At 49.4% G+C, this 276,451-nt stretch overlaps 1 protein-coding gene across 2 annotated transcripts; it reads right to left on the bottom strand.

The window, feature by feature from the left end:
* Window positions 1-44,985: 44,985 nt before the first annotated feature.
* Window positions 44,986-229,398, bottom strand: LOC144128780 (uncharacterized). 2 transcript variants are annotated; one of them, XM_077662475.1, is made up of 6 exons: window positions 228,944-229,398; window positions 124,890-125,053; window positions 60,682-60,974; window positions 58,546-58,998; window positions 56,851-57,101; window positions 44,986-47,029 (listed from the first exon to the last, which is right to left on the bottom strand). In XM_077662475.1, exons 3-6 carry the CDS (start codon window positions 60,898-60,900, stop codon window positions 46,147-46,149), a joined length of 1,806 nt encoding a protein of 601 aa, XP_077518601.1. In that variant the 5' UTR covers window positions 60,901-60,974; window positions 124,890-125,053; window positions 228,944-229,398; the 3' UTR covers window positions 44,986-46,146. The 2 variants fall into 2 exon arrangements, with proteins under 2 accessions (XP_077518601.1, XP_077518602.1); XM_077662476.1 differs by lacking the exon at window positions 228,944-229,398 and adding an exon at window positions 159,235-159,431.
* Between the last annotated feature and the right edge of the window lie 47,053 nt (window positions 229,399-276,451).

Here is a 276,451-nt window from a genome sequence, read left to right as displayed (position 1 = left end):
AACCGCGACTGCGCTTCACCGAAACGACCATGGGTGAGGAATGAATGTGCGCGAAATGTCGCGGGTTTAAATTAAGAAAGTAAGCGAGCGTTAAGACAAAGAAATTTACGTCGCATGTCTTTCTCTTCTTGCCTTTCTTGTCCGCACCTCTCCCGTTCTACGTCACACAATTATGTGCTCATAGGTCCGCCTAAGGCTGCTTCTAGAAATTAAACAAAACCCCGTCTGAAGAAAAACTTGGACGAAAATAGTCGGGGCAAGGTCAGTACGCTTTCCAGCCTAAGCGCAGGTTCTAATTTGTCCATTATCACGCAATTAATCACTAGTTTGGTCTTTTTTTTTCTGTTGATCCGGCTACCTTTAAAGATTTTTGTCAGAATATAAACAGGGTACAACAAATGTAAAACGGCTCTAAAGAGCTGTTTGAAAAAAAATGCACCTTATTTATGTTTCAAATTGAATTCGAAGCAAAATTGAATTTTTTTCTGCTTCCGGCGTAATTTTCAAGCTGTGAAATTTTGTTCTTAGCTGAAATAACCAATTTTGGGCGCTCTCTTTCTGCCCCTGATTCAATCTGAAGTCCTTCGGCATTTGAAGCGAAAGCATGCTACAATTTTTGAGAGCTTATCTTCTTTTTGTTGTTCTTGTTAAGCTATCCGATGAAGGAGCCTAAGTTGCTGTAGCTTTTCTGGATTGACGGTGGTTTCCCTGATCATAAATACGATGTCGGTGCGGGCGCAGCTTTTAAGCGCCTGCTTTTTCTTGTTGCGTCGTTCTTTCGTCCACTTTGCAGTTCTTCTCGCCTACTGGACCTGGCAGCCTGCAGACTCTGTGGCAGAACACTTAAAGACACGAGTGCCTCTTGCACAGCCTACGTGCTGGCGAATCATGTGAGCGTAGTGAATGCGACTTTGCAACTAGTGCGCGAAGTCGTTCGCTACAGCCTTAATGACCGCGCTCGATCGCGGTTTTTGCACCGCAAGTGCGCATCGCCTCGCCACATGTGGTGTTGCATTACTCGAGCAAATAGCTCCCTATTTCGAAGCACTCAAAGAACCGCAATTTGGCGCGCGCCCTTCAAGTTGGGTAACCCGCCCACTTTAGCCGCCGGCGTTTAGCGACTCCCGCGGAAACTTAATGACGCGCGCGTGGCCACACCTGAGAAAAGGAGGCACGTCTCGTTGCCCCGCGTGTGTGCGGCAGCTGGCTCGTCCATCGGCGCTCAGCTTCTTTTATGAGCCATTTAAGGCTAAGCAGGCTTCGGCAGCAGTAGGCCGGCCTCTTTCGCGCGCTCCTCTGGCGGCAACGCGTGCTCTTTGAGCCGCACCAGAGCCGCCGCCAAAGGCTGCCGCCGAGAGCCTCTCATCACTACTGCTCGACCTTCGCTACCATTTGAGGACCACTTCTCGGCGACTGCCTGCTATAATGAGTCTGGTTGAACATCGCAGGCTGGCGTTTCTGCTTCAGTTTTTTTTTTCTCACGTGCTTTTTTCTGCTCACGTTCTGTCCAGCAGACATAACTGGGTGATAACGACGTGTGTTGCTGTCTGCACTAGACACACTGACGCCGTCTAGCCAATCACAGCTATTAGGGCCTGAGGTCCTTCCGTGTCACCGCGGCGGGAACTGCGCCGACAAGACAACTTGCTGTTGGATGCGGCGAACTGCTCAAATCTTCGTCGAAGTTTGACAGAACGTTGTCGTGTTTCCACACGAGGACGGTTTGCGGCGGAGTAAAATTTCGACATCAATTTGTACGGCCTATTTTGCAATGATCCTTTGTATTTTGCGTGGCAGCGACGTGAGCAATCAGCAGTTCTTAACGGTATGAATGTGTCAAGTGTTTTTATAAGTGAATAACGTGAAGTAATTATTCAGCGCTGCAAGTTTTATGAAACCGCAGTGTCTTTATATTTGCACTTTTAGCACAATTACAAATAAGAAAATGTCACGAAATAAAAATCTTCCGCTGGACAGCGTCATTTTTATAGGAAATAGAGAACTTCATATGCAGGAGAAGATAAATTCGAAGGTTGTTTCGTTATTATGAAACGCCCAAGACGCGTCTGCTTTCTGCTTCTTGACACCGATCGCTCCGTGAGGGCTGCGGGGTAAGACGTGCTATACTGTCGAGTTCTCCTTCCTAGAGTGCCGTAACCAAAAAAAGCACCAGCTGCTTATAAACATTGTTGCCTGCAGGATTACGAGGACCATAGTGTGAGAGTTCTGTAGAATGCGGCATCCGCGGTGATGTGGCGTAGGCAGCTTCACTTTCGTGGTTTGGGCTTGGCTTGCGGTAATGTTATTGTTCTCACTCTTTGACTGTTAAAAAGTCGCAGAAATTTCTTTCTTAATGAAAACGGCTGTCTTAGCTGATAAACCTTAACCAGGTCGGCGAAACAGGCAAAAGTTTTAAAAATTAGGCCTACGGTAAATTTTGTCATTAATAAAACGGCCATAGCAGCGCTCTGTGACCTCTGTACCGCCTAAGAGCTATTCACAAAGCAAGTAGCAGATATCCCGCTTACTGATTTGTCACAGCAAGAACACGTAGCCGTAAATGTACGCTAGAACGCAGGCAAGGAAGAACAACTGATTGAACTAGAGGGTGAATTAGGTTAGCGGTAAGTCCGATCGTACAGATTAGCGCCGAAATAATCCTTTAGATAATGTGCTCGAGCAGCGGACAGTGTAGAAGCCTGACACAGCCGGGGAAGTGTCGATTCTGCGTAGTATTCCATGCGCACACATGCAACTATGTTACTCATCTTTTTATGTAACGTAACAGAAAAGAAATTCCCTTTTAAATATCTACCATCTCAAAAGCACGGAAACGGCAAACTAAACACCCGCTTCCAGGAAGTGAAAGTTATACTCATCTTACTGCGGATAATGTTTGAAATTTTCTGCTCATTTACCGTTTTTTTTTTTTTCAGGGCGACCGCTCGGGCCTCCTTCAGCACACGCAAACGTCTGTGTTATGATAAAAGGAAATGACATGTAATTCTGGGCCCAAACGCTGTCAGTCTAACAACCATAAACATGTTTAAATAACCTTCTGAATAAAAAATTTAATCTAGAAAGAAATAGCAACGCTGCCGTCCAAAACAAGACGTGTAGGCCCCAATAAGTGTGGCAAGATTGACGTGATGAAAAATTATATGAGAGAAAGAGAAAACAGACAGAAAAGAGCCAAAGCGAAGCCACAATTAAAAAGAGCTTTTAAATATTCGACGCAAAGTCACTTCCATACTCAAGCACTGCATACTGAACTTCCTGTACGCGTACTTAAATGGTAACCCCGCTATGAAAGTTTAGTATGCACCATTAAGTTCGATTCCCTATCGGTTCAGAAATTGAGCTGAGTGTAAGAAGCTTCCATTGCGCTTCACCAGATGCCGCCTCTGCATGCGTTTCTATCGACGCTTTTTTTTTTGGTTACGACGTTATCTTTTTGTATATCTCCATTGACGTCAGAACGGAGTTTTCATCTGTGCATATTCTAGTTCCTAGGATAATGGCCAGTGCATGCATCTCCTGCTTGTGGTAGTACGTATGAAATGAAGCTATACCGGACATGCAACGTACGGTAGCAGTTATAATGGTAGTATTTCGTATTATAATAAATATTCTCTCTATCTCTTTCGAAATCGTGCCAATTGGCGTCCTGACCTCCAATGACCTATTGAGAGCGTGCTTGGCCGTCGCATACAATTACCTCACGCTCAGCATATGGAGTAGAAAACAGTAAATAAGAAATAAAGTAGGTATAAAAGCACTAAGTACACCTTTGCTGCTGTAATATAACTCAACATTTGGAAATAGCCCCTTCACGCAGTCTTGTGGCTGACATGTAAAATGTTATAAGAAAAAAAGCTGACAATTAGCGAAATAAATATCAAGGAAGGCCAGTTAGTGCGTATTTTCTCAGTAGGCGTCGTAAATAACACAAAACAATCGTAACAAGGAATGCGTACAGCTTGCAGGAATTATATCAACGGAATTGCTCTTCCAAATAGTCCCCGCAGTAGACGTTTTCCATTGATTAAACATTAAAGTAAAAACCAAGAAAATGCTTTTCCCTATCGCTGAGGACTGTGCATTAGCCAGAGCTCGAGATTAATCAGTGAGGGCTTTGCCATTCGTCTTGGGGTCGCTGCAGGTGTCGACAACTCTATCCCAATAGCCCCGGATCAGAGCTCCCATCATCGGAATCGATAGTGTGTACCACCAAGCAGTAGCAGCAGTACAGCGCTTAATTGAAGGCGCAAGGCAAATACAGCTTCGGCCAGCTTCTGTCAGCAAGCACACACAAAAAAATATCTGGGGTAAAAGGAGAACTTTAGTACGACTAAACATAAATCACATACATTAAATCAAATTTTTATCAACAGATTTTCAATCATCGTTCTCATTTGATCGTTATCCTTCCCATGGTTAAAGCGGAACGTTGAAGCCCAAGTGTTATAAAACAAAAGCCATCATTAAAAAATAATTCAGTCGGCTGAGATTTCCCCAAGTGAACTTCATTGTTGCTCATCTTGAGAAACAGCGCAAAAGACGGGACACTAGCACGACTGCCTACTCTTGTGTTCATTGTTGCAAATTCTTATCAAATCCAAGAGGTTTCTCCCGATGCTTTACAAGAAGTAGCCAGACAATACTACTTCTCTCGGTAGCCACCGAGGCAGGACTTCTTTTCACAACTCTTAAAGCGCATTGTAAAATGAAGGTTTACGCTCACACGTCTTAAAGATGACCGTGGGTTATCACTTCGTTCAAGGAAAGAACAAATAAAGGTGGGCGGGCTGGAATTAAGTGGCTCGCAAGGTCCCGTGTTCCGCTCCGAGAAACTCAATCCTTAGTTATTCAAAGACGGAATGTGCTCCACACGACTGGGCTTCTCATTTTTCTTCCAGAAAGCGGATGTTCTTAACAAGCTCCGGCCAAGCCGCCCGAACAATGGCCGCGCACTGCTGCCGTCGGTGTGCCATGCGCGGTCTCCATTCCGTTTCTTGATCCCTCTCTGCCTCATTGCGAGGCACGAATTAATCAAAAAGCACTCGAGCACTCCTTCCAGCTTGTACAGTCAGTCTCCTTTGTTCCGCCATTGTGCGAGAAATAACAATGGCGCCTGCAAGCGCGTGGGCGTGCGTGGTCTACTAATTCTTTATCTCTTTTTTTTTCTATATACGTTCATATGCGTACAGTGAAAGGTCGCGCACGTTCAGAACGCTGCTGTGGAGACGGGACGAAGAGGCTTGACCCTCGATTGTAAATTAAGAGAGGGTCCCCCCGAACGAGAGCGGCTCCTCCTCCTTGTTTCCCGTTCCTCCTCGAGAGCGGAGACAACGGCCGCCAATATAAATACAAGCGCAAGAAGTAGGGCACGCCGAGTGCTCTCGGCAGAAGAGTCAGCCAGCAGCCAGTAGCGGCGGCGAAAGAGACACACGCTGTCCCCTTGTTCCTGCGAGCGAGAATGGGGAACCGGAAAAGGGGGGGCGCGGCCGGGGGTGGGGGCGGCGCAGTGCAGCTCCGGCGCACGAGGAGGCAGAGATAAGGCCCCGAATTAGAATAAACGATGAGCGGAGGAAAAAAAAAAGCTCGGCTCCTCCCGCGGGAGCGAACGACAAGATAACGGCGTCGAACCGCGGCCCGGCGGTCGCGGGGGCTCAGGAAACGAATGGAGGGTCCCGCCGGCTGCGCCATGAATCAACGGACGGCCGAGCGGGCGCAGCAGCAGTTCCCCCGCGCGCGCGCGTGGGCTTTATGCGGGCGTCCGCTGGACGCATTTGTCTGCTAACGCTGTCGGAGCCCGGCGCGCGCACTCCTCCGGGTGGCCCGGTTTTGGCTAGGCTTACTGCACGCGGACAACAGGGTTCCACAGCATCGGAGGATGCGCTCCCGAGGTTCGCGCGCTCCGCACCCGACCGGAGTGCATTGGGACGGCTCCGAGCCGAGCAACAGAGGCGCGCCGAGCAAATGGACCGGGTGTAAGGCGCCGACGGTCCTCTTCTTCATTTTTTTTTGTGAGTTCTGAACTTGGAACGAACAAAATGCAGAAAGCTCGGGAAAGAATAAGAGGAATTCTACTGAGAAGCTCGAAAGCGAACGTGTATGTCAGTGTGTGAGCACGGCGTGAAAAGGCACAAAAAGGAAGGCGTATGCGCACATACACCGAGTTCTTCTTGCAACAGGTACACGCAGATTAAGCGCAGGTAGCAGCGTTGAATGAAGCACGCTTTTTTCTCCTTCGTGTCACGGAAACACGCGTAACGTGTTCTCTTTCAAGCTGGGGTTCAGTGAGTTACTCCGTGACTTGAACGAGCAAACTCTGGGGCAGGACTGAAATGAGTTTTTCCTCAAGGAGGGCTTCTTTATATCATTATTGTTTTATGTTCCACAGCTAATAACCCACCAGTACTCGCAGGTTCAAGGTGACCTGAGCTGCAAAGAGTTATAGATTACAGTTGTCCTGGTGCTTTCGAGGCTTGTGCGTGCAGAGTACGTCCGGAGAAAATGCCAACTGGCACCATCGAACCCACAAGTACCCGTAAGAGTGTTCGGAACATGAAAATTGCAAAAAAAAACCTAAATTTCTTGGCAATCAACTATGCAGCCCTGATACTAAGTGTATTCTCTGCACTCGCACTGCCTCCACTGCGCGTACTATCAAGCCATGTCTCCAGGCAGCTAGCCAATTCATGTTTCGTGTTCCTTTCGCGCTTCGAAAACGTCTGTGAGCAGCTGTACGGGCTCATATTACAGAAACTATGAAGGGGCGCAGGAAAAATAATAAAAATTGAAAGGTCCCAACCCGTGCTACTGCGTAGGTATGACGGGCTAAGGCTCATAGTACACTCGTCCATAAGCACAATACTTACAAATGCTACTAAAGACGCGGTCGCGAGCCTAATGCTGGCAGCGGTGGCCGCATTCAAATGAAGGAAACAGGCAAAATCACGTGCGCGCTGGTATTTAAGCACAAGTTAAAGTACCAAATCTGGTTGGAATTACTCCGCAGCCCTAACTTGAGGAGTGCTTAAACCGCACAGGACAAGAGTTTTCCCAGGAAAAAAGAAAAGGTAAAAAATGTCGAACTAGGCATGTGTCTCCTTATTCGTTAACTTTTATTGCATTTTTCATCAGTGTATACTGCCATTAAGTGGCTGTGGAGCGTTGTAAAAAACCGAAGTACAAACCAGGAATGTCGAGTAAAGAAGAGCTCTGCACTGCTGTGAAAAGAAAACCGTTCTGTTGCGCTGGCATAGCCGTTGGTTTAGACGCTAGTGCGTGGCGCTCCAAACCTGGAGTTACGCATATTCGCAGCTGAAACGCGGCCACATTCAGTTCATCCTCGTTATAACGAAGTGAATTCGTTATAACGAGGCTCAATTGTATGTGGCCATGTGAGCTCTTTATCATCGACTTTGTCTAAACGCTACGTTTACAAACGCCTTACCGTTCCATATAGGTCGAGCAAACAGTCCGCATTTCTGCAATTGCCGCTTAGTAAAAACAGTGGAGCATATTTTGATAGAATGCCCTTCTTATGCCGAGGAGCGTGCACATTATGAACATCTTATGGAGTCCCTCATTAAGCCCCTCTAACGCTCGACTGCGTATAGGACTCTTACCCTTCCATAGGCATCAGAGACGTGCTATGAACATTTTACATGATTATTTAGATGACATTGCTCTTCTAGAAAAACTCTAATTCTTCCATTCTGCCCTCCTTTTATAGAATGAACTTTGCCAACCCATTTCCTACGCCTCTCTCATTCCGTCTTTCCACGAATCTTTTTCCCACTTAGAATAGCAAAACCGCAGATTTAAACGCCGGCTAAATTTTGTTTTTCAATGAAAGAGCTTCTCTCTCTCTCTCATCATAGCAGTTGCTTTGCTCCTCATGTAAAGCCCTCACCCAAGGGCGCTTGAGGTATCTATAATAAATAAATAAATAAATATCGGTAGACAACTTTGCTAACTTTCATATGCCAACGGGCTTACCTGCCGCTGTGTATACTGACGACAACATAGCTGGCAAATAGTGTGCTGCCGATATGTATTGCGGGAGCCTTCAACGCGGGCACTGAGCACCCACCAGGCGGCCGAATTGTAATTACGCGCATATACCAAGCGAGTACGTAAGCCTTGCCAACGCACGCCCGTTTCTGCCGCGACCCGCATGGGCTTCAAAGCCTAGAAAACGGGTCGTGGAGAAATAGTGACGTAGAGAACAGGGAGAGACCAGTTTAGAATATTTATCCCCGCTTTCTAGGTGCTGAAGCTGATACGGGTCGCTGTAAAAGTGAGGGCAACGGCGATTTCTTAGCGAGCACCCATTTTCGTTGTCTTCGCCACACAGCGCACGAGCACGCGGGTTACAACACTTCACCGCCCTAGATAATGTCTTGCGGAGGATGCGTACGTCACAGCGAAGGTTTTTCATGGCCGCCCTTGTATTTTACTAAAACTGTAAAGCGCTTTAATTTTCCGCCTCATTGCCCTGTGCAAACAGCGGGACGGCGGTACTGTCTAGGACACCAAGTACACTGACATACAGTTCAGCCATGCGGCCATGTTCAGAAAACGGAAACTAAACAGCACATTGAACCGAGGAGCATAGCCCACTTGCAGTCGACAGTATGCAGTTACGAGGTTGAAGCACAGGGGAACTCCAAAGACCTTGCAAACTACGTCGGGGAGCAGCATATATCACCGAAAAGGTTTGTGATATTTATTTGTCCATGTTCATGTAACTAACAATGCCAATCGCATGCTTGGTTTCCTTCGCCGTAACTTTTCACTTGCTCCGGTTAGTTTAAAACTACTTCTGTACAGAACGGTCGTCCGATCTAAAATAGAAGATGCGCATTCCGTATGGGACCCTAACATCAAATCACTGGTTATTACCTTAGAATCTGTTCAGAATCGTTCAGCTCGTTTTATCTTGTCTAACTACTCTCGTTCGTCTAGCGTCACACTCATGAAGCGAACTCTAGACCTTCAAGACCTTTCACTGCGGCGTCATCTTGCTAGACTTTTAACTTTCCACGAAATATATTACACAAATGAATCATTAAAACAAAGCCTTTTGACTGCTCCAAGTTATGTGTCATCCCGTATTGATCACCGATTAAAAGTGAGTGTTCCAAGCTGCAGAACTAACCAGTACTTTCATTCTTTCCTGCCCAAGATCCGCTACGACTAGAACCACCTGCCCGCCTGCATCGTCTGCATCCCAGAACCAGAAGCATTCAAATATGCGCTTCTTCATCATTTATGTTATCTCTCCTTTTGTATTTGATTTTGATTAATCACTTACCACTCCTTTCTGTAACGCCTCAACCGCCCTGATAGTAACGAAATAAATAAAAAGGGAATGTTCAAAGCCGCCAGAATGCGGCTTTATCACTTTGCACGAGATATTGTACCGGACACGTCTGGAACATTGGCAGCCGCGTGCGATATGCTCTACGTGGTTCGACGTCTAGTAGCGCAGTAACGTTCTTCCAGTAATTATTTAAAGTGGTCCCCATGACCTTCGTAGTCCAGCTCCAGTCTTCGCGAAACGTAATTTTGGGCACGGACTTTCTGGCTGAACATCAAGCAATCGTCGACCTTCTTCCTACACTCATAACAATTTCGACGGACGAAACCGTACATTCGAAGACGACCTTAGCAAATCCTGAGGGTCCTTTATGAAGAAGCGAGCATCCCACCCGAACAAGCGTCATCGTTCCTTTAGGAGCCGTAAATACACATCGCATCGAAGGCATCATCGAGGGAAATACAGTTGCTTAGAGACAAGGACATGCCATAGCAATAGGCTGCTTTTCTCGTTTCCGAAATGAAAAAGCCGAGGTGCTGGTGACAAACTACAGCGAATAATGCCAACTCCTCTAAGAAAGGCCTGACCCTCGTGTTTTTGGATGAAATAGCCGAGGTGAGCATTACGTTCGCCTTCTACGTCTACTCCGCACCTTCGACATGAGCCAAGCGCTGTTTGGACACAGGCAAGATCAGATTCGCAGTCTTTGAAATTGCAGCGAGTGTTTTCGTTATCATCATAGGTCCGACAAACACCGATTGCCAAACATCTCTTTGTAACCAAAGGGCACGCCCGACATCTCCGCCAGATCCCGTACCGTGTGTCGCCACAATTCCAAGCGATCCGGGACCACGTGGAAGAAATGCTTCGCGAAGACGTCATTCAGGCTTCGAATATACCTTGGAAAGCACTGGTCGTCCTCGTCGAAAAGAAAGACGGAAGCCTACGGTTTTGCGTCGATTAGCGCTGGCTAGACAACATAACGAAGAAAGACATACACTCCTTCGTAAGGATCAATGACACACTCGACAGACTTTTCCACGCCAAGTACGTCGATGCACCTAACGAGCGGGTACTGGCAGACCGCATTCCACGAGAGTGACGGACAGAAGGTGGCCTTTATCACACCGGACAGAATATTCGAGTTCGAGATCATGCCATTTCGCCTTTGCACTGTACCAGCAACGTTTCGGCGAGTTACGGACTTCGCGCTGGCAGGAGTGGCACACCTGTCTCGTGTATCTAGACGACGTTGTAGTCTTCGTGACGAGCTCCAACGAACACCTGAAAAGGATGAAGGCAGCACTAGACGCAATCAAATTTTCTGGACTTACCCTGAGGCCTTAGAAGCGCTGCTTCGCCTACCAGAAGCTGTTGTTCCCCGGCCACGCCGTCAGCAAGAACGGCGAACACCCTGACCCAGAGAAGACAGCCTCTATCGTCCAGTTCCCTCAGTCTGACGAGACACGAAAGCCGCTCGTAAGTTTCTGGGACTGTGTGCTTATTACAGACGATTTGTCAAGAATATTTTGCTCGCTGCCAACCCTCTCTGACCCAGCGGACAAAGGCAGACGAGCCATTCAAATGGGAAGCGCATCAGGAGGAAACTTTCACGGAAGTTCAGCGTCCTTTCCCTTCCTCCGGTTCCCTGCGGTACTCGGGCACTTTCACAAAAACGGCGAAACTGAAATTCCTCAGAGTAGCAGTTCGGGCATGTTGGCTATCCATTGGAAAGTGAACAGCGCAGCTGTTCGCCTCCAACTGAGATTCATACCTTCACAAGGAGCGTTGGGCGCAGTCCTCGTCCAGAAAGGCGACGGACTGGAGAAAGTTATCGGAAACAACATAGGACCTGTTAAGTACGACTGCGAACAATTCAGGTAAATATGGTAAGCATCTCTGGTCAGAAGTGGCATAGCCGCGTTCCGGTGGTTTGAATTGACCAGACAAACGATCCGTGCAGTTCTCATTTGAGGCTAGTCAAGTTTTTCGCACATTTTGAGCGGGACTCGACACAGCAGGATATGCGCGGGGGTTTCAATATGCCGCGTCGAATCGGTATGAAAGTTTTGGATACCGTTAGAAATCGACATACTCTGCTCCAAACAGGGTGCGTAGGATTGATCACAGGATTCATCACAGGCTCCTGAACAAAACAGGTATTCAGGTATGTAGATGATTATCTTGTTTTTGTTCAGAACGGTGAATTCCGGGGAGAGAGAGGCGGCAATTTAAAGATCTTTGAGGACTGCGGACAAGGCTTAAAATTTACCTTCGAAACATCGGACAAGAATGCGCTACAATTCCTAGATATAAGATTGTTTTACAGCTAGGCCATGTTTTCTTGCCTTTCTTTCAGTGGTCAAAGCAGCCCTTGCTCAGTTACCGTTCCGGGAATTTCAAGAATAGCTGTTTCTTGTTTAGGTTCTGGGATTAGCAAGTCATGTGTGCATGCTATCGGCCAGAGTTTTAATCAGCAGGTTCAGAGGCTGAGGTCAGCAGGCTTTCCGGATTGTGCTATAATACTTGTATGCAGTAAGATACTTAAAGATATGAAGTCATCGCGTAAGCACGAGTCACCAGAACCTTCAAGTAAAAAGAAAATGAAATTGGGTGTCTTGCTCTACGTTCACCAGTTGTCCCATCGTTTAAAGCAGGTAGATCACAGTTATCGAACAGATGTACTTTTTTCTGCACTTTATCAGCTGGGAGAAATTTGCGCCATGGTTTATAGGAAAACCAAAGAAAAACAAATAAAGGCAAAAAAGAGGAACGAAAAAAGCGTGCTAAGTAAATCATGACTTGAAGTTCGTCCCTTGTGCCAAGAGTGTGGTGTATAATGTTCCCTTCACGTGCGGGAAGAGCTATGTAGGCCAGACGGGAAGGTGCCTGCATACCCGCTTACGTGAACACCACACCTCTTTGGAAAATGCCTCTTCCTCAAACCTAGCCTTTCACTACAAAGAATGTCGTCGTAAAACCTCGAGGCCTAGTGCAGTACCAAGTACTCCACTTTTTAACGATACTAAGATCTTGTACAATCACAAAGATAAACTAACTAGAGAAATTAGCGAAGCATTTCATATTCACAAAACCATGACACATGTGTAAGCACCCCATCCGTCCTCGTTCATGACAGTGAACTATTGTATCTTGATCACCATGACTGAAGTTGTCAGCTTGTCAGCGCTGCTGGTGCAGCTCATGAGCGCTCTTGGTTGTAAAGAGTATGTTTTATGTCTTCCATTTCGATAAACCTTCAGTTGCGAGTCAGCGCCTGTCCCGTCTTCTTTCCTGTCCCTGTTGCTGCACTGTTTTTGTTCTTCAATTCCCCTGGAGAGCGTGTGTGTTGGGCGTGCGCACCTCGTGCCAAAAAGTGCTCGTGTTTTATGACTCGTCACATTCTAAGCAATGAAATAGAACCGTAGTTAACACATGCCTAGAAACTCCAGGCCTTCAGGCCCCTGCGCCCTTCTTTTAGAGCGTTAAAAAAAGACACATTCACCTAAACGCACTCTTATTGAAATAGATCATTTCATTTTTTTTCGGCACGTACGAATTTCGAATTAGTAAAAATTCGATTAGTAAACATTGTAGATTATAAAAGGGTGCACTTTTTACTAATCTACATTTCTTAAAAGTTTCTAATATTGAAAATTTTCTACTAAATAGCTTTAACTTAAATGATTATAGTTACTATACTAGTCAACAACAACCCTGACCTTTTTATTATAATGTATTCGATAATATCAACGTTTTCAACCTGTGTCACTTATTTTTTCCATACCACTGAATTGGGTCATATGCGACATGTTTCACTGGCTAAGCAAAGAAAAAATTAAAGGAAGCCGAGCCACTAGCACTAAAAAAGCAGCTACAACAATAGTCAATACAGACAGCATTTTGCTGCCACCTGTTTCTTCTAGAGCAACTCTGAAATGCGAGAACTGAGAAAAATTTTACTTAAAATCAGTCCGGTATCTCACACATCACTCTTCATGACACGGTATTAGAAACCTCACGGTTCCTTAAGTCTATCTGGTACATTCGTGTCGAGAATAATTTAACAGTTGTCGGTTTTGGGAGGGCCATAATGTAATAAGGATCCATGCCTCTAACTCCGTACGCGACCTAAGAAATTATGTACAGGAATTAACTGGCTTCAAAAGCAGCTCATATTTAATAGCAGAAAAAGCCCCAAGTCCAAAGTCACGCTCCCTCGAGCATGGCCGAGCCGCCGCCGTTCTCGTTATCCGCGACGTCACGCAATAGTGACACGGTTAGAGCATTGAAAATTTATGACCTCCTTCGCGGCACCTATGCAGCATAAGCTGTTACTTTGGAAACGCCCCAGAGAGCAGTCGCAGGCGGCCAGCCTTTTACCCACACAGGAAGATAGCGCGTACTTAGCTTAACTCCACCATAGCAAGTAGTCTGCTTTGACGTTAAACCAGGCAGTTAAACTCAGCAACCGCATGCAGCTGTGCCTTAATTATAGGAGTCATACAGCTTCAGAACCACCACAAGACGAAAATATAGAACGGTCACGACATTTAAAAATGTTTCAAGAGGCAGCACTCAATATATCAATATATAACAATCGACCTCCACCGGCTCAAGAGATTCTTCATTGTTCGTGTCTTAGGATATCAAAATGGCGCAGGCATCGCTTTAGACAGCGTAGTGGACGTTTGTGTTGGTTGTGCTCGATGTCTACTCGTCTCCTTTCTGATGCGGTTAACGAAAGCAAATGCTCTGGCCGAAAAACAGTTCAGGTGTCTGGGGAAGAAACGAAAGACGACGTAAAGCGAGGGCAGATAATTAAATAAGCAATAAATGCGCCAACACTCGCGACAAGACGAGCTTCACGATTGGACGAGTGGCTAAGCTTCTCCGGGAAGCTTTTGAAATGTACTATCATGACCTCTTTATTCTGTGGTTTCCTGTTACCAGCCTGCAGATATCCTGCCTCTAAATATACTCGTATCTGTGAGGCAGTTAACCCTGCCATATAAACCCAGTTAATTTCACGACAGCCATCAAATCATCCTTCTGTTACCCGCTTGTTACAAGCCCACCCCTCAAAAAAGCCACCTAAGGGGTCCTTGAGGTATCTGGAATAAACAAATACATAAATAAATACATACGAACATAAATAAATACATACATACATACATACATACATACATACATACATACATACATACATACATACATACATACATACATACATACATACATACATACATACATACATACATACATACATACATACATACATACATACATACATACATACATGCATACATACATACATACATACGAACATACATACATACATACATACATATGCGCACACGCATGCATGCACGCGTACGTACATACATACATATACATACATATACATACATACATATACATACATACATATACATACATACATATACATACATACATATACATACATACATACATACATATACATACATACATATACATACATACATACATACATACATACATACATACATACATACATACATACATGCATGCATGCATACATACATACATGCATGCATGCATGCATGCATGCATACATACATACATACATACATACATACATACATACATACATACATACATACATACATACATACATACATACATATACATACATATACATACATATACATACATACATATACATACATACATACATACATACATACATACATACATACATACATACATACATACATACATACATACATACATACATACATACATACATACATACATACATACATACATACATACATACATACATACATACATACATACATACATATCACTATTTATAACCCTGTATGGTGTACAGCCACCCTTCAATAGAGAGCTGTCTGTGTTCTCTCTTTAGGCTGGAAACATTCGCACTCCAGCACGCTGACTTTCATTCAATTTTTGTACGCCGGGAATGAGCAAAGGTAAATGACATTTAGAAAAGTAAAAGCATAAAAAGCGGGTTTCTCCATTGAAAGGCTCGGCCGGAGCTTTTCGGTGACAAGTTTTCAGCACCTCTACTTGCTCCTCTACGAATCGAAGCAAGGCCGTTCGGTACACCGCCACCGGTACTACCATTAGCGAGCGAAATTTCGACATTCATCGCGTCAGGAGCTTAGCAGGCAAAAGCCTTATCAAGAAAACGTGAACCTTAAGAGCTTGTTTCTGTTCTAGCCCACGCTGATTGCCGCTGCCGCCACCCTGCGGCGCTTCTGCACTCAAAGAAAGGGAAAAGAAAACAAGGAACCAGAAAAGAAAAGTAACTGACCGAGCCACGTGGGGGCGCTGCCGCTGCAGAACTAGACGCAGCTCCGACGGCGGAGCGAGGTGAGAAAGACGTCTCGACGCTAAACCAGCGGAGAGAGTGAGAGAAGCCCCCGGCACAAGGAGAAGAACCGAGGCTGGCGAAGCAAAGGAATAAAGCGAAGGTTGCGGCGTTCAAAGTTGTCACGAGGGCTCAAGAAATGAAAACGGGGGGCGCTATGTCACGGCTGAAAGATCATTGCAAATTACGAAAGGCAGCAGTGCGTGAAGGTAACGCTCGGAGTTTCGGAAAGGGGCCTTTAAGGTATAAGAAAACACGAACAAAAATGTGTGTGCACAGTGCACAAAGAGACTAAGCTGGCCTAGAAATTGGTGTTAAGCTGCCCAAAACGGGACAAAAATAAAGGAGGCCGAAAGTGTGAAAAATTAAAATAGAAAAACGCGAAACAAAGAAGAAGTAAAAATATACAGCTCGAAAGCCGGAAACATACAAGAGGTGGAGAAAGATAGACATATATTCGCAGCGCCGACAAACCAGGGCATCGATATGATATAGAATGCGTGGGCGTACAAGTGTGTGACAAGCCGCGGTGGCGCACTGGCAGTGACGATCCACGCCGCGACCGAAAATTTCCTTATTTAGTAAAAAAAAAAAAAAATTCCAGATCTATTTTTCTGCACTAATGCGGAAAATCTCTGCAACTTTCTATGAGCTTCTTTTAGCTAATTTTTTCATCGATCTTTGCAGTTCGTTAGGATCATTGGTGGCCATAGTGCAGAAATTCGCCAAGCACTATTCTTTGTACCTGTATGTGTTCTCATGTCCGCTCTCTACCACGTATTTAAAACGGGTGACCCGTGAAAAAAGTTTGTCGCTATCACAACTTAAAGCTACGCATCAAAAGAAAAGTTAAGAGTTCAGTTAAACTATTTATTCGATCAGAATGCGTCGGTGATATAATAAAAGCAAAGGACACAAACAAGCACGTCAATTATTAGCATGAACTCACATCTCATGTTTGACATTTGCAACTCAGGCTCAACAGGAGTAGAGGATTTACACCCAAATTGCGATCGATCGTTCGTATAGAATGAACGAATTAATTTGTGAAGAAGTACCCCAAGCCCATGAATCTGGGCAATATTGGGGGGGGGGGGGGGGGGGGGGGGTTGTAGAGAAGAAGGAAAGAGATTCAGTTGTGGATGCACTGCACAGTACTGCACATTGCTGAACTTTACTGCGAATTATGGCTTACTAAATTCGGGGAATGTAAAAAAAATCTGGCTTCGGATTGAACAATACATCGCCCAACGAAACCTCTGAACCTCTAAATTGTCATCAGGGCACCCATAACAGGATATCACAAAACGCTGATGCAGCGGCGCTGTGAGAAACGCGCCAACGGAGGCAACGCTGTACTTGCTTGCGCTCAGCACCAAGATGAGGGCTTGGTTTTATGGGGCTTAACGCTCCAAGGAGACTCGGGCTATAAGGGACGCCGTAGTGCAGAGCGCCGGATAATTTCGACCGCCTAGGGGTCTGTCGAAAACAGCAGACGTCTTGGCACACTTCTGCAGTTATTTGCAAATAGCTTTCACCTGTGCACCAATCCTGGACAAGCCACTAATTCATGTTTCGAACCCCAGGTGCCGCAGGAGACGTCGAGCAATCAGTTTTTCCTTGAAAATTCGGCTATTGCCGTTTTTCATCATCATCATCATCATCATCATCATCATCATCATCATCATCATCAGCCTTACTACGCCCACTGCAGGACACAAGCCCCTCTCATGTCTCGTCTCTCCATTTAACCCTGTCCTTTGCCAGCTGTGCCCACCATATGTCCGCAAACTTCTTAATCTCATCCGCACACCTAACTTTCTGCCGCCCCTGCTATGCATTCTTTCTCTTGGAACCCACTCCGTTACCCTTAAGGACCAGCGGTTATTCATTTTTTTTACACGAAGCTGATTGAAAAGTTGGAGCATAAACTGCAAGTGCAGTTAAAATTTGGCACAAACTAAAACATTGACGATGTCGGGGCATGGCACCAGTAAAGGAACTATTTTGGTCTATTATGCGTGAGGAAACCCCCATGGTCAAGTAAATTTTAAAACAAATTACAAAAAGGTTCTTTGCCTGTGCGGTTGCTCTCTTATTCTGCGTTTGAAGTCACTCATTCTGGAGAAGCTGAGTGAAACCATACCGGCTTAAAATTAATTCACTCCAAACATGACGCATGTTTAACAAAGCAAACTATCCTTACCTTCGCGGGTAGCGTAGTAAACTTGGGGTGCATGATCACACAAACGGAGAGCCCGGAGAAGAGCGAAAATGTAACTCGTCCCTCGTTGCAAAGAGAAAGGGCCGCTCGCCGGCGGCGGTAAAGAAAGGTCATAAGTTTAAAAAAAACTTACAGGACAGTTACCACTGTGTAACACGAGATTCAGCGACAACTGTTCTTGGTGGTGAATATGATATAGTTTATTCATAACTGTCTTCTCTGTCGGAGTGCCGTGACGTCACTAAGCTATCACCTGTCACGTCACTGTGTTCGTTACGTCACTACATGTAAAGCAGTCAACGTGGCAGGCTGCGGTAACGTCATCAGTGACGCTGGCCAGTAAGTGAGGATCTGTGTTACGCCGACGCTGCGGAAACGAGAGACATGCCGTTAACAGCTGTCGCAGTGAAATTAAACGGGAAACTTTTCCCCCGTATACCACCACAAAGTCGCGCATCACCGATTGACTGCCCGCAGGACAATTTCTTCTTTAACTGCGAAGTTTCTGACAAAGCTGTATAGCTTTCCTTTGTAGCCATATGGCTGTGCTCGGGCGGATGTCAATGAGTAATTCTACTCCTACTTGGAGGATTACCCTAAACATTTGACCAACAGTGTTCCCACTTGGAGTTATTGGTCAATTCGCTCTCGCCCTACCATAAGCTTGCCGTCCCGGTTAGCTCAGTTGGTAGAGCGACTGCTCCGATGAAGCGGGTGGTCACGGGTTCGAACCCAGACCATGAAGAATTTTTCTTGAAATACGAAGTTTCTGAGAAAGCTGTGTAGCTTTCATTTAGGGTTTCCCCTAAACATTAGACCAAGCACTACGGGTATTTTACCTTCCTTTTCTGGAAGCCTATGTAGGCCTTCAACATCAGCGTTGGTCAGTTCAGCAAGACCCATTTCCTTAGCCAGATCATTGACTTTATGGAGCAAATTTTCGGTATAACTTGAGGGCAAACCATAAATTTCTAGGTTCTGGCTTCTGCTGAACCGTTCCAAGCTGTTCAATTGTTGCCGCAACTTCCTCTTTAGTATGGTCACTCTCGATTGTGTCGACACTTTTCTTTAGGTCAGCAATCTTTCTTGTGTTTTTTCATCTCTGCGACCACGTCATCGTAACAATCTGATAGATGCTGAACTGACTGCTCCATTTCGTCAACTGTGACCTTCATCTGCAGCAATGTCTCTACCTTGCCATTAATAGATGGGAGTTCTGACATCACACGACGCCCTTCCGCCAGCACTTTTTCAGGACCCTGCGTGTCCTCGCGTTTCTGTTTGTGTGCACCCCTGGCACTTCTTGCGGCCGAAATGGCACAGGTTTGACACTTCCAGTTCTTTTTATCAGCCTCATCCCAGCCTTTATACGCTGATTTTGTAACTTTCGAACAGGACCCAAGGTGATACCCATAGCTGCATTCCGAGCATGCAGCGAACATGTCATTGTCTGTAAGTGTCTCCTTACAGACAAGGCAGCTATCACTCTCTGGCATCTTAGGCGAAGTGAGAAAGGTACTAGCGCTAAAGACGAAGGCAACAGCAGTGGTACTCACAATGTCGCTGCACTTCGAGACGCGTCCGTCGTCTGGTAGCGGCTCATTTTGGGACTGAAGTGGCAGCCACGACCAGAATTTCAACAAGTGCAAATACTCGTCGACAACCATTCGCTAGCACTCAGAGCTAACCAATAAGATCACGGCACACAACAAAATCGGAGCACGCAAACACGAAGGCAACGGCGGTAGTAGTAACGAAGGGAACTTTGTATCGACAGATGCTGGCCAATCCACAACCGGGACGCCAGTCTGGCCGAGAATCGCAATTCACATCTTATCCTCGCTGATATCGCCGCTTATCCCCGCTGCTAGCCCTGATTCACGTTAACGACCTTCAAATTAACATAAACGCCAAACTATACACCTTGCTGACGACTATGTCCGCAATGATCGCGTATCATTTCGCACCAAATCCATTAGTCACTTCCAAAGCATGTAAAAATTTTGTCGACCCTATCTTGAAGCATTCACTCACTTCCATTTGTGCATAATCCCCACGCGTGCGTTTTTTTCCTCTATTTTTCGTCTATCTTTATATTCCCTTGGTCTGCTTTTATGATTAGGTGTCTTTGTGTTCATTATGCTTGTCTTTTTATTATGTGTAGCCTCTTGCAGCCTATTTCGATTTAATACCCTCGGGCCTTTAAGCCTAAATAAAGTGTTTGAATTTGATAAATGAAACGGCAAAAAAGGGAAAGCCCTCGTGACTCAGCTTAGTGCAGCTCAGCAAAAACAATCCTTGAAGTTAAATAAAGCCAGCTTTATACCCCTAACGGACATAATTCTTTTAAACATACCAAAACGGTACTTTCGTGCCTATGCTGCCATCTGTCGTTAAACACACTAAACGCTGGACTCGTCATGAATCGGAAGTGACAGTCGGCTTATGATAGTCGGCTTACGACGAGCCAGCCTCATACAAGTTCGCAAGAGCGTTATAACGCCGATCGCAATGCGGGAGCAAATAGCCTAATGAGCGGAGAGAAAAGCTTCACTCAGCAATGATTCAGCCCGATGTTACCTCCCCGAACTTATCTCCAGGCACGAGAGCCCGCGATCTGCCGAAGCCACATGCATCGACCGGGTGCGTGACTAGAAGATGCAAGGCGCAGGAGTAGACAGGACGAACAAAGAAGGAACGTGGACAGGCGCCTTGTCCGTGTTCCTTCTTTGTTCGCCGTGTCTACTCCTGCGCTGTGTACCATCGAGTCATGCACCAACTCTCCCAGCAGTCGATTCTTCTGAACTGAGTGACTAGGCTGACTGGAGCGCACCATAGAAGGGGAACTATTAGTCAGACACGTGCCTGTTATCGTTTAGAGTGCATTCTCTTTTTGGGTACAACCCAAGGGGTTGTAGGTGGCAGCCTTTGAGTGCGTAGCAGAAAAATCGCAGCGCCGCACGGGTAGCGCAGGTTTTCTAATGAATGCTGATTAAAGAAGATGGACCGCCTCAATGACCGATCTTTTTCTCAACGCCAATATATACATTTTTAAAAAATAATTCATCGTCAAGGAAGGTGTCCCATCTGGGTCGTCAGCCGTCCTGGATTTCGCGAGGCCGTCTCGACTTCACATATGTAGCCAAGAGTCCCTGCAAACACCTGGCAGTAACCGGCGTTGGCCCTGCCCGGTAAGATTCAGGCGCACCCTGACCACACTGCAACAGGAACATCATGCTGTCTTCGCCTTGATATCTGACTGCGAGGGCCATTAGGTGGTTTACTACGCAAACCATAAAATTTTTGTTGGCGCCACATCCCCTGCGGTCTTTAATGCCTCTAAAAGCTTCTTATAAGAAAACGAATTTTATGGTCTTAATAATATCGTCTATGGTCGTTTTCGTGTTATTGACTGTTTTTTTTTTCTTAATTCGTGCTCCGATCTTAGGAGAAGCAAAGGATGACTCTTTCAAATAAAAAACGGAAATTGATTCGGGGAAATGGAAGGAACAGTAACTGTAAATTATTATTACTAATTTTTGAGAAAATGGAATGACGCAATAAGTGTCTCACGTCTTGGTGTACACCTCAACCGCGCCGTAAGAAAAGGGATAAATGTGAGAGCTGAAGAAGTCCGGAGCCTTCCACTACATCACCTCTTTCTTCTTTCACTATCACCTTCCTTCCGTCCTTACTGCGCGGTTGATGTGCCCACAGAGAAGTTTGGTTGTTTCCTTTCAAACTTCTCGGTGGGCACATCAACCGCACCGTGAGGAAAGGAAGGGAGGTGTTACAGAAGAAGGAGAGAAAGAGGTGACGTAGTCATGGGCTGCAGAATAACTTCGAGCACTTTCCCCCAAACCCTTCCCCTTCACGAGAGGCATGGGAGGCAGCCCTGCTCAATTGCTCGGAGCTGGAGTCTCCAAGGGCTCTAGTACAACGGGTGCAAGTAGCGGCGTTGTCCAGAAGGGGTCCCGGACTAAGCACTCCACCTATGTAAAGGGCCACTTTTGGCCTGCACCACCACCACCTGGGCATCTTGAAAGTGCACTGTCATCGCACAGCACTCGGGCTCCTTTTGCAATTTGACGTCATACAAACGCGGCCGTGCCGGTCACTCTTCTCGCCTCTTACGCGCGAAAACATGACGGAAGCGCGCAGCACGTGTGTCTGCTGCCTTTCCCACATCGCATCATCTGACACATCAGCCTCTCTTAGTTTGGAACGAAAAAGTAATGGGCGCAAAAGGGAGCCCGGTGAAGATGGCCCTGCAAGTTTCGCGGAGGGTGCGTGCTGCCTCATAAGTAAATAAATAAAAAAAAGAAGACCAGACAAAAACGTAGAGAAAGTTGAAGAGCAGAGGCGCAATGCTGCAGTAATCGTCTTCACTCGCAGGGGGATTCGGAGGGGCAATAGGAGCTTGTTTCTCTTATTTTAGCGCGCCTTTCTTGTAGAGTCGGCCACGAAGACGGGCAAAGGAGTTCTGGCAGCTCGGAGTAACAATCCTCCCCCACAGTGACAAGCGCCGGTGCAAGGCAGCGGCGGCAGCTCCGCCAATCCCACCAATCAAGCGCCCGCTTGATTGGTGCACAACGCAATCGCACGGACGCCTTCGCGGCTCAGCCAGAGATAAAGAGGAAGCAACAAGCGGGGCTCTAATCTTCTTCCGTTTTGGATAAGTGAAGCCATTTTGTTCTCGTTGTTCCTCAATTTTTTCTTGTTTTGGCCCAACCATTTATAAACATTTCATGAGCTCGTATTTACTTTTATTTGTTTGACGGGGAAAGAAGCACGTTCACCTCGCCTTCGTCGTTCGTGGAATCCGCTTTGGACGTCTGACTAAAATGTCGGCTTTACTGCCTCGTGTAAGTCCGCGCAAGCTCCGGTGGAAGCAACTCTGAAAGTTCTTCGGGCCAGGCATAGATGAAGCAGCCCGTAAGGGTTCGTGAAAAACCAAATAACGAAATGTCGTTTTCTACCTCGCTTTGACAAGACAGGACTCAGGAGGTTAGGTTCTTTTTGTTTCGTAAAAAATTACATACCGGCGTATTATGAAACATACCATCTAAACAGAAAAGAGTAAGAATGGAGCACGCTGTCCCTTTTATAGGTGCATTCGTGGCTAGAGTGCAGTTCTGAGAAGATACAACAGTGCATAAAGCATCATTACAGAAGCGTTAATGTCATTCCTTTGTGTTACAGTCTAACTACAAGCGCTATCGCAAGTAGGTTAGGGGAATGCCAAATGGTTGTCGTTGACTGCTGTAAAGCGCATCTTGGCTTGCCATAAAAATCGGTTGTTGAGGCAATGCCGCTTTTAGTACAGCCACTATACAGAGCGCACGTCGGTTCTTCTTCCCGTGTGTTGTTCTGCTGTTTCTTTTTCTTGTATATTTTCATTCGAGTTAGGGCGCTCAGATCAAGCTTGATAGCAGCGATATTGCGAAGCCTGCGTGTCCCCTTGGAATCGCATGCCCGCAATCATCGTATCTCGAACACAGCGGCCAGCATCAGATTCCTCCAAAGCTTGAGGAACTGGCTGTCGAAATGGAGGCGGTTTCCTCCTTTCCAGCATGTCCCCTACCTCGCCTGGCCGGCGTTGTGATTCGCACTGACTTATTTCAAGCCTTTAGCAGCCCCGCGTTGTGTCAAAAAAAAAAACTGAACGCCTCTCGGCTTTGATCTCTCACGGTACTCGCCGAGTGGTTTCTGTTGGACCTTCTCAGCCCACAAATTGCGGCAGATTGAAAGGGACCGATTGGCGGCGTCCACGTCGCCACCGTCTTCCCTGCCCAACCTGCTCGACGCCACCCTTCTTTTGACGAGAATGCAGCACTTGACACGTTGTACACATTACGCTCCGTTTGCGGGCACTCCCCCCCCCCCCCCCTTCCCCTACCTCTGCCTTGCCAGTGGTGTCCTAGCACACTTTGAAGGGTTCGAGCAGAAAGGACTAACACCGGCGGCGACGGTGGAGGTGGTGGTGATGACATCAAGAGACATGTGGGGTGAGTCTTACATTGAAAACGTCGGTAATTGCTCCACCTGTTTGGCATAGTCTGAAGAAAATATTGCTCGTATCACTGCCCCAGAAGGCTACAATGCCCTCTAAGGATTTGTCAGTGTCCTCGCTCCTGCAGTCCCTCCTAACTTACGCCATTTCCAAGGCTCGTTCATCCACCCTGGGTTCCCTCCGTGCCTTTGCAACGACGATGATATGGACATCCGTCACTGGTTGTGGGTGCATTCTGCACTTCGACAAATCAGGACCCGGCACCTGGTAGCAACATGTGCATCTCGTTGCACTGCACAACATCTTGAGTTGAGTAACACAGTCACCCCACCATCGCTTGTACTTGGCCTATTCATTCGACAAACCTGGCTTCTTTTACATAAACCTTTTCGCTTTTTGATCTTCAGGCAATGTTCAGCAAAAGTAAAAGAAAATAACAAGAAATCAGCTTCCTTGTAACCGCGCTAGACGCTCATCATGTTGACACATTCGCCAAAAATAAACCACGCAAACAACTTACGAACAAAGTAGAGTAAAGTCTGGTGGCAGTTAATTGATGCCGGAAAAAAGGCCCGACCTTCAATCCAACTCAATCGTGCCCCATTTACTCCTATATATAGTCCACCTCCACAAACATCAATGTGGTGTAATGCGTGACACGCGTTGCCATGGGTGCGAACCTGAGATGTAAAGGTCGCGGCAAATTTAGCGGCGCCAGCCGGCTGATGTTTTTTGCTGAAGCATAAATATCGCCACGTCGTCACAGGCCTTCCTTGCCATTGGCGTAGAGTTCAACAGCTGAAAACCCAGAAGTAAACCCCGCCCGCCGCTGCGGCCTATACGGCTCCCGGGTGTCCATAAATCGAACACCACTCGCGACGTGAAGGAAATGTGCCCGCCGAGGCGCAGCTTGAAAATTTGAATCGATGACTGCGCCATGGCGTGAGGTGGCAAGCTCCCCCCCTCCCCCCCCCTCCCCCCCCCCCAAGTCCTAGCGCTTTGTTTCGAGGAAAAACCTGAAATAGGCGAAGGAAGGGAATGCAGAGGAACCTAAATCTCAGTGTTAATAACATCGTGCAAAGACGAGAGGCTTAAGAAGGTTAAATAATAGGGAGAGGTGGAGAAATTACGTTAAAGAGATAAAGGCATTTGTTTAAAGCACTGCATTGAGGCCAGTGGTCGTAATGCTCTTTTGCTATGCGATTGCATTCCTATCACCTGCGAGATGTGCTGCTTCCTTTAAATTCTAACGAATTTCTTAATGAGTTCTGTTGTGGCGATGTTCAAACTACTTTTCCGGACTGTGTTGTTTCCTATGTGTTCATTTCTCGCGTTGCGTCTTTTTAACGCGACAGCGTTAAAGGCCCCGTTCTCCAGAAAATACGGTGTCGGTGTTGGCGCTGTCGGCATCAGTGTCGGCGTCGGCGTTGTGAGCGAAAAATTAGAGCATGGCTCTGGCAGGCCATCTCCAGCGGGCAACCTAGGAGGCAAGTGGGCCACATAGCTCACGTGACCTTGCGCGTCTTCACAACCTGCGCACCAGATAATGAGAAAACTGCCCAGCGTGAGAGGTGGCAGTTAAATTAATGACTGGTCGCTCACGAGGCCCAGCCTGGGTCACACAAGGTCCCCCGCTGGGAGCATCGGTAAAGTGGCGCATCGCTTAACCGCTGCACCACTGCGCCAGGAGAGGTATGAGGACTACCAGGGATCTATGAATGTAAAGCAGAGAATGACCTCCTGCATATATGGGAATTGACACACTACGCTATCGCGTCATACCCTTAAGGCTGAGCTTAAGTGTCCAATCAACTTTTTTTCTTTTTACATATGCAGACAAGCTTGAGCCAGAACACTGGCTAGCAGCGTACCGAAATAAAAAATTTAAAAATAAATAAAAGGAAAAGAACAATGCAGGAAGAAAACGCCACCGCGGCTCCATGTGCGCATAGGAGCCTGAGCAGAAACACGTCACCTCGCAGGCGCAGCTCGAGGCTCACTCGGTACCGTAGCTACGACTTGCCGCGTGCCAACTGGCACGTCGCATTCGATAAGCTTCGCGTTTTGCTTCTGAGAGTTTTGACGCGCACCGAGGGAGAAAAAAGAGGGGGGCGCGACATCGAATGGCAAAACGGGACGACGCTTGCAGCTGCCCTGCAGAACAAAACAAGTGCTGAATAATGTATGGCGCGCGCCCGCGAAATAAACAATATGAAGACGGAATCAAGGAGAATGTTTCCGTCTCTCGCCGCCGTTCGCTTTATTCTCCCGAGCGAAAGAAGCCTCTTAATCCGAGCGGAAACAAACCCTGTCTGTCTGCTTTCGTCTCTCTCTTTCTTTGAAGAGAGAAAGTACGATGAAAGGAGCGCGGATCTCGTCGACGATATTGCCGAACCGCTCCGTATCGGAATAAAAGAGTCCAATCAAACCGATGGAATATCGGTAGCCCGGAGCGAAACAAAAGATTATTCCGGAGAGCGTATTTCGAGCCGTTCAGGTTTCTATTTATTTTTTTTCGCGAGCCTGCGACTCTTCCTCTTCTTTGGTGCGCGCTCTTGATTGAACCCATAGTAACGAAAGGGTGGGTTGCTGCTGTTGTCTACCGAGTGCAGAAAATTCTCTACATGGCCCGAGAGAAAAGAAAGGTTGAGCGTTGTTGTCCAGGTCATGGGATATCAACTTGTTTTCTCGCTCCAACCGAAGCAAGGGCGAATGATAACAAAAGGAAATCCCCGGAGACGAGGCCACGTGAGTGGAGTCGAGGACCGAAAGCGTTCGTCACGCGCTGCCGAACAAGAGAGCGCTCGCATAGCGTGCAACTAGTTTTGCGAACGCGCGGCGTTTTTGAAAAGCTCTAAGATTGTTTTCTTTCTGGTTACTTTAACATGCCGAAACAGCCCTTTCAGAAAAGTGAGGCGGATTCTGCACGGATGGGTCCCATCATCCGAAACGTGGCGGCGCCGTATACCAGTCATGCACGAACCATCGTGTAGTGCCTGCGCCAGCGTTTCAATTGAGCGCTGTTGTCACATAGGCGTCGTGTGCAGCGTCATGCGATCAAGAATTGTGCCGGAAAGCAGCCATATAATAAAGGCACGGAAACGCATTCGTAACTGCGTGCGAGGGCCATATTTTGCAGAGGTGCAGTTCGAACCTGGAAAAAAGCGGCCAAATGTAAATTACTGCAGAGTCTATATTTGTAAATACCTTTATTCCCATAAACATATGTTTGCGTATCATAGGAATACAGAACATCCGAGAAAGAAAAAATATATCAGTGTTCCTAAGCTATTCGAATTAAACCAAAAAAGTATAGTTGCCGCTGAAAACAAACATTATTATTTGAAACAATATTAAGACAACTCTTTCCAATGATACTTAAAAACACTCACTAGACATGTCATAACATAATTATTATACCAAAACTTAGTTATGCGAAATAATCGCTGCAGGTGTATTAAGCGTCACCGCATTCAGTAATAATAATTGGTTTTTGGGGAAAGGATATGGCGCAGTATCTGTCTCATATATCGTTGGACACCTGAACCACGCCGTAAGGGAAGGGATAAAGGAGGCAGTGAAAGAACAAAGGAAGAAGAGGTGCCGTAATGGAGGGCTCCGGAATAATTTCGACCACCTGGGGATCTTAAACGTGCACTGACATCGCACAGCACACGGGCGCCTTAGCGTTTTTCCTCCATAAAAACGCAGCCGCCGCGGTCGGGTTCGAACCCGGTCCCCGGCGGCTGCGTTTTTATGGAGGAAAAACGCATTCAGCCGTTTTTCTTTTTTGGTACATGGTGAGCCCCTTCAACGTCCTTCTCTGCACTCCTGAGCGCATTCAGTGTTTTAAGCATCATAGCGCTTGCCCGCCTTTTAGTGGCCTTCGCAAAGAAATGCTAAACGTCCCCGTGCTGTGCAATGTCAATGCTCATTAAATAAATTCAGGTGGTCGAAACTTGTCCGGAGCTTTCCAATACGGTGCCTCTTTCTTTCTTCCTTCTTCCAATCCCTCTTCCCTGCGTTCCCTCACGGTGCGGTTGGTGTGCAGCAAGGAGTGCGACAGTTACGTACTCCGCCTTTACTTTTTCTCGAAACCAAATTTTCGCGACGCACAGTGAACAGATGAAAGCCCATGACGGCGATATCGAAATCACATCGCGAGAGCAGCCTGCGAATTAGCGACACTGCACGACAGCCTGCGGCCAATGAAGCTGTTCTGTTTACTCCGGTGGTGGTTCGAATCCTACGTGGGGCTGAAGGCATTTTTCTGCTGGACGCCATTCGGACGGAAATTATTCGAAGATTTTCAGATAAGTACGGTGTCACGTTCGACTCGAGGTTCACTGTAGTTTTCGGATTATGTTCGGTTGAATTTGCCGAGAATGGAAGCCTAAAATTATCACATGATTAAAAAAATCCAGGAGCGTTAGGCTCGGAGATTGTGGTAGCCACGAGAAGCGGATGCCGTGTGTCACGCAGTGCTGGTGAAAGGTTTCGTTCAAGCACCTCACATCACGTGAGCTTGCACGCGCCGGAGCTCCAACCTACTGGATTGATATTCATCTGAGCGCAGTGATGGGGAGGTCTTCCGTAAACTCGTTCAAGGTGCCTCTGAGCATGTTTTCAGTGTAAAATTTGGCGGTCAGGTTTCAGTGAAGATATACGCGACCACAATCATGCCATTCAAAGTGTCCCACTACACGTTCACTAGCCACCTCACCTTCTGCTTGTGCTGGCGGAACCACTGTGGGTTCCCATCAGACCAATAATGGGCATTGTGTAGGTTCACGGTTGCGTTACCTTATAGCAGAACTGTGCTTAATCTGACCATATCGCCTTTCTTAGAAAGTCGGATCCCGGTCGATATAAATTAATGGAAAGTTGCAAAGATCAAAGCGTCGCTGTTAATTAGTAGTACTAAGCTTCTGGTGAATACAGATGTGAAAGGGATGAGTCCTGTGCTTGCTGAAGACCTTCCACGCGACCGTCTAACTTGGCCCTTTATCATCTGGAATTTCGCGAGTGCTGGCTTCGGGCTTTGTTCTCACATATGCGAGTACTCTGGCCTAAAATCCTTCATCTGCAGCATACATCTTCCGCAGTATTCGCGATTTTACTCATCTAGCCTGCACTAATCATAAAAAAAACGTAAAAATGCCCCTTCACAAAGGAGCACAGTGACAAATGACAGAGCAAGTAGCTGCATAAGTCCTCAGTGCATGCGTGGAGTCTATCGCACTCCACGCATGCACCGAGGACTAATGCAACGTCACACTCCATTCTTCAGCCGCCAACGCCAGTTCTTCCCACGTGGAAGTTTGTACAGCTCAGCGAAAACAAGCCAACAGATAATCGCCGGCCAACATCTGCTCATTCGGCATCATTGCTTCGCCAGAAATTTGAGGAACAAGATGCTTGCCTGCCTGAAGGATCCATTGTTGTCTACGTAGACGCAAGCATACAAGACTGCAAAACAACAACAGCTATCTACTGCCCGTGCAGACCTGCCCTGAATCAAACCTCTTGGTTTCAGCTTACGGAACCCCCTTCGTCCTTTTGTGCTGAGCTCGTTGCAGTTCAAGAAGCACTCTGCTCTGTGGCCGACTTAACTATGCTCCCTGCGGCCCGCGTTGTCATCCGCACTGACGCCCTTCAAGTTTTCCGGTTGATACGACGTGTTAGCCGCTGTCCCATGATATGTCAGGACATCCACCGGCTCGCGGCACGCATCCCGCAGCCAGTACGTATTGAGTGGGTCCCACGGGATCTGCTGACCTATCAAAGGCAGGCAGATTTAGCGACCCGCCTTGCGAATCCAGACTCATCACCACCTCGGCTCCTTCATTTGGGCAATTTTACCCTCCTTTCATCAAGAAAGGAACTCCTCCGGCGCCGCACACGTGCTCTCATCCCTCCGTTTGCGGTAACCCTCCCCCGCGGTGTTACCCGTGCAGAGGAGGTTGCGCTTAGGAGGATCCGGGTCGGGGTTGCCCTCACACCAGCCATCACTCGGAAGTGGCCTCAGTACCGAGAATTGTTTCCTCGGCCAGGGTGTCCGGTATGTAAACACGAGGACATTGAGGCCGACATTCATCACTTACTGTGGGACTGCCCAGCTCTCAAGCCTACAAGGATCCGGCACCTGATCGTAGCAGGTCTTTCACCAAGTAACCCTTCTTCATACATTGCCTGGACGCAGGGACAGTACCATCGTTCTCTACTGGACTTCATCAAATCAGCTAACCTTTTTTCATTCATTTAGATCATTCATCACACCTTCACCCATAATTGATGCCCTGGGGCAATAAATTTTGCTATCAAAAAAAAAAGTAGACCGAACCGGCGCTGACTATCAATTGAAGGTTTACCTAGAGTGTTTAATAACCAGGTGCGCAGGTACTAAAAACAAATCAAACATATTTACTTTAATCACGTGCGTCTAGATACATTAGTTACCGGTCACGCCCGGCAACAGAAGAGGTGCTCACGAACGTGCCTCTATTCTTGCGAATGTGAAAACCCTCGGTGATTTCTACACAGGGCGAACATGAAGGTGCGTCAGTACCCGCCTGCTTGAGCACAGCACTTCTTTGAACGGTGCTGCACCCTCGAACTTAGCCTTGCATTACAAAGCAATGCCGTCGCACACTTCCCTTGCACATCTCTTTTCAACGAAGCTCTAATGTCCCGTATAAACACAATGATCACTTTACAAGAGAAGTCAATGAATCATTTCACGTTCACAAGAACCGAATCAACCGAGACACGTGCGTGAGAACCCCTTCTGTTGTTGTTTCATGATGGTGAACTAATGTAGTACCTTGCCGCACCTGACTAAAGTATCAGCAATGGGAGGAAAGCTCGAGCCCAGCACTTCCGTCCCGGCTAATTCGAGGAACCTCCGCTGACGCCGTTATTACGCCCTCGCCCGCTAAGAACGTAACTGAAGGATAAATTGGAGCTTGCTCCTGTGATAAAGAACGGGAAGGTTATGAAAGAAAGACCTCTGTCTATCTCTTTTGAATTTTTTATTCGTGCGGGAAGCGTGGCCGATGTAACAGCCGCGCATCATCTGTGTGTTTCGTGAAATCGGTCAGTCGCATTACCTGGGGGACCATTGCCTACTTTGCAGCAGCGGTCAGTTTGGCGTCGTGTTCCTTCGTGCGTTCGTTGCAGCGAAAGCTACTGTGGAGTTTGATCTTGTGCTCGTGACCTTTGACACTGCGGAGAGTGCAGTGATACCCGCACGGACACGATGGGCACCGCTACCTGCGTGCCCAGCACGGGCCACCTGCCTAAAAAGAGGAGGTGGCGCATGCATGCGATGCATTTTCATCAATTCGCCGACGCGGCGGTCCTCGGAGGGGCGGCATCGGCCATGGAGAAGGTCTCAGCGTTTCGTGTAGCCCCTGCTGGCGCCACCACTTCTTCGGCACGTGGACGGCTCGGATCATGCGAATGACTCTGACCATGCGGACAGCTCTGATTATGCGGATGGCTCTGATCGCGCGGGTCCGCTACACACCATCTACGGCTTTGAAAGCCGAGTGAAAAGCAGCTGACGGCGGAGGCTCTTAAGGCTCTGTTGCACTTGTCATCATCCATGAGACGCACTCAAATGCCTACGACTTTCCTGCAATGCATTTCATGGCGACAAGATTGACTGTAAACCGCAGGTGTATGACACAAGAACGGTCATTGTTGGTTACTTGAAACGAAGATCGTCCGCGCATTTACACAAATTGAACCTGCGATGTTGAACAAGGTTTTAGAGCCAGTGCGAGACCACCTGCGTAAGCACTAACGGGAGGTAGTTTGTGCATCTGCTTTAATTCCCATCAGCAGTACGCCATGCGGATGAATTTACATCCGCTTCATTTATGCTGATTAATGAGACAGCATGGAATTAAATAAATGTGTATTTCCTGTTATGTTAAAGATAAAAGCAGCAAGTTTTTTTTTCTTTTAGCTAACGGAGTAAATATTATCGCAGCATGCAACAAGAACGGTATAGGTCTGAAAGATGGCAGAAAATAAGCACAAGTACGTTGACGCTCGTGTAGCGCCAATCGGAGTCGTCACAACATTTATCTGAATGAAAATTTATTACAGTACCGAAAAGTCGCACAGTTTACTCGTTTACGGACGTTGGTTTGCGTGGGAACTAAAAAGCTTATTATTATAGATCCAAGAGAAAACGCCTGATACATTATAGTGACAAAGGTGCGGCTGACACACTGCGCATACAGATTGCTTCTATTATGAACACTGCGCTTGTCTGCCACTTCAAAGACTGCGACCTATAGCGCGCCATGCAAATGTTCGCTCATCTATATTCCGAAAGCGCTCGGGCTCCGGAAGGTCTCCTTTTTTAAGTTCAAAAGCTGCATTATGAGTTAGTTCACAGTTTACTATCCAGGTTTTTTTTTTTCTCTTGGGCATAGTTAATACCTGCTATGCAGTTTTCATTCTGTCACCTAATCTTAAATTCGATAGTGTTTCCGAATTCTAGAAAGAGGGGGGGGGGGGGGGGAAGAGGCTACTGTTAAGCAACACTTTTTTTAAATTGTTGTTCGTTGTCATGAAATGCTCACTTTCTTGTTTGGGGCTTTTCTGAGAGCTAGGGTGCATAATAAGCTGCACAGGTTTCGCATTCGGTGACTGTTTTGGCAGCGTCCACCTCGTCTTGAGTCTGGAGCATAGAGTTGAAAAGCACTATTTGTGCTATCTTAACAAGGGTATTGAGGGCTTTATTTTTCCAGACGTATTCTTTCGAACAAGAAAGAAAGAGAAACCTTTTTTTTTCCAGGACACCGAGCCTGCTTCCCAACAGTAAAGCAACTAGAAACCAACAGTGGCGTCTCAGGTTGTCAAATCAAATCCTAACCTTTCAATTTTAGTAATTCAGAAGAATTTTCTTCAGCACCAAGTGCTGCTCCTACTGCGACATCCGATTACTTGCTGCGCCGACACAAAATGAGCGCTTCTTACTGCCACTTCCTCGCACGACACGTGAGCAGAAAGGAAATCGAAAACTGATCGTAGCTCCCCCGATGTGTCTGTGAAAGAAAAAGGCGGAGAATCACATTCTGGCGAGCCGGTCTGGAGCAACGAATGTTAGAACACGTGTCAACGATTCGCAAGAGGACGCAAAAAATTCGGCAGACAAGCATAAGACTGCTTACGTGTGAGAATGCGAAAGGATGTCATGGACGTAAGACGTGGACATTTGGTTGCAGTTTGCGAACTGAATTATTTCAAGCGATCTTTTTTTTTCGAAGTATGACACCACCCACACACACACGCGCGTGCATGTGTGAACACTGTACGAACGGTTGCATCACGAGTTTGATACTAAGGCCTGGGAAGGCATACAATTGCAGGTGCGTATGTCGTCTATTCGGATCCCTGTCGAAAGCTAGCATCCAAACTTGACTGGCACGTGTAAGCTATATGCAACGAGAAATCGTATGACATCATCCGGAACGCTGTACGACAAACGGTTGCGTCACAAATTTTGGCGCCACATGCAGGCCGGCCAGTGGCGGGTTTATATAGACGAACGGCATGTATAGGATTGTCTGAAGTGGCTGTGCTCGGTTCGCTGTGTGCGTCATACGGCGGCCTGATGACGTCAACTTTTTTGCTTGCCATGTGTGGGATTTTCTGCACCGTCTGCGTCTACACACACGCACACGCACGCACGCACGCACGCAAACGCACGCACGCACACGCACACACACACATACACGCGCGCGCGCGCGCTCGCCACCGGCTTTTCGAATGCTTCCGCATTAAAACGTGACGAAAATTGTTGTAGACCTAACCGACGCATCGTGCGCGCCATTGTCGCAGCGGCCTCCCGTGCGCGCTGGTGCCATGTATTAGACGCCTTGCCACGCTGCAAATTTGCGCTAGCTGAAGGCAGCATCCTGTTAAAAAACAATGAACTCTGATGCATGCGTTGAAACGTTGTCGTCCTTCTCCGTGGAGTGCAAATGAATGCAGCTGCAGCCAAAATACATCAACTGCATCTATAAAAATCTTACCATGCACGATACAATCTGCAGAAAAATAAAACACTCGACTGTCGTAAGCACATTGTTGTTATGCCACTCGTATATGTGTCACATACATTACTCGACCACCACGAAATCGCGTGAATCCTTCAGTCTGTTTCATGAGAGCTTAATGAAACGCTAACGATATGAGAAAATTAGTGCGTTCTTTGTTCTCTCAATGACGCGAGCTTGAATTGAGGAATAGGGAGGAAGAGATTCTTCTGGACGAAAATAGGAAGCTACACACAATAATATAGTCTACACCGAATCGCTCCGGGGGGCTCTGGGGCATGTTTTAGTAGCCCGTGCTAGAGATCCGCGTGCCCAGCGCAAACACCTAAGTTGTCTGCAGCGGGTCGGAGAAAGCTTCGGAGGGAACGTTGCCTACTTTCCATTGGCTCTTCATTACGAGATACGTTATATTTTAAAGCAAAGCTGTATACCTCTACCCTCCAAGGAAATTTTCGTGTCGTCGGCGTCGTCAGCAAAAAACGCCAGGCTAAAAATTGAATGCTACTCTGAGTGGAAAAGTACCCAACAGCATTGAGATCGTATATCATACTAATCATAAAGCAGTCGTAATGAAAAAGATTTTAAAAACACAACACAAATAAAGGATTTAAAGAAAACTTAATTAAAAATAAAAACACATAAAAAGAAAACTACATTTAAAAAAATTGCTGCGGTTCAACTACTGCTGAATCTAGTTAGCGAGCGAAAGCTGCAGTGTATCGGGTAAGTAGACGCGGCTTGGCCTGTAACGTTGAGTGCGTTCCCCACACTGGATAAGCAACGCGCCTACCCTGGCAGGTGGCGGTTAAATTAATGGTTGATCGCGATAGGTTGGTCACACAATGAACGCTGCGGCTGAGCGGCTTAGCTCGGCTATGCCACGATATACGAAGCGAAAGCTAAGGCATAGCATGGTTAGTCTTGCTTAATCTTGATTGCAAGTCCTGGTTAGCCTGGTTGTCTAGCTATGTTTTTGTCGCATTAAAGACGACACAACTGTGGTTGCGGCGCACGCGAGCTCTCCTTTTCAATCCTCCGACATGTTAGCGGGCATGCGACGCAGCTGGCGAAGCGAGCGCAGGCGAGCTCGACGATGAGGAACGCGGTGTGACGTCATACCAAACGGCCGCGGTGGCGAGCCGCGCGTTGTTACGTCATGCCAGATGGCGCGGCCAGCGCGCAATAATAATAATATTAATAATAATAAGGAAATAGCGCAGTATCTGCCAAATATCGTTAGATACCTGAACCGCGCCGTAAGGGAAGGGATAAAGGAGGGAGTGAAAGAAGAAAGGAAGGAAGAGGTGCCGTAGTGGAGGGCTCCGGAATAATTTCGACCACCTGCGGATCTTAAACGCGCACTGGCATCGCACAACACACGGGCGCCTTAGCGTTTTGCCTCCGTAAAAACGCAGCCGCCGCGGCCTCACATATCTCGGTGGACACCCGAACCGCGCCGTAAAGGAAGGGATAAAGGAGGGAGGGAAAGAAGAAAGAGTAAAATGCAAATTTAAAGTTGCATTTTGAGGAAAGGCGCGGCGCTGCGCAGCGGTGGAACACCTCTGGCTCGGTGCTACTAGTGGCGCATGCGCAGTTGTGACTAGGGGGCGAGAGAGAGAAATGCGCTGTGGATCGTCACTGCTCCTCGCGCGTGCACAGCACGGCTCTCCAGGAATCACGCTCAACCTGCGAACCGGCGGCCAGTAAAGCTTTCGCTTTAAATTTAAAGTATATAAATGGTAAATCTCCTTTGAAAGCAGGCATACAGCATACAACCCAGTACTCGTTTTCACTAAGGGAAAGCACAAAACAAGCATCAAAACGACAAGATGGATGATAAGGCGCGTGGGAACAATGGTAACACCTTTTCACCAATACAACTAAACCAACAACTATTCATGGTCCATGCATTGATTTAACCGTACAAAGAATATCTCTACAGTAATAACTGAAAATCTGTGTATATCATACTGATCATAAAGCAGTCGTGAAAGTCGTTATGAAGCAATAAAAGGTAATATAAGTACATTTCACTTGTCTACGGTTTCACTCTTTGTAGAGCCACTTGTGTGAATTTTCAAGCGACGTCCCAATGCGTAATTGGGACGACACACGCCACCTGACAGGTGGCGTGTGACGCGACGCGTGTGACGACGAGCGAAGCGCCACCTGGAAGGTGGCTGCCACGGGAAGCTCCCGGAGGGTGGCTAGCAGAGTAACACGCCACCTGCCAGCTGCGGTAGGTAGCGGCTGCCACGACTGCCATGGTTGAGGAGCTGCGCTCAAGTTTCTCATTACCGACTATGGTAATCGTCTGTCCATTTTTTCTTTTTTTGTTTGAGATTGTAAAACATGATTCGACCTCAGCTACAGCGTAAAATACAGGGTGAAGCAAATAAGACGGAGCATAGCGATAACTTACGAGTGATATATTTACTGGCTGGGCAGCAGCCCATATTATACCAATAAAAGTAGGAAGCAATACACTAACAGCACGCGTCATTGTGCCATGCCAATGCAGGACTGCTAGGTGTCAATGCACTGTTTCAAGAAATGTTTGCGCTTCTGAGAACGTCCCTAAAGAATCTGCGCTTTCACAGTTAACCTGCAGCTGGGCTATCCTATGAGCTTCTATTATTTCTCCTGACAGCGTGTCGGGGCACCTGCCTTTCTAATTAATTTTTTTTAATTGGTTTTTTGGTGGAAAGGAAATGGCGCAGTATCTGTCTCATATATCGTTGGACACCTGAACCGCGCCGTAAGGGAAGGGATAAAGGAGGGAGTGAAAGAAGAGAGGAACAAATAGGTCCGTAGTGGAGGGCTCCGGAATAATTTCGACCACCTGGGGATCTTTAACGTGCACTGACATCGCACAGCACACGGGCGCCTTAGCGTTTTTCCTCCATAAAGACGCAGCCGCCGCGGTCGGGTTCGAACCCGGGAACTCCGGATCAGTAGTCGAGCGCCCTAACCACTGAGCCACCGCGGCGGGGCCTTTATTAGTTCGGAGAGAAATAACTTTATTGCGACGCAGCGTCGAGGAAGTATACTGCCCCAGGGTCACCAAAACCCAACTGGCTCGAGCCACGCTTAACCGAGGTTAGTGAGGCTCAACACATTAGGGGAGGGGGATATCTGTAAGAAGGGGGATTGATTGGCGGTAGGAAAGGAGACCAGGGAATTTTTTAGATTAGCATAGGGTTCGGGAGAACTGGGGCATTCAGGAGAGGGATGAAGCGGCAGAAGTCTGTTAATGCAGATGCACCGATGAGCATGCCCACCTAGTGTGCAGCTGAAATCAGCCCATTTCGAGTCTATGCAGGCAGAAAGTGCGCGTGTGACATTCAATTTATGCTTCTTTAATCGCTCACTCAGACATCAGCCTGTCCGGCTGACCACTTAATAATAGCCTTATGATTGTGACAAAATGTATGCGATCACTTCCTGGAAAGGAAAAAAAAACGAACATGGGGCGTTTCCGAACGTTCTCCCGATTATTTGTTATTTTCATCAGTTATATTGGAGAGACACTCAACAACAGCTTAAGCACGCAGGTTACAGCTTTGGTACCGTGATTCCAGTTTACGTAAAAAATGACGTTGACAAGAAAATTAAACGACACGAAAACCACTTTTTCAGTGTCTTCGAATGCTCCACACTAGTCTGCAGTGAATTGTTTTATGGTTTCTGTATTTCATTAGCGGTTCCGGTTCAGGCACGTGCGCTCATTCAGTGCAATGTAATATCTCACTTGAAAAATATGATCTTATGCAATGCTCCTATATCACCGTGGTAGTTTCTCGGCTTCTGCCTATGGCGCCTGGTGCCGTAGCTCTCATTGTGCAGCGACATCTGCACTAGAGCATGAACGGGCCTCAGCCAGGCCCGAGCCTTAGTCACGGCCGGGCCTGAAACTTGAGGCCCGATCCTTGTCAAGGCCCGTGTCTTGAAGCCCGGAGCTGTCTCGAGCCCACTTAAATTAATTAGCAATCCACTGAGCCCGGACCCGGCCCTCCAAGCTCGGTGTGAGGCTCGGCTCGGGCCCTTCCCGAGTCAGTTCCCTCAGCAGCCTAAGAAATACCTGGTAATTGTGTGCAGGTAATTGTGTGCAAGAAAGCTTGAACATATCCGTTTGGTAAACACGACAGAAAGAGATCACACAATGAAAGACGATATCGGCACAGACGGCTGCCCGCCGAGCAATCGAATGTAGGTTCTTTTTCAGCGGTTCTTCAAATTTGTACTCACGAGCGGTAACAAAACCAGCCAGATGCGGGGCGCCTTTGGCAGATCCGACGACGCGTGCTCGCTGGCAGCTGATGATGATGATGTCCCCAGGCTTAATGGCACATACAGCTGAACCAGCCCAAGCGACCAGTAATCTTCAATTTAGTAGAGGAACGCGTTCGTGCACATGAGCCGTGTTTCAGGCGACGCCCCATCGAAGAACGCCGCAGTAGCGCTGTCTGTTACTGGATTCTGCGCGTTAGAAGTTGCGAAAGCGAAATTTCCCCGTTGTGGTTCAATCACTGAAGTTTACTTACATCGTTCAGTGCAACCGAGCGTACGCGTCCGAAAATACTTGGACAGCAGTGTGAGTCACGCTGACAAAACTCCAGCTGCCGCGTGTCAGCCACAACGTTGTCAGCGCTAATCCATGCAGCCCAGAATCTCTGTCTCTCATCACCGCCACGTACCTCAATGCGCGATTTATTCGTCCACTGACCCAGAGAGCCAGTTATGCGCCCTTCCTTTCCTCAAAATCATCGCAGTCTAGAACGCTGTCAACGCCGACACCAATGAATACAATGGACGCCGACGGCCCATTGAAACAGAGGAGAGCGCTCGGCGGCGGCGGCGGCTGAGTGACGTCATAGCTGTCACGTGGTTCAACGTCGGTTCAAGGTCAAACGCGCGCACACTGCGAAGATGCTACGGACGGGAGTAGTAAAGCTTTCGCTTTAAAAGTGGGACACGGGAAAGCTATGCACCGACCCCGAGCTCGGAACGAGCCTGCAACTTCAAGCCTGGGTTCGACCCAGCCCTGCCTATGACCAGCTCAGGCCTGGCGAAACTGCATTTTCAGCTCCAACCTGGTCCGCGACCTGGGCCGGGCCCGGGTTTTCGGGGCGGCCCGAGCCCGTGCAGCGCCTGAGTCTGCACTAAAGACAGAAATTTTACAGCTCCCGTGCACCTGAAAGGAGCATCAGTGGGGTGTAAATTATTCCTAAGCCTTCGATTAGCGCATTGTGGTGAGCCTGTCTTCTAGTTGCTGTTTTTTTTTCTTTGTTGGAAAAAAACAGATTTATCCTAGGGCTCATGCACTTGAGAAGGATGTGCTCATGCTCATTCTTCTTTACGTCCAAGAGCACCCCTTGTTATTTCTGCCATGCGTGTTTAGCAGGCTTCTCTTTCCTAAAACGGCACTGAGATTAGTCCTTCGTGTTTCCCTAAATGTCTAATATCTATCTCCCTCTCCCCTCTCACTACGTGTTGTGGAATCGTTCTCTTGTCCCCCTTGTTGTGCTTGTCATCTCTTCATACTGCCTAGTATGGACAGCCTGTTCGTTACCGTACCGGCTCGGTTGTTTCCTAGCAATAAAGCTGTCTTCTCCTAGTGGTTGTTCATGCCGGAAACTGAAAAGTCGGATGAATCAAGTGCTTACAACAAACTCGCTCCACTTGGCCTCCACCACGGACTTAGGCATGCAGAGATGGCCGTCTCATTTCGAGACGTTGGTGAAGTACACATGAGCCTCTGGAAGAGTGACTCGGTTACTGTATTCTCCCCGCCGCGGTGGCTCAGTGGTTAGGGCGCTCGACTACTGATCCGGAGTTCCCGGGTTCGAACCCAATCGCGGCGGCTGCGTTTTTATGGAGGAAAAACACTCAGGCGCCCGTGTGCTGTGCGATGTCAGTGCACGTTAAAGATCCCCAGGTGGTCGAAATTATTCCGGAGCCCTCCACTACGGCACCTCTTCTTCCTTTCTTCTTTCACTCCCTCCTTTATCCCTTCCCTTACGGCGTGGTTCAGGTGTACAACGATATATGAGACAGATACTGCGCCATTTCCTTTCCCCAAAAACCAATTATTATTATTATTATTATTATTATTATTATTATTATTATTATTATTATTATTATTATTATTAATATTAATATTATTATTATTATTGTTATTATTATTATTATTATTATTATTATTATTATTATTATTATTATTATTATTATTATTATTATTATTATTATTATTATTATTATTATTATTATTATTATTATTATTATTATTATTATTAGTCACTGTATTCTGCGAACAGCGCGGAAATGGGACTTTTCGCATTTTCTACTCTCAGCACTCTCGCATAACGAGATGGTTTCCTTGCGGTTTTCTCAACAGTCTGTAACCACGGTCTGCGAGCTACGTACGCGAAGTCTGAACCGATTAATGACGTCAAAAGAAAAGGAAACGAAGCTACACTTGCCGCAGAACCATTGGTTAAGTAAATTTTAGTTCCTCCTCCAGCCTAACGTGGCTTAAGCTTTCTCTTGCCGTGCCCGAGTCGGTGAAATTAGATTTCCGCCGAAAACCATCAGCTTTCTGTTTTTAAAGTCTGCGTAGGTTGTGGTAAAGCTGCTATAAATCTGTAATGCAAGCTTCGTTAAAGTGCGTTAGCGATGATTAGTTTTTTGCGCGCTATTTGTTTCTTTCAATTATCTAGCTTATTGGTAATGACTTTGTTTGTTGAGTGCATTTAAAAAGAGAATGTGCCTTGCTACGACGAGAGAAAAAACGCTCACCGGTGGTCTCTTGAACGCCCATTGGACATGAGGGCAGGTTTTATCAATTTAGCTCACGCGTTTCACAAAGTGGTTGCATAAGCGTGATGTCGATGGGAGCTCGCTAGCGGATCCAAGCACACCGTGACCGGCTCGGTTGTTTCCTAGAAAAAATTCTTTTCCTGGAGGCTGTTCGTGATGGAGCTTCTATACTTATGATCTTTCTGAAAATCTTGTGGTAGCGTAATTCAGAGGTATTAATTCATCGAAAGCCATTTTTCTCGAAATTGAAAGGTATGCTATAAACAAGACACGACACAACAGGATAACGCAAGCATTGGCTCGCCTCTGGCGGTTCTATTTGGAGAAGGCATCATATTGCTTTGCACTTAAATTATCTGTTAACGAAACGGCCAGTCAGAAGCCCGCTGAAGGATAAAAAAATGCAAGGGAAAGCGCTGTCTTTAATATACTAAATATTTATGGTCCCCTTTTTGATGCGAATATTTCACACGGCCATAAGCTCCCCTCCTGTTTGCAGTCAATGCTTCTGTTTGATATTCCGTTCTGTATTTAGCAAGCGCCTTTTTGAATGTCGAACCGGCCAGTCATGTCGACTTGGTGCAGTATTGAATCTGTCCTTTCGAGCTTCCATACTGCCATCACTTAAGGGAACAGCTTATATTTCAGTCAATATTATATAGCATACGCCAGAATCTGAGTGTTGACGATCTGACACTTGAAAGGAAAGTATTTATTTTTTTTTCTCTTTGCCGTTAAAAAGTATATCTGATATATAATATGTTGTTGAAGCGCATACTAAATGTTTCAAGACCCAAAGCAAGAAAGATATTCATTCATCATGTAATCGTGCAACATAAACTTCGCATTTGAGAAAAATGGTAAAGAAATATTAATAGGCCTATATACTTTTCCAGGTTTTGCCTATTCACGGATAACAGAAGAGCAGCTGCTAGGAAAACGCACTTTTCTCAGAAGGTTAAAAAATAAGTGGTGCCTGAAAACGTCGCCTGATGCACGGATGAGGGCAATAGGCGCTGAAAGGGACCGTAATAAACATGTGCGTCGATATGAACGGCACCGCAACCGCGCTTCTACGGCCTATCGAGCAGGACAGGGCACTCAACCTGCATCTCAAATGACGGATGTCGACGAAAACCTCGAGCTTGGCAAGAGCAGTGCGTAAGTGTGACCCCTCATCGTGGCCACAGTTTCTGAGCAAGGTCACATTGCACAAGCAATACAAGACGAAGGTTAATCTCAGTATCCTCGTTACCATGAAAGAAACGGCATATCATTACAAGGGTGAGGTTGAGCTCATGCCCGAGTGTACCTATCAGTCACATAAATCACCACATCAGCTGCACTGCAATAACGCGTTACCGGGTATCGTGATTGTCCTGCGCGAGTTCTGTTTTATTTTTTTTTACAGACTTGAAAACAGCAGAAAAATCAAGAGGAAGAAATGGGCTTGGGCAAGGTATGTAATGCGAAGAAAAACGTAACCGCTGATCTTTAAAGGTAACGGAGTTGTTTCCAAGAGAAGGCAAGCGTAGCAGGGAGCGGCAGAAAGTTAGGTGGACGGATGAGATTAAGAAGTTCGCAGGCATTGGGTGGCCGCAGCTCGCAAAGGAGAGGGTTAATTGCAGAGGCATGGGAGAAGCCTTTGCCCTGCAGTGTGCGTAGTCAGGCAGATGATGATGATGATGAATCTCTAGTACATATTCAACCCGCGCACTACGGAAACGCGTCGTGTGGAACTGATGCATATCCTGAAAATAAAGAACAACAAATACCGCCACTTACCCGAGCGGTATGACGAGGGACCAGCGCTAGCTGGTTTGCGAAAGGATTAACGTAGTGATGACGTCATGCACCACAGTGCTACTACTTCGTTTATGCTACAGAAGGGTTACAATGAATGCTTTATGCAGTGAGAAATGCGTGGACATGGACTAATTCAATAGTGTTGCGGGTATCGGGAGACATCGACTAGGCGTTAGGCTGGTAAACGGACCTCGCGTCCATTGTCCCATTCGAAAAACACGGCTCCTTCAGTGTACATGGTTCACGTGTAGCTCGCCCACTTAGCTTCTTCACACACTATGCCAATGAAGGTGATACAGTCCACATAAATATCAGACACAACAGTTGCTAGATTACGGAATCTAACATGCTACAATCTTGTCGCGCAGCGTGTTTGCGAGCAAGATCGCTCGTGTCTTTTGTTTCTCTAGCCCCCCGCATAACGCAGTGTTTCGAGTAGCGAAGCGGGTTTGTGGGCAGCGTACCGAGCGCGTCTGTCCTATAACCGTCCTCTGGCTTACTGTATAAGGGCACCGTTCCGAGCGCGACCCTCCGCATTGGCTGTATCTCTTGTTCTTCCGCAGTACAAAAGTGCACAATTCTACCATAACATTCTCCCAGCATGCCTTCCGTCGAAGCCCGTGCATGAACGATTTCTCAACGGATCGCGCCAGGCGATATCAATTCTGACGCAGCTGTTAACAAGTTAGTCTAAGACCGTAGCAGTAACAGCTTTGCTTTACTAATACCTACACCTTAATGTGCGAAAGCCGCAAGAGTGCTTATTTGTGACGTCATAATGAAAGGCTCCGGGATTATATCGGCCACCTATGGTCCGTCACAGTGTATTGAAATCTCCGTACTTGCGTTTTGTAGCGATAGCTACATTACTGTAGCATTTCGAGCCTTCAGCGTGGTGCGGAGCAGCTGCCGGCGGCGAAGCGCCGTCGCTGATCACGTGGTTCGTCACGTGACCAAGTTCCACTCGGCCAGCTGTAGCTATCGCGTCACTCCAGGTTTAACCAGAGCTAAACCACCGCCAATTTTTTTTTTCGTTTCACATCCATCGGAATCCGACCGTCTTAACCAAGTTTAACGCCACAACCTCATCATCATCATCATGCTCACAAGCAGAGCGCCATAACCACTCACCCACCGCGACGGAGAAGAGCTGTTCTACAGATTCTACACATATCACCACGGGATCTCCAGTAGTCCAGCAGCAGTTGTGTGCGTTTTGAAAGTGTCGGTGAAACTGTTTTCACAAATTTTGTATAGTTGCGCCTAGCTACTAGCATCAAATCATCATTACTCCAACGGTGGTGTGTATGCGTTTTACAGCCACAACTGTTAACCTCCCGTTCGTGGGTTTCGCGTTGGTGTAGTAATAGTAGTAGTAGTCGGTACAACCGGTCGGTACGTGGTAGCCGTGGAAACCACTTGGAAGTTGGAAGGGGGAGGACATGACGGGAAAGGAGGAATGCGTAACCGGAGCGGTTACCCTGGGGTGAGGAAGTTATGGTGAGAGCGGAGGACTGCGTAACCAAACGCTGGTTGCCACGGGAAGAACTCGGAAAGTTTGGTTTGGTTTATGAGGGTTTAACGTCCCATAGCGATCCAGGCTATGAGGGACGCCGTAGTGAAGGGCTCCGGAAATTTCGACCACCTGGGGTTCTTTTACGTGCACTGACATCGCACAGTACACGGGCCTCTAGAATTTCGCCTCCATCGAAATGCGACCGCCGCGACCGGGATCGAACCCGCGTCTTTCGGGCCTAAAGTAGTCGGGCCAGCAGCCGAGCGCCATAACCACTCAGCCACCGCGGCGGCTTAGAACTCGGAAAGTGGTTACTGTGAATGAGAGAAGGGAGAGTACCTCAACAGATGTCGCTGAATCTCGCGTTTCACAGTGCTTACGACGCTGTGCGTGCTTTTTTTGTGTTGTTGTTGTTAGAAGCACCAGCTGTAAGGTGCGTGAATGCGGCGGAGATGTAAAGTTCGGTGTCACTGACTGTCAAGAGTGGAAAGGTGAAATTAAACATTATTCTCGAAGAATTTCATGCCGCGATTCATGCAATAGTTTTGCACTTACCGGCTCACGAAGCAGTACGAGTCATCTATAGACACATTAGAAAGCATACCCAATAAGACCATGGTCTCCCCAAAACTGGTTTCTCGAAGTCATGCAGAGGGTTTCTGTGGGCGGCCAAGCATGAGAAAACTTTCAATCCTCAGTGCAGCTTCATTGGCAATATTTGATTGCCAACACTCCCCCCCCCCCCCCCCCCCCCTCGGAGCTGACAGGTTACGTAGTCACTTCTATACTACAGATTCCACAAGACAACGACGGCCTCGCACAACAGCTTTATTGGCATTCAATTGCGGCCTTCGGAGGTTTCACTGTCACGACAAACATTTGGTAATAAATATGTACAAGGGCGCATATCCGCACACGCGTGCAATATATTTATATGTTTATGTGTATGTATAAGGGTTCATTGCAATGTTCTCTCGGACACTAAAACAAACATCTTCACTGGACACGACACGTGTCGAGGCGCCACAGGGTTGTTCAGCTTGTCGCCACTTTGTTCAGGTTTACTTATGCTCGCAGCAGCCACGGCGTGCGTACGCCTCAGTGGCACTTTGTGGACGGGCAAGCGCTGTGCACGCAGCGGTCCAAACATATCTCTCCGCTTTTATCTGTGGTGGGCGTGTGGACAACCTCTTAGGAACCAGATCAGCGACCCAAAAGGTGCGGGTTTGTTACGGAACCAGCGTTTGTCTAGAACACACATTTATAGGAGTCAGTGAAGTCTTTTTTTTTTCAAGTATCAGCCGCTTTTAACTTATAATTCGTTGCAAACACACAAAACAACGTTTCCTTCGCAGTAGACAAAAGCGCTTACGATTGGGCACAAAAGGTCATACATATTCCACTACTCGCTGACTCGCACTTGCGCGGGCGAAAGAAAGGAACAGAGGACAAGGAAGCCAACACAGGGAACTGCGAATTCCACTAGAACGAAAAAACTGTACAAGCATCTCACGAACAGTTCCTGCTAGGGCCTGTACGCTTTCCACTCCGGCTCACTGCAGAGCCAATGCTGGCGCACAGCTGAGCCTCCGTCGTACAGTTCGACAGAGAGCTACTTCCGACCACGGTTGCGCTGTCTTTTACCGCGTACTGAAAATAGACCTTTACACCATTTGGCAGGAGTTCGTTGTTACAAAATGTTCGCCAGGTGGCTCACTTCATCCGAATCGGCCTTAGAGGGCCGACGTCTGGACCGGTGAGCAGCGATAACGGCACGCATCAAGCATGAAACGCGGCGCTCTTCTAGCGCCCCGTTCCATTCGTGCGGAGATGCCTGCTTCTCTTCCTTCAGGATGGTACCGAAGATCTGACTCGCGAGTCTTCTCCTGTCAACTCCTCCGCCCCCATTAAGAGCCATTTCCCGGCAAAGTTGGTAGCTGTCAAGTTAATCCTATACGACTCCAGCACTGCAATCACACCTCGGTGCCTTCGTAGTTGCCTTCGCCGTAGCCTTCATCGGGAGAGTAGCGGGTCTCTGCGCCGACGGCCATGCAGGCCGCCACGGGAGGCCCTGCGGCCGCACTTGGATTCCTCTTCCAAGAGGCCGTGGGTTCGACTACCCTCCACTGCGCCGCCACCGGGGGCTCGGGGGGAGAATAGAGGCCGTGTCTGTGCGGTGGTTCTGGAGGCTCTTCGAGGTACCGGTCGCGGAGCGCGTACTGGCCGTAGCAGGGGTCGGCGGGATTGACGTAGCCGTTGCCCACCGGCCCGTACCCGTTGGGCTGCCTCGAGTAGTCCAGCTCCGCGCCGCTCTTGCCGTGCACAACGTCCGGCGTCGTCCGGTCGACGGCGTCCGTGGGCGACTGCGCCGAGCCGTCGTGCGGCGAGCGCTGCATGGCGGCCAGCTGCGCCGCCTTGGTGTCGCTCGGAGTGGCCACTTCCACCAGGTCTGCCTTGCGTGCCAGCTGCTTGAGCATTCCGGGAAACTTGGCCCTGGAAGCAGCCAGCGCCCTCTGCCGGGCCACGACGAAGCACAGCAGCAGAGCTAGTACGACGAGCGCCAGGAAGCTGGCGAGCACTATGATGATCTTGTGAGTCCGCGAGAGGCCGCCAGCGGCCGGCGGCGCCTGCACCACGGCCAGCGTCGTGTTGGCGGCCCGCAGTCCGGCGCGGTTCTCGGCGACGCAGATGTACACACCGGCGTCGTAGGGGCCCGCGTGGGCCACGGAGAGCCAGCTCAGCTGGAACGGCCCGCTCTGCTCGCGCTGAACCTGGAAGCGGGTCGGATCCAGGTCCGGGCCCACCCCGCCGCTCGTCGAGTTCCAAGCGCCGGCGGCCCAGTCGGCTGCTTCCCACCTGTCAGAGACGAACAACAGAGTGCGATATAAATATCAGGCATGCTGCATCAGCATTCGCTGAGTGAGCCAGTCATCCTAAGAAAAAAGTTTAACGCAGTTTCGCGGGTGTTTTCCGCTCTTGGCTGAAAACGCTTGAACATAGTGTTGAAAGGTCGGTATATTTTCTTTTCTACTATTAACTTCCGACGCTTTCACTAGATAAGCAGAGCATATTGTTGCAAAATCGAGCATACCCAGTCACTTTTTACCCAGCATTCGTGCATTCGTTTGTGGGAAGTTTCGCTCGCTTCTGTAATGCGTGAAAACATAGTGCATGCGCAGATTTTCTGCACGGAATGTTTCTCCTGGTGCGCACTCTCACTTCGACTACCCCAATACTGAAATATTTCCCTGTTAGCTATGGCTGTAACGATTCTAGCAAGGAGAGACCGAGACCACAATGCGTGTCTACGTTCTCTGTTGCAGTGCAGTGCACAAAGAAGGTAGCTATCCATCTTCTCAACCGTCTGAAGTACCAGCCGCAGTCGAAACAGATAATTGTACCGCCTCACCCTCCCATCTTCCCTCAAAAGGCGACGAATGCACTGCTATGCTTCCTCGGGTGGAATGGCTGTACGGCCGCCTGTGACACCTGGCGTCTTTGTGTGCTAGCATGGCTATAGTGCGCCTCCGTTTGCTCTCTCCTGCCTGTCTTTTATTCTCCTATTCCTTCAGGGCCAGTGCAGGGCAATGAACTGCAACCCTTACATCCACCCCACCCCACCTTCCTCATGACCTTGTTACTCTCTCCAAATGCCTACATAGTAAATGTCTCCTGTTAACAAATCAAGGGTTCGACGAAAGCTCGTCCGCTCAGGAATACGATTGGGTGAATCACGATCACTCGCCAAACATGAAGATGTATCGACGTTTCGGAAACGCGCACGTGTTCCTTGTGTTCACTGAGTAGGAATAGAAATCGTCGCCACTTAGTTTGTACAGTGGTGAGCAAAAGTGGTATGGGGAACCTGCGCTGCCAAGGTGGCACTGCAATTGTTCCATTCGGTGACTCAAAACTGCTTTTGTCAGCCGCTTGGCCCGCTGCAAACGCGAGAACACATTCTGCGCGATTAGATACCCGCGTTTGGCTGACAGCATTCATTGCCTAGCTTTTCTCGGCGTAGCCCAGATAGCTGACGCACGGCACGTGCGCCTTCGACAGAGCGCGGAGGCTCACGCCAATAAGCGCCTGAAGGTGGCGGGGAAAAGTACTAAGAGTACTACCCAAAACTGCTTGCTCTTCTCGCTAGGCAGTGTGTTATGGCGCTGCAATCGGCACCGCAAACTTCAACGCAAGTTCCCCATACAACATGCAGCCGGTGGCGGAGCTCGGGAAAACTAAAGATGAGAATTGCATTGAAACGCCATCTAGCGACAGCGACAGGGGACGAGGCAGCTCAAGGGAGACCCATCTTATCTGCAGGCATGCCAGTTGGCTCCTTTCGGTGAGTCGTGCTACTGTTCGGTTAAATGCCGAACGGTGCCGTAGCAGTAGACGAAGACGTTGAGTCAAAACTGGACACCACAGACATCGCCTTTTGTTCGTCTAGTTAGCGTCGCGCGAACGACCGTTACGCTAGAGATATCGCAGCGCGGCGAATAATAATAATTGGTTTTTTGGGGGGAAAGGAAATGGCGCAGTATCTGTCTCATATATCGTTGGACACCTGAACCGCGCCGTAAGGGAAGGGATAAAGGAGGGAGTGAAAGAAGAAAGGAAGAAGAGGTGCCGAAGTGGAGGGCTCCGGAATAATTTCGACCACCTGGGGATATTTAACGTGCACTGACATCGCACAGCACACGGGCGCCTTAGCGTTTTGCCTCCATAAAAACGCAGCCGCCGCGGTCGGGTTCGAACCCGGGAACTCCGGATCAGTAGTCGAGCGCCCTAACCACTGAGCCACCGCGGCGGGGCGCGCGGCGAGCGCCAGTCATGCGCCGGTTGCCTTGCCCTATCTCGACCATGCAGTGAAAACAAAAATATGCAAAAAAACGCCACCCACGCGACTCTTATCGCGTCGGAGCGTTTAAGCGAGAAGGAGCGCGGCGCATCCAGCCAAGCTGACTGACATGCTTGCCAATAAAATGCGGCCCCGCCACGATTGTCTCGATCCCAGATAGCTCTTGCTAGATAGCGTTGCAATGCGCTATTCTCGAACTCAGCCACCGACTCTGTGTTCTATACCACTTTTGCTCACGACTGAACACAACACACCGCATCGTAAGCGTGTGTAAACGACAGGCATACTCCCTTCTGTTCAGATCATCGTAGCTGGGCGTCGATTGGATGATAGCGATTCGAGTAGCAACCGCTATGATATGTTCTTTCCCTCTGGCACGTTAGCGCCCTTGCGCCAGGCAACGTACGCGGTTCTTAAGCTTCACTTCCTCAGCAGTCTTGGTCAGTGACCGGGATTCGATCAAATGTCTCCTTTCTATGAATTTTCAGGGGAACAGCCTACTCGAAATCGAAATACACAAAATAATAAAAGAAAGAGATTCACGAAACAAGAAGGCGCACTCCCCAAAGAATAATGTACTTACAGTCCTCGACATTATATTAGAGAACTACCTCGCAGACAATGGATGGAAGAAGGGGGGAATCGCTACAGAAGTGGTATAAATAGCCTAGAAGTGGATTTCATTCCCAGTTTTGCAATGCGTCGACGACTGCAGCAGACTTGCGCTGTTTCGTTAGAGACCATTCATTTTTCATGGGGCCTTTCAAGGCAGCCCTGCTCAAAAAGAGACGAAGTCTGCTCTTGTGGCACAAATTAAGTTGCGCTCGACTAAGTCATTATCTGGCGCATATAATTTGAGACCTCCTACTGTTTCGACGCGGAATTCGCGCTTGTGAGAAATTTTGCCTTCGCTATCTTGTGCATTTGACTGTCTTTTTTTTTGTTCTCAAATTAGAACCGGACGACTATTCAGTCCGGCGTAGATGAACTGTGGCGTAGAAGAACCGTGCAATACACGACCATAAAACTTCACTTCACTTTCACTTTATTCACCTTAAAGACCCCCTTCAGGGGGTATTACATAAGGGGTGGGTTAATATGTTGATCAACAAGCACAAGTCATTGCTTTGAAATAATTGCTTAGCGTATCTGAAAATGCAGACAGGTGTGTGATGGCAGCGATATCGGTGGGGAGGCCATTCCAGTCCACAACAGTTCGGAGAAAAAATGAACCTGAAAAAGTTGCAGTACGCGACACAGGGCGGGCGATCTGAAACGGATGGGCAGTGCGGTGAGATATGCGGTTCGGATGAGTAATGTAGGGTGGTTGATTTAGAGAACTATGGAAAAACTTGTGGAGCAAATAGAGGCTGGCAATGCGGCGGCGGTCTGCGAGGCTTTCAAGAGCGGAATTCTTCTTCAGAGCTGAAACGCTGGTGGTATATGAATATGCAGAGTGAATGAAATGAATGGCGCGGTTCTGAACTGATTCGAGTGCATTTGTTAGGTATGCATGGTGTGGGCTCCAGATGGGGCTGGCGTACTCAAGTTTGGGTCTGATGAGGGTTTTATAAGCGAGCAGCTTCACGTGTTGCGGCGCATGACGAAGATGACGTTTCATGAATCCTAGAGATCTGTTAGCAGATGATATGATTGTGGTAATGTGTGTTCGCCAAGAAAGATCGCTGCAGAGGGTGACACCAAGATACCTAAACGATTGGACGCTTTCTATAAACGAGTTAGCAACTGCATAGGAAAAAATAAGAGGGTTGTGTTGTCGATGAAAGGAAATGAGTTTGCATTTGTTAGCATTTAGCGTCATTAGCCAGAGGTCACACCATTTATGGACGCTGTTAAGGTCGTTTTGAAGGGCCATTTGATCAGAAATGTTAGTGACAGTGCGATAGATTACGCAGTCATCAGCGAAGATACGAATTTTACATGACACATGTGAAGCTAGATCATTAATATATATTAGAAACAAGAGTGGGCCGAGCACAGATCCCTGAGGGACGCCAGATTTAACAGGGAGAGCGCTTGAGCGGTGGTTGTTAATAGAAACGAACTGAGATCGGTTAGCTAGAAATTCTTTAATCCATTGCAGGATATTAGGGCGTAAATTTAAAAGGGCGAGTTTTAGTATTAGGCGCTGGTGAGGTACCTTGTCAAATGCCTTCGCAAAATCTAAAAATAACGCATCGGTCTGCAGGTTGCGGTCAAGGTTAGCATGCACGTCGTGAGTGAAGATTGCCAGTTGGGTTTCGCAGGAGAGCCCCCTACGAAACCCGTGTTGAGCCGGATCAAGGAAGCTGTTTGAATCTAGAAAGTTTATGATATGGGAATAGACGACATGTTCCATGATTTTGCAAGGCACGCTGGTTAAGGAGATGGGACGATAATTTAGCGGAGAATCCTTTTGACCTGATTTGTGGGCCGGGATGACCCTCCCCACCTTCCAGTCGTCCGGTAAAGTTCCTGTCGACAGCGATTGCAGAAACAGTAATGAGAGATAAATGGCAGAAATGTGTTTTGTGTTTTTCAGTACTTTTGAGTTCATTTCGTCCACTCCAGCGGCTGACGAAAGTTTAATTCTGTCGATAAGGTTTTCGATACCCTGCGCTGTGATTTCGATGGGAGACATTGCTGGCAGTGTTAGAGTAGGCGGAGTGGGCAATGGTGAGACAGTTTCGTTTGTGAAAACAGATACAAACGCGCGATTAAATATTTCGGCACATTCAGTATCACTGGCATCCTCGCCTGCGGCATTCGTTAGAGCGATGATGCGAGTTGCTTGCGGATTTATTATTTCCCAAAACCTCCTGGGGTTATTCGTTAGGATTTTTGGTAGATCAGTTTGGAAAAATGCTTGTTTGGCGCAGCGAATTGCATTGTAATACGTGTCCTCGGCCTGATAGTACCTATCCCATGCATCTGCGTCTGGGCTCCGTTTCGCTGCACTATAAAGTCGTGTTTTTCTTCTTTCTAATCTCTTAAGGTTGTGTGAAAACCACGGTTTTTGGCGGTTTGCTCGAAAGCTGATAGAGGGAATAAATTTGTTTGTCAGTTCTTCGATCTTCTTTTTGAAAATCGACCAGTTATCATTGACAGACCGGTGATGAAATGTGGATTGAAAATAAGGCAGGAATGCTTCTAGCTCGTTGTTGATTTCTTCGTAATTGCCTTTGTCGTACATACGGATGGTTTTCTTGAACGTTTGGCGGGATGTGGGGGAGAACTTGAATATGGCATGAATAACCTTATGATCACTGATTTCACTCAGGTAAGTAACCGATGATAAGCTTTCAGGGTTGTTGGTCAGTATTAAGTCCAGAATATTTGAAGATCCGTGAGCGACGCGTGTCGGTTCGAGCACCATTTGCGTCAGGTTAAAGTTTAAGCATACATCTACGAATTCTCTTGCTTCAGAGAGAAGAACGCTCCCTATTTAGTGGCAAAGTAAGAGAGTTGTGCTGTTGCTCGAGATATGCAGGCAACAATGTGTCTTTGAGTTGAGGTATTGGTTCTTTTTCTCCTCTTTTATGTTAGGGTGTTAAGGCGGATTCACACTGGCGGGTCGCGGAGGTCGCGCTACAGGTTTAAATAGATTTGCTACGTTCCTTCCACGCTTTACTAGTGCTTCGAAAACCGTAACTAATTGCCCGAAATGAATAGCGCGACGTCTGCGGCTCGCCAGTGTGAATCCGCCTTTAGCGTTTGTCAGCAATTATTAGCAAGCGTTTAGTGCCTGTAACTTGTAAAAAAGACGAGCAACCGAACAGGCTACATCTGCGGTGAAGCATGGCTTGCAGGGCGTGGGTTGAGCAGCAGGGAGACTGTGCTGCATCTATCAGAGACATTAAAAGGAAGAAAAACGAACCGTAATTATCTCGAAAAGAATCAAGCGAAACGAAGAAATTAGAGTTCAGCATAGTCTCGCTTGCTTTTGGTCACATCGCGAATATTAAACGGATTTCTTACTGCAGAGCACAGTTTACTCAATTTACCAATTTTTAAATTTACCTGAATTTGCGGTACTCTTATGTTGAAGGGTATACAAGTACTGTCAGCATATTTCTGACGTGCTAAGCCAGCCTTGTTTCGTTGCCTGCATGAAACTGCGCAACATAAAATTAAGCTCTCTAGCGCCCAAAAGATGCTTCTGAGTCGGAAAGTCCTAATTTGAGCTATAAAGCGCAAATTTCAGTCGCCGGCCACTACCGCTTGGGTGCTATTAAAGCATACCATCGATTCCTCGGGGAAAAAAGAGAGTGGTTAGCTTGTGATTAATATTTTTTTTATTGGCTGCCTGCCGACTCGAAAGCAGAAAGCTGTTGTGGCAGAGGATATTTAAAAACGGCGCATTCTGTACTGCTTCTGTACAATATTGTAAGTGTCGAAAGTGGCGAAGACCGTTATGTTAGATATATAACGATGTTTGAGCATAGTGCACTGGCGCCAAACATCATTTTAAGCACGGTGACGCTTGAAAAAACTAGCTGGGGTTCACAAAGAATACCATGTCACTCGCGTTGCCACTAATAAAAAAAGGTCAGAACTGCCTTAGTCGCGATGGTATGCTTCTGTCCAAAAACCATTTTATGGACAACACATATGAGCACTCTTTATGCCGTAGTCGCAGTAATTTTTGAAAATAAGGTGATTATGCCGGTCGTTGACACACCAGAATTATTTGATACTAAACAATTCGTGTACAGCTGCGTTTCCCGCAATCAATTAAGTTAATGCTAACCGACAGCGCTGTTGTGCTTTTATTTGTGTTCTGTACCAGTTTCCAGCTCACAGGCCGTGTACGTACACAGGACAACCAACTGGTCTTCTTAATCCTTAATGTTACCGCGTTAAGAAGCATTCTGATAGAGCCCGGTTATCGAACCCTTCTTCAACATGGCAAGTGCTCATCCAGGAATATGCATGTTACGAATTTTGTTTTATTGTTTCATCTAGCCGACTTTCTGAACAAAGGCCGTGTACAAGGGGCAGTCTGATCACTTCCTACACTGTACACAAAATAAAAAGGGAAAGGGAGAAAGTAAAAAGGGGTTAAGCTGTTCTCTAGCGCGCACCGTTTTAAGGGCAGTATATGCTGCCCAAGCTCTGGTGCTAGATTTCCATTACAAAAATATGGAATACTTACGAATGGCAACGGAAGCAGATTCCCCTTTCAGAACATGTGAAGTTTTTGCAGTTGGCAAGATTTTAACCGAATCGCCTGTAATTGCTAACCTCAAGACTTCCAGTGCTGCGTTTAAAAGAATCCTTCCATTTCCAACTGTATCAAGTTACTATGCTTTCTGGTGGGAATATGCTTCCATCGCTAACATTATGCATTATGTATATTTAGTGATCGAGTGAATGAGTGACTGAAAATTTTTATTGGCGCTCGAGAGTATTCGAAGTGGAGACAAGCGACCCCGTCCTTTAGCCCATGGATTTGTTCGTCCAGGCCTTCGCTACACAGCGCGGCCTCCCAGTACTCCGGTGTGGGATTCTGTTTGTGTGAGACTGCTGCAATTATCTTACAGCCCGACTTTGTGTGGTATAATCTTTTATCTGTCTCTGCAGCAGAGATATGTGTCTCCGTATATGGTTTGGATGAATTTGTTTAATAATAAATATATTTGGGAAGGTTTTTGCCTGCAGCTGCCTCCAGCGGACCGACTGCTCCCTACTTAGTTTTGCATAGGGAGTATGGAAATGCTTCCTGGTGCCCCTGAGGAGCTCCAGTATGTCGCCGTACATTTGCGATACCAGATCGGTTCCCACTACATCGACCGCCACTCGGTTAGCGTGAAATCTACCCCTAGACTTAGGCAGCAGACCTCGATCCTAAAAATTATAAAGTGCACTTAAGTCCTTGCGCGCGGAAATGCGAAAGCTGTCCGAGGTGCCACCTGCGCCATCTGCTGGGCTAGCGCCGTACATTGCGAGGGAGTTTTTCAATGGTGCCGCATGATGGCGCTACGACGGCACGACAAGCACGGAGGAAATTTGGAGGAAACGGAGGAATCTGTAATTAACATGCTCATGTAGGCTTCAGTACATATCACGAAGATACGTTTTTAAGAAATGCGCATTCACTAGACTAGCTTTAATTCAGCTTCAAACGTCGTCGTGCAGCGTACCTGAAACCAATGAACACTGTTTTATTAACTGCAAGGATGCGATTTTGTTTTGTCATGTGTTGCAAAGAACGCTAAAGAAAGACGTCGTGGCACGGTGGCAGCGTACCCGCCTCGGACGCCGGCAGCCCGTGTTCGATTCCCACCTATACCCCGATTTTCTTATTTTAATTACCATATAACTCATTATTGACAGTTCGTGCGGACACTTCTGCCGACAGCCCCTGTCTACAACTTACGTCCACGCCACTCATGAGCCAAGAAAGGCTTTCGCCTTGAAATCTGCAGGACACCTAATTACCATAGCTGTGACAATGCGATAGCATAAGAACCTCTTTGTGAGCTGTAATGCACGACTACACATAGCATACAAGTGAAGAGAGGGATTACTCTCTCTCTTCACTTTGTCACTTTCCAACCGTGGCACGTGGCAGGTCACAACTGACTATTCCTTGTTCTTGGCATTGCCACCTTGCAGGTGACAATGTGTGATAGTAGCGGAGGGCTCAGGGACATGCCGGCTCTTATGCTATCGCAAAAAAAAAAAAAGAGTGCTCTGACGTGGCTTGGTACGGTCGGGGAAAGGTGCTATTTTCTGCTGCGCCTCTGGTGGGATCACTGCTCAGCGCCTGATGGGGAGTGCACTAGAGGTCTGTTTACTCCCTTTATAGGCAGTTACCCTGCATCCGCTATACCCCTCCACCGTCGGCTTGAGGTCAGCGCCGCCGCGCCGAATGTGTCGTTCCTCTGCTCAGGGCATCGGAATATTAGCCCATAAATGAGGTACAAAATTTATTTCCGGGGGTAAAACGTTGCAGAGGCGCGAGACTGTTTAAAATGAACCATATTTGCAACCTGAAAGACGCTATATCAAGCGATTCGAGTGATGTGTCCTACATGTGTGTCGAGAAAACGCGCATCAATGTTCCGTCGAAGACCAAAATCTGATGATAATAAAAATATCTAAAAGCCCCTGGTTTGGTGCTCACACCTTATAATTATTCTTTGTTTGCGCATCTACTCCTTTGCAGGCACTTTAAAGGTGCGAACAGCAAGCCGTATTGCAGGCACTTTAATGGTGCGAGCAGCAAGCTGTATTGCTGATGCCGCGCCGGCACATGTCGCCGCTCTTGTCATTTCAGAACGCAGTGAAATGCTTTCCCGAACCAGCCATCCACAATCCTGCAGACTGTCTATATTTATACACCAACTAAGAAGTTCTTGCTTTAGAGCGAAAGTTCTACAAGGAAACACAAGTTGACGGCTTTGAAAAGTGCGCAGCCAGTTTGTGTTTACCTCGCGTGCTGCGTCGCATTTGGACCTTGGAGGTCGGAGCATAGGCCAGTGTATTCGACATTCTCAAGAAACGGCCCCGCCTGTTGGACGCAAAAATTTCTTTTTACGACGAACCAGTTGAATGCCACGCTCTCGTGTGTCTTCTCATATACTGTCGCGATAGTAACCCGTAAAATTCGCTTCCAAGCGAGTTTCTCGAAGTGCGGTGTTTGGCCGCGATAGATAGCTAAGAACAAAGCGAACAGCCGCTGCCGGAGCTGATAGGCTGCCCCCGCGTTCCTGACGGGGACGCGCGCGCAGCTGCGAGTGGCGGGCGCGTTGCTCCGGAGTTGGATGCGCAGGGCATGTTTATAAAGTGCGGGTCCGCCCGAGTGGGTGCGTACCTGAGCACGGCGGGCGGGTCCGCGCGCACGCGGCACACAAGCGTGGCGTTGCGCCCTTCTTGGACGCTGACCAGGGAGTCGGCGTGCACCTGTGGCGGGCAGGCGAACTGCTCCAGCGAGAGCTCGTCCCACGAGGCCGACTCGAGCCGTGGTGGCCCCGCACAGCGCGGCGGCTCGCCCAGCGGGATGTTGCGCGTGCGCATCCAGCGCCGAAGGCTGCTCAGGCGGCAGTCGCACTGCCACGGGTTGCCCTGCGAGACATGGCGCCGCCGCGCAACGTGAGCAAATGGCAGAGGTCTCTGTTCATATACGGTCGTGTACGTTTTCTGTTTTAGAAACAAAACAGGCAGAGTGGTACAAAATAGTACAGTTTAGAGATTATAGTATCACCTGGTGCAGCAAAAACGAACTTATCCTAAAGCTGAGAATCTGCAAAGCCCCGGAAATAATTGAGAATGCAGACTAAAGGCCGCACACAAACCAATATGATGATGAGAGCGCAGACACACAACGCATACAAACATGGCTCTCTTTTTCGCCATGATATGTGCCATGTCTTCTATTCTGCGCGTTTTTGTAGTTGCGTGGGGAATATGAAATCGTAGTAAATGGTTATAAACAAACAAACGCAGATGTATGCCTGGCTGACAAAAATGATGGCATCGGCAACTGGCTGGACGAGAATCCCCAATTTTCACCCATCGTTTACTACTGATTGTGATTAATGAACTATGACAGCATGAGAGGAGCAATGCGAAAGGCATTGATTGTCCTATTTCCACTATACGTTCAATATTGTTATGAAGACGAAGAAGAGGGCAGTGGCGCGGGACGGAGTGCTCGCGCTATGCCCTTGAGCCATTAAATCCTATCTTCATTCAGTCATCATGTCGTGCTTTCCTTGGCTTGCCACCTCGTAACAATAGTTTTAAACGATCGAAAGTATTTCTCACCGTTTAGGCATGAAGAATAAAAAAAAGAAACAGGAAGGAAAGGTGCCCTATAGTACTGTGATGAGTGAGCATCAATGTGAATTTCTTCCCTGCAAGACATGCGTCCGGTGTTGGAGATTCAGAAAGCGATGTGTACGCTTACGGCATGCAAAAACGTCGAGTGGAGGCGGCTATGATCAAAGTCATTTACACACGGCCAGAAAAAAAAAAAGTACAATCCGCCTCACCCTTGTGCAACGCGCTCGAGCAGTGCTAAAATTAGAGAGCAGTCCCTGATTTCTGGGCAAAGTGTTCGTGCCTGCTATGTTTGCGGGTCTATATGACGCTACTCGCGTCCAATTGCTGCCTCCGGAACCTAGCTGCTGCAACGAGATCTGGATTTATTTGTAGAGGTGTGCGTCGCTGGAGCACTCTACACAAGAGTGATGGAGACTGTACATGGCAATTTTGTTAATTTGTGCTCAAAGTAAGCCCGCATTCACTCATGTGCAAGAAAAACAGTTGAGGATCATCCAGATGTCAATTACCTTATAACGTGACATTAAGGACGGAAAGATAATTTTTACGCCCTCTTATCCAAGGTTAAAGATTAAAGTAAAGAGAAATGCTGCAGGCGAATGAAATAAACACTGCCGTGAATGCATATTCTTCCTCCCAATTGGATGGCTTCGAATCCAGAACCCCTCTGACACTGCACGAGTAAGCGAGCAAGAGTCGCCTCAAGTCCGAAACGTGGCCGCACCTGCAGGTGCAACGTGGAGAGCCTCGGCAGCGGCGACACCGCCTGTGCAGGCAGCGTCGACAGCCGGTTGTGGTCGAGCAGCAGGAACTCGAGCGCCGGCAGCCCGTCCAGTGCGCCGGGCTCGATGGAGCGTAGCTGGCAGCGGGCCAGGTGCAGGTATGTCAGGTGCTGCAGTCCAGCGAAGCTCGCATTCTCCAACTGCGCGATGGGATTCCCGCCCAGCAGCAGCCGCCGCAGGTGCGGCACACCCCGCAGAGCCGCGCTGGGCACGGCCGTGAGCAGGTTCCAGCTGAGGTCCAGCTCCACCAGGTTGGTCAGCTGCTGGAAGGCGTCGCGGGCCACGCGCCCCAGCCGGCACTGGGAGAGGAACACCCGCTGCAGGTTGACCAGGCCCCGTTCCTGGAAGGTGCGGCCGGGCAGCGAGTGGAAGTTGTTCCGCTCCAGGTGGATCACCTGCAAGTGGTCGGCGGAACGCTCGTGAGCACTGCGTGCTGCGTCGGCGAAGTAAGGACACTTTGTCACTTAGCGTAGCTTAACTACTTTATTATTATTTATTTTGAACTTTCTGTTGTACTGATTGCCCACCTGCTACGGTATCGTATTGAGACCAGGAGCATAATAAATAAACAAATTAATTAATAAATGCTAAATTCCCGCGCCACAGCTAACGAGGAATTGATCCCGTTTTAGGTTCCGTCGAGACGAGTTATAGGATTGCGCGTTTCGAAAGACATCGACGCGAGAAATGCACGCACTCCAGAAAAAACCTCGCTCTGCTCCGGCAGCGCATAGCATACCTATATAAAATGGGATTTTGTCCAACACCTGATCATTCCACGTCAGAGTACTTTGCACAGAGCAGATAAGCCCGCATCAACTGAAACCATAAAGGTCAGGAACACGTGAGGAAACTGCGAATGGCGTCCGGACGTTTAGCTCTGCGGGGTAGAGGAATAGAAAACATGACCTCAATGGTGTGAGGCTTGCAGAAACATACGTGCTCCCTTTTCATTGGTCTTCCTCATTGAGAACCGGTCAGCAGTGTTCCGGACACCTTTGTAAAAGGAGGTGCTATCTCCATTTCTCTCGCGATCAAAATAAGTGCAATCATGTACAAGCGCAAAAAACAGGGACAAAGAAGGACTGGATAACACGAGCGCTTAACAAACACAAAGCGCTCGTGTTGTCCAGTCCTTCTTTGTCCTTTTTTTTTTTGCGCTTATACATGATTACAATGCACCAACTCTCCCAAAGGTCTGTGCTCTCAAAATAAGTGGTAGCCCAAGAGCAACGCCAATCTTTCTGTACGGATGCATGGGGAACTTGGAAATGCACCGCTGCAACAAGTCGGATGAAATATATGGTGTTAAAATTTTCAACTTTGAATATATAGAAGGTTGCCGAAAATCCCAGAGATCGTTATTTCTAAACAACGTTTTTGCAACTCGGTGGCTGCTGAACGAGGCAAACTTCAAAATGAAAACTGGGTGTGTTATTGCATTAGATCGTGAAAAAAATTTAGACCTTAAATCGTACTTTATAAGAAATGGTTGCATGGGTTAAAGAGCTTTTGCAGCCCCATTCACGAAATAAAGGCAGAAAACGAAATCAAACTGAAGGCGTCCGTTTAGCCCTCTTTAGACGACTTAAAGAATGCAGTTCACTAAATTTCAACATGATTCTGTCCTATAGCTATAGATTAGTAGAAATGTATCCTAAACTTTAGAGGTCTGTAAAGCCGGAGGATAAGTTCCCGGTTGGCTACCCCACACTGGGGCAATGGGAAGGGGTGATGCGAAACGGAAACAGGGCTGAAGTAAGGATCGATCAAGACCGTCAATCTGCGTGCGGCAAAATCACAACATGTGGTTTGAGCACGACGACCTTTGTGTATTGCTGAGAGTCAATGTTGTGCTGTGCGCTAGACAATATTGACTCTCGCCCTCTGACAAAGAGCAAAACCTTCGGACGGTGACCACATTGCTTGCTCCCAAAGTTTGCAATATATTAACCTCCCCTACGGTGTGCAACAAGTACCGAAAGAGTCATTTCTTCGTTTTCAAGTAATAACCAGGAGTGGCTTCGGTGGTGAGGCCTGCCAGGGACAGTGCTTAGCTCTAGGACGAGCACACCAACCTGCAGTCCTGGGGGCAGCCCCACAGGCACCGAGAAGAGTCCCTGGCTGACGCACTCGGCGGTGTGCTTTCCTCCTTTCCACTTGCAGCTGCACGCGCTGGGGCAGTGGCCCGACGTTCCGCCGCCGGTTCCGCCCGAAGGCGACTCGAGGCCCGCGGCTGCCGCGGCGCACAAGAGCGCCAGCGCCGCGCACCACATGGCTGCAGCCGCCGGCGACATCACGTGCTCGCGCAGCTCTGCTGCCGTTGGCCCAGCATCGTCATGGTAGTCGGACTGGCTCCGGAGAGAACCACCTGCGCGCCAACAAGTCGCCAAAGATGACGACACTCGCGAGGACTCCTCTTGCAACCACACACCTCACGCGACGTCCCCAGATGCAGCCAGATGTAAACATAGAGATTACCCCAACGTGAAACACAAGCATGCGCACATTCTACTCCTTCTTCACGTGCACAATCAGCTTTTTAAAGCAACCTGAACTGAAGTGCCTCGGTAGACATTGAGCATAAAAGATGCAATTCCTAACAGCGTAAGCTTGAACAAGCGACGGGTGGACAGCCTCAAGTCCACAGTTTCCAATCTTCACTGGTGTAAAAGGAAGCCTAATTCAGCCCTGGGCAATGTATTACGAAAACGACTGCTTATTAAACATCTATCGATTCCAGCTTGCATGCTGTGACCAACTCAGCCACATTTCTATTCAGGGACCAAGACTTGGAAACATGCGACACTCCCATCGCACAAAAGTTGAACACTTAGCGAGTGGTTTAAGAGCTTACAGAGCACAACAAATAAATACGCGACTTCATGACGGCCCGAATGCCCCAAGACTGACACGTACGCATAACCAACAACATTAGGCCTCGTCCCTCAAAACGCGCTCGTTGCCTAAGTCAGGCGTTCTTGTCGAGAGAGTAATCATTTATTAAAATTCAATCCTCCCAGGCGCTGCTTTTCGCTGAGAGACGAGTGCGCGTACACGGTGCAACATTTCGCTTTATTGACCCGTCAACGGCCGGACACGTCGTTTATATTATCGCGCAAAACGCCCGTCCACCACGACGTCATGGCATACACGTACAACCCGAGCGCGCCCGTGAAAGGCGCCTATCTCGCTGTCAATCGAAATCACCGCAGCGCGGCGTCGGCCGGCACGGCGCTCGCAGTGGCGTCAGGCCAGAGTCAAGCAGCAAGATTCCAGGACGCGCGAGGAGGGAAGGGGGGGAAGAATGGAGATCGTCGCACGACGGGCGAAGGCCACGGGGTTGGGAGGAGGAAGGCGAGCCTTTTTTGCGCCCGTGACACACAATGGCAATCGCTCACTAGGGGAAACGAAGGCGGCCTGTTGGCGGTCGCCGCGCCGGCGTCCACCGCAGTAGACGCATGGCAGCGCAGCGCGTGGGAGTCGACGGCGCGAAAGCGAGGGCGGTGGCGTCAGACTGGCCGCGCGGTAGAGCAGCACACCGTAGTGGCGCTATCACGGCCGACGCCGGTGCGCGGCGACCGCAGTGGTGGGAGACGCTCCTCTCCGCCTTGCTGCCCGCTGGCCCGCGGTGCGACAGATAAGCCTCCTCCGGAAGGCGGTGGGGGAGGCCTCTAATTAAACGCAGCCCGCACGCGGGGTTGGCCTAACTGCGGCTGGCCTCCAAATTAAGCGGTGATAAGAGTTTGAACCCGCCGCCGGCCGCGAGAACGCGCTCCGGTCCAGAACCACAGCGTTCGCGCACACGTTCGTGCGTGCGTGTGTCCGAGCTGTGCAAGGGGCGCGAACAATGGAGGCAGGCTTCGTCCCCGGCATTCGCGGGCTGTTCTACTGTCCCCCCTGAGCGTGCTCTAGCCAGGTCGAAATCGCGGTCCTTGCGGTGGGCAATCTGCGTCGGCGTTTGTCGAGGGTCTAAAGTGCAGCAAAGCAGTAAAGAGTATTCCGAGAGCACTCGTGTAACTGCAGCCTCGTTTCATATCCGGGCTACTTTTGCGCGCTAATCGCGCTGCGAAGGCGCTTCCAAAAAGGCAGTCGCGAAGTTTTAGTGGGTTTCTAGTTTTCCTCATTTCCCAGTCGCGTTTGCGCGTGAATCCTTTCGTGCGCGCGCTACTAACAATGTTACTATATTTAGCGTCTGAAACTGCAGAAGGAGCCAAGTTTACGAAAACTTGGGCTCAGTGCGGCTAAAGTGTCAAACATTTGTCCCCTTTAAACTCTAATGCGTGTCAGCAGGTGCGCATTTTCATTCAACAAAGTTCATATACGGCAGAGGATCTTCCTCGCCTGCTTAAACCATTTACGTTTTAAGGTGCACTATTCCCTCCTTTGAGGCACTTGCTAAAGTTTACTTTTCGCTGATATCAGCGTCGTGAGTCGACTAGCAAACCGGCACTAGCATTAGGACACTCCAAGGCCGTAGAAAGACGAAAATATTGCATACTTTACTTATTCATTTACTACTTTTGCATTACAGTGAGGGGAATGGGGGAGGGGGGATTATTACACAAGCAGTATAACAAAGTTACAGGTAAAAAGAACACAATGCCCGAAATACAATGCAGATTAATTTTTAACCAACAAACAAAAGATTAAATATTAGAGGAGTCAAGCAAAATATTCGTTTGCCATTGCGTACGTGTCTTCTTGTCGGAACTATTCCACTTTTTTTTTTAGGGAAAAATGACATTTTTAATAAATCTGTCCTGGGTTTTATTTCGTTTACATTGAAAGTGTCATCCCTTCTTGCTGAAATATAGTCAGGCGGAAACACATATTGGTCACGATCAATACCGCTTTTGCAATGGAAAATGTGGTTCAGGTGTCCAACGATATATGAGACAGATACTGCGCCATTTCCTTCCCCCCCCCCCCCCAAAAAAAAAAACAATTATTATAATGGAAAATGTTATGGAAGAATTCAAGCCTAAGTGTATACCTGCGTTTCTGACGTGCGTCCCATCGTAACGAGTTATTCGCTTATGATACGCTGAAATTCCTGATGTAGGTATTCAAAATAAAACGGGCTGCTAAATTTTGAGCCTTTCCCAATTTATCAATATCAGTTTTACATCTAGGGTCCCTACTATAAGCGTGTGTTCTATTATAGGCCTTACATTAGTAGTATACAGCAATTCTTAAGTTTTTAAATAAAAATCCAAGGCATTTCTGCGCAGACAGCCCAAAGCACGGCATGCTTTTGCAGTTATGTAGTTAACGTGCCTGCGCCAGGAGAGTTCATTGGATAAATAGCCTCCACGATATTTGTAATCACTGACGGACAATAAATTCACAGTAATAATGCTATAATCAAAATTATGTGCTGACTTTACTTTAGTAAAGCAAATATGAACACTTTTCTGGGGATTAATACTCGTACCCCACTTTCTACACAAGTCAGCAATCCTGTCAAGGTCGACATTTCGCTCGACTCTGACGCATACTATATCCCCTGGCTGAACTCTGTCCTCGGTTCGTGACCTTACGACCTTGGGATTTTAGAACAGGATATGTGGGGCATCTGTTGCAGTAGTCTGCTCGCCGCCTGCGCACTCTCCGCATAATTATTTTGTTGTGATCACGTATCCAAAATCATTGCGTATTTTTCGACAATGTATCTTCTGCGAGACTAGTCATTACTTGAGCTCTGTCGCAATCCTCTTTCCACTTCAGATCGTTCCGTAACGCCATACCTAACGGATGAACAAATATTATTACGCGTGCTTGAAATCGGTACTTCGCTTCATGCGGAGCCTCTTTTGAGGCAACACAGCGCCACAGATCGCATTAACAACAAAACCCAATGAATAGGCAGAAGGGCTCTGCCTGCCTCGGGGTAATAGGGGGGGGGGGGGGGGGAGCAAAGGAAAAGAAAGCAACGAGGCTGTACAGTGCCGACTTCGAAAACACACAGCGAGATGGCGGCAATCGAAAGCACGGCTAATGATGGGGCAGGTAATTAGGTTCTCATAATCAAGTTTTCCTCGATAGTGTCATTACAAGAGGAGCGAATCGCCCATTCAAACGTACCGGCCCTCAGCGCTCAAACGGCAGCCGCTGTTCCTGCCTCCCATAAGAGACGAACTAATCGCTGCTACTGCGCGACGACGACTAACGCCGAGGAAAATTTTGCAACAAAGTACAGGAGGGCCTCAGAAGTCCTTATTAATGCTCACCATTAGGTGAACATTTATTTTTGTCTTCTTTCTGTTAAATTAAAATACAACATTGTGTCAACAGGTGCGTGCGTTCACATGCAGGAAAGAAAGGAATAAAAATAAAACGAGATTATCCGTATGTATGTACTCGATAGACCCCTTTAGCATTCCGTGTACCATGCTACCGTTACCGGAGTACCAGGAACCCGCGCGTCGCCAGTGTGCATGAGCAGATCGTCTTGAGGGCGCCAGATAGCGCCAGGTACCCGGCAGCTGCGCGCGCGCCTACCGCATCGGGACCAATCAGCGTGTACGCAGTGGCGGTGGGCGGTCTTCCGGTGTTCCGTTATAATAATAATAATAATTGGTTTTGGGGGGAACGAAAATGGCGCAGTATCTGTCTCATATATCGTTGGACACCTGAACCGCGCCGTCAAGGAAGGGATAAAGGAGGGAGTGAAAGCAGAAAGGAAGAAGCGGTGCCGTAGTGGAGGGCTCCGGAATAATTTCGACCACCTGGGGATCTTTAACGTGCACTGACATCGCACAGCACACGGGCGCCTTAGCGTTTTTCCTGCATAAAAACGCAGCCGCCGCGGTCGGGTTAGAACCCGGGAACTCCGGATCAGCAGTCGAGCGCCCTAACCACTGAGCCACCGCGGCGGGTGAGTGTTCCGTTATTCCAGTAACGGTAACACGGTATGCTAAAGGTGTCAGAGGAACAGAATGAATTCATGCTCTTGGTTGATGCTAATTCAGGGTTTACTAAAGAAAAAACAACGGAGAAAGGCCCCGCCGCCAAATTGTCTTGTTTTAAAACGGCGTGAAATTATTTCTAGTTCCGCTCGCTTCCATCGACCTCGTGTAGGTACGTGTGCACGAAAAAAGAACCCAGTATGGCAGATGAATCATGGCAGATGCGGATGGAAGATGAATCATGAGTGCTTAAGAAAGCTGCCACTTTAGGCCGCGCATTCAAAGCTCGGAGTGCTTTTTGGCTAACAATCTGATGTAATTTGATGTAATTCGCTATTCACCGTACAGCTTCTCAGCGCCTTTAGACTCCGCTGGATCGAGATTTAACCGCAAGACATTCAAGCAGCTCATATCTGCATGCCAATAAATGTCTGATGAATGGAAAGACTGTAAATTGTGAGATGATGTCCTGGTAGGAAAGAGAAAAAAAGCTAGCAATCTTAAGTTATAAAATAAGACTGAAAAGGCCTTATCAGGCACTTAATAAGCCTTTCGCAATACACCATGATACTATTTCGTGTCGAATTATGCTGAAAAGTAGAGATGAGTGGAATGAAGAACTCGAAGACAACCGTTGCATAATTTCGTTTAATAATAATAATAATAATTGGTTTTTTGGGGGGAAGGAAATGGCGCAGTATCTGTCTCATATATCGTTGGACACCTGAACCGCGCCGTAAGGGAAGGGATAAAGGAGGGAGTGAAAGAAGAAAGGAAGAAGAAGTGCCGTAGTGGAGGGCTCCGGAATAATTTCGACCACCTGGGGATCTTTAACGTGCACTGATATCGCACAGCACACGGGCGCCTTAGCGTTTTTCCTCCATAAAAACGCAGCCGCCGCGGTCGGGTTCGAACCCGGGAACTCCGGATCAGTAGCCGAGCGCCCTAACTAACCACTGAGCCACCGCGGCGGGGCATTTCGTTTTGTGAGCTAACGAGAAAACGGCAATTTTCGCTCGCCTGCGTACGGGGTTTGCAGCAAAAACCACCAACTGATATGTCTGGCTTAAGAAAAAAAAAAGCATGCAAGAACGCGGTATATTTTCCCTGTCAAAAAAAAAAATGCTGGAACCGAACTAAAGCCTACATGATCGTGAAACATAAAGGATGAAAAAATATTTCATTTGAGTAAATTACGTCTGTGCACTTCGTTTCGCTCGGGCAGTTTCCACTCATACCCGAGCTCATTGTTCGCCCTTATCCACACCGCTTTTCTTCGTGTTAATCTCCGACAGGGAGCGCTGTCGCTGCTGCAGCAGCGAAGAGCGGAGACTTAATTCTTTCAAAACTAGGAGGCAGGAAATAAAAGCAACAGCTCAAATCTAAAGGTGAAGCAAACAGTGAACACACGTTCTTCAAATTTCACACCCGGCGTAAAAACCTGACAGGCGCATGGTAATGCTTGCTGGCAGCACGGCAGCGAGACGCGGCACAAGAGCCTTTTTCTCTTTGGCGCGCCCTCGTCGAGATAGCTCACGTCTCGCCCCTCATTTCCCGAAGGCGACGTTTCTCTCTCCCCGGCCGGCATAGGTGAGCGCGCCGCTATACGCACGGTCCGTGACGCAATCGCGCGAGAAGCGGCTGAGCCCTTTCTCGCACAAAGGGAAATCACTTCGGACTGCCACCGCGCGGCGCCACCGTCGCCGGTGCAGTGTAGGAGAGAGCCGGAGGAGGAAGTGCCTAATAAGGCTCGGTACAACCAGGCAAGTCCATTAAAGTCGGCGGGTCCTGCCCACTGAAGCGTAGAGCACTTGAGCGAGCGGCGGCGGGTCCCTTCGGTGCGAAAGCTCTCGACGCGGGACACCCCGCCAGCGCTCGCCGGGCTGCTGTTGCTGCCGTTGTTGGCGGTGCTTTAGAAAGCCGGCTACTTCTCCTTGGCGAGACTGACGGCCCCCACGGAGGGCGCGCGCGACATTTCAAGCAACGGGCGTCGCGCTTCAGCGGCCTTTCGCCGCCAGAATAAACAGGGGAGAAGCGGCGTTCGCTGTTGTCCGCCTTGCAAGCGGAGGCTGCACAATCAAGAGTGGAAGAGCCTGCAGTCACGACTCGGAGACCGACGACTACCGTACTAGCGCGAGTTTTACCGTCCACCACTACTTTATTTATTCTTACAACAGAGAGGAAAGACGACGGTAGTTTAAGATGAAAGGAAGTACAATGTTTTCTATTATTTGAGGGGTATCGTAGAAAGAAAATAGAAACGGAAAAGAGAAGCGTGATAGGGTTCGCTGTACATTGATGTTCCATGCCGTAACCGAAAATTCCCTCCGTTAAACCCCAAATTTCCTATTTTAGGCCCTTTTTCTCTTCAGAAGCGTGAAAACTCTGCCAATTTACAAAACTTCGGCTCTTAAAATTTCCTGAAACTAATGTAAAATCTCCCCTCTTCGCTAAAATTTATCTCTAAAATTCCCTAAAACAGGAAAGAGCTCCCCGAATATACAATCCCTGGCGCTACAGAATCACAGGCTGCTTATTATATTGGCGTGAACGCGGTACGTCGGCATGCTGCAGCGATACAGAGCAGCAATGGTTGCAGGCGCTCCCCTCAAACAGCACGGGCTTTGCGTGCGCTCCCATGCTTTGTTTTTTCTTTGTCTTTCCCTCGTTCGTTGTACTAAGGAGACTGCTCTTCGTTGTTGCCGCCGAGAGAAGCACAGCCTGCGACAGACCGGCCTATGAGCCCAAAGTGTCGAGATTCACTTCGTTGTGCGCCGCTGTGACTATACAACGATGTGACTGAAGAGTGTCTTACCTTGAACTAAAACATCCACCGCTTAAAATCTCGGACTTCTTCAACACGTTTTATACTATACTTCTTGGAGCTCTATTTAGGACCTGGAAACGTTTAAAGAGGTTCCAAAAATTTTCATGCATTCCCGTAACAAGCTGAAATGTGCATAACCTGCCAGCTGTGAAACATTTTACTGTATGTCGTTTGTTTTATAACTCTTATAACTGCATACAACGATAACCTGAAGGATTTTATTAATGAATAGTACTAACTAACTATTCCCGAAATAAAGTTTTGCTAAGTTCATTAAGTATCCGCTGCTACGCACGCTAATCGGAACACCAAGTTTACTGCATTTGCAAAAAAAAATTAATAGCGCTAACTATTGATTTGCCGCCCTGCTGGGATATGAGAGCAAATACACCAAATCCTCAAAAGTAAGACGCTTCGTGATGCGCAAGAAAACGAGCCTCCGACGGCACTCCCATTCTGGGCCCACTTGGAGCATCAGATGATCGAGCCGACCCTTTGTCGTTCTCGGTAATTACGAGGATTGATCGATAGAGTAAGGAGTGAGAAGAAAGTGTCCAGATAAAAATCATGACCGCGACCCCTGACACGAGCGCGATATCGCGGTGATATATAGGCGGTAATTAATCCACAGTAGTGACGGGTTCTAAAAGGGCCGGTCGTGTTATACTCTTCTGAACGCCTTATTACTTGGCACGCGAAATAAGTGCAGCACAAAGCACGCAGCGACGATAGGCGGCATGCGAATGATAACGCAACGGGACCACGCTTCCAGCGTGGCAGTGACCTTTCCGCGCATGGAAACTGGGGTTAAGCCGTAGAGCTACAGCACAGACAAAAGCAATTCATGTGCAAGAGGTACGCGGCATAGCTATATGGCCACATCCGACGGTGACGACGGCCGCAACGCCTGCAACCCGTAATGCGGCCTGCTTTTGTGAAGAAGACTCGTCCATCGCGCGAGAACAAAGGAAGCACCCGTAGAGGTGCTTGCGACACCGACTCGATAAAACCGATTACTATAACGTGGACAGTAGGCAAAAAAAAAAAAATACGCGCCTCATTTCACCCCAAGCGTGCAGCCTTGTAAAAGCTAGGCCTTGTAAGCGCTAACGGGGTTTCTTAAGAACGGTTCCTGCCTGAACAGCGCACGGGTGGCGGCCAGTCGGGGAGAGCGTCCTCCTCTGTGAGCTGTCACGTGGGATCGGGAACTGATTTGCTGACGAAAGCTGCGGCCTCTGCAGCGCTGCTCGCTTCTAGCGAGACAGAGTGCGGGTAATTACGCCGCGCGGGCCATGCATCAGGTGCAAGCGCCGCCGCTCTTCGAGCAAAAGGGAGAAGAACCCCGGAGCGGTGGCTTCGCCGCACTGCAGCGCTGCCCACGGTGAAACGCGCCGCTGGAGGATAAGCGCCGCGGATCGACCGTCGGCCGCGGCTGCCCCCTTCCGTAATGTCCCGCCCTGCCTCCCTCCACCCGCGGCGCGCGTTATCGGCGCAATCTCCTATCGAGCGCCGGCTGGGCCTCGGCCCCGGGGCCCTCTCGACCGCGGTGCGGCGGCTAACGCCCTCCCCGAAGAATCGATCTGGTGCCACGCAGGAAAAGGACAACGCACGTGTCTTCGACACGAGGACAGATACGACCCTCCTACTTCCGTCCGTGTACACCGGCAGACTTCACGTCGAGAAAATTCCGCCGCAGTCAGCAATCTTGCTAGTGGAAGCGAGCATGACTCTTTCGTGACTCGGCGGACGCAAGCTTCGGACTCAGTTGCAATCGCGTGGGAATTCGCTATGTCCAGACTTTGCAGCAACGACTCGTACTGAAAGTCGGTTAGTGACCGGCCAGTAGTTTTCCAGTGATCAATCGCAACATCTTTTGAGGCACTGGCATGAACAGCACGGTGATAAACACTTTCCCTGGCTGATCGCAAGCGCTCACGTAAAGATCACTCACGGACCGGACAATCACGAGCTATTCTCGATGCGAAGCCGTACGAATAATAACTATAACGACAAAAGCTGATTTCATCTTACCTCCTTTCCGGCTAAGATGACTTAAAGGTGACTGAAACTGCGAGAATAATTTGTGGACTCGCCATGCACGTTTTTCTGTTTCCAAGGTACCCCTAGCTTCCAGCAAAAACATTTTTTTTTTAAGCAAGGCATGCATCTCCAAATTGAGTTTTCATCTGGGGCATTAAATGCTGACGTTATGAATTCGTTATATTTACAATACCTTGAAGTAAACAAGCGGGAAAGTGCCACCTTACCCCTGCTATCGCGATTTCACTACGCTCTCAGGCAATCGCCATCTTCGCCTGGCCGGAAAGCAATGGAACGTATCAAGGGCGTAGGAATATGGTGACGGCTCAAGTATTGCTTGCTTCGTGCAAACAATATACGGAATCTATCAGACACTGCTCCTCAGTGGCTGGCAGCGATTGTAACTGGTAATTATAGTTTCTATATTATCTGCCTTGGCAAGGGTGAGCTAGGCATAGACTGCTTTATAGCTGCTTTATAACTGCTTTATAGGCATAGACTGCTTTATAGAATGCCACGACTTCTGCTCATTCAAATTACGTGACATTAACTCAGTGATCACGAAAATTCAAGGAAGATCGATGGTGATAATGATGACAAATAAGAATTTTTATGGGGTAGGGCAGCTTCCACCAAAAACACCAAGGAACAAGGTGTTTCTGTGTACAAAAGCATCGATCATAGATTAAAATATTTATTTGTCAAGGTAGGAATGAATCCCGCGTGCATAACGCGTAGCGATCATTTAGTATTTGCACGTGTGCGCGCGTGCGCGTGCTTGAAAGTCCGTATTTTCATTCAGAACAATACGTCACTGTGCGCCAGAGCGTCGGTGCTGAAAAATCCTGTACACCAGTACCCTACACTCTGATGTCCGTGGCCTGTCCGGAGTGTGTGACCGAAGCACGATGAGCAGTTTTCAGCGAAAAAAAAAGAAATAAAGTGCGACAGCGCTAAAGTAATCTTATTTTTGAGACAGGAGGAATTTCATAAAGAATAAAACGAGCAAACCAGAAATAGCGAAAAAGTCATGAGACATCCAAGTTTGAAGAATTCAGCAATAAAACCAATAAAGGAAGGAAAATAACGACAAATACCAGCCGGGTTCGTTTTCAGAATCCTCAGACGCGTGAGGTGAAATGAGGGGGCGTGGGGTATCGAAAATCGAAGCAACGACCTGCAAAAAAGCAAAAAAAGAAACGAAAATACTTATAACGGCACAGCGTGGGATGCGGCCATCGGCGCCAGCCATAACGGCCGGCCTCCTCTTTTGATACACGAAGCCTCGCACAGCGCGCAAACTCTCCCGAGGAGAATGGATGTCTTGACCCTCCTTCCCCACGCCGACTTTATCTCTCTACATCTGCCGCCGCCGCCGGCTTGAAAACAACAGTGAGTGAACCTGGACAGGGAACTCCGTGGCACATCCGACGGGCGCGCCTTTATTATTTCTGCTTTCCGTGGCCGGACTAAGACGTATTGAGCCTACACGCCCCTTCAATATCCCGCAAGGAGAGTTGAGCCTGTCAAGAGAACAACCCCCTCCCAAAAAAAACTGCGAGCCATCTTTATAAAATAAAACACCGGAGCACGATTCCACTTTTGCCGTTTTCCTTCTAGAGATATCCACGAAGCGTCACGGCCTGTGCCAGTCGGAGCTCAAGCCTGATAACAAGAGGAAAGCCCTAAATCCGAGCCTCTGCATCAAAGCAGGCGTTGTTGTATTTGCAGTCGTATAACAAGTATGGTCGCCTGTAACAGCGTTATCAGCGGCAACCGCAATCTTTAATGCGCGAAATTACTTCACCCAAAAACAATGCTAGGGGGAAATTCGCGTTTTATACAACTTCCCTGCGCCATTTTTTTTTTTTTTTCACTCAGCCAACTCGTTTTGCTTTATGGTACCGGCGTCTATCTTACTGCTTCGATGCTGACGTTCATGCGTTTGGGATCCAAGAAAGAACAGTAGAGCCGAGGATTGCTGTCCTGCAACTTGATTAATTCTGATGTCACCGCTTGTTCTGCTCTGTTTTTGTTTTTGTTTTTTCTTCGTTCTGCTGCGTCTTTAGTCCTTGTTACGTGGTAGTCTTAGATGTTACGTGTTTTGGAAGATATCCGTAGCGGTTTCCCAGCGGTCATTTGCAGGGAAAGTGATAAAATACAGATCTGGTGAGGTCTCAGGGAAGGTGACACGATCTCTCCAGTACTACTCATCGCGTGTTTACAATAGACATTCATAGAACTTGACTAGGAGGAATTCAGGGTATAAAAGTTAATTGAGTACGTCTTATTAGCCTACGGTTCGCTCATGGACGTAGACGTGCATGCAGGAAACTAAAGCAATGCTCACCAGCCTCGGAAGGGAACTGCAGTTTACAATAGGTAGCGAAGTGTTGGACGTAGCCGTCGAGGTGGCTCGAGTGGTTATGGCACACGGCTGATTACCCGAAAGACCCGGGTTCGACTCCGGCCGCGATGGTAGCATTTCGATGGAGGTGAAATGCTAGAGGTCCGCGTACTGTGCGATGTCAGTGCGCGTTAAAGAACCAAAGGTGGTCGAAATTATCCGGATCCCTCCACTACGGCGTTCTCCATAGCCTGAGTGGCTTTGGGATGTTAAACTCCATAAACCCGAAGCGTTCGAAGTAGTAAGGGAATAATTCTACTTAGGGCTGGTAATAACCGTGTATCCGGACCACGAAAGCGTCCGAGCACCAACGCTTGAGCCCCACTCTCTGGGAGTTGGAACGTGAGGCTGGAATTGGCCTACAAATGTGATATTCCTGTTCCTACCCCCCCTATCCCTGAATAGGCGTTCGCGCCAGCTCCGTTTAGTGAAGATAACTCAACTCGACTAGGGGAATACGAATAGGATGGAGTGAATTTCGCAGGCACTCTCAGGTCATAAATTGAAGTTTACCAGCATGCCTCAAGAGAAAATTATATAGCAGCTGTATCTCACCGGTACTCACCAAGACATGGAGGCTAGCAAAAAGGAGATGAACCTTAAGTAAGGACAACGCAGTGAGCTATGGAAAGGAAAATGATAGATGTCAGGTTAAGAGACTGAAGGCGGGCAGAGTGCGTGAGGGAACAAATGCGGGTTAATGACATCCCAGTCGAAATCAAGGGGAAGAAATGGGATTGGGCAGGGCATGTAATGCGAAGGCAACGTAACCGCTGGTCCTTCTAAGGGTAACGGAGTGGATTCCAGGAGAAGGCAAGCGTGGAAGGGAGCGGCAGAAGGTTAGGTGGGCGGATTAGATTAGAAAGCTTTCGGGGATATTGTAGCCGCAGATGAGACACAACAGGTTGAGTTGAATATACAACGTAGAAGAGGCCTTTGTCCTGCAGTAGGCGTAGCTAGGCTGCTGATGAAGGACTTTTACATGAACGCAAAACACTATTTTTAATGGCACTTTCCTGCTCACTTTATAAGATAATGATTCACTTTGGCCCCGCTCAACCTTCTGAGCCTATCCTCATATGCCAGTCTCAGAAGTTACACTAGACGAACAACCGGAATATGAATCTAGCCAACAGGCCGTACGGAATTGTACTATTTCCTTACGCAGCACGGGACTCGACGGCCGCCTGTGAAGAGGCTGCTATTAACCAATTAGTATATAGATTCGCAACTATCCCGATCTCATTTCCCCTCCTTACAGAACCCCTGCACGCCCAACAGAAAAGTAGCAAAAGAACACACAGTCTGCCACGAAAAAGTTTACCACATCAGCTATAAAGGCGCCGAAACAAAACGCCTCAGGAGGAACGCACGTTTCGCCGTTGCTACAGCTTCGTCATCGCGTTTCAGTCCCTGGACTGAGTCAAACTTTCACACGACGCGAGCCCGCGTGTAATACGAGTTCGACTTCCGGCTTGTGTGTCATACTCGCGCGACGCCCGTCCCACTCGCGCGCACCTGACTGCGGCACGCTCGCTTCCGCATAGTGTCGCAAACAAATCGGAGCAGTTATTCCGATGCTCTTTCTTCGCGCGATGCAGTCGTGGCCCAGATTTATTAACCCTCGCCCCCTTCCCAGCGGAGCAGCGGCGCGGAACACCCCCCCTTTTCAGGGGGGGCCGGTCGCTACCTGTCACACACACTTGGGACCCAAAGTGCGCGAACAAAGAAGAAGGCAACGTGCGAGAAAGAAAAAAACAGCACAGCCAGCAGCTCTGGCCTCTGGAGCGCGACCACACAGCTGCCGCCGCTGTCACGGACTGCAGGCGGCTTCCCGGAATGCACGCCGGCTCAGTGTCGCCGACACGCGGTCCCCCGTAATGGAAAAGCACCACGGACGCAGGCAACGGAGCGAACGGCTGCCGGCATTGTCTTACAATGCGATCGCGCACTTCACTGCGTCTCGAAGCAGTCCGACGCGCTGGGGCGAACGAGGTGTTTTTTCTATCTTCTTGAACTTCTATATGCCGTGGTAGACGGTTAAACACGTTGGAGCTGGAGTCGCAGTGTGAACGAGTACAGGCGACGCTTTCAATAACGTGCCGCCCGGCTGAGTTATTCAAAGGGTCTGTATTCGGCGACTGCTATTCGTGGATTCCGGTCACTTACTTTACAGCCACCCCGGAGGTGTGCTTCGCGTTTAGTTGAAACGTAAATGGAGTTGTTACTGCGCACCTGCTACACTGACTGCTGTTTCGCGGCGTGCAATATAATACGGACGGAAGTGTAGTTGCTGCAAACTATTATAAATGGCAACCGCTAGTCGAGCATGCAGTCGTCTTTAAGCAGAAATGCATTCCCGGGCTTGCACAAACCACATTTTCGAGGACTCCAGTATGGGACGAAACGTTACAACGGAGCTGGGAGGCAGCGCTGTTTAGAGATCAACCGGAAGATCAACGAAGTCTGATCGACCGGGCCTGTGTCGTCGCAGCATGCACAGGGGCTCTGAAATAGGGGGTCTATCCACTAAGCTCGCCAAAACCGCCATTGAGCAATAAACGTTTTTCATTCATTCATTCATTCATTCATTCATTCATTCATTCATTCATTCATTCATTCATTCATTCATTCATTCATTCATTCATTCATTCATTCATTCACGATGTTTTCTTCCTTGGGGCCACCATGAAAACGAAGATGTGAACACCAGGTTTTCGCTAGCTTTTCAGAAAAAAAAAGAAAAAGAAAGGGGGATGGGGAGGAGTGGAATAAGAAGAAAACACTAACCTAAGCCGTGGACTTAATAGCGCCTTTTCGATGACCTGATGCGAACCATGCAAATGCACTTTGCGCCTATGCTTACCTACATGCCCGCGTGGGTGTGGGTGTCGCTGCATGTTTTCCGAACGGTGGAAGAAGACGGGTGAAAACATTAAAAAACAAAACCAATAACTATACTCGTAACTGTATCAATGTAATGTGGGCAGCCCAACTAAAACTTGAGAGATGGAGACGAAACGCACTGCAGTAACATTGCTTGGGAAATAGGTCTTGGGAAAATGCTTGGGAAATAGGTCTTTGATCCCACCTTGAGCAAACGAAAAATACCATGTGCTATGGCGCTCTTTGGCCGCAGATGCCTTTGCACCAAAAAAATCACTATCATCATCACGAACTTACCAAGCCCCAGAGACGCTACGCGGATTGAGCCCCGTATGTTTACAGTTTTGAGATCCCAAGGAGTTCAGGCGAAGCGTTGCATCGCGTAAAAGAAAAAGGTCGCACTTCCTCGATTTCCGGGACCCTCACATCGTGCGTATAACTTTACTGGTTTTCACACACGCTATGTTATTTGCGGACACTGGTGAGCTCAGTGGAACAACATGCTACTGTTGAAAAAAGCTAAACGCCCTTGAAGTGACACATCACGCCGCTAGTTTGAAAAGAAATGAGAAGCCACAGGCTACACGCTAACACAAGCAAAAAAAAAAAAACAGCGGCCTCTCGAGGGGGCTGGCTTACGGGGAGCAACAGCGCGTGCTGCAGCGAGAAAAAGACGGAGCGCAGGGCTGCGGGTTGAGAATGCTGTGCCTCGCAGGCGCCGAAGCAGCGGCCGAAACGAATAAAGGAGCGCGCCCCACAACAGGCCTCGCGGGACGCAGGCAGCGACTGCAGCATCCGCGCGTCCCGTGAAATATGGCGAAGATGCGCGTAATTAAATGAAAGCTACGCGCTTTGTCTTGGCGTGCGACGCGCGCGCCCAAATCGAGGTCAGCAGGCCGGCGAGACGACGCCGCGCCGGAAGAAGCAGGGGCCGAGCTACGCGCAGGGTCGCGGAGGAACGCGGCTGGAGCGAAGCCAAATCTGTAGCGCGTTGGAAAACCCCGGCGCTCTGTGTACGAACGCGGCGCGTAGCCTGACGGATTGCCGTTTCCGCATACGCCCCACGGCGGCGCCGGTCCGCCCGAGTTTCGTGCAGCGAGCCAGCGACTACCTCCGGCGTCTTTGTATAAGCTGGTCCTGCTTCCCACGGCGCAGCTTGGGGCGCTGTGGGTTCAACTGGCTGACCTTCGAGCGGGCAGTGGTGGTAACGGTAGAAGCTGCCCTAGAATAATTAGGGCAGCGTCCGACAACGTTCGAAGCCTCGTGGAAGCTAAGGTTGTTGACAATTAGGAATAGCCGGAACGTGGGTCAAGTTCAAACGCATGCGGAATTTTATTTTGAGTAGAATTTATTATCGCACGCAAAATAATTTATTGTGAAATGAAATTTTATGACCTTTAATTTGTTTACAACATGCTTATGGTACACCCGCCCGTTCGATGAATCCTGACATGCTCTCTGCGTAAACTCTAAACGAAAAGGAGTAAAAAAGGGAGTAAGCTGTTCTATAGAGCACTCCCTTTTATAAAAGCGAGTGCACTAAAGGACAGTTTACACCCTTATTGTTCCCATATAGGCCTATTCGCGTTTAGAGTGCACCAATCAGGCGTTTTGTACGCCATTGCGCACACTGCGAACTCGCAGCTTTTTCTCCGAATGTGCTCTGACTAGCATTCATTATGAAAAGTGGCAGAGGGAAGCAGCAAGGACGAAAGAGAGACACGAGGACACAGGACAAGCGCTTGTCCTGTGTTCTCGTGTCTCTCCTTCGTCCTTGTTGCTTCGCGCTGCCGCTTTCCACGATGATTCACCAGCTAGCCGGCACCAAGATATTCAACGATAGCATTTATTTGTTAGTGTGACGCTAATTAGCAGCCTAAATATCTCAGCAAACAATCTGCAAGTAATTTTGCAAACGGGTGCCAAAAAAAAAATTCTCGTTGTTGTGTTCCGTTGGAAAAAGTAAAGAACTGGCTTTCTTGAGGCCTGCATATTCTATATAAGCACAGAAGTGTGATTTGAATCGAAATGATAAATGGCCCCTGAAACGGGAATACGCTGTTTGTTTGCTCAAGCTGTCATTTTGGATTTAAATTAATATCAAAAGAGTATAGACACCTAATTTTGGTGGCATGTTTTCATCTTTCCAATGATGCCAAGGCACTGCAATGCATGAACCATCATATGGTATTCGTCTGGGACCACTAAAAAATTTATAATCAAATTTTTCTCTCATGCTGTTTCGGTTTCAAGTAGCGGAACGATGGCTGTCACGTCAAAGAGTAGTTATATGTCACGTGAAGCATGGAAAAACAGCGATATAATCGTTCCTTCATCTTTTTAATTCACTGCAGTGCTGGAGCAAGCATTTCTCAAGAGCAGGAATGACAACGAATGCAGAAGCAGGCATCATATTGCAGCCTTTTAAAGCCTCACCTGACCTATAACCACACTTTGACGTCACAATCATCGCTCGGCTGTTGAAACCAAAACCGAAACAGCAAGAGAAAGAAATTTGGTTATAAACTGTTCAGCGCTCGTAGGAGAATACCGCGTGGTAATCCATGTATAACAAAGCCTTACGCACAAGTACAAAGAAGAAAACTTGCAGCCAAAAGTTAGGTGTCTACACCCTTTTAAATCAACTTCAGTTGGATCGCAACTTCAGTTGCAGCCAAAAGTTAGGTGTTTATACTCCTTTAAAAGAACTCCAACTGGATCGCGAATTCAGTTCAAAGCAGTAAGATCGAGTTCCACACTTTTGCTCCGCACAGTACCAAGCCGAAGGACCACTCGGTGAAGAAAGCAAAGAAAAAAACGAAATAACAGCAGCTTGGTGAGCCTAGAGGCCCCGAAGTAAGAAACCATCTCAGTGAGGAAAGGGAGTAAATGAGATTCAGATAAGCCCAGCTAGCTTTCGCACTAAGCAACAACACCCTATCTGGCGCGAGATGGCGCCACCTTCTTTAGACTGAACTCAAAGAGCGCTCCTGCACGGAATCCCCGAGACCCACTAAGCGGGACGGCAGGAACTCAACGCTGCCGCTTTCACGCGTAAAACACGCGCAGGCTTGAAATATTCCCCCTCCGTCTTCTTGAGGGGCACCCTTCATAAGCACGCGCAGCCGCGCCTCTAGCTGGACTGCCGCCCACGCTTTTCAAATATTGTGCTGCGCGTTTGGCCGCACGTTGCCTTGACGGAGACGGGACAGATGGGGGAGAAAACGAAGAAGAGAATGCAAATGCCGCGTCTCTTCGCGGCCTGAAAAGCACTGCTTCGGTGTGATGTCTGTGACGCACCGAGGGTTTTATTTATTCTTTTACGCTGGACGGAGCCTATCGTGTCATCCCTCGCACCGCTTTCTGAAAATGCCCGGAGACTGCAGGTTTATGCTTTGCATTTTGCAGGCTTTAATGCTTTGCTCCATGTCCGGGCTTAAAACGCTTCTTCATCCAACGAAGGAGTGATTGAATGCATGGAGAATAGGCTCGGAAGCGATGAATAAATAAATCACGCTCCTTTTACCTCTTTTCCGGGCAGAAGAAATTGGAGGGAAAGATTTATCCATTTAAATTTATGTGTATATTGGATTGAGATAACTAGCTTTTTAGAACAAGAACGAGTACAAGGAATGAGAACAAACAAAAAGGTTATATAACAGACTTTGCGCATTGTTTTTTCTATCTCGGTCTTATTTTCCGTTTTATATCCTTGAGCGCAAGGCAAAAGATAACGGTCTGCACGCGAAGGACTTGCACATGACCCGTACTCAAAGGCGTCAGACACAAAATTCTGCAAAGACGAACTTTTGACAACGGGACAACGCAGATACAATCCCACAGCGGGCACGACGATGGCCCTAGTCATACTACATACGTTTTAGCCCCTCCATCTCCCCGAAATGCAGCAAGCTGACAAACGGTCGCATTTCGCCAGCAACATTACAACGAAAATGCGCTAAGTGCGAACCACCTTTTCACGATGCAGAACACAGCCTATTAGAGAGCAACGCTAACGAGCCACTACCTACAGACATGACGAAGACCTGAGCAAGGGCGTTCTAGCGTACGTTAACGCCGAAGGATATCCGGAAGTGCAGAATGCTTCCTTGTACAACTTTCCCGACTACTTTTTGAGATCGAGAGTCTCGCCTTTGAATTCCGGTAACGTAACATCGGGATCGCAACAGCGCATCCCATTCCGACTACCCGACGCCCGCCGATGGGACCGGGCTCAATCCGTACACTTCATTCGTGTGTTTGCTGAACAGCGTATGTGCTGTTTCTACGCGCATTAGCGCAAAAGTAGCTCCCCCTACATAATATTTCCCCATACAGAGTGGCTCCCTCTACAGAGTAGCTCCTCCTAGCTTCCACTACACAGTAGTTCCTCCTACAAAGTAGTTCCTCCCAGCTCCCCCTACAGAGTAGCTCCCCCTACACAGTAGTTCCTCCTACAGAGTGCCTCCCCTACAAGGTAGTTCCTCTCAGCTCCCCCTACAAAGTACCTCCTCCAAGTTCCCCTACACAGCAGTTCCTCCTACAGAGTGGCTCCCCTACTAAGTAGCTCTACCTACAGAGTAACTTCCCCGACAAAGTAGCTCCTCCTAGCTGGATGGAAGGTAGGAGCGTCCCCTTTGAAACGGGGCAGTGGCAGCTGCCACCATTTTCAGTTTTTTTTCTTTATTTGTGTTTAACTCTGAGGTAAGTTGTTAATAAAATTCGCCATTTTCTCCAAAATACGTCTTCCTACACTTTAAAACTTATGTCACCTCTCTGCTTTTGAGCCAGCAATCCTCCAATCGCTTTTTGCTAATTTCCACCGCAGATTTATTTACATGACTATTGTTATCTCTAAACCCTAAGGCCCCTTAAGCTACCCTTAAAGAGTGGCGCCTCCTACAAAGTGGCTTCCCCTACAAAGTAGCTCCTCCTAGCTGCCTCATAAAGTATCTCCCCCCTACTAAGTATCTGCCCCTACAAACACGCCGTGTTCAGCGATCGCAGAAAGCCGATGCGCCGCCCGAGACAGCACAGCGTGCGAAAGAGACCACTGGTGCGGCCGTTAGGAAACAATGGACGAGTGTGCGGCGTCCGTCGGCGCAACGAGCATTGCGCAACCGCTTGGCGCCCGAGGCGAAGGTCATCACGAGTCTGGGCGCCGTCGCAAACACCGCGCGCGCGGGGAACCCTTCAGCGGCGGCGACGCAGAGAGTAAGAATGGGAGTCGCGAAAGTCGGCCGCGTCCTCGGCCCATTTCAGGCCAGCAGCCGGTCTGCATCGCGATACGCCGCCGACCGGAAGAGGACAGAGCGGCTCCGGTGGATGACGAACTCCGGCTCGGTACAATGCGGCGATGCTGAAAGCGCTGCCTGCAGCGGGCTTTGTGTGCGAGTGTGTACTCTGTGCGCGCAGTCCCGCTGTCTGGAGTGGTTTTCTCTGAAATCAACTAGGCTTGCCCGGAGCATTGCCGTAAGAGCGTCCGAGTGCGCCGAAGGGAGCGCTGACAGCCGTGATGCGACAGTGCGTAGAGCAGCGTTGCTTCATTGTCCGTGACCAAGTTTCGCACCGCATGTGAGCGATAGGACGTCGTTACGCAAAGCTGCTCTTTAGTATGCGGGGCGTTTGCATAATTGCAAGCTGACCAGCAGCTAAAAGAAAAAGCGCGGGGAAAGTGACCAGCTTAAAGCGAGGACGCAGTAATACTTCGCACCGAGCATGCGTATACGGAAATCTCAATAAACATACGCACCTTTGCGTGTCCCCACTGCAATTTCGTGTTCATTACAGGGCACGTAACGTGTAATCCACTCTAGTAAAACGAGCTTTTGGGCAAGTTGGTTACTTTGCTTCCACATAACTGCAGCGTAAAAAATTACGAGCACAAAAAAAAGGGGGGGGGGGGGGAAACACATACGACACGGACAAAAGCTGCTTTTTGCTTGACTAACACAGAAAGATGGGCCCACTGTAGAAGAAATATGCTTTAGTAAAACGAGCCTTTGGGCAAGTTGGTTACTTTGCTTCCACATAACTGCAGCGTAAAAAATTACGAGCACAAAAAAAAGGGGGGGGGGGGGGGGAACACATACGACACGGACAAAAGCTGCTTTTTGCTTGACTAACACAGAAAGATGGGCCCACTGTAGAAGAAATATGCTTTAGTAAAACGAGCCTTTGGGCAAGTTGGTTACTTTGCTTCCACATAACTGCAGCGTAAAAAATTACGAGCACAAAAAAAAGGGGGGGGGGGGGGGAAACACATACGACACGGACAAAAGCTGCTTTTTGCTTGACTAACACAGAAAGATGGGCCCACTGTAGAAGAAATATGCTTTAGTAAAACGAGCTTTTGGGCATGTTGGTTACTTTGCTTCCACATAACTGCAGCGTAAAAAATTACGAGCACAAAAAAAAGGGGGGGGGGGGGGGAAACACATACGACACGGACAAAAGCTGCTTTTTGCTTGACTAACACAGAAAGATGGGCCCACTGTAGAAGAAATATGCTTTAGTAAAACGAGCCTTTGGGCAAGTTGGTTACTTTGCTTCCACATAACTGCAGCGTAAAAAATTACGAGCACAAAAAAGGGGGGGAAACACATACGACACGGACAAAAGCTGCTTTTTTGCTTGACTAACACAGAAAGATGGGCCCACTGTAGAAGAAATATGCTTTTGTCCGTGTCGTTATGCGTTTCCCCCCTTTTTTTGTGCTCGTAATTTTTTACGCTGCAGTTATGTGGAAGTAATCCACTCACACAAGATCACTTCCATCAGCAACGATAGGAGCTGATGTGCTTTATAGGTCAACCATTAGTCAACATAAAAAAAAGAAATACCAGAGTTACCAACTTTTTGGTTCTAGCGGCCCAGACTCCAGGTCAAGATTCGGTGGCTTTATGAAGGAAACATCATGGCTGTATGTTTTTTTTTAGAGTTCATTTCTTCGCCGAACATCTGCCTAAAGCAAACAGGAAAGAATATAACTGATGCGCAATTGCCTCTCCCCTTGATACGTAATTGCCTCTCCCCTTGGAAACGGCCCCAACGCTTCCAAGGCGCTCCGGTCTCTCCTCGCCTTCCCGGAGGAGACGTGCCTGGACGGCTATTGCTAGCCTAAGGCAGCTGACTGCTACGACTGCGTCTCCCGCATCTTTATACTCCCCTTTTCCTCTTTCCTCTGAAACTCTACCTATCCTTCTCCTCTCTATCTGCACACCGGCAGTGGTGGTGGTGCGATAACATCAGTCGCAGGCCCGTGCACTTTCCTTTCATCTTCCCCTTTCATCCACTTACCACTACTTACTCCCCTCACACCACCAGCTAAGTCATGCATTCAATCTTTATCGTCAGCACGGAAGAGAATTTGCTGTTGCGCGGCAGCATGACGTTCCCGTTTCCGAGAGCGAAGCCACTTTTTCAAATCGCACACGAGAACGGCTACTCGTGATCACGTGGTAGTGGCAAGCTTGTAGTATTATGTTGTTGAATAAGTGCCGTGTCTGTACGGCGCCAACCCCGTCTTCATCGGCTGTTGGAAGTTTCTGCTCCTCCTTCTACGCAGCCTCAAGAACTTACGCACCATCGTCATTGCAAATGTTTCTTAGCTATTGGCAGGACAAAATCTAAGGCTATGTATTCACGCCGAGGAGATAGGGACAATCAAGTAACACATTCGACGTGTACAGTCTTCGCCAAAAGCAACAAGGCTCCATGGTTTTCTCCTGAGTCGTAGATTGGAGCACTTATGCCACCCCTCAAGCTCTAAACCTCTTTTAGTGAGGAGAGCCCTCTCTTTTAAAGACCTTTTCATCCTCAGGAAAGCCGTAATAGCTCCACTATATGTGTGAGAAGCGAACTATGTTGCCTGGTCACTTTTGTGCAGTGTAAAGTGCGGTGCGCAAGTACAGTGCACGGAGTGTACATGCCGTACGTGTTACTCAACGTGTCCCCGTCCCTTCAGCAAGAATACGTACTCCCAAGAATGAACAACCAGACCCGGACCAAAGAATTAGTCGAATCTGAGCCGCCCTGCTAAATTGCATTCATTGATTCAGTGAATTCAGAGCAATGATTCAGACGCTAGATTTGCTCGCGCCGAATTCAAATGAGAACATCTCTGCAATTCAGGCGGGATATGCCCAGCAGAGACATGCTTCCGTCTTGTTTTCCGTGCTCTGCGTTTTTATGAACATTTCGCAATAATATTTCGTTGCAAAGATGACGCGTGGTCCTCCTCAGCGCTCAAGGCTCCATTGCGGTTTGTTTGTGTCAGTATTGGAGTCAGCTGAAAAATAAATAAAAAGCTGCAACCGTGCTCAAAAAGCTCTGCTGCAGGATCGACAGGACGCAGGCCCAATGCCAGCTCACGATTGCAAGTTACTTCTCAGTGATTTTCTCATGGATGCCGCTTACCTCATTTTGTAAAGAAAACGCAAGCAGGTGCATATTATATACATGACCTCGAAATATTATTTGTGGGGCTGAAGCCATAAGAATGAGACATGAAAGCCTTTCTCGCTTAAGGAATATACAAGCACCCCACATCTATAAAACAGATTCCACAACAGCTCCAGCTTTTGTCGCATAGTAATGGCTACTGCTGACTGATAAAAAAGGATTTTAATACTGTAATACTTCGCTCCTTGTGCGATATGATCGTCACAAGAAGGTTAAATAATGCTGACATCGAAGGACGGCTGAAGACCGGTCTCATAGTAATTTTGAACTGGGGTAACTTTCCTTCCCGTGTACAGCTTTTTATACGAACGACAGCAAATTCCTCGTACACAGCGTCGTATAAAGCCATTTTGTGTGCTCTACCGAAGATGGTAAAGAGCCATTCGATGGCAACGGCCAGAGGGCTGGCTGACGTGACGAGCTCATTTGTATGCTCACAGTGAGTCCCTCGGCGAGCTGCTCCGCATGTTGAGCGCACAAGGAGACCTCGGGGTCACCAATTCCGAACAGCGAGGGGATAAGCGGAGAGTGCGCAACGAGAGGCGTCATCGCTCTTGCGCGCTGACAGCAATTCAGTGGCGCATCCGAAGCGCCTCACACGCGCGACCCGCGCAGTCCATACACAGTGACAACGACGCGCACCACTCGGACGACGACGCCACCGAGTCGAGTCGCGATCAGGCGAGAGGCTCGAGCACCGCCGAGGTAGCGTAGTGGGCGCGTTATCGCGGAGTGGGTTCGAAGCTCTTCCCCGCGTCCCTGACTGGACGCGACGCGGCTCCCGCCGCCTTCTCAGCGGTGCATGCAACTACGACCGAGGAGGATGCTCGAGGCTCGTCCATTACCTCCGTGAAAACGGGGAGGTGTGGCGCCCGAAAGAAGCGGGCCAGAGGCGCTCGCGCGCGCGCGTGAAGACAAGCTCCCCTGATGGATGGCGGTTCCCCCAGGAGGCGCTTGCCTCCGCCACAGCCGTCGACCTGGTCTCTTCTTCGAGCCCAGAAATGTACACGGATCGATGGCCGCCGGACTCGAGGAGCCGCGGATCGTGCAGCGGCCCAAGAAGAGGCGCCTCGAGTGAGCGGCCAGCAGCAGACGCGTGGTCCGCTGGGACCATGCGTCGTCCCGCACACGCCACGACCCGCCTGCATGCGTTATAGTGTGCGCGGCCTGCAGCTCCTCCCAAGGAAGAGGGCGAGAAAAACAAAAAAAAAGAAACAATAGCGCGCAAATGAAGCCGATGAGGAGGGAAAAGGGTGCGAGGTTGAGACCCGGGGATCCCGAACTCGATGAGGCGCGGCGAAAACAGCTGCGCTTTCCTCCGAACCGGCGCGCGTCTGCGATCCGGGCTCAGCCTGTCCGTTATGTTTTTCCTGGCCCTTCCCGCTACCTTTTTTTCCCCCGGCCGGAGCTCCCGTCAGACCTGCCGCGTTCGCGGGGCTCTTGACAACCACTCAGAGCAAACACCGGGATGGTGCTTCGGCTCGAGCGTATTTTTGCCCCGCCGGCACTCCTGTTTTCATCGCGCCCCTGACAGGCCCAGCTGTGACCCTCCTCACTCTGGCACGGAAATTTCAAAAACAACAACAGAAAGATAGTCAGTTATTTCGGCAAGAAATTCTGCCGCATTACACAGAAGCCTTCTACTCCCCGTTAGCCTTTTAAACCTCGTATTCATTTAGGCGAGGAAGGAAAGGTGCGCGAGCAGCATTTTTATTTATTTGTTGGTTTCATCCACCCAAAACCGAGACTAATTTACATAATTCCGAGTTCAGCGAAAGGGATAGAAGGCGCGGAAAAACCGTTAAGGCTGCGGCGATACCGCAAGTTCCTCGCACTAGTATAGTCGGCGCGCTAGGCGAAACCGACGGCACCGCCTCAACGTCGCCGCGAGGTGATTAATCGTTCCTCCGTACATAGTCCCCCGCTATGAGTAGACGCGCGAAAGCCGCCTCCCGCCGCAGAGCTGAATGCGCCGCAGTGTTGCCGGCAGGAAAGGGGATTACGACAGAGGCGCATTAGAGGAGGGGGGGGGGGGGGGGGGGGGGGCAGGAAATGGAGAGGAAGAAGCCGCGGAAGTGGCAAACAGGGCAACCCCACGAGCTGACTTTCACGGCGCGAAAGAGGCTTTGCGACGCGACTCCGCGGCATCCGACACACAAACGGAGCAAGAAAACAACCGCGTTTGCATGCGCCAGGCCACCGACGGCAAAGAAATAAATGAATGCTGCTACGCCGACGTTCGCCCATGGAAAGGCACTGTCGCCGTCACTGCGGTTTGTAGGCAGCGCCGAGGGAACTGGGTAACTCGCAGGTGCGCCAGATGTTTCGTGCAGATGTTTCTGGCTTGTAGTCTCAGTTCTTTTACGTCGTGATTTGCAAGAATACTTCGGCCTCATTAACAATATAAGTATTTAGTGAAGCTGTTGAGATCTTAAAGTTGTTCGGAACGAACTGTATAGCATCTACAACGGTAAAAAAAAAGAACATGAAGACAAAGCGCAAAAAAGCACAACACATTGACAAAAAAAAACAACGATGAGACATGCGCTACTTGCTACTGTTCAGCGCATGTATTGCGATGTAGAGCGTGTACCGACTTTTTTTTTTCGCTTCTTTGCGCTACCTGTTTTGGCGCTTAGACTTTTCCAAGCTATGCATGAACTTGCCCCCTAGCGTGTTTTACTAGGAAACAAGCAAATGATAAAAACCGACTGCCAGGGCTTAATAGCGTTGATTCGTGATATACCTAAACAGTGCCAGTTTTGCTCTCAGCAGTGTGAAAAACGGCAACAAATGCAACAAATTCCAGGTCAATTTTACTCCAAAGATTGCAAGAAGGAAGTAATTTATCGCTTGATTCGATTATCTACCGCCCTGTCTACGTCCACTCCGTCACCTCTGCGTTTGTGCTACGTAACTGAACGAGTAACTACAGCCGGTGGGTCAGCGCGACTACATTTTCTAGGACGAATGCATTGCGGCGAAGTCCCATTATTCCTCCCAATTTCAGCACACGTCTGCTCTTTTTCATTATCTTATCCTTCAGTCTGCAATTTTTCTTACCGCAGCCTTCTCCCGTTTAGACCTTTTACGTCATTCTCTAAACTACATCAGCGTTATCAGAGAGCCCTTACAGAATGCATTGGTGCCATACATCTCTCTTCAGTGATATGAGAAGGCGAGACTAATGTATTCAGGGGTATGCCACAAGTTGGAGTAAATTTGAATTGGGGAGTAATTACACACTACAGTACACTTGTGCACATCTATTGGGCTATAAAGGAAAGCTACAGATAAATGTGGATGCTAATGCGCAATTAATCCCTAACTCACATCAGAAAGCTGGTGCTCCGTCCTAGATGAGAAGGCTCAGAGGTAAACTTAGTAAGTATCGAACGTCGGTCATTCCCCAGAGCTTTTTTTTTTTAACACATATAAATTTTTAGTGTTGTCGCGATCATTCGTCTCTCACGATCCTTATCTTCCGTGCTTACATGGTTACGATAAATGCACGCGCTCTCCACTTTTCAATACCACACTTCTAATCGGGCTGAAGGCCCCGTCCCTAATGGCCCTGATTAGACTTATTTGAACTGTACTGATTTCTGAGTGAACCTCTGCGCTGACCTCCAACAGCTCAGGGGTCATTTGACTACCTTAGATAGCTAATGTGATTGTTTCAAAAAATAAGTGCCTTAGCCGCGAACCTCCGACAGCGAAGCTGTTAGTGCATTCCCGCTGTAGATTTTTCTTTTAACCTTGACTGAAGCTACCTATAGGAAGCCCTGACAGTAAGTGAAACGACAGCTGTGTGGCTTTTCTCTGCGTGGTCGCATGTTTCAGGTTTTAGAACTGGAGCCCTGCGACTTGGAGCTATCCTTAAGGGGGACGCCGGAAATAGAACGGCCAATTTGGTCAAAAATATTCGATTTATAAATTTATCTTTTTTTTCGTGTTCCTCTGTTCTTCATCTGTCTTGCGAAAAAAAAAATTTAGAGCGATATACGCCGTACAAATTTATAAAATGATGTTTTTGTGATGTAGGGTCGACGAAAAGTGTAAGCGAATTGTCGTTCCGATGGTCCCGGCGCATCGATGATTCCGCGGGTTTCCTACGACGGAGCACCACCACCTCGGCATCAACATGATGAGGAGAGATCAGAACTGCTCATTTGCGATGAAATATGCTTCTGCGCCAGAAAGCAAAAGCATACAAATGGATAAACGGGGCCAATGAGAGAATATTTTGGCTTAATTTTCTAAGTTTCCATTTGTCCTGCGATTGCTATCACTCCCTTCCGCATTTCGTATCGAATGGCAGTAGAATGGTTGTTTCTTTATTTTTATTTTTTGCCCATGAACCATGAGACAACGAGGGTGCAACAAAGCTCTCTATTTTTCTGTGTGCACGTGCAATAGCTATTGAAACTTATTTTGGCAGTAAACATTTTCATGCATATACGCACGCTGGATTTCAACTTTTATTATCATTAGTACTGGTCACGTAAAAAAAAATAACTAATAGCTTTACTGCTCAGAACAGGGCTTTGTGAACATGCTGACATGCAAAACTTGTGCACGTCCTCCCTGATTCGTTAACACTCCGGGGATGACCTTACGAGGTTTTCAATAATATTTACTGAGCAATTATAGCAGCTAGCGTAATATAAAATACAGTTCTGAAATCAGCATAAAATGTTGTGTATCTGGTCCAATTAAGGTTACATTTAATGCATAAATAGCGTTAAGCACTGAAACGCACCCTTGTCTGTACCTGGACCCAGTTGCTACTTTGACTTGTCTTTTTTTTTTATTTATTCACAGCGCTAGCTGTTAGTGTGAACGTTCCCGGGGAAAGCGTGTTTGTTGTCATCGTCCTCAAAAGGCGTCGCTGCAGCCGAGCGTGTCCGGAAAGCGGGGACAAGGGCACAGGCTGCATCCTTCTGCGCACAATCAATTTCGCATGCCAGCTGGCGTTGCATGTCCGCATTCAGTGTAATCGCCATTAAATTTGTTTTCTTCAGAGAAGTCTGGTGTGCGTCCTAAGGTACACGACACTACACGATGTGCACTGTACAGATACATCTGCAACACGAACGAGGAAACTCATTTCAGGAGAACGAATTTTATTGTTATTTTTGCGTAGACATTGAAAATGCCTAATGGGTACTATTCGCCCACAGGAGAAATACTCAGGAAAAAAATAAAAGTTGTGGTTGCCACACACACTACCCCGTGGAATAGCCGTTGGTTCTCAATGCTCAAAATGTGCTCCATTTGGAAGCGCCCGCTACCTGAGTACGGCAAGCGTAATGCAGTGCGCACCATAGCACGCATCTCTCTTCAGTGCAACCACGCGAGGATATGGAGAGTCAGGGGTAGGGGGGGGAGGTGGCATGGCGGGAAAAGGCGAGGCGCCTCGGCCCCACGTGGCGGCGGCGCCATTTCCGCCCTGGCGACGAATGCAATCCCGGGCAGGTGGGCCCGACCGGCGGGCGGCTCGCTAACAATTCTATTTCCGGGCTAGCTCCGGGCTCTGCTTCCGGTCTCGGGAAAACGCACTTCCACCCTTGCACGACTGACTCCAACGCTGCCCCCCCCCCCCCCCCCCCTTCTTTGCGAGCTGCAGGAGCCGCAGTGTCGCAGCCTCAATGTACGCGGACGATGACGCAGTCGTACATAGAGTGAAGCTCTTATGGCGCTCTACGCCTCTTCGGTCGCGCCCCGTCGGCTCTCGTGTTTCCCTTCCCTGCCGTGCGCCCTCTCCGCTGGCGCATGGTTTTTACGGCCCACTAAAAATTGCGAAAACCGGGGATGTGGGGCGCGTTGCGCAGTGCGTGCGCTGCTGCGTCACCGACCGCAGCGGAGTGTCCCGCCGATATCGGCCCACTAAATCCAGCCCTCGCATTGCAGCGCCCCGTAAATCAGCGGACACTCGCTGGCTGCACCATCACGCAATGGCAACGGCAATAAAAGGAAAAAGATCAAAGAGAGGCGGAGAGGCAAGTGCTCGGTTTCCCTTGGTTTCGCTTTCTTTGATAGCTTGGCACTTTTCTCTCCGTCTGGCTAGATGCAGATTGCGGGAACACGTAATCATGGTTTCAGCCTCTGCTTTCACGTGCCGAACATTACAGAGACGCCTAGCGTGCCTTCGCTGAGCTTCCTCTGCCCTTTTTTTTTTATGGTTCGTTTTCTTTCGTGTGCGAAGCAGCACGTTGCGCAGGCCATAGGAACAGTAATTCGCGCAACCGCGAATTTCATGTCGACTTTTCTAATGATTTAACTCGAATAAGCTATCCCCGCGAAAAGCCCTAGTTGCAACAGTTACACTGGATGAGGTTCATCTGCGATTTAGTGTTGTCCTTTTGCTCGTGAATCCCTTACTGCACTGAGCTATATGGCGACTTCGCAGGATACAAACGCCGTTTAGGGGCATTAGATACCTGCAATATGAATTTTTCTCTTTTCTTTTTTTGCTGAATATGATCAGCGTAGTGAGACCACAGGGAAGTTTTTGTACTCTAGTGGATCTAATCGTGTTGTTGTTGTCATCATTATTGTTAATAACAATATTGGGAAGTTCTTGGATCGAGATGCTTTGAAGACATGGTTAGAAGCAGCTTGATGAAATGCGACGTTTGCAGCGTTGAGGTGCAGTACGCACGAAAGCAATGAAGAATAAAAAGAAAGGACGGAAAGGAATATCTGGCGAATTATTCGGCCTCCTACGCCGACGCGACGCACTCTACTAAGCACCGGTCTTAGTGTTGGAATTATCTCGCATTCGGTGTTTGCATCTATCACTCGCTGGCTCCAGCGGGGAGCCTCCTGCACTTCTGTTATTTAACTCCCGAAATTTCCCTAATTCCCGAGGCGCGCCGCAAAGATCCTGTTTCCATTAGTGGTGACAGCGAGGCGGAAAAAAATGCCGCGTCGCAATTCACTTCGGGAAGACGTGGAACAAGAACAGTCGCCGGCAACGGTTTTATTAGATCCTTGGGCGCCGAATTTATTGAATGCCGTCTGCGCGCGGCTCCGGTGCCCGCCGCTTTGGTAAGCGCACATCGACCAGTCACTCTTTCGCCCAAGGCGGCGCACCGTTACACGGCGCGGAAATTCGATTTCCGAATTCGCCCATTCGTTTTAAGCCGCTGACAGATTAAACAGCGAGAGCACGATGCTGGCCGGCGACATTCAGATGAGAACATAAATAACAGCTGGGAATGGAAAAGAAAAAAAGGCATCTGCCAAGACGCACAACCTGTTTGTGCAAAGAATCGGCAAGATAAAAACGCAAAGAACAAAAGGCAAACGGTCCCAAGAAGGGGCGGAAAGCGCTCCGCGAAGGTCAGGAATGGGTCGGTATGTATATACATGTAAAGAAGAAAAATACAAGCTGCATATACAGCGCGTGTATGAGGGAGGCAGGCAGGCAGCCGGAAGGCAACAAAGGCGGCCCGCTGTTGTAGTACGCCACCGCAATTAAAGGGGGCGCTGGGCGTGTTCCTCGATGTTTTCCTTTCGTATAGAAGGGAGAAGAGTGGGTTCTAGCGGGGATGCGGACAGGCCGTCACGCAGCGCCGGCCGACGTGAAAGCGTTCCGGTGGGCGGACCACGGACGTCATTAAAAGCAGCCCGGCGGGCCCGTCAGCGACCGCGCTGATCGGCCGCTCGACCATCAGCACCGGCAGGGCCGCCGGCTCCTCGTCAGCGCTAGGAAAATCGGCTCGAGCCTTGCATAAGCGCCCTGCGGGCCTAAGCACACGCCTGCAGCCGATCGCCACCTCGAAGCGCCGGGGTCGCACGTGCATAGCGCTAACAGCACGTGCGGGTGGCGATGACACCGTTACCAACAGGCGGCGCAGCGGGTCGCGGAAGTCATCTCTGGTGACCCCATCACCCCCCTGTGAGCAGGCAAGGCAGGAGGGGGGACAGGCCTGGCGTGTTCTAAGATGGCTCTTCGAAAGCTCGCTGTCGAAGAGGCCGTTTGTCACGGCACCCACCACGGTGTAAATAGAAGAGACAGAAAAAAAAAAAACGGGAGTGAGGAGTTAAAGCGCGCGAGCTTCCCCTCTGGTTCATCTTGTTTTCCCTTTCTCTCTCTCTCTTTCTCACTCGTCAATCAAAAAGCCCGCTGCACAGAACAGTGTCGCTGATGCTTGTTTTCGACGCAGCTCGTCAGCAGGAGGAATAGGTTGTGCGTGCATCCATTAACACGAAGGCGTTCGTACGATGCGGCGTTCTCGGCGCAGTGACTTGCTGCCTGTGTAGATCTGTAAACGATTAATTTTAGACGGATTAACTTTGCTTGAATTCAATCTGTGGGCAAAGTTTCACGCTCGCCCCTGTACATTACCGTCTCTGTCTTGAAACCAACAAACAAGAGTGGTATACAATGAACGAGTCAGAGCAGCGAGACACTAAACGCATTTGATACAACGGTTTGACTGAAGGTCGGACGCAGCTAACCTGCAAGGCGTCAGCAACTGTGCTGAAGACGCACGATGACGAAGATGTCAAGAGCAAGAACTTCGCCGTCGGTAAGGATAAGGCAAGAAGAAAGAGAAGGCAAGGTGCGACACGAGGCTAGCACAAAAGGCCGCACTCAGGTGCGACGGCTGGACCGGCGCGGACATTCGCCTCGGCTCGCGGGCGCAGGAAATGAAAGAAGCCCGGCCGGCGGATATGGAAACCCGGCCGCTGCCAAACCTGCGCGGCTGAAAGCGGCCTCCGCGCGCCGTCGCCCCGAGGAATCATTCATCGATCACGGAGCGCGCTATGCGCAGACGCCCCGGGCATCCCTTCTTCGCTGTCCGAATCAAGCCGAAGCCGCCACCCCCCCCTCCCCCTCCCCTCCGGTGAGCTGCCGCGGCGAAGGCGGCGTTGGCCAACAATTGCTTTCCCAGTAGCCGAGGGTGCCGCCCTCAGCTGCGAGAAATACGCTTCTGGGAGAAAGGAATAGAACGAGTTCTGTGAATCTGCCCTGCAGCGAGACGTGGAATTCTCATTCGAAGGCTCCTGCAACTCCCTTTCTCCCTTATCCATTGCAAGTGTTCTTATCGGTATTCATTCCCACACCATGTGTGAGCAGGAATACGAACGACCTCAGTGCGCCCAATCATGCAAAAATGTTCGTTAAAGAGGAACTAACCCTTTTTTTTTTCTTACTGTTTCCGCAGGTTTTCCAAAATCGAGTGACACTCCGAGGTGGCTGTATACGAATCCTCAGAGATAGAGAATCCTCAGAGAATCCTCAGACCAGCATAGCCACAGGTTGCGGCCACTCAGAAGCAGACCTAAGCCTTCGGCGTGCCCTTACGCTTTTGTAAGCGCAACAACAGTACTCTTGAACACGCTATATGAAAAAACTGTTTGCGTGAAGGGGACATTTGAGTCCGAATGAATGAATGCAACTGTAAGCTTATCTGTTGCTTACAAAAAGCCGTTTCCGAATTCTGGAGGAAGTGTCTAAGCACACTGTACGGTTAGTGGCACGAAACCACAAGCATACGGGCTGGTTGCGAACTGAAAATAATAAATCTTAAGGTTGGCGTACTGTATGTGTATGTCCCTCGCCATCAACGCGAAGAAAGAGCATACGTGTGATGGCCACGGGGTTGCATATTCAAGCAGCGCGTTCTGTGTCGACTTCCGCGGTGTGCTTCACCACTGCTGAGAAATTAGGGACTTTTTCCCGTCCCTTCGATTCAATATTTTAGTTTTGTTTGTGGCGTGCAGCTTTGCGGACTTCCTTGGCGCACCTTTTGCCTATTAGATTTTCTTTTCATCTTCGCAGCGCAACAGAAATGCAGTAGCGGTAGCGATACAACCGTTTACCTCATATTGGGGCACGTAATTGTTCGTTTTCCGCTCTGTTCACTCAAAAAGAGCCGGTGGCGGAAGTGATACTTCTCTTTCATTCAATTTCCGCTCACTTTATAGCTTATACAACCTGTCGAAAAACACAACAGATAATCTTCCGTCTTCACAACAGAATTTTGTAGTATCTTTGGCCATGAACTTGTAACAGCAGAAAATTTTGTAGTAACAACTGAATATTTTTGTAGTAACAACAAAATTTTTTGTAGTACCAACATATTTTTTTGTAATAAGAACAGAGTTTTTTTTTGTAGTAACAACAGAGTTTTTCTGTAGTAACAACAGAGTTTTTCTGTAGTAACAACAGAGTTTCTTTTTTTGCAGCAACAACAAATCTTTTTGCAGTAACAACAGCCCTTCTTGAATAACAACAAAATTTTTTGTAATTGCTTTGTTCCTCGTCGTAGCGACAGAGCTAAAGAAAAATATTAGAGTCCCAGAGAAATATCTGTCATTACGACCAAAACGACAAAACATTTTGTCGTATAGTGGATGTGATTATTTCGCTTTTTTTTTTCCTCGGAAGAGGTCGATTTTTTACCAAAGTATCCCTTTTCCTCATTAAGAAAATAGTGATGCACCGATCTAAAAGTTCTTCAATTTGTCCTCAGTATTCCCTTGAAATAGTTATCAAAATTACTTTAGCCGCACATTAGAAAACTGGCCAACAACGGTTTGTACTTGTGTCTGTGACTAAGAAGTGGATTCTCATGGCTGATTAGATCAGGAAAGACATCTGTGGCACTAGTATTCGGATAGTATTTCTAAACGTCTTGTGCTCTTAGCAAACGTGTACCGTTATTCGCAGTAAAAGGCTACACACCATTTTCCTTCCACTTTCCGTTTCCAGCAGGTCTCCACAACCTCTGTACGAAGCATCGCACCTTGTCTGCGCAGTTTTGTGACTCTAACGGGCTTGTATGTGTCAATCGCATTGCGGTCATAACGGGGCGCCAAAGCTACAATCGCGTGTGAAGCTGTGCTGAACGGGGGCCACACGTCACACTTGTTCGAGTGGCGCGAAGTCAACAATCCTTTCATTCGTGGCTTGTCTGCTGAGTGGTAAAAGGCGTGCTTGTTTTCCAATGTGATCCCGTTACTTGACGACTTCCAGCACGCAGCCCACTTTCACGCCGCATTCATTGCTATACAACCACAAGGCGCTCTCATCTGCGACAGCCCTCGTCCCTATGTTCCGGTCTGCTGTCCCACAGTGACCCTCTCTCATTTCGTGTGGGCTGGAACAGCGAGCAGCGGCGAGCAAAGCAGCAAGGAGGGACGGAGAATGTTGCGTGACACGTGTACCAAGCAGTGACGTATAGCGTTGGGTGTTGCTCAGCGCGATTCAAAAACGCGCGCTTTTCGAAAGGAGCGCGAGATGGCAAATTTTGTTTAGCCACAACACCAGGGGTATGCAGGTTGTGAAAATTATCCAGTGTGATATGGCACAATGAAAATCCCCATTTCTAGCTAGGCGCCAAACTCACAGTTAAAAAGTTAATGATGAAAAAATAGTTAGCCAGCTTACTATTTAACATGATTCGCCTACCTTTCGATGTCTGTCAGCACTAGAAATACAATGCGGAGAAGCCACCTACAAGCCACCAAAATCCTATTTTTAAATAATTCCGGGTCACCTTCGCTCAAACAACCTGTATAATGAAACCGTGCCACGGCAAACAGGGAAGGGAACGTGCGCAAACGTAGATACAGCTTGTCACGCACGGTGGGAAAAAGCAAGTGAATATACAGCGCGCAGGGGCTGTTCCGAGAGAGAAGAGGCCGCAAAATGTCCTACGAATGAAAAACAGAACACAAAAAGAAGGAGCGCGCCAAGAAGAATGGCCGGAAATAGTGCGGCAGAGTCCGCGGAGACAGACACGGGAAAAACCGTTGATCGTCCCGCTCAGTATCAAAGCAATCAAGGCTCGAGCGCCGCCCGAGGCTGCTCGAGAAAACGAGCAGGACGCGTGTCGCTAATGCAGTAAGCAGCGAGCATTTCCTAAAAAAAAAAAAATAGAGAAGGAAAGCGATCGCTACGTTCGTCCAACTATTGGCCCTTGTCGCGAGCCCCATTGATCGGCGGCGGCGCAAAGCAGGGCACAAAAAGAAGGAGGCGGGGGCCAGGAAGGGAGGAGCTGTGGCTTCTCCAGAGGCTATCCTCCTCTCTCCTTCGCTCTCTCCCTTCTTTGTTCTCGGAAGCCTCGAGAACACCGTCGAGAATCGTTCCCTGGCCAAAGGTTCGCTCTCAGGAGCGAGAGATAGAGAGAGAGAGAGAGAGTGACACCGAAAACGGAACTGATCAATAAACAAATATTCGCCGCGTGGCTACATAGCACGCCAGGAGGAGGCTGCGGCGGAGGCACTGGCAATGAAAGGAGGTCGCCAAACATTTTGCCAGTTTCGGACGGGACTGCTGCCCTGCGGTTCGCGAACTGAGGAGGGCACGGGCACCAACGCCGAGCACCTTCGGGAAGGGGGGGCTTCTCTAAGTAGGCGCATTGTGTGCGACCGGCGGGGAAAAGACAAATGGAACAAAATACTGAGAGAAAAAAAAATGTTACAAGCGGTGTGATAGAAATTGGCCATCTTGCGAGATATGTATGCCAGCTAGGAGCTGGCGAGGAGTGGACAGCGCTGGTAAACAGCGTACGGGCAGGCGGGCGGGATCTGGAAGCGGTGCCTCTTAGGGAAGAAGCTGGGGCGGGCCCAAAACAGACCGCGGGGGTCGGAACGCGATAAAACGAAAAACAGCTGATCGGTGCGAAAGTTTACTTCGCTTACAGAGAGGGCGCCGAACGTACAACAACCCCCACTTCCCTTGCACCCATATACGCAGATCCTCTTCCTCTGAGGGAAGAAAAATCAAATTCTCAGAATGCGCATTTCGATCCAGCCAAGATCCAGGAGCTGGAAGCAGTTGAAAAGTGCTGAGTAAAGAGGTGTCTTCGAGCGTGTTTTCCTCGTTTGTTTCCTCACTTCAATGAACATCCAGGGATGCAGGCGTCCGAGAATAGAGGGATAAAAAGACTTCTGCCACTTACTTTTCCCAGTGCAGGCATCTTTACTCATACAGAGAGTGAACGTTGTGTCTCACTGCAAGTTTCATGGCACCGGTGCAGATTTCTAGGCTGAGCTATTGCTACGAGAGGCAGTTCGTTAGCTTTGGAAAAAAAAAAAGGACTGCTATAGCTTTAAGCGCTTTCCTATAGATGTCTATAATGGTGTAAATGCGGGATTCGCGAATGTGGCTCCTTTTTTATGGTTTTAAGCAGATTTCGTCATTTGGCTCAGATTTCTGAGAGAAAAGCATTGGAGGGGACGCTTAAGGTCCTCAGTTTAGGACCCCACAAGGTCACATGTCACTTGTTCTAGGTTGCCCACCTAGGTTGCTTCTCCGGGGGTGGCAGCCTGGGCCACCTTACGCCACCCTATTTATCGTTCACAGCGCCGACAACGCCGAAGCCGGACTTTCTGCGCAACGGTTAAGGCGTAACGGTTAGGGCGCTCGGCTACTGATCCGAAGCTCCCGGGTTCGAACCTTACCGCGGCGGCTGCGTTTTTATGGAGGCAGAACGCTAAGGCGCCCATGTGCTGTGCGATGTCAGTGCACGTTAAAGATCCCCAGGTGGTCGAAATTATTCCGGAGCCCTCCACTACGGCACCTATTCTTCCTTTCTTGTTTCATTCCCTCATTTATCCCTTCCCTTACGGCGCGGTTCAGGTGATCAACGATATATGAGACAGATACTCGACATTTCCTCCCCCCCCCAAAAAAAAACAATTATAGGCTCCGTTATATATATATATATATATATATATATATATATATATATATATATATATATATATATATATATAACGGAGCCTTTAACACTATTGCGTTAAAATTACTCGGTCCAGTCCTTCCTCCCCCTCCCCCCTCACGCTTTTGACGCTGGAATATTGCGAAAAGCCCGCTTGCAGGAGGCGGAGATTCAAAGGAGCCACCGACGAGTACCATGTTGCTCCTAACAAGTTCCCGAGCTCCCTTGGAAAAGAATATTTTCACGCAGTACTTACCGGCTCAGCAAGTGTCTTTCGGTGACTACAAATACAGAGAACGTAAACAACTAGCCGACTGTGATCGAAAGTTTCTTTTCAACGACACCGTATAATGGCTGCTGGCGTGAGATGGCTCAAGAGAGGCAAAAAGCAAAGAAAGTTCCCGCCTCGCGCGCATTCTCGAGCGCACGATAAGCTTCCCGAATAAAAGATGATGTGCCTGCGCGTAAACATGCAAGGCCAAACTTGCTGAACAGGTCCTCATGCCAAAGAAAAGAGCCAATTCGTTACTCACAAGCAACGGCGGCGGTCTCGATCAAGCGCATGTTTTGATCCAAGGAAACACTCTTTTTAATCGCCCTCCGCGAAACAAGAAATCTCGCTGCATTTTGGCTTTCACGCAACGCTTTCATCGAAAGCTTTACCCAGCTTCGAGTTGGTGCAGTCTTGGAAGGGGCCTGGAACACGCGCGCGGGCCGTCGAGGGAGCAGCCTCATTCGCACAAGCTGAAGTTCGCAGACTAGCGCGTCGAGAAACAGACAACGATCACGAAGAAACAAAAAGTGAAAATAAGGAACGAGTCTTAAAGAACTACCAACGTGGTTGTGAAGAGGCCGGGGGGGAAAACAAAAATTAAGAAAATATCATAATCAGTATTGAAAAAAAAAACGGGAAAGAACAAAAAAAGGAGTCGGCGGTACAGACCGGAAAATACCGCTGGGAATCTTAGTGCCCCAAAAGTAAACAAAGAAGACAAGCCGGTAGTGAGGAGGATGGAGGAGTGATTAAAAGGGAGTGAGCAAAGGGAGGCAAAGAAAAAAAAAGGAAAATAGAGGAAACAGCTCGAAGCGAGCAGTGAATCAGGGGAACGAGGGCGCAGGGGGAAAGGAAGTTCGGGACAAGGGAAGTGCCCGAGAAGAAACGGTTCCATTGCGAAGAAGAATATTCCCGCCGAGACGAGCTAATTAAAGAACGGAAACTGTGCCATGGGAGGAGGAGGAGGAGGAGGAGGAGGAGGAGGAGGAGGAGGAGGAGGAGGAGGTAGAAAGCCAGCAACGACGGGGGAAAGAGGGGAGGGGGTGAGAAGGTCGGCACAAGAACGAGCTGTCGGCGAAAGCAGCGTAGTAACAAGAGCAATGCAGGAGACAAGGCACGGGAAGCAGCAGCACTGAGGGTGGGAAAAGGATAGTTGAAAGGGGAAAAAAATAATGGAGAGTACGAAGAGAGAGAGAGAGAGAGCGAAAAAAAAAAAAGTAGAGTGTGTCCGGACGGACAGAATGGCGAACAAGACGCACTTCCCCAAGCTTACCCCCCCGGAGGATACCCAGAGAAAATGATCTCGAAAGTGCGCGAGGGAAGAAGACCCTGGGTAAAAAGTATCGCCGCCGCCGACGGAATACAAGCCAAGTTAAAAGCGCGCCGGCGCCAGGGGAAAGCGGCGAACGAGGACGGACGCGAAATGGGGAACGGAATCAATGTAACTCGGCTGCCGCTCATTTGAACTGGGCACCGTTTGCCCAAGGGGAAAGGAGAGCCCGCGCACTGACGAAGCACGAGAAACAAGAAAGAAAGGGGGTGCGAGACTGCGCCCTAGAGCGGAGGAAGAGAGAAGAAAAGAGACTACGGCCCTGTTTCGGCGGCCGTAGTTGCGATGAAAGCGGAGGAGGGCCGCCGATTCCGCCGACTAGCTTTCAATGCGAGCGCGCAGACGGAGGCAGCGCGTGAGGTCTCTGCGATACACGGCGGCGGAGACGTCGCCGCGCACTTCAGGATCGCGGGCAGCCATGCAAAAGGCTTTTGTTGAGGAACGAGCGCAGGCGGGGAGGACCGACTCAACTCGGAGCAGAAAGCGGACGAGTTTCTCCGAAAATTCAATGCCTCTTGAGCTCGAAGGCGCAAAGACGAGCCCTCACTTGCACGCGTTTGCCCCGGTGTCCGGGCTTAAGCTATTGGGCTGAGAACGATAGCTTGCTTTAATCATTAGCCTAAAGACGAACAAGAACGGCACTCATACTGAGCTAATTTCACTTTTGCATTCGCTGCACTTTTGCTTCTGCTTAGAGCAGCAGCGGGGCGTTCGTTAGTTAATTATGGGAAGAACGCGCTGCAGAAAGAATGCGCAGGAATTTGCATGTTAGTAGAAGCCGTGATTCCTATAGCGGAGCTATATGTGTGGCGTAAAATATATCTTAGAGTGAACTGCAGGAGCGTACAGGACCCGAATTTGATGCAACTCGTTAAGACAGCATACCCGACTCGCATTCAAGTGCCGTCCAAGGACAAGTTTTGAAATCTTCCAGGAGAACAGAAGTCATCGTGAGCCGGCTACAGCTATCCGATGAACATCCTACCTATTACAAGGCCGCGTACATCGCTTGCAAAAAACATTGATACGCACCGCGCCATTCTTCCGTACGTGTTTACACCCTCCTCTAGACCGCTCTCTCAATATACAGGTCGTTTCACCTAACACTTCACGCAATTTTTAAATACAGTAGTGCCTCCCTAATGTGGTCAGTTTGGTTTCCGAGCAAATGTGTCTATAAAGCGAGTTGTGCATAATAACTAATCCTGAAGAAAAACAAACAAGAATATTCTTTAGAAAAAAAAAAACACGCTTTATGAGTACGGACTGCTTCCGTGCATAGTGCTGGCCAGTGAAGAGGAAATCGGTCAATCTTTGAAGCCTGAGGTGTATTATTGTCATCGCTCGCCATTGTTATTAAAATCGTGCGGTGCAGATTGGAGCACGTTTGAAGCGTCTAGTGGTCCATGAGACGCGTGATAGCGCCTCTCGATGTAATAAAGTGTCTCCCGCTATGACTGTCCGCATGTCAAGAATTCTCTACTCACTAGGCTGATAGCTGCTGAACGTGGTAATGTTGTTTTCAAAGCAGCGCACCGAAAGAATCTTTTTCGCAGCCATTTATGCAGTACGGAAAATGGTAAGGCGCGTTGGCCGGACACGTTACCACAATTAGCATGAAATCACACACATACAAAAATGCCAACACTACGGCATTTGTCCTTTCTCACTGCCTTTCGCTTGTGTTCTGCACTAAAATGTAAGGGGCGGGACACCTGGCAGAGGCCCTAGGAATTTTTTTTCACATCGCTGTTCATATTAAGAGGACAAAAATATATGGGCCCCTAGTGGGCTCCATACATTTTCACGCTGTCCATTGTCCGGACAGTGAGTTTCCATATTTAGGCTCCTTAATTATTGAGAGGCGTGCGGCCCACCGTAAGTAATTAGAATTTCGAAAAGGCGGTTACCCTCGGCGCTGTAGCCCAACAAATTTTGGCTACATCGCACCAAAATACATGCGCTTTCGAGAAGCTTCCAGGCAAAGCAACCTCTCCAGTGCTGGTAACACGTAGAAACAGCACAAATTTGTTGTCCCACAGCGCCGAGGATAACCGGTTTTTCGAAAATCTAAAAACAGATATGGATTTTACTTACGGTGGGCTACATGCCACTCAAAAATTAAGAAGCTAACAGTAAAAGTTAAAACGTTAACTATTCAATATTAGTTAACCAGCCGGCTAGTTAGCTAGTTATCACGTTTTCGCCCTATTCTGATGTACTACACCGCTGACAGCTATGCCGAAAACGCGCACTTCTAACTCAAAAAGCCTATTTTTAAAAATTGTGTAAGGTCTTAGGTAAAACACCTGTATGAAGCTTACATAAGCCTCGTGTGCTTCACTCTATAGCCAGCTTCAGACAAAAAGTCGATTTATTACCGACAGAATTAAAACAGGCCCTTCTTGAGTATTTGCATGAGGACCACGAGCATCAGACTCAGTTCGGGTCTAGCAAGGCTGGACGCAATATACACATTCTGCACGCGTAAGCATACATTCAGCGTTCGCGCAATGCACACGCTGCCAATCGATTCATCTGCCGCCGTTCGAAAACTCCTTAAAAGTGACGCTCTATTCTTCATTCTATCCGGGCGTGGAAAGAAGGGGCTCAACCGCTGCCCTACTGCGCACCCAGCAGCGTGCTTTTTGCCAGTTCTTTATCAAGTTGTCCAAAGGAGTTTTGGCAGTCGTATATTTCCATACTCCAGGCAGCTGTCAGGCGCTCTGTCCCATTCTCTTCTCTCGTGCATGTGTTCGTGTGGTTTTGGCGCATTTAAAGTACAATGATCAATTACCAACTAGCCCAACAAGAAGTTCTCTTCAGCTGTCGAAGACAGCGCGTCCTCAAGGTGGCCACAGGGCGAGACAAACTTGTCACCTGTGGGAATCGAAAAGTTTTTAGAGAACCAAACCGAATTATTGACAAGGACAAACAACAGCCATACAGCCAGAGAGTAGGGAAAAAGATAGAGGAACGCCGGCTGACAGTGCTAGCAGCACGGCGATTATAACTTATACCGAAGAAAATAAAGGGCTTAACGTTAAGGGGAAGGACGACAGTTGAGTGTATCAAAATAGAAATGCGAGGTGAAACGGACGTTGCGGGGGGATGTTTGGTTAATGCTACAGAGAAACGAGTGTCACAATGAAAGCAGCGAGCACTATAGCAAGAGGCAAACGCACTTGAAGCTGGCAGTGGGGCAACTCTACTGGTAAAGTTTAGAAAATCGCCAGTACCAGCTTTGCGCGATTGGCGCATGATAAGGTTTACTGGACTTCACTGAGCCTTCAGAAAGCTGTGGAATTCAGGCAGCAGAATGTAAAACTGTAAAAATTACCAACCTGTGCACCTAATTTCGCAGCACAGATCAGCACTGCAAAAAAAAAAAAAGATTAAACAAAACTAAACGCGTTTCCCTCGGAAATAACCGGCTGTTCAGATAGTAAACCAACCCTTATAGCTATTACGATTATTTTGTTTCGTTTTTCTCTTGCAACCGCAATACCACAACATGGCAAAACACGAATCTTCACAATGCGCCTTCTTCAGTACGTTTCAATCGTGTGTCCTTCGGCTTGCCTCGTGACCCATTTAAAAATAATAATAAACTGCTCTCCATGCCTATTGAACGCTAACGGAGATTTGGCGTGCTCAAAGCGAACGGTCAGTGCAGAAGACTCTTTTCCAGGCTCAGAGAATCGATGAGCGTACGCTGCGAAGTTTGTGGCCCCCTTGGAAAAGTACGTGAATATGCATGAAGGTGGGGCGCGCTTTAAATTAAGATGCGAGTCCTATCTAATTGCAAATTCACTCTCCGGCTTCACCATAACGAAGTTCCAGCGCGAGCGCTCCTTATTACTGACACCAGGTGCCAAATTATCTGCTTAATAGGTGCTCTTCGTTGGCATTAATTTTCACGTCGAAGGATACGGAAATATAGCTAGGAATTTGAAGCTGAATGCACGGCTTCGCATCTAGCTGCCTTAGACTGCTCAAGTGGGCCAAGAGTGAGGGGAAGGTAATCCTATGAATAAATAGTACGGCGAGGAGGAATGACTCACGAAGTGCGAGTCAAATATGCGAGAAAAAGTATACAGAACAGACTGCACACAGACTCACTCCTTTGTAATGACGAGCCATATTTTTGTGGGCACAATCAACGGAACAGGCCAGGGTCTAACTTTCGCCCCTTCTATCTATGCATCTCAGCGCTCCTTTTCGCTTTGAGGAACATAAAACTTGTTCGTCCTTCTCTTTTTTTTTGCAAAAAAGCGACGCACAGATTTTTAAATCACGTTGATGTCATGAGCGCGGCAAACAAGGCTATTTACTTACGAGAAGAAAAATTTTAGCCAGATATTCCCTCTTCGCTTGTTTTTACCTCATCCAACACGACCCCACTTTCGCAGGACTCCTTGAAACGGTAAAAAAAAATGAAGAAAATTCTTTCAGCACGAGATAAAAAATAAGGAATCGAAGAATTTTCATCAAAGAGACAAGACCACGAGTGAGCGCCGGGGGCGAGATGAGGGCTCAGCACAACGAAAGATGGGTCGAACGCAAAACGCGCAGACGGGGATTCCTCGCTGCCCGAGCCCCATGTCAGCCGGGGCGCTGGGGAGCGCGAGGCCCTTGTTTCACGGTCTAACAGGCCGGATCCAAGGGCACAGAGGGGACCACGCCGGGACAAAGAAAAAAAAACAAAGAAATGACGAGGCCTATACGAAGAGGCAGGAGGGAACTCCCGCACTCTTCCTCGCTTCATCGAAGCATGGGACCACCACGGAGCCAGAGGGGGCAAGGGATGAAGTGGGGGAGAAAGGGGGGGGGGGGGGGAGGCGAAAAGCCAGCAAAGCAAGGCGGAAGGGAACCAAACCTGCAAAGGCTGGCAGTCGGGGCCCCTCTGTTTGTCTTAGCAGTGGAACACGCCTCGCCAAGGGCCTTCCCTTTCGGATGCCAACGACTTGCTGAGTCCCAGAGGCTTTTCCCCACCGGGCCTTCTTCGGCACCCCTCTCCCCAATCCCGATGGCAGAACGCGAGAGAGAGAGAGAGAGGGGGGCCGAAACCTGATTTGGTGATTCCCTTTTCCCCCTTTACGCGCCAGTTATCCCGGCGTGTTTTTCTTTTCTAGTTCCCCTTCTCGCGGCTCGAGAAACATTTCCTTTGTCTCTCCACTCCCGCACAACCTTTCCGTCCCCAGGAGCTTCTCCGTCGCTGGCGTCCCGGCGGTAGCAGCTGCACCGGCATGCAAAGTCAGGCCGGGCGTATGACGGCCGCGCGCGCTCTTCTTCATTTCCATATTTATCGGATTGGCAGGAAGAACGTCTCGCCAGCAGGCAGTTTTTCTTCGAGAAGGGAAACTCCCCTTTGGGGAGACGGCTCGCCTGCGCCTTCGGCCAGCGTGTACGCCGCCCAGCTCGCATGGGGGAAAAGAGCGCTGGTACGGCTGCAGTCAGTCAGTCGGCCTTCCAACAGGCTGCGCCGCACACATGTGATGGGGGCACAGGGAACGGGGCCGCCGCGCACCGCCCGTCACTTAATTCGCAATCGATACGGAAGAAAACCGATCCGAACTGAGATGTCGGTAATTCGAAAGGTCATCCCTTCCTCTGGGACGTATAAGACTCCACCTCGAAAAAAAGAAGGGAAAAGAACAAAACTGAAACCTGAACGGAAAAATGACGGGAAAGGAATTGCCGTACAAACTACATATGCCGCCTATGCTCACCGCCCAGAGACAAAGCTAACTTTGCAGCGGCGCCGCCCGGCAAGCTGTCTTGTGACTGCGCCCCCTGCGGCTTTACGTTCCACTTTGCATTTAAATCTAGTTCACATCTCATTGCTGTCCTGAGGAAACTAAGGCAGCAATCATTGCTTTATTCCATTTTTAAACTGAGATAGAGGAATAAATATTTATTGAGGAATAAAAATGCTGACTCCGTAGCGAAGTGTGCGTTATCCGAGAGTTTTAGTGCCGAAGGAGATACATCCTTTGTATAAGTAATACATTTAAAACTGGGAAAACACACTCACAAAGATGGATCACGGCACAAATCTATAACACTCTGTCATATATGCGACCACTACTAACAATGTGTACTACACTCAATTCACTCCGTCAATATTGTACAGGGGCCTAATATCGTACACAACTGCGCTATTATTATTAGCGTCTTTTTCTTCCTCTCGCCTCAAAAAACGATAAAAAAAAAGAGTCGACCGAACTCGAGGGCTACTAAGACCCGTCAACTCGGGCTATGCAGCAACGCCGTGAGCTAGAACGCACGAAAAGAAGTCGTCCTTAAGGACGAGTGACACATGCGTCTCAAAAATTAATACGGGGTTGTGGCGGTTTCTTGTCCTATTAAGATTGATCCGTTCCGGCTGCGCACCTGTTATTCGGCGGGTATTATATGTAGACAAGGCCCTGCGTAAACACCGATGCTTCTGCTGAGGATCAGTGGCGATCGTGTGGACCAGACTCCACTAAGAGCCAAAGTTGTCCGGTTAAATACGACGTCATTTAGCGCTGCAGACAAGAGAGTGAGAAGGCCTCAATCCCGTCTGCAGCGGCGACGACCTGTGAGTGAACGTAGATGCGGAAGTTTATTGTAGCCGGTTATTTGTTCTGTGTTCCTTCGTTATTTTGTATGCATAATATGTGTGTGTAATTATATATGATATACATGCTTCAAAGTTATGCCTCCATACAACTGCACTTTTCATATTTGTTGCCAATTTCTTATGAACATATTCCACGATTCACCTTGGTGTCTTGCGTCCCTCATAGCCTTAGTCGCTTTGGGATGTTAAATTCCGATAAAAGCAATGAAACCAAAACATTTGTATCTGGGCACCCAACAGAGCAAAGCCTCTCTCTTCCGGTTAAACCGAACAAGTTTATGCGCAATTTAAACCTCCATAGGCTCAGATTTGATTGGACCTGATTAGGCTTGGCTGGACATGCTTTTCTCCCACATTCAAACTGAAATTAACGCTCAAGCGCCACTCACTACCTGCATAAGTCATGTGAATCGGGGGATCACGCGAATAGAGCGGAAGCTGGCCCGCAGAAAGGGACGGCTTTGAAATTGAAACTCCAAGCTTTCGTCGCCAATTTCCTTTCCGACTGTTACATCCAACGCCCGTGAATACGGAGAGCGGCTCTTTTTCGACCCCCCCCCCCCTTTTTTTTTCAGTTTCTAAAAAGAAAAAAAAACGCGAAATTTTAAAAAGAAGGCTTCCAAAAACAAACGAAGAAAGCTGAAAACACAGTAATGAAGAGAAGAACGTCGCGAATGCGTGCGCGCGAAATGGGAGCGGACCATTCATTATCGCCGCATGCGCTTGACGAAAACACGGGCGCCAAGAGCGGCGCACGCCACGGGTGCTTTATCTTCTCGGCGACGCCGCTCCTCCGCGGCCTCCTCGTCTTCTCTCTCTCGCTCTCTCCGCCAACGTCTGCCGGGCGCGGCGCGCGCGAAGGAATCGCGAAGAGAGCTCGGCAACCCTCGACACGTCGAAGCCTTTGTCTTAGGGACACAATGGCCGGAGTCAGCTGTCGCCGGCGTGGACCTTGAGGGAATCTGGGGCCGGATACCTTATTGAAGGGGCGCAGAGATGGGAACGGAGGAAAAGCCGGGCGCCAGAAGGGGGTACGCGGAGCGGAGGGAGGACCAAAGACGGGAACGACAAACCTCGAAAGGAAGATTAGAAGAAAAGCAAAATTGCGACGAGGACGTGGTGGACGGCGCACAAAGCGGGCTCCTTCGGCGACGACAAGCGCAGGCTCTCTCGGGGCCTTATAGCTGCGAGCTATCGCTTTAGTTGAAAATGACTTCGTTTCGCCTTCGGCTTTGAGAGTCGTTGAAAGCATTATCGCGTGGCGGCGAGTAACGAGGTCTGGCGCGGGGGGTTTGCTGGTGGAGGGGGCATCCGCCGCTGGAAGGATGGCGCGAATCGGACAGGACGCCGCGAAGTGTCTCTATAAGGAACAGCACAGGGATGGCTAATGAGATCAGGCTCATTAGCTTGCCATTAGGCGACGTGATTGCGACCGGCAGAGACGAAGAGGGCGGGGCATCGACTCGCGCTCAGACTTAAGCTAAGCGTAACTAAGGTAGGTAACTGTCCGTCCCAGCGGGACTGCGACACAACGACAGTCGAGCATTAATTAAAGGTCCGCGCATACACACACGCGCGCGCAAGCGCAGGCGTGCGCCAGGGCAGCGCGTTCGGGAAATGCGACACCGGAGACGCAGGCCGGCGAGCGACGTGACCCGCGGAAGCAATCCGATTGTTGCGGTACGCGATTTCTTGCTCTTTATATTAACGCAAGGAAGAAAGAGTAATGCCCCCGGATGCTGGACACGAATATGGAGCTCCCGCTGATCGGCTTTGACGTGCTAATCTTGTTCGAGCTTCCTGGGCCAGCGTCCTCCTCCATCCAGGCGTGGTTGTACCCATGCCTGCACTCGCGTGAAGACGCGTTTGGGAAAGGCAGAAAGAACAGGCAGCTTTTTAAAGTCAAGGCTAAGGCAAAGGAATATTGTACGCTATCGTCATGCTTCTGAACTTTCTAAACGTTCTCAAGCGGCGCTTGACAGTGCCGCATGCCTCTGCGAAACTAAACCCCAGTGTCGCCGTCTGGCGACGAACGAGAAAGACATGAAAGCACCAGGAGCTTCGTGAAGTGGGTGAAGGGAGGAAAGTGCAGCGTGCGATGAACAACAGAAGTCGAGAGAAACTAGAGTAGCACAGGTCACATAGACAGAGAAACCTGCTCAAAACATATTTGTTGCCCGCCGAATCAAATACACACCTGTAAATTTTACCACCGGTGTGCTAACGTAAGGGAACAAAATTATTAAAATCAAGGCCGTGCCTAAAGCCCTGCTAAAAATGAACGAAAAATTTGTGAGTACTTCGCAATTTGTTGAAAGCTACGAATTCGCGATAGCGGTCATTAATTAAGAAAACGAAAATGGACGTCCAAAATCCTTGAAACTATGTCTAAAAGAATCGTACTCATTATTCTCATAGCACTTGACAAAACAGGAAATCTCATTAGGAGGGCTCGGCAGAAACTCCTGCTGTGAGAGTTTCGTACTGGAACATTGGAGGCAGCTTTGGCGCTGCAGTATGCTGGAGCAATCAATATTGCCGTTCGTGCGCCGTGGTAATCATTGGAAGCATACAGACAGTGACAGAGTGGGATTCGGTCCTCCTTGTGGCATTTTGCAAGTATTTTTAGGGTGAAATCGTCTACATAAGAAGCGTGTTCACCAATATACGATTCAATTTTGCGGCGTGGTACGTGGCAGAAAGCAAGGCGACTGGATAGCCTCTTGGTCATCCGCCGTCTTATCACTCTCAGAGGTTTGCTACCCTGGTTGTCAATCTCCGTTGTTGGGGGTGAAGGCCGTCTGAGCGAAATGAGCCCTTCCACGGTCGAGCTACGCTGCCACATGAAGTGGTAGCTAACTCATTCAATTTATTCCCTGCTAATCATTTCTTTCTTTCATGAAATAAAATTTTTAAAATCAAGCAAGCAGCATCTATCACGATTAAAATATTGCCGACAGACCGCAAGACACTAATAATAGTTCACTACCTTTATCAGTAGAGCTCAGTAACATTGTGGTGATGAGTTGTGTGCAAAAGATATTAAGGCGATAGCCTTTAATGGCTCATACTCGCGTCCGTTACATTTTAGATCACGTGACCTAGGTCACGTCGCAAACTGCTTTCGCCTTCCCGCAGTTAAGAGATATCTAAGTGCCTCCTGATTTGCACTGATTTGAATTTGCCGCGCTTGAATTGATTTCACGACAGAGCAGAAGAGCAGCTGGCGCGAGCGTGGCAGAGAGATCACGTGACATCACAAGGTCACGTGACCTAAACTGTAACGGACGGACGCGAGTATGAGCCATTAAAGGCTATCGCCTTAATACACGTGACTTTATATGTTACAACGCGCCTTCGAGAACAATCATTAACATTGTAGAATTTGGGCTGCGTGATCCCTAGTTCGCGAGCAAACCACTTGCGGCGCGCCAGCAAAAACTAGGCAACTCGTCCCGCGTGGCGAACTGAAACACGATTAGGCCGGGTGTCTGTGGTGAAACAGAAGGGGAAACGAATGAATGATTCAACAAAACTTCGTGGCAGTATTCACTTCAATTCACTAAAGCGAGGCCTACTTCGCTTTCAGTGTTGTATCACTGCTAACGCACATGGAGCTTGCCGTAACTGAAGTTCAAACCTCGGCCCGTTTCCAACAAGTTAAAATTTTAAATAATTTCTAGATAAGGGTTTTACAACCTGCTTTTCTGAAACTAGTTCCAAGATAAAGCTTTGTCGTCCATCAGCACTTGTACAAGTCACACTGACTCACACACGATTTCATTTCGTGATCTCTCTGAAGCAATCTTAAGCAACAGGAGCTGGTTCAATCAAGTTATTTTTGCCCTCCAGGGGCCATTCAGTAATCGAACCCCATCCGTGTCCTTTTGTGAAGGGCCGCATACGGGAGGCCCCGGCATTGCTGAAAAGAACTAACCAGGCGACCAGTGCCCAAGACATTTTCCCTGCCTTCAAATTTATCGGCCCCGACATGTCGGCGAAGACGGCGGCGGGCGATGCAGAAGACAGATGTGCAAAGACCGCCAGACGGCTAAAGAGGAGAGGCTGCGCGCGGTGCCCTACGCAGCCGCAGTCATCCCTGCGGTTTGCGCCGCGCTTCCCCCCCCCCCCCCCCCCCCCCCACCGGCGCGCGAAGACGGGTTCGTTTGAGCGTTTGTGTGTGCAGGCCGACAGGCGACCATACCAGCAGCGGACACGACGGGCTGCGTAATGGCTCGAGGTGGCGGAGGAGGTCGGCGGCTGGCGCCGGACGGACTGACTGCAGAGAAGCGTCGCCCTCCGAGGGACACCTGATCCCCTTCGACCCATCCCCAACGGCGCCATCGGCCTTCCCGTCGTAACAGCCGCGGATTCCTAGAAGTTTGGCGGGTGCCTTTGATCGGCTGTGTGAGCAGCGACAACGAAAAACCGTTGGGCGAAGATCACCCAGAGAGAGAGAGAGAGAGAAAGGGAATCTCCGGAGAGACGCGGCGGGGCCAACGAGACAAAGGAAAGGAGTCGAGCAGAGACGGGCGAGGCGAACGGACGCAAGATATCGTGCTGGTCTAGTCAGCGAAGCCGGACCTCAGCGTCCGTCGCAAACTGACCGCCAGCCGAAACGCCCAAGAGTCCTATGGCCTCGACCCGTCACAGCACCGCCAGCCGAGAGATGCCGGGAAGAGAGGCAGACCCCGGGAGAGCCGAAGCAGCCGCGGCCCGCCGACGCGAGACGATTGGAGTGGAGCCCCGATCTGCCGGACCTACAACCAGAGGCTCCTGAAAGCCAGCGGTGAGCGGACCACCAGTTACGCCTTCAGGCAGAGAAGAATAAATATTGTTTTGCCGGGTTACCGCCTTGTTGGCTCATTTCTCCTCGCTTCAGCAGGACCCGTAGATTTTGTGACTGACCCCCGACAGGTGGGAACGTCACAAGTGGTGGCAGCGGTGGGATCTTGCTGAAGTTTTGGTGCGAGACTATTTACCCTTGCACCTGAGGAGAAAGGGGCCAACATGTCGTTACCGCAATCACAGAATGCTCACGACGGAACGTTGGGAGCTAGTGCACTAATGCTGGGCGGTATGATTCCGACGTTCACAGGGGACGACACGGGTCCCAAAATCAGGGACTTTCTTCAAATTTTAGAACAGGTGGCGAACTTGGGAGGATGGCAGGAAAAACAAACGATTGGGATGGCGCGGTGCAAAATGGTCGCGGCGGCTCAGGATTTTGCATGGAGAGATGAGGAGGTGGCTAGCGCTGCCACTTACAAATCTTTCAGAGCGCTCGCATTGAAGCGTTTTGATAACGAACCGGCGAGCACAAAAGTTGAAAAGTTCTTGAACGCGCGCCAGAACTTTAGTGAAGATGTACGCTCTTTCGCGAGCCGTTTGAAGAGACTCGGGACGGAGACCCTGAGGGACGTTGATGGCGAGGACACGTCGAAGAAAAGTGCTAGGCGCGAGATACTAAATGAACAACTTCTCTCCCAGTTCCTTACTGGCCTTCGTGACCCAGTCCGGCGGTTCGCTCTGTCGCGAGACCCCCAAAACTTTTCTGACGCTGTGGAAGTGGCGGCCAGAGAGGAGGAAATTGAGAAGACTTCCCGTACACGCGCTGCGGCTGTCAGGCAGCTTGAAGACTCGGGGGAGCAGGGCGGACTCGGCTTGCGTTTGGAACGCCTAGAAAGACTCCTAGAGGAAAGCCTCCGAATGCGCAACCAGCCCGAATCGAATGGGGAACCCCGCCAGCACGATAACTTCGGCGTTTGCTTTTCTTGCGGCAGGCCGGGACATTTCGCTCGCTTCTGTCGGACACGTCAGACGCCCCGCTGGTCCAGGCAAGGGTCGAGGACCCAGTTTAATAACCGTCGCGATGAGGACCAGACGGCAGCAAAGATGCAGGGAAACTGAGTACGGCCTCCGTCGTCAACCTGGGCGAACGGGGGCAGTGCGAAGCAGTGGTGAATCTGTGCCGGGAGACGAGCCCGATAGTTGAGTGCAGGGTGGCAGGCAGCTCTGTGAAGTGTCTCGTGGACACCGGTTCCAAAGTCAGCCTGTTAAAGCGCAGCGCACTGACGAGTATAGACTCAAACTGGGAGGATGTGTTCGAAAGGTGCGAGAGCCGCGTAACCCTTATCGGCATCACCGGAGACCGCGTAGGCACGTTCGGCGTCTACCGCATACCCTTGATACTTGGAAGCCACTCGTTCATTAGCAGTTTTTTTGTGTGCGACGACAGTGTCATGCTGCCTGTGGCCGGCATCATCGGACAGGACATCTTAAGAGACCAACGGATCGACATGTTGTTCAGCCAGGGCATGATTCGGGTAGCCGGAGCTTATATCCCGATCGATAACTGGGCGCGCGAGGGGCCCGCGATACGGGATAACGCGTGCGATGGGCCCGAAGGGAGCATACCCGTCGCGCTGATCGAGACTACGGTGCTTCCGGCGATGAGTGAGTGCCTTCTGGCCTGTAGACCTTTGTCGCCCGTATCAAGCGGACAGATGAAGGTGATAGAGGTGTCTCGACTGGAGGTAAATGGACTTGTGGGAGCGCCCGCCCTAATTACAACACGCGAAGATGAGCCTATCCCCGTCAGGGTGGCCAACCTAACCCTTCAGGACATACGCCTTGGGAAAAACAAGCTACTCGGGGATTTGGTAGACGTGGAGGTGGACGAGCCGATTCTAAACGTTAACTCTAAGGAAACAGCAGGTGCGCGGCATAATCTGCTGAGGATGTTTGAGCTCTCGCACATTGGGGAACCGCAGAGGATCGAGATCGAAAGTCTAATTTTGGAGAATAGCTCTATATTCTCAACCAGCAGAACCGACCTCGGGCTTTGCCAGGCCATTAAGCAGCGGATACCCACTGGGGACGCTCCCCCTGTCTACCGTCGAGCCTATAGGATCCCTTTCGCAAAAAGACAGGAGATGGAAACACAGATAGAAGACTTGCTTGGGGCCGGCATCATCGAGCACTCTACGTCACCATGGGGCGCACCAGCCTTACTGGTGGCGAAGCCCGATGGAAGCTACCGTTTCGTGGTGGACTATAGAGACCTTAATAAGGTCACTAGGGTGGACCCCTATCCGTTGCCAAACATCCACGAAACCCTGTCGCAGCTTGGGAAAGCGAAGTATTTCACTGTTGTGGACATGGCGAGTGGATACTGGCAGATAGAGATGGATCCCCGAGACAAAGAAAAAACAGCTTTCAACACTCCTTTCGGGCACTACGAATGGAACCGTATGCCAATGGGACTAGTAAACAGCGCGGCAGTATGGCAGCGAACGGCTGACGTCATACTCGCTGGGCTACTGGGCAAGCTTTGTCATGTGTACCTCGATGACATCATTATTTACAGCGAGTCTTTTGAGAGCCACTTGCGTGAGGTGAAGCAGGTGTTCAGTCTTATTAGCGAGGCGGGCCTTAAGCTGAAACCGGCCAAGTGCCAGTTCTTGAAACCACAGGTTAAGTACCTGGGACATGTTGTTTCGGCCACAGGTGTCCGGCCTGATCCAGAGAAGCTGGAGTGCGTGAGGAGTTTTCCGCGACCGAAGAGCAAAACCGAAGTCCGCCAGTTCCTTGGTCTTGCCACCTATTACAGGCGTCACATTCCCAATTTCGCTGCAGTAGCCAAGCCACTGACCGCACTAACGAGCAAACAACCTTTTCTGTGGTCTTCTCAGGCTGAGAGAGCTTTTCAGGAACTAAAGGACAAACTTGTGGAAGCACCTGTTCTTCGCTTCCCAGATTTCAGCCAACCATTCATATTAGCCACTGATGCATCGAGGCATGCCCTCGGCGCAGTCTTGTCACAGATACACGACGGCGAGGAACATCCGGTGGCTTACGCGAGTAGACAGCTTAACGCGGCGGAGCAGAACTACGGTGCGACAGAGCAAGAATGCCTAGCAGTGGTGTGGGGAGTGCGCCACTTTCGTTTTTACCTCTTCGGACGACCTTTCAAAATTATTACTGACTGTCAACCGCTGAAGTGGCTAATGAATGTTAGAGACCCGAGCTCTAGATTGGCTCGTTGGAACCTGCTGCTACAGGAATATAGTTTTGAAATCCTTCATCGCCCGGGGAAGACAAATCAGAACGCTGATGCGCTCAGCCGCTCTGCCGTGACTCGCGTAACCGAGTTTTTCCCCTCGGTGGAGAGGGCTCATCTACACGATGAGCAGAGGAGGGACCCGACCATTAGGAAAATTGTAGATAAGTGTGAGAACTCTGAGGGAAAGGAAGCTGGCCGATATTGTCTGGATCAGCAAGGTATTCTAAGGTTCAAAGAGAGGGCACACGACACGGGTCGGAGCGTTGTTCCGTCCTCTATGAGAGGGGAAATCCTGCGGCTGCATCACGACATACCCAGCGCGGGCCACCAAGGCTTCCGAAAAACCCGTCAGAGGGTCAGCAAAGGATATTTCTGGCCTGGCATGAGGAAGGACATCGCTCAGTATTGTAGAAACTGCGAATCCTGCATGCTTCGAAAAATCCCGAAAGGAATGAAACCCGCTCCACTGCAGGTTTTTCAGGACGTACACAGACCGTTCGAGAGGGCTGCCATGGATATCGTAGGGCCTTTGCCGAGCACGACTTCCGGCAAGCGCTACATTCTCGTATTTGTGGATCACCTGACGCGGTATGCTGAAACGTTCGCTCTGGAGAACCAAAAGGCTGAGACAGTGGCGAGGGCATTTGTCGAAGGGGTGGTCTTGCGTCACGGAGTTCCTTCACAGCTGCTCACTGACCAGGGGACTAATTTCACCGGAAAGCTGATGCAAACTGTTTACCGCTTGATGGGCGTCAAAAAACTCCAGACGACAGCCTACCACCCTGAATGCAACGGGGCCGTCGAGAGGTTGAACCAAACGCTGATTAAGATCCTTTCACACTACGTGCATAGGGATCAGCGTGATTGGGATCTTTGGCTGCCGTTCGCAACATCGGCATACAATTCTTCCGTGCACGATGGAGCTCGGGAAAGCCCCTTCCTTCTACTTTACGGAAGGCAGCCAGTGCTCCCCGGGGCCGCATACGAGGAACCGAAAGGCCACTATGGCACCTTAGACGACTACCGGGCTGAGCTCGCGCAAAGATTGAGTGACGCACACAAGACGGCAAGAGAGGCCCTCCGGTCGGCCGCAGAGTCAAGAGTAAGGCGTCTGGAAGGCGCTAGTAGGGAGGCAGATTTCAAGACAGGCGATAGAGTGTATCTGCGTGCTGGGGTCCCAACAAAGGGTCTCGCGAGGAAGCTGTCGCCACAGTGGGTCGGCCCATATCGAATAGTGGAGAGCCTGTCCAACGTGACCGCTCGCATTCGCCACACCCAGTCTGGAGTCGAGAAGATAGTCCATGTTAATCGGCTGCGTCATGCCGGAGGTGCCGAAGCCTCCCCCACTGCGCTAGGAAGTTCGACGCGACCACGCCTGACGGTGAATTCCGGGTCTCCGCCACTCGATGTCTCCGAAAATGGTTTGCAGAGCGTCCCACCAGAGGTGTTGTTCGAGCTCGCCAATCAACATGAGACTCGCGATTCGATGATACCTCCGCCAACCCACGACTACGCCCTCAGAAGTCGCGGGCCGCCTATATACCCTCCATAATCACTTATAAACTCTCTAATACGTTTTGGCAATGTAGCGTATTCCTGCGAGCTGCTGCGATTATAAGTTTTGCATGCTAATAGAATGAGAAGAGCGTTTCCTTTTACCTGCTCCCGTGGTTTTTCTGTGGTTGCGTGTTTTACGTGAAGGACAGAGTTGTCCGCAGTGTGAAATTTACTCCTCTGCCTGGGGAAACTGAGGGTCCGCCCACATTGTGCCGTACCACGCAACTGGTGCTACTTGTGCGCGAGGACGATGTTTAGCGGTTTTGCCGTACTCGCACTGTGACTGTGGCTAAAAGATTGAGTTGCGAACTTTGCTACGTACTGCCGGTTGTGAAAGTGATGTGTCCACGAATTTTTCGCAGAAAATTTCTTTGTAAGAAGAGGGGGTTGTGAAGGGCCGCATACGGGAGGCCCCGGCATTGCTGAAAAGAACTAACCAGGCGACCAGTGCCCAAGACATTTTCCCTGCCTTCAAATTTATCGGCCCCGACATGTCGGCGAAGACGGCGGCGGGCGATGCAGAAGACAGATGTGCAAAGACCGCCAGACGGCTAAAGAGGAGAGGCTGCGCGCGGTGCCCTACGCAGCCGCAGTCATCCCTGCGGTTTGCGCCGCGCTTCCCCCCCCCCCCACCGGCGCGCGAAGACGGGTTCGTTTGAGCGTTTGTGTGTGCAGGCCGACAGGCGACCATACCAGCAGCGGACACGACGGGCTGCGTAATGGCTCGAGGTGGCGGAGGAGGTCGGCGGCTGGCGCCGGACGGACTGACTGCAGAGAAGCGTCGCCCTCCGAGGGACACCTGATCCCCTTCGACCCATCCCCAACGGCGCCATCGGCCTTCCCGTCGTAACAGCCGCGGATTCCTAGAAGTTTGGCGGGTGCCTTTGATCGGCTGTGTGAGCAGCGACAACGAAAAACCGTTGGGCGAAGATCACCCAGAGAGAGAGAGAGAGAGAAAGGGAATCTCCGGAGAGACGCGGCGGGGCCAACGAGACAAAGGAAAGGAGTCGAGCAGAGACGGGCGAGGCGAACGGACGCAAGATATCGTGCTGGTCTAGTCAGCGAAGCCGGACCTCAGCGTCCGTCGCAAACTGACCGCCAGCCGAAACGCCCAAGAGTCCTATGGCCTCGACCCGTCACAGCACCGCCAGCCGAGAGATGCCGGGAAGAGAGGCAGACCCCGGGAGAGCCGAAGCAGCCGCGGCCCGCCGACGCGAGACGATTGGAGTGGAGCCCCGATCTGCCGGACCTACAACCAGAGGCTCCTGAAAGCCAGCGGTGAGCGGACCACCAGTTACGCCTTCAGGCAGAGAAGAATAAATATTGTTTTGCCGGGTTACCGCCTTGTTGGCTCATTTCTCCTCGCTTCAGCAGGACCCGTAGATTTTGTGACTGACCCCCGACAGGTGGGAACGTCACACTTTGATGACCTATTCGTCATTACGAACACGAAGGGCCACGCGGTCAATATTGACTTCGCCTACCCGGTATCGCTGCTTCAAAGTTAGTTTCCATTAATACTCGTTGGGGCACGCGTGCGAACATCAGGCCCAAACTCTCCATTTATGAGACACGTGGCGCATTCTACGATGCACTGCCGTATTTAGATCACATCGACACTGCATTAGCCTGATGGTCGTCAGGTCTCTACGGGCGTACGCAGCCTTAGGCGGGGCTCTTGATTCACCATCAGTTGGTGTCGTTCGCTGTGTCTATAGTGGCCTGACCCGTGTTCACAAAGACAGTACGCAGACCACGAAATAAACCGCAGCAGCGCCGTCAGTGCGATTGTAGTGTTTCTGAAACTTGCCAAAATCCACTTCCTTGATCAGCGCCGTATCCCAGAAAAGCGGTGTCCCGTTTAAACTGGAAAAGCCGACAGTTTAAATCGCGTGCCGCTCTGCACACCTCTCTTTTCATTCCTTTTCCGCTTTATTTGCCAGAATTCATTACATTCCTTTCGCTTCTTACAGGGTATGTGGTACCGTTTAGGTCGGCCTCCGAGGTGCTTAGAAGTCAAAAATTCGCGCCATTAGCGAGCGGCTAGGCTATTGGCTGAACCTACTATGTCCCGCAAATACGCGCAGACCGACCACGGCCCGGCGCTCGGAACGAGCGGCCGTGCGTCTTCTGCTGACGCGGCATCACGACGCATCGTCGCCCAGGGCCGGAAGTTCTCCCATCTCTCCTCTCGGCGCCCCCCCCCCCCCCCCTCCCACCAGTGAAGCACCCCGGTCTCGCTTCCTGTCCTTTCTTCGCGCCTTTCTTTTTTCCTGCCCTCTTTCTATTCCGCCCTCCTCTTCCACTTCTATGGACGCCTCTTCGCGCTGTTCTCTCGGCTTATTCTTCGGCTCGCGTGTTCACCGAGGGGCTGGCAACAATTGACTCTTCGCATCGCCCGCGCTCTTCTTCGCTGCCGGTCGCTCTCTGCCTCGTCGCCCCGCTGTAGAGCTGGGTCGCGTCGCGGCAGAGTCCCCTTCCATATGAGGCGGAAGAGCGGTCGGACGCGGAGGAATATAACAAATCGAACCGAAAACAACGACCCACACGTTGAGGCAGGAAGTTTGTCCCGCGCCCTTTGCTTTCCTCCTCGTCCTCGCCACCTCCGCCGCTCTGGGCAAAGAGCTCGGCTCCTGTTCGCGGTCGGGAGAGCGCGAAGCCCGGATATCCCGGCGCTGGCTGCCTTCGGCTGTGGCCCGGCAGGCTGAAGCCTCGAGAGAGGGCGGACCTCAGCGCGCGCCTACGGGCTTTGTCCGGCACTGCAGGATTTGGTGGTCGCTTGTTTTCGTCCGCCGCCAACGCACTCCTCTTCTTCATCCTCCGCCGCTCCTCTGGCTTTTTTATCTCGAGACAACTGAGGCGGGTCACAACCGCGCCGAGAAGAGATATTGCCCCGCTCGTTCTTGCTCGCAAGCCGTAGACAAGTGGCCGTCGTGCGAGGCGTTTATCGCGTTCTTCGCAGGGCGCAAGTGCAAAAGCTCGAACTTTCCTCTCTGACAAAAGGCGCGCACAAGGGAAGGAGGGGAGGCCGTCTCAGCTGCAGCGCCGCTCTAGGATACGGCGCGGCCCAGAGAAAGAACCGAGACAGAGTTGATTCGGTGCGCAGTCAACAGTGTCGAGAAAGTCAGAAAAGAAAACTTGGAAAAGGAAACGCACGATCGGAGAGCTTGTGCGGCACAAATCAGACGCGAAAGAGGCTCATCCGCACAAGGCGGGAGGCACAGCCGCTTCCGCGGCTTGCTGAGGAACAAAGTCGTTTATTTGACGTCATTACGCCAGAAACTTCTTTTCTTTCTGTATTTAAACTTCGTTTTTATTTACAATAGGATATCTTCGACAGTCGTTGCTATCTTTTCTCTTGATGCCAAATATACTCGAATTGTGCATTCCTGTACACTTAGTTTATGTAAAAGTTTTTGTGTACTCCTTCAAACCAAGAAACTCGCCGTTTTCTTATTTCCCTGTTAAGACGCCTCTGTCGCATTTGCTGCGATTGCTCGCCACCAGCGGCGGTAATCGAACGGTCGCCTCCGTCGTCATGCCTCGGTGACATCAGGGGGTGTGTAACTGTTCCCGTGGCAATCCCAGTGTCATCGATTTTTTTCTGGGTGTCCTGTGACTTGATCGAGAGCAAATTGGACAGCGCACTTTCAACATAACGGGTAAGCTAGCTGCTACGCGCAGAAGCCGTTAGACCTGTTTTAATCTCTGTGAAGAACGTTTAGCGGAAATAATATTTAAAATACAGCCTGCTTTATTTCCCGTATAAATGTCATGCAACGTTGTTGCGCCGCCTTTAGCTGCAGCAGCACCTGCGCCCCGAGCAAAGAAAAGGACGCGCAACAAACGAGAACGACAGAAAAGGACAACACTACAGTCGGATACAACTCAACAACGAAGCGACTTTTCCCCGTGAAAGGACCCCCTCCAGCCAATGGCGTAGGCCGATTCTCAGGAGCCTGCTATCCTGACAATCCAAACTTATCCAAACTTATTGGCAGCACTCGGGGTTGTGGCAATCTATAGACAGTGCATAAAACTTTAACTACATCAGCCCAAAACGAAATACGGGGCAGGTATACATTGCCGGACAGAGTTATTGAAGACAGCCGTCACGAGCTCGGTATTTCCTTCCAGTTCGCATGAATAAATGTCGCATTTCAATAAGACGCCGCCTGCTCCAAGCAGGCGTGAACTCATCGGCTTACGTACAGCACTGTGCCATTGTAGTCCAAAGCATTGTGGATACGCATGCTATTTCAACGCCAGTGATGGAGAGGTCTCTGAAAAGTAAACAAATTTTCATTCATGCCAAAAGTACTGTACACGCTTAATTCATTGACAAGGACCCCAGAGGTGCTGAGAGTGACGACCATTGATCGGAGCATAGAGCGCGCGCAAGGAGGCTCTTTGGATCCGTCACGAGAGCGTCTCTCTGAACGCAAATGCGATGCGCTTCGCCGCGGTTCGCGGTGGCACCCAGCTGGGAGGCATTGTTAATCCGTTAATTACGGAACACGGAAGTGCCGTCATCCTTTGCCGAGAGCTTTACACGAGGTCCTTCTAGGGCGGCGCATTGTGAGCCGCACAATCGTCAGCGACCTCAATCGGCCTCGAAAGTGAGCTCTCCGCGAACTGCACCCAGTGGTGGCCGCGTGCTCGAGCGTCCCACCGCAGCCCTCCCCCGTGCGCACGGTCCTTTGAAGCTCAGGGGGCTCCTTTTGGCACGGAAATTCAGCTCGCCTGGTTCGCGCCGGGGAGCGCTCAATCTCACCGCGTGTAACACGAGAGGTGACCTCTCAACTTCTAAAGTTCGATCTATTCTCGTAGATGTAAAAAAAAACGGCCGATTACAAAATAATGGACGAAGTGAATAAATAACGCGTGGTTCCTTTACTAGGTTCCAATAACGAAACATTGCATTCACTGGATTCTTATTAGCCGCTTTAAACGATATTTTTTGAAGTCCTTCAAGCAGCTGTCGAGGACAACCATTTTTCCATACCAACTGCGTTGTGTAGACACAGCCATGGAAGTAAATCTACTTGAAGGCTTGCCTTCGGTTTGCTCAACAGAAAACAGGAATTCCTGTTGGAAAACAGGAAGTAGGATTCTAATCTAACTAGAAGAAAGTGGGCGGCACGCGGAAGTCTCGCGCTCGTTACTTTGTGGGCAGCGTTTGAGAAAACATTTAATTTGCATGTACGGCCAGTAACTGCGGTAGAAAATTAAAAGTGCGCTTACCCGTTAGAAACGCGCACATGCACGTGCAATATTGAGGACCATGTGTGCCAGGTAAAAAACTCAGTTCTCGCAAACTTACTCGTGCAATGTGCTGTTGACTCTTCAATGTCCAGGCCACGCTATTCAGTTTGCGTCTACACGTCTAGTTACTTCTCAAGTGTCGGAGTTATAAGCTTGCGTACTAAACGCCTTTCCAGCCCTCTCAGAAAACGCTCCCATTTTTCAAGCTTCTTTCCTTGCTTATGTACGATAATTTATGCATTTTTGTACAATAACGACCCTCCGTCTGGTCTCTCTTCAGACTGCAAATATACCTACTGGACTGCTGACCTCACCCTCGAAATGTTTGAGTTGATCGTTATATCAATACGTCTATTTGCACTTGCTTGCTGGAAGAGAGCATTGTAACACACTCACTGCCTGCCTTCCACGAGAACTGTCATGTAATTTATCGGAAAGCATAACTGCGGGAATATATCGTGAGGGCCACGTGAAAATGATTAACGACACGGAAGGCCGCAATACGTATATAACAGTGAGGGCATCATTCGGTATCCATTTTTGGCGCTAGGTATAACGGTAACCTTACTTACATGTTCGCGGGCTTGTGTTCAGAATATCGATCACTGTGTTTATTTTCTTTTCTCGCGGGAAGTACCGCAAAGTTCGATCGAAAGCACACCAGATGTTTGAACTGCAATGCACAAATGAAGAGACGCGAGGACCAGACGTTCGTCGCAGTGTCGATCACTGGAAAGTAGCTCGGGCAGACGATTTACCTTTCTGTCGAGCATCCTATTTAGAGCGTCCCAGCTCTGTAACAACAACTTCAAGAGTGCTGAGGCACTTAGGCTTAACACCGCCGAATCTTTTAGCGCGGTGCACAGACGTCTCGGTACATACATTGCGCGTTTGTTCCCTGCTCTTGCATGCCGTTACCAGATTGTTCGTAAGGAAATCGACGATGTGTGAAACACTAAGCACAAGAAAAGCGACGGCAAACAGAAGTTGCCGTACCGCATGCTTTCAGACGACAGTAACCCTGTACCAAAACTAGTCCAACAAATAATCCCGCTCAAGATCGAGGAACAGGACACGCAAAGGTAACGCCGCCGACGCATGCATGGGCGCGTATGGGATTTGCGCGAGAACGGCAAGGGAGACAACAACAGTCCCGCCTACGCGTTCATTCCCATATATATATCTGGCGGAAGATCAGATGCGGAGGCGCGGATCTCCCCGCCTCCCTCCAACGCGCTGTTTCCTTTCTCGAAACGAGAACAAACACCCTGCCACCTCTGTACACGGGTCGCCATCGATTTTGCTCCGATGGACAAGCATCAAAAACTGCCAGCGTTGCTTTACCCCCATCCATGTATCTCGGGAGCCTTTCACCCTGTCCTACCTCACTTTTCCTTCGCATTCATTTGTATTCGTTCTATCGTCGCCAGCCCGCAAACTTTTCGCTGTTACCAGCGAGCGGAAGGCGGAAAAGAAGAGAAGAGCACAGAAAGCGAAGATTGGTGAATAGACAAGGAACGAAGGAAAAGGGCGCGGGGGGGGGGGGGGGGGGGGGCACAATGGCAGTCTGGTCTTTCTTGACGGATCTCTAAGTCTTTGCGCGGCTCTCCCCGGCCGTGTTTAGGCAGAGTCCTCTTTCTCTGTCTTTCTTTCATGCTCGTTGGCCTTTCCGCGTCATTCGTTTTGCTCGGAAATGAGAGCGCCAGGAAAGAGAGAGAGCGATGAAAACAGAGGCAGAATCCGGCCGAAAAGGGGGCAATCCCCAGCCTTTGCCAAGGTGCCGGGAACCTACGGAGAAATTGAGAGAGGTGCAGGCAAACCTGCACGGCAGAGAAGAAGGAGCGGCAGCACAGCAAACTACTCGCTCGAAAAAGAAAAAAAAAATAATAAAGACGCGAAGGGGCAAAGCGGGCCCGCGTCTCAGGAATACTGATCACGCGCGCCGGGTCTGGAGCGCAAGCCTACAAATCCTCGCGAGACGAAAAGCTACTTGGAGCCGGCGCGCCGCCGCCCGGGCTCCGGCTGCCCTCCCCCTCCCGCCCTTCTTCTCCCTCTTCGAAGGATGCTGCTCCTCTTCCTCCTGCCCCTCCCTACGGCTACGTGGCTCAGCCGACCGGAGCGAGGCTATTGTGTTCCGGCGTGGGGTCCGGACGCGCCTTGATTCGCTAAAACCCGGCGCCGTTTATCTGGCGAATCGCGACTGCCAACGGCCGCATTCAAACCAATTCGCGGTCATAATCTCGCAGTCCGCCCGGGCAGCTGCTGGGGGAAAACGGACGAGCCGAGTTTGCCAGGTTCTTTTTCCGAGGAAGAAGCGCCTGTTTGTTGACAAAGAAGGGCTTTCCGCCTAAGTGGTTTCCCCCACCGCGCTTTCTGCGGACCCGTACACGTACACGCGCACGCTTTGATTGCGCCAACTGCTTGTGCGAGGATTTCCAAAGGAGTGACGATGGTGATCAAGCGTTCAACAGACTGGTATACTATACGCTTCAGTAGATATCTTACAGTCAAAAGATCATTTTTCTGAGAATAAACGCCGGATAAAACGATGGGGTTGTGTATATGCCAAGGAGAGACTTCCTAGAAGACAACGGTTTTATGCCGCCTTGAATTGTGCGTCGCTCGGACGAACAGTCCGGAGATTTCACTCAGGATAACGGTGAAATTGTCGAAGCTGGTGAAATGTTGAAAAGATGGTAGGCCTACTGGCTTTGCTCGTGATTATAAAACATGTACCAAAGCTTTTTTTTAGTCTAATTAAGACACACAAACACCTTCTTTCACGCTTTCCCATTTATCCTGCCGGAGATGAGTATTAAAAAGAAATGGCATATATCTTTGAAGATGCTTCCCTATGATGAGATAGGGAGCACAGAACTGGCGGTTTTGACAAGAGTTTATATTTAAATTGCTAAACAAAATCAAGCCGGAACCGACGGTAGCATTGTGCTGTGTTAAAACTTCACGACTCTCCAAGTACTTGGGCTACGTCGCCTGAAGATAAGCTGCACTTTATCATGATAAACAAGACTGGGGTAATACGTAAGGCGCCTAAATTATTTTCTCTCGTAACTAGCCACACTCCTTACACGGTTTAACCATGTTTTCTCATCATCTCTTCAAATGTTTTGAGAAGGCAGACTGCCGCTATCCTATCACTGGCGCGGCCATCGGCAGCGCCCCTGCCGATAAAAACGGTTGTTACGAACTGTGATAGATATCACCTCTCTTATTTTATTAGCAGTATTTTGAAAACCATGTTAGGGCTCTCAACTACAGTCTTACTAAAACGTCTGCTTCTTGGTTAATGTCACGCTCATTATTGTGGCTGCATGCCGCCTATAGGCGGCGCGGGAGTCGTCGTGTCCCTGATGTTAGGGTTTGCAGACGCCTAATACCAAGAGAAAGACCAGTCCCATACGGAAATGTTAGGTTTTAAATTGTCGTGCCATGTTTCTCAGCGCTACAATCGGTTAGTCTACTATAGGCGAGAAGCTTTGGGTTGACGCAAAAAAACTTCAGCCAGTGAAAGTCAGTAGACTTTGCCTTTAACTTAGTGATATACTGCAGTATTGACTTTTTTGACTTCTGATATGTTATGCGTTGTCTATATAGGATAAAACAATGAAGCGCCACTAAATGTTTAGAGGTCACCAGCTAAATGTTCTCTGTTACGTGGCTGCGACGAGACGTCAGTATGTAACCGCTTTATACACATAATAGCGGTAGGCTGTTAAAATCAAACTGTGAAAATCGCTCCACCGGCATCGCAGGAACTGAGTAATGTTGACTGCCGCGCAACGTAGCCATCGTGTCTCATTTTATTTCGACAGCGTAGAGTAAACAATACGACAGTAAACAATCAAAATAAACAAAAATGAAGAATATAAAAATACGAAGCGCTTGCTTCCACAGGTCGAGAAGTTTGGTTCTGGCCGATCAACTCACGTTTACGGTGATCGGCGCGAGAAAGGCGCTTCACAGCCAATCATCCGGGCATGGCTCCTGGGGCGGAGAGCCCGGAAAGAACACTGCAATGCCGTAGCTCGTTGGGCTCGAAGAACTTTTCAGCATTGGCTTCCAAAGCAAGTGGGCGGTCAGTAGAACGTCACCTGCAAATGCATAAGAGGAAGAAAAGAAAATGAAAAAGAGGCGTGAGCAAGCCGCAAGTATTGAGGAAAAGTCTTACTTTCTCTGTCTTGCCAACTAGAATTATCACAGATCGAATTTCTCTTCACCGCGTATCCTGTAGGTCATTACTCGCCGTTTTTCTCATACAGCACCGTCGTTTCGCCTCGGCAGATATCGGCGCTTTAGTTGTCTGGATCTAGATTGTTTTATTCCACGGTCTCGCTGGCGTAATTTATAATGTTCCAAGAGTCTTTTGCTGGCATGAGTCGAAGAGGCAACATACTCGTACTTTGCAGAATGCGCAAGATTCTCCTTAACTGAAGAGCATATGGGGAAAGAAACTTCAAGAAGAAAAAAAAAAGAAAGAAAGCTGAGTGCAGTCGTCTGAGATGGTAAGCCACCTCATTTCGATGATAAAATGATATGGCTTAAAATAGGCACTTCTGTGTTACGGAACGCTTGGCGGACGACAGTGCGAAATACTTCAGTAGCTGCCTGGCCGTGAATGCCACAGAGCAGACCAACTACGCTTTAAAACTTGCCAACGGGAACTGTATGAGCGACAACGTCAATCCATCGGTATAGTTAACGGCTTGAGCGAATCGAATGAACCGCGAATGGAGACGGGTCGTCCGCCACACCGGGTTGCCTCACGCTTTGATGAACAACTTCGCCCCGCGCGTTTCAGCGGCACTCCTTCAAAGGCGGAGTCGCTGCGGCGCACGGAAAGGCGCCAACACTGGCTGAGCGATGGCGCACGAGCTGCCCTGGAGAATCCCAGAGCACGTAGGACTCCCTCTCCTGCGTCGTGTGTTTTTATACGCGCGCGCCGTGAACGATTTGACACCGGAGACGAAAATTGGCCGTGATCCGTTTCGGCTCTCTCTCGCGTGCGCGAGAAGAGGAGACGTCCCGTGGCCGCGGCGGCTCCATCACTGCGACGCATGGCGAGAAAGTAAGCAGACGAAAGCGCTTCTTGTTTTCGTCGGCGGCCATCTGCGATCGGGAAGAAACAAACACCACCAGGACCGAAATCGTCGGGCTATCCGGTGCCTCTCTGGGGAAATACGATGCATCCGATGCGTTCGCGTGCCGTAATTATGAGCGATGCGCGTTATCGCGACGTCCCAGTCGGCGGCGACCGCAGCGCCACCAGCGTCGGCTCGGTGCGTGATTAGCCGAAGCCTGGTCGCCCGAAAGAATGAAACCCTCTCGCGCTCCGCACTCTATAGCTCTCTGATACTGCCATGCTTTTCCCCGAATGCAAGAGTGAAAGGAAAGGAGGCCATATATAAGATCCTGTTCCACGTCGCTCGTATACAAGCCGAGCCAGTGGCAAAATTTCCTTTTAGTGACTGCAAATATCCTTGTTCTTAGTGCAGGACGGCTGTATGATGGAGCTTTGTAGGCCGCCGAACTATAAACATTTTATTGTTTGCCAATCTCAAACCTTTGAAAAAAAACAATAACTACAGGCGGCAACTCGAACAAGCGGAGTAAATATAAACTCTCTCGGAGTTAAGGCTAAGGAATGAAAAAAAATTGTATGCATTACAAAATAGTTTTGAAAGGTATAAAATTAAAAATCGAGTATTCTTCACTGCGGCGCGATCTTTCTATCGGCTGGTGTGCTTGGTGTGCATGGATCGCACTCTGATCCATGGTTGCGGTTATCGGCTCAACTTCAGAAACATCTGTTTGTGCAAGCCGGAATTCTATGCATATGCATCGCACCTCGCCGCATTAGCTTTGAATTAATGCGCTGGCCTGTTCGCACAAGCCGGGAAGAATTGAAAGCATCACCTCGCCTCAGCCTGCGTTCCCTCGAGGAAAATCAATTCACAAAAGTGAAGAAGCGCACGAAATGTGATACTCTAAGCGCATGGCCTTGCGTGTGTTTCGTGTCGAGCGATGGTTGTTTGCAGAGAGAGAGTAAATCCTCTGCTTACTTTTTTTGTCAGCGCAATATTAACCCCTGAGTAGCTCGGTGGCTCGTCGGATTAATGCGCATTTAAACAAACAAAAATTTCCTTTCACCTATAATCTGGGACATCGTTTCTGTTACTCGCATATTTTTTAGCATGTTTGCTTATGCATATACGTCCTGCCAATTCTTTAACAATATCAAGCGAGTGTCGATCAACTGGCACCGAACACTCTTTTGCAATGCGGAGTGGTGAAACAGGCGGTAATTGCCAAACATTTTGTGCACATGAGCACTTTGTGCGCATAAATCTGATTTTAAAAAGAAAATAAAGAGAGGGGGACAGGGAAACACAGAGTATTAAAAGTATCTTCATTTTTATAAAACATTGCTTGGTAAGAAAGGATCTGAATAAAACAAAATTGCTATCACCTTAGCGAAACATCCAAATCCTTCCGCAAAAAACACCGAGTCTTATATGTTGACAAATATGATACTCTCATGCAAAATAATACGCTACTGAATTTCACTAACAGTGTAAGAAACAAACAAACATTGATGTTTGTTTTTTTCTTTTCAGCTTTCATAAAGATATTCTGGAGCCGATAGAACAGACCGCCACGTAAAAGCAGACGACCGGAAAAATAAAGAGCATGCATTACTAGAAAACACCGGATAGAAATATCGGATAACTACCATATTTATCGTGATAGGCTTAATGGCGTAGATCGATTCTTTTTCTTCCCATTTTTTTTTTGTTTTTGCGTAAAAATAATTCGACCGCTCAAATTCTTTTTTTTTTCATTATTGGAACCTGCAATGACTTGCGGTTCCGGGCAGGGCTCAGTTTATTTCTTTAAGAGCATTATTTGAATCCGACATTAAGTTCAAGTGAAATTCCACAAATACGAGCGCGCAGTGTTTAAATAGCGGCATATCACTGACGACTTTCGCATTCTGTGCTCGCGCTCTCATTAAAGCGATGTTTTTTCTTTGTTATTTTTGCCTTGGCACTTCCTTTTCCCCCCTTTTTCTGTCGCTCGTCTGCACAACGGCTCCAAAAAAGGTGTCAAAATATTCGCGTTCTTTCTTCTTGCGTGCCACTGTTACCGGCTGCATTATGTTAAACTGCGTTCACAGTATTAGAAAACATTTTAAAAGGGCGCAGCTTTCCCTTCTCAAGCGCCCACCAGTACACAGAACGTTTTGCTGATTGAAGACCTCATTGAACGTGACGCGGAGGTTAAAATGGCACGTCGAAGCCCTCGCGCTAGTTTAACAACTTGTCCTTTCCTGCTGTTCGCAACACGCCAGCCTCGAGCGAAGACACAGCGTAGAAGCGCTCATAAACGTTGTTCGCCCGAGTGCTCCTGTCATGTCACAGGCATGGCAGGTTGTAAACGCCGCGCTCAGTTTTTATCTCTGTTTTGTTCTTTACCACGTCGCGAAGGTCACGGAGGCTTCTGCGCCGCTTTGCTATATACAGCACGGCGAAAAAGTTCCTCGTTCCGTTTTTATTAACGCGCTTTACAAAACAAGCAAGAAAATCATTCCTTTCACACACACACACACACACACGCAACCGTAGCCGCCTCTCGCTTCCTCTCGGCAAAAAAGAACCGCGCAGCCGTGTGTGATGACAGCCTCAGATCCAAGATCGAACGCCCCGTTTCTCCGTATAATATACGGACCGCCTCCGAGCGCGCTCGCATTTTGGGGAGCGTCGCTTTGGCGCCAAAAACAAAAGAAGCGGGAATCGAGCAAGACGGAGAGGTGTAATATCCGAGGAGGAAAAAGCGGCGAAGGTGTCAGCGAGAAAGAGAGAGAGAAGCTAGTCCGCCGGCCTACAAGACGCATGGTGGTTGCTGATCTTGTTGCAGCAACACACCGGGCCCCATTCTCTTTTCCTTTCTTCGTTCACTCCCCTTTTTTTTTCCTTTCTTCCCTTCCTGTCGCCATGCAGCCTCGGGAGGATCAAGTACGACGACGCCGGCTCTGCCGCCCGAGGCGCCGAGCACTGAACGAGCACCGAAGAAGCAAAGGAAGAATGAATAAGAAAGGGAAGCAGCTCCCCATCTCCAGGGGAAGCAAAAAAAAAGGGGGAAAGAAAGCCCGAGGTGACACCGGGGCGCCAAAAAGGGACTCACACCCACCGACAAGAAAGCTGGGCGGCGCGCGTCCGGGAATTGCCCCGAAGCCAGGGGAAACTCACACCCGGCGCTGCCGTCGCGTCGACTTTGATCTGAAAAACAGTTCACACGGGAGGAGGCCGGGGCGGAGTGCGAGTCGACGCAAAACAAAGCCGGCGCAGTAGGCAGGAGAGCGGGCCGGCGTTAAACAAAAGGGAAAAGAAAAAAAATTGGCGCGCGCGGCCGAGCTGGTGGTAGAGGGGGAGGGGAGTAAACCTGGCGATCCGGGGGCAACCCCCATAGGTCGACGGCTTATTTTACCGCCTTATCGACTTTCTCGCGCTACCACGTGTTTACCTGGTCCCGTTTTTCCTTCCATCTTCGGTTTCTCTTTTCATCTCCTTTCAGTGAGAAAGGGAGAAAAAAACGTAGAAACGAAGAACAACGACCAACATAGCTCACTCGAAGATGGCTTCACCTTCTGGCCTCTTCCTTTTTTAGACGGTTTTGGGCTGCCGATTTCTTTTTTTCTTGCTTTGAAAAACCACGCCGTAGAAAATGGGGGAAAGGGGGGGGGGGGGGCGCCAGCAAGCGATATACACGAGACAGCGTCGGCGAAAATACTAGTGGAAGCGGTGTTTATTTATGGCTGAAAATTTTTCAATAGCTGGACCCAATTGCCGGAGTAAAAAAGGGCTGCTGCGCGCAAGGCTGCGAGTCAGGTTAAGAAGGGCCTAAAACAGCTGAACTATGGAAGCTATAATATCGAAAATCCGAACGTCCGCGCCCGGGAGCTGCCGGCGTTCTGAAGGCCGGATCAGAGTAAAAGACGTGAAAGAAAGAACTGGCGTACCTTCATTACGGTTGGACCGATGCTGAGACCATTTCGCCATTCTTGCCTTTTCTGTTTTTTGCTTACACCACTCGGTCTCAGGACTCTGTGTCTAGTGCTGCTCACTCGACTGATGAACCAATACCAAAGAAAATGTGCTTGTGTGCGTGTGGGTGAAGCAGGAATGCCTGAGGCTTGGTTTCTGTTCCAGGAGAGGCAGCCTGCCGTTTCTCTTTTCACCCTATAACTTCTATAATGGGGCCCTTTAGTGACACCGAGGGCGTCCTTTTTCTTTACCTAATTTTTGAGGCGTTTGTTTTACCCCTAGCGCACGCGTGGCGCTTGTATTTCGCAAGGGGATGGTGATGCCATAAAATGGCTGCAGTACCGGTGGCTCCCGCACCGCTCTCTGCCTTCTCTAAGGCAGGCCATAAGACATGAGATTCGGGCTAAGAAAATGGGCTGTCGATGGCTATAAATGGGATCTGGCGGTCTCAACATTTATTCTCAGCGAGACTCGCGGGGTCCTTTTCTCTTCAGCTCGAATACGCTTGAGAACGATAGGAAACTTTTCAGCGCACATTCCTGCAGGCATCAAGGGTCACATTCGCAGAAATTTTCTTTGTGTATGCATAAAACTTGCAAGCGCAAGAGGCCGCCCCACAGGCGCTCACCAATCACGGAGGCCGTTGGGACCGCATAGCCCGTCCATGATAGCTGGTGAAAAAGGCACTGTCCAGTCACGAACCGCACTGTGTGTATATGAGAAGTTTCTTGCGTCGATTTCTTGAAGCAAACGCTCACCACGATCGAAAATTTACGAAATTTCTTTTCCTCACAGCTACGCGGCAAGTGCACAACCTTAGTGTCATTAAAAGGTCAAAAACGCAGGCTTCCTGGGGCATTTATAGATGATCACTTAGCGGGGGGGGGGGGGGGACATTTTACACAACTACTGAACCGACTCAGAGCCCTGGTGTAGGCATGTGTTGTGCGTGAACTTTAAAAGTTCGAAAAGTGCCCATGTCATGGAGAAAATGGAGAATACAATGTGCCTATAACATTCATGCGGCGGCCAGTAAGCTGAATTTCATATTTTCTGCCCACATTTGACAGCACTACAACCTGTGCGAACAAGTAAATGGTTAAACTGGTTGGCATAGCAACCTCATTCTTACTTCTACAATTTTATCAAGTCACAACGAGTGTTGTCGCGTTTGTGCGCAGAAGAAACAGTCTCGCGGAAAGAAGAAATGCCCGCGGAGGAAGTTTTGATAGTTAGGATATTTTGACAGTGTTCACTTCTAACTGCCGTCCCCTCTATCCGTTGCAACCAGCAGTCGTCGGAAACTGCACAGCAGTGTAACGGTGACCATCTAACTGAACGCAGCTGCTTTTTTCCGGGTTTCTTTAACGTCGCACAGCGCGCGGGCGCTTGTGTATTTAGCCTCCATACACTGGAAAATGATCGTTAGTAACTAATAGGCGGTGTCACGCCTTTTACGCCACTTATGTGCTGCTTATGAGCTGAAAGCACCGTTTTATTTAAATCGAATAATCGTGCGAAACGCTAATGTCTTCCCCACACTTTTCGGCTTCCAGTCTTTCTTTCGAGCGCATTCAAGGCTGAAAAAAAAAAAAAAGAAATCTAGGCCTTGGGAAGCAGAGAGGTCCTGCTCGTGAAAAAGAAAAAAAAAAGAAGGCCAGAATATTCGGGCGCACGAAACACACGCGACTGATGGAACCACGGCCATTTTTATAAACTATGAAGATTACATGCAGCAAGCGCAAGCCATCAAGTGGGTCGCGTGTAACTACAGGTTGGTACTACGGGCGGAGCCACCACACGCATTTTCGGGAGTAAAAACGTCGCGTACTGCACGAAAGGAAATTGCCGGCTCTCTCGCCACCCCATGTTCACATTACCAACGCTTATTATTAAAGCAAGAAAGACTGCTGTATGAATCTGCACGTCGAATAATTTATTTGGCGATATTTCTGGCGGCACAGCCGACAGGGACTTCCAGACTCGTAATAAATGCCGGCGGCGTATTTTTCGTTTTGCATGCGTTTTAACGAAGCTGCAAGACTAATTGGTTTTTTTTTAATCGCTGTGCAACTGTTAAAGCGACTAGCCGTTGTCATTAATATCTAGAAATGGTTTTCAAGCATCTACGGCGCGGCTCATTTTCACAGATTTTTGATACCGACTTCCTAAAGTGAAAATTTAGACGACACACTGTTTTTTTTTTTTTTACCCCATGAGCTCTTGTCTGCCACACACATCTGTGTTTGTATCACATCCGCACGGATCCAAGCGACAGTACTAAACCGCTGCCTGGGCGTACCATTCTGCAAGCATCTTCTTCTACCTACGAATATTTGTGTAGACCATATATCCGCTTCGGCACAGGAAAATAATCATAAGTTATTAACCAAAACAGTCACATTCATATTAATTTAGTTCTTGCTCTTTCCACAAAACCTGCGAGGCGCAAAGAAGCGAAAGCTTGATAGCCCATGCCGCTTACAGAAATAATCTCTACCGTTACGATCTAAAGCTGAGGAATATGGTGAAGGGAATGTTGCGCTCCGTCCGTTTTATGCGATATAGCATTACAAGCCTCATCGGGAAGGAAATGTGTCGGCGGAGCATTCCCATTGGCTGATTGTCTGGAAACAAGTGACGTCATCAGACTGGAGCGTTCCCAATTGCTGGAGGGAAGCGACGACAGCAGACCAGAAATGACGTCATTCCGGTAAAGGCATCAACAGCTGCTAATACTACCGTATTGCCAATACATAATAAAATTTTGCGTCCCTCTGATTTTTTTTTTTTCTCGAGCATCCAAATGTATGAACCTCTATAGGAGCTGCCGAATCTTTACTTTTAACGCTCTGTTCATTACAAATATTCGGAAGAATGAATTATTACGCGTGACATGTCCACCGAATAGAGCATCAACGACGCACATTCGGAATTTCCCGAACTGCCGTATTCTCTCCAAAGCCGGAAAGCAGACCCCGGTGAGCAAGAACGCTCTTCCGAGCCCATTTCCTTCTTCCACACTGGCGTATATGCGAGCCTCCTCCTTCTCTCCGTGTTCCGTATTCGAACCACGGCATGAGACGCTCAGTACGAATCAAGATGTAATTTTGCACATCGCTTCCTCTCTCGCAAGAATAAACAAGACCGCTGCTTCCGCTTTTCCTCTCTGCCTCGTCTCTTTCGGGACAAAATGGGCATAAAAGAGAATTTCTCGCACGTGTACAGTGAAGAGGGGCGACAGCGGGTGTTTCTGTTCGCTTCGAGACTGCGCCCAGCGAACGCGAATTCATGCCCGCCTGGCGCGAAAGGGGCGTGGAAGGCATCTCTGTCTCAATTTGCATCCCGAGCATGTTTACCGGGCCCGCGCTTCTCCCGATCGCCCTTCCGACCGGAAAAATGTAATAAGGAAGGCCTTAACCCCGCGCCATCTGTTGTTCGAACAGCAGCGAGCCGTTGGCGTGGTTTTGCATGCAAAAAGGCCCTCGAGCTTGGAAGCACCCGCGTTCGCCGCCACTTCTCCCAAGAATAACAAACGCACCCTCAAAACGCGGCTCTGCGTTCCGTCGCCGCGGTGAAAGATCAGTTGCGTTTCGAAACGATCGCCGATGCGGCCGGAAACGCATCATCGTCGCGCACGCGGAAAGAGTTGAACAAGAAATGCATACACAAACAGTCGAGGCGAGCAGCGAGGCTTGTGGAGTAAAAGGTGTTTTGGAAAAGGGGGGGGGGGGGGGGGGGGGGCTCAACACCAGCTGTATATAGTATGTATAAAACTGTGCAGCATTCGCAAAACCGTGCCTGTGCCTATACTGAGCTTTCCGCATACTGGGACAGTAACCGATGTGGCGAAACTTTGCCTATCGAAACACTGGCGTAGGGATTGGATAAATGGCAAATTAATCACCGAGTCTGCTTGCCTGCTGAGTGTTGTCTGAATATGGCTCCCCTCGGTTAGCAGGCGCTAGCTCTTGACTTGTAAACGTTGCCCGGTTTTTAGTTCGACCAATGTTCGGCGCCCTTATACCTCAGCAAAACTGCTCTTTTTTTTTTTCAACATTTTGCTGCTTCGTTGTGATGCGTTCGCCACGCGCGCAGCGTTCACATGTGAGTTCCAGGCGCTGTGAAAGTCTCAACAAGAATCAGAAGAAGCCGCGACTGGAACCTTTCGTCGCGACTCTCCAGACACCCCGATTCCTCGAGGGAAAAAGTAAAACTGAGAATAACAGCGCGGAAGTAAAGGAACACGGCGTGCAAGTTTTGACTCGACCCGGGACGTAAACGTTCTCCGCTCTCGCGTTCCTCCTTCTGCTTCCCTCGTTTTGTTTCGTGGAAGCAGCGTACACGAAGCCGCAGAACAGGCCTAATTCGGTTCCATAACTCGGGCGACATCTGGAGGACGGGCCCGGAGGCATCAAGCGCACCTGCTGCTTCGACAATGAACGTCGCGTTCCCACACCCGGAAAACAGGCAACCCCTCGCGCCCACACGCACAGCAGGCCTCTACCCTTTCCCTCCAACGCGTTCTTTTTATTTTTACTTCTCTCTCTCTCTCTCTCTTTACTAGCGTAGGCGTTCTTGCCTCGGTGGCCTCGTTCCGTTTTCTTTCGAGTTTGGTTTTCCAAGATGCAGCCGCATCTCGAAGAAGCGCTTCAGCAATCTCGCCCCCGCTGCCGCCGAGAACGCCGAACCCCGTAGCTCGAAACTCTCAGCAGCGTGCCTGCGGGCTAGAGTGCCGCGGTTGTTCGAGCGCCTGCTGCCAACGGCGCCGCAGACCCGAGCCTTCGTCAACGTGTCGATGGCGTTCCACGAACAAGCTGCCGAGCGCAGCCGATTCTAGTCTTGTTCGGACGGCTTAACTATACGGCTTCGCCCGAGTGCCCGATCCCAGCAGAGCTCGGCTTTAGCGCGGTACAAGCGGCCCCTCCGGCGAAGTGTTCTTTTTTTCTGCTATTTTTGTTTCGCGGTTTCCGAGCACGCGTGCCGCTGTTCCGGTCATCGTGCCGTGCAGTACAAAGCTCGGAACGTTGTTCGACAAGCCGCGATGTAGCACCACCGCCGAGGTGTGGCTTCTCTCCAGCGTCTGTCGACGTAAAATGAGACGAGTGCTACGATCAAGCGATAAAATTACATCGAGTAAGAAATCATTTTGCAACTAGGCTTCCCGCTTTCGTGTCTGCCGTTCTTAGCCTTGACACGAAGCCAAAAGGTGACAGCAACTTTGCCAGCAATAAAGAAAAATTCGACTGCAGTCAGCTTACAGTTAACGTTTTACGCAATTCGACGCCAACTCTCCCTCTAGAGCTGACAACCAAGGCGATTGCCAGGGGAGAATTTTTCTGCGCTAAAGGAAGCCAAACATTTAACCTCCTTCAGCATGGGCTCTGGAACACGCATGTAGTGCAGTGAAGAGATGTTGTAGGCGCACCATATAATGATTAAAAGTTAAGCAAATACTAAGCTATATTTCCACAGTCGAGTGATCGGTACCCTCATTAAGAAGTTTGAGGACAAGTGGGAGAAGAGGCGTTGTCGCGCTGCGGGCTCCAATGCCTATGTCCTGTGCGACCGCAACCATCCTGCCTGCCTTGGCTAAAATTGTAACCACATTGCTCCACGTGATTGTTTGACACCGCCGGCTACACTTCCCATCTCTTGTTCTCTAGAAATTCTCTACTCTACTGGTTGTGCCTTTTTCCCAAGCCCATCTCTTCTAATGTGCGCCTGCGCCTGTGCAGCCACCGAAAATCGCCCCAAAAAGGACGCAAATATCCTGCAGACAAACTCAAATGCATCCGTTCCGCGAGCAGATGTTCTGCATATTTATTCACAGAGAAATTTAACTTCTGCGAACGTTTTCTTTTTTAAGGCGATAGCCTTTAATGGCTCATACTCGCGTCCGTCCGTTACATTTTAGGTCACGCGACCTTGTCCATCCGTTATATTTTAGGTCACGTGACCTTGTCCGTCCGTTACATCCTAGGTGACGTGACCTTGCCGCGTGATCACAACCTGCCAACTGGACTGTGAGCAAACTGCCCACTGTGGCGGGTGGTGTGATCCGCCGCCAAGCAACAACTGCGTATGCGCAGCGTGACGTCACCGCTCAAATTCAAATCAGTGCAATGAGTCGCAAACGTCGTTCGCCTTCGCGCAGTTAAGAGGTATCTAAGTTCCTCCAAAGAATTTTTGTACAGTTGAAGGATATCCATTTTCCTTTATTAGTACCATATATCACTGATTACTACTGCCATGTGCCGATGTTACACTCAAGCGACTTCGGCAGTCTGCACATAATCTTCTCGAACAAACCTGCCATAATCTTCTAGAGCATTATAATACACTACAAGACTGTCCAAAGTTTATTATGTTTTAGGTTTGCTTATTTTCTTAATATCGCTGTTAATGAGACTGTTCAATAGAGCGCGAAAAAAAAATTGCGCTGCCAACGTCGAATACTCCTTCTTATTTGATTTTTCCTTGTAGACGGTTTCTGTATTATCCCAGAGGTGACCGCATATGTATTACGCTAAAACAAAAATGAGCAAAGTAACATTATCGCGTTTATAGCCGATGTTAAAAAAGTTGGTGTCGGCCTTATATTGCAAAACCTCATCTGAAACATAAGGTTCTTCCTTCCTATGCAGCCCAATTCTCAACTTCTCTCACTGCGCCGGGATCTACACACGCCAAGGCAGACATTGCTTTCTCCCTTTAATCAAGCGTATGAACGTTAGCAATGCCTGGCGTCAGAGTGAAGTGCCCTCAGCTCTTGATCACTAATTACTTCCTTTCATGGACGCATTGATCGATCTTTACGCCCGGAGACAATCTATCTCTCGCAGACAGGCAGCAGCCACGTACTTGCTGCGCACACAATCTCGGGACATCTGAGGTCGGGGTCTGCACATTTTGTGCTCTTCCTTACCGGTGTGTATCAAGGAGCCAATTCCCTACTTCCGTTACGGAATAACTCGGCATCGAGAAGAGAAAACCAGAGAGCGTAGAATAGAATAAAAGAAAGGAAAAAAAGAACTTCAGCATTACCGAGGACGCGAAGGATCTGGTTCCTCAATACCGGATATGCGACCTTCTGTTTTCCGTTAGTCAGGTAACGGCTAACCACAGCGACGATTTTATCCCTCGCAGTTCCCTCGCATTTTCTGATCCAGCCGCTGCGTTATAGCATCAAAAGTAAGGCCACTTAACCACCGCAGTGAGCATCAAAAGATGTCCTTTTTCATCAGGGTACATGCGCGAGGCGTCCTCACAAGAAAGGCATAAAAGGCAAAAGTAAAAACAATGGGAATGTGCCTCCGAGAGACCCGGTTTGATGAGCAATGCACCTGAACGCGATCGTGCGAGCCTCGCGGGTGTAATGAAAGGCAAGAAAAGCGCGCACGACTCCTTAACAAGTCAGGGAGCAAGTCTGAACATCCTTCCAAAATGAACTTCTTGGCGTCGCCCCCGCTGGAAGCCACGCGGCCGGCGGCAGCGCTCGCTTTGTATGCACGGCGACTTGGGCGCGCACGGCTCCCAATTCGGGTGGAAAGAAACGCCAAGGAGAAAACACTGGCGTGTACGCATGAGGGCTGATCGCGGAGCACACACGCACAAGCTCGCGTGCGCGCAGGGGAGCGGAAAGGGAGAGCGGTGGTGGGCGGTCGGGTCCCGGCGAATGGGTCCGTAGAGAGAGAGCCCGGTCGGTCGCTGCAGTGCGATTGGGAATGCTGCTTGCTGCTGCGGCGGTGGCGATGTGTGTGTTGCGCCTTGCCTGTCGGCAGCCGCCGGTCAAAGGTCAGTGGACCGTGTCCCTGGGAAACGCCAACAGGCGGCTCCCCCTTTCGACGCGCTCGAGCGCGCAGCTAGCAGCAGTCAAGGTCCGCCGCTGCACGCCAAAGAAGGAGCTCGCCCGAACCGGAAGCCAGCCGGCCGGGCCGCCCGGATGCTGGCTGTGTTTGTCTTTCGTCCTTCCTCCTCCTCCATCCTTTGTGGAAGTTGTTTGCGCCTCTGCTTTGTGTCTCAGTAACGCGAACGTTCGGGTTGCGGTGAAGGAGGCCCGGGCAGTTTCTGACCTTTGGAATGTTCTTCGCTGCCGCCTTTGGGTCGCCTGGGAGCGGATGCCCGGTTGAGATATCCGCCACGTTAAGAACGCCATCTTCGGACTCGCGCGCCTTTTGGAATCCCACGAAAGTGAAGGGGGTGACGACGGATACGGTTGGTCAGTCAAGCAATGTGCGTCCAACATGGAACCAATGGGTTGATATGATAGTACGGCTGTGAGTGTGAAGAATGAACCAAAACAAAGAACAGGTCGAGAGGTTTGGGAACTTCCTCGGAGCTGTTTCCCAAGAACGGAGCTGCGGTTAGCAGTTTTCCTAATTGTGTTCATTGTTTTGGTGAGGTACTACATTCGAGGACCGCAGTCTCTTGACAGTGTGCTCAATAAAAAAAGCTGATAGTTCTATTGTCAGCCATCGGCTGAAAACCACAATTGCGGAGGTGAAAGAAGGAGGTTTTGACTTTCACCACCACAAGTGTGGTCTCCAGTCGGCGGGTAGTAATGCAACTGTCGATTTCGTTTACGGAGCACGCGGTCCGGACAATTTTGTCCTCGACTGTAAATGTGAAGTGTTCTCGAGAAGCAGTACAGGCCAACAGTCTTTTCAGTACACAAAGCGGAGATTAACGGTGGCCTTCCACTGCTGTGTTCGAATAAGTAAATGCTCCGCGTGTAATACTGCAGTACTGAGTGTGGACATAAATGCCATAGAAACATGGAACCACATCCCTGATAAAAGAGGAGTTCACTCGACAGCTAAACCAGCTTCTTCATTTTGATCATTAATTTCGCTCTAAGAACAACTATGAATGCGAGCCGTTTAACCGGATAACTAAGTTAAAACGTTAAAACACAAATATGAAGTAGAAGTTTCCTACTTGAATGAATACAAGAGTGCACCGTTTGCGTTTCAATACAGGATTAGTGCTTAGGGTCCAAATTTACAAAGCTGTTTCTACATGCAGCGAAGCACCCGAGACAGGAACAAGAGAGATACAAGGTATACAGAAACGCGCTTGTGCGCTGGCTCTGGAAAGTATGCCAAATTAACTACACCAACAGCAAGTGCTAAAATTCTGTATGTAAGACCGATTCGTGCCTGGCGTTCACCTCGGCGGTAATTTAATCACCGTCGCGACTTGTCAGAGCGTTATAATTATAGACCATGGAGAATTCCCTGCAGAAGATGGATGCCGCCAGCCAGTAAACATCTAGAAACGCGAAGGCAGTCGCACGTTACGTTATTTTTTAATAGCTGCATCTTCTCGCTGGCCGGGTGACACCATGCACTGTCAACCGCAAGTGCTCTAGCCTATCACGTAGCATTAACACGTCTGACTTTGTGCGCTGAGCACCGTATTGACTGCTGGAATCCTTAGCTTTCGCTACTCTGCGCGCTTAAAACAAGGCGAGGCTAATGCAACAATAAAGCGTTTAACTGAATCGTTGGCGAACACACATCTAACGAAAACTTTCATCTCACACGAAACAGTTTTCCGGCCTCCCGTTGTTTTGGTCAGCCCAGCAGTTTTTCTGACCTCGCTTCGTCGTCCCCTCACTCCACTGCGGAAATGGCTCGCACAGTTCCGGCGCTTTTCTCACAAAGCAGCCACCATTAAATCCGCCACGAACTCTTGTGTTTGCCCGCGCAGCTCCGCGGAGGGCCGTGGCTTCTTCGCCCCACTTTGTAGGCGGCGGGGGAATGAGGAGGAGGAGGAGGTGGAAGTCTCGCGGCTGCTGGCCCGGTCATCCCCGGTCTCATTTAAGGCGCGGGGAATACGGCCCCGTCACGGCGCGAGGACACTTCGCCACGCGACCGCATCGCTTCCTGCTCGGCTCTAATAGCGCGCGGCCAAGCCGAGAGCTGCATTTTTAATGGTCGCGCTCTGCGCCCCACACTTCGCGGCCCGCCGCCGGTCGCGGCAGCCGCAGCGACGAGGCCGAGAGCTCATTCAAGCGAGCGGCGGCTATCGGGGTGCGCAGACTTTGGACCACCGTGACGCGGCGAAGCGCTTAAGCACGCGGAAACGACGGCAAAGAAACGCGCGCGCCCAACTACAAAGCCGAGATTACGTGGCGTATATATGTAGCGACTGCTTGGAGGTTACAGTGTCGACGAGGCGAAGCTATTCCCGTTTTATTTTATTCCCAACCATGTTGAAACTCTTTTGTCTGAGAGCAACCCGTTAACGCCTCCTCCGTGTCGTTTTTTAGGGGCAGACTCGAGTTTACGGAGCGCAATTACCTGTAAATAGCAAACAGCAGTGTTTCCTGCAAGTGTGTCGACGCTAATGGAGGGTGACTTAACAGCAGCCAGGGTTGGAACGGCCCGAAGCATAAACAGAGAGGGAACACGGATGTTTTTAAAACCACGTGTTTGAAAAAAAAAAAAAAACGTCCGCTTTAGTGTGTACACAATGTGGTGGCCCAGAGGACGTGAAAGAAACGAGAGGAAAAAAAGGAACAAGAAGCAGAACAAGAGCATTGCATGGTTCAGAAACCAAATGCGACACTTCATGAAGTCGCGAAACTGAGTAAGTATTAATCAATCTGACACGCGGGTTTGTCGCCCCATGTGAGTGTTACGCAACATTACTTTCTGCGTAGTGTCTCAGAGTAGTTCATTTTTCACGACCCCCTTGCACCAGCCACCCCACTGTATGCATGCCGTGCACAGAGTGAGCGTCGTGTGCAAGGAAGACTGTAAAAGCAAAATCACATGATTATTCACCAATAAGTTCCGTGCGTGTACAAAACTTGTTGTTGTAGACTAGATTCTCGACCTTTTTGACTCATGTATTTAATGGTTTATGCAGCTTTGTCGTCTCACTGAACGTTTGATAAATTCACTTGTTAGAAGGCGACTGCACCGCCTTACTTTTCTTATTTATGTACCCTTTTTATGTTCTACCACAACTACAAAGGCAGTTTTCAGCACGGCGACGGGTTTTGACAGAATCTCGGTACATTTCTGCTGCTAGGAATGCTGCTAGGAAACAAATACAAGCGACAGTGGTCGCCACTGTCGCAGCTTAGACCGACTGACTCAAGAAAAGCGCATCTCTTCGACGAAGACTGCGTTTCGCTGCAGCGCCCAGACATGAAAGGATTCTTGCCTCAAGACAGGAATGTCTGACACCAGGAAACTTAAGCGAATAATGGCGCTCTTAGACCGTCCATGATGGAAGTTGACCCAATCTTTGTTTTTGAACTTCGCCCCAAAGCAGTATTAGCGTAAGAAAAATCACACTGTCCAGGACATCAGCGGGTCCATGCACGCACGACTATACGTCATTTGACTATACACAGGAGGATCGGTTTTTGGTAAAACTTACTCGGCGGTTGCGTTAAAACGCATCGGTGATTTTCTCATCGGCTCTATACCTCTCCTAGCAAATTGTGTTGCAGTTCCAAACAAATGTCTCTATTAAATGACGCTGTCGCGAAAGATAAATTGCCGGCGTGACAGGTGAATAATGCAATGCATCGAAGCAATGAATCGTAGCCCTTGCTAGCAGTACTAATTCACCATAGTTTATTCAGTCACGGTGTAGTAGCAATGTATATTGCATATGCAGTACAGCAAAGCATATAAAAAATGCCACTAAAAACAAGAGTAGTGCGCTGAGGAGCACTGCGTATACCATATACTATAAAAGATATCGCAGTAGCTGAACAAGTAGCCCAATCGAAAGAGAAGTATTATTCTGCCACAGAGCACCCGCTTATCGGGCCTCGAAGAAAAATGGGATAAAAATGCGATAGGATATAAAATAAAATATTCCAATACGCGGCGCTTCAGTTTGTCGACATCGCAAGTGGTTTGTGAACGCTTTCAGTCACCTGCTGTAGCAAGATGGAGAGCTAAGGGAGTTGCTCCTGCTTCAGTCCAAGAGGAAGGGCACTCGTCCTGCGCCTCTGTCATTTATGTGACGTCCTTTTACGCTCTTCCTTTAAAGAAGAGCTTTCTATAGTCGAATACAACTCAAGAACAACGCGACTTTTCTCCGTCAAAGTATCCCCTTCGAGCCAAAGGCGTCGGCCAATTCTCATGAACCTGCTAGCGTGACAATGCACGGAGTGGTATATATATGAAAGGTGATAATTCCCTCCCTCCATGCTCGCGGATAGTTTCCTCCTTGCATTGTCACGCTAGCAGGCTCATGAGAATCGGCCGACGCCTTTGGCTGGAAGGGGGTCCTTGATGGGGAAAAGCCGTTTTGTACTTGAGCTGTATCCGAATTTATCACACAGTTTGGTTTGAATGAAGAGAGCTTTGATCTGCCAACTTTTGCGTGGATGACGAACTATTTACTTGCGCGAAAGCTGTCAGTGCGATAAGGCGCACAAACTTCGGCAGCACTGCAAGCCAGGAATGAGATGGACTGCAGCAAAGTGGCAAATCCCGGCTCAAGAGTGTGTATCCCTACGCCTCCGGCAGCTCCCTCGCGCGGTGCACAAGTCCGACGTTCGCGCGCGTCACGACGCGAGCTGCCGACGGACCCGCCACGCGCTCCTTCGCGCCTGGCTGGCGGACAGAAGCCAGGCGAGTCCCGACAGCCTCGCTCCTAATCACGGCCGCCATTAACGCGGCCGCCGACGCCGTCCAGCGGGGCGCTGAAGTGGCGCCATCAAAACGAGAGCTCGCGCGCGCAGCGCCGCTGCTCGACGCTAAGTCGCTAACCGCGAACACGCTCCGGTTGTGCGGCGGTGGCTCCTAGCGGGCCGGGCGTACGGCCATTTGCACTGGCCAAATGAAACCTGTTGCGGTCCGGATAATCTGTTTTGAATTTTTTTTTGTTTTCACGAAAAGCACGAGTGGATTTCGCGTCGTTACCACGCAAGAAAAACCGAAACTCACAGGCGCATCACATGCGTTAGCAGCGTGAAATTTTCAAAACGAGGTACTCCGAAGCTCTGAATAACGGAGGCAATAAAAACTGTACGCCTATATTAAGCTTACAGACCTGAACTCATTCAACAGTTTCACTGAGCCGGGCCTCCACCACACATACGGACGACTGTTTGGCAAGAAATATTTTTTTTTCCTTTTTGTTCTCTCACTGAACTTGGCATTTTCTTTGCGTTCGTGTCCTTACACTACTGGCGTCCACCATATCGCTACGGCAAGCCCAGTCTGCTGCTGATATTGGCGTCTATGATAAGATGCAGGCGATTGTAGCCTGATGTATAACATAGGCAATAGTCAAAAAGCTTTGACGGGGCACTTAGCATAGATACGGTAGAGCGATAAGGCACGAAGACCACATTCTTATCATCATAAAACAAAACAAAACGAACAATAGTCCAGGAGGCGAGCCGCAGTCCGCTAGTCGAGGACTGAGGCTCCATTTCTACACTTATTCATATTGTTTCGGGTTCACATTCGCACAGTAAGACATGCAGACAAACTCTCGGACTGCCCCTCTCATGAGCTACACAGAAGCGCAAGTAAAAAAAAAAAAATCTGAAGACACGAAACGCGTCACCCCTTCTCCATGTAGGAAAACCGCACGTGTGGATGTCAATAACGAACGCAAGCCACAAAGAAAGCTGAATGCAGAGTTCATTACGAAATCACGACCCGCCTAACTTGCGTTCCCACCATCACAACTATTATTTCCAATCGACTAGTCGCACTAAGTTCGGCTTAACCTGGATCTAGCGCGGCTGCGATCGAAATAGGACTCGGGGTTTTCGAGGCCTGCCACAGAGCGGACGAGAGAAGGTTTAGTGGGTAAGGAAGGGTGGCTAGATGACGTAGGGACGTATGCTCTGCTATTCCACACGCATGGGCCCAAGCCTTAGCCAATCCGCTAGTGCGGCTGTGCCTCTGGCTAGATTATGGCGCAAGGTCGCAGTTCGCGTGTCAGAAGCTGCTTAGGCCAATGCCTTTAATAGCGCAACCAAGTTCCCCTCCTGCGATCGTTGGGTCGAACCGGGACAGTTCACGACACGCAGCCACGTGTGGGAATAGGGGGGACAAAATACAGCCCCATTGCATGCCTGTGATGGCCTCGAGTAGTTGGACGCTTTTATAAAAATTAAAGAAAGTAAATAAAGATGCACACAAATACGCCTGTATACGAATAACTTGAATAGGCGTGGTCCTGGGACAAAACCTGCCTCAAAAAATTAACTGATAATTCCGTCACTGAAACCAAAAGGAAGGGCCACTTCTAATATTGGGAAAGGCACGGTGCAAACATGTCTCCACTATACGCAAGCTTTTTTCTAAAAGAATCACGGTTTACGTTACAACGACACTGAGGAGAAATAGAATTAAGGTTCGTCTATCGAATGCGTATCGCGTTCTAATCACGAAGATACCACGCAATCTCAACGAAAACAGGGTTTTGTAAGCTAGAAGAGGCCAAAAAACAAAATACAGGTGGCGCCACCAACGGTCGATTTCGCAAGTAAAATGCTTGCGTCACGCTTGCGTCGACAATGTTCTTGCGTCGCGGATCCCACAGGCCACGCTACAACGCCATTCCCTTTTCAACGGAGGCAGCCCCAGTTGTGAATCAGTTCACGGGAACATATTTAAATCCAATTTTCTCGGCGATAAATGGGTACTCTGCAGCCAGGCAAACGTCAGCGTAGCCAGAAATAGCCGGAGAATCCCTTTTCTTTTTGCTCAGAACAATAAATGGATGCAATTGTTCTTTAAACGGGAGATCACTCTATAAACTTTCGCGGTGAAAACCAACCTAATATCTGCGTTCGTGCTTAACTGTCACTACTTGCATTTGACTGCCCAACAGCCAGGTGTCCCGAATGCGCGGCGTGCGCAATATTAGTGAAGTATGGCAGCAGCAATAAGCACACAACCATAAGCATACAATAAAGCATACAACGGTTCCGTCTCCCGGCACGACACGCGAAGTTCTGGCTGAGATCGCTGAGCGAACCGCCAGTCAACCAGCAGCCAGTTAACAGCAGCGCGCATTCCAAACAACATCGCACAGTAAACGCGTCCGCACCACAGGGCAACCTTATACCGCAGAGCTTTGGGCGCACCCGACAACTGAGGCGCAAAACTTTTCCATTTTTTTTCCTTCTTTCTTTCCTCCAAAAGCGCTGGCACCCGCTTTCCCCTCGCAGCTTGCGCTGCGTGTGTTCGGTGAAAACGAGGCTTTAATGCCGTTTTAACTGATCCCGCAGCTGCCAGACGCCTCGTGGCAGCAGCGTGCGATCGAAGTTCGCCCAGCTTGGCTGCACGAAAATTTGTTCCCGCGACGCGGGTGCGTGCGCCCGGGCAACGCCGCTTGTCGATAGCTGATTGGTTGCACTTGGAGCCGTGGCTGCTGGCCCGCCTCTCCTTGCAACGCTGCTGGTGTATCTGCAGCGCTGTGCCGCTTTCCTTCGCTTCTACTCTCTCCTCGTTCACTTTGCGTTTTGTACGAAGGGGCAAAGGGACACTCACCCCACGATTAGCGGGCGCGTTAATAACAGTAACATCGAGGACAAGCAGCTGCTGCTTGCCTTTGCTTTCTTTTTTTTTCTAATCACACCGCGGCCCTATTCTCAGGCGCTTAGAGAATCGACCCACCGTTAGAAACTCGCAGAAATGCAAATGCAAGGCAAAGGCCGCGTAGGCGTGCTTCTACTTAACTTTTCGATCTTTTCTGTTTTGTTTGTGCTGCTGTTGCTGCTGCTCAAGAGCAGGAAACAGCACTGAGGTGTTGACGGCCCAAATAACAGCTAACGAGAACAATTATGCATGCATAGCGGCATGCACAGCGCCACGCTTCTTTCCTGCCCGTCCAAACACGCGGCGGTGTTCTCCTAGCATGTTTCAGCTGTATAACGAAACGGCATTACGCACCTCGCAAGCATAACTACGACCAGCTTAATTACGCATATCATCGTAGCAGACAAAGCAAACACGTTGCGCAACTGCCTAACGAGTGCCGGTGAACACAGCGGGTCGCTAGCAAGAGAAAACGTCCGTGGGTATACGCTGAAAGCGAACGTTCTGTTAACGAGATGTCTGTCAATCACTTAAGTTACGCTTCCTTTTCCGCACGGCTTTCTGACGTCACAACACAGCAGTCTGAAGCAACCGGGGTATGCGCCGCTGCCAACACTTGACCATGTAAACGGGGTCCTTCAAGCATGCAACCAAAGTGCGCCTCAGGAAGCATTAACTTTATACCACAGCGCGGTAACTTCGTGCACCGCTGCGCAATGGCTGCGCCTACATGTCAAGAAGCTCGGCGGGGAAACCGCAAGAAGAGATAGGCAGGTAATGCCAACCAGCTTCCAACCGGCACCGGTTTCGCGGCCTAAAGACGCCATCGTGAAGGGAGGAAGACGGGCTTCCGCGGCTGCAGTAATATACGTATAACGATCACGGGGGTAGATAGGGGAGCACAGCAGAAGGGAACCGTTCGGCCGGCCGCTGGCGTACTATACGGTTGAACGTCGTGGCCGACGCTGCCGCCAACGTCAGGACGTCGCATTAAATTAGCACAGCCCGGTTGGTCCGCCGACGAGCGCCCAAAGAAGCGGGCATTGCCGGTCGGACGCCCAACAGGCCGCGGGGAGAGGAGGTAGTGGGTTGCCAGTCCTAGAGCTGGCGGCGGTCGTCGGCCCTCCGCGCGCCCCGGGCTTGCGACGGCGCGGATGCAAGGGACGGCGGGTTGCCTCCAGACTCGGTCGAGTTGCAGAGTCAATTTAATCAGTCTCGAGCTAAACCTCGCCTCGAGCCGAGAGGCCCCGCGACGGCCGCGCCGCGCTTTTAATAAACGTCACTGGCGACAGCCCCAGACGTCGTAATTGAAGCCCCCGGCCATCCGCCATCCGCCCTCTCCTCCCGCTGCTCCCAAGAAAGACGTTCCATCAGCCCCGTGTTCCTCACTGTACGCTGCAGAGGCGACGGCATCTGCACGTGTGCGTGTGAGTAGGGGGCCGTGTTCGTGTGGGCCTCTGTGGGTGGCGGTTTCGCTCACCCCCCGTCCTGATAACCCCGATTCGGCCCGAAGCAAACTTCCCTACGAAATCCGGCAAGAATAGAAACGCCACTGGTTCTTTCTTAGGGGACACCGGCGGAGGTGTCACGCAGTATCGGACGTCACGCAAACGTATATACCCGGCGAAAGCGTCTGGGGTGTTGCAACAATGGAAAACTGAGTGAAAGAAAAACAAGTCAGTTGCGAGGCCGCTCGGAATTAGAGGCCGCCTTCGTTTCACACCAGACAGCTTATACTTTCTCACGCCAAGCAAAAATTGTTTTTCTTGGTTGTTTCTGTGCCACTGCTGTGACCTTTATAGTTCTTTATTTTGTTCGCTTTACCCGTCACTGAACTCGTTAAGCAAAACAGAAACGTTTCGGAAAGGCTCTAGAACTTGGCTGCCTTGTGCAGAATACGAGAGGTACGAGAGAAATACACGAGTATATAACTCCGATGAAAAATAAATACACATAGCCTGATGCATGCAACAAAGCAAGGAAGAAAAAAGGAACCGTCATCCGGCCGGCATCGCAATAAACTCGGGTCTATTAAACATTGCCAGAAGTGTGCAACGTCATCAGTTTGAAGCTTTCAAAAAAATTACAAAAAGACTGACTTTAGGATACGAAAACTAAGGACGCTGAGCCGAATGTGTTTCCTCGTGCTTGTGGTAGTGCGCCAGTCGAAGAATTTCTCTCTCCGCGCACGGCGAGCTTCGGAATGGTCACTGCAGGTACGGTGCATTCCAACTCCTGAAAAACATTTCCGGCGTCAGGGAAGAACGATCTCGATGGTCGTCTCATCTCGCCCGAGTGCACGTTCCTGAACTATAGACGGCATGCCCGTTTCCTGGCAAGAAACCACCGTAATGTCACAGCCACCCTTCTCCGCATTCTGTGTGCGTTCTTTTTCATTCTTAACGGCTTCCCGATCTTCGTTTTTTTTTTAATTTCTTTGTTTCGCGCGATAAATTCTGGAGACTTCCGGGTCGTTCATAAAGATGTATCCGACAGAAACATCGGCTGCATAAGAGTGGCTCAGCCATCGAAAGCGAAACATGTCCTTTAAATTTGTGCGCATCACGTGCACATAGAAATAAAGCACGTCTTTTCGAGAGTACACCGCTGAAAGGAGAAAACGGCAGAGGTTTCTGTTTGCATTTTCATTTGAGGCCTCTGGAAGATGTACGCTCGAAGACTTCAGCCCCAAGGCATGACGGGGACACCTGCTGCAGTTCAAGACCTGCAGCGGGTGTACATGAAACCCCTTTTTACCCTTTTACTGGTCCTCCCAGAAAATATAAAAAACAACATAAAAGAATGAGAGAGGGAGCCCGGGCCAGCAACGTTTTGACAGGCTTAACGCCAATTCAAGATAAATGAAAAGGAGCTATATGCTGAAAAGAAAAAAAAAGCTCTTTAAACGGGAAAACAGAGCAGTAAAAAACAAAAACAAAAGTGAAAACAAGAGGAAACCAAAGGCACAGCACAGTCAGTCATCCATGTATTTCAGACGTCCTTTGGTGCTTCTTCGCCTTATTCGCACAGGCTCGTGTCGTCATGCATGTGCAATTTGTGAACTGCATCGCATCGCATAGAATCGAACCGCACAGAATTTAATCTAATCGTATCAAAACTGTACAGGTTTGTATTATATTTTTCTTTCAGTTTAGAAAAAAAAGAGCAAGTCGAGGTAAAAGGTACAGTTACCTCCCCCTTAAATAAGTACGCTGACAAGAGGACAGAAGAAAGGCATTAGTTTCATGTATACCGTAGTGACAATACAATTCCGTAAAGTAATGGTAATACTTTGGCCGCACATTCTTCCGATTACAAAGATATTCAGGCATATAGTCATCGCCGTTGCTGAATATATATATATATATATATATATATATATATATATATATATATATATATATATATATATATATATATATATATATATATATATAAAAAAGAGGACACTTTGCAGTGTGATTCGATTGTCCTCATGCATGACTTCCTTGTTTGCGACCTGGGCATTTCGGTTTAGTGCATCATTGCCAGGAGCACTCTTGCCAACAGAGCGTCTGGCCACCCCCGATGAACGCATGAACAAATTGCTAAGCAAGGAGTGCTAATATCAAAGACATTACTTTAAAATGTTCTCTCGCTCTCTCCCTTACCGAATGGTGGCCGCTTGTTGTTCACCCGCATTGATAAAACGAAAAGAAAGCAGGTATAACTGCTTGCTAAGCCTAGAGACATGCGGAAATACCCCTTTCCGTGATGATTTCTACCCATTCCCCCAGAAACTTTGTTGCATACGTTGTAAGCTTAGTTCAGGTCGCGGCCTAAACAACTTTACCGTTTCCGAGCGTGCAGAGAAAAAAAAAGGCGGGAGGGGGGGGGGGCGGAAAAATCTCGAGCTAGGACAAAGCGACGAGCTCTGCATTCCGTGCATCCGAGCGCTGCAACCAGTGCGTGCAGACGCTCGCGACGGCAGCGCCGCAGCGGCGTGGGTGTCGTTGAGAAGGAAGGCACTGTAATCCACTGCGGCGCTCGTAAAACCGGATTAAGTCGTTCGCAGCTCGTAGACAGCGCGGGTACAAGAGGGCGCTTCGCGAGCATCCGCGTGCCACAGCGCTATCCGTGGACTCGATCAACCAGGATTAGGGGGAAGCTTGCTCTGCAGCGGTCCAGCGCTCTTCCCGGCACGAGGGCCGCCGCAGCAGCGCGAGAGGCAACAAAGCGCCAGTTGGGTCCACCCAAAACAGGCCTGCTCGCTCAGAGGCCCCCAACAGCGCTTTGTGGAATTAAGAGGCTGGGCGCTGTAATGCGGTTAAGTTCGGAGTACCGGTACAGCACGCGAGCCTGCGGGCGCTTTCCAACAGTCGAGGTAAAAAGGAGCCTTTGTTCTCTGCCGACCCTGTGGCGCATTTACGAAGCATAGTTCGTATACAGTTAATGGCCTCGCGTCTCGCGAGTTGCGCGTATACTTTGGGCGTGTAAACACCTAAGTAGCTGACCTAGAACGGCAACGTATGCAAGCCCTGAAACGAGTGCGCGAGCAAGATCGCAAAGTTTGGTTGGCAGGAAAGCAGAGCAGAACGGTTAGAGAGCATCAGAGCCGAGTTGACAGGAAACTGCGACGCAGAAACGATACAGCCCCATTAGGAGTCCCACGCAAGAGCGCATCTTTGCGTAGCGCACTCTTGAGAACTTCAACTGTATACTTGGCCCGCATGTTGGTCGCCCTGCGCTGCTTTGCCAGCTTTGGGCACTGATGATAGGAAATAGGCTGCGCTGTGCCGCTTCACAGCACAACTCTGAGCGAGGCAAAATCGACTTGGCGCCAGTGCTCCACCTAGCGTTCGTTTTAACTCCCTCGTAAGCTTGAAAGTCGTTCTTTATGAGGTTAATATACTTGTGTTCTTCATATCTCAGAGCAAGCTTCTGGTCTTGAAATAGAAGGCACGATGGTATGAATAAATCCCGGCTGTTGCTATAGTTACGTGACGTGCACAGAAAACATGGCTCGCATGAGTGGAACCACCGTAATCGTTTTCACGTTTTGGAAGCTTACAGAGCGAGCCGGCATTTCGTTTAGCGAATGATTGTGGCGATCCAAAGAAGCTATCGCATGCTTGCATTTCTTCAGTGTACACCAAGAAGCCGTACCCCACAGCGGCGCCATTTCCGAGCGGATACTGAGAGAGACTGTCGTCCTAGCAATAGACCGCCAGAAGACGGAATGCACCAAACGGACGCGTCGTGTACTCGGTCATCTTCGCACTTCGCAGGCTCTGACCGTCATGTCGAAGTCTGCCATGATGATGCAGATTGCTGGTCACTGGCCAAAGTCAAAAGATGAAAAGACGTTTCGGGAGCACTACGGCTCCCTTGTTCCCTTTTGTTCACTATCCCGTCATGTAATATATATATATATATATATATATATATATATATATATATATATATATATATATATATATATATATATATATATATATATATATATATATATATATATATATATATATATATATATATATATATATATATATATAATGTCAGCGCTAAGCTCCGCCGCTTAGCGCATTATTCAGCCAGAGCCATTAAATTGCTTGAGACATTTCGCTATCCGAGTCGTCTATGTGGGTCGTCACTTACACTGTTCGCGTTCATACGCAGCCTTTGCCGGCAATGCTCGGTCTAGATCCGGCGCTGAGCTCAGCCTTCCTGTTCGGCACCGCACAGGGCAGGACCTTCTCATCGATGACAATGGCCTTCACGCTGTTAAACGCGGAATCGGGAGAGAATATCTTCCCCTTGCTGCGAATCTGTCATAGCAATGCAGAATCTGCGCGCTATGACGTCACGTCAGATGCTGCGCGCTCCGTGCCTGCTGCTCATCGGCTCTGATGTCATGTGCGCGCTTGGCTCCCGTTGCCGCACGCAGACGCTTACTGCGCTCTCGCTCTCGCGCAGCCATTTACCCTCGGGGCTGCAGCCAACCGGATGGTTGCTGTGGTGACCACACGTGCCGCCGGCTCACACTGAGGCTCCGCTCGGGGAGGGACCCGCATAACAGCTCTCGCTGTAAAAGAAGCCCGACTCGGTGCGCGGCGGTAGCTTGTGCTTAACTCGTGCTTTTCCTCTGCTTGCTTTTTGCACCCTATCCCCACCGCTCGATTTCCCTTTGCTTCACCTACTTTCCATCTTTCACCTCTTCTCACATCTTTGCGGGCAAGGCCATTGACGCCACAATCCGAAAAAACTGAGTTTTGTTTTGTTTTACATGTTTTTATACAGCAAATATTTCTTGTACATTGAACATTATTTTATTGAAATAAATACCAGGTTTTAAAATTGCTCACAGATTAATTGGTACAGCGCTCAATTCCTGCACTTAGAGTCACTAAATAAAAATTTACACATTTAATAATTTTTTAATTTAATGATTATCATACTTTCCTTATTTAGTGACTCTACCTGCCCCGAAGGCTTCGCTAGAGATGATTCAAGTTTTATAGACACATCGCTCTTGTTCTTTTGCATTTTTTGCGTGAGGTGGCGAAACATTGAGAAACCAGGCATATACAACGCTTTCGGCATTAAAATGCAAAGCACACACTACAAGAACTTTGGACCCACAGCGCGAGAAAGTAAGCAGGTAGCCCTATCAAGCAAAGGAACCATTCCTTCCAGCAGGCGCTTTGCACGTTTTCAATTGTTCAAGCCTTGCAAGGAAGCCGCAACAAGCAATTCCCGACTCGCAGTCTTTTATACAGCCTGGGCGCCAGCAAACTAGAAAATAGCAAATGAAGATAAGAACTTAGCCTCATGCCACGGTAACCTTAACACAGATTTGATGCGGTTTTGAGCTGTAACATAAAACAAATGACAAAAGATATCTAGGAGCGACTGACTCGTCATCGGGCTTAAATTGTGCTGCGGAGGATGCGCAGATCTTTTTTTTTTTTTGCGCTAAACACAGAGTGGTGGCGTGCTTTAATAATGTTACAAGCGTTCGGATTTAGAAAAATTAGGAGGACAATTCTGCTCTTCCTGAATCGTACGACGCGACAGCGTTAACGGCTATTTGCTACTTATTTCATGTTAGTGCATATTCATAATTAGACACACTCATTAGCATTCATCATCATAAGCATACTAGACCACGTGTTACACCACAAGACACACAAGGTACCCATTAAGCCAAGTAGAATGAACGTGCCTCAACGGCCTAGAGGTAGCGTGTTTGACTAGCAACCGGAGGGTCATGGGTTTGATTCCCAACCAATTACCCAATTTTCATTTCTGGGTAATTAATTTACATCCTCATACGTCATAGTGGCAGTTCAGTCATGCTACGACTTTACAGTCCCAATTTAACTTGACTTCAAATCCTTTTAATTCCCCACCTCAACGTGTGGCATCACAACCCTCTCGCCCAATCCTAATTAGAGTGACAACGTGCACTGCTTTTCATCCGAACGTCCTCTCTAACCGTGTCGCGTTACAAACAGCGTTGGTTGGTATAGCACCATAAACCTCGTCTTACTAAACCCCTGGAGAGATGTGACAGCTACAGGTGGCGCCAACTCATGAGAGAGGCACGATTCGCAAAGCTGTTAGCGAAAACAGTGACTCCTAAATCGCCAGATCCCGTCATCTGACCAATCACGGAAGTAAACGATGGCATCGCCAATCGCAGTCCTTCCACACGTGTTAAAAGCACTACTGTCCCGATTCGGAGGCCGTACCTTTCCCAACCACTTTCCCGTACTTTCCCAAACACCTTTCCCACTGGTCAAGTTTTGTTTGACTCTCAGCACGGCTTCTTCTACTCGGCGGGAATAGACGGCCATTGGCGCCTCCTGGCGTCCACGTGCTGCCAGAAACGCACTAATGGCAGAGCGCCGGCGGAAGCAATCGAATATCGGCGCGAGAGTAAGGGGGGCAATCGACACACGCACACACAGGCACGGCCTGAGTATCCCACCAGGGAAGCCAATTCCGCCGTCGCCGCTGCGACGGCACAAAACGGGCAAACGCCGCCGAGATGCCCCCCGGCCAGAAAGGAGAAAGCGTCACATCGATTGCGGCGCAGGCATTTCTCCGAGACAGTGCCAGGCCGCCGAAAAACCTCGGTGCCGGGAGAGAACAGATCTGGCCGGGCCAGGGAAGACCCGGCGGCGACGGCCGGCCTGCCCACGCGATGATCAAAGCGCGCGGCTGCGAAGGCGCCGAGCGAGGCTCGCGGAGCGCGCTCGGAGACAACGAGAAATTGAATCTGTAGCCTCTCCCGCGGACGCCGACGTGGATCCTCCCCCTCCTCGTTTTCCCGAAGAAGAAAAAGCCCATCCTGGCGGAAATAGCGCTCGGGGAGGCCGCCGCAGAAAAGGCGGCCCGTCGTCGTCGCCGCCGCGTGCGTCTGTTCCGGACGCGAGCGGAGACGCTCGGCTCATTCCAGGAGCTGTCTCGGAATTTCACTCCCGGCGACTTCGGGGCGGGAATCAAAATAACGTCGGCAGCGTATAAGGTCGCCGCGTCAAAAGCGGGCCGCGTTTCCGATTTGCGAAGGAAGCCGGCTCGCTTCGAGTCCTCTGTGCCGTGCGCCCGCTCTAGAGCCGATGGGTGCGCTTATGAATGCCAGGAGGGGAAGGAGAGAGGGCGGAAGGTATGACTTCGTCGCAGTGTCGAGTTTGTTCGCAGCCTACGCGTGTGTGGATGCGAGCTGCCGATGAGTTGGCGACGCTCGAGTACAGCTTTTGCGTGTGTTACAGGCAAATTCCGACGGCACTGGAACCTGCGTTCACGATCGTTGAGCATTGCTGCGAGAGCTGAACTTACCGGCGTAAGCAGAAGTTTCATTTTGTTCCTTGTGTTTAGTGGCCAGCACTGGATATAAAAGACATAATTTAAAAAGCGCGATTAGATAGATTCTGTTTAACTTCATAAAAAGCGCCTGTTATGTTATTCAATTCCTCATGCATACGAGTTGCTTTGTTCGGGTTCGTCTTACGGCTGTTCCGACTCACAGTAATGCTATGCATATCGACGCGATGAGTCGCAGTGGCGCCATGGTTTGACTGCAAGCACAGGACATATCCCAACCGCGGAGGTCGAATTTCGATGGAGGCGAAATTCTAGAGGCCCGCGCACTCTGCGACGTTAGTGCAAGTTAAAGAACCCCCAGGTGGTAGAAATTTCCGGAGCCCTTCACTAACGGCGCCCCTCATAGCCTGAGTCGCTTTGGGACGTTAAACCCCCATAAGCCATAAACCACAGCATAGACACGAACCTGCGCTGAAACAGGTTCGTTTTCTCAAACACCAACGTCACGGTCTTGAAAGATATCGAATGCTTGCGCCTTTTCTACATTTGGTTCATTCCCGCAATCACTCTAGGCATCATCACTGACACCATTGTTCTCAGTTAAGCAAGCACTTTCTTCTTCCACTAGAAATAATACACACCCAAAGCCCAATAAACTCAAATAGTTTGATTAAAATCCCACGAGTGCAGCTCCGACTGGTGAAAAAAATAATAACTTGCAAATAGAGAACCCGTGGCAACCTTCATGCTTATTTGCATGCGGCCGCAACGCTTTGCCGACCAGGTGCACCGCCGTAAGTCGTCGAAAGACGCATTCGTCCAGCCCGGGGTCGACGCACAGCCCACCACCTACACGTCGTTTCAGAGCGTACGTGTTCCGCTAATGAAGACTTTCTTTCGGGGAGGCACCATCTCGTTTCGCAGGCAACAAATTACGAAAGTGCATTTTCTTCTTTCACTTCTTCCTTTCATTTCATCCGCCCTTTACTTTTTTTTCCCCTGCGCGAGCGAGCACCAACCTGGCAGCGTACTCTGCCAGCCAGAGATAGAGGGAATGCCGACTCGTCGTAGCGCCGTGCCCTTGTCTCTCCGGCATTAAACGCTTCTGTTTGAGAGCGTGCCCGGTTCGGTCTCCCCCCATTTCTCCTTTCCCCCGGTCGCGAACTTCACTCGTCGGCACGAGGGGCTGGGCACAAACAGCAGTCAGCACTCCTGCGCCGAAACACAATGGTTCGCTAATTAACGGCAGCCCAGCACCGGGCGAAACCCAGTGAAAGCGAAGAGCGGGAACCTCGGGGACTACGACCACCGGCCATTAACAGACAGAGGCAGATCGCGCTGCCAGCAGCAGAAGCGCACCTGTGCACGCGCTCCACATGCGCGCGGGGCAACTCCTTGCGAGACAGGCGCAGCACCGCTTTGCGCACGAAATACTCGTGCAGTGCGGCCAGTGTTCGTGAGGGTCGTCTACGCATCCGCCGGCATGGGAAGCGAGGCGGTGCACAGTGGCACTCTACGCATCCTGCCAGGCTGAGCCTCAGTGGCGGGAACCATCTACAGTAGTTAGACTTTATTTGTCTGCAAAATTAAGCGTCGCGTGAGCAGCTAAACCTTCCTTTGCACCAGTGAGTCACGACAGCGCGAAAACGTCCTTGGAATGACTCGTATACAGTCGGACAAGTTCCGCCTCTCCGTTAATACGCGGCGTGTTTAATTAAAACTGCTTAACCTGGTTACTCCTTTCAGTAAAAAAAAAAAAAGTTTCGAGCAGGTTCGGGTAAGATAATCCTCGAGAAACTGTATTCTTCCCTGGCAGCGAATACGTTGGTGTTTACATAAATGCGCGATGAATTACAAGCCGTATAATTAGAGAGCGAGAACTCATTAAAACGCGCTAGACGCTAAAGTATCGACCTGCCCTTCACCTCGGCACAGTTCCGCAGCTTCCAGCAGCACTGCACCGACTACGCGGAGCAGGTTAGACGAACAGGCAGAAGGAAAAGAAAGAAGAGCTGTTGAAGCTCGCCGCCTCGTCGCGTGCGCGACGATAAAGAGCGCCCGGAGGACGGGTTGAAAGCACGACGACGCGTTTTCGAGTCACGCTCGGGACCGGAGCGTTACGCGACACGGCTGGCAGGTAGCAGCGCGGCCCTGGTCGAAGCTGAGTGGGGCGAAGGGGGCGCTCGGAGAGCAACACGGCTAGGGCACCCTAAACACGGCGGCGGCGTCGCGTGCGAAGAACGGAAAAATGCTGTTACCATTGTGCGGCGAACGCCGTCGCCTGCGACGCCCGGAAACAATGGTGCGCAATTTGCGAGGGCACGCGCGCGGGCGGCCGAGCTTAGACGTCGCCTCGTAAATATGTGAGCTCACGCCACAACAAAAGCGGACCGCCATCGATCTGCGCTCTTCTTCGTCGCCGCGTCCAGACCCGCCGGGAGCCGCGTGTATGGGCGCTGATTTCGCGTGCTGTGCGAGAGGGCGTTGAGAGTTGCTGTTTGAAGGCGAGGCAAGAACGCCGCAGAGAAACGCGCAGAAACGCCGGTTAAAGAACCCAGGGTGGTTAAAATTAAACTGCAGCGCTCCAGAACGGTTTAAATTACGCGATATGTACAGTTTTGCCCCTTAATCCTACCAGGGAGTACAAATAGGCTAGGCCGTTTTGGTTTTAATACGAAAACACTACATGGCTCTGAGGGAACGAAACCCGGCGTCGGCATTGAGCAGCAGCATTGGTCCCGAAAATCCCATATGACGTCACCGTGGTGCGATAGAAAACATTAGCGGACGGTTTAGCGCGGCTAAGCGCGGAATATTGTGCACTAGCACAAGGACCTTTAGGGTGAAAGCCTTCGTAGTAAATGGCATGAAGACTTTCATCCTTAGGCCTTTACCATTAATTCTGTTGATCTAAAGGCCTTTACCACAAACGCCTTTGATCTAAAGGCCTCTGCCCTGAAGATATTTATCTTGAACGCGTTAACCAAAGTGTACCTTTCACCCAGCCTTTCAGCTAGGTAAAAGCGTGGGTGAACGGTTGCGTGGAACCTGAATGGCTGCCCACAATGCGGTGGACAGGCGGGCTACCTGCCACGAATCAGGCTCTAGGGACGTATACGTACGTACGTGCGCCCGAAATCGGAAAATTCTTCTAGCAGTGCTACCGCACTGAATAAAAATTTCAACAGACGGTGCGAAGAATTGAACCCAGGACTTTCAGATTTCGAGGCGAGCACGCGTTGCTTCTTGGTGAACAGAGGTGCACCTAGTGTAGTATTGCCTTATGACTGTATGCTAATGAGTCGGTGTGTCATGACAAAGGAAGAGAAAAATTTAAAATTCTTTCGCATTCAAAGCACGTAAGTAGCCTGAAGTGCCCTCCGTAATTTTCAAAATTAGGTCAGTTTTCGAGAATTTTCCTCGCAGCTAGTTCTAATATCCGTTCACCGAACTCATGGCTGTTTTAGGCTACCGGAAAAGCTAAAACTAATTCCAGTAACAGTGTGGACGACTCCTGCAGTCGAGAGCTATCTCTCCGAACCAACAGGTTGGCTCGTTTCCAACGCTCTCGTGGCAATCTCGACGCGCCAGAATTAAAGTCTAAAGGTAGAGGAACGCCTCGAGCACATTAAGAACGGGCGCCGGCTGAAGAGGTCTTATACGGGATATGGCTCGCAGTCAGCGCGATAATGCCTGGTTCAGATCGAACCTCCGCAAGACTACGACGACGGCCGGTGTCGAGACTGACGGTGGAAGAGAAAAAAAAAGGGGGGGGGGGGGGAGCACCATTACAAAAAGAGTCAGGAGGAGAGATAACAGACAATTTCACGCTTCGACGAGCCGACCATTGTTGCTGCCAGAGGCAAATCGAAGTCACTCTCACAAATCGATGGCAGTATGCGTTCGGCCGCGTCCTTTTACGTGCGCATTTACCGAGCCTGGGAGAAAGGTTCTGCGGAGATATTGGAAGTACGGAGAGCTAAAACGGATATGAAAAAGACCTGACTTCTAGCTTAATATCGAACGGTGGAAGCAAAGGTGTCTAACATCGCAAAAAACTGTACAAACTAAGGAATTAAGCGACAGCAGGGAAACTGTAAGCACAGGCAGCCAGTGCATCATCTAACAAAAAAATAAAAAACACGAATAAGACCCGCTGTGGGTGTCTGAGAGGATCGCGAAACCATTTGCGCATTGCGGTGTCAAAGACCGCCCCTTTAATAGAAATACGTAGGAAAGAGACATTAAAGCGAGATGCAGACAGGTGTCAAAGCAGAGATCAGTCCAGATTTCATCTGTTTTTTTATTATTGTTAACGTGCAGATTTGGTTGTTTTGTTTACGCTTTTTTTTAGGGCACTTATCCTTAATATTGCATTTCTCTCGTATCGTTGTTGCCAGCGGCTGCGGCAGAAGTATTTCTTCATGCAGACATTCCACATACCGCGTTGTACCCAGATAGCAAAGGCAACACGCTAGCAAAACAAATTCGTAATTCCATTAAACTCCATCTTCATGGACTCCATATTGTTTCGACATGCAGAATTCTTTGCGTACAACCTTAATCCTGTGTGCGCCACGCGCGTTTTTTTTTTCAGCTTTTTTTCCAATTTCACACTTCTCGTCATTCCCACAATAGCTGCGCCGACGTGTCGATTTCTTTACTGGCATCCATACTGCTCATAAATGTCTGCTATCTCATTGCGTAATGGATTATTAATACCCCGAGAAAGCTTACGCCGCAATGTGACAAGTTGCGTTACATAAGCGCGAACGGCATACCACCCTCCAACACCTTCTTCTTGACATTAATATATCGAGCAAAGATCTCGGAAGTGCCACACCATAATGTAAAGCTCATATGGAGAGAGAGCATCGCACTCACCAATCGGGCAGCCGCCTGCGACCGAGTTACTCGAACGGCCTGGACTGACTCGGCTATCGGTACCTGCCCGGCTCTCGATATATCTCACGGCATCTCTATTCCACGCCGGTGTCTTTCTCGGCGAGTCATCGCGGGAAGTCGCGAGAGGCGCAAACCGTATTTCCGGCGCCGAGCTGCTCCACCCACCTACGCGCATCGGCGCAGAGGAGCTCGCTCGACGGCGCGGGTCTCCGGACGCCGCGCGTGGAATGCGCCTTTCGGCGGGCGTTCCAGAGACGCTGCATTCCGGAGATAGACGCGCCGAAAGGTGGGCGTCATGGTGTACGTACACGGCGGCCCACTCGATTGCAGCGACGGACGACCAACTCGCGCGCCGCCCCGTGTCACTCCCGAGCTCATGCAGGGCGAAGGACGACGACGTTCGCGGGTCATTTGCTCACCGTCGGCGCAAATCTGGGCCGCATCGCTCGGCGGGGAGACGCGTCCGCGCTGCGCTTTGTTCGACCCTTGCACTCGAGTGCCCTGTCCCTGTAGTGCCGCGATCGGATTTGGAAGGTAACGGCGAAAGCTAAGCGGGAAGCGCCGCACTTAAAACGCGCTTAAAACGCTATTAAAACGCTCTTTAACGCTCTTAAGCGTTCTACAAAGCTTTTAAGAACGAAGAAAACGTTCAGCTCGAAAAAGGCTCAGCAAGGATAGGATTCGGCGCCGACTCGATGGCGTCATGAAAGCCGCAACTGAACTATAGCCCCCCCCCCCCCCCCAAAGAAAAAAGAATCGGCAAATATGGAGAGGCGCGTTTGTTTGCGCGGAGTGAAATGTTCATAAAAAATCTAAAGCTACAGAAACGGAATAAAAAATAGGCTGGTGGAATAAATATATAGTACTTCAGCCGGAACGACCCACCTAAAAAAAATAAACGCTCACCTCGGCGCGGTTTCCGTTGTCAAGGGCACAGGAAACAACCTTAATCTTAAACTAGCACGTATACCATACCAAGCCTATAGCAGCCCATAATTCTGTACGAAGAGAGCTCAACTAGAGTTTACTTTAGCACAACTAACAGTGTTCAGCGTGATGCCCGGGCACACTATAAGTTGCTACAATTATTAATCATCCAGATCGAACACAGAAACCCGTTGCGACAAGGTGTGATTTTTATTGGTTCTCACATCCCCCGCAGAACAACACTGTGAATATTTCGTCGTGCAGGGTGAGGTATACTATAATCTTGACATTCTACAGATGGTGCTTTATCTTATAGCGCAGTTGTTTCGACGTTAAAAATAAGGGTAGGGCGGGGGGGTCGCCTGCTAGTATTCACTATCATCATCGGCAGGCTGCGCGCCAGAGGCAGGGAATGCGCTTATTACGCGAAGGAAAAAAAAAAACATTTTGGCAGCCAAAGTACGCTGTTCGTTTATCATGCGAGCGCGCCCTTTACGCGAGAAAACACAGTATTCGATTGACTGCTCGAGCCACGCGTTCTTCACCTGTCTCTCAAAGTTCCCGCTCCCTCGTGACTCGTAACCTGTCCTGCACGGCCTGCAGCCCACAATGAATTTAGGCGTCCACCGCAGCCTTCCCATAACGTGCTGACCAATGTGGCAACCATTGCAGTACTGACGAAGCGCCCTTCGCTCACCAATATCACAACTGCCTGTCCACACCTCAACATGTCTTACGTGTTGACTTTGTCTCCCAGTACTTACGGCTACAGCGCGTCTGAGCACAGAGGGCGAGAGGGAACAGAGCCACGCGCCTGCCTCGCCACTGCGGTGTACATGCCAGTCCAGCAAAGGACGGGGCGAGAGCATTAAAAAAAATATAAATAAACAGAGGCGGGCTAGAGAGGCGGGGGCCGCCGCTGTTTTGTCCTCTTCCTTTCAACGGCGTAAAGGCGACGAGTGCCATCAATATCGATTTAGGGCAATATGTAAATTGTCTCTCGTTCGGCGCACGCAGTCTCGCGAACCTGCACAGCGGCGTCGCGCTCCCGCCGGTGATTTATGGAAATCGCCGCTCGGACACTGATTTGCATAATATCGACTGTCGCCCAGCGCGCAGCCAGCGAAATAAAAAGACAAAGGAGTGTGCGGGCCGGCCCAAGAACGAAGTTTTGGCCGGTGTGCACGCACGGCGACAAGGCAGCAAAGGGGGGGGGGGGGGGGGGATACAAAGCACGCGCCTAGCTGATCAGAGTACAAGCTCGCTTAGAGGTGGATGCCGAGAATTCCCCCGGAATTTACCTCGGCTCGTCGCGTCGGCGGCGCACGAGGCGCCGAAAGGGACACGATGGAGCGGGAACAATCTGCAGCGCACGGGAGAGAAAGTCGCCGGCCGCGCATGCCATGCAGAAATGGCTTTATTCTCTTTCGGCCGGCGCCGACACGCTGCTCGCGCCTCGGGGCGTCGGGCCAGGCACGAAGTCGTTTCTCTTCTCCCCATACGGGGACGACTGAAAGAGGAAAAAAAAGGAAGGGCGGGAGGGAACGTTCTTGGGGAGATGCGCTGCATGTGTAGTCGGACGACGGTTTTAGTTTATGTGCTTCCCGATTTTATTTATTTGAAGTCGCCTGCCCCCCCCCCCCCCCGCCCTCTCCCTCTACTGGCCCATATATTACGCTGTCACCTGTGAATTCATCTGTGGTCGATGCAGCGGGGTCGCCGGGCACGCTCTGGTGAGTTCCTTTCGTTTTCATCGTAGCGAGTGGGTCGTGCGTGTTACGTCATCGAGCTGGTGTGATGCTTTTCTCTTTGTTTCTTTTTTTTTTCGTTGCAGCGATGGTCTCGCGACCGTTTTCACGCACGGTTAATAAATTACCGATCATTCTCATCCGGTTGAAACAAAGTTTCGATGCGGAGAGCAGTTCGAAGTCGAAGGTGCAAATTCGACCTTCCTGCCAGCCAAAAAGAAAGGCAAAGTTCGAAAGCCCCGTGACAGGTCCTCGGTCACCTTGAATAGGAAAAAAGAGGTGCACGAGCGGGTGGGACCGGTTCTGGCGAAATATCCGTGCAGTACAAATTAATCTCGTCAATCACGATGTACAGAATCACAAGCACCGCTAGCAAAGCACCCAAGCAGAAATCCCTCAGTGTCGCGCTAAAGTAAAGTATTAAAGTATTCTATTCTCCTTTTGTTGCCAAAATGGCTAGTGAAGGGTACCACTCGATCCCCCCCCCCCCCCCCCCCATGCATTTAATAGCCATCGCAGCTCCTTTTAAAAGAGCGACTGAATAGAATTTTTCGCAATCTCGATGTGACAATATATATTTATAATGTTTATTTGTATTTTCTATACCGGCAGTGGTCGTAATGCATTGCCGGGGGTAATCACAATGACTTTTTGAGAATGAATGATGATACACAAGAACACGGAAGAACAAATAGTTTTACGAGGAATAAATGCCATGACATGAAATAGGGACTAAATTTGTGGCATTAGATTAAATTTTTTTTTTACTCCGTTCAGTGACACATTCGTGACCTCGAAAGTACAAAAATGAGTGAGTCACTAAAAAAGCGAGCAAGTGAAACAGCGAGTTACTGCCAAGGTAGTGAGTGAACGAGCAAGCGAGCGAGTCGAGTGAGTGAACTGATAAAGGCCCGACTGCGCCATTTCCTTTGATATTCACTCCCGAAATTAATAGTGAAAACAACGTTTACACTTCGGGTGAGAATGTTCTCAAGGCAGTGCCTGTCGTATACGTCCAGAGCACAGCACAATTCCGTGCAGAAAAAAAAAAAGAGGGGGTAGGGTCGTAAAATTTGCGCCTTTACAGCAACGCTGCTACCTCAACTCTTCTGACCTGACATTTTAAGATAATGAACATGTTAGTATTAGGCGAGCAGTACGAGAAGCGAGTAGCATTATAGATAGGCGCCAATTTTTATTGTTATAGGCCATAAGGATTATTTTCATGCGCCGAAATCAAAATTAATTAAGGCGTGTATACCAGCATTGTAACGTATCCAATTGCCTATGCATTTAGTTAAGTCAATATATGATCTTGCCGAGCTAAGCAGACCGTTTCGTTCACAGTTATTATATTATGATAATGTATATCCGACGCTCAGTGGGCATGGCTTTCTACAGTAACGTTCCGGATGGTGCAACTATTTACAGCATAGAGCGAAATTAATTAAGATCTCTTTGAAAGCGCTAAGTTTAGGAGAACATGCGTTCAAAGGAGAATGAACAACAGTGAACCTGTTGAAGAGCTTCTAAGCTGCCATTTCCGAGAAGCAAACGAAAAATTGACGAAATTGCCTTGAGTGTTTCTTTAATAAAAGCGACGCCCCTTATATCTAGCTAGCAAGTATGTGTGGCTATCTCGTATTAGTAACAAGGGGTATCTAGCGTAATATAGAGTGGACCACTATATAAATAAGTTGCAGGAGTGTCGATTTTTTTTAATTGAATGCCGCTGGGTGTTTTCTACTTAAAATGTTTAGCTAAGGTCAGCACTGAAGACCATTGAACGCCCAACGAAGACTGACTGCGTACGTGATAATTAATGGCTCATCTGTACATCGAATGCGACCGAAGAAGAACCACGTGACCATTTATGCTAAATGAAAGAAGCTAACATCAATCTTTAAATGTCTTTAAATAATTCCCTATTTACTTTCGCGCAAGAAATTTTTCTCCCTCAAAACGAACCATTCAGTGCATGGCTTTCAATCCGCTGATGCCGTGAAGTTTCTTTTCTTTCGTTATACCCGTTACTCCGTTTTAAGCCGTCTCGTTATAGCATGCTTTCAGTTGCATTCTTTTCTATTTGTCTCCTACCGCGCTGCTGCTTCTCAGCATCGATTCCAAAGGATCTCTTCCTTTCACTCCGTCCTTGCGCCCTTCTACCTGCTCGCCGAGGAGACTCTCGAGCACGAAACCCGGGACAAAGGAGCAGGCCGGAGAGCCGACAGCGCACCTATCGGGGCAGCTCGTGACTTATGAGACCCACGCGCGCTCCAGCGCCCTTCCTCTTCGCGAAGCAGTCGGCAAGAATGCGATACCGGATTTTCGCCGGCCAAGGTGGAGGGTCTTGGCAGCTACCCCTCCCACCGCCCGCGGGCTGGGGGTCCCGAGGGAGAGGAGGAAAATCGCCCGCCCCGGCGGCTGACGGAGCGCCGGCGCTTGCATCACAAAGGCGCGCTTTTTCAACGGCTGGTCACCTCACGCGCATGGGAGGAGCTGGGAAGACGCTGCCTCGGTGGCGGCGGTGGTGGGGGAGAGGCAGTGAAAAGTTACCCCATCCCAGTAGTTGGCCGCAGCGCTGACGAAGGTTCTGAGAAAGGTACTGAGGCTGCATCCGTGCGGAACGGAGTTGACTAGCTGAAGGCGCTGCACTCTTCGTGCAAATGCCTGGTACTGTGAAGCGCTATCCTAGGTGCTCAGCTCGTATTTCGTCCCAGAATAAGTCCATCAACTATTTACAAATACGACGGTGACTTCCACTACCCTGAAAGTCACGGCGCGGGACGGAGATGCTCGAGAATGACCTAAACTGATGTATTTTCCTTTTCTCCGCCGTTTAGCGAGGAGAAACTGGGGCGGAACAGACTGATCCAATTAGGCTAAGATTAAGCTGATCAACAGGAAATATTCGTGCCGCAATGCTAACGTAACCAAGCCGGTAGCCAATTGCATGCGTTCTGACAACCAACCTATTTCAAACGTGGTCACATGAAACGAGAACGATTTCCTTGAAGGTGCAGCGAGCAGACCACAGAAAGGCAAGGCCCCAATAAACCTACTCTAGCAGGCAGTCGAGCTCCATACCGCTTCAGGACGCCAGCAGCTTAGACACGCGCTGCGCGGAACCACCGAGATGGAGCCTATATGCTCCATCCTTCGAAGACATCCGACACAATTGTGGGCGCGCGAGCTCAAACCGGTTTCGCGGCAGCCATAAGGGGTACCCTCATTTTTTTTATTTATCTATTCTCCCAGTTGCCATGCAGGCCGGAGGAAGTTCAGTCCAAGACGAGGAGAAGTCGGACCCCATCCAGGACTCCTTCTCAAGGGGGCTCCTTTGAAGCGTGGCGAGCAGCGCCTATTACGTGGACCCCCGCAGGTCGAAGCAATTTCTGCCCCCTGCATCTTCCATCTCTCCTCCTCCGAACGGACCTCGGCGGGGGCTCCTCGGGAAATTGTTTCCATTCTGTCCGCGCCGCCGTACGCGCCGAGCCGAGTCCGGCGCGGCATATAAGCCATTTCGCTTCTCGCTTTTCGCGGGGCACGCAGGCACTGACTCGCGACGCAGCCTGGGCGGACCCGCGTCTTTGCAACTCCGAAGCGCGATTCCGGCCTTCTCCATCACAAAGGACGGGGGCGCACGTTACCTCTGCCCGCGAGGATCTTGCACTGTGATTGAATTGAACACCGCGGCAGCGCACGCGGGAACGGCGCACTTTTCGTCTTCCTTTCGCCTTTGTCTTTTATTTTACTTTTTAAATGCCACCCACGAAAGCGAAGACGCATTCACTGACTGGTGCGCTTCGTTACACGCTTCGATTGCGTTAGGTGATATGCGGAAAGTGAATTGAAGTGCCTTTGAATTTTGAATCCGGTCCCTATTTACGTCTTGCGTCATCTAGTGGCGTTGCCATACTAATACGTCTACCCCGTATTTAACGATAGCCAGCGTTGTGAACGCTTAGGCAAGAGTTTTTGCGAAGAAATAACGCAGAGTAAGGAACGGAGTGTCTTGCTTAGGAGCAACGAGACGACCAGATTTGCGATTTGCTCCCGAAAGCTACTCTGTACTGTTCGCGTCAGATAAATTTTCGCGTCGGAAGTTAGCCTCGCGGTGAATCCCCGTTTGAGTATTGTGAACGGGCACGAATATTTCGCAAATAAATGTCGCTATCATAGCTAATGTAGAGTATCTGTATATAGAGGTACGTGGTAAGAGAGAAACACCGGACGTCCAGCTTTTTATTTCTCACTGCCGCCTTTAAATGTCGTTGCACGACCATCAAATCGTTATCTTGCGACAAACCACTATGAAATCGCACAGCTGAATGAAGGAGGTCAATGCTGCGAATACATTTAGGGACATTCAGGCCCAAACACAGAAAAAAAATCTTTCACCTCAGGAGGCACCAGTGGTGTCAGGTTACCACAATAGCATCTCACAGAGTAGTTTCTAGATTCTTTGTCTACTAGCTAGTCTTGGCAAATCATGGACGGCGCTTCTCAGGTCAAGGTTAGAGGGTGTAAAAAATACCGGTATCAACGCTGCAGTGGTGCGTTGAAATGGTATAAAGCAGTGATATTTGTAGTTATCCTTTTCTTTAAGTAAAACTAATAACCAGCTTCATTAACAGTATATTTCCCAGCTTTTATACGTATATGCTTTGTCTGAGTGCACAACCCCCCACATCTTACTACCTAGCTCGTCAAGAACAAAACATGGAAACCCCTTCAGCGGAGTGCGACTTTAATTACGCTCCACGTTCAGCGCTCTCTTTGTCCCTGTAGAGGTCCGTGAACTTGCCCTAAGAACTGAACACACACAAAGGTCTCTCTCCCCAGGGACTCGCTTCAGCGAACCGCTGATCTGCTTTTATCCCCGTCGACACATCAAGTGCGCGAGCGACTTTATTATCGGTGCATACACCTGACGCGCGTGGTACACAAAGGAGGAGCAGGTCGCAGCACGGTGAGCGCAGCGGCAGCTTTCGCCCATAGATAGTTCCCACGAAGAGAGTTTGCCGCCTCCGCCGCCGCACAAAGGGCCGAACAAACGCCGCCATGCAGAACCCCACGGAGACTGTTTCCGCAGAAGGGTCGTGAACCGGCCGCAGCTCGGTACACACACGGCGACGGCTTTGTGAGCAGCGCGCGTGGGACGCCGCTGTCCGCGGACAGAGACAAAGGCACTCCCGCGCCGCCGCCGCCGCCACCGTGTCCACGCTTCACCGGGCCTTCTTCTAGGCGCACTCCGGCCACGGCCTGGCGACTGCGGCCCCTCTACTTTGCATGCACGCGTAGCCGAGGCATACCCGCATCGCCGCTTTAACAAGCTTCTACGCTGGAGAAATCCTCGCCGCACACTTGGCTTGGCAGGGTGCCGTGGCCACCGCTCATTATTTCTTGGTGTTCTCTCTTAGCGTGGCTGGAGCAGAAGCTGGATTTGGCCGAGTCTAGACTATTGTACCTGTCCTCCGTTTCGAGCCTGTTAACGCGGTTGTCGCTGGCAGCCCTGCACAAAAGCCCGAGTCATGTTACTTGGGAAGCTTTCCGTCTTTTGTGTGATAATGAGGGGCGATATCTCCGAATCTCGACCCTGCCAATTAGCCCTAAACGTCCCGCGGTGCCGCCCCGGATGGACTTGTGCGTCGTGAGTATACTCTGATCCCTCTGGTCCGACCTCCTCCCCATCGGCGATTTTGACCTTCGGCTCCTCTCTTGCGTTCTCTCATAACGGCGCAGGTACAACAAGCAAATAGCACCACAAAAAGAAAAGTATATCGGAAAACAGCAAAATAGGCCGAACAGAAGAGCATCTTCGCCGACTGGTCAACCGCGGTATAGGCTTTTGGGGTTGACCTTGAATGAGTGCGTCCTGTCTGATTCTCCGTGGTGCAAGGAAGGAGCACGCGGAAGTGAACCAAGACAAACTATTTTGCACCGTGAACAAGAACAAAGGCACAGGGCACAACCAAAGGTCCTTCACAATGACTTTGCAAGTTAACAAGTGCAGTGGAAATTCGGCAGCTCATAAGCACGTGTACGACAGCAGGCTGCACACTTTAAACGATAAAGGCGAAAATACCGCCGTTTATATTTAGTGTGCACTGTTTTCGGCACGCGATTCCTTCTTTACGCCAGCTACCACATGCATGGACTGGATACTGCTTTCATGAGTCTACAGGGGTAAACAAAACTAAATGGAGCATGCGGCAGCATTTAGCAGCAACCACCTGTTGTGCAGAAGAAATATACATGTCTCTGACATATGTCTTTATTTTAATCCACACGCTACAGTGTACGCATATGTGGCAGAGCCGCGAACAGGATAGTACACGAAAGCAGCACGACTACAGTTGGCGTAGAGAAAGACATGCAAGCTGCTGGAAAAGCGAGACGTGCTTCGTTTACTGCAATATCCAGTATGCAGTCCGAACTCGGTGTATAGTCCGCAGAGCTCAATTCTGGCCGAAGAAAAAAGTTTTGTTTTACAATATTTTCCGCAACTGGTAAATAGAATCGTATCGCGCATTTCATGCTAAAATAGGCGATACTGAAAATCAAAAGCTGTACTATAGCCCACGCACCTGTATAGATGGTCCACAAATCATAAACTGTAATCCTTAAACATCAATAGCCTGCGCGTTGTATAGTAGAGTTTACGGTACTGCTCCCCATGTCTGCGGGCAAAACAGCCGTGAGCCCTCCCATCTCCCCCTTTCTTTCTACCTCTACCTACACCCTTTCCATTCAAGACGAGATGGCAGGGGGTAGTGAAGGGCGAAGCGCGGAGGCGCCACTTTACAGTACATAACGTGATTCGCCTTCCGATAGGGATGAATTTAAACAACCATTTCTTGCTGCTGAGACTCGCTTCGCCCATTGCTTTCCCCTCTTCCTTCCAATAAGCAACAACGGCGAGGCGAAAATCTGCGTCGCGCATCCAGCTATTGTGCATTCGGCGGGCTTTTAAAGCTCCGCGACAAAGCCTTGCCGCCAACGCTGCGTGCCCGGCGTGCACAGCCCGGGAGCAGAGGGCGAAAATACGGCCGCCTTCATCAGGGAAGCGGCTTTGGCGTCGCGCTCGTGGCGTACATACGTGATATCTATACGGGGAGACACTAGAGGCCAGCAGCAGCAGAAAAAAGACGCAAGCCAGGCGCGCCCGGAAGCAAGCTCGTCCAAATCACGGGGCGCACGTCTACTGCGCATATCCCGGGCGCTGCTGCTTACAGGCGTCATTGAGACCACAGCCACGACGGCGTCGTCGGATGGCGAAGGAAAGAACGAAAAAGGAAAGAACAGCAGCGCAGCGACGCACGCGGGGTAGCTGAGGGGAAACGCAACGACGGTCGCACATAAACAAGGAAAGACGACCAGCAGCGCAGGCTGGCTTCGTGTGCGTGCGGGAGCGTCGTGCAAATCCAATCTCTGGCGTGTGCTCCTGCGCCGACGCATTTCGCGTGGCGTCGTCGCTGCGATGTGCGCGCGCGGAACGAGGCATCTCTGGCTCCGATCTCGTCGTGCGTCCCAGTTGCGGAATGAAGGAGATCAGAGCGACACGCACTCTTCCCCCAGCATGCGCCAATGCGGGCGCCTTGCTCAATGGAGGCTCCTCCTTGGGCATGCGGCGACTTTCGCGTAAATCACGCATACCGCCCTCCAGCACAGCTGAGTTATACGTGGGTCTACTTATGTGTACTTTGCAGTTCGTCACACATGCGTGCGCGCACGCACGCACAAACCTTTTGCGTTGCCTCTCGTGTATACAAGGTGCCTAGATGCACCAACTGCATGGGTTGACGGAACGCAGTAGTGCAGCCTGCTACACCGAGTAACTAGAAAACGAAGGCGGGAAAAGAAGGTGGATAACGAGGGCCAGAAGGCAACGAAAACCTGAAACAAAAATGAAAAAGAAAACAAAAAATGGTGTCGGTCACAACAGGGACGGGTCGCCGCGGTGCTGCCAGTCGTGAGTTCCGCTGGTCACGAACCGCTCACCTCGTCGTCTCTTCAAACGCGTCGTCCGTGACGTTTCTTTCCTTTTTTTTTTGTTTTCTCCCCCCGTCACCCGCTCTTTCTTGCTTTTCTTATTTTGGCACGGCGCTCGGTGCCTTGGCGCTCAAGAGGCGAGCGTATTTTGTTCTTGGCTTCATTTTATTTGTATTTTTTCTTGCGTTGTTCGTGTCTCGTGAGCTCACGCGAGGCGCGGCGCTGCTGCCCCCGCACTAATGGTTCTCCCTCTGCCGTGCGTCCCCCATCAGGCATTAGCGCCGAGTCAGCTCACCAGGCTCCGAAGGCCGCCCGACTGTCGCACGCGGCGCTACCTTCGCGAAACAAACAGGAAATTGGGACGCGGGGCTACGCACTGGTCACCCTGATCAAATGAGAGCGACCAGGCGCCACCTAACTAGATTCACACTCAACGCCGGGAGGGCCGGCACGCTTTGAGGGCTCTCCGTCCGGGCATAACGCGGTTAGAGCGCATGTGTATAGCAGGACCACGAGCGAAGGAGGAATGCTGCTCAGCGTCATAATTGCGCGTTAGCTAATGTGCGAACGCTGAAATGACGAGAACGTCGTCGTTATTACGAATGTGCTTGCTTCTCACCGGCAGAGCCGCCGAATGTGAGCGCAGAACGGACGAGAACTGAAGCAACACTCGCTGTCTCGTGGAGGAAGAAAAGGCTTGCGAGCGCTCACGTTCGGTGTTGAGCTGTCGAGGGCGTTTTTGAATGAATGAATGAAAAACTTTATTGTATTAGGGTTATTTTTCGCAGCGTAGGTGGAGCCCTCAGTCCAGGGCCCCAGCGGCCTTTGCAGTCTTGCGAGCCCTGTCGATCAGCTTGAGCTGCTCTTCAGGCTTCGAGCTGGACAGCGCAGCCTCCCACTGCTCCGGTGTAGGTGTGTTGTTTATCGGCGCTGCCTGCATTTTCTGACAGGCCCATGTAACGTGGTAAAGCGTTGCGTGTTCACCGCATAGCGGGCATTTGTTTTCATAAGTGGTTGGATAGATTTTTCTGAGTAAACTCAGATTGGGGTATGTATTAGTCTGTAGTTGTCTCCAGGCAACCGACTGCTGTTTACTAAGGTCTTTGTGGGGAGGCGGGTAGGTCCTCCGGAGGGCTCGTTGGTGTTCTAAGATGGCTCCATACCGTCTAGTGACTGCGTCCAGTTCCCCTTCGGTGCGCGCCTCCCGGTTGGCGTATGCTCGGGCATTGGCGTCCGCACATTGGTTCCCTTTGACAGCCTCATGGCCTGGTGTCCACGTGATGAAGCATCTCGTAAAAGTGATTGTCCTCGCCTTGAGTATGTGAATGGCATATCCACTGGCGTTTTTGAGAGGCGCACAGATCAGGAAAATGTTTCTGCGCGACAGCTGTGTAGGCTAGAGTATTTAGCTGGCGAATTTGTGGCGCGAGGAAAGCTGACGGAGGAACAGCAACATAAGTTTTCATGAGTCGCATATAGGCAGAGGGTTCGTCTGCCTGAACGAAACCTGCGCAATAGTTACGTCAAGGCGAACGTTCTTACTGGGCGAGCACGTCAATTAGGTGTCTGGAGCAGTTCAAGAGGTTTCAAAGCGCTGAGAGTGGCCTTGAGCTGGAGTGAGTGAGCCGCGTACAATGCGCAGAAGCTCAACTTTTTAGTGATACGTATAGCTGGTGGTTGGGCCTTTCGGTTTGAGCCGGAAAAAAAAACTATAAAAGTACGCCGAATTTAATTTTGCAAAGTCGGTCCGAAAAAGGCCAACATCCTTGGCATGCCCGCAGCATCTAGCTGGCTATCCAGTAGCAGTTACATTCAGTACCGAAGCTAGGGTCGTTGTGAGACGTTGTACCGTTGAACTAAGCATATCAGTTGTGCACTCTGTGGTACTCTTCCGCTACCTCACACGCATCTGGAGACTGGAAGGTTTATCCTTGTCGCCAGACGCCGTCTGCTATAGCTAGGGCTGTTCACCCTCATCACTCATTTAGGACAGTTATCTGGTTAAGCACGTTGCTGCATTGCTCATAAGGGCACTGGAAGCTATGGAAAAGCATCACGAAAAAAAAATAGGGGTAATCAATTGAAATGATGCAGAGGAAATTCGACAGCATTCTTCTTTCACTCGCCAGTCTATTCTAATTCTGATTCTATTCCAATTCAGAGCACGCAGCTACTCAAGATGTACTACACTGATAGATAGTGGCGAGTCCGCATATCACTGCCAGCGGTGTGGCGCAGCGGTTAAGAGATATGCGCCACTGCACCGACAGGTGGCTGTTTCAAACACAGTCACCGGAGGGGCCTGTGTTTGAAGGGGCCTGTCGCCGAAGGGGCCTGTGTTAGCCCCCCCCCCCCCCCCCCCCCCCCTTTTCGCTCAATCTATCGCAACTACTGAGCGATAACATGGCAATCCAACGTATAGAAAGAAACTTCAATCTGCATTTTTTCCTTACAATTCTGTAATTTACCTTCCTCTATTTTTTGAGAATAGCACTTCCATCTTGGGGGGGGGCTCTATAGCTTTAAGTGCTTCAGCAGTAATGAACTGTCAGGTATGCGTTAATTAGTGCTAAATCGAATGCTCAGGTTGACAAACCAGACAAGACAAATTCTGAGCGACTTTTGAACGCGTACAGGAAGGCAGCTTCATATCAGCGAAGAAAAAAACATTAATTTAATTGTAGGAAATAGTATTTCCTGAAGAAAAAAATCGAGAACCACATTTTAAAATAAACACCTAGCAACGTGCCGAGCTTTCGAAACATAAAGACGGAAAAGTTCAATTCCCATATACAGCGCAAAATTGCGCAATCGTTGCGAGAAAGACATATAAAGCGTTTCCTTCGGTGAGAGGCACCGAGGTAATTCGGGTGTGCATGGGCATCGCGTCACGCCTACACTGCACATGCACGCCGAACATGCACACATGCACATGCACATGCACGCGGAAAATGTTTTTTGAGGCGATATGCCTTAAATGAATTTCAGCTGATTAAGTGTACCTCGCAAAAACGATGTGTACCAGGCCGATCGAACGCAGTGAGCAGCTTTGCGCTGAAACCTAGATTCTTCTCTTATAATCACCTTTAATGGAGCAATATGAGGCAGCTTGGCCACACGCTGCCAAGCTGCCACCAAGCTGCAGGTGGCTTGCATTGCACAGTGCTTGCATGCTGCCCCTGACGACGCTGTTCTTTGCCATAGACAAACAGCCGAACTCCCAATACGGAATGAATGAATGAAAAACTTTTTATTGATTCTCTTAGGGGGGTGGTAGCGGTGGAGGACGAATTCTTCATCTTGAAGCTTGGGTCCTCCTTGGCCGTGGGTGGGCCCCTATTCCAGGGCTCCACTGAGTCGGGCCACCTCGCTTGCGTGCGCTACTAGGGCCCTTTGGACCCCGAGCTCGCAGCTGGTGAGCCGGCTCTCCCATTGCTCCGCACATGGTGTTTTGTGTTTGTGGAATGCATGATTTCTTTCGCACTCCCACGTGATATGGTATAATGTCGGTCGTGCTCCGCACCACGGGCAGTTGGCGCTATACTGCATGTGTGGGGAACATCTTGTTTAGTATGTTTAAGTTAGGAAAGGAGCCGGTTTGCAGTCTACGCCATACTGTGGCCTCCTCCTTGGTTAATGCTTTATGCGGTGGGGGATATTGGATTCTTAGCCCCTTGTACATATAGGTTTAGTAATTCCGAATAGCTGTCCCCCAGTACGGAAAACAGTCGCAAGGAATAGTAGTCGAGCAATGTGAAGCTTGTAGTCAGAGAACTCTATACAGGACCCTCCGCGGTGGCTCAGTTGTTAGGGCGCTCGGCTGCTGATCCGGAGTTACCGGGTTCAAACCCGACCGCGGCGGCTGCGTTTTTGTGGAGGCAAAACGCTAAGGCGCCCGTGTGCTGTGCGATGTCAGTACACGTTAAAGATCCCCAGGTGGTCGAAATTATTCCGGAGTCCTCCACTATGGCACCTCTTTCTTCCTTTTCCTCTTTCACTAACTCCTTTATCCATTCCCTTACGGCGCGGTTCAGGTGTCCAACGATATATGAGACAGATACTGCGCCATTTACTTTTCCCCAAAACCAATTAATAATAAATAACTCTATACAGCGTGACTGCCTTCCCCTCTACCTCTCTCATCTTCATCGTTTTTTTTTTTTTTTAAACGCGTCAAGCGCGCCCGAAGCCATGCCCGCCAGCACTCCTGCTCCTAACCCGATGCACGTGCTCGAGCGTGCGTTGTGGAACATCACCCGGCCCGGAAAATTGTACGAAGAACGAAGCGCACGAATAGCGAAGCAAAGAACACCAGCGGCAGGAGGCCCGAAGGGAAGGGCAGCCGGCACGGGTTGCAGTCTAAGCTGCTTCCGTCGGGCATTACTTTGATCTGAGCCGAAAAACATCTGCCTTGAACGGGGCGCTGGCTTCTATAGCTTTCGCCCCCTGCATCCGATGATCACAGGCGCTTACAAACGGCATTACGGCGTTTGGACGCGCGTAAAAGGCGGCTGAGCGGGAGAAGGAGGGTCCTGAGTAGCTATATAGGGGGAGCCACCAAAATCGATTTGTGAAATCTTGTCACGACGATCTCTGACTGGAAGAAACGGGAGCCCAGAAGCAAATACGAAAAAGCCCGCGAAAGGAGCCAGCGGCGCACGTTTGCTGAGCCATCATGAACTTTCTATATTTTTTTTTCAATTTCTGCTCCGTAGCGCCTATACGTGGGCATTCTCCTTCGTGCGTTCCGCTGCATTCCCTTATCTTTCTGCCGTCTCCTCTTTTTTTTTTCAGCGACTCGCATAAGAAAAAAGAAAGGGCATGCACCGCTTGTTCTGTTTAAAGCGAAGGGCAAACATATTCAGAAGATTTCTTCCAGCTGCTGACTTCGCGGGCATTCTTGTTATTAAAGAACAAAGCGATGTGGAGGTCAGGGAATGGTGCAATCAAACGAAACTCCTCAAGCATTAAAGCAAAACATGCAGACGCAGGCGTAAGTGAAGTAGCCGTCCGGAAACAAAAAGCCGCGCCACTCCGCTTATGCGTTTTGAGCAAGAAATAGCGAAACTGTAGAAGACATGTAATCACTGAGGCGCACACTCTATATATATATATATATATATATATATGCTGTCCTGGTCTTTCTCGTGCTTTCAACAGTCGGTAACTTCCAAATCAGGGTGCTTGTGTGCCTTCACCGGTTTTCGCACTTTCTGGATGGGAGAACTTAAACAAAGCCTAAGTTTGGGCGAGTCAATATAAACATAAACAACCCAACCGCGCCTTGAGAGAAAAAAAATGAAGCAGGAAGTGAAAGAAGGAAGAGCGAAAGAGGTGCAGTAGTGGGAGAACAGCGGATTAATTTCAGCTACCTGGCGGCCTTTAACGAGCGCTGACACTGCACAGCACACAGGGCCGCCTTTTAAATTTGGCATCCATCAAAACGCGGCTATAGCGGCCGGCACTTGATTCCGCGTCCTTGTGGTCAGCAACCGAACAATGTAACCACTCAGGCGCCGAGCGAGGCTGAATCGATATCCCATTTAGTCAACCAGAGACAGAAACAGAGACGCTGGCGCGAACACGACACTGACTTGCACGTTGAAATGTATTGACGCATCAATATAGTATGTACAGTAACGAAAAAAATAGAAACCGAAAAAATTTGTATCGCGCCCTTGCCTTGCTGTATGACTTGTAAAAAAAAAAAATGAGGGATACAATATTAATCGGCACATTGTGTAATTCTCACAGGTTCCTAAAGTACCAACCCCGCACAACATTTTTCGTTAGCGATGATGGGCCGCGCAGAACTGAAGGCAACGTCAGTGACCCCCGCGGCCTGCCGGTGGTTTTCTCTGGCTTTCTCTTTAGCCCGCCCCGCTAACTACAACTTGAACGCCAGTTCACTCCCGAGTCTTAATTTTTCAGCGATTTTCTGTGGGATTTATTTTAGGTTGCTTCTCTGGGGATTTTTCGCTCAAGCCACCACCTACGACGACGAAGGCGACGATGACTATGACTATGACTCAGCTCTCAGCGCTCCTGTAATCTATCCCGTCCCTCACCTCATTCTGTTAGAAACTTCACGTTTCCAGCGCTTCCAACGTATTTCAGCCAACCTGAGCGATCCATTGCTCAATACCGTGGATTTTAGCCACTTAAGGTTCCTATGGAATATCCGGTGGTGTAAATAAAGACTTTGTGAGGTGTCAATGACACTTCTGCGATGCAGAATCCCTCACTTAAATTTATACTTATGCAGATGTGGGTTCGCTGCGACAAACCTTTGTGTATCATGTGGGCAAGTTGAAACAATAGATCATTTTCTCCTCTCTTGCCGGCGGTTCGCAGTTAAGAGAGAACAGTATTTGGAGGTCCCTCTTTCGAGGCTAGGACTCCCTCTGTCTCTTCGAGTTCTTCTTTCGTTCGGTGTGAGCGCAAAGGGATTCCCCTTAAGCAGTGCCTGCGGATACCTTCATGATTACATAAGTGCAACTGATCGATTACCTTGTTAGATGTATACAAAATTTTGTCGCATGTCCAAAAATGCTCGATTCTATTCCTGGCAATTCATATTTCTTTAATTCATTTGACTGTTCCAATTCTTATATTGATTTAGTCTTCTCACGCCTATTTTTCCCCGCGCAAATACCTCATTGGGATTATCCACTGAAACTTGGCCAATCACCCTGCGTGGGTATGCGCCATGCTTACTAAGGAGGAGAGAGAGAGAGACGACGGCATCGGGTTTTCCGCTGAATGGGACCCTTTACGCTATCTTAAGGATCTCAAAACCACAGCGGGGTCGGCGCCCCAAGCAAGGAATCCTGCCAGTGCACAACGGAGCGAACTGAACCGTGGCTGTAGCCCAGGTGTGTAGCCTAGATAGACAATCTATCGTTCAACCTATGCGCATCGTAGTGTAAGCTATCGCGGAGAGAGGGCGCCACAGTTTGGTAATTAGCGTCTACTAAGTTTTAAACATGCGGTCAATTTAATTGTACGCCTATCTGGCATGAACCACCACGTGCGTACTGTAATCTAGCTTAAGTCGGAGGAGACTGATCTTTTCCAAGCAGACAAAGAATTGCGAATTGAGCCTTAGTGAACGGGAAAGTAGTCAAAAAGGCGCGGATTTTTCCGGTTCTGTGCAGCTCAACTGACCGAGCGCATTTGATAAACATAATCACTTATAAGTAAATACGTAAGTACTTAAAAGCACTTACATACGTACTTATATACTTATGTATACGTTCTTATATACTAATGTATACGTTCTTATACACTCACTTATAGGCTCTTATATACTCACTTATATACTCACTTATATACTTACTTATATACGTAACTACCAACGTACGTAGCGTAAGTACTTAAGTTCTCACGATAAACGTAAGTACCCAGTTCGGTACTGGTCTTAGCTTACGCAAAATTTTAAACTGTTTGCGCTTCGCGTTCTTCAGAGAGATTTATTTTATCAGTAGGCTACATGAGGGGCACAACGCCACATCGAGGCGCACTTCAGGGCCTTAAGTAGCAAAAATGGTTTCACTGTTTGCTGTAAAGCTCTGCCCTCGTTTTATCTCTATCTATGATCGTACGCGTGTACAAATGAAAAACACTGAAGAATACACACAAACAAAGCTCTGGAGAGCCCCAAGTATCATCGATTCCAACAAGAGTTTCGATGTCCATAAAGACGCCCACCATAGAACAGTCAGTGTAATGTGAGAAAATATGTGAAATGCAGAAACTGCATAAAATTTCTTTGGAACCTAGACGGCGCACTCTTTCCGACGGATAAGAACGGCTACTTGCGCGAACACATTTGCAATGGAGCAAGTGTCACCCACAACCACGCACGAAATGTCGTTTTCGTGTACTGCGTACACCGAACCAACTTGCGTGTCCATTTCCCACGGAAGAAGCGAAAGAGCAAGAGCTGCGGCAATATGCGAAGAACGTAGGAAATTCAAATGAACCGCGTTGTTACGTACCCGAAACCCCTGTAGTGGGTCATGGAACAAAACAGTGCCAGTTTTTGTCCGGGTGACAATGCTCGTCATGCAGGTACAGGCCCACAAAGATTGTGTTGGTGTCCAAGGATCCAGCTTGGCGCGCATATCACTGCAAGGATGAGTAATATTCTAATTTTGGAAGCGCCTCTCATTTCGATCCGGAGGTCGGGGGAAAATGCAACATTTTGAACTTTTTGAATGGTAGAAAAAATTTTAGTTGTTGCCCTTGACCTGGTCTTTCTATATGTATACACTGGACACGATGCCCGGTTTGTAGTGAATAACTCGTTAATATTTCTTCGTTAATACTTGTAAAAATAAAAAAAAACTGATTTGCAAATTCATGTCGCCCATTCCCCACTCTCCCCTACCTGACCAAGTGCTGAAAACAGCGGACCTACCCTAATAAAAATTTGTTTAGACAGTCCATGAACTGTCCATAGACTTCTGTCTATAAAGTCTGTAGACTCTCTATGTACAAACCCTAGAGAACAGTCTATAGGCAATACAAATGATATAGGCAGCCAAAAGACATTCTATAGATTTATGGCCGTACACATTTAGTACACTTTCGTCTATAGACTAAGAAAAGACAAAAGGAAATATCTATAGGAAGGCAGTAGAGTCTATAAGAAGTCTACAGACTGTCTATAGAGCACTTTTATAAGGGTAGGAAGTCTCCTGGTGAATTCTGCGCACAAAGAAGCGAGTCCTTGAAAATCTGTTACCCGCCGCGGTGGCTCAGTGGTTAGGGCGCTCGACTACTGATCCGGAGTTCCCGGGTTCGAACCCGACCGCGGCGGCTGCGTTTTTATGGGGGAAAAACGCTAAGGCGCCCGTGTGCTGTGCGATGTCAGTGCACGTTAAAGATCCCCAGGTGGTCGAAATTATTCCGGAGCCCTCCACTACGGCACCTCCTTCTTCCTTTCCTCTTTCACTCCCTCCCTTATCCCTTCCCTTACGGCGCGGTTCAGGTGTCCAACGATATATGAGACAGATACTGCGTCATTTCCTTTCCCCAAAAAACCAATTAATTAAAAAAATCTGTTGCACTTCTGCTATTAAAAAGACACTCATCACGCGCGCGGCTTCTGCGCGGACTGCCGCGCCGCGTCGCGGTGCTCTACGGCACCCTTTCGTCATCGAGACGAGGTCGGCGACTCAACGACCGCTCCACAGCCGGCGGCATGGACGCGTTCGGCTCCGCACTGCGCGACGTGGCGGGGCGCGTATAGTGCTGCGGCGTTGGTCGAACCGCTCTCGGCAATCGCATCGATTAGTTTCGATCGGCTTTTATACGCATACGGGATTAGCAGCAGCCCACTCACCTCCCCCCCTTTCCGTGCCGCCGCTCGCGTTGGTTATTGTTTCCCGGGGGCCTCCGCTCGTTGCTGAAGGCCGGCTCGCATTACATACGAGCGAACAAAGTGGCCCCGCGCGAGCGCTTTTGCCGAGTTAATGGACGTCTACACATACGGGGCTAATGACGCGTCGTTTTACACCTGTGCCCTTTACGGCCGCCGCCCGCAGGGCCCCTCCCATCATTTCCCAGGCAGAAGAGAGCCGCCAGCTATATACAGCTCGCCACATATACGCAGATATTCAAAGTTGAGAGAAGCGGCCGGCGGCGTCTTATTCGGCCTCTGGCCGTTCTTTAGCCCTAGACCGGCGGCTCAATACTTTGTAGATCCGCTTGTATGCGTGGTCCTCGCAAGTTAAGCGTTTCAGCGGCCGTTTCCACTAAGGGGGGAGAGTCTACGCTGTATGCGTAGACAAGCATTAGTCTGATAAACGCTTATAGCTTAATTGACGCCGCTAGACTTATCCATGCAGGATACCGCTCCTTAACTTTAACAAAAGTACATTCACATCATCATCATCATCATCATCATCATCAGCCTTACTACACCCATTGCAGGCCAAACACCTCTCCCATGCCTCTCCAATTAACCCTATCCTTTGCCAGCTGCATCCACCCTTTGCCTGCAAACTTCTTAATCTCATCACGTAGTTTCAATATAAAGCCCCCTATATCTGCAGTCTACTGAACCTGCTGGCAAAATTTACAGACAATCCTTACATTATTAAGTCAGCATTTTGCGCACTGGCCTACTGGTCCGACTCTCGCACGTTTCGTTTAGGATTTATCACTCCCGTAAAATCTCACCATGTCATACGAAAGCTTGCAGCCATTCATTTCATTCTCTGATCCCGTGGTTCTTGAACCAACATTATGTACAAGGCAACTCCGCATTTTTTACTTCGCATTGATTTGTCAGTCTCGCTTCATGCACTCTGCTCTGAAAAACGCCTTGGCGCTGAGACAATTAAAAAAAATGCAAGCAGCGAAATAGGCGAATGATGAGCGAACAAGACCCGAATGCTGTTTATTTTTTCGCAGTGTTGTTCCGGGAATGACATTTGCAGCAAACATAAATGTGTCTCGATATCAATGAAGCACTCGGTCAAGATACAGCAATGTAAGTATATAGAAACATGTCAGCATACGCGAGGCACCTACGCTTCAGGCTTCCGCGTTTCACACTTGTAAAGAGAGGAAAAGGCGGACGCAGGAATCTCGCCCACAAACCTCGCTCTCCCCTAACGATCGTCAGCAGAACGACGCGCGCCGGGCAGCTGTTTCTCATCCGCGCCAGCTCGAATCATCACCAGAAATGCATAGGTGTGGCAGCGACTCGCGCATGTTTCACGTTGTTGTTTTTGTTCTACTTCCTTACATCTCGCGCCTGCACCGCCCAGCCGCGGCTTTCAATGGAAATAAAGCGTCATTCTCGTTCCCCAGTCTACACCTCGCGGCGCAGGTAGACTTCCTCGGCACACGTGAGGCGGCATCAGCTCGAGCTAATGCACCGCCATCCGCCTGGGGGTGCATTAGTGTACGCGAGCGACGAGAAAACGCGCGCCCGCCACGGGAGGAGAAAGCCGCCCAAGCGAGGCCTTCCTCCATTGTCGCTCACGCACGAGCGCGTTACCACGGAGCGCGCGAATGCTCGCGCACACTCCGGCTCGCTCGCTCTTCCTCCATTTTTCTTTTTTTTTCTTTCTTTCGTCGCCTTCCGGTGTAATTCGGCTCTCGCGTTTTCACACAGCCGCTCCCTGTTTTTTTTTTCCATCCTTGTTCCTTTTTCCTTCCGTCTCAGACGGCCTATGTTTCATCTGGCGACGCGTCATTTTTCTCGCGCAACAAGATCCGCGCTCCGTCGAAGCCACTCCGCTGCTCTCCGGCGCCGGCAACAGAGAACGGGTGCAGGCCATCGAAGGAACGAGAGGACGTCCCGGGATCCCATTTCGGGATAACTTCCCTCGCTCCCTTTCCTCACCTTCTTAGCTGCTGCACATCCGCGCAGAAAGGTATTCCGACGAACCCGTAGGCGCCATAGGGCCTGCTCGAATTCCGCCTTACACCTCCCCGCCTGCGGTCTCGCATCTGGCGCGGATCCATTCCGGTGAATCTTGGGTTTCCAAGTCGTTAGCGATGACGCAGTATTTCTCGGCGGCTGCCCTTCTGCCCGTTCCACGACGCTCCCGGGCTCTGGCGCACCTCAGTGTTGTCGGCCGTATACACGTGGAGAGCTGTGTGTCTGCGCAGCACGACGCGTCGTTGTCCCTGGCGTGGAGCACTGCGCGCGGCCAATGGTCAACATGGCACGACGGAGTAGAACCAACGCGTGGTATCCTCCATTCGCGCAGTCTCTGACGCTGCTGTTGCTATATGCATATGCTCAGACTGCCACACTATAGTGACATAAAGCTATAAAAAGCCACTCGGGGAATGGTGCGGGGTTGTTAGTGTCTTGATGTTTTCGCGCACTCGTCTTTTCGGACACAAGGCTTCCTTCTCTCAAATTTACTTAAAATTGCCGTCAACTTTACTTACCTTCTATTTAATTTTCTATACAGCAACGTTTGTTTGTAGAACAGTGAGTAGAGCGGTAATTCAAATCCCTTGACGATGGTTGACAGCCAATGTATTACCAGAGCATCGTTCGAAATAATAATCACGGCTTTCATACTTCTACTTTGCTGCTATAATAACCTCACTCAAAAACACTTTCAATGCACTCAAGCGGTTTATTGTTGCAATAGCTATCGGCAGCTGCGATATATGTACCGGCATATTCGCACAACCATCATACGATGGCACTGACAGCAGATTTTAAAGCCAACATGAGTACACGGTTATATAAAAAAAAAAACCAACAGTCACTGAAACGCACGAAAGCATAAGCGAATGTTTCAATTTTTTCTTCTAATTTGTAGCTGATCAGGTGTCAGACAAGGTAAAATAGTTACAAAGTTAGCCTAATCGCGTTACTATATCATGGCATCCGCATGTATGTTGACATACTCTATTTGTCTGTGCGTTTTGTAGAGCCGTTTGACCTACCTATCACTCTCCACGGTCTTAAACAGCTGCAGTCATGCCATGCAATGTGATCATAACATAAATTTATGAACTATACAGTGTAACAGGGTGCAAATACTATTACGAGCCGAGCAGAAATATAATATGATTACCCACATTCTCTCTTCTCTAGGAGCTGGAAACTTCTCCCACTTTAATCATAACCTGACATGAAATTAACTCTGTTTCTAATTGAGCAAACACTCTGCACCAAACCTTTGAGAATAACATCGCGTGAGCGAAAGTCCGACCCAGAACTGTGTGCACAAGACAGACACTGCACAGAGGCGCAAAGCCCGCACAAAGCGGAACAAAAATTTGTCATCCAATCGAAAAATATTTCTTCTCTGCTACGGCCGCCTTTGAAACCCCTTTCTCGCCAAGCCAAGAAAAAAAAAAAACAGGCCCAAGCTATCGATCTAATTTTTACATTCACCTCGCTCGTGAGAGTGAGGCCCGCGGCTGAAAACCGGGTCGGGTATAAATCACACCCCGGCTGCGAAGGCTGCGCGGGCGGCTCGCAAGAAATGCGCCCCGCAGAAAAGCGGAGATCGGCGGAAGAGGCAGTGACAGAGCGTCGAAGAAAAGCGAAGGAAAGAGCAGCGGGAAAAGGAGTGCAAAGAAAACGAGCGAAGAAGGTGAAAGTCGGGGTTGGAGAGAGAGAGGGCATCGTCATCAAAAATCGCCTACGCCGCTGCAGCCCTTTCTCGGGAGGGGCGTATACGGGGGATCGAATTGAGGCGCCGTGGTTTTCCAAAGAGTTTTCAAAGGGGAAGCGACCCGAGGCAGCAGCGCGATATCGCGTCGACCCCCGAGGTCTCGCAAATCGGAGAGACGCGACGCGGCGCCAGGCGAGGGGAAGGGTCCGAGAAAGGGGCTCGCCACAATGGACGCGCAGTTGTTTGCGGTTCCCGTCGATACGTTTTCCATCATATTCCGCCGTCGCCTCGGCGCTGGGTAGAACGCAGACGTCGAGTGGGGATGCCATGCGCCGGGCGGTTTTGGCAGGAAGGCCCCGGCGTCAACGCAAACAGGCTTGGCCCGGGCTCGAGTCGTCGGCCACCCGGAAAAGCGACCGCAGGATGGCGAAAACGAATTGAAACATCGGGCGCAAAGGCGGAGGGCAGAAGGTGTATATAAGTCTGGTGCGTGACGTTTGTTGCATGATGGAAGAACCGTTCTTTCCTGTCTTTGCGCTATGGTGTCCCGGCGTAGGACATGGAACCAGGGGTGAATGATTTCCCCATTGCGCAGTGCTTGAAACAAACCTCCTGAAACTTTTTGTAATAATAATAATAATAATAATAATAATAATAATAATAATAATAATAATAATAATAATAATAATAATAATAATAATAATAATAATAATAATAATAATAATAATAATAATAATAATAATGTGGTGTTCAAACCATTCCCCGAGGTTTTCTAAGCACTGAAGATATCGAGTTTGCAATGACGTTCCTTTGTATTAAGCGCCTTTTGAGTCATGGTTGCCCTTTACCTGCGTTTTATATCGCATCGGTTACATGCATGGCCCCTGAATATTGTGAGCGATGGCCATTCTCCCACTGCTCTGCCTCTATAGAGGCGTTCTTTGCCCTATATCTACTGCAGTTTCGTTTAAAGCATGCGACTGCAAGCAGAAATCGCTGAACGCCGATGAACAAAACTATTCCGTGCCGAAAACAACAGCGTATCTCAGCTCAGCCGCAATCAAGATTAGCTGCACGCATTTTGGCGTAGTTTCGAAGGGGGCTCATTAAGTGCGGTCAGCAATCAACGTTCGCTGTGAGCCGTTTGTGCGCTCTACTCTGTTGTCCCCGTACGATTAATTGGTGGCGTTAAAACAGCCAGCTCAAATAAACACGCCATACATTTGGTTAGTCTCAAAACTTGATGGAGAGATGGCTGAGAGAAACCGCATTCTATAATAGGCACTTCGTTTTTGTTGTTTTTTTTTACTCGCGGAACCCTTCACAGTTCATTGACCAGGGCAGCCAGAGTAGCTTCTATTTGTCAAGCCAGGCAGGCATCTGCGTTTTATCACACTGCGTGCGGAGCTCTGGAAAAGCAAATAACCGCAGCCTCATCCCTGCCGCTATCAGCGCGCATTAGATTAAGGGAAAGAACGTAGCAATTACCTTATCATGCCCATCGAATAGCAATCCCATTTAACGCGGTGTAACAAACGTCGTGTGCAAAACAACAATTGTGCCCTTCGGCTTTCTTTTTTAGCGGTTCAGTAAAAGACAAAAAGCAATCGATCGGGCTTTATGGAGATGACTCACTATAGGGCTCGGTGGTCTTCAAGGTTTGTTTGCAGTACGAACAGAAAAAATAAAAATGAGAAGGGTACTTGAAGTACGCGCATGATAGACTAGTTCTTTTCTAATAAAAGAAGTGCCTTTTGCAATGCACTTTTAATTACACCGCATAAATATGTTGTAAAGTCATCATCTTTCTTTAAGTACAATGTTGCGTGTTCTCCACGGGCAGTTCACTCATGGGTCGACGCTTTATGCCAAGCAAATTCATCCCGTCGTTATCAGGTTACGTGAGGAAGTGCGATATATATATATATATATATATATATATATATATATATATATATATATATATATATATATATATATATATATATATATATATATATATATATATATATATATATATATATATATATATAGCTCAGTTGGTAAGTGCACCGGACGCGATATTCGGAGGTCGTGGGTTCGGATCCCACCGGCGGCATGGCCGTTTTTTCTGCTGCATTATAAGTAATTTTCTTTAAGCGATAAATTAATCTTAGTATCATTATCCCACTTATTAGCACCACACATTAAAAAAAATTAAGCATTCCCCTATGCACCTTGGTTTCGGTGACTGTTGGCTCCCTTCACAAGTTTGTCAAAACGAGTCCCTCATTTCCCTTACCTTATCTGCTAATTGCTTAACGAGGGTCTCGGTTCTGGCAGTCTTGATGCCATAGGTACCATAAGAGGGCTCTCGCACAGTTTCCGCCCTCGCCGTTAAATGACGTTCTACGTCACACTCGCGGTATTACAGGACGTGCTACGTCCACCGCTGTGGACGAGGGTGGCGCTGGTGAACACTCTCAAGGTTAGCTTACAAGCAAAAATATAAATACCCACGAAAGCAGCAGATTGGACAGCCGTCGCCGTAGCTCAGTTGGTAAGAGCACCGGACGCGATATTCGGAGGTCATGGGTTCGGATCCCACCGGCGGCATGGCTGTTTTTTCTGCTGCACTATAAGTAATTTTCTTTAAGCGATAAATTAATCTTAGTATCATTATCCCACTTATTAGCACCACACATTAAAAAAATTAAACATTCCCCAATGCACCTTGGTTTCGGTGACTGTTGGCTCCCCTCACAAGTTTGTCAAAACGAGTCCCTCATTTCCCTTACCTTACCTGCTAATATATATATATATATATATATATATATATATATATATATATATATAACAATGCTTTACTGACGATTTAAACGCGCGTCAGTCTAGTTAATGCCCCGCCGCGGTGGCTCAGTGGTTAGGGCGCTCGACTACTGATCCGGAGTTCCCGGGTTCGAACCCGACCGCGGCGGCTGCGTTTTTATGGAGGAAAAACGCTAAGGCGCCCGTGTGCTGTGCGATGTCAGTGCACGTTAAAGATCCCCAGGTGGTCGAAATTATTCCGGAGCCCTCCACTACGGGACCTCATTCTTCCTTTCTTCTTTCATTCCCTCCTTTATCCCTTCCCTTACGACGCGGTTCAGGTGTCCAACGATATATGAGACAGATACTGCGCCATTTCCTTTCCCCCAAAAAACCAATTATTATTAATTATTATTAGTCTAGTTAACTTCTGGCTCATAGTACCTTCCTCGCGATAGTGTATATGGCTGCGGCGGCACGTACGAGTTGAGAAACAATCCCCGTCAGCTGCGCAAGCTGGGGCTGTTCCGCCACAGAAGATCGAAGCCAGGCTTGCTCAAGAATTAGTACCAAAATAGTCGGATTTGGCAACGTCCCGATTGCATCACAACGCATGCACCTTGCACTCACGCCAGACAGAGTGCATATATCGTATATCACCGACACCGTCTTAGTTTCAAGAAGCTTTCTATGAGCGACACGCGAAAGGCGCGCCTGCAGTATCCGCAAGCGCGCACCGCACTGAGTCACCTGTGGACCCAGCTGCGAGTTTCCTCGAGCATCGGTCAGGGCATCGGGAACACGTCACCGGACCGAAACAGGGATGGCGGCGGCTGCGGCACCGCGAAGCCATCGATCACTGGCCGATGGGCGGAAATTGAGGGGTGCTGAAGGAGCCCGGCTTCGGCCATCATTTTCCTGGACGCTTCTTGGCCCTCCCCACCACTCCGCCGCCGCCCCCGCATTTTTTCAAACAGAGCGCGTCGCCCAGGGGTCTCCCTCCCGCATGATGCGTCCATTAGCGTGACGCCCAATTGATCAAAGTCCGATGCCGATACACGGCAGGGCAAGGAAGGGACGCCGGCGCGCAGACCCTTTTCTTCCCGCCTGGAGGCGCACGCAAAAGGTTGGACTCCGGGTCGCGCACTGCAGACGTCGCGGCTGCTTCTTAGGCACGGCGCGTCCTTCCAACTGACGTCCGCGTTCTAGAATGCTGTAGTATTCTTTTAGTAGGTCTATTCACGTATGCTGTACAGGACTACGCGCTTCAAGCACGCGCGCGGATCTCGGACGAAATATAGACTGGGTAGCCTGCTTCTTTCCAGAAAATACGTAACATACACAATGCGCTGCACGCAATGAATATGTGCCATTCTCAGAGCAACCGTTCACGCCGGCTTTGGGCACCTCGAGCAGATTTTGTACCCTTGAAACGTCCGTCCAACGGTTTTGAAACGACCTTCGAACTGAAGCGCACGATGGTATAAGTCCCAAGCATTGGCGTTCTGAAACATGGAGAAATGCATTCATCGCCTTCCGGGCTTGTACACTGCTTTGTGCGCCCACGCGAAAAATAGTATTTTGTAATACTGCAGAATGCCTCGCAACGCAACAGAGTCAGTCATAGAAGCGTGCACAGTATGCGCTCGACACTTCCCGGACGCGCCTCAGAAACGTTTGCCCACATGAATGTGGAGCGGCGGAGTTCAAGAGGGACCGCCAAAATTAAAAATTCACAGGGACACCTAATTACATTACGTGCTCGAAATGCGATAGCTTTAGACGCTGTTGATGCCTTTACATTGAGTCACGTCACTTCCAGTGCGGTAACGTCATTTCCGGTCATTTCTGGTTTAGTCCCTTCGATCCAGCCAATGGGAATTATATGCAGGCTGGTGAGGTCACATCTCTCCGGCCAATGGCGAATTGTATGACAGACGACCCATTTTTTTTTCATCCTTGAGGCTCTTAATGTTCTTGCATTAAAACGCAGGACGCTTCTAAGTTTTATTTAATTGCCAGTGTATTTGTGGCTTCGCCAACAAGTCACTCTCGAAATATTTTCGGCCGCCGGTTAAAGCCAGTCGCCAACTCCCACTGTGTGACTAGAGAGTTATCTGAGATCGCCACCAACGCTGCGAGTGTCTGCTTGTTCTAAGACAAAGAATCGCTACTTCTCTACAGAACTTGCGCGAGCGGCTGTTTGCACGGCGCTGTAGGATGAGGTGTGTAAAGCCATGCCTTTCTGAGCACTTATAGGCCCAAGAATTACGAAGGAGAACGCCTGATCTCCAAACAGCCAGGGATTATGAATATTCAGCATTACCGAGAAGTACACCTTCTGCCTTTTTTTTTTTTGGGGGGGGGGGGGGGGGGCTGCGAGCAAGCTTTGTTAGCTTTGTTTTCCTATTCTCTGTTCGCAATGGATGCCTCCTTGAAATTAGGGCACAAGAAGTATGCCAGGATACAAATCACGCGTATGAAACAGCCGCTACAGCCGCAAGTACTGTGCGAAACGCGCATGTGACGGTACAGCACATTTATCTCATGCAAGCACACTTGGATGTGAAGGATACTTAGTACTACAGCGGCATCGCGTGACATCGTAGATGCTGTGCGTTTATGTTAGTGGAGTAATATTTTATTAGCAAAGTGAAAGCAGTCAACTTGTCGTCTACAATTACACCGATTACACCACACTGTCCAATGTGGCAATGACCAATACGACTGACCAAGTAATGTGCAAGTAGCATAGTTATTTACAGCCCAGAATGTGCTCTTTTGAGATAACATCCAAGCTTTTCTTGCTGCTTCCCATCATTTTGAGGCGTCAGTTTTTTTATCGTTGCCATGCGCTATGACAGTTCAGTTCTTTTTTTAGATCCTGTCGAATGAAAAACGACCATGCCTGCTCCGCGCTTGTGATAACCAGATTTCTAGCTCTTTCTGTTTTTCTCTTTCCTCTTGAACGCGATCCGTTTATAGCTGACCATGGCATGGCGAACCCACGCTCTCGAACGGGATCCGCCCGTCGTGCAGCCATCGCATGGAAAGGGAGCACGGCAGAGGCTGCATTCCCCGTCGGAGATATACGGCCCGCCATCGGGCCGTGAGCAACGAGGCACGAGACACGTGCGGGCCTGCACGCGCCACGGGTCCGCGCACAGTGCAAGGCAGGGCCTGTCGGGTGCCGCACAGACCCGCTTCCTCTTATCCCGCGGATAGCGACGAGCAAGCAGGCAGGCAGGCCAGGTGTCGCCAGGCGCGTCTTATTTCTAGCAACGACGCCGGGAGGCAGGGAAAGACGCGGAGGCGAACCATCATCCCCCACTCTCGCGAGGACAACGGCCAGAGCCGCGCCTTATACGTCGGGAAGCCGCCTGCATCTCTGCGCCACTGCTGCTTTCTTTCTGGCCGGGCCCTGTGCTCATTTCGCATCCATACGCGCCCCGTTTCGGGTGACACGATAAGACGCAAAACTCCGGTCAGCGCTCTGCCCGGCGACGTCTCCTTTGCGCGGCTGCTCTCTTTGCTTCTTTCTCTCGGTTCGCGTCTTTGCTCCTCGCGCGGGCTCTTTCCTCCTTTGGCGGCCGCTTCTTTCGGCAAACCCGCGAGGCATGCCAGAGCAGCTCTATTTTTTGGCGCCCAGAGCGAGGAGAAAGCGATCCGAGAAAGCACTTCGGGCGACAACGGGGCCCCCGTGCCCTCTGTGCGCGAGCCAGAAAGGAACAAAAGCAAGCCGGCAAAGACCAGATGAGACACAGCGAAGACGATCGGGCGGGAAGAAGAAGAAAGAAGAAAAATAGCGCCATGCGGGGGACCAGCGCGAGGCTACTACACGAGGAGAAAGCGGGGGACGCGGCCCGCAGGAGAAAACTGTCATCTCGGCGTGAGCTTCCGGAGTGTTTCCGCCCCGACATGCCCTGGCCATGAGCTCCGGGAGTCGGACGTGTTGGCTCGGGGAGGGCGTCTTGGTGGTGCCGCGTCCCGAAAGTATGGCCTGGCGAGGCAGCACCGCCTCTCGATGCGCCCCGGAGCATAATCTTGTCGAGTTTGATGCCTCGCCACGGCTTCCGACCGCACCGCTCCCAGGGGATTGGGGTAAGAAAAAAATGAGAAGAAAAAAGGAGGAAGGAAGAGGAAGAGACGGGAAGCTGATAGACAAGCAAACAAATAAACAAATGCCTGAAGGGTTCCTACGAGGCGTCTTCTTGGTGGCAGCAGTAAAGGCTGCCGAGTAAACAGTACAGAGGTGTTGGTCCTCAGTCGCATTACTCCACCAGCGAGCCGGCTCTATCGCGGCAAACGCGAAGACAGAGAAGTATACGGAGATGCAGGAGTACGCTGCAGGTACTCAAGAGGCAGCAGAGCAAACGTGGGAATCAGCTGTGAAGAAACCGCGGTCGCATCTCAGGTCTGTTATTACTGTCTCCGATTTGCTGAAAGTAGCCTTCTGTCGGCGTCACACTCAGCAGGGCTTTGTTGTCAACGCCTTTGAAATGGCAGCTTACGCGGCGATGTGTTATTTGCTCCGTGAGCAAATGGGGGCAATTCGGTTGATATGATGGACTGCTGCGGTTCGATGTGTCGGAGCGTCGCATCGGCTCCATGAATACGAAACAGATCACTGTCTTTCCACCCTTTCGTTCTCGCAAGGAAGTGAGCAACAATCGAGTTCTAATTTCTTGCATCGAAAGGAGGTTGGCCATTGTTACAAGAGCAAAGAAAGGGACTTGCAGCATCCGACTGCTCTTGGTACGAACAAATGAGCCTGCAGATGACTATAAGGCAGACGTTGCGCCAAGGCCAGATGACTGCCAACTAAACCCTTCTCTTCCCTTTCTACCCCCTCGTACCATTCGTGTCTCCTCTCTTTACTTCTTTTTTCCGGCTTCAACCACGCTCAAGGATAGCGCATAATTAAGAGGCGAGTCTCGGATGGCTCCTAATTACCATACAAAACAGCCCCAATCCTCCCCCGCAGGTACGAGCTTAGCACGAGCAGATAGGCCCCGTGGGAAAATTGCAGCAATCCGGAGCAGTCCTCCCCCGCACACAACAATCTCCACCGAAGCGCGGCCGCCAGAGTTGCCCGTCCTGTCCACCGCTAATGCCACGAAGCCTCGCCCTTATCCACGCGACGACGAAGGGAAGGAAGCGAGCTTGAGCGCGTCCCTACGCATCGGGCGTGGTGCCGCCCGAGAAGGCGCGGAAGACTCTTCTCGGCCCGTGCCTTGTTCCTGCCCACGTAGGGGCCCCAGCGGCGGCTCCACGAAGACACAAGTCTCCGACGGGGCTTGTCTCTCTCGCGCTACGCTCAGCCGAGCCTCGGCGCAAGGAAACACGCGGCCATTTCCGGGCGGACCCCTCCGGAGCGTGACCGAAGCTGTGACGGCGCGCGCCGGCTGAGCGCCCGCCTAGCTCTGCCTGCTCCAGTGCGAGTGGATGGAATAGACGAGTGCGCACGCGCACACACATACATACACACAGACGCCGGCCACACTGGTTCATGCTGACGGCATCGCAGCTCCCAGCGCTCTCGTCTTGAGCGCCGCGCGGACCAGAGTGCGTGCGGTAAGACCAGAGACAATGAGGGAAGCGACGCGCGACTGTGGCTAATCGCCCACAGGAAACTGGTTCACGGCTCAGCGGCCGGACGCAGGAAGGTGGCCGCTCTCGGACCGGCTGGGCCGTCTTTCCTCTCTGCGAGCCCTGAGTTCTCCGTTTTTCTCTCTTGTTGCCTGTCCGTGCATACAACAAGGCCCAGATGCTCCTGGAAGTGCCCGGTTACGCATGGGCTGGCTGGCTTCTGGGGGATGCACGTAGCACGGGCCGGCGAGGCTGAATGAGCGCGGCCGCGAAAGTAAGGCCCCCCTCTCTCTCTCGGAAAGAAAGATCGTCTTCTTTTTTTTCAAGACTGAAAGCAACACGCTCTGAGAGCGTACCTGGCTCTCGCCAAGCTGAATGGAAGAGCCGCTGGGGCGAACAATTTAAGCGAGACTACGAGTGCGTAGGAGTGCCTTGCAAGTCGAGTAAGCCTTTCAGCCCATCTGTATGTATCATTGACGCCAGATGTGAAGTCTGCAGTGTGTTTTCAATATTTATTGTTTTTCTTTGCCAAAACATGACCGGGGAGATGATTTTGCCTGAAACCCCCAGCTTTAGGTTACAAGCTACGGTTATTGGATATGTATTCGAGCTCCAAAGGCATACGAATAATAATGCGTAATGTGATGTCTGCGATAAAGCCTGCGTGATCTGCTGTCGAGCCGGTACAAATGTGCCCTCGCGAGCTTTCAGAATAATATATAAAATAAGAAATTTATAATGCAATTAAGGCCAAGACTTGCGCCAGGAAGCCACTACTATCAACCGCTGCTTATGCACTACACGAATGCAGACAGATGCGCTAGTAGTTAGCGCAGGAAGACAATTCCCTCTTTGGTTGCTGTTCAAGCCAGTGAATTATGTATGACATGGAATAGACGAGGAATCATCAACTCGGGTTATTACGGTCTCGTGCCTTTGAGCCTGCTTCAAACCGCATCTTTAATTTGGCTGAAAACCCATACCAGAAGGAAGCTCCCTTCGGCAGCGTAGTGCGGCCAAGTCAGCCCGGAAGGCGAAAGTCAGTCCTAATAACCGTGCATAATAATTTCACGAGCAAACACGGCAAATGTAAACTTCCGCGACTGGAGCGCGACTATCGATCATCGAAAAAAGAAAAGACAAGCCACGCCTCCGAGGCAAGCTGAGAGACACGAAATAGGAGCACTTTTTTCGGACACGAGCCATATTTCATCTCTTTCACGTGAAATAATGTCAAACATAACTACTTCGCCGGCCGCAGTTATTTTTTTTTTCTCCCCGTACTTCCTTTTCTGCGGCCCGGCCAGCGAGGCGGGCTTTTGCGGAGCGCGCACAACCAGCTTAAGAGCCTGCATAATAAAACAGGCCGCCGGCAAGGTGAATCGAAATTGGTCGACGACGCTGCGGCGCCGCTCAATAAGGCCAAATTTCCCGGGAGGGGCGCACAAACTGCTTGCTCTTAACATTAGGCACGCTCAGAGCGGCGCTCTCGCCAAGTGTATGCGCGCGTATTGATTCTCGGCGATTTTATTAGGCGCGCGGATATAACGCGCTTCGTCGCAGGGCGCAGAGATAAGGCGGTGCGAATAAACTAACCAGAGCGATAACGTTATTTTCCTGGATTGTATGTGAAATGAGCGCTGTCTACGGAATAAAGCGAGCTATTTGCGGCGTTGACCGATACTTTTTATGGCTGAAGCTGTTTTCCCTGCTTCGATAGGCTCCCAATCAATGATCGAATGATGCCGAGTTCAAAAAAGTTAATTTGCCAAAATTAACTTGGGCTTACCAGGTTTCGAAAGCAACAGTTTCGGTGCACGTTTCCTAGCACACGGCTCCTTTCATAAGTACAATATTCAAAGGGTGTGCCCAGTAGTGGCGATTTGCCTTCAGTGAGCAGCCCTTGTGGCCTGTGTCAAACCTTGCAGGCCGGCCCTTCGATCTCTCCTGTGCGATCACCGTCCGGTCAATCGAACGCCCGTAATAGCGAGGTGGCTGGCGGGCACTGCTTGTCAACAGTGCGCTTCTAGACAATTCCAACTGGGTTTTAGTTAAGCTTTCGAGGAGTTAGAAAATCAGCACAAATTCTCCGGTCCTAGCTCCAAATCCCGCAGCCATGCCCCAGATATTTCAGTCTCGTTTTAACACGGTGCACCACCGACTACCGACTAAGAAACGTTGCCTATCTCGTCACTGCCGGAAGCGAACCGCTGGCCTTGGATTTGGAGTTGAACTCCAAGAGAAACGCGCAGTCAACTGAGCTGTGAGGCCGCCAGCGTCAGCCAGTTAGCCCAGACATTGGCTAACTCCTGCTATTACATACGCTCTCCTCAACCGCGCGTGGGGTCCTTGCAGTGGGTACTCCGACAGTCAACCCAGTGCTGTTACACTCTTTATTTGCTGCAATGCACACTTTTACGAAAATATGCAGTGCAGGAAAACGCATTGCCTTGGTTAGATTGAGCTTACGCGGTTAGTTACAGGGCAGTTGTATGGCGTAGACACGCTTCAATACACTTTGTGACATCGTAAATGACCTCAACAACCACACTTAGAGGTGTAAAGTGTGTCATGGAAACGCTTAAAAGATGCAAAAAGTGTTTTGTTTTTTTTTAGCCGTTGCAAACTGACTGCGCTGAGGCATGACAGCGGCAAGCAAAATAACTCGGACGCACGTGTCATCACGAAAATGGTCAAAAATCCGGAGCACCAAGAAATCTGCTCAAGTTTTCTGCTTTTCCTTCTTTCCATAACTTTGCTTCGTTACTGTGCATATAAAACCACATGCTTATTAGACAGCCACCCCTGAAGGCAGTTTGTATAATTGCCAGTGCCATCTGTATTTCTTCGCCGACCTTCGCGCTCCTGACGTGACCGCTAAGTGTAGAGTCTGTAATCGTGGTATGTCCGGGGGATATACGTCCGGCAGTGAGGACAACAAAGGTTAAAGAGACCAGTTCCACTAGCACTAATGGTTTATATACCCGCATAACCAGCTCGCGGACGGCTCTGCACATATTGTTCTTTCGCTGTGTTATACACTTTGTGGACAGCGTACACGGCACTCGTGAAACAAGGAAACGGGTAGAGCAGGGTCGTGCGTGACAAAACATGCTCGCCCGGGGCGACGTCGCCCACGAGTTGCGAAAGGCCTCCGAAGGCAGCCTGAGTTCTGTTGTCCCTCGCCAGTACGCTCTGCTTCGGGCCGCACCCGCCAACGCGCAGGAGAGCAGCCAACGCTACGCGTTGTACGCAGTCCCGCTGGAACCGTGCAGTGCCGTACCAGAACTTACAGCCCGCTCCAGCCAATCACGGCCCGAATTCACGAGGCTTTCCGGACTCGAGGGCTTTTACCATCCAACAGCGCCAACGCAGGCGCCGTAATCGCTGCAGGTTTTTGAGTTTCAGCAACTATGGGTACTCCGAGTCTGATCAGCCCTGCGCCGGCGCCAGCTTCCCCATCGCTGCACTGTTCTGCTGATACAAAGCGTGGCAGAGCGCTAGGGTCGCGCGTGCACCGGGGGTGTGTGTGAAAGCGGGCATGTATGTGATGGCCCTGGCCGCTGTCGTTGGCGCGCTCGAGGTTTTGCCCATGGGACCCAAAGCGGGGGCCCCCGAAAGTGGAGGCGTACAAAAGGACGCGCGGCGCAAGGGCGGTGGCCCCAAAATAGGACGCCCAAGTGGCCACTCGGCCGGCGCCCGCCTGCGGAGGCATCGCACGCGGCCGGTCAGGTATGACGCCCCCTTCTACCTCTCCCTCTCCCTCAGCGCCGTCTTTTGTGCATTCGCTGATGCTCATACTCGAGGGGAAACAAAAAGGAGATGCTCGCGCATGTGTTCACGAAGTGGCGCGAGTGGAGTTCTGCACAGTACTGCCGAAGGAGATGTTTCGTTACATGAGGCAGAGTGGAAAGAGGGAAGGAAAGAGAGAGGGGTGAGAGGCAGACTGTCCCAAACTGCGTGAGGGCTACGAGTGCCGCTAACTTCACGCGTGGACGTAGCGTGCTCATGTTCTCGGTTGGCTCGCGGCCGTCCCGCTGGATTTGGGCTGCGGCCGCGCACACATTGCTTCAGCAAGTGGCCGCGGGCTTGCTCCCGAAGTGCTGCACGAACAGCGAATGCGCTGAAAGCAGCAAGTTTAGAGCGCGACGTAAAATATGACAGGCCTCTAGTAAGCTATCGTGTGCGTAATGCAGTTCTGCGCGACGGATGCCTACGCTCTGACTGCTTTTTTAAATTTTACTCAGACTGGAGGCTTGAAAGGACTTATATGAAGATTCGACACACATATAAGTATTTTGGTTTTTGCTCAGGAAGCCCGGAACATAGCGCAACCGACCAATGTAATTAGAGGAATCCCCAAGGTGGAGTGCATGTGAAATAAAGGAATAATTACTCGTTAGTATATTCCCAATAATTACTAATTACTCATTAGCATGGAGTGGGTATTACTCAGTAATTACTCCCTTGTTTCAAATCTAGGCCACATAGGAAGATTCTCCTAGCTACATTCGACTAACACCATTCCCCCTTCAGCTTTTTAATCACTTGGGTCCCGCCTTACCGTTTTGCAGCCGTGCTAGTTACCTTAGCTGGTAAAGTGACTAAACGAGATAGATGGTGGTCGCAGACTAGGGGGAACTGTTTTTCAACTACGAACCTCTGTGAAAGCTGTATATATGTAGCTTTCCTCTGTAGGCGTACGGCTGCGCTTGGTTAAGCGATAAAGAGTAATTACTCCTTTATTACAGCGCAACAGAGCAACTCGGCAGTATAGCAGTAGGAAATCGCCCCAGCAGCCACCGCTCCTCCGGGGCGCAAGCCAGTTGCGAGCGCAGCCTTGCAGCACCCGGTGTTCACCGGCGGTGCGCGTCTTCCTCGCGCCTTGTTCCTTATTGGGGTCCACGGAACGAGGCTTCCGCCGTTATTGACACTGCGCCGCCGCTGCTCGCTCGGGCCCAGCCTATCGATCCCAGACAGATGTGGAGCTTCCTGTATCTGTCCACGAGATCGATAGCTTTCAGCGGGGCCCCGTGGAAAGTGCCGGCTGCTGTTTCCCGGCAACCTTCGCGTGTAGTACTACGGACACTGTGGAATTAAAACACAGCCGTCCGCTCGGGTGTGGCGCCGCTGGTCTCACCGATTCGAGGGCAGATAAGCCGAGATAACCATAGGGACAACGCACGGGATTCTCTACAGGAAACGCCTTATGGGGAAGCACCGGAACCGAATGCGAAGCGAGTGTATATAGAAAGCGGGAGCGCATTCAAGTCTAATCAGGTGCAGAGATCACCGGTGCACCGCAGCACTATACGGAACTCCATGAGTGCTATACGACTTCGAGGGCGCAGGCGTGCAACTTACGAGTGTCGTTCTATTTTTTATATATATACTGCGATGCCTGTGGCTCTTCTGACATCGTTAGTCAAGCATGAGTGCGACCAAATTGCCAACATTAAATCCCAATGATGTCATTGACTGCCCCCCCCCCCTCTTGATGAAGGTAGTTAGCGGGAAATCGGGTATAAGGTCACGTTACTAAAAATGGCGCGAAAGGAATGGGCATAAGGACACGTGACAACACCCGCGCAGCTATAGTGCGTATTTTTTGCTATTTGAAACTTGTACGGCTTGAGATTTGCGCTCTCTATAAATCTTGTGATAGTCGAGTTATTGATCACCTCAGCGCAAACTGCGCGTGAGTGTGTACGAATATGTGTGTGCGCGAGTGCGTTCGTGCGTTCGAGTGCGTGTAAAAATAACAACAAATATTGGAATAAAGATAAGTAATCAGCCAATTCCGACAATTTTCACCTCAGATATGACACCTTCTTCATCGTGAATAAAGCGTATTCGACTTTGAAGTAGGACGAAAGGAATTTCGGTGAGTCAGAAGGAACAAACGAGTTAAAATCTCCGTCACAAATATGGAATTCAACTCAGCGCGGCGAATCTCCTCTGCCAGCCTCGTCCCGAATTCAAAGTGCTTGGAGCGTGCTTCGCAGGCACGTCGTGAAAGCAGCGAAGTCTTCAGAATCAGCGACCACAATTTTGTATGCGTGTCGGCACCGCTCCAAAACTCGTGCCGATGTGAACAAGATTTACGGCGTTTGCAAGCTTCACGCTTCGTTGGCTTTCTTTCTCCGATCGAAGTTACTGAAGGCAGTAAAGCTTCTGTTCTTTGTTTTTTTTTTGTTTTTGTTGCTGCTTTACGGCCTTGGCAACTTGTACTTCAGTGGAACGCATACATAGACTCGGAATCGTCAGCCTGGGCGAAATATAAAAGGTGACAGTGATTTCGCTTCCGCGTACATAAACCGAGAAAACTAAATAATGCTTTAAATGTTGCTTGTACAAGCTGTAGGTTTTAAGTGGGACAGTATTGATGCAACCCCCATTATAAGGTATCACGCCTGTTGACCGCGCAGCGCATACTGCACGTCTGGCCTTCATAAAGCGTGTTAATAAAAATACATAAGCACAAAGTTTAAGAAAGTTAATGAGAAGTTATTTTCGAGCGCGTAATCTTTACTTCTTCAACTGACCATAATGTGGTGGGGCCATTCAGCTGATTTCTGAAAACGCACAAGAAAAGTGTCATACAGTTCACAGAGTGTGATTAACGTAATAATAATAATAATTGGTTTTTTGGGGAAAGGAAATGGCGCAGTATCTGTCTCATATATCGTTGGACACCTGAACCGCGCCCTAAGGGAAGGGATAAACGAGGGAGCGGAAGAAGAAAGGAAGAAAGAGGTGCCATAGTGGAGGGCTCCGGAAATAATTTCGACCACCTGGGGATCTTTAACGTGCACTGACATCGCACAGCACACGGGCGCCTTAGCGTTTTTCCTCCATAAAAACGCAGCTGCCGCGGTCGGGTTAGAACCCGGGAACTCCGGACAAGTAGCCGAGCGCCCCAACCACTGAGTCACCGCGGCCGGCATGATTAACGTAAGTTGCCAGTCTATCCAACTTATTCGTGTGCCACGTGCCCGTTTCGCTGCGAGCGGGCAGTGAGCACGTGACAGGCCTGCCTCGGTGTAAGGCGCGCTGGCAAGTGTGGCTATCGTCACCAGCGCTCTGTACAGCATCGTGATATCGGTTGCGCTCCAGTGCAGCCCCGGCATTCTTTGCGCTACAGTAGCGACAAGAATAGCGCTCTGGATAAAAAAATCCTAAACCTGATACTGATATTACTTTCGGTGGGCTACAAACCTATCAATAAATGAGGTGCCTATGTAACTGTACTTGAAAAGTTATCTGTTATTAGATAACTGGCCTCGTAGTTAACCAATACTAGCTTTATTCTGAGGCACAACTCCCCCTGACATTTCTATGCTGAAGAAAGCGTGCACTCTTCGAACTCAAAAATCCTGTTTGTAAAAATTGCATAAAGTATTAGGTTAAACTCCCTGTATATATGCGGTCCCACGTGTGCGTGCACTCTAAACACGAATACGCCTATAGGGGAGTGAAAAGAGAGTAAGCCGTCCTCTTACGCACTCCACTTTATAAAAAGGACTGCGCTAGAAGACAGCTTACACCTTTTTTACTCCTTTCTGTCCGGAGTGTGCGTGCTTGCGCCTTCAATAACAAAACCACTTAATGTCTGCACCACGTGTACGTTTGTCTGTTTTTTTCTCTTCAGTCTCTTGACTGCGCCCAGTGTTCTTCCATTATGCCAAACCAAAAATATTGCATTCTCAGCTTACTACATCGAGGAGGAGGGAGGGGGGTGGATAGCCCGCAGCAGCTGGGCGGGCGGAAGTTTAATATAACGCACGCGCTTCCGCATTAGTTCAGGGGAAGGTGACAAATGAAGAGGTCCTCCCGTCAGAGGCGATTAACAGCGGGCACGGGCGTCTGAGGCGATGCGCTGCACGAGCTGAAGAAGCGCAAATGGAGGGGGGCGACGACCGATCGCGTGCGTCTGACGCGTCTTCTCGCGTAGCGCACGCAGGCGGTTGCAGAAATGACGTCGGGCGCCGCCACCGCTAACGAACGCTCCGTAATCGATGACTCGTCGATGCCGATGCAGCTTGCGGGCAACGAGCGCGATTCCTTTTCTCGCGCTGCCAGCCGTCGTTGCTTTCGAAGGCCGGTCGATGCTACGCCCCCCCCCCCCCCCCCCTTCCCCCCTCACTCGGTGCTGAGGGTTCGTGGGTCGAGTGCACGCGGATGGGGCAACGTTGCCGCCACCACTGAGTGGCCCTCACCCTCTCCTGTTGCCTGCTTTCTTTCGATTAAGTGTCACGGTGAGGATCGCTCTACTCGACGCTTGAAACACTTCGGCGGATCGTTCCAATGCTAGTACGCGCCCCGTCACTTGCGGGCACGAGCGCAATGCACGAAGCTCAAGTCACGGTCAAGGTGATAGCACAGTTAATTCAACGAGGTAGTGGATGCTGCAGCTACGAATCAAGCAGAAAAATTGTAGCTTTCTCTAGTACTGCTGCCTGACTGACGGCTGCATGTGACAGCACCTGGTGGTACTGGAGACAGCAAAGCTTCTGCCAGCCGGCGTCGCAGTGAAGGTTGAGCGTGGCTGCCTTTCACAGGCACATTTTTCACCTTTGGCACGAGTGCGATGCGGTCATTGCTTAGCCACCCTAGAAATGAGCTAGACGCCGAAGCGATGAAGCATATCTGGTGTGCTCGTTTCAACAGTTTCCTGAAATGTACAGTGAGGACGCATTGGAGTTGGCCTCGACCGAGAGGGTACCACGTTGTATAACAATAAAAAAAGCCCCATCTCACCGAGAACGCAGCTTTTATGCGCTACCAAAGACTGACCACAAAACGAAATACTACAGGTGTCGCCCTCACCGGTCGATTTTGGAACTAAACTAAGTGCGTCGACACAGAATATTTTTTTGTGTGAATCCCGGAGGCTAAGCGACGCCACCATTCACTTCAACACGTCGGCAACCAGTCCGTTTCGATGTAGTCATCACATGTTTGAATCGAGTTGCACAACAACTTTTTGTGCGCAGCTCTTAGGAACACGCTCGCGGATGTCGCGTTGTGGTCGTCGCCGTCGGCTTACCTCACCACCTCACAACAGTGGCAGGTAGTAGCAGAGCGAAGCGCCACCTGCCACAGCGAGAGCGGAGGAATGGACAACCGGAAGGTGAACGGATATCCTGGAGAGTGGCTAGCAGCGTAACGTGCCACCTGCCAGCGGTGGAAGGTGGCGTGTGAAGAGCTGCGCTCAGATTTCGCATTACCGACTGTCGTAATCACCTCTCAATTTTTAAATTAAATTTTTCCTGCCATGAATGCGTCTTTTGTTGCCCGACTAACGTCAACATGCCCCGTAAACGCCAGACAATCAATTTTTACTGAGAACGTTAATCGGGTGCAGCTCTCCTTAGTGTCCTTCCAAAAAGAGCTTCACGCCGAGGTGTGGACGGACCCTGTTTTCTTAACACATATTTTGCAGTCCACATGAAAATTAGCCAGAGAGGTGCATGGAGTGTTCATTATAGTTGCAGTACTCCGTTGCTACCTCGTCATCCCCACCTCTCCGTTACGCCTGCAGTTTCCTGCAGCTAAGTGCAATAAAACAGCTCGCATTCATTGCACCGCTCTATTTAGGCCAGGAGCTCGCCGTGACCGCGCGCCCACTGCTTCGTCGCTACACAGTGCTCGAGTCTCGTCGCGCTTCCTCCGACCTCGGCTTGTTTTTACCGCATCCTCTATGCACGTGTTTGCGTTTGCATGGCGCGCCTCTGCGAGCAAGGCCGCTTCTAGCGACGCCCGCGCACTCGGTGAACCCGACGCCTCTCCTCTGCAGCCACGCCGAAATCTCGCGCGGGAATTCCACTCCAAGAATAACCATCGCTTAATTACGCGCGCGGGTTGGCGGACGCCGCCGCCGTCGAGCAACGAACGTGGCACGCAGTCTCGCGCGCTCCGGATGCGGCTGCATGTGCACGCACAAGCACGCACAAGCACGACCAGGGGTAGACAGCGAGCACGCGTCGTTCTCACGGAATTCCAAAACCAGCGGGAATCCTAGCAACGGATGCACGCCCGCCGCGCCGCTCTTTGCACGGCCGAGGCGCGCCGCAGAAAGAGAGCCTCGCCTTTGTGCTGGCTGCGCCGTCTCTCCCGTTGTTCGGAGAGGGGAGGGGCACCGGTATGCTTGTACGTGGGTGTACACACCAGGTTCTGCGCTGTCCCAAGAATAGCGTGCAACGCCGCGGGAGTTGCCGATAGCTGCTGCCATGAAGCAGAGGGCGAATTCACAAAGCATTCTACTTAGAACTGTTCGGTACCTGCCGATGTCTTGAAGCAAGTGAACGACTGGCTATCGCATGGGCGCCGAGTGATCATGACGCCCTATGTCACGAGATTTGTTTCGTTAATATAGCGGAAGCGATCCACTCGCTCTGTCTAATCGCAGCTAACGTCATCACATCGAGAGTGAAACTCTGAAAGCTGAGCGAGGGTTGAAAGGGCCTATAGTGATTGGCTGGCGTCTTGGCTGTTGCACGCTGGGCCCACGTGATTCGGGAAGACACGGGCGCGAACCACTCCCGACGCGCTCTTACGTTCTTATATCCAGTTTGAAAAGTTAGAACGAATGAAGGGCACACTACTAACAACCCAAGCTATCCCCCAGAGCAGAAACAGAACACGGAGAGTTAGTATAAACAAGTCATGAGAAAGAAACATTTGAAGCCAACATCATACGTGTCAAGCACATGCCACTGTGCCAGTCAGCGAAGCCACTTGAAAAACAAAGCAATAAACATCACTCGTCTTCCCTCAACATATAAGAGCATGAACCAACTAACCTAAACCATAATTTTAATCCGCTCTTGCATGCCATATGTTTTTGATAGTCCGGCTGCTGATTCGCTTTCTCGCTTTATGGTTTTCAGTGCGGTACCCGAACGCTGTGAGGCAGGGTGCAGCTCCCCCACCGATGCATGGTTCTAACGATGCGGAGCAGGGCCGAGTGCAGGGTGAAGAGCGGCGCACACCGGCATAATACGCCGCTCGGCCAGTCCATCGCTCGCGCGGCTGCGGACCGCTCCCAAAAACTGGTTCTCCGACGACGTCCGTGACCCTGCGGGGCAACCCCATCAGCAGAGGCGGCCGCGGAGCCGGGCCGTACGGCACCGCCGCCGCCCGCCACGCCGGGGCCTCTCGAGCGGCAGCCGCCCACCGGCCTTTCGGCCACAGCGCGAACGCAGCGGCCGTGCCCCGCGACCGAGTGCAGAGCGGACATGCTGCAGCGCCAAACTTGCGACCAGCAAGATCAACACGGAAGAGGCTCCGGAGAATCGAAGCGCTTGCGATCACCTGAAGACGTTTGTTTGTACCAGGGTGACTAGCGCACGGGTCACTTTGCCATCCTCACCCCCTTGCACTTCTTTGTTCGTCACCCGACACGCGTTCGTGCAAGTTAGTGAGTCAGCGAATGATTATTTCAGCCTTGAAGAGAAAGAGTAGCATCACTGAAGTGAGTTGCATAGCAAAATGAACAAAACTGGCTGGACCACCATGAAACCTGATGCGAGAAAAGCTGCGGTGGCACTGGGATTCACCCTCGATGATTTTTTTGATCGTTCTGCTGTAATGAATGCTTTCTTCCAAGCCGAGGCATCGCACAAGCGACAGAATCGTTCTCGAGGGTGAAGGCGGGCGGTGGTGTGCACTCCTCATGGAGGAAGGATAAATTTTCCTTCCTCCATAGCACTTCTGGAGGGAGGTGATGGGTGATTGGTGATGGGGTGGGGAGGTGGCTGTTGTTCGGTGCTTCTGGACGGGAAGGGGAGGGGGAAAGAAAGTGAGCGTCCGCTCTCTTTTGACACAACTGCGGAAAGCTCTCAAGAGACGTTCTTGCTAGACGTCGTACGCTCTTCCATTTCACAGTTATGCAGAACATATGCTGTCCCTTTTCTTGCAAAAAAAAATAAATAAATGGCCAGCGTTTTGCTCACTAGCTTTTTCAAGTCACTCTCGATGAATGACATGTGCATGACGTCAAGGTCTGTACTCCGCGGCAACGTCCATTGCCAGACAACTGTTTTTTGAAGCTGCAGGCAGCGGGAACATTTGTATTGGAAGGCAAGTGACGTCGATTTCTATTGGTGCTTTCAAGGTCTGTCATTCTTCGCGTAGCAATCTGATAGGTACGTAACTATTCAGCAATGTTGCTGTTTTCTAATGCTATAGTCGTCAAGTACTATTCACGCCTACAAGCCCTTTCCTGTGCTAAGAGTATATACTCTAAATACAGGGGAGTAAAAAGGAATGAAGCTGTCCTCTAGCGCTCTTCCTTCTATAAAAGGGAGTGCCCTGGAGGAAAACTTACTCCCTTTTTAATCCCAAATAGGCGTATTAGTGTTTAGAGTGTAGATGAAGAAGATAATGCAAAGCGAAGCCATCTGGTTTGTCGGCCGAGGACAGGATGCAGTTCAGGGTGTGCCGTCTGTGGTTGTGTGTCCTCTTTGGTCGTTGAGGAGGGCCTGGCGCGGAGTGGTAAGGAGATCGGTTCATAAAGCGCTACAAAGCTTGAGACTTTCTCCCCCTTGCTTGCACATTCCTTGCCACTCCTGCACTTGAAGTTGACACCTACCATATAGCCACCACTCGTCGCAATCTTCGCCAGACGTCTTCTCCCGGGTTCTGGCGCAGGCTTTAGCAGCCGCGTGTCCTGTGCAAAACAGGGTTCGATGCCTATACTCTGTAAGGTCGACAGGCTCCATGCTTCGCATGCTAGAAACAAGCTTCTTCTGTGGTGGAGCGCGGGCGTCCGTCGCAACACCGCGGCAACCAGAGCGCGATTCAACGATTCGTTCATCAGCGAACGAATACGGATGGTCGAACAACAATGGAAGTCGAACAGCAGAATTTCTATATTGCTGCGAACCCGTGGGAAGGTACGGATTTCAAATTGTGGTCAACCTTCTGCCAGCACCAGACAGCTGGTATACCAGTAGGCGATCCAATACAAGTTCGAGATCTACATGTACATCATCGTTTATAATCCGCACAATGAGCAGCGCCAACCGGCTCCACTGCAAATTTTCTCGAGCCTAATGCCCCATCCGACTCCCACAAATCACCTGGCACCCTGCGTCGAAAGGTCGTTTGGCGCGCGCTTTCAGGCGAGCTGCAGCAGGTGGATCGCGCACTCTGCAAGTCGAGGAAAGGTCAAATAATCTTTCCTACAAGGCACGAACATGCCGCTTAGCGGGTTGCAGTCCTTTGTCTCCGAGCCTCTCAACATTCTCCCTTCTTTTTTTCTTCCCTCTACACAAGAACGCACGCGCCGGGGCAAAGCGACCACGGGAGCCGAGGCACGGTCGTCCGGAAAAAGATGGAGCGATATGCCGGCAAAAGAGAACGGGACACAAATGGAGCGGACACTACAGCAGCAGCGGCGGCGGCCGCGCGGCACAGTCTGGAGACAGGCGCTCGTTAGAGGCTCATTAGCGGAGCCAACGCTGGACGCTGCGCCGGGCCTCCCGGGACCACGCACGCAGCGCGCGCCGGGCCTTGTTCGGCGTTCTTCGCAGGAGCCGGTGTGCCGCGCGTCTTCCTTCCGCTCCTCCGCCATTCCCCCCCCCCCCCCTTTTTTTTTTAAGACAAACCATAGCCCATCGAAGGAAGCTGGATGCCGTACAACGCAGGGTCGTTAGAACTACTCAGAGAAGAAGGGGAGACGCGTTAGGGCAGGAACGTTTGGAAGGAACAGACGTCTACGGCCGGAAAGCAAACATTCGGAATGGAAGGTCGCAGAGAAGGAGGGCCGCAAACAAACGAGCCGTGAATCCGTTTGAGGAAGGGGGGACCCTGAAACCTGGAGGGACAGGACCTTGTTCACCGCAGCGTGTTTGGTTTGTTTAGTTGCTCACCAAACAACTGCGCGGGGCATCGCAGCAATTTTGCGCTGTAACGGTGAGGCGACCGTGGTGCATCCGATACAACCTGCTCGGATGGATTTGTCTGTTGATGTATCTAATTTTCGCAGCGAAAAGGGTTTTTTTTTTGTTTGTTTTTCACCCCGAGAGAGAAGCAGCAGGGAGGAAGCCCAAGGCCAATGCGGAAAACACCCAAGTTCGAACCAAGAAGACAAAAGCAGAGCGCAAGCGCACGAGACTTTCGGTATAGCCTGTCTTCTCGTCGTTGGATCGAGAGACAACTGCATCGTATTCGCCATGAGCCCTCCTTGCATCGCCAGTTTTCATCTACAAAAGTGGCTTTGCAGATATGGAGGACGTATGTACATCTCGAGGCCCAACGGAAGCAGCCCAAGAAAGCGGGGCGCCAGACTATCGGCGCAGGAACGGGGTGCGAGGCGGGGCTCAATATTTGGCGCTGCCGGCGACGAGTAATGTCGTAGGCGTTTCAGGCGAGGGACGCGTTTGTCGGCTGCCGCAAGGGAGGATCCTGACGTGGCAGGCCGCCGCCATCATCAATAGAGGGGGCGCCTCTCCATCACAGCCACGCCTAGTCGCTGTACGTCCACCCTTCCGGGACGCAGCCGCACGCACTGCATTTAAGGGTCCCCTCCTCCTCCCCCTCTTCATCCTCACCAGAGCTCTTGTCCTCCCCGCCGTCCGATCGGCTTCTTCGGCCCACTGCGGTGATGAGTGGCCCTCTGTTTTATATGGCAGCGTGCGGGAGCGGACAACGGCGTCTGCGGTGGGACAAACACACAGACGTGGTCCGAAGCTGTTCCGCGATTCACTTGAAAGGAAAAAAGGTAAATCGACAGTGCTCTTCCACTCCGGCAAGACGTTACGTTCTTGTCTCGCATTAAAGGGGTTGTTGTTGTTGTCTGTGGCTATTCGTTAATAAAAATAACAATTGCAGGAAAAGATGCTTCTAGCCGCGGCATCTGCCACCGAAACCTGAAGCACCCGAGCTGCGGCTAACGAAAAAAAAAAGGGACAGGGAGAGGAGAGGGACAGGTAAAGGGAGGGGGAGCGATAGTAAGAAAGGTTAGGGTAGGGCGGCAACATACACTATGTACAAATACAGGATATGTAAATATTAAAGGGGCTCCGCAACGCTTTTCGAGCGCATTAAACAAAACTCTCCCACTCATTAGATAGTGTTGAGATGAACGTATAGGCTAAACACAGAAGAGAAATGTAATAATAATAATTGTTTTTTGGGTAAAGGAAATAGCGCAGTATCTGTCTCATATATCGTTGGACACCTGAACCGCGCCGTAAATTAAGGGGTAAGGGAGGGAGTGAAAGGAGAAAGGAAGAAGGAGGTGCCGTAGTGGAGGGCTCCGGAATAATTTCGACCACTTGGGGATCTTTAACGCGCACTGACATCGCACAGCACACGGGCGCCTTAGCATTTTTCCTCCATAAAAACGCAGCCGCCGCGGTCGGGTTCGAACCAGGGAACGCAGGAGAGAACGCAGAATTGCGTTCGGAAGTTCTTTTTCCTTCGTGCTTCAAAACTGGCGCCCTCTTCGTTTAGCGCGTCTACGTGTGTATATATGCATAGGTTTCGAAACGACTGTTCCTCAGACAGCTTCAGCCGTCACATGAACGCTACGCAGAACAGGATACAAAAAAATTGGGCAGAGACACTTAAGACTTCTTACGTTTGAGAATGCGAAAACAGTAAGATGCAGAGTCATGTTACGTTGCAGAATGATTATTAGCAGTTATTAGTCATGACTATGAGTCACGACAATGCATACTTTGTACAAACTCCGTACACCTAACATTACGTTACTTGCAAGGTGCTTAGTCGCGCTACGTTGCAGAATGTCAATGAGTCATGACTATGACTACGAGAATGACTCATAAGTCATAGTACGTTACGTTTCTATACACGCTCGCTTACCTATGTTGACTATACACGTTCGCTTACATGTATTGAAACATCGTATACATCGGCTTTCTGACATCCGAATTTCGTGCCATAGATGGCGGACGCCGGCTTCTGTGCTAATAGGACGTTTGATACTTTTGCACTAATAACGAGCAGACGAACCGCGGCCGCGAAGCTTGGCAGCCCTGACCGTCAGGTGCACGATGACTGGAAGTAGCTGCCTCGCGAGAGAAATAAAAAAAGCACAAAAAAGGATGACAGCAGTATTATGTCAGCGATGAAGTTTCATTGGGTGCAGGTGGAGGAGAGACGCCTAGCTTAAAATTTCTAGTGGCTCTAGCCCAACTCTAAGCGTGCTAGGAATCATGTCAGACGGAAAGGTGACAAGAATCCGAAGAGTGAATTTCGATTTCAGATAATTCCGCTTCTACAAACCGCGTTTGCAAAATTCTTGCTACAGGAGATCCATGAAACAGTGTACTTCAAACCAGAATTCATGTCATGTCACGCCCTTGTTTGCAAAGTCTATGGGGGGCTTCTTTAATGTCTTTATTAAGGTAAGTTAGTCCAGAAGCGCTTGCTACTATAGCGTATATCATGAGGGTCTGGGATGGAATCTAAAAGCGCATGAGCTGTCCCGCGCTGATGTAAATCCGGGATCTCCCTCTCTATGACTATGACCTACGGCACCGTAGGAGAAAACTTCACAAAGAATGCACGCAAGCACCCAAAGAACTAAGACACAGCCGAATAGCATTCCCCTGCCCACCAAAACACATAACACGTGAAGAGGGCTGCACCGCCCGTCGCGCCCAGACACACACACTGATAACGTAAGACTATAAACACTACATACCTGGTCTACCTAAAGGTCGGCTTGCTCATATTGCGATGCACATCTCAACAGCAAGAAAAGCTTTTGGGAGTGCCCGCACATCCGAGCCACCAAACAGAACACCCTAAAATCCGTATCAAGGCACACATACCCAGAGAACTGGGAAAGCTGGCTTGCTTCACCTCAGGGGACGCATCATGCCTACTTCCACTCCTGGCACCGTACGTCCGCGACGTGTGGGGCGAGGAGTGGTAATCCCCTTTCCCCGGGAGGCCGGACCCGACCTTGGGAAAATAAAGTTTCTCTCTCTCTCTCTGCGACTACACGCATGGATGCCCAAGAATGGCGATACATTTTGTAACAGGCTAGAATGTGGCGCCCATTTAAGCCATGTGGCATATGGTTCTTGAGAACCAGCTGTCTCATCTCTCGTTGCAATACAAGCATCAACACACGGGGCCACACAGTGCTGACAGGCAGACTGACCAGTTGCAAGCATAGGTTCGACATTACAGGATCAAGCGGAGCGGCAGGGAACCTGTAATAATAATAATAATAATTGGTTTTTGGTGGAAAGGAAATGGCGCAGTATCTGTCTCATATATCGTTGGACACCTGAACCGCGCCGTTAGGGAAGGGATAAGAGAGGGAGTGAAAGAAGAAAGGAAGAGAGAGGTGCCGTAGTGAAGGGCTCCGGAATAATTTCGACCACCTGGGGATCTTTAACGTGCACTGACATCGCACAGCACACGGGCGCCTTAGCGTTTTTCCTCCATAAAAACGCAGCCGCCGCGGTCGGGTTCGAACCCGGGAACTCCGGATCAGTAGTCGAGCGCCCTAACCACTGAGCCACCGCGGCGGGGCGGAACCTGTAAGTATGCAGCGAACGATTAGTCCCCTAATATGATCGAAGGCACAATCTTCTTTTTGCTAAGCATCTTCTCTCGGGATGAATAATACCCATTATTTTTATTTATGTTCGATATAGAAGGAAAAATAAAATCAGGGGGATGGGTGAAAACAACGTGTTTCCTTTCATATTGCACTAGGAAAAATCATATTAAAAGTCAGTTATAGCGCTCCAGTCATTCGCGTGTACCTCGGCAGTTCCCAATGTTTATTTGCTTGATGATGTAATAGACGAGCTATTTGAATGCTAATAGCCGCAGAGTTCGATAGCAAACAATTCTTAAGAGTCACACGCGATGTCATCAACGTGTCGTTTATCTTCGCATTAAAAAAGGTTGCTGGGCCCGCATTCTCCCCCCCCCCCCCCCCAAGAAAAAAAAAGTGACGTTCGGCACTTAAGGTCTTTACGTGCTGTGAATGCAAAAGCATCCTTTGACCTAAAGGCCTTTAACCATAAATTCCTTCGACCTAAAGGCCTTTACCATGAAGGCATTCAGCCTAAAGACCTGAAAGCATTTGACCTAAACGTCTTTATCACAAATGACTGACCTGAAGGCCTTTACCCTAAAGGCGTTTAGCTTAAAAACCTTTATCATTGCCATTTCGTTAATGACCCGTATAATTATTTAGTAACGCCATTTATAACTTCAAAAATGCCACTATCATTATCATTACAACCATGGCTATCACTAACTACTATTGTCTCGTCTGATGTATTTGCCTCATTGCATATTATAACCCATAACTATCTTATGGTCAACTGCCGACGGCATGTGAGACCAAGGTGACGTCATGATGTTTTAGTACCACGAAGGGGCAACGCGCGAAAAGCATATACAGGCACACACACTTAAATATAAATATATAAAAAACCAAATCGCCGCTACATTTTATCTTGCGAAACGGCACTGATATCGGCTGTTTCCACGTCGAAGCAATTTGTTCGCAGGGGCGTCTTCTCAGCACCGCTACAAGCTGCACGTGAAGACCTGCTCGGGAGGTCGAACTTTGGGCTGCCCCTTTGCCTGCTCTTGCTGCGTTTTCTTTATTCCAGTTCTTTACAAGACGGAGGTCCGGTCGCCGGGATCGCCAGTGGTCGAAGCTTCCGATAAGGTTCGGCCTAATTTATAATCCAAAGGGAACCCCCCTCCCTCCCGTGCGATCACCCGTCGTGAGCTCTCTGGACGACCTTTCGACCAGTGCACTCTTCTTCCGACCAACGGTACTTTGCACCTGTCAGCATGCCTTTAGAAGGCTTGTGCAGGTATCTCTAGCGCACAAGCTTGTTGAAGAGCGGCACGATTCTCTTTCCTTATTTCCTCCATCTCTTCTCTCTTAATCTATCTTTTCCTGCCTCAGCGCTCTCAGGAGACAGAGGAAGAAGCAGAAAGCTTTTATGCCACATCTTATCCAGCGGTTAGCGCGTCACACTCTACCACTTCTGTGCGGCCTTGTCAGACGTGCTACTTTTTGCATAAGTTCTCTGGCCAAGGCACCCATAACCTTAACCTTACAGCGACGCAGCTAACGTTTCTGTTCGCTATTTCTGCTATTCAGGACTTCCAGGAACACTTCCGCTTTGGATCACAAACTGACGAAGCGGTTCCACCAATAAACGCGTGCGCCCGAATTTAAGTCACGGACTGGTAATTTTTTCGGGCACATTTTTTAGCCCTTGCGTTCGTTATACAGGTTTGCTATTTGCCTTATGCAGCGAACGCAAGCATTTTTTTTACTTTTCTTTTTGTTTCGAACTGCATGAAACAAACGTACTGTCTTTATTCGTCAACGCCAATGCATAGATTGATCTCACTGTTATCGCTTGTCTCGTACTAGTCATCGCAGTATTCATCTCGAAAAAAAAAATTAAGGTTCAGGAGGCACAAGTCTATTTAAACACTTCTAATTATTGCTTACTTCTTTTACTGTTCGCGAGAGAAGCGTTTTCACTTCACGACAGCCAGTGCCAAATGTCTCCATGTGTGGCTGCTATTTACTACATCTGCCGTATGTGCTTGAACTTAGAAGCTGCGTAAGGACCACTTTTCTTACAACCAGCAGTATGCTACTATACCAACGCCAATTCACCTTTATCGAGGGTCTGCTCTGAAGCAGTGGTTTATTACGCATATCATGTGACAGGCTGCTTCAGCGTGGCGAACAGCTGAGCAGCATGGATTTAATCCAGACATAGAACAATGTTTTGCCCCACTTTCGAACCCGATGAAGAAGTACTTTGAAATTCGATTTTTGTGGCTGATTCCTGCAGCTTCAATTCGATTGCGAGTTTGCAGCGCTCTCACACGTGGAAAGAAATCTGTGGCACTCAATAACTTGAACTTTTGAGAACAAATAATTCATCTTGTGCCTGACGCAATTTGAACGTCTTTCGTGACGTTTTAAGGCCTTTGCCTTGCAGTGGGCCTAGTCAGGCTGATGATCACGATGAAGTGACAAATGACTCCGCTTTGAGTATCTAAAGGAAGGATAGAGTACTTTACACATGTTTAGTGTGCAAAGCAAAATTTGCAGTTCCTTTACAGATTTATATTTCCGTACCGATTATGGCCTACCCTCTCTTTTTCGCAAGGAGACACGCAAGTCTGCCCCGTACTGTCACCTCCATCATTTCTTCCGGAGCCCACTGCAGTCGCATCCTGTATTTGCTGCCAGCCGACAACTTCAACACAACGCACTGGGCTGAGCCTCTTCCGACACTTCGAGGCGTCTTGAATGGCAGCGCCAGGCAGTGCATTGATGACGTCCATGTATCGGTTATTTCTAAAACCATTTTGAATTCACTAAACACGCACCAGTGCAGTCTTGCGGTCAGCTCCTAACGGCCTAACAGCGTTCAATTTCTTCTTTGCGCAAACAAGCTGAGCGGAACTCTGCAACGCCAGAATCTACCTATTCTCCCTGCTCTGTGTCGACGCCATACATCGCTTCACGCTCGCTCACCACGCGCACGGCGCCTTGCGAAGAAGCGTGCACCGCACTCGAGACGCAGACGATCGTCGATTTGCTTTCAGCGTGAATTCGTAACACACTGCGCGCACGCAACACATTGCGACGACGAAGCGAGGGGACAAGACAGCAAAGACGTTGTACACGGCCCGAGTGGCGCGCGCGCGCACGCACGCTTAAGTGTTTGCTACAAGTGACACTGGCGCACGCACCGTCCGGGATCGATGGTGGGCGCCGGACGGAATACGCGCGCCCAGATAGAGAACACGCGTCGAACTCGAAAAATAGATGGGTGCCATCGATCCGAGGCTGTGCGGGGAGAGGACGGTCTGCAGCACTCGAGCGCCGCGCTTCCCTCGAGCTTGCGCGCTTTTAATGTTGGGCCCCGCTGCATCCGATTGTCGCGTGCGCCTGTTTACCAAAGGCCGGACCGACTGGTTGCGCCCGCCGCCACTGTCCCTCCCTGCGGCGGAATGCATTAGGCGGTCGTTTGTCGTCGGCTGACCACGCGACCGGAAGCGCATGAAACATGCACGCGCTGGACACACAGCGGTGAAGGCGTACATGCACCGTCCCGTTTGTTCTCGGCGCTTATTTGCATGCCTGTGACAGCGACGGCCTGTAGCGTCTTTCGGAGCGCAGTTTAAGAGCGTAAAAGTAAGTTAACGTGAGAAAAAAAAAGCAGCATTCGCTCTGACTTTGAGGGCTAAGTGCGAAAGTTCGTGCAATGAAATTTCGGCGCCCATTAAAACGGCACTGACAACAAGTTTAAGTTAGTCTGTATCGATAGAGTTCTGCATTCTAGCGTATACAGCATACGTTATATAACACGTATATAACATACGAGTCTATAACAGGTACAGTCTTGGTCAAAAGTCTTAAGGCCAAAGGCTTTTCGCTTCAGCACCATAAGAGAGCCATTACGGCACTATTCAAAACCGAATGGCGTTAAAATACTAGCGGAATGTTTCTTCTCGCGATAGAGAAGCTTCCTGCTTGACTTGTGTTTCGAATGATCCGCGACACGGAGCATTGTATGAACATTCATTTTGCTGCCGCTGAACGCTGTGGCCTCAAGACTTTTGACCAAGACTGAACGTCTACAGCAGGCTAATGCATTCACGTACATCTGTTCTTTCAATACTCGAAGCCCCCGCACGTTGCAGCTCAATCACCGTTTTTATGACGTTTCCAGGAAAATCGTTCATCATCATTCAGTGTCATTTCAATCGTTCAGTATCACTGGCGGAATGCTTTCATAAATGTCCAAAATATAAATCACCAAGTGGGTAGCGACGCACGGCCCGCTTTGACGGATGTTAAAGGCTACTACACTGTGTTTAAATGAAGTAGTTTATTTTCTTTTTAATTTTTATATCTACCAACATCCCTCTACACACGCGTTACCTTTCTCTCTCAAGCCTCACATGAAGTGCGGCCTGGCTGGCGTGTGTTTCTGACAGGATCGTACGCTACACATACACAGAAGGAAGCGCATGCAGTGCACTTGAGGATCGCGAAATGCGGCAGGCATAGCACGCAGCTGTGGAAGACGAGGCGCCGATGAAACAAAGCGGGCAGAAAAAGAAAAGATTAGACACCGCGCTAGAGAGGCTCCGACGAACCTTCGTTCTCTTCCTCAAAATAAGCCTCACTGTCTCCTTCCAACGAACGGAGAAATGGGAGAGGGAGGTATTGGCGACGAAATCAAAAACGAGAACCCCCCCTCCACTCCCAGAGGAAAAAGTAGAATTCGGTCACTGAGCCTCGCCGCCGGGATGTGCGACGCGGGCGTCGCGCTCGTATACGCTGCGCTTGCTCCACGTCCTCCTCCTCGCACACGCGAGCGCACACAGGCGGGCGGCAGAGATTATACGCACTTTTCACGGACGTCGCATGCAGCCCGGCCGTTGGCGGCAGCCGTGACCCACGCCGCGACGCACCATGAGCCGTGACCAATTTTGCGCCCCAGTGACCATTAGGCCTCCTCTTTCCCGACGCGCCTACGCAGCACGCGAGCGAACGGGAACGCGTCGCCGTGGCACTAGCAGAGCGGCGCGCGCCTGGTTACGAGAAAAGGGAGAGGGCGCTTGTTTTTCTTGTTTCCGCAGTGAGAAAAAGTAAACACTAAAGAACGAAGTGGAAAAGAAATGGAGGCCTGCACCGCGCAGACGGCGCCCATAAAAACCCTTTATCTGCGAGGGAGATTCCAACCTTATATTTCGAGCCGACGGTCTGGGGCGCTAGCTCACTCGCGTTCCTGGATGCGCTCAATATAGACATGCTCGAAGTACTCAACGTCCTTCTTTGACACTCCTGCGAGCTTCTGCGAACGCATTTAAAGCGTGGCGGAAGGCAGCTGGCGCGGCTTAAACGACACGCACTGAATGCGGCGGCGCAGATATGTTTACAGGAAGAATCGGCGAGTGAAATGGTATGCGGCTAATGGCTTTGGTTAGGGCGCATTTCTCTTGGTAAAGTTACTATATTACCAGGGCTTCTCGATAGCTTTCTCGGAAGAGCGTCAAAAAGCACTGCTATTCGCGTAGCAACCGCCGGAGACAAAAATGGGCGCATCCAGGTAAAATACGAGCTGCTTAACCCGATGGGGCCGTTAGGCAGCGCAAGGCATCCTTCTTTGTTACTTCAAAGTGCCTGAGTGTTCTCTCCCCTTTCTATCTCTCCCTCCGTTCCCGTTCCCACGTGTAGGGTAGCATACCAGGCGCTGCCTAGTTAACCTCCCTACCTTTCTGTTTGTCTCTTTCTCTCTCTCTCTCAGAGTGCCAAAGCTACTGAACACTGGGCTTGGCGCCTTTTTTGCGTTTCACGTGACTGCTTGGCTTTTTAACGGAGGGTCTCGGAGTACAGCTGAAGAGCGCCGCAAAAAGCATGAAAAGCACAGGGGGAACATCCTTTCTTCTTTCACTCCCTCCTTTACCCTTCCCTTACGGCGCGGTTCAGGTGTCCAACGATATATGAGTCACATACTGCGCCATTTCCTTTCCCCCCCAAAACCAATTATTATTATTAACGGCCCTTAGGAAAGGGCGGAGGAACAGGGGAATGCCGGTGCTTGCAAACAAGTGAAATAAGCGTCCGCGGGGTTTTTTGGGGCAGCTATGGTATGGCGTGGCATATCCATGCAGTAACGTCCCGGAGCTGCACGTAGGTTACCGGGAACGCCGTACAGTGCACAGAGGTCGATTTTAGCTGGAAAAAAAATTGTAATTACTATATTGTCCGCAACCGGACACAGAGTGAAGAAGCGAATTGTGCAACCCGCGCATAAAAATCTATGTGCACGCAGTGCGCAAAGCCACGTAAATCAAGCATTGGGAATTTCATGCCAAATTCGGCAATATTAAAAAAAAATTTACATAATAGTCGGCACCTATTGCGAGTACGAAACGAAAAAATTCTACTTCTAAACATGTATATCCTGCGTACTGTATACCGGAAATTACGGTAGTGGAGGGCTGGGGAATAATTTCGACGGCCTGAAGTTCTTTAAAGGATAGTCTACTGCCGGTGATGAGTATATAAGTATTGACATATTAGACGCCTGATTTTTTTTTCTCTTGCAAATAGTCACTATTTCTTGCTCTGTTTAGCCCTTCTCTTTCGCAATCCCTGAAAATGGTTAATATTAGACGCCTGATTTTTTTTTCTCTTGCAACTAGTCACTATTCCTTGCTATGTTTAGCCCTCTTCTTTCGCAATCTCTTAAAATGTTTGGGAGCGCAGGCTACTACTACTAGAGTAGTGGCTGAGAGTAGAGCTGCATACCATCGGCAGTGGTGCTACTGGCAAAAAACAATTGTTTGTATCTGTGACAGATATCACCATTCTTATTTATTAATAACTTCTTTAAACCCATGGCCTAGTGCCTTGACCTGCAGTCTTATTTTAATAAAACTTTTGCGTCTCAGCTAATGCAACGGTCATAGGCATTCGTCGAGTTAGTAAAGTCGGGGTTTGTAGACGCCGACTACCGTATGTGTGAAGGCGATATTCCCAAATAAAAAAATGTCATTTTAAATAATTCTGCCCTTTTTTTTCTTAGCCCCACAACCGGGTATAATAAGCTAATATGAGCAAAGAGCTTTCAACACTGCAAAGAAAGTACAGTCGCTAAAAGGCAGTAGACTGTCCCATCTAGTTAGCCACTGAGCCACCAAGGCGGGTTATAATAATAATAATAATAATAATAATAATAATAATAATAATAATAATAATAATAATAATAATAATAATAATAATAATAATAAGAATAAGAATAATTGGTTTTTGGTGGAAAGGAAATGGCGCAGTATCTGCCTCATATATCGTTGGACACCTGAACCGCGCCGTAAGGAAAGGGATAAAGGAGGGAGTGAAAGAAGAGAGGAACAAATAGGTCCGTAGTGGAGGCCTCCGGAATAATTTCGACCACCTGGGGATCTTTAACGTGCACTGACATCGCACAGCACACGGGCGCCTTAGCGTTTTTCCTCCATAAAAACGCAGCCGCCGCGGTCGGGTTCGAACCCGGGAACTCCGGATCAGTAGTCGAGCGCCCTAACCACTGAGCCACCGCGGCGGGGCAGGCGGGTTGGTGGTGCAGTTGAACCTCGTTATAACGAAACTGAAGGGGCCCGGCGATTACTTCGTTATAGCCGTAGCTTCATTATAGCCCGCGTTGAACCAAACTTCCAAGGGGAATCGTCATTCCTTCGTTATATCCATTGTTTAGTTACACATTGTTTTGTTATAGCTAGATTCGCCTGTATAGCTATACTATAGTTGCACACGCGGTCCCGCTCGTGATCTCATCGAGCTCTACCTTTGCTTCGCACGTGAGCCGACCCCCCCAGTGCAGCGGCGCTCGTCCTTCGAATGCCTCGCCGAGCGCGGACGTTGGCGGTGTGTAGGAGGAGCGAAGGTCGCTGCGCGTACACTCTCGAAGGCTAAGCCCCAAAAGGGGCGCGCAAAGGCCGCACTTACCGCTGTAAAGCAGCGGCGGCGTCGGAGCATCAACATTGATCTCACCAAAGGCCCGCAGTCTAAGCCCTGAAACACTCTTTGCTGACAATATTTGAGATGAGATTGAAAAGCGAGGACAACGTCGATATACACAGAAGTGACGCACTGTTCTTGCTTCGTTCCATGTGCTCGATATCCGCCCATTTAGTAACAGTGTTTTCTTTTTCCCGACAAAATACAGCACCTTCGTTTGTCTCGAGATTACTCACACGCTCAAAACTCTCGGTGGAGCACATGTCCCGCCCACTTCGCTTACTGAAGCCGCTCGACCGTTCGCTCAGAAAACCTGCTGAGAAGATAGCGCGCTCTGTCCATGCTAAGGACAACTTGTTGCTGTGATTTATCGGTTCACCGCTCATGAGTATTCTCAGTAATGCAATGGGAAACATGGTACACTGCCTATACTGCGAACGCGGTGAGGCGCCTGTCGATCGGATCATGTGTCGGAGAGATATCGACACTATTTAATACACACATGCCATTTTATACCCCTGATATCTTGCTTTCCTGCATAACACGCACAAAGGGCAATTGGAGTGCAGATCTGCTTTTTTTTGCCGAATTACACCGGCCTAAAAAGGGAACGAATAACTTGTATTTATCCCTCTGCATTCGCTTAGCTTTATTGAAGTATTTCTGTATTAAATCCCGCGGACAGCAATCCCTCTCCGCGTGCGAGAGTAATCGTGGCAGAACGGCAGTTTGTCGCCCTCCAATCGACGCTCGAGCCTGTTGTTAAGGGCAAATCTTTTCCCTTTACCAAACTGCTGGAAGTTTCGTGTCCAATACAATCTATCGAACGACCATGGAAGCATTTTGCCTAAATCGCCGCTGTTATTGTTACCTATACGCATGCCCAACGGAGGGTGCATTCCGGCGAATTTGTCGTGCTAATAAACAGTTTCCAATAGGGCTCGTGTTTGCTCCTTGTATAGTCCACATCTGCGTGCATGGAGTCCCCTACCACACGTCATATCGGCGGTCAGCCTCGCCATATGCCGCATTTTACCGAACTACCCCGTCGGTTTCGCCTGAGAAGAAAAGAAACACAAGAGCGCGCGCAGAAGTGGCGGCGGCGACGGCACACAAGCAACCCTCGACAGTCCCGGCCGGCCGGCGAAGATGGCGAATCACTGCGGGGGACGGCAGCCACAGCGAGTATCCGGATGCGGCCGGCTGGGCGCGTAGGCACGCGTGTGGGCGCGGCCGCTCTTTTAGACGCTCGCCTGTTGGAGAGAAGAGGTGCAGTGCCGCGCGCCCCATCGCCGCCCGCTTGGCCATTGCCCACACACGCGAGTGGCTCCATTACACGGAGACCGCATCTCTGCCCGCGACGCCATTTGAGCGGCCCGGTCGCAATGAAAAAGACATTTGGTGGCGGCCTCGTCCGGTTCCGCCTTTAGTTTCGTCGTTACGTGGCGCACGGCCGTATTTTCCATTGTTTAAGCAGAACGCCGATATCGTGCCGCTCCCGACTGCCTCGGCTGTCACGACCTCGTCGGCTTATTCGCTGGAAAAAACAGGAAAGCTCTCGGAGATGCGAAGGCACGCCCTCAGCTGCGCTGTTCTTGATGGGATGACCACAGGCTTCGAGGCACTTAACAGGAACAAGAAGGAAAACGATCAGCAGCGCTTTGTTTTCAAATACGTGCGCCATGATAGAGGCTCGAGCTGAGCCCATTGTCTTGCGCCGTTCCACCTGTGCGCCATGTGTGTGTGTGTGTGTGTGTGTGTGTGTGTGTGTGTGTGTGTGTGTGTGTGTGTGTGTGTGTGTGTGTGTGTGTGTGTGTGTGTGTGTGTGTGTGTGTGTGTGTGTGTGTGTGTGTGTGTGTGTGTGTGTGTGTGTGTGTGTGTGTGTGTGTGTGTGTGTGTGTGTGTGTGTGTGTGTGTGTGTGTGTGTGTGTGTGTGTGTGTGTGTGTGTGTGTGTGTGTGTGTGTGTGTGTGTGTGTGTGTGTGTGTGTGTGTGTGTGTGTGTGTGTGTGTGTGTGTGTGTGTGTGTGTGTGTGTGTGTGTGTGTGTGTGTGTGTGTGTGTGTGTGTGTGTGTGTGTGTGTGTGTGTGTGTGTGTGTGTGTGTGTGTGTGTGTGTGTGTGTGTGTGTGTGTGTGTGTGTGTGTGTGTGTGTGTGTGTGTGTGTGTGTGTGTGTGTGTGTGTGTGTGTGTGTGTGTGTGTGTGTGTGTGTGTGTGTGTGTGTGTGTGTGTGTGTGTGTGTGTGTGTGTGTGTGTGTGTGTGTGTGTGTGTGTGTGTGTGTGTGTGTGTGTGTGTGTGTGTGTGTGTGTGTGTGTGTGTGTGTGTGTGTGTGTGTGTGTGTGTGTGTGTGTGTGTGTGTGTGTGTGTGTGTGTGTGTGTGTGTGTGTGTGTGTGTGTGTGTGTGTGTGTGTGTGTGTGTGTGTGTGTGTGTGTGTGTGTGTGTGTGTGTGTGTGTGTGTGTGTGTGTGTGTGTGTGTGTGTGTGTGTGTGTGTGTGTGTGTGTGTGTGTGTGTGTGTGTGTGTGTGTGTGTGTGTGTGTGTGTGTGTGTGTGTGTGTGTGTGTGTGTGTGTGTGTGTGTGTGTGTGTGTGTGTGTGTGTGTGTGTGTGTGTGTGTGTGTGTGTGTGTGTGTGTGTGTGTGTGTGTGTGTGACGTTGCGTATCCAGTATAGGTCTCAAGGCAAAGCGTTCCTTTTGCTTCCATTTCGCGAATGTCCGCTTAAGCAATCGGGGGAGACAAAACAGCGGAACTACGTGGCAACGAAGTTAACAAAAATTAGAGGGGACACTTAAGCCACGCCTTAACGATATAACGCGATAGCTTCTATGGTTTAATCCCCATATATGCAGAATTACTCACTCTCAACTTTACATTCATAAGTCCCTGGGAGACATCACACCACTCCTCGAGCAACGGTGCAGCGGTTGAGGGAAGCGCCAGTGCCCTGCGATGGCAGGTGATGCCGTCGGTCGGTCTTGTGCAAACCAAGTTACCCTTCTCGAGCAACCTCTCGCGATCAACCATTAATTTAACTACCACCTGCCAAGGGTTTAGTTTGCTAACGCTTTCGCGTTAAAAGCGAATGGTTGTATTTGATAACAATGAGGGAGTTTTAAATCCAGGAAAAATATGTTTAGGGCCACAAAACCTTCCGACTATAAAAGGGATAATCACTACAGAAAAATAGCGGGCATAGCAAACGTTCATAGACGAATATCAAAGCTAAGAAAGGAGAAATATTATCTCCTCGCTCCCCCCCCACCCTTTTCTTTCCATGACCTTAACGCTTCTTACAGTTAAAACACGCAAAAAAAAATCCCTGCCATTTTATTAAAAAAATGCAAGGTGAGTATCAAATGTCCCTCATCGCTTGGCCTCCGCTCCCTTCCTCTGACGTGGATCTTCTTTGAAGATACAAGTTCAGAAACACAGGCTACAAGCTCGGTGAGGTCTCTCGAGCAGCTTTCAATTAATGCGTCAATTACGAAGCACCGGAGCAACTTCCGCGGGCGATGCTTCGAGCGATTAAGATGATGACTTCAGCAACATCCCCGCCGCGTCTATACAGAGCAACTTCGGGCTTCCCCTGCACAGCGAAGCGCGGGCTGACAGGCTCGCGGTCGGTGGGTGACGTGAATACTAATTTTTCGAGTTAATCGGCCAGGGGGAGTTTGCTGTGCCCTACCGCAAGCCACGACGGAGGAACCATTTTTCAAGGAGGACGCCCCGAGGCGACAGCGAGCTTCTCAGAAGAGAGTGCAGCCAGCCTCTCCGAGTTATGCCCCAAAGGAAGTGCGCCCGGCGCAGAAGCGACCGAACGCGATCAATCACTGTATGGCGGCAAAGCACTACAGTAGCAGCGGCTTAAAAAAAAGAAAAGCTGAAATTTTGGTCTCAACCACGGCAAGCGCTCATACCGCGGCGAGCAATTAGCCGGAGTGCATTATGCCGTAGAAGCGACGCCGGCTGTATCAAAACTGAAGCCGCGCGAGCGACGGCGAAAGAGATCGAAAGAGTACCGCCCCGCACAGCCTGCGGACAGCGACCGACCCACGCTAAAAGCGCCTCTTTATGGCCCGCAGGCTTAAATCCGAACGGGCGCACTTTACAGTGCCGGAACACCGATTTCCTCGCGTGATGGAAGATTGCCAAGTTTCGGAACTGCGGGGGCATCGTTCTCTCTGAGGCGAGCTTGCGTTCGTTCCGAATGTGCTTGTAATAAGAACGGTTGATTTCAGTGCGTGCTGCGCCGAGACACCGCGTTACGCAATCCCGCGAGGTTTCCGGCAGCGCGAAGCGCCGCTGCGGAACGCTCCGACATCACCGTTGCGTTGACTCGATATCTATAGCGCAATGACAGAAGTTGGAGAGAAGGACCCTTAGCGCTAATTGACAGGCTCTGCGCTCCAGCTGGCAAGAGATTCTCGCTGACGCTAACGAGACGGCACGCTACGCCGAGTACTTTGTTTTCCGGGCCGGACTTGGCTCCGCTTAATGACTAGCGGACGAGCGGTTTCGTCCCGGCTGAAGCGCGAACTAAGGGAACATTACTGCGGACGTTGGTTCCTTGAACTTCCACTTCGAGTTCGCTGAAGTAAGGAGAGCCGAATGTCCAGGCGTGTGCGGTTCATGCGCCGGTCACGTACCCGCGAATCAGCAATCTGCGGCCAATTAACAGCGGTTTCTCAGCATCCAATCGGCACAGCGAGGGTATTATAAGGGGGGTCATCAAGCGCGTTAAGATCATCGTGTCCAAACGAGATTCAAGCCAGGGTAAAAAGTGATCGAGCAAACCCTCAGTTTGCACAGTGGAAACCGCGAGAATAGTCTGGAGACAAGGTTTCGGATACAACATATTACGACAAACTTTTCGTCTAGGCTGATAAGTCAGAAAGAAACAGCCCATTCTATTCGCGCACCTGCAGCAAATCAGTGCGCATTTCCTAGACGCGTCACAAAACAAACCTCTAAAGGAATCGCGCCTATAGCACAATGTCAGAGCGGTGAGTCACTTTAGGGCTTCAAATCGAAATTGACAATATCTATGCGCACTTGCAATATCACGTATCTAAATTTCTTCATGCGTCTCAAACTATATCTATATATGCGTCAAAAGGACACCAAGTGACAGCGTGTCAGGCGTTCACGAGAAAATAAAGGGATTCGTTCCCATTTCGTTTATAGAACGAATCTAAACCTAAAAAATAGAATCTGGCACAAAATGCGCCTGCAGGTGTTCAAATTTCGGCTCCCGCTCTCCATAACGTAAGCAAAGACAACAGTGCACAATACTTCCCTTATTCTCAGAGCCGCAAAGCTTCTTCCCGCCTTGTTTTTCTATTTAGCCCCTCGTCACCAGTACTTGTCGGAGCGTCGCGCTCTTATATTAAACGTCAATCACGAGCTCTGTCTTCGAATTCGGCGATCGGAATGAAAACTTTGGAAGGGCGCAAACACTTTGCGTTCCCGCGCACCATAAGAAAAGTTTGTATGTACGGGCCTGCAGAAAAGCTGTGATGGTCATGCGGCCCATATCGCCACCAGAAGGCAGCAGCGACAGAGAGTACGTCTGGCACAGGTGAACAGTGAAGGCGCTGTGGAGGCGAGTGGGTATGCCATCCTACACTTGTTCAATGACCTGGCACATGCAATACGACAGCCGGTATCAACCAAGGAGAACAAGTTGTAGCGCTTGTCAGCAGCACCGTCAACAGTTCTACGTAACCAACGATTATTACGCGCCACTACGTGCCAGACGAGGCTCAAGTGCTAAGTTGTTCTTGTGCACTCACATCGTTTCCTGATAACACACTTTAATGTTGTAAAGAACCTGCCGGCGAACGTTGCCAACGGTTTCAAATCCATCAAAATGCGTCACCATGTGCAACATGAATGCGATGCACATTTTCGTATTAAATTTTATGAGGAAAATGATGATATTCATAAATGAAGGCGTACTAAATTTTTACGTAGTTGAGAATTCAAATTAATAGGAAGGTTTATTTATCACGCTTGTTCGCGGTGGCGAGGCTTACTTGTTTTACTCATTGCCACTTATTGTCACTAGCTGATACTGCGTGCATACCCACTGCGAAGATTTCAATATTATATGAACCAGTGGCACAGCATTCAGAATCCGGCGAACATTCTCAGCGGCTTGTATTTGTGAGAGCCCGCATAAAATCTTCCACGCTTAGAAATCAATCAAGAAAGAAGGAAAGCGAAAGCTCAATCCCATTTCAGCGGTCACATTTTCGAGCGCATTATGCTTTGAAATATGAACGGCAGCGCGACGAGCTTAACGTGGCGAGTTTAAAATCAGGCACAACATTCGAGCACCGTTCCCGACCTGCGCGCGCGTTTCCTCGCAGTACAGTTACTACAGAAACCAAGAGTGTGCGCCTAGCTAAAAAAAAAAAAATATTTTGTTTTTCGTTACTGTACATGAGCAACCAAGACAGCGCTGTGATGTATCATTTGTACGAAAACTGTGCATTCGATTCGGTCGCAGTTCAGGTTCTTGCGTAACTAGATCTTCCTTATGCAGTAAATCTCTACGTTTTTTTTGACTAAACGTTTTTTCTTTCTGTATGCTGGGCTTACATCACTGGCTTACATTAAAACTATTAGTATCATCAGTTTATTGGATTGAGCAGTGAGCTCACACAGCGAGCTCAGCCCTGCCAACACATCGAGCCAGATATTTGGCTTTAAAAAAAGATGGCGTCCCATGAAAGACAAATTTATGTGAAAAAAAGTAGCGGAGCAACTTCTGACAGGTGAAGCGTGAGTAATGTCATCTTAAAAGACAGTCTAGCATGCGTAACAAATCCGGCAGTGAGTAGGCTTCATTAATTTGTCAGTAAGAGTCATGGAGGCTATATCTTTTCTCTTGAAAAATCCGATAAGACTTCGCGCACATCATCAGGACACACACAAAAAGAAGCAACTCACTTAAAGTGCGCGAGATGAGAGAAGCAGTGAGTCACTGAATAACAAGAAACAAAGTTGGAACTAATCAAAGCTTTTTTTTTCGAGCTCAGACTAAGAGGATTAGGGGATTGGCTAAGTGCAGACACGTTTTGATGACAAGAGTACGATGGCAGAAGCAATCTTCCTGCGTTGTTCAGCAGCAAGGAAAGATATTTAGCTAGAAGCCGGCCTGATTGAACATGCACGCGCACAAAGCCTGACGTCTTCGCTCGTCTGAAAACGATGACAATAGATGTGACGTAACACCTTCAGTGACTTGTCGGCAATGCTCTGTTTTTTGGTAGTGAGTTTCTGCACAGCCGGCTCGTGTCGAAAACTATGCTCCCACGTTCTTCGGCATCAAAAGCGGCGTTGTTGTTGTTACCCTAACAGACATCATCCAAAAGACACAGCGCCTGCAGGCCCCACCGCCCAACACCGCATCCACGGCGGTGACAACGAAACCTTTTTGGTTCAATAAAGTTCTCAATGAAAAAAAAAATTCCCCACTGTTTCCCAGTGCGTTACAATTAGGGCTTGGACTTTTCGGTTTGTCTATTTCGAAAATTCGGCGGACTTTATTGGCCTTTACTTTCAGAATGCAAGTTTCGGATTTTTCGGTGAATAATTTTTTGGACTAATGAATTCGGTGATTTAGCGCGGCAATTCTATGTGGTAAAAAGTCACTAAAGTCATTTCTGTCAGCATGAACAGCTCGTTTCCAAGTAATGAACATAATTTACCAGTAATTTTGCACTTGGAGGTGTGCTTGTAGAAGGAATTGCTTTCGTGATTAAAAAGCAACGCAAGTTTAATGAGACCGTATTCCCTACTTGCGTGTTAAGGGATAATCTAAACAAGGGCTTTTCTGAAACACGCATTTATGCTTTGAAATGCAGCGACGAAAGATCTTAAAAAATTCATAAAACAGCCACAATGTTTTCCATACTATACTATAAGCTTCGCATGATGGTTTCTTTTATATTAAACCAGGAACTAAACCGACCGGGAACTTCAAAACTTCGAATTTTTACATGAAGCTACAAAGTCGTATCGGTGGTTAGGGCGCTCTAGCTGCTTTTATGCAGATTTCATTTCTTTGCTTTTCTCCTAACCGGCCACTAACCACAACCAGCTTTTTTGAAAACATGAACAGTAAACTTTGGTTAACAAGCCATGCGCGAGTTCTTTCCGTGGAAGGTTTTGATAAATTTTTGTTTGGGCGTCGTTTTTAGCAAACAGCTTTCTTTCTGCTATGCTCGCAGTGCGATATTTCCTTTTACTGCAACTGCATCAGCTCTAGAGCCGACAGAATAAATAGATGCTCACGTTACCAAAATCCACTCGAAGTTTGTCATTGATTCAGTGAGCGCTGTACCGCGACCGCACGCTAGTTGCAGATCGTTGGGAACCAGGAACTGCGGCTACACGGGCCGAGACATTCAAATGAGACGCAACGCACCGCTCGGCTAATGCGAGATTACTTCCTTTCAAAGGCACAGGTGCAATCGGCGTGCTCGTATGAACATTCCTGAAAAATCTCTTGCAAGCCACAAGGACGAAAGCAGAGAGGAGCACATTTGGGGAAACACACATTAAATGACGCGCCACAAGTGTAACGGTAGCTCATGGTAAGAAGTTTAAAAGGGAGAAAGATGCTCGAATTTAAAAGACCTTAAGAAGGCTCCAAAGTTTATTTCAGGTTTTCTTCATGCACTCGCATACCTACTCTGAACCCCTTCATAAATTTCGAACGTCGGTTCTAGGCATAGGTACGAGGTAGAGATCTTGCCTCCACAGTTCTCGAGGAAAAAGCAAACGGGGAACCGTGGATCCGAGTTTCCTACATTCCGTTGCTCGAACAAAAGCAAAGACCAACATCCGTGGTGAAGTTTGCTCCGCAGAAGCTCAGTTTTCTTTCTTTCTTGTTTTCCTTGCCAACAAGGGCTGAGCGAGTCTACTGAAGGAAGCAAAATCATCGCCACAAAATGTCGATGCATGCTTGATGCATGTGTAAACTCTGCATAGTTGTAAATGTAGCGCGGTTGTAAGTAAACAAGCACTCTACCGGAACTCAAACCCCCAGCAACAATAATACTACTGCAAAGAAGACCAGGCTGATGATGCAACAAAAGGTGGCTGCTGCGTGTCGAAGCGAAGCGATGGTTTTGGTGGCATTTAGACGAAATTTTCGCACAACAGTGCGCGAAGGATGGCCCGAGTTTTTTTTTTTTGGGGGGGGGGGGGAAGGGGGAGGAAGAGGCATATACGCTGCAAAGATAAATTACGTGCGAGAGTAGTAAAAATCGTTACGTAATTAATTACTACCAAGCGATAAACAGTTAAGCATTGTTCATGTTTAAAAAGACGATGCGTTTGCGAAACACACACGAACACCCCCTTTTGCCAGAAGTAACCGCGAGCAGCAGGTTTTTGCTCCTAAACCGTATAACAGAGCCTTTACGGCACCCCCAAAGACCGAAAGGTGTCAGAACGTGCTACGCGGCTAAGAAAGAAACCACCGTTGCCCGGTTACTTTTGGCGAAGACTGTACGCTTCCCTAAGGCTCGATGATGCAGGCGCCGGGGAAAACCCAAAGCACCGGGAAAACAGAGGGACCTAGACGTTACCTCGGTTGACTTGGATTTACGTAAGGAGCTCACTAAACACCCTACTAATGAAAATGAGTCTTGACTATACTTCGTCTCACAAGATGTTTGCAGCACTACGGAAGGTAGAGCTCTCTCGTCCAATCAGGGCTGCAGAAACGCCGAAAATAGTCCCTCGAATATTTGAGGAGTGTATGACTATTAATCAAAACAATAAGCATTGCAACTAAAACATGATTTGGACAGGTATATTTAAATGGTAGGGAGTGTTTCAATCACTGGTGAAATTACCAGACAAAGCCCGTACGGACACTGCTCTGCGGAGGCCTGCTGCGAGGTAGTGATGCGTCGCCACTTTCCAACATGGCGTCGGACGAGTCTGTTGTGTCTCCCCACCGCATCGTAAAGGAAGAGATAAAGGAGGGAAAGACGCGAGAGAAAACTGAAAATTGAAAGTTGGATTTTGAGGAAAGGCGCGGCGCTGCGCGGTGGAACACCTGTGGCTCAGTGCTACTATAAATAGAGGTAGAAAGAAGCCACCTGGACATCAGGTGGATCGAGCCACAGGCGCGTAGGAACACACTAATGTAGTGCGCGCCATCCTGATTGGACGAGAGAGCTGTACCTTTCGTAGTGCTGCAAACATCTTGTGAGACGGAGTATAGGTTGCAAATTTTAATTTCGTCTTCATCTTGACGACACGCACTCGGACGCTATCTCCACTTCTCTCTCACTCTCTAAAAAAAAAAGAGGGCTGGTGGCAGCGAATTATTTTCCGAGACGCTGCATCAGTACATAAATGAACCAGGGGAAAGACAAGCGATTAAAAGAAACACAGGAATCTCCCAATAAGAGGGCCTCGAGAGATCGTTTATCCTTCAGTGAAAGCAGACGCCAGCTGCGCTGCAGTTACAGATGTCACCGGTGCCCACAAGCACTCCCAACTAGGGCCCACCCTACAGCAGCAGCCAGTCCCGCCCCTGGCAGTGCTAGCCGTCCTGGTATCAGCTGGCCTGGTGCTTCCAGGAGACAAGTGAGCGCGCTCAGAAATGGCCCAACGGAGTCCAGTTCGACCGAGGCACCGTCTCGGTCCCACGGGGCAGGACCCGGTGTGTTCGGTCGACGCTCTCGCGCTGCGCACAGTGGCAGGGCAAGCCGCCTTCGCGGGCTCCATAGCATGACAAAAGCAACGAGATTAAAGCCCAAGCACAGCGCGGCGGAGCTCCGTCGCAGCTGCACCGCTCTCCTGGCCAATTAGAGAGCTCGCTCTTGCATAACGCCTCCGGGGAAGAGCTTCGCGAAATCCGACGTCGTTTTGCGAGTAGGTTTGCCCAACCGAACACCCCAAGCGGCTGGGGGACGCGGGCTTTCGAGTTTAATTAAGACTCGCTCGCATTCGTGACACGTGCGTAAAATAAACTTGCCACTGGCAAGAAAGCATTCTGCTCAGCTTTTGAGAGAAGCACTGAACACATCTGCAGGCGAAACACGCGGCTTGTGGAACACGCTCTTTCAAGAGCTTGCTTTCTCGGATACGAAATTTAAGGTGCTCCTTGGTGATTAATTTTTCACTGCGCGTGGCTGCATGCTACTGCTATTAGAGCAGCATAAGTATACAACCTGTCATTTTGCACATTTGATCGGTAACTTCAGAAGCTGCCTGTGCTGAAACGCGGCAACACGCCTTTTCATGGTTCCGGTCCCTAAGAATCGGAGAGAAGGGTTGCAGACCTCTATTTAATTCGCTGATAGGAAGTTGTTCTGCAAGAAAAATACAACATCTGAAAAGATTAGAGCACCTAATTTGAAAGGGTTGTGCTTCCTCAAAACCTAGTTTCATACATCCCACAATAAAGGTCTGAAAACTGATTTTCTGTAGTGCATACTCAGAAGAAATTACTGGAAACAATCAATCCAGTGACGTTACAAATATCTGCCTCCTATACCCCGGCCACGCAGCATGAATGGTAACACCGTTTTTACCAGAAACGCTGGAAAGCAGATTAGTGAGAAAGGTGAAATGCTCTCCAAATGCATGCTTGCAACTTTTTTCTGTCTTGCGAGGCACAGTAATGCCGGAGTAGCCTACAGGCAAAAAAGGATCGGTATGGTGGTGATCGTAAAATTTATTCGTTAAGTTCGGGTGCGAGGATGGGGTCATGGTGTCAACACCACTACCTGGGCTCATAAATTGACTAGCCGCGCTGTTTTGAAGGTCTAAACTATGCGTTCTTACTGGTGTTAATTCCGTATATCTACAGTTTAAACTGGACGGGGCCGTGAAACTCTACAACACTGCGTAGGAAAGCGCTCGGCACTCCACGGTCTTTCTTTTGTTTTCGAAGTACCCGATCTTGCGTAGCGATAAAAAGTTTAGCGGCCTCTCAAAATAAGAGAGACAGAAAGACAAGCTGAAAAGCCGGCACTCACCGGAAGATGCGGAAGTCAAGAGAAGAAGCCAGCAGCGCCGGTGTGTAGTAGCAGTAGTAGTAGTACCTCCGGAAACGCAGGGAAGATAATCCGAGGTACGATGTTGGGGGCCGTCGCCGAACGGATGCCGACAGGAAGGCGACGGCAGACGCGTGAGAACGTACGCACGGGCGACGAGATTCCGACACCGGACGGAAGCACACCGTCGTCCCCTCCTCACTGAATGGGACCCTCTTCTCCGTTGTTCGAGCGGGTCACGGGAGCACACGGTCTGTCGGCGCGGCGTGCGCGACACACGACGAGAGAGAGAGCGGGAGCGGCCGGGTGGTGATCACGCGCCGCACAGCACCGACGGCGGTGATCGAGTCACGGCAGCTAGGGGACGCGCACCGGCCGCGGGGCACATCCACAGCGTTGCGCGGACCGAGGCGCTCTGAGGCCGGCTTCCATTGAGGAGCGTCGCGGCGTCGCGCATGCGCACTACCCGCGCGCAACGAGGAGAGGAGGATTGCGCCGGCTGCGCGCGCGCGCCCGGAGCGGCGCGTGGCGCACGCCTCCTCCTCTCCCGGCGCACGCATCCCCGCCGCCGCGGCACTTCTGTGTCCTGCGTCCGGATCTCTGCCGCCGCTCCGTTCTCCTCCTTTTGCCGTGGGCTCGCCAAATCTCTTTTCCTCACCTCCTGCGCTTCAGGCTCACCCTTATTCGTTGTCCTTTCCTTTGCCTGTCACGCCTGCTTTATTTTTCTCCCCTTCCTATTTCCCCCCTCTTGGTGGCTCATAACGTCTCTCCAGCCGTCCCGAGTGCAGCAGCCCTATTGCTTGGAGCCGAGTTCGGCTTCCCTGCTGTGCCTTCGGGTGGACCTGCGGGTAGACAGGGCGATATGTTTAATTTTGCCTGTCGTGTATGAAAGACGTGTGCAGGTGAGGATGATGCAAGAAAAAAAAACGCGTGCATGTTCCACATCCTAGAAGCTCAAGTCTGCAGAGCAATGATCCCCTGTGCGTCGGCAATATGCCTTGGATATCCAGCTTCAGCGAGATGCGTCATCTCGGCGTACCATGCGCGCATGCTGCACAGCTGGAGCGCATAGCAGAGTGCCTTAAATTGCTGAAACACTTGAAAACCGCTGCTGCGGCTTTGTTATCGTAGAGCAGGCCACATAAATGTCAGTTGGCGGAAAAAAAATGGAGGACGCTTAAGCTTCGCCTTTAAGAGTGGAACGCGACAGCGTGTTGCAGCACTGCCAGGGAGTGTACGGAACGCCATCGCCCGTTCGGCGCGACGCCTTGCCCGTTAGACAAATCGCTCTGCTACGTACGGTGACGTACGGACGCGCGGAGCGTCAAACAACGTCTACTAGAAGCGCTGCCATGCGCCTTGTTGAAACGCGCAGGGACTCAGTCGTAGTTCGTCGGCACATCGTTCTCGACAAACCGATGCCACGAATAATAATAATAATAATAATAATAATAATAATAATAATAATAATAATAATAATAATAATAATAATAATAATAATAATAATAATAATAATAATAATAATTGGTTTTGGGGGAAAGGAAATGGCGCAGTATCTGTCTCATATATCGTTGGACACCTGAACCGCGCCGTAAGGGAAGGGATAAAGGAGCGAGTGAAAGAAGAAAGGAAGGAGAGGTGCCGTAGTGGAGGGCTCCGGAATAATTTCGACCACCTGGGGATCTTTAACGTGCACCGATGCCACGCCACGAACGCCAGCATAGCTTCCGCACCGAACGAACGGGCAGCAAGCCGCAACCTTCGTGGTGAACGCGCTTTGGATGTGCGCTGCGTTGTTCGCCGCTCACCGCGTGATTCCTGCGTGCCCGCACGGCCCCATTACGCCCGAACGAGAGATATGTCAGACGCGCCACCTCCTTTCTTTAAAATCAATTTTCATTTCATTTTCCTTTCCTTACGGCACGGTTCGGGTGTCCACAGAGATATGTCAGACAGGCCACACTTCCTTTACTTAAAACCAATGTTCATTTTGTTTACCTTCCATACCGCCGCGGTGGCTCAGTGGTTAGGCGCTCGGCTACTGATGCGGAGTTCCCGGGTTCGAACCCGACCGCGGCGGCTGAGTTTTTATGGAGGCAAAACGCTAAGGCGCCCGTGTGCTGTGCGATGTCAGTGCACGTTAAAGATCCACAGGTGGTCGAAATTATTCTGGAGCCTTCCACTACGGCACCTTTCTTCTTTCACTTCCTCTTTTATCCCTTCCCTTACGGCGCGGTTAAGGTGTCCAACGATATATGAGACAGATACTGCGCCACTTCTTTTCCCCCAAAGCCAATTATTATTATTATTATTGCCTTCTCTTGCGGCACGGTCCGGGTTGTCCACTTAAGTTTGTGGCAGGCGTCCCTTCCTTTCCTTGCGCTGCCGTCGCGCGCTATCTGTTGGGGCAGTGGCGTACATTTAGAGGAGGAGGAAAAGGAGGAATTTTTCGCTCACAACTGACGCCGACGACACCAGCTTTTCTGCGACACGAGCTCTTTAACGCTGTCGAGTTAAAATGGAGACTTCGTTAGTAAAGCAGTCTGGCGACGACAGCGCCATCTATCGATGCGCACAACAAACGTCACGCTGTACACAAGACCTCGTACTGGGAGGATGCAGGTGTAACTGTACTTACAGGCAGACGGTGATGCAGAGGATGTGTATAGGACGCTTGCCTCCTGGGGCAGTGATGGGGGTTTATTTTTATTTTTCTGCTTAGATTATGCGACACAGGCGGAGCAATTGCCGACATCGTCACTGTAAGGCTGACATCATCCGCTTACTTAACCTAATCGCCAGCACCACAACCACGAGCACAAAAAGGCAATTCAGATTTTATTATCAAGCAGGTGGGTGCGGCCAAGGCGGTTTAAGGACATGTCGGTAACTGACGTATCGTAGCGGCAAAGAAACCTGCGGTTAGAGCATGATGATTCGGGCATGATGGTTACCCGCCGTGGTGGCTCAGTGGTTAGAGCGCTCGGCTACTGATCCGGTGTTCCCGCGTTCGAATCCGACCGCGGCGACTGCGTTTTTATGGAGGCAAAACGCTAAGGCACCCGTGTGCTGTGCGATGTCAGTGCACGTTAAAGATCCCAGGTGGTCGAAATTATTCCGGAGCCCTCCACTATGACACCTCTCTCTTCGTTTCTTCTTTCACTCTCTCCTTTATCCCTTACCTTACGGCGCGGTTCAGGTGTCCAACGATATATGAGACAGATACTGCGCCATTTCCTTTCCCCAAAAGCCAATTATTGTTATTATATTATGATGGCTCCACAACAGCGCACTGATGCAAAGGAATAATGACAAATACCAAACTTTCGCCCCCTACCTGCATTTGACAAGGCCAGAAATTGGTTGGTTTTTGGGGAAAGAAATTGGCGCAGTATCTGTCACATCTCGGCGTACACCAGGGTCGCGCCGTTAGGGAAGGGATAAAAGAGGGACTGAAAGAAGAAAGGAAGAAAGAGGTGCCGTAGTGGTGGGCTCTGGAATAATTTCGACCCCCTGGAGATCTTCGCCGTTAAGGGAAGGGTTAAAGGAGGGAGGGAAAGAAGAAAGGAAGGAAGAGTAGCCGTAGTGGAGGGCTCCGGAATAACTTCGACCTCATGGGGATCTTTAACATGCACTGACATCGCACAGCACACGGGCGCCTTTGAGTTTCGCCTCCATCGAAATGCGGCCGCCGCAGTCGGGTTCGAACCCGGGTACTGCGGGTCAGTAGCCGAGCAACCTAACCACTGAGCCCCGCGGCTTGTGACAAGGACAGAAAATAAACTACAAGCATATGTGGCCGTATGCTAAACCACATGCATGAACTCATTGATAAACCTGTACGGCTAAGATAGGTGTTCAGTTTAGGGAAGTCCGAGCTTCATCTTAATCTAGTTTTCAGGACGGCGGAGTCATTTTGCAGAAGAGCTCCACGTTCAATAATTCATTAAGTATGTTTGCTAATTGAGCTCGAGTCGTCACCATTATCAGCCTGCCTACACCCATTGCAGGACAGATACATCTCATTTACTTCTCCAGTCAGTCTGGTCCTGTGTCAGCTGCGTCCTGCTTATCCACGCAAACTTCCCAATCTCACCCACCCACCTAACTTTCTGCCGCCCCCTTCCACGCTTGCCTTCTCGTGGGGCTTGAGTAAGCACCGCAAACTTCATAAGTTCGTGCGGAGGCCACACAAGCATCAGCCTTGCATGCTAAAGCGCGTCAGCGCTGCACTCGATGTCGCTAGACGAAAGGGCTCTGCCGTTTGTATTGCCCTCTGCCTGCAGAGAGACTTCGCATTGTAATATAGACCCTTTAATGCACAATAAACTGTACGTCCCACGTTACATGAGCGAAGCGTCTAAAATAATAAATTGTTGAGACATTTTGCGGCAATGCAGACCAAGTATTAAAAGTAGCATCATTGTCTGCTTTAACACAATTGCTAGTTTAATCATTTATCACGGGGAATTAGTGAACATTTGATCCTGCAGAGGTACGTAAGAAGCACCAGTTAGGCAATGATACAGCGCAAATAAAACCAGAAACTGAGCAAATTAGGTGCGCAAGAACGGCTTCATGTTGACACGCACTGCAACGAGCAACTATGAATAAATCCCAATGAGTGTAAACCTGAAGGTATATTAAGGCGAAAGGCTTTTGTAGGCTCATGACTCGCTAGCGGGGATGTTTGCAGAAAAGCGTCACACTATATCTGCCAATCAAACGGGGTTGAGGTGTCCAGCGAGATTTCGAGATCTGAGAGCTACTGCGTGCTTTCCTCAAAAACCTTTCCTTTCCTCAAAACACATACTTTCGCATTCCTTCACGTAAGCAGACACGTGTACTCACAGTTAAATAGTAATTAGTTATTTGCTAATTGATTAGTAATTAATAATTAGTTAATTGGTAATACTAGTGGTTGGTGTAGTATGTCGTAACTGGGAACTCAGTATACGACAATGCATTACGCATGCGCAAGGCGCCATCAGACAATGCACCTGCGCTGCAGCCTACTGGGCTGAAGTCCCTAGATCAGCTTTTTTTAGAAAAGCTCATTAAGGAGTTTATACTGCGCATGCGTGCGACGTCACTGAGTGGCGCCACCATCGTTCGAGAGGAGCGCTCCCCAGGCATTCTTGCCAGACGCCTTCTGAACGCCGATCTGGAAGGATGCCGCCTAAACGCTCTCCTGTGCCTCCAGCAACCAAGCGTGCTCATGCTAACGAACGTCAGCGAAAGTGTCGTGAAGCGAACAATTGTGTAGTCTTTAATCAACATATTCGCCACACATCAGCGACACAAGTAGCAACACCGCGCTAAAGGCTTTTTGCCTTACGGCACTTTAGGTCAGCAAAGTGCCCCCCTGAATTTTCATCAAAAATAGACCGGCACACGCGAAAAGCAAGAGCGAAAGTTTTAGTAAAGTTCCTACGGGGGATAAGCCTTCATTGAAATAACAGCCATATTTCTTGTAAAACAGCATTAATAGAGTGCAGGAAAGAAACGCCCCTAGTGCGTCATTGCTAAGGACTGGTTGGAAACGTTTCAAAGCGAGACCCCGTAGAATATCTGATTCGGGTCCCAATTGGACTTAATTTTGGAAATGTGGCGGAGAGTTTGAAGGATGCTTCACTCCCGCCACCGGTTGACCCGGTATTGCACTGCCTCCGGGATCGGCCTTGTATTTAGCGCGCCTTTACTATCGTGTCTTTCTATCCCATCTTTCAACTCTCCTACTATCTGCACGTGGCAGCGATTGTGGCTCGGCTTGAGCCAGTGGGCAGGCCTATGCACTTTGCTTTTCTTTCTTCCCAACAACAACAACAACAACAACAACAACAACAACAACAACAACAACAACAACAACAACAACAACAACAACAACAACAACAACAACAACAACAACAACAACAACAACAACAACAACAACAACAACAACAACAACAACAACAACAACAACAACAACAACAAAAATTTTCTAGGTCTATATTTTCTCATTGGTAGCAATTTCGAATTGCGACTGCTTTTCTCGCTTTCGCTTTCCATTACCAGTGTCTAAGATCCGATCATGCCATGCTATTAATATGACCAAATTTGAATATTAATGCACTGAGCGAGAATATGTCACCGTTCTAATGTTCACTGCCCTTTGAGTGAGTGCAGTTTTGAACGATGGATGCGGCATGAGGACTGCTGACACCCTGCAAAACTCCCTGTCTTCTTGCGCTTAGGAGTAACCCTTGCCTAACCCAAATTTAGGTTTCTTGACGAACCTCGGGGTAACTGCATGCGCACACACCAAAATGTAGCGGTATCCGCAGCAGTAAGCACGCACCCGTGTAAAGTAAGCAACCCGACGTGCTCAGCTTTGCTCCGTCATGAAGTTTCCACGGCAGTGGCAATTGCACGAGCTCGGGAGGCGTATGTACTAGGAACCGCGGACAGCTCTTTGTGGCTATGCTGCCGAAGCTACGGGCGCGCGCCGCCAACTGAAACGCCTATCTCGCTCCCACGTGAGAGCGTAATAAGAGCGCGCTGTGAAAGCCTTGCACCTCGCCCTCGTAGCTTCTACTGCTTAGCCACAAAAATCTGTCCGCGAGTTTAGGAATCGCCGCTGACGAAGCAGGATATCGCACAGCACACGGGCTGTGCGATATCTTGCTTCGTCAGCGGCGATGTCAGTGCACGTTAAAGATCCCCATGTGGTCGAAATTATTCCGGAGCCCTCCACAACGGCACCTCTTTCTTCCTTTCTTCTTTGACTCCCTTCTTTATTATTTCCCTTACGGTGCGGTTCAGGTGTCCGCCGATATATGAGATAGGTACTGCGCATTTCCTTTCCCCAAAAAGCCAATAAGCAGGATATCGCGTCCACGGTCGCCAGCGCTCTGCGATATGACCTACTCTAAACCTGAGGCAAGCGTCAAGGAGGACCTGATTTTCAGCGCTTGCAGTTACCTCTTGTTTCTTCACCTTTGTGTTTCATGCACTACTGACGTAAACGTCGTTACAAGCATCCAACTTGCTCAACTAGCAGCCTGTAATGCGTCCTTCGCATTTCCCAACCTCTCCCATTAGCTGCGGGATCTTCCTCGGTATTTCGCCCCGATGAACAACGACACGCGGCGTGTGCTTACACCACACGCGGCAGCCGACGCACAGGCCTGCGAGCTAACCACCGCACGATTTGGACCAAGCAACTCGGGCGCAGGCGGCGAAATGAGAATGCGCAGGTGAGGAGGAGGAGCCGCGATGCCGCGCAACAAAAGGGAGCTCGCCGTTTTCGCGCTATTGTGCGAGCGCACGCCGCTCGCTTCGCGCCCACCGCGACTGTACGGCGGCGGCGGCAGTGTCTCACGAGCGCGCGCAGCCGTCCTCGGGCCGCTGTCGTAAACGGGCCTCGAGAGTCAGCAGCAGCAATAGTAGGGCCTGCATTTGAATCGCGATGTCCAGCGAGGGGAGATAAAGGTAGCGAGCGAAAAAAAAAAAGCGCGATATTCCTCAAGGAGTCGGCTTTTGTGCCGCTTCGGCGGCGTATATACGAGTCGGTGCGCTCCGCACAGAACGCACGTTGCATGTGCGGTGAATCCGTGCTACGCGAACTCGGGCCGTGAGCGCTAGAGCGCGATTCTTTATCTTCTCCGCAGATGGCTCGTATACGCAGCATCTCCCGCCACCACTGGCGCGCGAGAACGCGGGAAGGTGGCGCTGGTGCGGCTGCAGCAAGCGTACAGCCACTAGCGCTGCTGGCGCTCAGACGCTGAAGCTAAACGCGCTCGCGCGGGCCCCGCGTCGTCGCTCGCTCCCTCTTATCGGCGTGTTACGGCGCGCCGGTCCATTTACAAGTTTTCCGCGCGCTCAACGGCGGCCAAGGGGCCTTTCGCGAGGCGAAGCCGGGGCGTCACGCTTGACGTCGACGAACCGTGCGCGGGCGGCGGAGTTTGTAAGATCTCGTTTCTCCCACCCAGCCACCGGGGAGCGCGCGCTGCAAGATGCTATCGGACGTGAAAAATGTGGCCCTTCCGTACACGGGGCGCATCTCGCGCATCAGAGCACGCCCCTTCAAGAAAAACCTCGCCGCCGCGTTTTTCTTCGAAGAATGAAGATGAACGGAAATTAAATTTAGAAAAAAAAAAAACTGACGGAGCTGGGCGCAGCGTGGGCGTTCGTCTTCATCTCGCGGCGCCGCTATGAAAAGGACCGCGAAAGAGGACGTTTTGACACGGCCGCTGCGGGTATATATACGTTCGCCTTTGGCGTGCGCTGCGTCGGCTTGTTTCCTACGAGGCGTGTATAGGGCTCCGGTACGAGCACGCGTTTCGCCACCGCGCCGCCACTGTCGTGGCACACCGGAAATTTCCTCTCACTCGTGTACATCGCGGGTGGTTCTAGCCTGTCAACATTGTTCCCACCTTGAGCCTCCACGCTGGGGCTGTGGATTAAAAAGGGGAACGACAAAGACAAAATAAAGAGAATCAATCGGGTCGGCCTCTTCTAGAAGCTTTAAAGGGGCTGTGAAGGGGGCTCTAATAAAGTTGCGGCCTTCTTGGGATACTGAAGCACGCCGCTTCACGAATAGTGTCCAGCAAGAATTTTTTTAAATGCGCTTTGTAGAAGCTGAGTTATCTGTAGTTAAAATTTGAATTTCAGCGACTTCGCGCCTTTCCCACTCCTCTCGTCACTTTTTGCAGGCTGGAAGGTAGGCGCGGTGGCTCAGTGGTTAGGGCGCTCGACTACTGATCCGGAGTTCCTGGGTTCGAACCCGACCGCGGCGGCTGCGTTTTTATGGAGGAAAAACGCTAAGGCGCCCGTGTGCTGGGCGATGTCAGTGCACGTTAAAGATCCCCAGGTGGTCGAAATTATTCCGGAGCCCTCCACTACGGTACCTATTTTTCCTTTCTTCTTTCACTCCCTCCTTTATCCCTTCCCTTACGGCGCGGTTCAGGTGCCCAAAAATATATGAGACAGATACTGCGCCATTTCCTTTCCCCAAAAACCAATTATTATTATTATCATTTTTTTTACTGAGAATGCTATTCGTAGGGAGCTGTCCCAAGTGTCCTATTAAGCTTCCGACGCTACGTTACGGCACAGCCCACGTTCTCAGGTTGTGAAGCAAGCAGGAGACCACATCTTGCTCTGATAGTTGGACGTATAGCATAACGGAGTTAGCTACTCGACAAGTAAAGGCTGGGATAACACTTTACTCCGAAAGTAGGCGGTCCATCGACACTATATAGTGCAGCGGCGGTCGCGGGCCTTGTGTCTGGGCTCCTAAGGAGCCCACCGGCACTCGACAGCTTTGAGGATCAAGCAGTAGCGCGTCGCGCTTTCCCGAAATTGGTTGCGTCACGTGTATACGGGAAGTGGATGCGTCCACCTGGCTCAAGGCCGTGAAATAAGAAAGGAAGAAAGGTGCTGTAGTGAAGGCCTCCGAATTAGTTTCGACGTTAAGAGGCCGGCGTGACAAGCGTTGTTCCAACGATAGGCTAGCAGCACAGAGGCGACAAGGCGACGCACGTGTATACTAGTGCACTCGAAAAATTGGTTTTTGTGGAAAGGAAATGGCGCAGTATCTGTCTCGCATCTCGTAAGGGAAGGGATAAAGGAGGGAGTGAAAGAAGAAAGGAAGAAAGAGGTGCCGTAGTGGAGGGCTCCGGAATAATTTCGACCACCTGGGGATCTTTAACGTGCACTGACATCGCACAGCACATGGGCACCTTAGAGTTTCGCCTCCATCGAAACGCGGCCGCCGAGGTCAGGCTCGAAACCGGGAACTCCGGATCATTAGCCGAGCGCCCAAGCCACTCGGCCACCGAGGCAGGTCGACAGAAAATCGGTTTTAAAGCGAAAGCTTTACTGGCCGCAGGCTGAGCAGTTTCGCGTGATTCCTGGAGAGTCATGCTGCGCATGCCCGAGGAGCAGTGACGACACACGGCGCATTTCTCTCTCTCGCTCCCTAGTCACAACTGCGCACGCGCCACCAGTAGCACCCAGCCACAGGTGTTCCGCCGCTGCGCAACACTGCGCCTTTCCTCAAAATGCAACTTTCAATTTTCAGTTTTCCCTTTCTTCTGTCCCTCTCTCCTTTATTCCTTTAAGGCACGGCTCGGGTGTCCACCGAGATATGTGAGACGGTTACTGTGCTTTGCGCGCTCGCCGTGCCATCTGGCATGACGTCACAGCGCGCGGCTCGCCGCCGCCGCCGTTTGGTATGACGTCACACCGCGTACCTGGTCGTTGCGCTCGCGTCCGCTCGCTTCGGCAGCCGCGTCGCATGCCTGATAACAAGTAGGAGGATTGAAAAGGAGAGCTTGCGTGCGCCGCAACTACAGTTGTGTCGTCTTTAATGCGACAACATAGCTAGACAACCAGACTAACCTAGACTTGCAATCAAGATTAACCAAGACTAACCATGCTACGCCTTAGCTTTCGCTACGTATATCCTGGCAGAGCCGAGCTAAGCCACTGCCAATTTTTGGGGAAGGAAATGGCGCAGTGGCTGTCTCACATATCGGCGGACACCTGAACTGCGCCGTAAAGGAAGGGATAATGGAGGCAGTGAATAATAATAATAATAATTGGTTTTTGGTGGAAAGGAAATGGCGCAGTATCTGTCTCATATCGTTGGACACCTGAACCGCGCCGTAAGGGAAGGGATAAAGGAGGGAGTGAAAGAAGAGAGGAGCAAATAGGTCCGTAGTGGAGGGCTCCGGAATAATTTCGACCACCTGGGGATCTTTAACGTGCACTGACATCGCACAGCACACGGGCGCCTTAGCGTTTTTCCTCCATAAAAACGCAGCCGCCGCGGTCGGGTTCGAACCCGGGAACTCCGGATCAGTAGTCGAGCGCCCTAACCACTGAGCCACCGCGGCGGGGCAGGCAGTGAAAGAAGAAAGGGAGAGAGAGATGCCGTAGTGGAGGGCTCCGGAATGATTTCGACCACCTGGTAATCTTTAACGTGCACTGACATCGTACAGCACACGGGCGCCTTAGCGTTTCGCCTCCATCGAAACGCAGTCGCCGCGGTCGGGTTCGAAGCTGGGAACTCCGGACCAGTAACACCAGATACACCACAGCTTTCGCTCTATAACCAGGCTCAACAGCAGTTGAACCGCTGATAATTTTTTGAGGTTCTTTAACGTGCATTGCCATCGCACAGCACATGGACGCCTTTTGAGTTTCGACTCCATTGAAACGCAGCCGCCGTGGTCGGGTTCGAACCCAGGTATTCCGTCTCAGTAGAAAAGCGCCTTAACCACTGAGCCGCCGCGCGAGTCGAGTGAAAACTCGGAAAGACTGATTATTCCGCAGCCCTCCACTACGGCCTCTCTTTCTTCCATTCCTTTCTTCTTTCACTCCCTCCTTTACCCCTCCAACAGAGGTGGCACAAGTGTCTCCAACAAGGTAAGCGGAACCTTCAGGTAAGACAGCCTCACCTACTAGTTTGATCGAGAGCGATGTTTCCCTGATCTATATCGGTCTGTAAACAGCCGCGAATTTTCGTACGGGCGTTTTGTTGTGAGAAAAAAAAAAGGATTTAACCAATCAAGCCCTCGGAGTCTCGTGTGCACTCGTATTTATGCGTATACACTACAGTGAACAAAAGAAATAATCCTTCGATTTTATTAAAGCACAAAAATTACTAAGACATTGTGCAGGCGCGGGGTCTCTCTATTTTTTTTTTTACCTGCGGCGTATAACCCCTGAAAAATATTTCTGGCTACGCCATTGCTCCGTGAACTTAGTTTGTGGCATAATGTGTATTTAAACTGGCCACATCAATGAGGTGCACTGACTTCCAGAGTACTGCCGTGACAGCCATTTGATACACGTAGGTAGATATATCAATCCGCATTATCAATGAATACTTTAAGCCTAGTACCAAGAAAAAGTTTGAGCCATAGAGTTTCTTACTGTACACTAGAGGGAAAGCTGGCGGCTTTTCACTTCATCTACCGTGGACGCCAGATGCATGCTGGGAAGACAGCAAACCGGATTGACATCTAGTGACTGTTGATTGTGCTACGGACTGGATTTTTTTTTGTTGTTAAGTTTCGCTTTCATTACTGTAGGTTTTGTTCATGCTTTATACGCTTTGTGATTGTGTAATACAGCTACGCAAGAAGTTCATTGGAGATCCGAAGGATCCGAAGGCGCTTGACTCGAAGGTGAGCTGGTGCCTGATAGGCCTAAAGTCCGTTTGCCCCCTCACTGGGAGCCATTTACGCAGCAAGCTCAGTTTGCTCAGCATGAACCTGTGCTACCTGTGCATTGAAATGTGAAAGAAGGGAACAAGTTTTTTTTTTGTGAACTGAGAACTCAGCAGTCTGCTGCTGTGATGACCCCCATAATGCGCAGGTCCACACGGGACGGAGAGGCAAAGAGACACCGTATGGCTCAGTTTAAACAAACAGGTATATTCAATAATTACACATGATTAAGGTTATACATCAGAGGCTGGGGCGTCCGAGCTTACGTGCCGACGACTTCATGGGGGCGATGGAGTGGCTCCGGAGTTGGGCTCGAGCGGTTGCTGGCAGAAGCTGCACGCCGTCGGGCTTCGGCGCTGAAGGCCCTCTTCGCTAACGATGTCGTCCTGAGCGTGTATGCAGTAGAATTTCAATAGTCGTCCGTTTCTTCGAGGATGGTTCCCAAACCCTTCCTCTAGTGTCGTTCGGCTTGGAAGATGAACAGGAGGCGAGCTTGTAGATGATGACAGCAGAGCATAATTTTACAACAGAACAAACTTTGCACTACTTTACTCATCGACCGGGCAGGTTAGTGCCTAAGTAGCATCACATTACATGCTAAGCATGGAGCCCCAGCTCAGACTGGACTGCATCCGTTTACATGCGCTTTTAAGCACTTGATTAACAAAGGACTAAGGGCGGTCATTTCCAGTGGCCCGCCCAAAGCATCAATTCTCCAATCCAAAATAACATGCGAGATGGGGACCACCCCTTGGGTTGGGCTTAGCCTCGAACCCAGAGTCTGTTAACAATACAAACTAAATAAACAACAAAAACGCCACCACTCTCTCTCTCTCAAGTGAGAGTATACACAGGCTCTCTCTTCGGAGCTAATTCACTAGCGCCTGTCTTTCCACATTCTTGGCGAGTACTGCCTGTCCGCCATGACAGGTGTCCGTCACGGCCCTTCTGGGAAGCTGTGGGTGCCTTCCCGGCGATAGCCCACGACAAAGGGGGGGGGGGGGGGGGGAAAGAATGTTGTCTTCGCGGTAGCGCATAGCGTCGGCTGTGGTACGGCGCGCTCTGGCCCGCTGACAGCACCCTTGTCCTGGAATGTGCCCGGAAATTGGGGAGGATAAAGCCTGTTTCCCCGGGGCGGCGGCGGGTCCGGTTGTTCTGGTCGTCACTCAAAGAGCATGGCTGGGTAATTGATGATGCCGCTGTCACGGGTCTCCGTCTACGCCGCGCCGTCGAACGTGGATCCTCGTAGCACACACGGAATGTCACACTGCTGTGACCACTCTGCACATTTCTCGTAGGAGTCTCGGAGACACTTTACAAGCGCAAAGTACTTCGACAAACGCTACTTATGTTAACCCTACTCGCCGATTATTGCGGTTGGCTCATTTCGAAGACTGGCGGTGGCCGTACATTGTATGCAGGAACGACTTCCACTTCATGAATTATTTCACGCAAATACCCGCATGTTGCACTTGTTAGCATGAACATGGCTGTCACTTGTGGTAGGAGAGATTCGCGCTTCCTAATTCATGTTTTTCTTGGCAAAATTTATAAACGCAGCGCCAGGACATGCCAAGAGCCGGCACTTAGTGCGCGAAAACTAGCTTCTCATAGAAAGAGGGGGATCGGGTATGTTTCTCGCGGCCCGAACATATCCTATGCACGGACATAGGGCGCGTCCCGCAATAGCAGACTGCACCAACGAAACGTTTCTATTTTACACAATGCGAAAAAAAACTTCTAAATTGTAGTATTTTAAGAACTAACAATTTTTTTGCAAGAATATTTGCTTTTCTAGAAAGCGTTTCTGTTAAACGCAAAAAATTATTTTCCGCGGTTAGCTATGTTTGGAGGCATGAAGAGAAAGCCCTCTCTCACCATGGGCAAATTCGGTGCTTGTCCGCTCATTTATTGCCATATTTTATTACAGGTCATACTGATTGCAAAACGACGGCTCCTTGCAACATATAATTTTCGAAAATTTACATTTCTGCAGTCGTAGTCACGTTTTAGAGCCAAGCCAAGTACGCCTTGATGTCTTCCCGGCATTGCCAAAGTGGATGAAGTGCTATTTCATGGTTCTTTCAGAGACTCGCATAGACGGTGGCGCCAGCTTTCCCTCTAGGTAATATTTAGAAACTCTATGGCTTGAGCTATGGTCGTTTAAAAGGTGTGCAACATAGCTCTCCACCCGCACCCTGCCTTTTTGTTTTTGATTCGATGAAGGGATTTATAAAGCATGGCGTTTCGTAATTCATAAAAATTAAATAATGTGTTTTGAATCATCAGTACAGACGCTGTTTCCACACCTTAATAACTGAACAGTCAGTCATTGCGCATCAATGATGTTGATGGCTCCCATGAACTCGTGCTCCACACACACAAAAAAAAAACAATCTCAAAGACAGGAATCAAGCGCTGTGGCATATTCCGACAACTGTGCGCTCGAAATTCAAGCCCGAGCCCTCAAACACATGCATTTGAGCGTGGACTCGAGACAACCTTGCAGTCATACCGCTCCTACTAATGAAAAGAAGCTTGCAAGGGCGACTTCAATGTCAAATTGTCACGTGCGTACTTCGAAGGGCACTTATTCAGACCTGTCAAACGCGATATACGAAGGTGAAAGCGCGCAAAACACGCAGGTGGATTTAAGGACAGCTTTTCAACAGACAGCAAACAGCACTAATAAATAATTGAACAGCCTGGAACTGCATGAGCGACGGAAGTTGAATTTCGTGATAAATACGAATCATGAAAAACACCAATCAAATCGAATTTACTGGGACAAATTGATAAGTAACAGAAAAAAATGCAGCACATCAATATAAACTTCAAAAATGAAATGCCCTGAGCATCTGTAAACTAACGAAGAATTAAATGCAGAAAGGTTATCAAATAAGGAAACGTTTCCCTTAAGCAACCCCCTCGCCTCTTCTTAACCTCCGCGTAATAGAACACGAGATTCCTGCTCAAAATAAAGGGCCTCAACTCACCGCCTATCCCTTCGGATGCGTTTGTGCTTCTTGGTTTACGTGCGTAGACTCAGTGCTATGGAAGTTCTTCTTTGTGGCTTTAAAGGCCACCCAGTGAAAGCATCCCTCCACTAAAGAAGCAAGCAAGCTTTGGCTTCCAGAAAAGAAAGAAAGGAAGAGAGAAAGAAAGAAGGAAAGAAAAAAAGAAAGAAAGAAAGAAAGAGAGAAAGAAAGAAAGAAAGAAGGAAGGAAGGAAGGAAGGAAGGAAGGAAGGAAGGAAGGAAGGAAGGAAGGAAGGAAGGAAGGAAAGAAAAAGTGGTTGGAAGCAATGGTATGCAACTTTATGCGGGCATGCTCTCACATATCAGCGCCACTCTCGAGTCTGAGAGCCTTATGGCGTCGGCAACATCAAAAATCACTATTTCTAGTAGGCCGCTCTGCAGAACCTGCACATATGGCACGTACGAGCCCTGGCTATATGATAGACGATTTTAGCAGCGACGTACCCTTTGTTGCAAAAGATTGCAGTCGATCGCGCCGTTCGTCTGAATGACGCGGTGGATTGTACACTTTTCCAGCAGGCGGTACCAGCGTAGGCGTGCACTGGTTTACGGGACTTCGGCTGCGTGCTCGCAGAGGCCCTATACCCATGCACCAGCGCATGGCAAACTCCAATAACGGAGTACTAACGTTTCATGTCAAAAGCGTTGCCCGATGGGTATATTTTTGCATTCGGATCGATTCCGAAAATGTATACGAGCATACCCCCCCGTTTAGAAAAGCGACATGCCCGAGATACAGAGGGCGTCAATCCTGTTCTTTCCCGTTCTTTACTATTAGATTTTTTTTATTACTCAGATGCGTCCCTGAACATTTATTTTCCCTGTAGGAAACGGGACCTTCTGGACAGATAAGCTTAACTCTTAAACACAAGACGAAGGAAGGAGGACAGGAGGAGCGGTCGTCCCGTCTTTCTGCCTTCCTTCGTCCCGTTTTTTTTTTTTCGCACTACGCCTCTCTGTCAAAATTCAAGAACTAGCCCAAAGCTCCACTTTGCTAAAAAACAAACAAACAAGTCCGAATATAGTTTGTATTTTGCTTCCCAAAATGTTCTTTAACCGGGATCGTTGAACGCATTATTGTGCGTGTGCGCGTGTGTGCGTGTGCGTGTGCGTGTGCGCGTGCGTGTGTGTGTGCGCGTGCGTGTGTGTGTGTGTGTGTCGTGCAAGCCAATGAAGCATCGTCAAAGCTGAAAGTTGCCGGCGCGACATGCGGACCAGCTGTCATATGCCTGCTGAGTGTAGTTACAAAAAACGAAACGTACTGCACGAGCTTCAACTGCAAGGCAGTTTATTTCGATTTAGCTGTACCATGGTATCAAGCTGTGGTTTCACCGCGATGGGTATATAAGATCGCCGCCTATACTACGAGACAGTGTTTCAACACGAGAGTTGCTACAAGCAAGCAAAGTGGTACATGGTAATTCTCGAACAAGCATGATCAGTCGTGACATTCGTGAAGGAAGAAAAAGAGACCGGAGGAGCGCCCTAATCAAGCACACTTTGGGACAGCTTAAATGAAGCGAACCCCTTAAGGCGTTCTCGAGGGCGGGGTGGTTGTTCGCGCCACGAAGCTATAGGGGCCCCGAGAGGGCCCGACGTACGCCGATCCGATTGAGTCGGGCTTGACGCTTACAGATTAGCTGGCCTCGAGAGGGCGTTACCGGCGGCCGCGCGCGTGAGGGGCCGGGGCCCCTCATTAGGCGGACCCCTCCGGCTGAGCTTATTACGCCAAGAGGCATCGACACTCGGCGCGCGCCGCGCCGACTTCACGCGCCCGCCGGGCTACCCCCCCCCCCCCCCCTCCCCCCCCTCCTTCCCTGGCGAAGTGCGCTGCGCTAGCCGTTCATCGATCAGCGTGCGAAACGAGAGCCACGCACCGCTACCAAGAGGCGCACCTGACGCGGGGAAAATGCACGCACTCGAAGAGCGGAAGCCGAAACACCCCTCCATCGCCTCCGCTAGGAGGCGGCTTCAGCCAAGAGTGCACCCTGCGGACCGGGGTGGTGTGTATACACGGGGGCCAGAGTTCCTCGACGCTGAAGCCACCGCAGTTTGCTTCGCGACAAGCGCCGCTTCGGTCACGTACGCGACCGATGGAGAAGTACCGGATTAACGCGAATTTAGGCACCCTGCGGAACTCGGCACACGCTAGGCCCGCCTTTTGACGAACGTATTTGGGAAGCAAGGCACGTTGTTAAAGCGAACACGCTCAAACACATTGCAAACACTTCCTGGCTGGTTGGATCTGCGATTTAGAGAGGAAAAGCTGAGGAAGATAAGGAGAAGCCGAAAAAAATTTAAAATACCGTTCATAGAGACCTATAGTGATGCTTTGAGTATAGAACGCGGCCCAGGCAACGCAGCGATTCCAAGGCTGCTGTGAGCTTCGTAAGTGATGGATTCGTATGTCGGTACCGGCAGGGACCTATACCGCTCCACGCCTCGTTCAGCACTTCGGCTCCCTGAGGTATGATGAACTGAGAAAGAGTGCCACCCGGTGTCTCTCACGGATAGGCAGTCAACTAGAACAGAAGCTAAACCACTGAGGGCGTTAAGTGCTTGTTCTGTTTTTCGTTCCTGGTCTCTTTAGTTACGACCGAAAACTTGAAACCTGTCAGCGATGGAGTCAAGGGGGCTATACGGCCCCGATACTTGGACGACAGATGAACTTATGCGCCAAACTTCCACATAGGGCTTTCACTTATTCGCGGAATTAGCGTAAGGTTGTTATCGACGACATGCTGCATGCAGTGTTAAAGAACAAGTCACATGGTACGAATGAAGGAAAGCTTGCCGCAGTAACTCGGTGCAAATGATGTCAATCGTTCAGGACTACTAAAGCACCCGTGATACCAAGCTTTCGTACACGTTCCGGATAGGCCAGCAAGCGAGGCTGCATGCAGCCATGAAGCCAGCGAGTCCACTCATCGACAGAGCAAGACGCTTTTCTTCCCTACTTCCCGCAGAGACGCTTCGCTGTCGTTAGGCTATGCTTCACCTCGCAACGTTAACGGTGGCATTTTATGACTCTCAAGCATGCGAATTATAACCTTGTGTTTAAGGAAACGATCTTGAATCAGACGTCGATGTGAGGATAATTCGCGTTGGGATTAAGGTTGAAAAAAAAAAGGTGAAGCAACGTGTACATCTTGAGAGGTGTTTGCAGCGATTGCGATTAATTGAATTATCAGTCAAGTGCCTGAGTAAAACTGACGCCAAATTAATGGCGCTCATGATTAACGAGGACGCCCTCACGATGGCTGCCCATGGACGGTGCGTGGCGCATCGCGAGGATGATAAATCACAGGTGAAAACTTGACCATGCTTTCCTCTATATAGGAAAAGAATAAAGTGATGACTTACTGGTTGGCTGCTTGCAAATTGATTCGGGTGTCATCAAAGTGCTGACGGGGAAGAAAGCCAGCAGAAAATCTTCGAAACTTCACGAAGAAAGCCTCGCCGGACAAATGGGAAGAAAACAATTTTGCTCAGACAGAGCCTGTTTAAGGAAGTTCTAATGCAAGTCGACGAATTACCTAGCCTATCGGAGGTAGCAAAGCAGCAAGTTGGGCTATTTTGTGATATCTCATGACAGAAAAAGAAACCTTACTGCGCTCTTCATGAATTATCAAACGGTAATTTATTAGACGGGTGTCAGCTGGCGTATCGCAACCTTGACGCTCCACTAACGCCCAGTCACATGACGCTGATATCCGCTACCGACCGGTCTTGAAGGTGAATTTCAATTTGAATTTCCGCCTAGAAGTTAACAAACTTGAAGTTAACAAAAATGCGTGAGTCTAAAGAAATTAAGAAGCTCGCAAAAGAGATAGCTTAGCTAAAACTTCATTCTATTCAGTGGCATGGGCGCAGCAACTGTCGATTGAGTCGGACAGACCAAATGTAAGGCTAATGCCACCTGCACATAACACCGCCACTCCATCACCAACAGCAACAGCAATAACACCATACTTGAAACAGCGCGAAGGACGGTACAAATGGTAGGCGACACCATGGGTGCCGACTATGAACTTGCAGATTTTTATTCCAAGAAGCTCAGGAACATATGCAGGTTTGACGAGGTAAGAGCAACAAATGAATTCTAAAAGGTGCACAACGCGGCATGACAGAGGGAACGGCACGTGCCCAGCCCGGCCACTAAGAGGATATCGAAGGGGAAGCCACAAAAAGCAACAAAACAAGTGTAAACAAACAACAACAAAAATTCATAACAAGTGTATAAGACATAAAATCTAGCATGGTGTCTCCTTGCGTGTGTACTGTCCTTCGCTCTGTTTCAAGTATGAACGTTAAACAACAAGCACCATTCGCTACACTTGTGCAAAAACACCACCACTACCAACAACAACAATAGCATCAACATCACCACAACCACCGCCAACACCACCTCCACCAGCACCATCCAGCTGCAGCAAGACCTGCATCACGCTCTGGACGCAGTTTCCTTTCTTCTTTTTTTAGTAGCATTACATGGACTTAACAAAAATAAAAATTTTCACGCATTTCAAAGGGAAAAAGAAAGGAAAACGCTGTCTCGCGGAGTTCGTGTCTCAAAAAGTTGCCCCGGTTGGGCGCCTGCCACACAATTCACCACGTCCCTGGGTGCTCCGAAAGAGCAACACAAGAGTCCTTCCATGGTGGTGTCGGGGCAATAAGGCGGCCCCAATATGCAGGCAAAAAGACACGAGTGCTTTCCCTGCAGCAGCCATCGTCCGCTGGTTCTCACGAACGAAGAAGGTTCGATGGTGATGGATTGTAACGCCTCACCGCTCCAGTGACCACGCGGGCACTGGCCCCGCAGGCACTAGCACCCAGTGGATCCCGCGATGCAGCGCGAAGATCTGCTGTACGCTGGAGTGAAGCTTGTGCACGGTACATATGTGGTCAGCAGAGTGTGTGTAACGGCGGCCGAAGGGACGCACGCTGTATTTTATTTCTTAATTTTTTTATACGTGAATAAAGTTTTCACAAACATTCCACCTCGCGGCTACTGGGAAATGTTGCGCCATTTTCTGCACTATAGATAATGACCTCGGCGTCACGAGTATGCAATTCCAGTTTCTCGACCAATGAAACGTACTGGCAGTTTACTTCTTTTGTACACCGCTACTCAAAGAGAGAGGCTGGCAACAAAGACGCAGAATAAATTCAGGGTGTTGTATTCGCACCCGTAGAGATATATAGGGAGCACGTAGATATGCAGGATGTCCCAAGTGATCCAAGGTTATACGTGTCTTGGTTGATGACGCACGCATGAAACTGAAGCAGCAGTGTTTGAAATCACTCACGGTGAGCGCGTGTTCGGGACCAATTAGAACAAATGCGTTGTGCAAAGCGCGCAAAATTCAAACTGAAGGTAGCAGAAGCGAATGCCGCGAACATCCCACGTCTTCTAGCGCTCCATTTGTGGCTGCTGGCATGGCGGGCACAATTTCACGCCCCCACTTTGGGTCGTCCTTTGCTCCTGTAGTGATTCGCACGCTTCCTTTATATAAAGAGCAATCGCAATAAAGTTATACTTAAGTAAAAAACAATGCCTGGTTTCTTTTCACACCTCACAACTTCATGTACGGCATTCTCGGAGAAAAATTTTGAATATTGAAAAATTGTAAGATACTGTTAAGAAAATAATGGAGGTAATGGTCCATTCTTCTGATGTGTAACGATATCCTTCTTTTAACGTGTTTCCGTCGATCGCATCGAGCAGTTAAGGCTGTCATAGAAAACCAATGGGGAACGCTTTTGACGGCAGCAGAAACGCTGAGCAAAAAAATAAATGAAGACTGCCGTCGGGTGGTCAGCGGATATATTGATTGTTATACTGAAATATTACATTATATGAAAAAAATTGCCTTCATAAACTGTCTCCCGCTCAAAAATGCTTTTGTCATGAATTGTTTGGTAGGTATTAATTGAATGTCCAGAAATATGTTTATCGTACTTGCCCTTTCTAATCCGGGGACAAACTGGTACTGCTTATTTTGTCAGTTGGTCTAGATGACTTGTGAGTCACTAATCCAAATGAGGACGCTACTCTGAATTTCAGCGTCCGAAAGACCACGAAGTGCCCGGCGAGGATTTTGCGGGACGTTTTTCGGACGTTATCATTTGCTGCTGTGCTTACGCTGTTGAGTAGGTGGCGCAGTAAACGGTTACAGTTGTGTGACATCGGCTTAGGAATGGGTTAGGTCAAGCTTAACATCACCATATGTTAAGTGATATAGAAATTAATTGATTCGTAGTAACTATTTGGATACAGCATAAAATAAGAAATGCATCACTTTGCTTTAAGCCATTGGAAAATCAATTTCAGGTTTAATTTAGCCCCATTGGTTAATTTTTTTGCCTTTACTTCTGCATAAGCGGTAGCTGCAGCAGTGGTTGCATGACAGGTAGTAAATAATAGTGGCACTGATATGTTGTAAGTAGCAAAGGAAGCAGTAGAGATAAAAATACAACGTATTACCGCATGAAAGAGTGCCATGTAAACTGCTAGTACTGTGTTGCATAAGCGGTAGCTGCAACAGTGGCTGTATGACAGGTATTAAGTAAATAATAGTAGCACTAATATGTCGTAAGTAGTAAAGACGTCAGTAGAGATAAAATATACAGTGTACTACCGCACGAAAGAGTGCGATGTCAAGGAAAGGAGTAACTTTTTCGCTTGAAGGTGAGGAAATGCCCGGGCTTGCGTACACAGTTTCTTCGAAAGCGTGTTGCCTAGCGGCTGGAAACCGTACATTTCATAGCTCCCACGTCTCCCCTTTTCTCTGATTTGTTCTTTCTTTTTCAGCAAGGCCAGTACCACTCGTTTGTACAGAGGAGGAGTCAGTCATCAAGTGCTGACAACAGGATATCCTAAAGCAACACAGCAAAGGAAAACGAAAGAACGTAGCGAAGCACCCTCTAGAGACACTCTGAAACAACACAGCCTAAGCTCTACGATGTTAGGCTTAATATCTCGGTTCGCGTTCGTGCCGCAACTAGAACGAGAAAGAAATAAAACATAAAAATTAAAAAAAATACAGTCCGGGTGAAAAAGCAAGCGGGCAGCTAACGTCACGGGTGGCGTAACAACTCCGGAGCTCGAGCACATTGTACTCGAACGGGCCAGAAAAGGGCAGAGCGGAGGAAACCGGTGCCAAATCGTCGCAGCGGGTCGGTTCTGCCGCGTGGGAATGGGGCTGCAGCCTTTGGCGAAGGAAACGCGCAGCAGAAAATAAAGGGCAGCGATGGCGGAAACGAACGTAGCAGTCGTCCGTCTTTCCCTCTGCGGGCGCTCACGTCCGTCGGAACACGGGCGCTGAGATGACCTAGTGGCGCGCCGCGTGGCGGCCGGCGGCGGCACTATTGCGGCGTGTCGGCACGTACGGCGTGAATCCATAGCGCACGCGGGGCGGGCGCCGCTAAGCGTTTTGCGCGAGCCAGCCGCCGAAGAGCACTGCACGCTGTCGGGGACATTTTCCTCCCCAAGTGTCCCCCTTAGAAGGCCATCTATCATCGGCAATGTCCGCTTTGTTCCCAACGGCAGCTGCTGAAGGGAGCGGAGGTGGGAGGAGGGAGGGGGGTCCCACCATCAACGGACATTCCGAACCTCCCCTGCGCCCCCCCCCCCTTTTTTTTGTGCGATGTGCGATTCGCGCGCTCTTCACGCTACGAGACCGCATCACGAGCGGGTCCCCCGATGCATGCCCGCCTGACATCTCTCGGCGCTCTGTGCAGCATTTCTCGTCGGTTTGCAAACCCAGGCGAAAGCCTGCACATTGCTGGCACTCACCCGACGCCTGAAGCAATTTTCCTTTGCATTTGTTCAACACAGCTCGTAATGTGCAACGCGACTACAACGCCACCTTCCGGGCCGCGTGCGGTGCTCTCCTCGCTTTTAACCTGTCTTTTAACATCAGCATCATCATCATCATCATCATCATCATCATCATCATCATCAACAACAACGACAACAACGACAACAACGACAACAACGACAACAACGACAACAACAACGACAACGACAACGACAACGACAACGACAACGACAACGACAACGACAACGACAACAACAACAACAACAACAACAACAACAACAACAACAACAACAACAACAACAACAACAACAACAACAACAACAACAACAACAACAACAACAACAACCTCCATTGTGCGTTTCACTGAGACCACCACTTCTCGCTCACGTTTTCTAGGTTGCCAATCAAAGTGGTAGTGCGTATGTGGACCGCATCTATATTAACACGACAGCGTTAAGGAGCCCGTGTCACAGAAAAGCCGGTGTCGGCGTTGTTGGTGTTGTTGGCGTTGTTGGCGCTGTCGGCGCTGTAACACGATAACCTCCAAATAAAAAAAAATGCGGAGATACGAGGAAACGAACCCAGGTCTTTTTAGATTGCGAGCCGAGCACGCGCAGAACACTCCACGAAGGCTGTTTTCTTTATTGCATGGAAATAGTGCCTTTTCGGCTCTCTGCGAAAGCTCGTTGTTTCGAAATAAATAAAAGTGGACCTAGCGAATGCGTTGAGATCTTTGACTTCGTGAAGTGCCTTTGTGTACTGATGCGTACATGAGTAAAACCCTGGCAGCGTTGTAACGCGCTCCCGCGTTCCACTCTTAAAGGCGAAGCTTAAGCGTCACCAATTTTTGTGTTAGTCACTTGTAACATGCACTGGCTGGAATGTACCGCTCCTAAAAAAATATAAATGATAGACAACAAGAAAAAAATAAACTTGCAACGTTGTCTTTGTTGCGCCTGCGTCAGGTATGAAGAAGCCTTATGTGTTCTAAAATGAGGCGAAACTAATTACGTAAGGTACGCTTTATTCGCTCCCGTCTTGAGCCTAGAAAATGGGTGCACTTGGAAGTAACATCTTCCTCTAACGTGAAATCTGTTCCACAAGCGTTCAAAACTGAGATTCCCGGTTAAAGACAGCAATATTGCACCGCTTGTAGTCGGTGAATGATGCATGCTAAAAGGGAGGATGCCCTTATTCCTATTGATTTTTAGCTGACATGTATCTACAACACAAGATATCGATAAGATGAATGAGTATGAAAGGCATGCAACAGGTACGAGGCTAGAACTGCAGCAAGTATACAGTGAAACGAGGGGTCCAATTTCGAAACCCTCTAGCATGCTTTTTATTTATTATTGGGTCCTGTTTCGCGCGCTGTGCTTTGAAACTTCGCGTAGAGCCAATCTTAAGCCTGCGGCTTAAAGCCTCACTCCAGTTCCGGGTACGCCTACCGGTTAGCCCCATGAGCAAATTGGTTTCATTTGCTTAGCAAGGCTTCGAAGTCTATCTAGCTGAAGGTACATGTTCTGAGCATATATCTGCAGCTGCCCGTATCCTATTCGGATGCAATCATCAACCAGTCATGAGCCGATGTTGCGCGTCATTTTCAACCTTGAATGTTTAAGGCACGCTCGTCACCGTGCTTCTTTCTCCTTTCACACGAGGTAACTGTTCAGTGGCGCCACTTTAATTCCACGCATTGAGGTAAACCATGGATTGCGGTGAGCGAAAAAGAGGAACGAATCGCTCAGAAGAGGTCTTTCAGCGGATCTTCAAGCTCCGTAAGCTCTACCGACATCTTAGATGTGCAAAAAATAACAGCGTTTTGTCTAAGGTACGCAGCGACCGCAGTTATGTCCCTTCTTGCTTTTATTATATTTACCTAGATGTCATTAGGTCAGTAGGTGCACTTGTGTGACGGACCCCTGACAGTCAGTGCAACGCACTGAGGATGAATGTAAAGATAGCTCTGTCCTTGTTCACGCTCGGGTGGATGTTTGCACATCGTAAGTCTTCATACGTACGCGTGACTGCTAAACGCTCCTGCCCCCCCCCCCCCCCCCCCCCCCCCCCCCCATGTAATGCACCTAACGAAAACTTTGAGGGCTAACAAAAGATTATTACGATGAAAGCTTTTACTTGGTGTGACCTTTTTGGGGTGACCTTTTGCATATTTAATTGGGAACCGTTGCGAAGTACCTTTGACTCTGGTGAAGCGCTTGTTCTGTCCGTCGTGTTTCTGCCCTTTGTGACTGTAGTGCGCCGCCCGTTCATAATACACATCTGAGTATTGTGAACAAATACAGGCGAACAATGAAAAAAAAAAGATGAATTTCGGCAGCTTGAATGGTTTTGCTAACCGCTAAGCTGGGCCCAGCCAGTGAATTAATTAATCACTAGGCCAATTTATTCGTCAGCCAATAAGGTCACAGTAATGCCAGTAAAAAGCATGGGCTAGTGCGTCTTCCCTTGATCGGATTTGCAGTCCAGACCATTCGGTTCATTATGCAAAGTAATCTCACTGCTGCAAAGTTGCAAAGTTATTTCATTGCTGCGCGTGCTCCGGTGACCACAAGTTTATATGGAAGCCAAAAAGAAACAAGTCAGACGTTTTTGACGTCAACAGACTAATCTGTAACAGCACGCATTCAAAAACGGCGGTGCGTATTTTGTGTTCGAGCATTAAAAATGGTTCTGTCTCGAGAAATATACTCGTACAATAAGCATCCCTTTCTTTCAACGCGCACCCGCAGACCTCCTCTTACGCGTTTTCCTCGCGGTGGGCTCAGAACGCTTCACCAGGGCACCTACACTGTGTCTCTTTTATTCCGCGAGCTTAAATGTGGTGCCTGGCGAGCGGCTTCAATCTCAAGACAGGTAATCTCGAGACGCAGAGGAAAAACCCGCCTAACCCAAAAGACCTCCGTTGAAGTCCATCAGCGTGCTCTGCATTTGAGCTTGCGGCGAATGGCTTTTTTTCAGTTTACGAGCTTCATCCGTTTGTCTGCTTTTATGTGGGCGGGGACGCTGATGGAATGACCACCTTTCTAACGGTACGATTTCTTTCCCTGAGAGCGAACGGCGGGCATGTCGGGGTGATTGCCACTGCTCGCCCACATTTGACGCTGCGTGTCAAAAATATAAATCAAGTGACCAAGACGCGTCGATCATCAAAGGAGCGCGACCTCGGGAACATTCAGATGCGATGGCAGCGAGCTTTCAGGCAGTGAACTGTGGGACCTGCTGTGGAAAACTTCAAAAAAGGGTCACTTAAAAAATGTAAGGCGGCGGTACTCGTTCTCCCTCGGTTAAGGCAGAAGGACGCCCGCGAGAAAGAGCAGCTTATCAGTGCGTGAACCATGTGAAAGGTCTTACATACGCACCCTATACAGTCCCAACACTACACATAAACAACAGGCAAACGCTGATAGCATACTCTAAAACAAACGGAAAGCAACAATTCCGCTCTTTAAGAAAATTGGCGAAAAAAACAACAACGAAATTTAACGCTTCCGTGATAGAACAATACTGATTCGATGGCGAGGTGTATCACTGGTTTTTGGTGAGGAAGCGGCCCGGGCGTAGAAGTGCACTGTGGTACACATCAGCCTCAAAATGGCTGTCAGCCTCTCACTAGTGACAACATGCGTTGTGGCAGAATTTGTTTGTTATGGCCCGCTTTTCAGTGACTCGTTTTGTTTGTGCTAGACGTAATGTTGCGAATTTCCTCGCGTATAGGATTAGTGCCCCATGTTGCGCCGATTGTCCGGTTGTTATGTTTCAGTATTTTTCCAGGTTGCGGTGTTTGTTATTGGACGGATGGTATGACCGTGTGTATGTTTTTCATTTCTTTCACTGCCGTTTATCTTCTTTCATTTGTTTTCCTGGCTGCACTTTGCCTCCCGTTTGAAGTGGACGGTATTGATAATATATCTATTTCTCTTACGCGCTCTTTATTCTTAACAGATATGTGCACTATACGCTGCGTTTGTTTCTGTGGCAAAACCTCGAACCTTTTAGCAGGGCTACCACGTTACTCTTTCGACGTGAATCGCAACGCATACGGCCTCTGCAGACAAGAACAGCGCGCCACCCTTCGTGAGCATGCTGATCTGGATTCTAGGATTTTTTTTATTAATTTTCACACGAAAATGTAACGAATGATACTTGATGAAATATGGAGTATGCTTTTCCTACAAACACGCAACGAACGCCATACAGCACTTCACCATTCCTTAGGTCGATAAACCACTCCTGTCACGAAAGTGGAAGCATTTACGCATGCATAATATGTATAATGCCCTTTTAGCCAAACACACGTAGGCTTATCGCTTTGTTTAACATTTTATATACATTAAAGCTTCTGAAGCAGTCTTGCTCGTCGTGCAGATGTATGCGCATGTAGCATTAGTCATTCATGTTCCATCCGGTTCACTACGCTGCTTTGCACGTATTTTTTCTTTTCTTGCCTTCAAGGCAGCCCCTAGCAGTACGGGAGTAAGGGCGCACGCGTCTCTTGTTTCGTTTGTGATTTATTTTTTCGGTGGCAAGGTGACCCAAACCAGATCCAAAGCCATGCGACTGTTTCCATTGTTAGGGACTATCCCAATGCAACGGGCTCGATGTTTTGGAGGTCAGGTTTTTGGTGAACAAAACACGGTGTCTACGAGTGTCTCCTGCATCGGCGTACAATGCCTATAAAAGGGGGCCCGACCGTCGCCCGCTTCAGTGCTTCAGTCCATCCTCGAGAGGTAGAACCTCCGCCGAGGACTCCCGAGACCCCAAACCGCCGACGTCGCCGCATCTCCCCGCACAACCCGCCTGCTATTCCGGAAGGACCATCGCCCCCGAGAGCCACTCTTTGTCGGTGTGAATTAATAAACTGTAACCGCACTCTTGTTCAACGTATGCCCATTTTAAAACATCACTTAAAACTTCACTTTGATATTAATCTGTATTGTACAATTTTAATCGCTTGTGTGTAATATACTTGTGACCACATAGAGAATAAATCTGAGTTTTGCAATTGTAATCGCTAGGGATTAATTAGGTTACACATGGACGTACTGCAATAAAGTGTAAAGGCGTGTACACAGCAACCTCTTAATAATTTTTCCCCTTATTCCACGAAGGAAAGTAATGACTTGCTCTTGACCGTTCACGAGTATATTCCGCGGAATATATTTGTTGTTCTTGTCGTCTTGCTTCGTGGCTCCATCTCATTCGCAATGCCGAACATAACCGCTGGGCGTCAAACTCCACCCCATTTTGCTTCGGTTCAGGAAGGTGTCTCGCATTTCTCCGGGACCGTGACAAGTCCTCAGTAGAAAACCCGAGCGTCGTAACCGCATCCCCTTTCGGTTGAAATTCCTGCCCCCCCCCCCCCCCCCCCCCCCCCCATTTTACTTTAATTCTATCTTCAATTTTGCTATCCCAGAGAGCAAATTATGCTTTTTGTCAGCGGACTGCAGAAAATAACAAACGACAAAAATTACTGCTTAAATTTTACATGAGTAATAAAACAAGACGCAGCCAATAGAGGTCACTGCATTGCCTGTGAATGTAGGAAGCCTGGTATCGAGAGGCACTCTGTGTGGAAGATGCAGAGAACCTCATCATCACCAAAAGGAAGCGGAAGCATTCAGGCATTCTGCTTAGTAATTAAGAGCTAAAATAAAACTGATAAAGTACATATCATGGTAGAAAGAGCGCTGACACAGGCCGAAGCAAGAACATAACACAGGCGCTGACTAGAAACCTTGCTAGTCAGCGCCTGTTTCGTCCTGTGTCGGCACTGTTTCTACCATGATTTTAAACCAACAAGCCCAACCCTTCACCCTTCTGACAAGATATTGTCAGTTATAAACAGATATAGGCACAATGAGACAGTGGTAACGCCTCCTTTCTTAACCTACACAACTGTTGATTAGAAACAAGAAAAAAAAAAGTGGCTTATAAATAAATATTAGCACCGTGCACACGCACCCGTCTGTGAGTGCAGAACAGAGGCGAGGTTGCCTCATCTTTACAAGCGAACAGATTCGTCCCCTCAGCGCGCCCGCCCATGGTAATTACCAGCCCTGACGCACACACGTCACATCAGTGCACACTCAAGGAAGCGACGTTCGGCCATTCAAACACGTCTCACCCGCGATGCGCAAGTTTCAAACGCACGTTAACGATCCCGCGCGTGGCGTGACTCACAGTGTTTTACAAGGAGCCGGGACTAATTCATCACGAGGACGAGCGCCCCTTCCCTCCCGACACCGCCGAGTCGATGGATGCGGCGCATCGGGCGCCTGGCAGCCGCAGCTGATGCGGATCCACCGATGCGCTGCAATCGAGTGCCCGGGAACATCTAACGTGACAGTCGTTGTCGCTGGCGGCGGCGGCAGTCAGCCAGACAGGCCGTGGCGCCACCCGATTCCGGACCCGGGGTTTGGATGTTCGCCAACCATTCATTGGCGTAGATAAACGGCCACCCCGTGGCCCGTGGCTGCGGTGCCGGGCGCACGAGTCGGATCGCATTACTCTGGTGCCGTCGCACCGAGCGGCCTCTCCTCCTCCCCCCTCGAAGCACCGCAGCCTGAACACAGCGAGCCCTTTTCTTTCCCTCTCGCATTTCGGGTGGTGCTCTCTCTCCGTAACCGAGCAGGCGTGTTCACTCAGTCGTCGACGACGATTCGAGCACGGGGTTGCATGCGCCCAGGGAACGCGGAGGACTGAAGCCCGAGGTGGGCTTGTTTTGTGTTATTTCGTTGCATTCTTCGCCTGCCATTTGGGAAGCCATTTCTACACTTCCGCCGTGTTTGACGGCGTTCCGTTGACTGACTGCAGCCGGTGGCCGTGCAGTCGTGTGACGCCACTTGTATGGCGCAGCTGTTGCGGAGTCCGTTGATTGCAACGGGCGCAAACAGTCGCTCGTATAGAAAGCGCGGAAACTGCACCGAGAAAAGCGCTTGGTCTTCATGACTGGCGGCAGCTTTCTTCGATGCGGCGTGTTGTTTGCTAATTGACTGCAACTTCAATGGAAGCGGACTACAAATGATTTTATGGAAAGAAGGGAACACGAACAAGTTTCGCACGGGAAGCACAACAGCATCTACAAGTCCACTCAGTTATTGTAAAAATGAGGCTTACATGATGGTACACGCTCCCTAAATATCTAATCAGTTTATGCATTAAAATTTAAGCAGCTGATGGTCTACAGATGACTTTCATGGATATCAAAGATCAGGGCTTTATAGGAAGAAATGTAAACGTAAAGAAAACATGAACGCCAAGAGAAAAAAATTGCTCCCGATCTTTTATGTTCAAACATTAGTGGCATCAGAAGACCAGGGACTTCACAAAAGATACTAATTCCCGACATAGCAGCCAGAGAGTGAGTGAGTGAGTGAGTGAGTGAGTGAGTGAGTGAGTGAGTGAGTGAGTGAGTGAGTGAGTGAGTGAGTGAGTGAGTGAGTGAGTGAGCGAGCGAGCGAGCGAGTGAATTATCTTTATTGAATTAATAGTTACTGAGCTAGCCTCATGTGAGGCTTATCGATGCATGGTCTGAAATACTTTTCTTGACATCACCACCGTTGTAAGAAAGAACTGCCTATTAAGCCCTAGTTGGTGACGCTGCATGTTAAAGACAATAGTCGCAATAAACAGAAGGAAGAGAAAGAAGGTGCAGCAGGAGCGCTTGAGTTTTCTCTTTTTGTGCTGTCCTTGACGCTGCTGGCCGTGAAATTTAGCCTTGATAAGAAGTGTATCGGATAAAAGGCAGTGAAATCCGGATTCATGTTTACTAAACAGTTAAAACAATTTCGCTGACAAGTCCCCACCCTTTTACCGCTCACACTGGCGATACCGCCATTCTTTGAGCTTTAGCAAAGTGAGAACAACCGTTTCAGTAAAAGAAAAAAACCGTGGGCTCCCAGGCTATTGTGAGGGGCCTCTCGTAAGAGCACTCTGGATGACATGATTGGAAACGAGTCGCAGTGGCGACAAAGCGACTCCAGCAGCGACACAGGGGCAGCTAGAGCTCTTCCGATCGGAAGCAAGGCGAACGAACTCTCGCGTCCGGTTCCGGCATAGCCGCATAAAAGGCAGCCAGCGGCAGCGACAGATCGAGTCCGAAACGTCGGGGCCGCAGCGCGGGATGCGTGCCTGGGACTACCCCTGGAAACGGCGGTGGCGCCCTTCTCCTCTTCTTCTCTTTCGCAGGCGTGGCAGCACCGACGGGGAGATATTAAAAGGAGGAAGCCCAGGGATAGTGGGTGCACCATACATCTCAGTCCAAGGAGATAGATATCGTCGGGTGTGGACAGCGGCGGCCTTCTCCCTACGAGAGAGGCTATGGGGAACGAAGAGCCCGAGGGCACGAGATCGGGGGAAGTGCGGGAGCGTGGGGAGGGGCAGCGGCCAAGGCGCAGCTGACGCGTCCATACCTCAGTTTATCACCGGCCTGGAGATGAACCGAGGCCGGATGCGCGAGCCTCTTTCCCGTTCTCGCATCCCGCGAGACGCCTGGCATTCTCCCGGCTCGGCGATGGAATGAATCCGCGCTCCGCGACGCGACGCGCCGCCCCAGTTGGACAGTCGATTATGGCGCGGGCCCCTGGTGCCTTCTCTGCCGCTGCTGCTTCTCGCTACAGGCAGATGCGCCGCAGCCCGGAAGCAGATGCCGGAAGAAAGCTCGCGATGCAGCTCGTCTGGCAAACGACGCCGACTAAGACCCGCTGCCTCTCATCTCGCCCGCGCTCTCCGCAGCGTAAGCTGCACCGTGAGATTAGCGTGACGCTGGGATCTGAGGCCTACTGCTTATATCCTCGCGCCGGGGATCGCAAACCTAGGCCCAAGCGGAACCGTTATCTTCTAGGCCTGTGCGCTTCTTAAGGAGGTCGGCTTCTAGAACTGGCGCGCTGGTCGCCTGCAGGTATACGTCGCCAAAAGCAGGCAAAATAAGAAAGAAAAGTACTTACCGTTTTGGGAATCTGGGCGGTATGCAACAACCTTTACTTGAACAGGCGATGTTCGGTGGGGTAGAATAATGGCAAAAAAACGAGACAGAAATCAGAATAATAATTCAGGTAAGCCCACATTTCATTACGTTGTATCATGCCCTTACAAAAACTTCTTTAGACAGTCCATACAGACTTTTATCTATCAAGTCTATAGACTTTTTATAGAAGAATTCCAGAGAACAGTCTATACGCCATAGAAATTCTATAGAAAGTCTATAGACAATCATAGATTTATGGCCATACAGTGTTAGTAGATTTTTGCCTATAGACAGTCTCTAGATTACGAGTAGACAAACCTAAACATCTATAGGACGGCAATAGAGTCTATAAGAAGTCTATAGACTGTTTAGAGTCGATTTTTATAAGGGTAGTAAAAAACAAAAAAAAAAACGTGGGCGGCATGTTTGCAGCGTCATGGCTGAAAATTTTAATGAAGCAGATGATGTTGCAGCCGATGACGGCCTCTACAGACTCGAAACAAAACAAGCGCTGTGCCACTGCGCTCTCGTGAAATACAATGATTACGCTGTAAACAGCTGTAAAAATGACTTTGTGGAACAACACTGCCCAGATATTCAGCCAAAAGCTTTCCTACAGTACGCTACAGACACCACCATGCGCGGCCTTTGGAAAATCAGTCATCTAATAACTAAAACGTATTTTTTTAATAGAAAATAGTCAAGAACACCACTGAAACGCTTTAGAATGCCTTGTGATTTCGTCAGATGACACGTGAAGCACTCCAATCCCTGCACTCCCCACGCCCGAGCACGTCGATTAGCGCTCGCGTTTTGAGCGGCCCTGCCGCCAAGTAAATCGCTCCTGACGCCATCACTCTCTCATAGGACAGGCCTGCTTTCCAAAGCGCAGGGCTCCATTGTGCCGCGAGCACGTGATAAAAAGCTCCCGGAACAGCAGATTCGCTGCGAGAAAGTTTTGCCAAACAGACGTCCCAGGGAGCGGGGAGAAAGGCAGTAATTCTTTTCGCCAGTGCGCGTGTCAGCTTATGAACATAAATCGAGCTCCCCGGGGGGGCAAGAGAAATAACAACCAGGACTCGAGCATAATAATGCCCCGACATTTATAAATGAAACGAAGAGGGACACGGCCGGAGAAGGAACCACCGCCGCTTCTCCCCCATTTTCGTTTCCCTCTCGGGCGTGGGCCTCTTGGGGAGCGCGCTTCCCCGAATCAACGTCTCATCGTGCCATGCCGGCAATGTTTGGAATTTCCATTGTGATTCACGGATGCCCTCCCGGGGAATGACTTTCGCCGAAGATTAAAAGAAATGTATAGATATATATGAGAAGGACCAAAGACTCGAGGCAGTCTGGCTAAAGAACCTCATCGGTCTCCTTCCCTTAAGTTCTTTTAGTGGTATTATTCTTATTAGGCTTGCCTGTCGATAACGCTTTCTAACAGCGGGTATGATTTGTGTGCTTTTCGACAAAGAAAAACGGCGCTGAGGACGACATCGTTAATGATTTTTTTATTGCCCGAACCAAGAAAGAGCTTTTAGTTAGTTTTTTTTTCGTGTGAGATCTGAGAGACTCGTGTAATGCCGTGCCAGCTTCTGGCAGTATATATCTCGCAAAACAGAATATTTATGGTCATCTTCGCTCTTAAATTGGTGCAAAGAAGGATCATTCGTTGCGTGGCGCTGACGTAAAAATGGATACAAGCAACTGTTAACATATTTAAACTTGCGTTTTTCTTTATAGAGTGCGTTTGCGGTCAATCACATGATTCCTCCACTTAAGTGCCTTCTAACAAATTTAGTACATCAGATAAACGGTTGAGAGAGGCATGATCGCTAGGTATGTCGAGGTTGCCGTTCGTACATATATCACATTACGTTACTCAATGTACAAATTACACGTGAAAGCAACACTGGTGTCTCTCGACCTTTAGTCTTCTTCTCTTTTTTTTTTTGCAACACTTCACATGAACCGCAGTGGATAATTTAGTGCTGCCATGCAGTGAATGAGACCGCGAGCCTAGCGGCGCATTTTGATTTCTTAAGGGTCTAGAAGCTGTCTTCGCCTCAAGCTTTCTCTTTCTGCGGAGAAGCACGATTTAGCGAACAGAATGTGCGTCCCTCTTCAGAGGGCAGGAGCAACAGAGGAGGGTGCACCCTTTTGATAGCGATAGTTTATAGCGGTTCGGCCCTCGGTTTCGCTTCTTACATGGCCGTCAGCGATCACGTGATCATCGCGTAGCTCGTAGCGCTCGGCTTGTGAGGGTGACGTCTCTCGGTCGCTCGTTACCCTGCCTTAGGAGATGGGCCATCCGAAGCGATGTTCGGAAGAACTTCTGAACGTCGCAGCGAAGTCGAGTGCGAAGCAAGCGATCCCGACATGCCAGCTCGCGAAGCCGAGAAAATGAGAAAATGGCAGCAGCATCAGGAAGTGCGCGCCTGAGAAGCCGAAACCGCCAGACACAAAGATAGGCAAACAAAACGGTGCCACTCAAGCGTTCCAGCGTTAATTCAAGTCAATCTGGTAGGCTTTGTGTGTTTTGTCAGCGATAAGCTCTCAAGAATGTCGCTAATTTCCGTGGCAGCCATGTGATTAACCTCCTAATTCATCAACTATATAATAAAGCGGGGTGAGCTGTCAACTGTCACGGAAATTCACACCGTCTTCGGTGGTAACCTGTTTTTTTTTTTATTGTTCAGTCAGTGAAGAAAAGGGCACGACTGAAATGATGAAATGCACCCGAGACAGCCTAAATGAGCAAACCTAAATTTGTCATTCCACTGGAGACCATAACAACCGTCGCAATGCCTTCTCCGGCAAAGACACATCTGACAGCATCGGCAGATCCTCTCTCGGTCTTATGCCCAACAGTGTTGGGTGCTTCGTGGATTTTTTTTTTTGCTGATGCGACCCAGGACCATTGTAACTCAATAGAAACCATTCATGTACATTTAGAAAGAACGCCGACTGTCACGTTCCACAGCTCACATATACTACACGAGAGACGTCCATGCAGCGTGAAGCGAACAGAAATAAACGAGGGAATGTAAACCCAAAACAATAAAATACAACAAGGATCAATATAGGATGGTAACACGACACAAATAAATTAGTAAAAGGCAGCTTATCTGCAAATGAGAAATGCACAGTAAACAACAGGATACAATATTTGGCAAAGGTGTGTTGACAAAAGTTAAGACAATAAACTTTTTGAGTGTGCGAATTTCTACTAATTATTAGAGTTACAGAAATTGGCATTCTTCGTGCCTTGAAAAGCCATGAAAAACGAGCATACCTACGCAAGTTGGAAGTGGTGCAATCCACTTCGTCGTCTCCGCACCAACAGTGCAGCTGCAGAAGTGCTCGCTGTCATCTTCCATTCCTAACGTAGAGTTCTCCAGCTTTTTTGGTAATATCACGGCAGCGTCGATCAAATGTTCGTTTGGCGTGCAACGAAAGACCGCAGTGGCGAAACGGACGAGATTAACAAGCATGGGCACAGAGTGCTTGCTGTAGTTCGTCTGTTCTACTGACGTGACGCAATCCTCACCGCTCGCCTGCTTGCGAGCGAGCAGATGAGCAGTGGGGATTCACGGAGATGTCACGAAATTACTAAAACTTGAAGAGCTCTGCTCCCGCCCTCTCTCTATCTTTCTCGAAATGCAAGTAGCCAAGAGAGTGTCCTTTACTTTGCACCGAACTTTCTTGATTTCATACACGAAGCCAAGTCAACACCTGAACTCTTTTTGCACTTCATTCTGTCGCTTAAAATCCTGTTCGCCTAAGTTTTGCTTAAATTTAGCTTGCGATCAATTTTGAATGTCATGGTAAATCCTATAAGCCCAGCAAAACATTTCCCCTTTTCTGTTGTCAGAGGTTCAGTTTTCTTACCAACCGTCTGTGCCGCCTAACCAAATTCCCGCCTCGAGGAAAAGAATCGCCTAAACACGAACCGTTAGGCACAAACAAAGTACAAAGTGACAAGAAACGTCTCGTGTCAGTTTGAAGGCTGCATGCTCACCCGAATTCAAGCTTACTTTTGAGCACGTAAACATGGGCCGTGCCTTCCCATCTCCTCTGACCACTAGCCACTCGGCCGGTCAATTTCGCATTGAAAATAACGACAACAACAAAAGAAACACCATGGAAAAAGCCGAACGCTAACACTCCTTCGCGTCTGTTTCACCAAAACCTCAACAAAATGGAAACGACCGAAGAGTGTATGCCGTTCACTGGGGCTACAGATGGAAACATCGCTTCGTGGCTAGAGCCGTCTGTGCGCGGTACTTTGGGCGATCTCCAGCGCCCGGCTGCGGCCGTGATCCGGGTTCAACTCCACTGCCATTCGTCACAGCGCGAAGGTAGCGAAGAGGCGCCTCTAGCCTACTCCACGGCTTCTTGTTATTGCATCGGGCCTCCCACTTGGCCGCTGATCGCCACTTCTCCTTCTACTTTTCTTCTTTGTCTCGCGTCTTCTGAGCAGCGGTTCCTGATTGGTGTTTCGCCGCCGCTGCTGCTGCTGCCACGCCCGAAACGTTATAATATCCGCCAGTGGCACCGCGGCGCGAAGTGAGCGGGGTCAACCAAGCGAGCCTTGCACTGACGCCGAGGAATCCCGAAAACAGGGCCAATCTATATGCGGCCTGGAGCGGCTTGCCAGCACCGGGTGCCTTTCCTTTAGATCGAATGCTTGTGCGAGGGACAGGTTTCTTCCCGAAACAGCCTCAGCTTCGACTTTTTCGCCGGCTTTGACTTAACTTGCGACTCCGGTTGCCGGGCAGACCTCGAAATCCATCATGTCAGCTTGGTGCGAGCGATACTTGTTAGGCACCTCGGGACGCGTAAGAAGGAAGGGAGCGGTTTTGGAGAGGAAGGGACGAGTGGGGAACATAAATGTTTCTGAGCTGTCACTAAGCAAGAAAACGAAAGGAGTACTAGTGCGGCAACGACAGCCAAAGGAATAAATCCACGGGCGACGCTGATACGTATAAGCATATACGTATATATGGATATATATACGACGTCGGGAACCCACTGGTGCGAATCATTCCGGAACGTGAAATCATTCTATCTTTGTGCCCACCGTGCCTGCGACGGTAAAATGGGTGCTTTTTTTTTTTGGCTCTCCTGCCGAGAAACAACTCTTTCCGAAGTGAGGAAGGAAAAAGACAACGAAAAATAAAACCACCGTTGCTGTTGAAAGGATAGGAAGACAGAAAAAAAATTTCATCAAGACTGGGTCAGATAACTTTTTAGCGAATAGGTTTCCATAGTTTTCTTTTCATGAGATCCGACAGGGGTGTAAAAAGAAGATGGCTTTTGCTGAAACTTCAGCGTAAGAAACTGCGCATGTGCACAGAGCCAGCTTGTGATGAGGCTTTTTTTTTCTAGAGACGTCCATAAAGATCGAGATGGTGTTCTTCTTATGCATACCATTATAACCCGAAGATTGTAGTCGTCTACTTAGGGTTATGCTCATAACAAAGCGAGTGGCAAACGCCGCCATAACGTGTGTATTATACGCCATTAACCGAGCACTGCACCTTACTTAATAATTTTTTTACATTTGAAGATCTCTGCACTGATGTCCGTCTGCGATGGGTGGCGTTAACTGCAAAGCAAGCTGAATAGCCGCACATGCCGGAAGTAATTTTCGATTAGCTCTTCTGCGATTTGGCATAAATGCGGCGCAGCTTTTATCAAACTATAAACGGGGTGTTGGGTAGCTTAACAAACGATCTCTGAAGAATAGGCTGCACTGCTTAAAGGTTCATCGGGGTGGTATTCTCCAATTAGGCTTTCTCTAGTACAGCGGACTTTATTACACTACGTTATGTTATTTTTAGTATTATTCCAGCCAGTGCCGGCGTATGCACCCTTTTCTGTTTTATTTTGACCCGAGCTTGCCCTGTGGCCAGGAGGAAAAAAATTGCGGGGAAGGGGGAAGGGGGGTCGCCGTGGCGTGGTGAGGACTAATAGCAACCCTTCATTACAACCCTCTGCCTTATTCGCTCCTTGGGTGTACAGGCAGATATACCGACTGCTGCTTCTACGCACAGTATAATAAGCTTCGCCATTCTTTAAAACAAATTTTGCTGCAAAGGCACATTTGTAATTTTTCATTGTGCTTTAGAGGCATCTCAAACGTCAAATTCGATGACAATGCCGCTGTTGCAAAGCCCGTTAAATGAGGTTTAGCACCTTTGTTCCAATTTTGCTCAACCGATCCGAATTTGTCCAGTTTCTACCACACAGGTAGTTGATGCCATTTCCATGCATGTTCTTGCCAACAATAAAAAAAAATATGTCGCAAATAAGTGCGCATTCAACACAAACCAATAGACTATTCAGTAAATCCCTGTCGGCGTCCACATTTCGCGATTAATGCCTTGTTGCAAAGCTAGTGCTCTAGTGTGGGGTTTGCCCCTTCATGAACTCCGAAAGTGATGCCAACTTCCTTATCTTGGAGTTTGTCACCAGTACTCACCTCAGAGCAACTATCAAACGCTCATGGTATGCAGCGCAGGCACGTAGGTTAAGTGGCGTCCGAAGTGGAGTTTTATAAAAACAAAAGCTTTAAGGCGCACAGATTTGAGCAAAACATCAGCTACAGCAAGCATTCAGTACAGGGCCAGTGTGTGCTATGATCAGTTTCAACCGCCTCTTCATTCAGAACGGTTCATCGAGGATTCAGAAATGTCATTGTGCTGTTCATTCTTGCAGTGTTTGTACAGACGCTTTGAAACTTCATGAAATGATTGCTTTTGTAGCGATAGCTACATTACGGTAGCATTTCGAGCCTTCAGCGTGGCTACGCCACCATGCTGTCACGTGGTTGGTCACGTGGTGCGGAGCAGCTGCCTGCGGCGCGGCGCCGTGACTGATCACATGGTTCGTCACGTGGTTGGTCACGTGACCAGCCACTCGGCCAGCTGTAGCCATCGCGTCACTCCAGGTTTAACCAGAGCTAAACCACCGCCAATTTTTTCGCCCTGCGTCGCTACATCAATCATTGACACGCTATTTTATTTGTAACGTTCGTGATTTGTGGCCAGTTTTAACCACAGCCTCTCGTTTTAGCGCCTGCAGTCTACACTTGGGCGTGTGTTCGCTATGTGAAACAAGTTTTGAATCTCACTTTGCCTAAGAGCTCCACCTCAGCCTTGGTTACAAAGATATTTGGCGTTTTTTTTCTTTTCTGTGTTTAACGCATCCTTTTTTACAAGTCAGTGCTTTCGGTATTGTTCGCAAAGGTAATTAATATCTCTTCTATGTTCATATGTACAGTCGTTGTCAAAAATAAACAATCTAAGGGGTTTATCTTTAAGTAGCGTAGTGGGAATCTTGTAGGAGCCCTGGAAACCCTGTGCTTCAGAGGGGTGAATAAGAGAGTTTCTTCTTTCACTTTTACGAGGTTTGGAATGTCGATGGTGTAATATATACGTCGACGGAATGCCGTAGGGCTGTATATTTTTGACAAAGGCTGTTCTTGTTATGAGCCGTCCAGTTTTTGTATTTATGTTTTTGCATTGACAATAAACTACTTGTGTCACCATCGCAGATGACCGCAGCTTACATAGTTCAATGCTAAATTTAAATATGTGACATGCCATTGCCCAAAAACAGTGACCAGATAAGAATCTCAGAATGTGTATGCTGCCACATTATTTTCTTGAAATAAACCAGTCTTGTATTTAAGGTAATGGTCCAAAATGCAAAACTGCACAAAATACATGCTAGGACGTGATGGGCCAACATTGCGTTAGAAGTATTGGTTGCACATTTCCCTTTTACGTTGAAAGCCTTCCCATTGCATCCTTGAATATGATTTTGTTGTCGCTTTCTCGTTAAGGTGATGCGTGGGCTTCTGGTGGATAAAGGTGTCTGGAGGGTGAAGGTGAGTGATTGGTGGAGGACTCCTGGAGGGTGTAGGTGGGTAGAGACAGTGCAGGGGGATTGCGAAGGGTGTGTGTGGGTGACTAGGTAGTGGGTGGAGGCGTTCTGGAGGAGGCCGTGTGTGGAGGTTCTGGAGGGCGAAGATGTGCGAGGGGTGGGGAAGGGGTGTGCGCGGAACGGCACATACCGGAGGGTGCCTCTGGAAGGTGGAGACTTCACGGGTGCACACGCACGCACACACGCACGCATGCACGCACGCACGCACGCACGCACGCACGTACAAATGCAGGAATATAGAGCAACACAACAACAAAAAATGAAATCCGGTTCAACTTTGGCAGCCAAAAGGCAACGACAGAGAAATCAGGCACCACCCACGAAGGACCGCTTCAGTCTATCTTGGTCCTCAGGCAGTGCTGGAACGGTAAAGCCGTCACATTTGTAGCTGCAAGCTTGGCAGTTCAAGTAAGCTATGCAGGATTTTTCTCTCAGCCTCCGTACCTACGGCGCATTCTTTAAAAGCGAGATAATGCCTTCATCAAGTTTTGAGACAATTTTCCTGCAAATCCACTCAGGGAAGCCGATTAACACGATTTGAAGAACAGTCCATAAACTTTTAAAAATATAGTGCACTTTATTTCTCAGGGTTGTCCGTAGGATGAAAGGCAGATTTCGCGAGTGCGTTTTTACGAGCCTGCGAGGAAGACGAAAGCAGCAAAGTAAATGCACCGCAGCCCCAAAAAGAAATAAGTATGCGGAAAAACTGAAGCGAGGTGGTTATACGATCCCTGCGCAAGGCCATGCCCGAACCAACGGCGCGAATAGGATTGCACTGGGCGCCCGTGTGGGAGAGTGCGGCCAGTTGCCTCAGCCAGGAGCGAAATATACTCATTGAGCGAGTCTTTCCTGAACGCCACGCAAGTCCTAGCTGGTGGCGAGGGTGGTCCTTCGTTCCTTCCCCCCCCCCCCCCCCCCCGCTATTTCTTTGCGTCGTGTCCGATATTACTCACGAAGCAACTACGCGCGTCGGAAGATTTTATGGTGCGCAGTTAGGAGCTATGAAGGTCGTAAAGCTGCTGCTGCTCCCTGAGCAGGAACGAGTCACTGAGGCTATGCAAGCGCGTCAGAGCGTGAGCTGCCTGGAGAATGCAACGCACGTGACAAAAGCTACAAGAAGAGGACAAAAAAGAACACTCTTCTGGTGTAGTAGGAAACGTGAATGGGAAATTTCGGGAAAAGTTTCGGCGGATGGGAGGCCAATCACCACCGGCGAAGGCGGCGCAAAAGCAGAGTGTGTCTCGGGCGAATCACCTCTTTTTGCCTCGAAATTCAAGCCCTGCTTTTGCTCATCGAAGGGATCAAGCTCGCAAATGGTCCGATGCTTTGTGTCGAGGCGTTTTAAATGTCCAATACTTTTAAGGAGACCCATAGCTGCTCCTAGGGAGGTGCCGTCTTATGTGAGTAACTTTGGTGGAAAGCAGGATAAATGGAAAATTTAAAACGGATGACAGACACTCGTGCCGGTGTGCCGTCTAGAGACACGGGTCAGCGAGGCCGGAATAGGCAGGAGGGCAAGAGTTTCAGCAGCGTAGTGCTAGCAGAGTTCATTCACACGCAGGGATTTAGTGCCGTGTAATACAGAAGCTATTATCTCCACAAATCCAGAGTTTCCATTTTTTTTACTTTGCCCAAGGCCAGCAGTGTAAGGCGCTGTTTATCAACCGCAGTATAAAATAATATATGTGTTTTAGAACTTCGAAGGCGACCGTGCTACATTCCTGCGCTCTCGCCATACTCCCCCTAACCACTCTTTGGACAGTTCTCGCGATAGCCACATACTCGGTTGCTCGTTCCTCGCGCTCCCCATACCCTCCTCCTTTCACGGTAACCATCTCTTGCCATATACCCGCCTCCTCCGACAGCAAGCCCTCTCGGGATGGTTCAGGTGACAACCACCCTCCGGTTGCGCATTCCACCGCTGGTCATACCTTTTTCCCTTTGCTCGAACCACCTTCCAGATGGTTCCGGTTGTAACCATCCTCCGTTTACGCATTCCTCCTTCCACGCTAACCAACCTCCCAGTGGTTCCCATGGCAACGCACCCACCTGTTACGTCGACTACTAACTACTGCTACCGTTACTACTGCTACTACACTGACACAAGTTTAAGAACGGGTTCTTAAAACCTGTTACTGTAAACTAAAGTTGAGTTTTCAACATGGATGATGGGGTTTAACATTTTGTAAATGCAGGTTAGCATTACCCCAGCAGCGGTGTCCAGAGTGAACAATTGATTCAACGATATTGCGGAACTTTTTTTCTCTCCAGTACAGAAAATGTGCGGCATGTGACATCACGCACATACTACGAAGTAAAATAACCAAATGTTCGCCAGCACTCACGCACATCCGAGAAAGGCAGAGCACGAACGCATTTTCATAATGGCGCCGTACGAGTTGAGGTCATGCGCAGTTTCCTCGATTACTTCGCGCTTGTTTTCCAGACATGACCTTCACCCGCGCGCAAAGATAGCGAGATAGTGCAAAGGTGGAACCCTCCAGGGAGGAAAACTCTACGTGGCCCGCTTCTCTCCGTGTGGGAAGGGCCAGGATGCAATCAGGGCCGGGTGAGAGCCAACTGGGCGCGCTCCCACGAAGGGAAACAGCGAAAAGGGGGCTGGCAAGAAGTGTTTTGGCTCGTGTGTTGCCTGCTCTTATTTTCCCTGCGACTCAGACAGGCTGATTAATTTGAGAGCCGCCGTGATGAGCAGTCATCAGCGGGGCAACGGGCTTTGTCGGGGTGCTCTCGTAACGGGGCGGCCGCGGCCTGCTGCACTGATAATCCGAAGCCGTCATCATCGCGCAGAGCCCTGTGCGGGTATACGTGCGTCGACGAGGGCACCCAGAAAGGAAAAGGGAGAGGGGGGTGGGGGTGTAGAAGAGGGCGCAGTGCAGTACAGTTCTCGGCGCGGGTTCCTTTTTCTGACGAGCTCGAGGGGCGGCGGCCCGGGATCAAAAGGAGTCCCGCGGGCTCAAGTCTGCGTTGTCCGGTCGGCCCGGCGGGGACGCGCCGTCCTCGGGGACGGAGCCCTCGCGAATCGAATCTTTGCCCCGGACACGCGGACCGCGCCGCGGCCGAAATCTCCAGATCAGTCGGCTCCTCGTCGATGGGCCGTTGGTGAGCGCGGAGCACCTCTGCGCCCCTGTGAACAAGGGGGGGGGGGGGGGCACACTGGTGCGTGCGTGCGTGCGGGGTGAGTGAGAGGCAGCGGGTGTGCTCCCCCACCAGGTCTCAACGGCCAACTCCTCGCTTGCTCAACGTTGGCGTGATGAAACGGTGCGCAGAGTTTCCACGAGCGAGGGGGCTTGTTCTTCGTGTATACGACCTTCGCCTTCGAGTTTCAGAAGCACAGGGTTTCGAAAGAAACCGTTGTGAAATCGAGCAGTGAACCTCATAAAGGTGCTTTGCGTCGTCCTTAGCCACGCCCCTTCTACTTGCTTGCACGAGAGTATTTGTCTTCGGGCACTTTCTATACAAGCGCGATAACGCTATAGGTGGTTCTCGTTGAGCCAGCCTTGTTTATAAAAGACTTTGGTACGATGGCGAACTGAGGAAAACGTGTCTCTGAAACCCGGTGTAGAAACGAGGCTATTTTTGTATTGAAACATGTTACGCTTTTTTTTTCTAAATTTAGCACCCCCCCCCCCCCCCCCCCCATAGCATAGCGCCAGAAGGTAATTAACAACACTGAGGACTACAATGCGGCACGTATGTATAGGAGGGCTCCGGATGGATTTCGAACGCTCGGATTTCTCTATCGTGAGCCTAAATGCGTTTCAGCATTTCGCCTGTATCTAAACGCAGCGGCCGCATGTGGGAATCGAGCCATCAACCCCGGGCTTAGCGTCCACAGAGCTGCTACGCCGGGTTGCGCAGCAAGAAATTTCGCTTGTGCATTGTGCACCTGAGAAGTCTAAGCAGGCAGGGTATGCCATAATCTTCAAAAGATGTAATATTTAAGCAGATCGATCATGGAGCTCAGACGCAAATTCGCTTCAATAGTGTACTAAATACTGCAAAAAAAGTAAATGAAAGGTAATCGACACAGTTGCCGTCAGTGCTGCAGTGGAGCGGTCACACAAATATAAACGTCCACTTTTGACAACGCTCAAAAGAGAACGTTAACAGCGTGTGACAAGCATCTTAAAAGAATGCTTACAGCAGAAAAAAACTTATTAGATTTTTTGATTCAATTTTAGTGCCTTTAGGTTATAACGAAACGAAAAATATTTTAAAATATGGCGCGGATTCTCAGCACTGTCGGGGAAGAGTCGGATGAAGTCCGACTTTTCAAAGCTGCGTGCTCTCAGCAGTCGCGTTACCTTCCAATTCATTTCATGACCTGCACAATAGTTCTTCAACCGCCTTTACTTCGCTTTGGAAAACCTTGGGAGAACCCTTGATATGCCAAGAGTACGCGTATTCACTCCTGATAATGTTCGGCCCTTTTGAAACACCTCTCAATTAAATCTTGCTTCTGTTCCCTCCACGATTGGAATGAATCTTTGATTGAACGCAACTCGAGCTGCTTCTTTTTTTTTTTGAAGCTCTGTTTATTGCCTCAGAGCATAAAAACTATGAAGTGATAGATGAGTAAGATGCTTAAATAAATGAAAAAAGGAGGGCTGATTTGATGAAATCAAGAAGTGAACTCTCTATCGAAGAGTTCGCCTTATTCGCCGCTCCGCCTTTTAGGCCGCCAACAGCCGCACTCAGGATATGTGAGCTGTGGGCCACCTAAGCCTTTACGCGCCAGCGTTAGGCAGCCGTTGCGCAGAAAATCCGGCGCTGTCGTCGGCGTGAGCGAAAACCCCAATATCAAAAAGTAGCATTAGAATATTGGTCATTTGAAGGCCGGTACGTGACTGAAACGTCATTAGGACATGTAAGTGTACTATAAATATATGAACGACGCCTAAAAGAGAATTGGGATGCTTAGTCGGGAAACGAGCAAGTGACCTTTGGGCTTGTGAGTGAGACACGTTACTCCTAGCCAACGCAAGGACGTTCATACGGCTTGGTTCAACCGGGATCATTATATATACGTCATGTGGTCTTTCACATAGTGGCTGTGACTGCGAAAAAGGAAAGAGAGTTGTGTTTGCGTCAGAAAGAGGAACTGCTGACGCGACTCATTAACGCCGTCACGTCAAACCCTTAAAGGGGGAGCTTAAGTGTCTTCCCCCCCCCCCCCCCCCCCTCAATTCTTTTTTTTTTTCACGTGGCATTATTAAGTCAGCGGCTCTAACGCAAGTTGAAGACCTCGAACACACACTGAGGACGTATTGTATTGATCTATATCGATATAGTGTCACATTTTAATAACAGGTAGGCGAATTTCACAGAAAACGAAGCTTTCATGAACTATAAAAAAAAGAAACAGTGATAAAAAACAAGTATCGCCACCGCAGGCCCTTTTTGCAAACAGACTTCAGTGATTTCAAAGTCTTTTTTGCGCGGGTCTCTGAAGCTTGTCTCCGCTCTCCTATCGCCATCGCGGAGCCCACGATGGGCTCGACGTCATCACCGACGCCAAGAAATTTAATCATAGCTACGAGAAATGTATTTTAAAAGAAAATTGAAATTTGGACAAAATAAAGGCTTTTTGCAGCTGAAGAAATTTCTACGGAACAACAAAGTGCCCACTTTAACGGAGGACGTCTACGTACAATAAATCAATAAAGTGAATGCGGGCTTTTCAGGGTGCAATACGAGCAGATTTTTATTCATCGAGTAACGATAGCGTTGACATCTGACGACACCCCTTGGAGAAGTTAACGCTATCGTTCCTCGATATATATATATATATATATATATATATATATATATATATATATATATATATATATATATATATATAATATATATATATATATATATATATATATATATATATATATATATATATATATATATATATAAACTGCGTAATTTTTTAGTTCGATCAGTGTTAACGTCCTGACAGCATTGCGAATGCACGAGAACGAAGGTTATACATTTTACAATCAAGGGTCAAAGTCTTCTCTGAGAGGTTCGTCACGAGGACATTAGCCGCGAAGCGTCGTCGCTCAGCAACGCGTGGACGTCGTTGCCTAGAGGCCTAAAATAAATTCCGAGCCATCTCTGGCGACAAGATCTTCCCAGTTTCGAAACATTAGTGCAACGACGTGAGCTCTGTCCGCTGGCGACGTTTAACGTGAAGCAACGCTGTAACGAGTTGAGGCGATTTTTTTTTCAATTACTTGTAAGCACAGTTTAAGGCGTAAACGCCCTAAACTGAGAGTCATTGTGTCTTAGTTTGTTTGAGGACACCGGTTATATTGCATAACTGAAAACTATATACTTTCTAGCTATTAATATCACTTGTGGTGGCCACGTCTTCTTTTCTTTTTGTAATTTACACTTTGTGAGTTCCTTTTGTTCAAACAGCTATATTTATAAATGTTGCCCTCTATACCATTGCATTAGCGGATTCGAAACTTTTCTCTCGGAGTTAATAAAGACAAAAAGCAAATTGGGAAACAGACACAACTCCGCACTTTGCTGTGCCGCGCGGCGTCTTCGGAGAGAACTTTTAGTGTGAGCCCGACCATTCGATAAACGCATCCTGCAAAGGTAAAAGTTGACGACACGTAGCGTCGCTAGGCCAGACGGAAATAAAGGCAGAGGGCGATAGCTAATTTTGGACGCTAAAAAACAGGTCCTGCTCGCGTAGCGGAAACTGGGTCGAACCTCGCTCGCGTCGATCGATAGCGCAGGATTGAAAGCCTGTTCTAGTCACCGCCGAGCTCCGACTTGTATTATTGAACAAGGAAACGAGGAACACAAGTGCAGAACTAAGTAACAGGACTAAAATAGCTTCAGAAGTGAAGCAAATATCTGTCTCCTGAAATATCTTCTCTTAATGTCCGACTTGGATAAAGAAGGCGTCTTGAAAAAGCTCTATCAAGCCCTAGGCACCGTTCCTGAACCTGAATAAGTGCTTTAAAAAACCGTCGTTGCTAAGAGAATCTGTCAGGCTACATACAAAGGTATTGATCATTTTTATGTATTCAATGCGGAATTATTAAAATACTGTCGAGCCCTGTTAGATATCGCAGTTGGTTAAGTAGAACGTTGTACTAAAATCCCCCGGGGCTGCTTGCCCGTCTATTTAGCGTCGCCAGTTCTCTGTACAGCAAAGAGGAATCGTTGGCAAGAAATTGGCTTTTCGGTTTGAACTTTTAAGAAAGCAAACTTCAAAATTTCGCCTAAATATCTATTTATCGACAGCTTCTACGTTTTGAGCAAGTTTTTACAACTTTTTTTTTAACCAAAACCATGCAGCTCTATACTGCTTGCGCTGTGACATGTGCATTCCTGAGTCATGGTCTTGAACATAAATTCATATGAATAACAGTAGAAACAGAGATAACACAGGATGAATCACAAGAAGGGACACATCACAGCACCGTGTTTTTGCTCATA

Source organism: Amblyomma americanum, chromosome 4 (genome assembly GCF_052857255.1).
Source record: "Amblyomma americanum isolate KBUSLIRL-KWMA chromosome 4, ASM5285725v1, whole genome shotgun sequence".
NCBI classification, from domain to species: Eukaryota; Metazoa; Arthropoda; class Arachnida; order Ixodida; family Ixodidae; genus Amblyomma; species Amblyomma americanum.
This window is presented reverse-complemented; position numbering and strand designations above follow the sequence as displayed.

Bases quoted from the DNA above. Each gene is read 5' to 3' on its own strand.
- LOC144128780 (XM_077662475.1), bottom strand. From the start codon at position 60,900: ATGTCGCCGGCGGCTGCAGCCATGTGGTGCGCGGCGCTGGCGCTCTTG. The intron at 58,999-60,681 runs GTTGGTGTGCTC...GACCACTTGCAG, and splicing joins GGCTGCCCCCAGGACTGCAG to GTGATCCACCTGGAGCGGAA. The intron at 57,102-58,545 runs GTGCGGCCACGT...CATGTCTCGCAG, and splicing joins TCTCCACGTTGCACCTGCAG to GGCAACCCGTGGCAGTGCGA.